Source organism: Mixophyes fleayi, chromosome 6, assembly GCF_038048845.1.
Source record: "Mixophyes fleayi isolate aMixFle1 chromosome 6, aMixFle1.hap1, whole genome shotgun sequence".
Lineage (NCBI taxonomy): Eukaryota > Metazoa > Chordata > Amphibia > Anura > Limnodynastidae > Mixophyes > Mixophyes fleayi.
The window spans coordinates 28,799,309-29,081,328 of record NC_134407.1 but is presented as its reverse complement, the minus strand read 5'-3'; the positions used below and the strand labels follow the sequence as shown (position 1 = coordinate 29,081,328).

The 282,020-nt window shown below is 40.0% G+C and overlaps 2 protein-coding genes and 1 long non-coding RNA gene across 6 annotated transcripts; 2 read left to right on the top strand and 1 right to left on the bottom strand.

The window, feature by feature from the left end:
- Window positions 1–44,405: 44,405 nt before the first annotated feature.
- Window positions 44,406–56,950, bottom strand: LOC142160981 (uncharacterized). The gene is made up of 3 exons (XR_012693338.1): window positions 56,543–56,950; window positions 47,241–47,335; window positions 44,406–44,829 (listed from the first exon to the last, which is right to left on the bottom strand). It is a non-coding gene; the product is annotated as an uncharacterized LOC142160981 (long non-coding RNA).
- Window positions 48,953–262,422, top strand: EXOC6 (exocyst complex component 6). 4 transcript variants are annotated; one of them, XM_075216143.1, is made up of 23 exons: window positions 48,953–49,095; window positions 98,367–98,538; window positions 102,911–102,958; window positions 103,047–103,137; window positions 105,527–105,572; window positions 112,048–112,252; window positions 116,305–116,460; window positions 117,320–117,388; window positions 130,176–130,259; window positions 130,361–130,407; window positions 131,185–131,305; window positions 136,794–136,865; window positions 147,283–147,380; window positions 148,668–148,773; window positions 149,662–149,771; window positions 153,040–153,151; window positions 156,049–156,183; window positions 161,650–161,829; window positions 168,537–168,566; window positions 183,448–183,589; window positions 215,237–215,310; window positions 260,339–260,451; window positions 261,743–262,422. In XM_075216143.1, exons 1-23 carry the CDS (start codon window positions 48,971–48,973, stop codon window positions 261,873–261,875), a joined length of 2,469 nt encoding a protein of 822 aa, XP_075072244.1. In that variant the 5' UTR covers window positions 48,953–48,970; the 3' UTR covers window positions 261,876–262,422. The 4 variants fall into 4 exon arrangements, with proteins under 4 accessions (XP_075072244.1, XP_075072247.1, XP_075072246.1 ...); XM_075216145.1 differs by lacking the exon at window positions 48,953–49,095 and adding an exon at window positions 56,565–56,779; XM_075216146.1 differs by lacking the exon at window positions 168,537–168,566 and having other exon boundaries at window positions 48,954–49,095.
- Window positions 262,423–264,460: 2,038 nt separating this feature from the next.
- CYP26C1 (cytochrome P450 family 26 subfamily C member 1) lies at window positions 264,461–278,201 on the top strand. Its single transcript, XM_075216142.1, has 7 exons — window positions 264,461–265,509; window positions 266,053–266,451; window positions 266,855–267,079; window positions 267,406–267,681; window positions 269,160–269,315; window positions 272,135–272,716; window positions 274,834–278,201. Exons 2-7 carry the CDS (start codon window positions 266,245–266,247, stop codon window positions 275,203–275,205), a joined length of 1,818 nt encoding a protein of 605 aa, XP_075072243.1. The 5' UTR covers window positions 264,461–265,509; window positions 266,053–266,244; the 3' UTR covers window positions 275,206–278,201.
- Window positions 278,202–282,020: the final 3,819 nt, after the last annotated feature.

Here is a 282,020-nt window from a genome sequence, read left to right as displayed (position 1 = left end):
TGGGGCAGGGACTGATGTGAGTGAGTTCTCTGTACAGCGCTGCGGAATTAGTGGCGCTATTCAGTGGCGCATGCAGGGGGGTTTCGGAGTCTCTAGAAACCCCCCCCTGCGCTAACTAAGTGGCCACTGTCCTATACAGCAGCCGCGGCGCTGTCAAAGAAGCGTCCGCGGTGGTGCTGTATTGTATACATTGTATACAGCACCGTCGCAGACGCTTCTTAGACAGCGCCGCGGCTGCTGTATAGGACAGCGCTGGCGAAACGGAGCTGCTGCGCATGCACAGCAGCTCTCTCGGGGTTTTTTTGGGGGGTTTTTGGGTCGGCTGGGAGAAACCCCCCCCCCCCCCCGACAATCCTCCGTGCGCCCCTGCTATATAAATAAATGATGATGATGATACTGGTAGGTTGACTAAATTGGATTTGGTGTGTCTTTGTGCTCTCCTCATAGGACAGTTATACTGTAAATATCAGGGGGAGAAGGTCTAGTGATTGCAATTTACTGCCTACCCGGCTGCTCAGAGACATCCATAACAACCATACCCTCTATTCGTTTACCACAAATCTGGCTGTCCCCCTCTATAACAGCACTCTCACCTCAGCCCCAGACATAGCTGTGCCTGGCACCACTCACAGCCTCTGGCATGCTGAGCCCCATCCATGGCACTGCAAACAGACCAGTTATTTGCAGAAGGGATCCCATACCATATAGGGCTGCTGGAAGGAGACTGTCATCACCAAAGTCACCAACATTATTCTCTCTGGTAAACCTAAGGGTCCCTTCATGCTCATCCTCCTGGACCCCTGCCGTTTTTGACACCACTGACCATGCTCTCCTCCTGCACACTCTTTACTTCATCGTCCTTCATGGCACTGTTCTCTCCTGGTTCACTACTTACCTCTCCAACAGCTCCTTCTCTGTTTATACCACCATCTCTCTTTTTGTCCCCCTACCTTATGGGTGCCCACAAGGCTCTATCCTTTATCCTCTTCTTTCCTCACCGATGGAATACACTTCTGTGCCCAATAAGACTGCCCAACTGCCTTCAAAGTTTTAAACATTCCTCAAAACCCAACTGTTCATCTACTAGTCTCCCACCTAAGTCCACTCTCCCTGACCCAGCCTGCCTCTGCCCACATTCTCATTCAATCTCACCCCCACTTGTCTCAGTCTTCCCTCTCCCTAAAAGATTGTTAGATCTGACAATTAAAGCCCACTCTCCATCTCTCCTCTCTGTTTGCTCCCATATCATCTACCTTTCCATTTGTATCATACCTCTTACATATTTTGTACAGACTTTAGTTATATTATGTCTTATGTATATTATTATGCTTAATTGCTTATTTGCTACTCTTCAATTTATGCTTCTTGAATGTCCTGTATTTTGCCGTTGCTTTGTGCATTGCCTGTTGGCCCTGTACGTCTTTGCACTATGTTGTATTTCCCCACTGTACGGGTCAGATAAAATCAGATAAACTAGTTAGATACAGACCACAAGAAGATGCTCTCACAAGAAACTTATAAACAACTCATCAAAGTAGAGGAGACTTGAATGTTATAATATCAGCGAAAACAGAAAAACATATTACACTGTCTCATTAAACCCGTGATAATAAATGTAACTACATCATGAAGAATAAAAATAATCAACTCTATATTTAAAGCTACTATAAGTAACACTATAATCTAACCTTTTTTCAGCATAAGGCTGAGTACACACTACAGAAATTTCCCACCGATGTGTTACCTACAACGTAAGTTGCAATCGGTCATTTGATAAGAACGATTAAACGATTTTTGCAGGAGTGAAGCGATTTTGGTCAGACATAGTGTCGGCTCAAAAAGTTGTGATTCCGTATACACTGAAACAATATAATAATTACAAATCAAATATAAGGTCACGTCACTTCTGGAAATACATAAAACTGTATTGAGAATACATATTTTCATATGTGATAAGAATACATATTGTATACACTTGCACACAGGGACACATTCATGTCATACGGAACATTCTAAACAGATATATTATTGCTTCTCCATTAAAATCAAATTATTGTCATTTGATTGACGTTCCGAGACCGAGGTATTTACATACATATGCCCAGAAAGCAGTCGCTGCTTGAGGAACTATCGGCACTTGGTCGAAGAAGCGGTCGTGATTTCATATACACTGCAGGATCTGACAGTTGTTGGAATGATATTAGTTTTACCAACCAACCAAATGAACCTTCATTCAGTGCTTTGGACCGACTATCGGGCATCATGTAAGTGTACACACTACTGCAATATCGGGCCGACAGGTCAGTTTTCGGCTATTTGACCCGATAATTGAATGAAAACTCTATAGTGTGTACCCAGCCTTACTCACTAGAACCAGTTCCAATATATACAGACATCTTCCCTAAGTAGATTTAGACTCTGCAAACCTACTAGACAAAAATATCACAGAACAAGAAATAGAACTTACCATTATAACACAAAAACATCTAAAGCCCAAGGCCCTGACGGATTTATAATGGCATACTAAAATCGTGACAAATTGGCAGGCCCCAATTAACCAAACTCTATAATAAAATTCTGAATGTGGAGCCACTACAAGCAGAAACTACAAAGGCCAACATTGCAGAACCTGTTTCTAGTTCTGGAACACCGTCTAAACTAACTACTACCGACCCTTATCAACCCAGGTTGCTTTCAATTCTAGGCCAAAACAAGCCTTGGACAATAGAAGAAGAGTGATTTACCTAATTAACCACCTCAGTAACCACAAAACATCATTTTGGATTCTAGCTTTGGATGAAGAGAAGGCTTTCAATAGGAGGTCATATCCTACAAACTCTATACTAAATATCTGAATGGGCAACTCTATACACAGAAACTGCAAGAGCCAACATAATCGTTATTTCAGAACCTGGTAAAGACCCAACTATTTATAATGATTATGGAACTCCTCGCTGAATACTGTAAAGCTGGGTACACACTACAGAAAATTACTGCAGATGCAGTCAGTGGCGGATCCAGGGGGGGGGGGGCGATCGAGCCCCTAGCAGGGGCTTGCTGCCGGCGGCTGCACACTATGTGCAGGTCCGTTCAGCAGTGACAGGCAGGGACAGTGTGCTGCCCGGCTGCTCTGATTGTGTTTTAAACACAATCAGAGCATCCGGGCAGCACACTGTCCCTACCTGTCACTGCTGAACGGACCTGCACATAGTATGCAGCCGCCGGCAGCCTCAGATGTAAAAAAGGGGCGGGGCCTAAATCGCCCCCCCTAAATCGCCCCGGGTAGAAGAATTCTCTAGATCCGCCCCTGGATGCAGTTTCTGTTATGATTTTACCAACGACTGAATGTCCCGATGAGCATACAGATTTATGTGTACACACCTACATGATTTACCATCAGATCTGTGCTCTTTATCTGTCTCAACCATCTGCTGAAAGTTCGTGACTCTGCACAGTCCATAGAGATCTGCCTACACTGCTGGTCCTGAGTGTATACACACTTCCACATTTACCTGACATTGTTCCATCGTTAATAGTGATTTTTAGTCAGTTTATAAAATCAAATCAAACAATATGATGCTTTAGTACGATAAAACATGGTGGTGGGAGAATACACACTAATGCAATATTAGATGAGAACCACGAGAGGGCCGCTACCACCGCTGCCACACTTTGCGGACATTATCACATTTCTAGTCACCAACTGGCCCTAATTTCCAGGGACAAAATTAGTAAAAAATTGGACCCTGCGTTTTTTTTGTCCCATAAAATGTGCCTGTTTTTATTTGCTAGGACTTATAAGTTAAAATGTATTGTAAAGGGGTACATGGAATTAAAAAAACAAAAACAGGATACATGGACATGACAGGAATTGAGCTTATTTACAAATATTTAGGTGTAACATTTGCACTGAAGTACAGCAACCAATCAACAATAAGCTTTTATTTGTCTAATGCATGTTAAACAACAAAGCAATTGTCTGATTGGTTGCTATAGTTTAGTGACAATTTTGGGGCAGTGGCATCCAATTAATAGTCATACAGCCATATAGTGGATTGTAAGCTTGCGAGCAGGGTTCCCTTACATCTCTGTATGTATTAACCAGTATTGTTTTATTAATGTTTGTTCCCAATTGTAAAGCACTACGGAATTTGCTGGCGCTATATAAATAAATGATGAGAGTATTACCCAGTATTGTTTTATTAATGTTTGTTCCCAATTGTAAAGCGCTACGGAATTTGCTGGCGCTATATAAATAAATGATGATGATGATAGTGCTACATACAGTGACTGCTTACGTAGCACTGAAGCCTGAACAGTCACAAGAATAGCCACGGAAACATTACCCCTCCACCCCCAACGCACACACACATTGCTTGTGTGCATAACATTTCTGCAGAGTGCAACTTCTAGCAATATTTTAAATTTTAATATTCCATTTTAGGTTTTAAAGAGGTGTTTTAAGGCCCAAATAATATTTAAGTTAGTAATAGATGTAATGCTTAGTGCTTATCATTTAACTCTCTGAAAGCAGCAGCTTCAGTCAATCCATGAAACCATTTAATGCTTGTATATAAGAATGTCGGCAGATGGAATAAAGTGTCAGAGGGATCTAGTCCAGGCTCATTGGTAAATGTCAGTAGTGCGGAATTCTCCATACGGTGCTGTAAGTAATTGGCACCAGGGGCAGAACTACAGCCAGTGCAGAGCATTGAGACCCCTGTTTTATCAAGGGACGATCTGCCCTGCACCACCAGTGTCACATGACAGACTGCTGATAGCTTTCCCCACCTTGACTGGTGTACAAAGAGCTACACTTCCATATGTTTTCATGGAGGGTCAATGCCTATTCAGTGTTATGAGTAAGCCTATAGTCATTGAGATTGTCAAAGTGCTATGAGTATCTCTGTTCGGACAGACACTTGGATCTTGACAAGGACCTTGAAGCCTGGAAGTTCTTGACAAAGTAGAGGCAAAGTAGAAGACAAAGGATGGAGTCATGGTGCAAAGAAAATATAAGGGTTGAGGAAGCTGAGACAAAGAGGCTTTCTGTATTGTGTATCCATCAATAGAATGCTGTCTGTGTGGTATAGATCACTAGAATGCTTTCTGTATTGTATTAATGTCACTAGAATGCTCTCTGTGTATTGTACATCAGTCACTAGAATGCCTAGAATGCCATCTATAGATGAAGATAAGGTAAGGAGGCTTTCTGTATTGTGTATCCATCAATAAAATGTTGTTTGTGTGGTATAGATCACTAGAATGCTTTCTTTATTGTATTAATGTCACTAGAATGCTCTCTGTGTATTGTACATCAGTCACTAGAATGCCTAGAATGCCCTCTATAGATGAAGATAAGGTAAGGAGGATTTCTGTATTGTATTTTGGTGAGTAGAATGTTTCTGTATTGTATAGAGGTCATCAGAGCACACTCTGTTCTATATCAGTCATTAGTATACTCTGTATTGTATAACTATATATTTGCAATGCGTTTTGCATTGTATATCACCAAATTCTGGGCACAATGAAAGGGGGATCCACACACAGTAAATAATGGTACATACTTGTTATGTGATAGATACATCCCCTTCATTTGTTGTAGTGTACTACGCATAGGTGTTACACTGCTTTTTATGCACACATAACATACCTTACAAAACATTAGTTTGATCTCTCTATTAGGAGTCAATCTCCTACTCTTGGCTAAAGATTCAATGTTACCCGACAGACAGTAAAGCTGATAGCACAAGGGAGGTTTAAAAAATACAGACTGGTGAAAGTTGTTGCACACTGCTCATAATGATGGGAATCCCTTTCCCTGATTTACTTGGATATCTCGAACTTTCGTGTACTTAGGCAGTTTAGCACTTTCAATAATAAACACAGTGGTAGAACTATGGCATCCTCTGCAGCAGTGGCCCATCCTGTACTCACTTTCAGCTGAGCGGGTGAAGTAACTGGTGCGCATGTTGCAGACCATCCATGCCAGGGGCGCACGCAGGGGGGGTTTCTGGGTCTCCAGAAACCCCTCCCCTCCGCTAGAAAAGTGCCCTACATAGCGGCACTGTACTATAGAGCAGCAGCAGCGCTGTCAAAGAAGCGTCCGCACCGCCGCGGACGCTTCTTTGACATCGGGGCGGCTGCTGTATAGTACAGTGCTGCCGAAACGGAGCTGCTGCGCATTCACTGGCGCATGCGCAGCAGCACTCGTGCCTTTTTTTTGGGGGGGGGGGGGGGGTGGAGGGGAAACCCCCCCTTAAAAATCCTCCGTGTGCCCCTGCATGCTCAGAGGAGCAGAGAGGGGGCTGCGTGAGGATTGACCGCAATGTAGCTCTCCGTACCTGAATGTCAGCACATCCTAGGTAGCACAGTACTGTATTTTTAAAATCCCTGAATGTCAATTCCTAACGCATGTTTTATTCTCACTTTACGGTTCTGCAAAAAGGAGAAAGGAAAAGTGGAGTTAGCAGTGGACTATGCATTGTGTATATCGTGGTGGTGGTAGTAACAAATCGTTGGCGATCATAATTGCAACAGAGCTAATGTCGGCATGAAAATGTCGACAGGCTAAATGCCGACACTTACATTGTGCAGACAGGTTGACTATGTCATCCGTGTAATTGACGACATTGATAATGTCGCCAATCACAATTCCTACAGTAAAAGCAATGCCGACAGAACCGGTGGCTATACCCTGGACCCGGTGGGATTGCTCTTTTAATGTCTGCATTGTGATTGTTGCCAATCACACTGACGACATTGTCATCCTGTCTGCACAATTTAAGTGTCGGCATTTTGCCTGCCAACATTTTCGTGTCGGCAAGTTAAGTGCCGACATTAGCGCCGTAGCAATTATGTACCCTACCCAAATATCCAAATGAGAACTGCATTAGGCTGAAGTGCAGGAGGGTGTCTTATCAACCTTATATCATGAGTTATTACCAAATTACCGTCAGTGTGTTTTATTTTACACATCTAGTATGTTTTTAAGACCTGGGGGTAAATGTATCAAGCTAAGAGTTTTCCGTCAGGTTTGAAAAGTGGAGATGTTGCCTATAGCAACCAATAAGATTCTAGCTGTCATTTTGTAGAATGTACTAAATTAATCATAGCTAGAATCTGATTGGTTTTTCAAAACCGCTGAAAAACTCTCAATTTGATTTAGCCCCGGTTGGTATTTAAAGGATGTTACAGGAGTTGGGACAATTACATAAGTAAAGAAGGTATCAAAAGGGAACAACTGATAAAGTTTGAATATTTGAATAAAAAATTACTTTCCGGGTGCTGCTGAATGGGAGTAGTGACATATGCTTCTGAAATACGGTATATTGTGTTTGTTATAATCAGATATGTTACTAAAGCTAAGTACACACTACAGGGTTTTAGTCCAATAATCGGCTCAATCAGCCGACATACGACCGCTCGTTCAAAAGTCGGGTCAGTGTGTGCAGTGACACTATGGTCGAAAGTCTGCCCAAATGGACGACTGTCACCTCATTTGGTTGGTCGTACCGTTTAATATTTTCGTTCAAATCTCGTTTCCATTGTGTAGTGTGTATAAACTTCCGACTGATCCATGACAGTGAGTGCAAAATTACAATCATTGCTCATGACAACATGGCTGTAAACAGTCGCTAAAGGGACGTCCACTCTTACCTTTATCGTCCTAAACAAGGCTAGTGTGTATGCAGCCCATGGACCATCGATCGGGTGTAAAATTGATCGGCATAAAAAGTTGGTGGAAAATTCTGTAGTGTGTACCCAGCTGAAGCCTTTCAGGGAAATTAGCACCTACTTATCTATTACATTTTTAATAACAGATTAATTCAAGCTCCACAAGTAATGGTTATATTTATGTCCCCAAAGTGCTAAGAGATCACGTTCATCAGACTGTAGATACAAAAGTGGCAAAGAGATTATTATTGTACTGGCCTTGTTCATTAGTGAGACAGACAGGTAAAGTGAGGAGGAATAAAAGCCAATAATCACGGTACTCATTATCCCTCTGTCATCACTGATAATGTGATATTAATGTCTCATTTTATGCTAAAATGATTACTCAATTATTCTGACATCATGCAAATTGGGCAGTTCTAAAACCTATCTAGATAAAATGTATATATTGGAACCCACACAAACTGCCAAAACACAATAAACGTAATTAGATAGCAAATATTATTTGACTTTGGGTACATTTATCCAACCTACTAAAACGTAAAAGTGGAGGTGTTGCCCATAGCAACCAATCAGATTCTATCATTGATCTAATACATTCTAGAAAACAATGGCTAGAATCTGGTTGCTATGGGCAACGCTTCCACTTCTCCTTTTTTAAGAAGGTTTGATAAATCTGTCCCACAGAATCTGTATTAAACATGTCACCATCCCTAACATAGAGTCAGTTTACTAACTTAGACCCTAAAGTCTCCCAGGCTGAAAACAAAGACAAAGCTAAAAGGAAGAAATCAAAGTGTTTAAAATGGGATGTTTTGTTTTGCAGCTGTGACTTCAATACATAACACTTGTTACAATGATCCTGTATTGCTTGGGATGTGGAGAGCCCTGATTTATGTCTAATAGGAGGCAGATAGACACCTTCGACAGGCGTGTGCTCCAGCGTCAGGGACCAGTTCCGCTCTAATTGGGAAATGTATTCAAAAGAAGTTGGGATTTTTTTAGATTCGTCAACTTTGTAAATTAGTTTTCATGAAAACCGCTGATCTTTGTAGATCTTTCTGACTAACATAAGGGTTACCCCATGTCACAGAGGTGATGGGGTCACACATGAAATAAACTGTGAGAACGTTACATTTTGCAGAATGCAATATTCTAGGGGAATTTCAAGTGCTTTAGATTTCACATATTTGGCGACTTTCCCACTTCAGCTCACTGAGTCCTCCTAGCTGCACACAACATCCAGTTTTCTGGTCATACTAAGTAGACTTTGTCCTTTATTTTCGATCAGATACCTTTTGCTTCTTGTGAGTGCATTTTATATTAGTAGTGTATTACCAGGCAGCATATACCAATGAAAATAAAATGTTCTGACGTCCCCCTGCTGGCATTAGCTAGATAACAAGAAAGTTAGACACCAATGACTAGTAATTGCATGAGAAAATGCCAAGTTCAACTGAACTAATGCATAGTTGCCTACTCTCCTGAAATGTCCGGGAGACTCCCAGACTCCCGGGAGAGCAGGACAACCTCCCGAATCCTGTCACTTCCTTAGTGAATTGAGCGGGGTGCGGGCCTTAGTGATGCGATTCTCAGTGAATCGCATCATCATGGCCCCGCCCCCTGTTGCAATAGGCCGAAAATTGTGTCATTTTACAGAGGGGACGTAGCCTAATTTTGGAGCTCTAGAATACCTGCTCATGCACACAGAACTTTGGGGTTTCAAGTCCCTTAAAGCAATTGCCATCATCCATCAGGGAGCTTATAAAGTTGCCTATGATCACTGCAGCGTGAGAGAGGCTCAGGAGCGGCACAGGTGGCAGCCACACGGGGCCCGGGAGCTGAGGGGCCCTGAAGTCTCCATAGCCGCTGCTAACTCTACTACCCTGGTAGTTAAGGCCATTCCCCCAACCAGGGGCAAACGCAGGATTTGTAGAGGGGGGTTTCCACACCACGCCGCCAGTTGGCGTGACCAGCATGCATAGGGGCCTGGCTATAATTTTAGACAGTGCTTTGCTGCTCTCCAACTCTTCCTATCCCCATAATATACATGGGCAATGCTGCGTGCAGTACTGTTAGGTGTACACAGCTCTCCCTTTTCAAGCAGAGCCATGTGAAACAGGGGCAGGGTCCAGCCACCTCAATTATACAGTGCCAAGGCTTGGAAGGGGGTTTCCAAGCTCCAGGACACCCCCCCCCTCGGTTTGCCTATGCCAACCTATATGTTTTACTGAATGTCTATAGAACAATAAATCGAAGGTAAAACCTGCAGTCAGTGTTTATTAATTAAAAACATATTCTCACTGATCTCCAATCACAATGTTAATTTCCTAATTAATCTTAATTACCAATGATTTATACAGCCATAATATGCCTCTGTCTATCTAGGTCAATGCAAAAGAATGTTTCCAAAATCACCATCATGCTTCCCACTTTACTAAACCCTTTAACTGCTTAATCAATCATAACAAAGATACAAGTCCCATGTAAATCTTATCAGAACTACAAATATAATGGTCTTTTTGTTTGCAGGGTGTCGATTGCGTTTGCAGGCTTTGATAATTGTTCTAGACAGTCAATAAATAGAGAGTCACTTACATGGCCAGTAGGAGCCTAACTAAACTATTTAATCTCTGAAATGACAGGCAAAACAATGAACTCTGAACTTAATCCTCTCTAAAAACCCAAGAGGCAAAGTGGCCCTCAAACAAGGTACATTTAATCAGTTACGTTTCAGAATGTTGACTGTTTCTAATTCAGAATTGATATTAATATATTTATAAACTCCTGGAAAATACATCTTTATAATGCACATATGATACTAATATAAACTATGTAAATAATAGCTGTATATACTCACAATGTGTTCTGAGGTCATGTTTTATAATCTGTGAGATACACTTGTAAATTCTAAGGAATAAGGCTGGGTACACACTACAGAAACTTCTCCCGATGCGGTATCGTTAATGATTTTGCCAACGACTGAAATTCTCGATTCATGTGTACACATTGTACACGTTTCACAAGATTTTTTCTTCAGATCTGTGCTCTTCAGCTGTCATAACCATCGGCTGAAAAGATGGAGCCTCTGTAAACACTGTGGAGATCTGCCTACACTGCTGGTCGTGAGTGCGTACACACTGCAGAAGTGGAACGACATTAGATTGATTACCAAGATATTTAGTCTGTTTATAAAATCAAATGAAATGATACAATTAGCTTTGGCATGACAATCGTTCATCGTTGGAGCGTACACACTAAAGCTGGGTACACACTACACTGTTTTCGTCCAATAATCGGCTCAAACAGCCGATATACGACCGCTCGTTCAATAGTCGGGTCAGTGTGTACAGAGACACGATGGTCAAAAGTCTGCCCAAATGGACGATTATCGCCTCATTTGGTTGGTCGTACCATTTAATATTTTCGGTCCAATCTCGTTTCCGTTGTGTAGTGTGTATAAACTTCCGACCGATCCACGACAATCCTCCGATACTTCCTCGACCTGGGGGGTGTGTGTATGTAAATTTTTTATGTCAATCCTAATCCCACGTGGTGCGGAATCCGCACATCACTGTGTTTTGTATTGATGTATATTGCACCTGTCTGGCTTTGTGTAAAGCACGTGTGTTATTACCCTTTGCGTCTATGTCGGCAATGTATTCATATTTACTCTTTATACACTTATACATTTATAACCTATTAAAGTTATATTAACCTTTATTAACTTATAAATGTGAAGTACCCAGAATAAACCACACAGTGTTCAAGCAACATTTTTATTGCTGGAAAAGGTACAAAAATTTTAACACACACAGAAAGATCCGCATGAAAAGTACCAATCAGAGAGCTGAATACTGCAGAGTATTATTATTATTATTATCATTTATTTGTTTGGCGCCATAAGGTATCCGCAGTGCCGCACACAGTAATGTGTGCGTATTATTTTTAGTATTTAGTATTTTTAAAGGTGCTACTGGTTTGTGGCAGAACAGGTCTTGATGTCGCTTGGGTTTCTATTCCCTTTGATTTCTTTATCTACGAAACAAGGAAATAAAAAATGTTTACCATTTAACTTCTATATCTGTAATTTATATTCAACGACATAAATACTCTCATTTTCTCACCTTTCACACTGCTCGAGATCAGTTTATATTTTGGTCCCTGTGGCGAAATCGCAACAATAGCTTAACCTCCGAGCATTCTGGAAAACAGGCGCCATTTTGGTTATTATAACGGTTTTTCCTTTTCCTTTAGAATGAAATAAAGTCCTTCTAACAGGTACACTACACGTGCTACTGACCTTTTTTAATGTCGTTGTCGTCCTGGTCCAGTACTTTTACCATCATCTCCACCTCTCTTGGGCTCATTGGATTTGCTCTTTGCTCTTCTTGAGTATCTCCATCCCCCACCTTAACTTTTCCAACATTTTTTGGCCCTTCCAGCACCATCTCTGACTCTATCTCCATCTCCGTCTCTGTCTCCATACCCGCAACCCCCGCTGACACCTTCTCCTCACCCGCAACCCCCACTGACACCTTCTCACCCGCAACACCCACTGCCATCTTGTCACTCGCCATCTTCTGACGCTCCTCGGCGCCAAACAGGTTCCGCTGTCATTTTATACACTCAGACATGGGTGTTCTTTTCTGCTGTGGACCAATCAGCAATGATGCACGCCGAGAATGGAGCATTCCATTACATGCGAAGGGATTTTATTATTAGGGAATATTCATTGCATTCCACTTTAGCAGTTAAATGTTTTTCTAAATTGAATGTATATTACTAAACTTCTATTTTATAGAAATGAATGAAGAGACAGTGTAGCCTTCTCTTTTTATGCAGCTTTGGGTGTTAACTATAGCGAAAGCTCTGCCCCTTTATGCTAATATGTTTGGTATCGCGTACATTTCCCGCAAATGTCACTGCAGTGTGTACGAAATTTAAGTCATTGCTCACGACAACATGGCTGTAAAAAGTCGCTAACAGGACGTCCGCTCTTCCCTTTCTTGTCCTAAACAAGGCTAGTGTGTATGCAGTCCATGGACCGAGCGATCGGACCATCGGTCGGATGTAAAATCGCTCGGCATAAAAAGTTGGTCGAAATTTCTGTAGTGTGTACCCAGCTGAATGCGATATCCGGCTGAATGGTCATTTATCATGTGACTGGCCTGATAATCAGATGTAGTGCAGTGGATCCCAAACTTTCTCAGTTGGAGGCACCCTTAGGCTAGGTACACACTGATGAATTTTCAGACAGACGTGTTATCTCAAACGATTGTAACTACGACTGAAGGTCCGATCAGTCTGACGATTCCTGCATACACACTGACACGATTTACCTTCAGATCTGTGCTCTTCATCTGGTCCTTCATCTGGTCCTCTAGTCTTCAGAGAATGACAGCTCAATATTCATTCATTCATTCATTCATTCCCGTCACATTGTCACACTGATTAAATCACCTTGTTATAGCTATACACTTGTGCTAACGAATTTCGTTAGCTTCTGTGACTCTGAGATGAAACATTCTGCCTCAGAATGAACAAATTAATTATTCCTTCTACAACACTCTACATTCATTCACCGGGACATTCATCGCTAGCATCGTCTGAAAAGAACACAACTCTGTAAACTCTATATAGATCGTGAGCATGAGGGCATACACATTACATGAGTGGTGATTGGTCGGAAAATATTAAACAGTACGACCAATCAAATGAGCCGACGGTCGACACTTTGGAACGACCATTGTGTCACTCACTATACACGTTAACCCGACTTTCGAATGGTCGTATGTTGCCTGATTTGCTCGGTTATTAGACAAAAATGCTCCAGTGTGTACCTAGCCTTAGGGTCTCCATAATTTTTTCAAGGCACTCTAAGCCAAAATAGTTACCAAGTAATCTCCTGCCTTGCTTACTACTGGCCCTGGTCGTGGCACCTCTGTGTGATCACCATGGCACCCCTGTGAGATCGCCATGGCACCCCTGTGAGATCGCCATGGCACCCCTGTGAGATCGCCATGGCACCTCTGTGAGATCGCCATGGCACCCCTGTGAGATCACCATGGCACCCCTGTGAGATCGCCATGGCACCTCTGTGAGATCCCCATGGCACCTCTGTGAGATCGCCATGGCACCTCTGTGAGATCGCCATGGCACCCCTGTGAGATCACCATGGCACCCCTGTGAGATCCCCATGGCACCTCTGTGAGATCGCCATGGCACCTCTGTGAGATCGCCATGGCACCTCTGTGAGATCGCCATGGCACCTCTGTGAGATCACCATGGCACCCCTGTGAGATCCCCATGGCACCTCTGTGAGATCACCATGGCACCTCTGTGAGATCACCATGGCACCTCTGTGAGATCGCCATGGCAGCTCTGTGAGATCACCATGGCACCCCTGTGAGATCCCCATGGCACCTCTGTGAGATCACCATGGCACCTCTGTGAGATCACCATGGCACCCCTGTGAGATCGCCATGGCACCCCTGTGAGATCACCATGGCACCCCTGTGAGATCCCCATGGCACCTCTGTGAGATCACCATGGCACCTCTGTGAGATCACCATGGCACCTCTGTGAGATCACCATGGCACCCCTGTGAGATCGCCATGGCACCCCTGTGAGATCACCATGGCACCCCTGTGAGATCGCCATGGCACCCCTGTGAGATCGCCATGGCACCCCTGTGAGATCGCCATGGCACCCCTGTGAGATCACCATGGCACCCCTGTGAGATCCCCATGGCACCCCTGTGAGATCCCCATGGCACCTCTGTGAGATCGCCATGGCACCTCTGTGAGATCGCCATGGCACCTCTGTGAGATCGCCATGGCACCTCTGTGAGATCACCATGGCACCCCTGTGAGATCCCCATGGCACCTCTGTGAGATTACCATGGCACCTCTGTGAGATCGCCATGGCACCCCTGTGAGATCCCCATGGCACCTCTGTGAGATCACCATGGCACCCCTGTGAGATCACCATGGCACCCCTGTGAGATCACCATGGCACCTCTGTGAGATCCCCATGGCACCCCTGTGAGATCACCATGGCACCTCTGTGAGATCGCCATGGCACCCCTGTGAGATTACCATGGCACCCCTGTGAGATCGCCATGGCACCTCTGTGAGATCACCATGGCACCCCTGTGAGATCGCCATGGCACCTCTGTGAGATCACCATGGCACCTCTGTGAGATCACCATGGCACCCCTGTGAGATCGCCATGGCACCTCTGTGAGATCGCCATGGCACCTCTGTGAGATCACCATGGCACCTCTGTGAGATCCCCATGGCACCTCTGTGAGATCACCATGGCACCTCTGTGAGATCGCCATGGCACCTCTGTGAGATCACCATGGCACCTCTGTGAGATCGCCATGGCACCCCTGTGAGATCCCCATGGCACCCCAGGGAGCTGTGGCGCACATTTTGGGAACTGCTGCTGTAGTGTGTACCCTGCCTAAGGCAATCCTACTGCAGATTATTACAGATCTTAGAAGCCACCCCAGAGATGCGTGACCTATGTCACAGGATTACTTGGTGACTACTAATATTCTTATAATTTACAGAAGGCTGTACATTATCCCATGTATTATTGATGCTTCCTGTTTCCATTGCTTTTATTTGGTGCTTAGTCTTCTGTGTCACATTGCTCATCCCAAAAGTGTTATGTAATGGGATAATAATTAGCTGCCAGTGAAAACAAAATAAAAATGAGGATCACCTTGTACAAGCAAATTTAAATCTAAATAAAAAACAACAAAAAATAAATGACATGACATTATTAAGTTGTTACCTAGTGCTCCAATATATATGTATGCACAGTATTTAAATTCAATTTGGTTGTTCATTATTACAAAATAAGTTTATTTTCCCTGATGGAGCCCTGAGCGATGTTATACTATAAGTGCACTGTTTTATTTCTTTTCTTTGACAAATCATTCCTTAAAAAATGAAGGTAAAAGTAACATTCAAATGACTACAGAGACATATAGTACCATATAGTAAGCCACAAGGTCTAATCTACCGAATAGGATGAGACACATTGATATAGACTCCCTATCTATTCTGTAACAGTCTGTGTCTCCATGCTTTAGATTAAGAGGGGTCAGTTTGTACTGTCACATTATGTACTAAGCTTCTTCCTTTAATGAACTGATTATTCTAAGACATGGTATTCGTACATACTTTTTTCTCCAACCACTCTTCAGACATTAGTAGGTCAAGATTGTCATGATATTCGTTAGCTGAACAAAAAAAAATCTTATGTTACGTCAATTGGAGAGGTGATGGCGATGATAATGTAACTAGCGTAATCTTATCCTGCTAATTGAAATTTCCACACTCAGATCATAATCATGAGAAAAGAGTGTTTATAGACTATGCTTAATATTTCCAGTCTATAGGGAAGACCCATCAATTATAACACCATCTACTAGAGTTGAATTAAACCTTGACATTCTATTCATTTCAGTCTTTCATGCCCATGGAACACGTTTGTAAAGGACGGAATTTAAAAATTGTTTTTTAAATGTAATTTATGAAACACATGTTTGTAAAAATTCTACCAGAAAATCAAAAATAGCAACACAGTACAACAGTAAATTTTAAGGTGTAAAAAAACACCTTTTTTCAATAATTTTGTTTCAATTCCATAGTAAATATCTGTGACCACAGCTATTGACAGCATGTTGTAAAGCTGGGTACACACTACAGAATTTTCCACCAACTTTTTATGCCGATCAATTTTACATGCGATCGACGGTCCGATCGCTCGGTCCATGGACTGCATACACACTAGCCTTGTTTAGGATGATAAAGGGAAGAGCGGACGTACCTTTAGCGACTTTTTACAGCCATGTTGTCGTGAGCAATGACTGTAATTTCGTACTCACTGTTGTGGATCGGTCGGAAACTTATACAAACTACACAACGGAAACGAGATTGGAACGAAAATATTTAACGGTATGACCAACCAAATGAGGCAACAATCGTCCATTTGGGCAGACTTTCGACCATCGTGTCACAACACACACTGACCCGACTTTTGAACGAGCGGTCGTATGTCGGCTGATTGAGCCGATTATTGGACGAAAACCGTGCAGTGGGTACCTAGCTTAAGTCATTCTGTGATCTGAGGAGATTCCTTCATTTTTACCATCCACATGAAATCTTCGGGGATGGACAACATGTAAGAAGTTATACTTAAAGAAGAACTCCACCCAAAATTAAAAATGTAGTTTTTGGACAATTTAAATAAGTGATGCCATGCTACAGAATAGGAAGTCTGTGAGGTGCATAGACATCTCCTCTGATGAAAGCTGCATTGGACCATAGGAGACCTCCGGTCGGTTTTCGGTTAATCAGAGCTAGGGTAACTATTATCCATAGATTGTAACTAGAACAGCGCCACCTAGATGGTCATAACCATGAAAACACAACACAGACAATGGTTTTCATTGTGTAACTTGCACTAGACCAATCAAAGCTAAGTGCTTCTTTGTTGCTATGGGTTACTGCATATTTGTACTTTGCTAGTAGATACTAATGATGACGGTTACCTGAGAAACTGGAAAGTTACATCTTGGTTTGTATTTATGTTAAGTAAAGTGATTTCTTTACAACAGCTGTTACTATGTCACCGTCCAGCATTACGAGAATGCGGACAATGAAACATATCTCTGTTTTTTTAACTCGAATCTCTTACGTAATGACAGCGCCTTCCCGTATTATATTTTTTCCTGATACATTTAGGATGTTGTTATTGTATGAAATAAAAATGAATGCAGCTGAGTTTTCTGGCCAGATTATTCTCCTTGTTACATTTCCCCGGCATTCATATATTTCCATAGTTGCATCCTGATTACTTCCTGAATAACAAAGGAGTTAAAAATGTATTCTTTGAAAAAGGAAACATACAGGTGAACTGCTGAACTCCCAGTTACAGTGTGATTAGACTCCATTAGAATTGTTCATTTTCCTTTAGTCTTTCTGACTTGGAAAATGAAAAGGAGGAAATGACTAAAATGTATCAGTAATAGCCACACATCCATCAAACCATTTCTCACTAGATGTCTCTATATTATTCCCAGGTTGAACATAACACAAGGTTTTAGTAATCTAATACATGCATACGTATCGCCTCTTAAAGGGAACCAAACTACACAGAACAGGCAGCCATGATCAATGCCTATCAAGCCGCTGGCTGACAATGAGCCACTTTGGTGATGTCACTGGTGAACTGAACGGCTGTTGCCTATTGAACATTGGTTCAACCCATTGTGTAGGTGACAAGTATGCTACAAAGCAAAGCCATTGGAAATATTTTGGCAATAATATTCAGGGGTCGCAATTTTTTTTTTGGGGGGGGGGGTTCGCCTCAGGTTTGTTTTTTTGCAGTTTAGTACTCAATAACTTTTTGGTTGTACTCATCAAGAGGCTGTAGATTTGGAAGGGTGCCATGCACACACGATGGTTGAGATGCAAGCTTTAGTGCATCTCATTCACCATATGCATAGGCAAATTGAGGGGGAGTTCTTAGTGCCTGGAAACCCCCCTCCAAGCTCGGGGCACTGTATAATTGAGGTGGCTGGACCCAACCCCCTCTTCACACGGCTCTGCTTGAAAAGAGAGAGCTGTGTGCACCTAACAGTAGTGAACGCAGTATTGCCCATGTATATTATGGGGATAGGAAGAGTTGGAGAGCAGCCAAGCACTGTCTAATATTATAGCTACGCCCCAATGCATGATGGTCACGCCCACTGGCGGCGTGGTGTGGAAACCCCCCTCTACAAATACTGCGTTTGCCCCTGATATGAACTAGACTTAAAGTAGGATCATCGATCCCTACAGCAAGCAGACTATCTGCACTCATGTACTGTGTTGGTACCACAAGGCTGATGATGGACCATGAAATGTGGTGCCGTACTGAGTACAGGAGATCCATCTGCCGTATGAACTAATGCAGCCTAGTGTAATCTCGGTTCATGATCTGTTCATCTTTTGTTTATTTAAATTAATTTAACGGGTGGCTCAACAGCCTGTGAGTTAAAGTCTTTAGATAAGATGTATTCTTGTACTGTTTATAATTTAGCACCGTATCCACAGACACATCCTGTTTAATGCTCCATTGTGAAACTACCTAAATTGCACATTATCTTTTAAGAAATCTAACAAGACAAGTGCCTTCATTGTTTGCTTACTTTAAAATTCAACACTAAACATTTATTTAAAAATGATACCATTAAATGTTTTTATTGTTGATTATTGTATGTATTATCATCATCATCATTATTTATTTATATAGCGCCAGCAAATTCCGTAGCGCTTTACAATTGGGAACAAACATTAATAAAACAATACTAGGTAATACATACAGACAGAGTGGTAAGAGAACCCTGCTCGCAAGCTTACAATCTATGGGACAATGGGAGTTTGAAACACAAGGGCATGTGCTACATCATATTGCACACTGGACCAGCTAGAATGCAAAGGTAAAAGTACTGAGTGGGCTGTGTGTGTAGCAATGTTGGTCAGAGGGTTGTTGTCGTGTGTTAGCTGTTAGAGGGTGGTAATAGGGGAGATTAAGATGGTGATTGAGGAATATAATAAGCTTGCTTGAAGAGGTGGGTTTTCAGAGAACGCTTGAAGGTTTGAAAGCTAGAATAAAGTCTTACTGTGCGAGGGAGGGAATTCCACAAAGTGGGTGCAGCCCGAAAAAAGTCCTGTAACCGAGAATGTGAGAATGTGATGAGAGTGGTAGAGAGACGCAGATCTTGTGCAGAACGGAGGTGTCGAGTAGGGAGATATTTTGAGACAAGTGAGGAAATGTATGTCGGTGCAATTTTGTTGACGGCCTTGTATGTATTATATTTATCCTTAAATGCACAACAAAAATAATCATCATCAACTGTGATAAAAATAAATAAATAAAGGACCTATAGAAACCAATCAGATTCTAGCTATCATTTATTTAGTACATTCTACAAAATGATAACTAGAATCTGATTGGTTGCTATAGGCAACATCTACACTTTTTCAAACCCGCAGTTTAGTAAATTTACCCCCATGTGTTCCACAATCCTTCTGGATTTTCTCTCATCTTTGAATGGTTCACCTACCATCTTAATCTTTATTTATGGTCCCAGTTCTGAAGAGTCTGCTTTCTTTAAAGATGTCTCCGCTGTAATTTGGATTGTTCCGTAAAGGTCACTTCATGACAGGAGATTTAAACACAGCAATGGGTGTTACCATAGATACATCTGCCCATGTTACTGTTACCCCAATACTTTATTTATACTTTACTGCATCCTAAGGACAAGGCTTATACTTTCTATTTGACACCACAGCTATATAGATTCTGTGCCTCAGCAACTCTGATTTGCTGCTCTGCTTAATGATCCACCCAGACACCAAGTCAGACCATGTCATGATTGGTTCTGTTCTGCAGTCACCAGATATTCTTCTCATTCTCCTGGAGAATAGAACATTAATGAGTCCCCACCGCAGTATGTTACTATATCCCAAATTCTTCTTAATGTACTTGATTCATGTTTTTGAAGACAGGGAGGTTGAAATCCATTTGTTGACTAGAAAAACCAGACTGGAAACGCTGCACAAAATATCCCAATGTGCATACGTCTTATTGGTCTCTGGCAACACCCATTAATTAATAAGGAAAAATGTATTTGTCTCTCACCAGATAGACGTCTTTTAACTCATTGACTACCTGGATACCTCAAAGCAGTTCCACTTAAGCAGTCTCTTTGACTGCATGAGACCTCTCCTTCCCGCTTCTAGGTTAAGCTGGGTTCACACTACAGGGTTTTTGTCCAATAATCGTCTCAACCAGCCGACATACGATCGCTCGTTCGAAAGTTGGGTCAGTGTGTGTAGTGTCACGATGGTCGAAAGTCTGCCCACATAGACGATTATCGCCTCATTTGGTTGGTCGTACCGTTCAATATTTTCCGATCAATCACCTAACGATCATGTAGTGTGTATGCACTGATGCTGACGATCTCCATAGAGTTTACAGAGTCGGGCTCTTTTCAGCCGATGTTAGCACTGAATGTCAGAGTGAATAAATGTAGAGAGTGCTGTAGAAGGAATAATTCATTTGTTCGTTCTGAGACAGAATCACAGAAGCTAACGAAATTCGTTACGACATGTGGATAGCTATAACAAGGCGGTTTTAATCAGTGTGACAATGTGACAGTAGTGAATGAATGAATATTGTGCTGTCATTCTCCGGACTAGAGGACCAGACAAAGGAGCAGATGAAGAGCACAGATCTGAAGGTAAATTGTGTCAGTGTGTATGCATGAATCGTCAGACTGATCGGACCTTCAGTCGTAGGAATAATCATTTGAGATACCACGCCGGTCTGAACAATTCTTCAGTGTGCAACCAACTTTAGCCTTGCAAGTTCATTACTTTATCCATTGGCAACAGACTATATACTTTGTATACCTCATTTGCCATGGCTCAAGGCAGCTTCTTGAGACCCACTGCTTTTCTATCTTCTTCAACAATGGTCTAATCCAGTGGTTCCCAAACTGTGTGCCACGGCTCCCTGGTGCCTTGGAGATCTCACAGGGGTGCCTCAGCCAGGGCCAGTGGTAAGCAGGCAGGGGACTACTTGGTAATTATTTTAGCATAGGGGGTGCCTTGAAAATTTTTGGGAGATCCTAAGGGTGCCTTGAACTGAAAAAGTTTGGAATCCACTGGTCTAATCTTAGGTTGGCTTTTAGTGTCCCGAGGTTGATCTACTTTCAATTGCAATTCAATCTTAGAAGTCCTGAACATTCCCACTGGTGGAAAACAACAAGGAACATTCATAGAGTTTCAGTAAAGGCTTAAATTAGCACATTTCACAACTTGTTTTTGTCTGTGGCCTCATCCTTGGGTAAACGAGGACATACCATATTTTGTTAGAAATTAATTTTTAAAGGTAACGTACAGCATAGAAAAATGTAGAGGTCCAGCACATCTTATCTGGCAAATACGTTCTAGAATGACGCAATTCTGCTTTTGTTATATACGTCTGCATGGTGCATACAGCACTCTGTAAGACTGGGGTTATCTGTACCGATGGGGTCAGTCCGAAAATATATCTCCACCATGTTTTCACAGTTGCACATAAATAAATTACATTTTGTATAATAGTTTTGACATACTGTACATAGGCTGACGACTTTTTTGGCACAGTCGTATACTATGCACTGTATTATGTGTCTATGATCCTTTTCATTTATTGTAACTTTGCATTTCATTGATGAGCTCTTTCTGTCTGTTGTGCTGTTAAATTGTGAACATGAACATTTAAATTGTTTTGATTTGAGAAACAAAAAATGGGAAATTTAGTACATGGAGCTTTATGTGCCCTAAACCAACTGTGTTGCAGAAAACAGCAACATTATTGCAACACAATAAAAATTCATATTAGTCTCGGCTGTCTGTCAAGTCCTACGATAGTGTCTAGGGAAGCAAGAAGATGTTAATGGTCTATTACTATTGTTATTATCATTCTATTCAAATAGATTTTATATAAGACAGCTGAAATCTGAAACTTCCAAGTAAGAATTTCTCATTTCCCAATTGGCAAACGAAAGAATTTTTCTTTACAATGTACTGCAGTAATAACAGGGTTTTCTATGCAAGTAATTTTAAACTTGTACATGATCCAGGGACAGGAAGGAATCAATGACCAAACTACTGTAAAAACAAACTATTGTTTTTATGACTCAGTATGTGGGAGTAGCCCCCGAAAGAAGAGCCCACATAAAAATAGGGCATCTGCATAATTAAATTTATTCAAAAAGAACTTGGACAATTTACAGTTGTGGAAGAAAAATAGTTTACGGAAATAGGCGACCAGCAGCTAGGACAAAAATACTTGTTCTTTTTTTACTTCAATGTACAGACTTAGACGTGTTATGAGCTGCACAACACTTGTGATTTATTATTTTCACAAAACAGGAAAATGTTCATTATCAAACGCTGTGAGAACAGTGAAGTAATTCGCCTTTATTTCATATAAAACACTGTTGATTGTTGCTTTCCTGGCAATCTCTCTGAACAGAGCACTTCCTGTTAAATGAATCAGCAAATGTTGCAAATGGGACTGATTGTTGCTGCTGGGCCAATACAATGTAACAAGCATCTTATCTCCAAAACCTGCTTGTTGCCTGTGATCTTTTCAATCCTCCAAGTACATTACTACAAATAATGGAAGAGTAATATTTTATCTCTGGCAGGAAACTGATCAATCTAAATGTAGTGATGTTCCACCAATTGCTACACATGTAATGTATACTCTTAATTGCAGGAAGGCACATTTAAGAAGACCACGAAATTCAGGAGTTAATTATGGATCTGGAGTGTGCTATAAATAATTGCAAGTAAAACTGGACTTTCATTGGTCTTTTAAGCAATTTTACCAGGTTGTCAACTTTTCAAAGACCTCTTGAAACCTCTGACAATATACCCCTATACTATACCCCCACACTCTAACACACACTCACTCTGCCAGAGGCACACTCTACCAGAGGCACACTCTACCAGAAGCACTCTCTACCAGAGGCACACTCTACCAGACGCACTCTCTACCAGACGCACACTCTACCAGACGCACACTCTACCAGATGCACACTCTAATACACATAAAAAAAAACACAGCGCTGGAGTGTGCTATCAAAGTTGGTGAAGTGTATAATAAATAAATAAAAAATAAAATATATATATATATATATATATATATATATATATATATATATATATATATATATATATATATATATATATTCCAATTCCGGTGTTAATCTCTATTAGAAATCACGGCAGAATATAAGCAAATATAATAAATAAAATATAAGCAAGTATAATAAAATAAAATACATTTTAATACATCATAATATAAAAATATGCATATTTCCAGCCATTAATTGATAAATATCTCTAAATAAGACTTATATCGCTATGAATTGATCAGTAGAGATCGTCTTCGATATATTGCATTATGATTAAGGATTTGATCATAAAAAGTTCTGAATGTTCAGAAATCCGTATTGCTTGATGTAAGGGAATTCATTCCCACTTCCACTTGCCTCATATAAATTGTGTCGTTTTCCAAACGGGATAAACAAATTGTATATAATTCAACGTTATTAACCAGATGTAACATATACAGAGGGGGGACAAATCAGACAGCACTTGCAACTGACCTGGTATTCATCCTCCTCAGTCCAAAAAGTTTGCCATAAAATTAGTTCCCAGCAATGAACTAATGTCAAAGGGTCTTTCACTCCGTAATCTTTAGGTAAAACTTTCTGACGTGTTTCGTCTTTTAAGATGAGACTTTCTCAAAGCCCAAGTGAATGTAATCTCATTATTTTGACCATCCTTAAATAGAGGAGGGAATGTTCATCAGTCAATCAATTTCATTTTAAACAGCTGGTATCAATTTATGGGTTAATATCGAAAGAGGAATTAAATTTTTTGTTTATCGAGCACCCTGTTACTCCTGTTTTTTATTTTTTACCTAAAATTCATAAATCTCTTACACATCCACCTGGGAGACCTATTATTTCGGAAATTGGGTATTTAACTTCTAATCAAATTTACAGTTTATTTCAGAAACATTCAGATTGATTACTACAGGATGATACATTGTATAGATTATTGCCTACTTATCCTAAGGTAACCTATAGGTCAGCAACCATTTTAAAGGACTATGTGGCAATTAAGCTAGATCCGTGTATTAAAGCCATAATGAAATCAGACGCAGTGGCTGGACACAGTGCTCAGTAGGATTGTCTATGCATGTTTTACAAATAGCAATTGGTAGATCTTGGTCCACACAACATTTTGAAGAATGTGCCACTGAACATGACGTTTGTCCAATGTGTTGTCCTTCCAGCAGTCTATGTGGGGAACCCTAAGGGCATTCCGTTGGCAATATACTGAGTGTGGGAGCCAGACACTGCGGTCCTGATTCATGTTGGAACGCAACCTGCATTTGGAAAAAAGAGCACGGAACTTGTGCATAGTTCCGACTGTATTCAAATCCAAGCGGATCTCAAGACACATTTCCATTTGAAACTGGGTGTAAGCACGTTCTGTGTAAACGGTACTTGACGTATGTTACCAGACAGAACAGACCGCAGTATGCGCGCAGTGGTTGTTCTGTACTAGCTAGCGCCATGTATACGTGTAGATATTATCACAAAGACTATGACATGTCAGTCACACTATCAGTCAGCCCTTACACCTGCTGTGGCTGAAACAAGTGTACTGACAAAACACCCAGGACTTGAATTCAGTCTCCTCATACAAACAGAGCAAGTCCTCAACACTAACTATCAATCTGGGTGTGAATCACTACAATGGGACATTAGAGCAATGAGCTTTTGAATTACAAAGAATTGAACTAATGAGCGGCTCATTGCACAACATGTGGTGATACACACACAAATATCTAATTGTTTGCTATAAGTTATCACCTGAGGGTGTTTATGCTGAGTGTGCTCCGGGCTGTCTGTCCATTTACTGGCATTGGGGAAATTGGCTTATTGTTGCGCTTTGGATGTGGGTTTTAATACGGTAATTTAAATAAAGTTTGTATACTTTATAAAAGGTTTACCCAGTTTTCTTTATCTTTAATATTGGTTGAGCAGCAATAAGACTAATTAATATTAAATTAATTGTCATTGAGCCTAGTGTTTGCCGATCAGCAGGGTCTGTTTCTTATATTTGAGCAGGATTTTACCCATATAACCTTAGTCATTAAATGGGACTGATTGTTACTGCTGGGCAATACAATGTAACAAGCATCTTATCTCAGAAACCTGTGGTCTTTTTTAATCCTCCAGGTAAATTACTGCACATAATGGAATAGTAAATAGAATATGTTACATTTTACTAGGGATGTGCACCGGCCACTTTTGGTGTCTCGTGTTTTGTGTTTTGGATTCGGATTTGCTTGAGGTTTTGGGTTCGGATTTGTTTCTCAAAACACCTGACAAAAGGTTTTGGTTCGGATTTAGGGTTTTGGATTCGGATTTATTTTGAAAAAAACATAAAAAGTGCTAAAAACCAGTTTTGTGTTGTTTTTTTTTTCACTCCTACGCTATTATTAACCTCAATAACATTCAATAACAATCATTTCCACTAATTTCCAGTCTATTCTGAACACCTCACAATATTGTTTTTAGGCAAAAAGGTTGCACCGAGGTAGCTTGAGCACATAATGCCAAAAAAAGAGGTACAAGATGGAATTGTTCTGGGCCCTCCCTCGCGAGATTCGACGCGAGACTTGTACGACAGAGCCTCGTTTTCATTTTTTTGCCCGCCGAAAATATCCGAACAGTGCTCGGATCCCGTCGGATCCGCACTGTTCGGGTGGGCTCGGATTAGCGGAATCCGAGCCCGCTCATCTCTACATTTTACCTGTAGCAAAACCAAACGTAACACTGTTTGAACTATTTAATACTCTGCATACATTTGACATCAATATCTTTGCATTTTACAAGGCATGGCAATTTTCATTTAATCGTACAATTTAATATTGTTAAAATAGAAAGCAATTTAATTTTGCAATAATTTTTACAAGAATAATGCCTTTTAGATTTTTTTTAGTATAATTACTTAATGTTGATGCACCTCATTGATAGTATTGTGGATAGTCTGGGTTTTGTTTTGCAGTGTTTAGTGAATTAAGAATGACTTCCAAAAGTAGAGAAGCTAGTTAACAAATGTCAAACGCATTTGAAAAGCAGTTTCACTTGGATGTGAACTTGGATTTTTAAATGCAAATGAAACACCAGTGATTATCCCACCCTAATGTGTGTCTGTTGCTGAAGATGATCATGAAGTGGTTAAACATATGATTAAAAACATTATTGAGCTAATACTGTAACAAAGAGGACGAGCATACCATAACACTAACAAGCCAATTCAGAAACGTTCAATGTAAGTTACTGCAAGTGTTAGCTATATCACTGTTCAAAAATGACCTCAGTATTTACTTAACAGTTTTCACAAAATACCAATCAATAACAAAAATTAGTGAAGTCACCACATGACTCTTGCAAAAAGAATGTCAGAAATAGAAAACAGGATAAAAAATATTATTTATTCACTCAATAATATTTTTTAAAACTGGTGGAAAACAGCATGTGAAAAATAACACAAGCACAAGCTGGCTTTATGAAGTTTTTTTTTTTTAAATCTGTATTTATTAGAGAATTAGAGCATATTGATTGATCATTTTGGTAACCCTTGTCCCAGAAAAACAGCATGAACAGTTTTCTTTTGTGACCAGATTGGAATTCAGTAAAGAGATTATTTTCCAAATAGATAGGCTTCACTATACTGTTCAAGTGTCAATTGCCGATTTGACCATGTGTATAAGATGCCAATGATCAGGGCCGCCATCAGGGGGGTACGGGGGGTACTGTTGTACCGGGCCCGGGCTCACCAGGGGGCCCGGTACAACAGCTCAGCAAAGACTTACCTGGGGCCCGCCGCTGGTCTCCGTTATTCTGTCTTCAGCCTGGCTGTCACCGTCATTCCCCCTGCGATCATGTGATCTGTCACAGGCAGAGCACATGATCGCAGGGGGAATGAATTCTCCACCCCTGCGATCGGATCCTGGTGCCTGGCTGTCACGGTGACAGCCAGGCTGAAGACAGAATTGCGGAGACCAGCGGCGGGCCCCAGGTAAGTATGTGTTGCTCATGCGGGGGTGGGGGGCGCTCATGGGGGGGGGGGACCGGGTGGCACGGGGGCCCGTACTGGGCCCCATTTTTTCTGAAGGCGGCCCTGCCAATGATATACATTTAATGAATGAATGGAAACAAAAACATTTTCTGCCCCTATAGTTAAAATGTTAACATTTTAGCCAATTAGCTTTTAAATGCAATAAAACGTCAGTCAAATCTGTCAGTTGCATGTAACTTTCTACAACAATTAAACTATTTGTTATTAAATATGTATCTATTTCCACAACATAAATTTACAAACAAATATGGCTAGCTGAATGGATCTCATTAGTATATATGTTATAATATATGTATGTAGATCTACTTTAAAAGGGAAGAATGTTTTACTAGCAGAAATTGATAAATTTAGCAAATTGAAAAGTGAAAAAATCCCCAACCCTAAGAATTAGTAATAACGCATGTAATCGCTTTTGCTGGGTTTTACATAATGGCTAGTATTACATAATTTTAGCATGAAAGGGTAGTCATATATTTGCTGTTCAAGTGAAAATATATTGGGCTTGATTCATTAAAGAAAGTAAGGCAAAAAAATGAGTAACTTTTCTCCTGGACAAAATCATGTTACAATGGAAGGGGTGCAAAACTGTTGTTTTTTTATGTTGCACATAAGTTAATTACTGTCTGTTTTTTCATGTAGCACACAAATACTTGATAGCTTATTTGTACACTGAAATGTAAAGTAGATCTAGGACATGCCCTACCCCAACTGTAATTCTACCATCACATTTTAAATTTACCCCCACTCCCTCCAATGCAACATGGTTTTGCCAAGTTGTAAAGTTACTCATTATTTTTTGCTTTACTTTTCTTAATGAGTCAGGTCCATTCTTTTTATAAAAGTGGTTCTGTCCTTTATTGTTTTATGAATGTTCGATTAATTTATTATATCTGCTTTTACAAATGTGTATTTCAAAAATGATGATGAATTTGGTCCTTTTACATGGTGGACACAAGGATGAGGACACATTAATGCGCTTCCTTCTGACAAAGCAGTTTTGGGTTCATCAGTTAAACTCATACTTTGTTCAAATGTTCCTGTTTAAACCAAGAAGAATTGCCCATTGATCTATTCCTCTGTAGGGGCTATGTGTGACCTCTACCATTGCAAGTTTAAAACGGGCAGAATTGTTGACATAGGCATCAGTAGTGAGCAAATTTTAACGCTGGTAGTTTGCTCTGTCCTGCCTGAGTCACGAAGTATCTCGGTATTTAGCAGAGACCCTTTGCTCTGGGATACCCACAGGTGACAGCCCCCATGCTAGCTCTACTAGGCAGCAGCTGACAAGGAACAGGGCAAGGTGGTAATGGATTCAGATATAGACAAGCCAAGGTCAGGGTCAGTAGCCAACACCTGAGCCGAGGTTAATAAATGTGTAGTCAGAAAAGAGAGGATTGGTACAGACACAAGAACTATACAAGCACAAAATAACCGATTCTTTAGACACTTTGTCAAAGGGCAGAGCCATATCAATAGACCAAATGATGACAAGAGCAGTCATGCACAAAGATGGGCAAAGAAAGAAAGCAGAAAGAGGTACATGCAAACCTGAAGAGGTGCACGATCAGACAGGCACATGCGAGCAGCATATTCAAAGGGGCAGTGGTGTCCTTTGACGCCCCACCAACAATGGAAATGTTTTAATGAACACACTTTTTATACTAGCTGTACCAGGGGATATTTGGATGACATAACTCCACTTTTCTACTAAACAACAGGGCCATGGACTGCTCCTCTAGGATTCTCTCTAACTAATACAGGTTAGACAGGTGTAGCAGCATTCCTGGGTAATTCTACAAGACCGAATTGTAATGCATTTTAATCTTTGTCCAATGATTCGTAAGACTAACACTTCTGAGGCTCAACTGATTTATATTTCTAATATATATTCCAGTGGAGCTGTTAATGCAAGTGCTTTATTTTCTGACAGATATTTTGGCTTTATACTGAATTGTTTTATTTAGCTATAATTTAGGCCAAGCTCTATAGTCCCTCAGATCAGTGTATTATTTATTCTCTTGATTTGTAATGCAAACTTATTTACTAGCAAAGTGTACATGGCCAGTAGCTGATTGCAACCAATCAGCAGCTACCTCTCATTGACTAAGTTGCTGGATCATTTAAAGGTTACTGCTGATTGGTTGGCGGCCATCACAGCACATGTTCACTGTTACTACTAATTAACCCTCATTGCATGTTTATTGGAATGATCACAAGTTAGTTGCTGCAATATCTGTAATGTATTCATGGAATAATATAATGTTCTTTCAGTTTCTAGAATAGGATATTGCATTAAACCACAGTGATTAGCTATGGTATGCTACCTTTATATTTTTGCAGTAAATTTTAATTGTCCAGTAAAACCAATGATCGCTACATAATTAGCCAGCATCATGTGGTAAATACAGAGGACTAGTAGTGTGTTGCTGCCACTTAGTCTAATTCTGTATAAATCTTTATTATAGTCAGTTCACAAACGCAGAACACTGTGATGTTTGTAGAGGCTCCATCGTTATTTGATTAACAGCAGATCATTTTCTTCTACATAGACACTTACATACATTGTTTGATTTTATGTGACCACAAGATTTCATGTTTCCACATAATCAGTCAGCAATGATACACATTATCACGTGTCTGAGATTCCTGTCATAACTGCAGCTTAGCCGGCTCTCTGTGTTCTCACGCCCTCTTGTGGCTCTTTGCAATCACTACAGTTAAAATAACCCAAATACTGTACAGAGAAACTAAATGCGAAAAATATCAGTTCCTCCTTTGCATGTTGAGTTGATAGGCCATGCTCTGTTTTGTATTTGGGACAATAGAATAGTATTATTATAATGTAACCTTTCAATGTTGCTTTTAACATTAATGTTTATTTATGAACAGGGCCGCCATCAGAGGGGTACAGGGGGTACCCTTGTACCGGGCCTGGGGTCACCAGGGGGCCCGGCGGCACACACTTAACAGGGGGCCCGCTAACTTTAGCCTGGCTGTCACTGTGACAGCCAGGCTGAAGGCAGCAGCGAAGACGCCGGGACTGAAGGACAACGTACAGAGCCGTGACTGTACCTTCAGCCTTAACTTCTATAATATACATGGGCAATGCTGCGTGCACTACTGTTAGGTGCATGCAGCTCTCCCTTTTCTAACAGAGCTGTGTGAAGCAGGAGCAGGGTCCAGCCAACTCAATTATACAGTGCCCCAGACTTGGAGGGGGAGTGTCCAGGCACTAGAAAACCCCCCCAGTTTGCCTATGCGCAGGAATCTTACAATTTTTCTAAGTGTCAGCACATTTTTCTTAGCTGACAGCTTCCTCAGTAATGTGCTTTGTTGTTAGGGGCCCATTACTAAGACAGAGAAACCTGTAGAGTGGTCTGTAGAGAGACACTCCCACACAAATTCAGGGGAAGCCATATCTCTTCCCTGCACTGTAGAAATGATTGCATGTCCAGCAGCAGGAAGGAGTCCAAGGGGTAAATGTATGAAGGTTCGATTTCTGCAAGTTGCAAGAATTCGGCGTCTTTGCAGGGGAAATTTAAAGGGGCGATGGCTTGTACAGGCAAACTTGCCTATACAACTCGCAGCTTTAAATTTCTCCTGCCATGTCGCTGATTTCCGGTGACTTGCAGAAATAGGAGCTTCATACATTTACCCCCAAGACTCAATATACTATTATATTAAACAAAGAAAGTTTTTCTTCATTGGAGATATGGGCATTCTGGTTTGTTTCATATGCAAAATTGCTGCACACACACCTCTGTCCCCACAGAGACTGTTACAATGCTGAGAGGTATGACATCAGTGCATAGAGGTTCCTCTTTCCTGTATTAAACACCAAGATAGCAAATTAACATTTTACCACAGCCCTAAAACCCCACTAAGCACTTTTTTCCCATTGCAGTTTGGGTTGGACCTATATACAGTCTGGGGCACATAACCTCATATTCTGCTATAGATTGTATGCTTGCGACCAGGAATGAGAATCTATTATATACAAGCAAGCGTTATAAGTGGAAAGACATACAATCCCCATTAAAACACTAACGGATGTGATGAGAGCTAACTATTATGCTGTGTAATTGAGCATTTTTCAAAGAGAAACAGGGAACAATTCTTAAGACTAGTTCTAAAACCAAAGATTGGGATATAACAGTCTATCCAGAAAAAACTTCTAGCAAGGCAGGATTGACCTGAAACGAACAAATATTATACCGGCTTCTGGTATTTTGGATTAAGACTTCTTCTTTCCCTCCGATTAGCTCGTGAACACTGAGTTTAGACTAATATGAGAAACCAAATATAAGTGCGGGTATTCTCCTGTATTAAAAATTTCCTTTAAAATTGTAAGAGCACAGTCTCCTTCACAGTTGCGGGAGATAATCAGGAGACAGTCGATATTCAGTATAGAGAGTGTATGCATTATAATACAATACATTTATTCATTGCCTGAATATCCTGCACCTGAGGTTTTCTATGTTGTTGTTCCTTTCAGACCAAGGCCCTATTCGTGCAGAGTTTGTATGTTTTCCTTGTGTTTGCGTGGGTTTACTCCAGGTGCTCTGGTTTCCTCCCACACTCCAAAATCAAACTGGTAGGTTAACTGGCATCTATCAAAATGGACCCTAGTGTTTGTGTGCGTTAGGGAATTTAGATTGTAAGCTCCAATGGGGCAGGGACTGATGTGAATAGTTACACATTCTTTGTATATTGCTGTGTAATAAGAATTGTGTTAAGTAAACAATAAACATAGAATCTAGCCTATTGATGTCAGTAATTTTTGTTTACATATTCTCTATATGTTGCAAAAAATAATCAACAGAAATTAACAGTAATAGTTCGCATAGAACATACATAACAGACAAGTGGCAAATGAGCTAAAGACACCAGCAGCCACAAGTGGTGACAGTGACAAGAACAGGTAGGCGAGAGCAGGACAGTCTGCCAACTGTCCTGAATCTGGTTGGGCAGTCCTGAATTTTGGTGACTGTCTCGCTAAGGATAATTGGGAGGTATGTCCCGCTTCACCGTATACTGCTCGCAGGGCCGGACTGGCCATCTGGCAAATGCCAAAAGGGCCGATGGTCAGATGGGCCGGTTTGAGCAATTGGTGCACACCAGAAAACGGGGAAGAGAAAGGGTGCCACACAGAAAACGGGGGATAATATGATTTGGGCCACTACTGTGTGGCATAATATCAACTGGGGGCACTATTGCGGCATAATATGATTTTGGGGCACAACTGTGTGGTAAAATATGATTTTGGGCCACTACTGTGTGGTATAATATGATTTTGGGGCACAACTGTGTGGTAAAATATGATTTTGGGCCACTACTGTGTGGTATAATATGATTTTGGGGCACTACTGTGGCATAATAACAATTGGGGTCATGTACTCAGGCATGAGGGAAGGAGGAGAATGTTAATATAATGTGGGAAGTAGGCTATTAATTTAATGGTGGAGTTTAGGTAGGGGGTAATTATTTAACTTGTGCTATTTTATTTGTGGGGTGATGTGGGTTAGTTTAATATTAGGGCCTAGCAATTTAAGATGGGATGATTGGACATTTAATGCTGGGGTGGTTTGGGGTCTATTAATTGAAAGTGGGGCTGTTTGGGAAAAAATGTGAAGAGGGCTCCTCTTGTGATGTTGCCATGGAGAATTTGACAAGTAAAAGCCTCTGCCGCCCTGGCAATATCCCGGGTTCATATACCCCATATACTGCCATGGCAACAGTATGAAAGCCGTATAACTGACATTTCTATTTCTGTTGACAACATGACAATAGATCGAAGCTCACAAGCTCGTTGCCAAGGTGTGATCCCTGACTCAGAGCTATCCTTTGTTCCCCACATCAAATTTATATTTAAATCATTCTGCATACATCTAAAAACCATTTCCAGAATACACACATATCTCACTCAAGACCCTGCAAAAACTCTAACTCCCAACATAGACTATTTCAATTCCCTCCTTACTGGTCCTCCCCGAATCAGACTCTCACTCCTATAATCTATTTTGCGCACAGCAATTACATTGAGTTTCCTTGTAAATCATTCTTCCACTGCTGGTACGCTTGTCTCTACACTGGTTGCCTGTTAATTACCGAATCTAATAAAAAATACTTCTAGTAACATGCAAAGCCATCAACACCGACATACATCTCTTCACTTTTTCTCAAAATATCTCCCAACTCGACACCTCCGTTTTGCACAAGATCTGTGTCTCTCTTCCACTCTCATCACTTCCTCCCATTCCCAGTTACAGGACTTTTTTCAGGCTGCACCCACTTTGTGGACATTCCTCCCTCGTACAGTAAGACTTTCCTCTAGTCTTCAAACCTTCAAGCGTTCTCTGAAAACCCACCTCTTCAGACAAGTTTATAAAATTCCTCTACCACCCTCTTGGAAACCCTATTACCACCCTATACACAGTTTACACAAGACAACAACCCTCTTGACCAACATTGCTGTGGATCATATGGCCCACTAAGTACTTTTTACCTTTGCAAGCTGACTGGACCAATATGTAATATGTAGCACTTAACCTCATGTATCAAACTCCCATTATCCCATAGATTGTTAGCTTACCTCTCTGTCTCTATTACCAAGTATTGTTTTATTACTGTTTATTTCCAATTGTAAAGCGCTACGGAATATGCTGGCGCTATATAAATAAATGATTAAGATGATGATGACAGATATTCTCGTGCTTTCTAAAGACTGCAAAGATAAAAAAAAAGACTGACGTATATATTATGGCTTATTCAAAATGATTCACAATTACAGGAATTGTCATTCCAGGCAGTTCATTGAACAAAATGTGTTTAATATGGCTGCCTTCAGTTTATAATCCAATAATACGCCTTTGCGTGTCCAAAAACAATTATGCTCAATTTACTGCATTTGTTCCTACGAATGAAACATTTGACAAGAAATATTATTTCAAATTAGCAGAGGAGAAAACTGTAAACTGGGTGAAGGGTACATTTATAAGTGGAACATTTGGAACAAACGTTTGCATTGTGATGATGGCTGTAGGTTAAGGCAGTGGTTCCCAAACTTTTGCAGTTCGCGGCACCCTTAGAGTCTCCATAATTTTTTAAGGCACCCCTCCAAAATAATTACTGAGCAGTCCTGTTTTAGAAGTAGTTGGGTCAAAAAATTGTAATAAGTATTTAGGTCAGGACAGAAATGCTTATTTAGTTGTATGCAAAAATGCCCCCTCTGCATCCAGACACTCTGCCCCCACTGCATCCAGACACTCTGCCCTCTCTCACGCTGCCCCCTCTCACGCTGTCCCCCCTCCTCTGCCCTCTGTCACGCTGTCTCCCTCCACTGCCCCTCTCACGCTGTCCCCCCTCCTCTGCCCACTGTCCCCCTCCTCTGCCCTCTGTTATGCTGTCCCAGCTCATCTGCCAGACTGTCCCCCTCCTCTGCCCTCTGTCACGCTGTCCCAGCTCCTTTGCCCTCTGTCACGCTGTCCCAGCTCCTTTGCCCTCTGTCACGCTGTCCCAGCTCCTCTGCCCTCTGTCACGCTGTCCCAGCTCCTCTGCCATGCTGTCCCCCTCCTGTCACGCTGTCCCTCTCCTCTGTCCCCCTCCTGTCACGCTGTCCCTCTCCTCTGTCCCCCTCCTGTCACGCTGTCACTCTCCTTTGTCCCCCTCCTGTCACGCTGTCACTCTCCTCTGTCCTCCTCCTGTCACGCTGCCACTCTCTTCTGTCCCCCTCCTGTCACTCTCCTCTGTCCCCCTCCTGTCACTCTCCTCTGTCCCCCTCCTGTCACGCTGTCACTCTCTTCTGTCCCCCTCCTGTCACTCTCCTCTGTCACTCTCCTCTGTCCCCCTCCTGTCACTCTCCTCTGTCCCCCTCCTGTCACGCTGTCACTCTCCCCTGTCACACTGTCACTCTCCTCTGTCCCCCTACTGTCACGCTGTCCCGCTCCTCTGTCCCCCTCCTGTCACGCTGTCACTCTCCTCTGTCCCCCTCCTGTCACGCTGTCACTCTCCCCTGTTCCCCTGTCACTCTCCTCTGTCCCCCTCCTGTCACGCTGTCATTCTCCTCTGTCCCCCTCCTGTCACGCTGTCCCTCTCCTCTGTCCCCCTCCTGTCACGCTGTTACTCTCCTCTGTCCCCCTCCTGTCCCTCTCCTCTGTCCCCCTCCTGTCACGCTGTCCCTCTCCTCTGTCCCCCTCCTGTCACGCTGTCACTCTCCTCTATCCCTCTCCTGTCACGCTGTCCCTCTCCTCTGTCCCCCTCCTGTCACGCTGTTACTCTCCTCTGTCCCCCTCCTGTCACGCTGTCACTCTCCTCTGCCCTCTCTGCCGTGCGCCAGCCATAAAACAAACAAACAGAAACACATACCAATCCGCCGGGCGCCGGGACCCAGCATCCTCCTTTCTCACGCAGCCTGTCACTGATATGACAGCTGCGTGAGAGAGGATGATGCTGGGTCCCGGCGCCCGGCGGATTGGTAAGTGTTTCTGTTTGTTGTTGTTTTTTATGGCTGGCGCGCGGCACCCCTGAGACAGCGCCGCGGCACCCCTAGGAGCCGCGGCGCACAGTTTGGGAACCGCCGGGTTAAGGGACAAATAGAAGTGTAAGTGATATGTTTTAAAAAAATTTTTTTTCCTCAAATGCACTCCTAACCAAACAGAGAAGCATTCAAATTAAAGGGACATACCCTTTTAGAGTGGTGGTAGTCAGCATATCGATACTGACTACCCCGACAAGACTTACCCCAATGTCTTCACACCGAAGGGCTCCTTCCCGACGAGGCTCCAGGACGACTGGAAGCAATCGCGATGAATGAAGAAGCCGGCGCGACTTGATGGCGTCACTGGCAACTGCAACACTGTTATTGGTGCTGTTAAGGGGGTAATGTAAGTATGCGGGCATGGACAATGTACAACGCTTTGTAAAGTACATTGTTCATGCCCACATACTTACATTACCCACTTAACAGCACTGATAACAGTGTTGCAGTTGCCAGTGACGTCATCAAGATGCGCCAGCTTCTTCATTCATCGCGATTGCTTCCAGTCGGTTGCCACATCAGTCATTCTGGAGCCTCGTCGGGAAGGAGCCCTTCGGTGTGAAGACATTGGGGTAAGTCTTGTTGGAATAATCAGCATCATTATTCCGTACCCTACCCCTTTTAGAGAACTTTATTGGCTTGCACTCCAGCAATCGCCTAACAATTCTGTAGAGATCCACAATACAATAATGTAATGAAGTGTCAGTCATAAACACAAGGAAGTGTTATTAATAAATGTGAAAGTCGCATGAAATGTAATGAAATAAAGAGTCTGATTGATCAAGGCACATATCTGCCATTTTTGAGTGTATCATATTCAAAAATCTCTCGATTTCTGGGAGTAAACGGGACGGGGAAGGGGCGTTTGGCACGTCCTTACTATACATTGACTATGGCAGAACTCAAGCACACGCAGCCATGTCCGAATCAAGGTCTGGGCATCACAAAGAAAAGATACTTGTTTTACATCCGCATCTGTTGCTTCAGCTACAGGTCTAGTCTGGGTACACACTACAGGGTTTTCAGCCGATTATCGGGCCAATCAGACGATAGACGACCATGTGGCCCGATATCGCATTAGTATTTACACTGCACCAATCAGCAATTATCATTCCAAATCCCATTGTATCATTTCATTTGATTTTTAAACTTGACTAAAAATCTTGTTCAAAAAATGGAACGATGTTATGCTGATTCTGCAGTCACAACCGGCAGTGTCCATAGACCTCTATGGACTGTGCAGTCACGATCTATTCAGCCGATGGTTATGACAGATGAAGAGCACAGATCTGATGGTAAATCTTGTAAAACGTCTATAGTGTGTACATATGAATCTGCATGCTGATCGGGACTTTTTTTGTTTTTTTATCAGTAGTTGGTAAAATCGTTAAAGATATTGCATCAGGAGAAATTTTCTGTACTGTGTATCAAGCCTTAGTCATGATCACTAGCGATACATAGTTTTTATTTATTTATATTGTTTGATCATTAATGCCTTTTATTATTAACTGGTGGCATTAATTATATATATTTTTTTTATCTGTGCGATCTTTTGCAAATTTAGAATCCACCTAGGCTTTGGCTGTATCATGCAGTGTCTTCTGTACACAGCAGACCTACACCCAAATTCAACACTGCACATATTTTGAGATCCGTGGCTCGATGGATTTGAGCGTGCGCAAAGCCGAAATATGCACACTCAGTATGCGTGCCCTGACGACTCGGGCCCGAACACTCCCACATCCGTTCTTAATCGTTATTTTTCAGTTATATGGCGCCTCAAAATCTGCGGCGCCGCACACCAAAAATAAACAGATCAAAAGACAGATAAGTTACGGGACAAAATAAATAATAGAATCAGTAAAATTCAATACAAGAGACAATAGAGGAAGCAACTACATAACAAGACACAACTAGAACAATGGAAACATTACAAAGAGGATGAGGATATAGGAGGTAGAGAGGGTCAAGCTTGTGAGACTTAATATTCAAGAGATATATAGATGTATAGGAAGACAATAGGGGTGGAGTGAAGTGAGAGGATGAGGTAGGTGAAGCTAGAGGAGGGAGATGTTTAGGATGGGGTCGGTAGCAAATGGAGATTATAGGGGAGGAGAAAAAGTAGTGGAAGGGGCAGGTGGAGCGTGAGGAAGGAATACTATTAGGGTTGGGCAATGTAGACAAGGTGAAAAGGTATTGAGGGAGCTTTTCAAAAATTTGAGGATCGGGCGAATCTGGTCAAGCGGGACAGGGAGGTCTAAATGTGGAGAGCAGGGGAGACAAAGTCCTAAGGGGTAAATGTGAGGCGGTAACAGGACAGGACGAGAGGCGAAGCTCATAGACAGAACGTAGTGAGCAAGTAGACAAGGTCAGACATGTATTTTGATCATATCATATTTTGATATTATTTCTATTTTGACCATATAGTTAGGTTCATATAAATTTGGACAGTGACACAATTTTCATAATTATTGCTCCGTGCGCCACCTCAATAGCTTTGAATTTAAACAATGTAGATGCAATTAAGGTGAAGACTTTCAGCTTTAATTCAAGGGGATGGGAAAAAATATTGTATAAAACTAGAAATTAGAACCATTTTTATCCAGTCTTCTATTTTCAAATGCAATAGGACAAATGAACATAATCATAAATAAAATGTTAATTTTTAGTACTTGTCGCGAATGCTTTGCAGGCAACGACTGCCTGACGTCTGGAACCCCTGGATGTCACCAAATGCTGGGTATCCTCCTTTGTTAGGCTGTACCAGGCCTTTACTGCAGCTGTCTTCAGTTGTTGTTTGTTTATGGGTTTTTCTGCCTTTAGTCTGACAAGTGACAGTCATGCTGATATTAGGATTAGCTCTCTGCTTCCTTCCTGAATCTGCCTGTTCTATTTGGTATTCTGAAAATGGCCCATTGTGGGAAGAGGTGTATGAAATGTATCGGTTCTTTCGTAGTGTATTGTTTTACCGTGATCCAGAATTTTTGATTACAGCAGTATCCCAGGACAGTGGAATAACGTGGCCTCAGGTTTATCAGGTACATCAGGTACATGTTAATCCTACTTAGTGGCATCTAGAGGGAGACAGATACCCCCTGTAGAGAATTGTATATATTGTTTCTCTGTACATACTTTCGGTTTGCATAGAGTAAGTTAGCTAAGGTTATTGTCGATATTTAAAGGTGTGGGGAGCGTGTTTGATATTGTGTGATGTCTGCTTCCTTGTATTGAGTTAATTGGGGTATTCATATCATTTTATAGAACAGGAAAATGTCTTTGGATGTTCTGTGTTGTCAAATTGATTGTTCCAATATGTGTCAGTCATAGTTGTTATTACCTTGTTTGGGTATTGTTGAGATTGTTGGAAGCTTGGGTTATGTGATTGTAGGATCTCATATTTTGAACTGATTTTTGATAGGTCCTTTTTAACCCAGATATTTAAATAGTGAGTAGTGTGTCCAAATTGGAATTATGTCTCTCATAAGAATGGAATAAAGAGTGATGACTGTTAAAACTTCATTTATTTCTTAAATTGTGCCATGTTGACCAGGTTGTCATTAGCAATGGATTATCCAGTATTTCTGTTGGAATGTCTTGTTTGTGGAGATAATCATTTGGATAAATATTTAGATTAGAACAGGTATAATATTGTCTGTTAGTGATTCATAGTAGTCCTTATTTAGGCCATCTAGGCCTGGGGATTTGATTGGATGCAGTGTGTTAATTGTTATTTTGATGCTTAGGTTATATTGTTGCAGTGTTATTTTTGGAAGTGTCACCTCCTTAAGTATTGCTTCCAGTAAAGGCTGTTTTGTAGGGGTGGCTGTGTATTGTGATATGAAATTTTAATTTTTCTGATTGAGATGTATAATTCTCCCGTTACTATTTTTTAAATATAGTTCTATAGTTTTTTTTTTGTGATGTTGTTTAGCTAGTTGTGGTTGAGTTTTGCCTGATTTGTTGCCCCGCCTGTACAATTTGTGTTTATTATACGTTTAATTTCCTTTGCACCTGGTGTGGGAGAAAGGTTTCCACAATATATTCATGTTTGCACTAGGCGTCCAATGCAAATTCTGTGGGATTATTTACATAGAGATGATGTGTCTCTTTTAGAGTGAATGGAGCCAGAAGATGCAGTTGTTTTTGCACCTTGGTAAAACTATCTTGCACTGCAGGGGGCAGCAAATTTCAAATGTGCAGACAGATTGCGAGGCGGCGCATCATAGCGCAACTGTAAAAAAAACCTGCCAAGTAAATGTAGGCTACATGCAAAAGTAAGCAGTAAACAAAAGAAAAGGTTTGCATTTGCATCCCTCCCCCGCTTTTCTTTGTAACATGGCGTGCCCTGAAAATTTTCACACTTTACCAGGATTTGCTGCTAACGCTAACTGAGGTCCTATATGTATATTTCATTGTTCTGTTTTTGTTTCTTGGGTAAATAGGCAATTATTTATCCCTACCTTTCAATAGCCATCGGCCCAAAACAGTACTGGGGTATCCCAGTGTTCTATTTTATCATTCACATATTCTTGACATTTATTTCAAAGATATTATTGGAAATCTTCATTTTGAGATCAGAAAGAGGAGAAATGGCAAAAGAGGTTTGTTACTGATGGCCCAGGTTTAACTGTTTTTATAGGAATATGATATGCAGGGGCAAACACAGGATTTGTAGAGGGGGGTTTCCACACCACGCCACCAGTGGGCGTGACCAGCATGCATGGGGGCATAGCTATAATATAAGACAGTGCTTGGCTGCTCTCTAACTCTACCTATCCCTATAATATACATGGGTAATGCTGCATGCACTACTGTTAGGTGCACGAATCTCTCCCTTTTCAAGCAGAGATGTGTGAAGGGGGAGCAGGATCCAGCCACTTCAATTATACAGTGCTCCAGGCTTGAAGGGGGGTTTCCAGGCACTAGAAACCAACCCCCCCGCCCCGGTTTTCCTATGATATGATATAATTATGTTGTTAGTGTGTTTGTGTGTGTGTGATTATGGAGAGGAAGTTATCTGCTGCCAGTAGACAGCCTATTCAGGTTAGAATGTTATGGACCTTGGTATGGAATCCACGGGGAAGATTCAGTTCAGCACGAGGTGCAGCGATGTATCTCTGGGGCAGTCTGTGAAGACACATTGCCTCACTGTTTTTACTAAAATCTCTGCTCATTTTCGGAGATTCCTTACCGGCAAGTTCCATCGGCACCTCATAGCCAATTTATTCAGCCCCTTTAAGTCCTGTCTGTTTGGTTATGTAGTCTCCAAAGATTTTTCCATAGATGTATGACTCGCTGGTGGTGTATAGTACCCTTTGTCGTACAGATTTATGTATTTTAGATTTGTCTATTATCAATTGTTATCAAATTTGGTGTGCTCTTTTGTATGATGATTTGGGAGGGCTTTGTATAAAAAATATGATTGAGGTTGTTAGGTGCACAAATTTGAAAATGGTGAATTTTCTCTATGTGTGAATATATTTAAGAGAAAAAACCTTCCTCTGGGTCTAACCTTGTGTCAGGGACGGTGTATTGTAGGTGTTTATTGGTTAATATTGCCAGTCCTCATTTTTTTACTCATATAGGGGACCAAAATGCAATCTTGGATCCAAATACTTTTAATGGTAGAGTTTTGATATACTGTCCCATGTGTTTCCTGGAGTAAGATAATATTTGGAGGTAATGATTTTAGATGTATTAGGATTCATTTTCTTGCAATAGGTGTGTTGAATCCTGTTCCATGAGAAGATCTTTATACAGGTACCTGTGTCTGATGGGTAGCAGAATCACAAAATTAAGGGTATCATTTGTGAACTGGTGACTCATTGGGTGTATTTATTTTCAGGTTTGTTAGTTTGTGGTATGTTCTAACTGACTGGGGGTAATGAAGCATGATCAGTTTAACAGTTGATCCAGCCATCCCCCAAAAATGTAGGCACATATAAACGTTAGAAGGGTAGTTCCCAAGAGCAAAATTTGGGCATATTTACTCATAATGACATATTTGACCTTTTGTAAATTTTCTTCAGTGTTTTACATGGGAACCCCTGAACCATGCACGGGTACATTTATACTTTGAATATTGAATTTAAGTATTTTCTTGACCATGGCCCTGGGTGGGATATTAATAGATAACAGATGTTCATAAATAAGAACACAACAATGAGCAACTTCTTTATCTTATTATTATACCCTAAGAGGCAGGGCAGTCTTTTCCACTGGTCACGATGGGCAGTTGCCCGGGGGCTCCACGGGCAAGGGGGCTCCATAGGCAGGGCTCTTAATCAGAATAAATAACCCTACAAAAAACAATTCCTGCAAAAAAAACAACCAACTTATCTTTTGCGGTCACGTGGTCAGGTCAGGTGGCGATCCGGCTCCCTCCCTGTTCCCCTCCTCCGTGTTGTGCTTGCACTGAATGACGGTCGTGACGTCATCACAACCGAGATTTTCATTGAGGAGCGCAGCACGGAGGAGCCATGAGGCGAGGAAGCAACGTAGAAGCAAGCAACAGCGAGGATTCAAAGAAGCAGAAGACACAGAATAAGAAAAAAGAAGAGAAAAGGGGGGTGCAATCGGAGAACAGGTCGATTGAAAGGTAAGTGAAGGGGGTATTTGATTTTTTAGGTGCTGTACTTCAAGGGTTGCTGAGTGAGTACATTAAAAAAAAAGTGATATATATCACGAATGAACGAACATCTATTTTGTGGACCTTGCTTGGTTTCATGTCATCGTGTACACTGGAATTGTGCACCGAATCATGAGTGCACGTGGCATAAGGCAATCGCACGGTAAAATACGCACGCACACACTCGCATAACAACATTTAGTTATTTATGTAATTCATATTCATATTGGATCCATTACACAGTAATTTATGAGCAGACAGTATTTGGTTTATTATTAGTTTATATATTATGATTATATGTACACTTTAGTGTTATCTAAGGTTCAGGTTATGGGAAATGTTTCATGTCTGATATCATACTAATCCCCTATTCATCAGCAGCTGTCCGGTTCCATCGCCAAAGAGATCGCATATTGCATACTCTAGTTATTAATGTTAGGGAATAAATAGCCAGAGTGATATCAGAATGTGAAATGCTAATGAATTCATTGTAACTGGAGCACATCCCCTGGAGAGACCTTTGGATTCCTTAGATTGAATCAGCCTATGACCTGTTTACCCTGGAACCACCCTTGTCTGGACCTATAGAAGCAAGCTACGTCATATCTATTGTTCACTCTATAACACTGACTGCATATATAATCATAGCTGCACCCCCACTGGCCTCAGTCTTCACTGATCATAGTATTCAAAGGTGAATCACTGTCCAGGGGTGCCAGTGGTTAGCGCAGCGAGCGCATGCGATAAGAGCGCGGTATATATGTAACTTTTGGTATTGGCTGTACTGTACTGTATCATACTATAATAATGTATTGAATTGTTGACTATTTACATCTGCTAAAATAAATCACTTTGTGCGTTAGAAACACAATACAATCGCCTATGCAATGCTTATTTGAAAACGATAGAATTACTTTAATACATATATATATATGGGCCCCAGTGCACCGCTTTGCCTGGGGGCCCATAATGTTGTTAAGATGACCCTGCTAAGGGGAGTCTGAAAGTGCATTACTTATAATTTGCATAAATTAATATATAGATATAGGCAGTGGTTGAAGTGGACATTTAGAAGTGGCAGTATGGAAAATGTAATGGGAATGTACATGAATGTAATTTTACAACAAAGGCAGTAGGAGAAGCAGCAGGATGACATACCACCGTATACACCCCCACTTCCACCACTGAATATAGGATATTATTATTATTATCATGTTCATGTTACTGCAAATGTATTTATATTAGTGACCAACACTATAATATGTGTGCTTTTTTAAAATCAATAAACAAAATATAGAAGTAAACTACATAAAAGTAACTGAATGCAGTAGTTATGTGAAACTGATAAATTGTTGTTGTTGTTATTATTATTGTTATAATTATTATATTTATTAAAGAATAGTCTCTATTTTTATAATTTTATGTTAATAAAACGAATAATTACATTTCTCTGAAAGTGAGAATTGCGCTACTTTTCTTTACAGTAAGTTTTTTTTTTTTTTAATTGACAAGTGTGTGCTCAGGCAACGTGACCTGTAATTTCACAAATAACATAACTAGCAATGCTCCGAACAAAATGTATTAATTCAAATTGACTTAAATTGGCTTACTGCAGCTTCTAACCAGCTGATGTAATGCTGCTTATATATGTTGCTCTGTATAATAAACGTGTTGTACACTAAACATTACTTATCAGGTTATAGGGGACATTTCACTTTTTTTATGACAGAAACAGTTCTGACAACTCTTGTTAAAGTGGTTTATTTCAAGTGAAAGCATTTGGTTCAGGGTTCTGTACCTGGTCTCCTCCTTGTCCTCTAGTCCATATGGTCTAGATGTCCTGCTGCAAGCGGGAGTGATCAGTAGTAACAACTGGACCTGTGAGTCCGACAAGGACCAGACGAACCATTTCTACCACTATGTTGGCACTGCACCCAATACTGTCAGAACCAGTTAGGGCAGTAGAAGGAGATGTATTACTTTCATGATTCCTGGAGAGAAGATGCTGCTTAGGTTCAGTAAAGAACCACCAAAGGAGTTGCATAAGCATGATTAATAGTAACCGGAAAGAGAAAGGCTGTTACACCGATAAACAGTTGCAATAATTTGGAAATTAATATAAGAATTATAATTCACCTTAGTACCAAAAAGCAGCTTCTCTTTTGTCGTTTCAGGGGTCTCTGCAGCAGCCGTGTCTCCTGAAGGAAATACAAAGGAGTGGTGGGATTCAGAATTCATGAGAAGTAGAAAACAAGATTAGCCACTGAAGTTCCGAAAGGGATGGAAGGATTGTGTAAGATGAGTGATAAACACGTTATGTAGGTTTCATGGAGATGATTTGAGATGTGAGACCAGAGAAGGTATACAGACCATCAAGGATACGGTACAATAACACTGCTATAAAGTTGGCCGGCCATGCTATGATATTGGCCATTTGGACCAATATTTCAGCATGTTGCCCCACAATGAACACATTATCTGATAATAATCCAATTGAGATCAACTTGCTCAATATCCTTCATTTTGGAAAATATGGTTAGATGTGCCCGGTCATCACCCAACTGTGCTACCAGGCCTAGTGTAAACCAGAGGCATACTGGCCAGAATGCCTGGATCTTGGCCACTCTTGTTGACAGTGGTCTTGCTGCTATGTATACCCAGATTAGAGAGTTTACAGTCTGTAGGAAACAAAAAGAAAAGTCCTACCTCATGCTAATGACTGTAACCGACCCAGCCACCATACTAATCACTGCGATTGCAGGCCACCTTCTTCATGACAACGCACTACTCCAGTGAGAAGCTCTGGTGGGGTTCAGGGAGCTGGTGAGGTAGTGTCAGTGCTCATACTCAGCGTCTTAGCTATCTGTCCCTTTCCTGGCATGGGAATCTTTCTTTCTGGTACAAAATGTATAGTAGTAAACAAAAGATGACCTGTGACAGAGGTGGCAGGTCCTCTTTTAGAGATAGAGGGCCTGATTCATTAAGGATCTTAACTTGAGAAACTTCTTATTTCTGTCTCCTGGACAAAACCATGTTACAATGCAAAAGGTGCAAATTGGTATTCTGTTTTGCACATAAGTTAAATACTGACTGTTTTTTCATGTAGCCCCGTGAAACTGAGCACTTTAGGACAGAACTTGGGATTCAGGAAGAAGCGGCCAACCTGTGGCATTTTGGAAGAGGTACTGGTTATTTCCAAGGTGCTAGTTGGATCCAACATTGGTTTAGAAGTGGTCTGAAGATTCGAAGTGTCAAAAAAACGGGAGATGGCGTCAGCTCTTATTCCTGGAATCCACTCTAAAGATAACAATAAGATTGAAACGTGTAAAGAAAAGAGACCATCTTGCCTGTCTGGGGTTGAGACAGTGGGTCGTTTGATATTTATAGATTAAGTTCTTATGGTCTGTAAAAATGGTGACAGGAGGACCCCCTCTAAATGCTGCCAATCCTCAAGTGCTGCCTTGATTGCGAGCAATTCCTTATCTCCAATCCCATAATATTTTGGAGAAAAACCCGCAGAAGTGAAATTTCCTTGATACATCCTTTTGAGACATCGACTTCTAATAAGAATGGTTGAGTGACGTCTGGTTGAGAGAGAACTGGTGCAGAGGAAAAAACCTTTTTAAAGGTTTGAAACACAGAAATGGCCTCCGGTGGCCAGGTTTTGTGAGGTGCTCCTTTACAGGTATAGGTGCTATAACTGTAGAGAAATCGCAGGATAGCCTTAAGAGCCAAAGGTTGAGACCAATTAAGGACAGAGGCTACCTTTTCTGGATCCATATGCAGACCTTGTCCTATATAACCAAAGAATGGAATTTTTCCAAAGAGACATTTCTTCAACTTACAGTACAGACGATGGGACTGAAAACGACTGAGACCTCCCCAACTTGGTTTCGGTAGGCTTTCAAATCCATGGATAAAATCAAGATGTCGTTAGGGTACACGGCAACAAAATGGTACAGAAGATCACTAAAAATCTCATTCACAAATTCTTGGAAGACTTCCATAGTGCTACTAAACCAAACGGCATCACCAGGTATTTGTAGTGGATGTTGCGTGTATTGAAAGCAGTCTTCCATTCGCCACCCTGGCGGATTCTAATAAAATTGTAGGCACCTCGTAAGTCTAGTAAAGATTTTGGCCCCGCAGATGCGGTCATAGAGTTCAGAGTTAAGAGGCAAAGGTTGGCACACACATTTATTTATTCACTAGTAGCTCTTCTCACAGTCAATTACACGCTGACAACCTCACTGAAATGAACGGGCTATTGAAATGAATGGGAAAAGCTGAGTCACTTGCGTCTAGATGCTTTCACAAATGCATATGAACACATCTAGCAGATATAAACTCCAGATCTACTGCATGTACATCAACTTGGACTTATGTACATTTTTACGCGGTTTCCACTAAATAAGCTACATCTACGTCCTCCCCTTGATCTGTTACTTTAGTCACCCACTGTATCCTAGAACAAGTGTCTTATGCTGGGTACACACTACAAAAATTTTCTCCCAATGTGTTATCTATAACAATTTTACCAGATAACAAAAAACTCCCTATCAGCACGCCAGTTCATGTGCACACACTATACATGTTTTACAAGATTTACCTTCAGATCTGTGCTCTTCATCTGTCATAACCATCAGCTGATAAGATCGTGACTCTGTAAACTCTATGGAGATCCTGATGGTGAGTGCATACACCCTGCAGGATTGGAACAACATTGTTGAACGAGATTTTTAGTTGGGTTTAAAAATACAATGAAACAATATGACGTGCTTTGGAATGATAATCGTTCATCATTTCAGTGTACATACTAATGCGATATCGGGAGAAACAGTTGTTTATCGGGTGTTTGACCCAATAATCGTCTGAAAACCCTGTAGTGTGTACCCAGCCTTATATCAAGAAACACCAGATATTGGATACTAAATTTTGACTCTCCACCTGGTCTTCTCTCCAAGCCTCCCTATGCCTGGTTTTGGGTTCACAGTCCAACAAACCTTATTCTCACATTCTAAAGACTGCCAAACATTCCATAGCTACGTATCGGATCTTCCTTCCCTCCTCCCCTCCAGCATGTTGAAATCTGGTTTATTGCTTATATGGAAAAAAAATGACCTTTCAGCTGCAAGGAAAAGCAGATAAATTTGACCCCATTTGGGAGCCCTGGTTTACATTTGCCTCCCATAGTCCTGTCACTCCATAAAGCTGGGTACACACTGAAGAATTGTTCAGACCGACGTGCTCTCAAACGATTATACCTCCCACTGAAGGTCCGATCAGTCTGGTGATTCATGCCTACACACTGATACGATTTACCTTCAGATCTGTGCTCTTCATCTGGTCCTTTACCTGGTCCTCTAGTCCGGAGAATGACAGCACAATATTCATTCATTCACTACTATCACATTGTCACACTGATTAAAACCGCCTTGTTATAGCTATCCACATGTCCTAACAAATTTCGTTAGCTTCTGTGACTCTGAAACAAAATATTCTGCCTCAGAACGAACAAATGAATTATTCCTTCTACAGCACTCTCTACATTTATTCACTCTGACATTCAGTGCTAACATCGGCTGAAAAGAGCCCGACTCTGTAAACTCTATGGAGATCGTCAGCATGAGTGCATACACACTACATGATCATTAGGTGATTGATCGGAAAAAATTGAACGGTACGACCAACCAAATGAGGCGATAATCATCTATTTGGGCAGACTTTCGACCATCGTGTCACTACACACACTGACCCGACTTTCGAATGAGCGGTCGTATGTCGGCTGGTTGAGCCGATTATTGGACAAAAACCCTGTAGTGTGTACCCAGCTTAACTGCTGAATACTGTGTCCAAGGACACTTCACATAACAATCATTAGCTTAATCTGGCCTCATCATAAGAGCCTAGTGAGCATTATGTATAATTTACCTTCTTACTGACCTTTAGATTGGCGCTCAGTCTCCTCTCCCTTTCTGCCCCCCCTCCCCCCCTTCCCTGTAATCCAAGTTAAACAGTGTTTAAAATGACATACTGACAATGTTTATATGTTGCATTATTGTTGAACACCTTCTATTTATACTGTTGGGACGATTTGTCATTTCAAAATAAAAACTTTAAAATAAGCATCAGGCGTGTACATGTCATTCAATGTACTGTGTCCGTACTTGGCTATCTAGCAATTGGTTTCCTTTGTTTGTTCCTTTACATTGCTGTTCAGCATTTCTAGGGTCAGGTTAGGTTGAGATATTTTTCTGTCTTTTTATGCTGACCACACGTTATGTTTCAGTAAAAACAAAATACAAATTTCCAATTCAGGACAGTTTGTGCTCTAGGACTATGGCGGCCGTCACAAACCCTGCAGTATCAGAAATGCAATTAGAAGAAAATAGTGGGGATAAAATATACGAGAAAGTGTGTGCGGAGATAGAAACTCTGGAACTGCCCCTTGGATCTACATTAAGGTAAAACAATCAGAACATACAGATGTGCATTAATCTGCAGGCAGAGTAGCCATTTAGATCTTGTTAAACTGTATGTATTCTGAAACCGCTGACTATACTACATTTGCTCTTCTATAGTCCATGACAATAAAAGCTTATAGAGATTCCTATCACATGACCTCATTAATTATGACATTCAATTATCGAACAATACTAGGTTTTGTATGTAAGCCATTTAAACATTGACTTGTAAATTAAAGCCAGAGATCTCTTTAATGATTTATAGTAAGTTAAACCTCAAAGAGTTAATTTCTACTTTGCAAAAGACAAATTGTAAGAGGGATCTTAAGTAGATTATAAAACAATGCAAAGAATTGATTCACTTAGTGTTTTGCTGCAGATTGAATTAATTGATCAGCCATACTAGAGAACAGTGGTTATCAGTAATACAGGATACTTCTGTAGTTTAATGTGGGATGAACAGTTAAAGCTCCGAGGAAGGAGAAAAAAAACAACAAAAACTAAACTTCCAGGTATAGAATATATTAAATTAGTTTGACAAGCAGCCAATCGCCCTCAAATATGACTTACGTTATTATAGTACAGCAAGCACAGCGTAACTCCAGATGAAAAATGATTATATTATAAGAGTTAGTGTACATGTCTTATTATCATATTTAGTTTTTCAAATGTTACATACAATAAACTGTACAATGACATAGCTCCTAGCATGCCCTGATTAACCCAGAAAACATTTATGTTTAAGGCTGGTGAATATTAATGATTTTATCTGGAGAAGAAATGGGGAAAATCTAAACAGTGTTTTGTACCAAGGTAAAATTGGATGAGCTGACTCATTTTTAAACTAGAGGGTCTATGTATCAAAATGAGTAAAGAGTCCACATTCGCCTCCTACTAACTGCTTTGCATGTCCATCTGTTGGGAAGAGTACCCAGTGGAGAAGTCACCTCGGGCAGACCTAGACTTTTTTGATGTTGTATGGGGTGGTATTTTTATAGCCACACCCCTCCTCAACTCTGATTGGTTGGCCCAGTTGGTCCCACCCCCTTTCCCCCCAATGATCTGATCTCTCCACTGCAACTTAATGGGATGAAGATTGCTGCTAGGAGGGCGATTGCCCCAATCGCCCCCCCCCCCTGGATCCGCCAGTGTTTCACGTATTGTAATGGTCATTTATTACCATCGCTCTCTCCCCTCCTTTGTGCATCAAAATCCTCTGTCATCTATGAGATGTTCTGAAGCAGAGCTGCTTTACATTTAATAACTAAATATCACATACAGCACTAGTCAGACTGTATGTACCTTAACTACATAGAGCCCTAAGAGCAAACCCCACTGTTGAAATTTTCCTCATTCAAAGTTTATGGTTGCTTATTGGATTAAACATTTATTTGAGGCTCAATCAGCTTAACAAAATTTATAATCAATATCTAGAATACAGATTAAATTAATCAAAAAGTAATGTCTTTCCCAAAGAATAGGCCTCCTTTGGCACACCTCTATATCAGACAAGATCTGATCTATAACTGGGAGAACCAATTATTGGCATGTGTTATGGTATAACATTGTAAATGTAACATTATAGTGCAGTCTGTGTTGGCGAGGACAGACGTTCCTGCTACACTGAGCTCATGTGATCATTCACAGCCAATGTACAGAAAGCAGACATGTTGATTGTGGCACAGGATGTTTCACAGGAGCACACTGAGCATGCTCCTGCCAGGACATAGGCGTGTCACTGTATCGATCATACTCATGAATATTCATAGCTGGCCAGAAGATGGCTAACTTCATGCAGACATGTAGATAATGAATAAAGAAGAGACTGCTTTAACACGCAGTACATGTAAACACTTATGCATTTTTATGTGTAGTCTGTTCATATATATGTTTAATGTGCAGTTGTGTTTAACTACCAGGTCCACTTTAAATCTGCAAACCACTTATGTTATATATTGTGTTGCGTCATGAGGTAGTGCCTGTGGTAGGGTTCAGCTGTTGTACGTTGCCGAGCCCTTGTGTGACTCATTTCATTACACAATATTGTACCATCTCTTCATCTACCGGTTCTTGTCCCTGCTTTTCTTTCTCTGTGATGATCTTGCTATTGCTTTATTGATAAAACGCCAGCATATTTCATCGCACTGTGTGGAAAAAATTAACCATATTTATATAAAAAATGTAGATAAACACACTGAGAAAATGGATGTTTAGGACCTTGCCACAAGAGTTTACAAACTAAGAGAAAGAGAGTTAGTGATCATTATAATCAGATAATTATGTCTCGTAACTTCCTGCTTATACTCTCAGCAGACTTTCTGTTCTGTGAAATTGTTCTTCATCATTAATAAAGCGTAACACAATACTTTGCATTGTTATCACTAAAGCATAATCACAATTTCTCATCACAAAAAGTATTTGTGCATGTGTGTGTGTGTGTGTGTGTGTGTATATACACACATACACACACACACACACACACACACACACACACATATAGTGATCGAATCACTGGGAAAGTGATGCATGGCAGAGGTCTATGTCCCAGGCTTTCTGCCTTGTGTACATTAAAACATCAGGGAGATTGTTTACGTGTGTGGAAAAAGCTTTCCAAAGTGTGTTTCGCTCTGTAAGAAAATATGGTAAGGATCCCTGGTGTTATGAATGGAGAGAGAGGGTGGGCTCCATTCACCGGGACCATTCTGGGTCTTCTGATCTTCCAGCTTAAGTGTAGGCTGATTTGCAACTGCACCTATGTGTGGGTGTTTAAAAAGCAGTCAGGCTGGACATACAGTCTCTCAGACCAGGGGAGGAGGTTGGATGTCTCCTGAGAGACTCTACAAATGGTGAGCAATTACCTCTATGCTTTGTATGTGTGTGGGACACAAGGTCCTACACAGGAGAGAGCGTATTCCTGTGTGTTTAGTTAGTGCCAGCCAGGCAATGTGTTTATTATGACGTTTTCTTTGACTTTCTGTTTAATAGAACTGGCTGAGGCCAATTGTACTGAAAAGACAGTTGAGAGCAGGAGTTGAGGGACGTAAGGGTTAGTCCTTCTGACAAGGGGAGTTATTGTCCAGTGATCATAAGAAAAGGAAAGAGATATAAGATAAGAGTGACAGATATATGATCAGAGAAAGAGAGGAGAGCTGATAAAATGATGAGGAAGCTGATTGATATGAACAATACTCGGAGGACAGTGTAGTATCTGTCCACTGGCATATTTGTAAACCACAATCCTGCTGGCTACAACGCAACGACAGCAAGAACTGAAACATTACGACTACATCCGGGTCAAAAATGTATAAAGTGCTGAAAATCATACGGGAAATTGAAGAGTGAAATTACATCTGCGGCTGTTACCACACCTGAGTTTATCCTAACACAAGTCAGTAACGACTATGTGATAATGGAGCTGATGTCAGTCTGATACCTTACCTCATCATCACACTTATTATAAATAAGAAGAAATAAACTTGTATTTATCTAGGAGGAGTATTTAAATTGAAAGTCTGGCCAGAAATCCTTACTATCCGTTAATGTCTAACTTTGTTACCGTAAAGTGTTCCAGTATAGATACAATTTTACTGCAAGGTTTGAATATTATGATTCTCAGGTTCATTTAAGTATCAGTTTACCAATATTTAATTGTTGCTAGGGTTACCACAGAATCCTGTTGGGAAATTAAAATGTTTATTTTTCTGCCCTAAGAGGTTACTAATCTTCTCTATGTTATGAGTATTTCTGAAAATATAGAGAGTGTGGTAGGAAGAGCTATTTTATGTATATTTTTAACTTAGAAAAAAAAACACAAAACAAAAAAGAACAACTTCTCATTTTGCTGTGCCTCTGACCGTGAAAATAATGTCCTAGATTCATTTACAGAGCTTGTAGGACTCTGTAAATGAATACCAGCTACACACATGCAGATTTTCCTTTTTTTCTACAAAATTTGCTGAGCAATGTGTGAAACCTTCTTAACCATTAAAATCAAATCCAACCTCACCTGACAAGCAGGTAAAAAAGGGCCATGCTTGGATTCCCATGTTTTAGGTTATTGATCCATCTGAAGCAGTAGGGGAGTGCTGGTGCACCCAGTTCACACTGACGTCATCTGCTCCACAGGGCCGCCAAGAGGGGGGGAGCGGGTACTAATTACCCGTGCATGTCAGGGGGCCGGGCCCGGGCATGTCAGGGGGCCCGGCCCGGTCCCTCGCGCCGACGATTTTTTAAATTTTTTTCAAAACAAATTTTTTTTATTTTTCGGCGGCAGGGGGGGGTGGGGGGGCCGAGGGCTCGGTCGTTGGTGGGGGGAGCAGGGTAGTTAAAAAAAAACAAAACCATGCTCACGTGATTGCGGCGCCGGCGTCCCTCCTCTATGCTGCTCTGTGCTCCATTGCTCCAGACTGACTGAATGCCGGGTGTGACATCATCATGTCACGCCCAGCATTCAGTCAGTCTAGAGCAATGGAGCACAGAGCAGCAGAGAAGACAAGGAGAAGAGAGACGTAAAGGTAAGTGAAGGGAGGAAAACGGGGGAGAGGGGGGGGTTAAAAAACGGGGGGGGGGGGCAGCATGACACAGAGGGGTTAAAGAAAGGAGGGACAATAGCAGCCTGACACAGAGAGGTTAAAAAAAGAGCGACAATAGCAGCATGACACAGAGGGGTTAAAGAAAGGAGGGACAATAGCAGCATGACACAGAGGGGTTAAAAAAAAAGGACAAGCAGCATGACACAGAGGGGTTAAAAAAAGAGGGACAAGCAGCATGACACAGAGGCGTTAAAGAAAGGAGGGACAATAGCAGCATGACACAGAGGGGTTAAAAAAAGAAGGATAAGCATCATGACACAGAGGGGTTAAAAAAAGAGGGACAAGCAGCATGACACAGAGGGGTTAAAGAAAGGAGGGACAATAGCAGCATGGCACAGAGGGGTTAAAGAAAGGAGGGACAATAGCAGCATGACACAGAAGGGTTAAAGAAAGGAGGGACAATAGCATTATGACACAGAGGGGTTAAAGAAAGGAGGGACAATAGCAGCATGACACAGAGGGGTTAAAAAAAGAGGGACAAGCAGCATGGCACGGGGTTAAAGAAAGGAAGGAGAAACTCAGAGAGGCACAGGGGGTTAAAGAAAAGAGGGACAAACAGCATGGCACAGGGGGTTAAAGAAAAGAGTGACAAGCAGCATGGCACGGGGGGTTAAAGAAAAGAGGGACAAGAAGCATGGCACAGGGGTTAAATAAAGGGGCAAAGGCAGCATGGAGGGCGCAGTGTGATCATAAGGGGGCATAGCGTGGTGATGATAAAGGGGCACAGTAATGTGTGTGTGATGGCACGGAGCTTTTGGCAATGTAGTGTGTGTGAGGTAGATGGTGGCTAATTAATGGCTGCTATTTTGTTTGCGGGGTAATGGGAATACTATTTTAATGTTGGGGCTGGAGGAAGGCCTAATTATTAATCATGGATGTTATTGATTTAACGGTGGGGCTGGCTGTAATTTTCTAAATGTAGCCATTTTTTTTCCAAATAGGTCCTCCAACATTCCATGATCCAGAGAAGCCGCAACTAAAGAAACCAGCAGCCACATGTGGTAAAAGTGAGAAGAACAGGTAGGACAGAGCAGCATAGTGTGTGAAATGTTGTGATTCTAGTAGGGACAATGTCAATGTTTTGGTGAGCCCAGTGGGCGCAGGCCAAGACTGAACTCTTTCTGTACACACTGCATTCTTCCTATACTACACAAGGGTGCTAGATGTCCTGAAAGTCAGGAGTGCTTGGACAAATGTCACGCTCCGCGGAATTCAGTGATTTTATTGTGGGTCTGTTTAACACTGCACACTTTTCCTCTGCATTTATTTGCAGGTATTTTCCTTTCTCGGATCTGTTGTTTCCACTCTCGCTGGACAGCAATATATAAACCAGTGGTTGAAGCCGAGGCGCAAGGTGTATACAGCGGTATGCCGTACCATCACTTCTCCTACTGCCTTCATTGTAAAATCTATCGTATTCCATTCACTAACATTTCCATTACATTTTTCACACAGTCACTTCTAAATTTTCACTTCGACCACTGAAATAAGCAATAAAAATGTTTCATAAATTGGTGGTGGAACTTATAGAAAGGACGATGAGGACGGTGCTGCACGTCATGTCACCGAGTTACTTATATACTGGATGCATTAGGAAAAGTGCGGCACGTCATGTCACCATGTTATGTTACTTATATACTGGATATATTAGGGACAGTGCTACATGCCATGTCACCCTGTTATGTTACTTATCTACTAGATACATTAGGGACAGTGCGGCATGTCATGTCACTTATATCCTGGATACATTAGGGACAGGGCTGCAGCCATGTCACCATGTTATGTTACTTATATCCTGGATATATTAGGGACAGTGCTACATGCCATGTCACCCTGTTACTTATATCCTGGATGCATTAGGGACAGTGCTGCAGCCATGTCACCCTGTTATGTTACTTATCTACTAGATATGTTAGGGACAGTGCGGCATGTCATGTCACTTATATCCTGGATACATTAGGGACAGGGCTGCAGCCATGTCACCATGTTATGTTACTTATATCCTGGATATATTAGGGACAGTGCTGCAGCCATGTCACCATGTTACTTATATTCTGGATGCATTAGGGACAGTGCTGCAGCCATGTCACCCTGTTACTTATATCCTGGATACATTAGGGACAGGGCTGCAGCCATGTCACCCTGTTACTTATATCCTGGATATATTAGGGACAGTGCTGCAGCCATGTCACCCTGTTACTTATATCCTGGATACATTAGGGACAGGGCTGCAGCCATGTCACCATGTTATGTTACTTATATCCTGGATACATTAGGGACAGGGCTGCAGCCATGTCACCATGTTACTTATATCCTGGATGCATTAGGGACAGTGCTGCAGCCATGTCACCCTGTTACTTATATCCTGGATGCATTAGGGACAGGGCTGCAGCCATGTCACCCTGTTACTTATATCCTGGATACATTAGGGACAGGGCTGCAGCCATGTCACCCTGTTACTTATATCCTGGATATATTAGGGACAGTGCTGCAGCCATGTCACCCTGTTACTTATATCCTGGATGCATTAGGGACAGTGCTGCAGCCATGTCACCCTGTTACTTATATCCTGGATACATTAGGGACAGGGCTGCAGCCATGTCACCATGTTACTTATATCCTGGATGCATTAGGGACAGTGCTGCAGCCATGTCACCATGTTACTTATATTCTGGATGCATTAGGGACAGTGCTGCAGCCATGTCACCCTGTTACTTACACCCAGGATACATTAGGGGCTGTGTCCCTGTGCACTGTATGCCATGTCACCCTGTTACTTACACCCTGGATACATTAGGGGCTGTGTCCTTATGCACTGTATGCAGCGCCTGCTGCGTGACACACGGTGACTCTACCTGTGTGAGCCCGGCCCGCCTCACTGTGCAGCCGTCTCCAGCCCCCTCTAGCGGCCGCTGCAGGCACCGCTCTCCCTCCAGGACAACCAGCAATCGCAGCCTGTGTCACCGGCAGCCCGGGCCACCTAATCTCTGCAAGATGGCGGAGAGCGAGAGCCTGGAGACCGTCACCGAGCACGAGAGGATCCTGCAGGAGATCGAGAGCACCGACACGGCCTGCGTGGGGCCTACGCTGCGGTAAGCAGGGTGGGCTTCAGGTGAATGAGGACTCATTGATTCGTTGGGGGATCGGATTTCCTCCTTTGTCTGTCTGCCCTACCGGCCTGATATGGGTCCTGTACGGTGACAGCCCCCACACCCCCTTTATGTACCCCTCCCACATCCTGGGGCTCTAGGCTGGGGCATCTCCATGACTACCATATTATTGTTATTATTTACTATTTGTATTATAGTGCAGGCTCCAAAAACGTGTCTGGTCATTACAATCCCACATCATATACTTCATATATGGTTGTATCCTCACACTGTCTTCCTGCTATTACACAGCACACCCTGCCACTGGAAAGCTGATTATTTTATACATAACTACAGTATTATGCTGTGTATAATGAAGGGTCTAATGTGAGGCAGAGTTTGTGCTACTTCAAAGCTGGCTGATACATGCATGGCACCTGTACTTGGGTAAGGTTGATGATAGTCATACAATAATGTATCTATGTGAGTATTTTCAAAATAGAACAGGCCTGACATCTTCTTATGTATGAGGCTGTGCATGTAGGTGACAATACACAGATAAATACTATGCTGGTGTGTTCTAAATTGCACCCAGGACTACTGATTATAAATCTATTTATCTGTCTCTCTGTCTGTCTATTTATCTGGAATGTATATTCTGTACAGTACATTTTTTTTATTATACACACTATGGGGGAATTCAACTGCGTGCAAAGTCATGACGGAGTCTCGTCTGTTGAGGCTCCATAAGTTGATACAGTACTAAAACATCACTGAGTTTTGCACATCACGCAAGGCAACATCTCCACTTTTTGAAATCCGCAGTTTAGTAAATATACCCCAGCATTAGAATTCAGATATTAATGGGGCTTATCTTTGAGTCAAAAGCATCATTCCCTCTGACATTAATTACATGTGTATTGGATTGTTTTTAATGCTGCTAAAACTCTTGTAAACGCATATGACACTAAAAACCGTTGCTGATAGTGTCACCATAGCCACTACTGCTGTCTCTAGTGTTAGCTTTCATCCTGTTTTTGGTTCCACGCTTCATAATCTTGAGTTTACCATGGGTTAATGCATCGTGGAAGCCAACAATGGGCTCCAGAAAGAAATGCGTGTCAAACTCATCTGCATTTGACACGCATTTTCACGCTCCTCAATACAGTAGCAGTGAGTATCTGACTTAAGGGTACATCTAAGGGTAAGGGTATACTTTTTTCCCCACTTTTTAAAAAAAATGCTGTAGTTGCCCATCATCGCACTCAGAGACCAGGAGTGTGGAGTATGAGCTGCACAGTGGCTTAGTGGTTAGCACTTCTACCTCACAGCACTGGGGTCATGAGTTCAATTCCCAACCATGGCCTTATATCTGTGTGGAGTTTGTATGTTCTCCCTGTGTTTGCGTGGGTTTCCTCTGGGTGCTCAGGTTTCCTCCCAGACTTCAAAAACATACTGGCAGGTTAATAGTCTGTCTCTTTATCTCTCTCTCAGTCTGTATGTGTATATTAGGGAATTTAGACTGTAAGCTCCAATGGGGCAGGGTCTGATGTGAGTGAGTTCTCTGTACAGCGCTGCGGAATTAGTGGCGCTATATAAATAGCTGATGATGATATGAGGCAGCCCTCATTTTTGACACCTGTACCTGGCATGTGCTTAAAAAAAGCTACTTATAGGCATCAATGATTATTAAGAAAAGTTAAAATTGTATTTTGTAAATGAGGTTTATTAAGAAAAGCCAAAAGTATTTTTATAAATAAGGTTTATGTTGAATCTTGTGGCCACTATGAATGTTCCTGAGTATTAATGAGTGTGGACAGCCAATGGGCTTGCAGGAGAATGCTCAGCCTGTGAGATCATCAAACTGCCAGCTTTCAGTACATTTGCTCTGACTGATCACATGAGATTGGGTCACTACAACTTCTACCTAGACCAATAGCTATTACAATAATCATATGCCTGTTTTATGGCCAAGAGGGAGACTGTTCAGTAGATGATTTTTCTACATATATATGTACGTATATATTAATATCTCTATATTATTGTAAATAGGCTTTTACGTTGGATGTTCCATTAATCTTAGATTTTGCAAGACTGCATAACAGGTACACATTAATGCTACATTGCCTCTAGAAAATCATCATACCCTGTCAAAACCATTACCCTTTGTCACACTACACTATGGAAATTGAAATATATTAAATCAAACTTTTTTCCCCAGCTGTATTTACACATTATAACCGTCTTGGATATGTGATGATACCCTTAGAGTAACTGTTATAAACTTGCTTAGGTACAGCCAATGACCTTCACAGATCACACAACAGGCTAATTGACCATCATCTGACATCATTTGTATCTTTTGATTTCTTCAGAATAAAACCGGCTGCTCATTAAGGATTTCACTACAAGTTGTACATGGTAAGGCAAAGATTTCACTATGGTTGGGAAAGTGCTTTCAAAAGGGTTCCTTGATTAATATGTGGAAAGTCACAAGTTTGGTGAAGGATACAAGAATATGTTCAAGTCTTCCTCAGAGTACCGTTCAAAGTATTATTAGGAAGTGGAAAGTGCATAGCACCACCAATACCTTGCCTAGATCAGGCCGTCTCTCTAAACTGGATGCAGGGCCAGGAGGCTATTGATCAGGGAAGTGGCAACTTTGAAGGACTTATAAGTCTCTGTGGCTGAGATTGGTTGGTCTGTGTATGTGACAGTTATCTCACAAGCTTTACAAAGAGCTCCTCTGTATGGCAGGGTGGCAAGAACGAAGCCTTTTTCCACACTCCGCCTCGTTTGAGCTTTGCAAAAAAAACACTTGGAAGATTCTGATGCCATGGGGCAAAAGGTTGTATGGTCAGATGAGAACAAGATAGAACTTTGTGGACTGCACTCCAAGCACTATGGGGCAAACTAAGCACACACACCACCCAAGACACACCATACCTACTGTGAAGCAGGGGGGTTGGTAACATTATGTTGTGGGGTGTTTCTCTTCAGCTGGGACTGGGCAGTTGGTCAGGTTGAATGGATGATGGATGCTGCCAAGTGCACCTAAATTCTTGAGGAAAACCTGCGGCCCTCTGCTAGACAGCTGAAGAAGGGCAGGTGGTTCACCTTCCAGCAATAAAGACCTAAGCCAGTGTTGGCTACCCTGTGACACTCCAGGTGTTGTGAAACTACAAGTCCCAGCATGTTTTGCCAATATATAGCAGCTTATTGCTGGAAGTGTATGTTGGGACTTGTAGTTTCACAACACCTGGAGTGTAACAGGTAAGCCAACACTGACCTAAGCACTCCACCAAGAAAACATTGCAGTGGCTTAAGGATAGGACGATGAAAGTCCTTCATCTGTCAAGTCAGAACCCTAACATAAATCTGTGTATGGGCTTAAAGAGATCTGTCCATTGCTGCTCACCACGAAATTGGACTGAACTTGAACAATTCTGCAAGTAAGAATGGGTATATATTCCCCAATCTAGGTGCACAAAGCTGGTACAGACATATACAGACAGACTGATGGCTGTAATCACATCAAAGGGTGGCTCTACAAAGTAATACATCAGGGGCCTGATCACTTTCCCAACAATGTTATTTTAGTTTCTCATTTTTCGAAATGTGTAAATAGCAACGGAAAAAGTTTATTTCAATTTCTATGGTCTAATGTGACAAAAGGTAATCATTCTGACAGATTATGATGATTTTCTGTAGGCACTGTATACTGAGATACTGCAAATAAAGTGGTAATTTTAAGTGAATGCCGTAATGTACGTATATTGCCTAAGGGCCCATTCACACCTGTCCACTGTTAATGAGCTCTTCATTCGTTACCGTGTGAAAAGTGGTTTCAAAATAGAATTTATGTGGACATTCCCACCTTTGCGCTTTAAAATGTTCACATTGCAATTACAAATTTTATAACTCAGCGAGATAGATTATTTTAATGAGGTTCCCAGGATACAAAGGATATATATATATATATATGTATGTATATATAGGGGCAATCCTTATTTTGTGGATGGCTGCAGAACATGTTTTATCCCGCAAAGGGACTTGCTTTTTCAATATTCTCAGATGTAGTGTGAACCAGCTTCAGTCTGTACTGACAGTGGGATTCCTTTTCCACTTGTCTGCTGCACTACACACGGGAGAGCACTTTCTCCCAGTATAATGTAATAGAAACATATAAATATAAAATAGTAACACAAGTTATAAAGACATTTACATTGTTACATCTCTCTATCATGTTCCATTTAAGACATTAATGAGGCTAAAAGGAGCAGTTATCTTAGGAGAATACATAAAAAGTTGAATTGATTGAAGCAGGTGGTCCTGAAGTGGTAGTCGGCTGGACTTGGTAGCGATGTTTTACTGTTTCTGTCCAGCGCATTTCCAACCAGACTCGCAATCCCGCAAAAGTAGAAGCGACCTGATTTTAAAGGGTCAGTTCCAGAAACCAGGATGTGGATACTCTGCATCCTGATGTATTTTGTGTATTTTTTACGCAAACACGGGGAAAACAAACAAACTCCACACAGATAAGGCCAAGGTCGGGAATCGAACTCATGACCCCAGCGCTGTGAGGCTGAAATGCTAACTAAGCCACCCATTATAGGTTCACATCTAGGTCCCTGTTGTGGTGATGTCCGTTGCCTCACCTCACATTACCTCTACGATTGGTTGTATGTTGCTGCTCATCTTAAATACTTTTTTTTCTACTTGCAAAATACTGTCCATGAATTGTGAATGTATAAATGTATTGCTAGACGTTACCACTGCTGGGTGATATTCTCCCGTAATTAAATTGTTGACAAATGATTGTTATTTATGCAATAAGTTTTGAAGTGATGCATACATGCTCTTGTTTAATTAGCAAAAAGAACATTTTTGTAGTGTAAATATTTAAAATGTTAATAACTATTTCAAGTGTAAATTGAGGAAGTAATAATTTTCTTCTTGTGGTACAGGGGTTATGTAATAATTATGCCCCCCCCCCCCCACTTGTATATGTCCCCTGCCCATAATGACCATAGATATTACTTATCTCACAAATTTAGTGCTGTTTACAGGCACTGCTCGCTACTCAGGGTGGAAGCGATTTGATGGTGTTTCCATAAATATCTCCTTTCTCTATTACAGTAATGTGCTAAATTAAGTAGCAGATTATAATGATACTGAATGCTATAATATATATTTGCAAATGTCTTTTTACATCTTAACTTTTTTTTCCCCCAGCACATACCTCCCAACTGTCCCGATTTTGGCAGGACACCCATTTCCCCTATGAGTGTCACCATTGCACCTATGGGGGAATCCTGATTCACCCATAGGGAAAATGGGGGAACTTTTTTCCAAATATGGTGGGGGTATGGTTGGAACTGGGGCGGGGCTTATTTTGTCCCACTTTCAGGATTCTAACTGTTGGGAGGTATGCCAGCATAATCATCATCATCATCATCATCATTTATTTATATAGCGTCACTAATTCTGTAGCGTTGTACAGAGAACTCATTCACATCAGTCCCTGCCCCATTGGAGCTTACAGTCTAAATTCCCTAATATAGACACACACTCACACACAGACACAGACAGACAGCGAGGGAGAGACTAGGGTCAATTTTTATAGCAGCCAGTTAACCTAACAGTATGTCTTTGGAGTGTGGGAGGAAACGGGGAGAACATACTAAACTCCTCACAGATAAGGCCATGGTTGGGAATCGAACTCATGACCCCTGTGCTGTGAGGCAGAAGTGCTAACCTTATATAATTTCAAATATCTTAGCTATTTCATTTATTTAAAAAATGAACATTGTAAAAAGTCTGAGCCAAGTTCTGTTACCGTAGAAACGGCTTTACTGTCACTGCAGCAGTAACGGGAAACTTTTACATTTGTTGTTTATGATGTTTCATACTCGGAGGGAATGCATTTAGGCGCGAGGTTCTCTCGAATGTCTGAGAGACACCTTGCGGCAGAGATTTGATAGAAGTCTCCGCTCATTTTGTGGGTGCGAGGATAAATGAGCGGAGCGTTCTACCGTAATTGCTGGCAATGTCCAATGCGACACATTGCCAGCAATTGAATCTCCCCCAAAGATATGGTATTGTTAAGCTTCGTGTAAATGTGATTTCACACATATAAATATTTATGAATATAAATACATGAATGATACGCCCAGGGCAGATGGCAAATTCCTAGAGTTGGGTCCTACAATAGGAAGACTGTGATTCTACATAGCAAAGCATGCTTCAGAACAGGACAGTTTATATATATATATATATATATATATATATATATATATATATATATATATATATATATCTAATATATAAATGCTTAGTGGCGTCTGTCTGTCTGTGTGTGTGTGGAAAAAAAAACCAAGTTGCAGCGCCACCTGCTGGGCAGAGTTATACACTGACCTACTAAATTCTTAGTGTGTGTGGGAAAAAAAATTCAAAAAGGGCTGAAATTTGGTAAGGCTCAAACTCATTTTCGTGAGGTAATTTTACCTCATGAACACACATTAAAAAGGCCGCTTGCGTCGGGAACTAACGCTCTTCCCCTGAGGAGGCCTGGGCTAGGCCCAAATGCATGACAAGAACCTTTTTAAGACCTTAAGTATCTTGATTTGACTAGAATGCATGAGTATCATGCACGGGTTAACTTGTGTATATATATATATATATATATATATATATATATATACAAATTATATATATGATATTGAGGCAACACGCCTAGCAGAATAAATAGTAATAATAAATGAACTGTATGAGTGCACCGTGTTACTGATTCAGGGCATGAAGTATTTTCTAGAGTGGATTTGCTCACAGTTACTGCAGAAAAACACTGTGAGATTTCAACTGTATGGGAAAATAGACTTATGTGACTGATAAAGCAGGCTCATGTGACATACTATATATATCCCCCTCAGGCAGAAGTACAATATGTCTTTTAACCTCCGCTAGCTCAGCCTACTGTATGTTTATTATTTTTAGCACAACTGTTGGGCGTAGTTTAGGATTTCACTTGTCCTTAGCACACAGAGATTGATCCGTTTGACTCTGTATTTTGCTTAGAGCTATGGCCTTTCTTAGGTTTCTGCATATTGCAGTATCTGTAGGCATTTAGTGTAAGAAATCATGATGGGAAATATTGTTACAGTTAATCTTTGGTTTACAAGGCCGTATTTGTCAGTGTTGTTACATGTAAACATTAGCAGTACGGTCTGTGGAATTGTGTTATTAATATAGGCTTCCCTTTTCACTTCCTAATTCCATCCATTGAAACTGGTGTTTTGCAAATTCCTCTTTGGCTTGCATATACTTATTATTGCTGGGTTATATTTTGTGTTGTTACAGTTCTAGGAACCCCTAAACCTGGACAATTTTGTGCCCACCCAGCCTCTTGACCTTTGTGTTACACACACGGGCTTGTCACCAAATCACTTCTGGCTTCATTACAGCTGATTAGTGCGGACTGAAGGGTACACATAGAGTCCCACATCCTCCCACTGCATTTTCTGCCAGTCCCTGATAAAGATCCTTTCGGTTTTGAGAAGACCATTATCAGGGATCATGATGGTTTTCAACCCATGCACACTGAGGTATTGGGCCCAATTCATAGGCAAACCGAGAGGGGGGGGGGGTTCCTAGTGCCTGGAAACCCCCCTCCAAGCCTGGGGCACTGTATAATTGAGGTGGTTGGACCCTGCGCCCGCTTCACATGGCTCTGCTTGAAAAGGAGAGCTGCGTGCACCTAACAGTAGTGCAAGCAGCATTGCCCATGTATATTATAGAGATAGGTAGAGTTGGAGAGCAGCCAAGCACTGTCTAATATTATAGCCACACCCCCATGCATGATGGTCACGCCCACTGGTGGCGTGTGGAAACTCCCCTCTACAAATCCTGCGTTTGCCCCTGCAATTGCCTGATAATGGCTGCAATATTGCAATGTATGGGCACTTTTGCTCAGTATATAGAAACCTCACCAATGTTCCCTAAAAGTTAAGTGATCCAGAGATGAAGGAGTTAAAATCTTAATAAATTAACCTGTTAACGCTTGCATGTGTTTGTAGGGCAGTGGGTATGATTCATATTCCTAAGCACCATTGTTCCACAGTATATATAACTGGTAGCTGTATTGATGTCTGGCTGTCCTTAATCGAACACTGTACAGTATATGAATGATGCAGTACAACCACATCTGGGATCCCCCTGTGATCACATGATCTCCATAAGATAGAGAGGGAATATAATATAAAAAAAATCACCTGTGATCTTCTATGTCAGCTGCAGTTAAAAAAAAAAAAGCAAACGTGCTTTAAAAACGGAAATAGATTTTTAATGTCTCCTGAGTTCTATTATGACCTACTATGGAGCACACTAATGAAAAAAATAGTAAAAGAAAAAAGTAACAGGATGTTTTTTTGTCATCAAAAGCAGTGACATAATATGTGTAATGGACATTTCTAAAAAAAAAAATGGCACTGTGCATTAAGCAACTTCTAATTTATTTTCAGAGTAAACACAGCTGTTCTAAATGTCAAGGAAACAGTAAAATAATACAGTTCACCCTACAGTTCAACTTCATTTTGCAGGGCTGCATTAAGAATGTACTGTTCATTTCAGCTATCATTTAACAAGCCGAGTTTCCAACAGTTACAGCAACAAATCACTGACCTTACAGAGAATATGTATGCGACCTCGTGCCTCATTGCCAAATGCCATCTGCTGTTGTTTTCCAAGGCTTCATGGATGGTGAGCACAGAACAAGCAGAAGTAAACATTTAGCGCACAATTGCTCTTGTTTTGTGGGAATAAAAAAAACCACCTGATCAATACTATTTATTTGGTCTATGCTCCTAAAGTGTTACATTTGGAATAAAAAGAAAGTCTCACAAAATAAAATAATATAAAGTATAAATATATAACTCATATCATGACAGACATAACCGTCCTATTCCCCCCACCCCCAGTTTGCTGGCTGAAGTGCCCCTGGCTGGATAAATAAGAGGCTGGACATAATGGTGCTATTTTTCATCTGTTTTTTTTCTGAACAGAAAATACCACACAGATCTGTCTGTGGTACAGTACACCCTTATTTTGTTTACTTTTCTTCATGTTTCTCAAGAGCAATTTTTTTAACATGTTACTTGATTTTCTTTTTTACGTTTGAATCTAAGGGAAAAATGCAGAGAAAATGTCATTAGATTAAAATGTCCCATCACTAATATTACCCCTCTAAGGGATATATTTACTAAACCGGGTTTGAAGAATTGAAGATGTTGCCTATAGCAACCAGTCAGATTCTAGCTGTCATTTCGTAGACTGTACTAAATATGTGATGACTAGAATCTGATTGGTTGCTATAGGCAACGTCTCCACTTTTTCAAACCCACAGTTTAGTAAATATATCTCTTAAGTCTTTCAAACCTAATTACATTGGGCAGCTGAAGCGGTGCCGTGATGCGATGGATGCGATAGAGCACTACCTTGTGCACAGGCTCCAGAGCTTCATCAGTGCTATCACTGGTGGACTGGGAGGGAGTCCCAGGGCCCTAATACATACCTCCCGACTCTTTAAGCTGGGGAATTGGGACACAGTGCATGTGCCATTGCGCTTGCACATGAATGAAGGCTTGGTCAAGTGGGAAAGGGTGTGGCCACTCTCCAGGGAATGGGCAGCACTTCTGAGGCGCTAGTCCACCCTTTCCCCTCCCTTAAAAACACCCCTTGCAGAGTAACCGTGAACGGCACATAACTCCCAACCTTATAGCCCGACCGGGACAAAGCACTCTAATTAAATCTAGACAGTTGGAAGGTATGCAGTAATTACCCATGTAGTGGAACTGGACAGGACACAACAGTGTACCCTTGTGCGACATCATTTGTACACTACTCAATTGTCTTTCAAAACAAAAATCTATCAGATGAACCATGTACAGTCAGGCACATTAAATACATATGCTACATGGCTCAACTTCAATTTGTTCACAGGCATTCTGTATGTTAAAAAACGGTAGGCATTCATCACACATGTGAACTAAATACAGTAAAGTCTTGCAACAGGTGCAAAACATGTATCCTGTTTTACATAGCTGGTCCTGCAGCACTGTGTGTAGGGATCTTTGAGACCTGTCCAGTGGGCTGTTGTGCTGAATTAGTTTGTCATGGTCACCTGTCCAGTCTTACTGAAGTTTGCAAACCTCTTGTTTTATAATGTGACCTTGTATACTTATTTTTCTAAAGTAATTGATTGGAAAATTCCTGCAGGTAAGTGTCCTTTTCTCAGTACCTTTAGTAATATACATTGGAACACTGTGACTGTACACATGACAATAGAATCTTGGGTTATGTGTTCCCATGGGATTCCCCTCTCCCTTCAGCTATAAGAGAGCAGTTGTCCTCTCAGCAGGGAGGATTGTGCATCTGCTGTTTTCTGATACACGCTGTGTGGGAGTAGAAATAAAAACAGTTCTAACATCTTCACTTATAATACCAATCATTGTCGTATAATACCAGTCGTTATATAAGAAACCGTTCTGGTTCCTTGTATAACGTCACCTGGCAACATATACTATCTAATTACTGTAATTCAACAGTTCAGGAACATATTGGGATGAGCTACTCCCCATCTCTGTAGTAGAAATGAAAGGGTGCCTTGTGCTGCAATGTCAGAGTTAGAGAATGGATAGACTGAATAATAGTGCGGCCCATGTAATACTTACCTCTACTCCTCTACTGTATGCAAGTGGCAGGTACAGTCATGTGACAAAGAAAGTGCACCAGCTTATATAATTCTCTATTTACATATCCGGAGATAATTAACAATCACTTAGTCCTCACCAAATCCTTAAATATAATTTCAATCTAATCCCCTTTGACAAATAACCCAGAACAGACTTTACTTTGCCATTATTTAAAAAACAGTAAATCAATATGAAGAAGTCATGTATGAAAAGGTAAGTGCACCCTAGGATTCAGCGTCTTGTTGAACCTCCTTTAGCAGTGATACCTTGAACTAGTTGTTTTCTGCAATTCTCTGCAACCTTTTCTCACCCTCGGCACTCCTAATCCCTTCCCAGAATTTCATGGTATACCATTGCACAATATGAAACGTTCTATAAGAAGTGACTGCAGATGTCCCTGTTCCGAGGAGCTAGCACTTTAAGCCCGGGGACAGAGAGAGCCGCCGGTTGCCGACGTAGTTGTGCTGTCAGTTTACAGTTAATGTGGGAGAGAAAGGAAGAGACTGCTGGAGGGAAGAGACGGCAGTGATCAGTGCTTAAAAGAGAGAAAGTTATATGAACATGAACTCACCAAAATAACCACAGCAAGTAACAGGAAAGGGGCAGTGCTAGGTCCATAACCAGGGAAAAGATAAGTAAGGAGGAGGGCAGGACTTCTGGATACAGTGGGAGAGGAAGTTCGGAAAGGAACATATGTGGGAAAGAAGATCTTGTGCTTTTTCTACTGTTGGAGATATTGCGCCGCTGCGGCGCACTTGACAACATCTCGTGGCACACCGGTTGCAGAGCACTAGTTTTCTGTATGAGTTTATCAGTCTCTTATATCATATTTGAAGAATTTTGGCCCACTCCTCCTTGTAAGACATATAAACGCCATACTTGTTTGTCTTTTTCTTTTTTTAGGACTAGGTGAGAACTAGTTGATTGTTAATTATGTCTTGATATGTAAAAGCACAGATTTAAAAGAATGTCTACTTTCTTTTTGAGATGACTGTACATTTTAAATAGGCTTTAAGGGAAGTGAGTGCAGTTGAAATTTTGTCACCGGGGGTGGGGCCAAAATTATGTTATTCACGTCATTTAGGCTCTCTACAGGCAGGTTGCGGAAGAATTGACTGTTTGCCCGGGAGACCTACCCGGAATTCGGGAGTCTCCCCCCAGACTTTCCGGGAGAGTGGGCAAGTATGAGTTATAGAGAGGCTTGGTGGTAATCATTTTAATCTGTCTCTTAATTAAAAACTTTGTTTTATTTTAAGTAATCTAAAATATATGTTGTATGAAAGGTTTATACTGAATAAAGCGAAGAAACGCCAATGTTTTGAGAGATTTGTTAGAAAGCTCAATCTTTATAGATCCAAGCAAGCCACTGAATTCTATGGCAGAACAACTGCTATGACTATATATAGAGAAACAAGTTCTCTGTGCAAGGACAAGTACTCATATATTTTACTGCCTTGGGAATCGTGTGTATGGTTTAGAAGTAAGATATTAAAAGCCGTGTTTGTTCAGCGCTACTGACGGACGCATCATGTCAAGTTCATGGTGGAAATTTGCAGTGAGATGAAGGAATGTAGAGACCTGATTGGACTGTGTTGTAGGAAACTATTATGTGTTGTAGATACCAGATCTATTGTATGTTTTTTTCGCAGAGAATTGTCAGGCGTTATAAGTCACTGTTACTCTTGTACGTTGTAGTAGCAATGCCTGACATTTTCAAGAACAAGTAAAAACACTATTTGACATTAATTGTTTATCAAAGTCTGTGTTTTACTGGGCTGAATAATATACATGGAATACCTGAAATCTTTATACTTTAATAAATGGATACACCAGGCTTTTATCGCTCTGCAGCAGGATTCCATCTGAGAAGAGAGAGAGGAGACAATGAGTGACTGAAAGGCTTGCAGACATGCTCTGCGTAACTGCAATACATTGCTGGATTCATACATAGGTTCAGTGTTTTCACAGTAGCTGAACAGACTGCATTACCAGATTGTTTGTCTATATTAGTATTGATTATCATTTATTTATATAGCACCACCACATTATGCACTGTACAGAGAATATTTGTCACTCACATCAGTCCCTGCCCCATTGGAGTTTACAGTTTAAATCCCCTAACACACACACACACACACACACACACATTAAGGTCCATTTTTTAATTAGCAGCCAGTTAATCTACCATATATGTCTTTGGACTGTGGGAGGAAACCAGAGCACCCAGGGAAAACCCAAACACAGGGAGAACATACAAACTCCACACAGATAGGTCCCTGGTGTGGAATCGAACTCGTGACTCCAGTGTTGTCAGGTAGCAATGCTAATCACTGTGCCACCCTACTGATCTGTGTCACATTCCACCAGAACACTAACGTGGCAGGGTCTTTTGCTGTCTGTTCAGCAGAGAAGTAATGGTTCTTCACAGAGTTGCAGCAGAATATCAGGTTAACACCAAACAATGTATTTTACCTTCATGCTTTATACGTGTAAAGTTTTGGTGTTAAATATTCCTTTAGCTCTTCATACTACCAGCTAAAGATCTGTTAGAAAAGCAATTTACAACAACAGTGTTTATAAATGTTAATTGAACGCTGCTAGTTTCCTGGCCCTGGTGTGCTGTGTTTTACCTCTGAAACTTTCTACAGTGGTGGAGCTGATCCACACGGAATTACAACGAGCAACATTGGTTGTTCATTAATCTGACCCCTGACTTTTTTCGGTCAACGCTTGGGCATAATTACTTGAAAGCCTCTTCTTTTATTAAAAACTGTAAATGTATTTATGTTTTCAAGTACCTGTCGTCTACTCACAGTTAAAGCAGCGATTTTGTGAGCTCAACCAGTATTTATAAGACTGTAGTCTGTCATCATCATCATCATTTATTTATATAGCGCCACTAATTCCGCAGCGCTGTACAGAGAACTCACTCACATCAGTCCCTGCACCATTGAGGCTTACAGTCTAAACTCCCTAATACACACACACAGAGACACACCTACCAGCATGTTTTTGGAGTGTGGGAGGAAACCTGAGCACCCGGAGGAAACCCACGCAAACACAGGGAGAACATACAAACTCCACACAGATAAGACCATGGTCGGGAATTGAACTCATGACCCCAGTGCTGTAAGGCAGAAGTGCTAACCACTGAGCGACCGTGCTGCCCAACTTGTTACTGTCGGTCTAATTCCTTCCTAGGCTGGGAAGTAAATATACTTTCTTCCCTATTGCATTGTGGGTAAATTGCACCATTTATAAAATGTTTATTGATCCACACAGACTAGAAAAGAAAATGAGAAGGAAGCAAATCCCGTCAGGAGGAATTTCCTGCTTTTATGTCACTGGGCTGTACTGGACCACTGAATGACTCCCAACGCAATTTTAACTGTCTATGCCCGAGATATAGATATTCTCACAGGACCTGCGCTGTTTTAGATATCATCTTTACATAATCATATACCACATAGTACAGCAAATAACGATAAGACACATACTACATAGCTTTACTATTTCAGCACAAATAAATTGCACTGAGATTAAATCTATTTAAGGAAGTCAGTTAAACCTTGGAGTAGTACTTTGCAATGTTACAAAACTCTTTGGGAGGAAATGATGTTGCCTCAGATTGTAACAGTGAAGTGATTGCCCCCATTGTAAGGTTTTGTAAACTACACACAAACCACAGTATGATACATATACAGAGATGAAAATATAACCTAGTCTTGTGGGAAAAGGAGAATGTTATATATATATATTGAAAGCATAGCATTGTCCAAAATGACTTGGCATGCTGAAGCATTAAGATTGCCCTACACTGGAGATAAGGGGCCTAACCCAAACCCTGAAAAATCGCCCCATACCATTATCACTCCTCCACCAAACTTCACAGTTGGCATAATGCAGTCAGGCAGGTAACGTTCTCCCGGCATCTACCAAACCCAGACTCGCTCATCTGAAGACCAAACAGATAAGCGTGATTTGTCACTCCACAGAACACGTTTCCATTGCTCCACAGTCCAGTGTCGGTGTGCTTTGCACCACTCTATCCAACGCTTGGCATTGGTCTTGGTGATGTGAGGCTTGCATGTAGCCGCTCAGCCATGGAAACCCATTCCATTAAACCCCCGCCACACAGCTTTACGCACCATACTTCTTAGCAGTGGATGATTACGTGGTCTTCTGCTTCGTGGGTGAGTTGCTGTTGTCCTAGTCCAGGCCTGTCCAACCTGCGGCCCTCCAGGTGTTGTGAAACTACAAGCCCCAGCATGCTTTGCCAGTAGACAACCTATTGATAGCTGGAAGAGCATGCTGGGACTTGTAGTTTCACAACATCTGGAGGGCCGCAGGTTGGACAGGCCTGTCCTAAACGCTTCTACTTTCTAATAATATCACTCACAGTTGACTGTGGAGTATCCAGCAGGGATGAAATTTCACAAACCGTTTTATTGCAATATTGCAAAGGCGGCATCCTACCACAGTACCACGCTTGAAGTCACTGAGCTTTTCAGAACGACCCATTTTGTATTACAAATGTTTGCAAATGGACACTGCATGGCTGGGTGCTTGATTTTTTTTACACCCCTGGCAACGGGTCTGATTGAAACATCTCAATTCAATAATTAACAGGTGTGGCCAAATACTTGTGTCCATAAAGTGTATATCTGAAAATGTCAGTTTGGAACTTTATTGGTCTATTAAACCCTACCCTCAATTAGGAATTATAACTATGCAATGTTACAGCTTCTACACCTTGTGTAGAATTTGTATCTTGTCACAAGGCCTGAACACACGTTGCTAATTCCATTTTTGTGTCTGTTTTGATCTACCTTTTATGTAAGGGAGCGTGATTAAAATCTTTTGGTGATTTGTTGCATTAGATTTCCATCTGTTCTGCAGCGTATTAGGTTATTATCACCCATAAACTCAGTCATCAAGCCACTAATCCCACTTAAGCAGCTTATAATAATAATAATACTATGGGATTCTTACTGATTAGTCACTCAATCCTGTTGATGATAATTGTTGGATCTGTGATAGACTTCAGGTTGTTGGCAGAGTGTCCATTAGCTCGGATGCTATTAAAGCTTTTCAATATCAGCCCCTGGAAACACCTGTTTCCCACCCTAGAGAATGACTGTTTTCTAGAGAACACTAAAGACTTAACCTGTCCAATAACTTACACATTTTTTTATATGTTCTTTTATTTAACACTCCATAAATCATATTGCCAGGATGTGTTTTTGCTATTGCTTTTGCTTTAATGAAGTATTCCTATCCGTTGAGGAATAGCACTCAGTAAAGTTGATTAAGACCTAAAGTGAACCTGTCGTCTCAAAACAAAAATGTAACATAGTGTAATGCAGCACAAAATAGCTGGATAATATTGTATGCATAAGTCAGTGGCTGCCAGTGCATGCTAACACATATTGTTCCAGCAAAAGAAATAGTTAAAATAAGGTTTAATTGTATAAAACACCCCACAAACCCTGATTCGCCTCTTTGTTTTTTTTTTGTTTTTTTAATAAAATCTTTTTATAACAGGAAATTCTTATGTTCTTGCATTTTGATGTGAGAACCGTCATTTAAACCTATGGGCGCCTGCTGTTAAATGACTGTGACCTGAATGGACTGGGACTTCCCTTAGTCTCTAGCTAATCACAAGAGCCCAACATGGGAAATTGCTTGTGATTGGCTGAGTCACTCCAGGACACAATCATTGAGTGGTGGGCGCTCATAGAGCAGTTGCATCGGCTTTATGGGTTTTTGTTTTCTCACATTGGATAATTGATAATGGTTTTAGTTTCCATTATACTGTGACCATTGGGGTGGCAAAGTCGCCATTGCAGGGGTTCCAACATTTTGAATTACCCTGGCTTACACAGACCTGGGGGGATAGTGCAGGGCTGGTAGTCTCTGGGAGAAGGAGGCTAGGTTTATTGCCCACCCCTCCCCTTAGAGGATCTAGCCTTGAGCTGATCAGACTTGTGTTGGGTCCCACTATGACGGTGACCTCACTCCACAGATTTCTCTGTGACCGACCCCACACTCATGTCCACCTGTTACTCTTTTTTTATATACAATTAGTTTTTATTGAAGTGGTGCAGCTTTGGTTACTTACAAAAACAAGAAAAGGATCATGAGATGTGTTTCCCCTAACAAAGTATTACCACCCTGCATCTGTCTCAGATCCGCTTATCAGCAATAAAAACAGCGGAATACAGATGAGCGTCTTGGAATAGGAGTTCATTATAGCCGCCAAGTGAATGGTCTGGGGCCCGTCTGGGATAATGAAAGGTACATGTATACCGGAGCGTGGATGGACCAGGTGACCTGACCTGTAAGTGTCTTTGTGGCTGAAAAAAATAGTCAAGTCGGGAGTATACTCCATGTGAATGGGAAAAGAAGGTATAGTCACGGTCTGTGGGGTGATAGAGCCTTCAGGTGTCAACCAGCTGGTGTTCGTGCAGGTTACACCTCACCTTGCGATACAACTTGTCTGAGTACCTGGCCCAACCGGGACTGGTACACTATGTAATTCTCTGAAAAATCAGCTTGCTCTGTGCGAGTGCAGGGACTGCATGACCCCACATTCTGCACTGTACTTGTCCCAGACACATCTTCTTACCTTGCTGCATCCCACAGCCTTGAAAGCGCTAGTGAGACAGGTAAGCTGAATGGAGGCAGGTTTTCTTTAAAGTTAAATTATAGCGTTGTCTGCTTGCTACAGGAGAGGACACAAATCTCACCTGTTTCAGGTCTATCTAGGGGTTATATCTAACCCCCTCCTTCCAGCTGTCATAGCTTACTTGGGATTACCATGTTTTTGATAGGTGACATTGACTGCTCCATATAAGTCCTGCTCTGTGCTGGAATCTCCTATTTCCTGCATTGCGGACAGAAGATGATATGTATATTCCACAGTATGACAGTCAGCACAGGTGTGAGGTGTGGCCAGGTTTATCCTCCTACTCAGGGATGATCCCTCGGTGGAAGGTATCCTGTCTGTTACCAGTATCTTAGCATATGACAGATGTCTGGTAATATCAGTTGATAACTGTTAGAAGATAGTGTCTGTATGCTGGACAATAATGTAATCTTCAAAAGCTGAAGCTCTGAGGGTGTAGCCTGGGGGATAGTAAATATAATAACGCCATGGTCTAGTGGAATGTATGACATTTAACACACAACTTTTTTTGTCTTGAATGATGTTCTGTGGATACATCACAGCAAGTAGCTGCATTTTATTTATAACCACTCATCCATGCAGAGTGACTTCAGTTGACGTTGAATCACATTTGGGTAGCAAGGTGGCTTAGTGGTTAGCACTTCTGCCTCACAGCACTGGGGTCATGCGTTTGATTCCCGATCATGGCCTTATCTGTGTGGAGTTTGTATGTTCTCCCTGTGTTTGTGTGGGTTTCCTCCGGGTGCTTCAGTTTCCTCCCACTCTCCAGAAACATACTAGTAGGTTAATTGGCTGCTATCAAAATTGACCCTTGTGTGTGTGTGTGTGTGTGTGTGTGTGTGTGTGTGTGTGTTAGGGAATTTAGACTGTAAAGGGGCAGGGACTGGTGTGAGTGAGTTCTCTGTACAGCGTTGCACAAATTAGTGACGCTATATAAGTAGCTGAAGATGATGATGACATTTTCTAGTTTATATTAATGATTGATTTTCTGTTTAAACTTTGATACATTCTTTGTTGCACTTGACTTAATATATTGCAAAAGTAACATTCTTCTGGCAGCGGGAAATCTTAGTATTTTCTGTCCAGTATTCATATTACTTTTCCATATGCTGCCTGGCAAGTTTTTGGCTTATACATACTGAAAAGTGTTTCTTTTGGAATATTTTGCCAAGCTTCTCAGGCAACAGAAGCGCAGCGTTCTTATGTCGGGACAGTAATGTTTGTTTTTAAACAGATCTTTTCTAATATTGTCACCTACATTTTCTTCCTGCAAGTTTAACGCACCTGCGTCATCACTTTCTTTTACAACCCATAGTTATTTTACTAGTACACCTGAATGTGGCAAAGATGTTTATCAATTTTGGCAAAGCAAGAAGTTGACCATCCTATCCAATGACCGTCTGGTCAGCTGATTATGCACATTGATGTATTGTGGGGTCATAAGCCTACTGGGAGATGAAAGCTCTTTGCATCTAGGTCAGATCCTTATAGACAGACCACCAGATATATTCCAGATTTAACCACAATGTGTATGGCCAGATCTGCCACACAACTGGCAATAGGGCCTGAATCTGGCCACATATGGATGTTTAGTCAAATCTCACATGACAGCTTTGTTATGCTGGTCAAATTAGGTAAGGTCTTTGGACAATAGGTTTATGAGCTAAATGTTTTGTTTTTCTATTTGTACCTTATTGTTCATTAAATATCTTTGTATTCAAAGTGCAAAGTACATGATTGTGTTGGGATCAGAGTTATTTAGATTTTGTTTTTAGGGTGATGCAGATTCTAAGCAACACTTTCTGTACTTCTGCTGTATGAATAGAGTTTTCCCCTTTTCACTCCATTTCATGGGAAGCATAGTCATACTTTCAATTCCCACAGCCCTGTGACGAACAAATTTATATATAGTACCACTGTTTATAATTCCCACAAATGTATTTTAAGCTGTGTAAGACCCACCTGGTTTTGAATTCAGCTCGTGTTTGTGAAATAACACGGTCCCTGGTATAAAATAGAACATGTTTGTCCAATTTTCCATTATTCACCTACAGTCATGTAAATAAGAAAGTACGACCTCTTTTCAATCTCTTTTTACATATCAGGACATAATTAAGAATCATTTAGTCCTCACCAGCTCCTAACATTGGACAACTCTAATCTCATATGACAAATAGCGAATAATAGATTGTGTCCTCTGTGTTAATTCAGAACCTATGTTAGTTCTGTCTGGGGCATTTAGATTTGTGTAAACACCATGCCATGGAGATAGGGCACGTGGAAAGAGAAGAACTGTCAAGTCCATTATTTTACAATGAGAAAGATTATTTACAAGCAGAAAACAGTGAAGGCATTTGCCAATCTTTCCCAGGAGGTGGGTGACCAACAAAATGCACCCAAAGATCAGACTGTATAATGCTCAGAGAAATTGCACAGAATCCAGAAAATACATCTAAGGATCCACAGAAATCTGTCAACAAGTTGGAAAATTAAGGTCGTCAACTGAACAACTGAAGCTTGGCTGAAATTAGATCTTGTAACAGAAGGTGATGAAAACAATTTTGAAAATGTTGCTCAAACTAGATAGATGGAAAAAGTTTACAAACTTGCGGAAAATATTTAGACACAAGTTTGAAAGGTTCAAGTATGTTTGAAGAGTCTCAAACCTGTTCGACAATAATTCTCACCAGGTTCGAAGAACATCTTACACATGCGACTAGTGCATTAGACGTGGCTCAGACAAGTTTTAGTGCCTGATATGTAAAAAACACAGATTTGATGGAGGATGGACCGTTCATCAGGGAATTTACTGACAGAAAAAATGAAGTGAAAGATTGAGGTCAGTAAAAATGACATACCTCAGCGTCATCACAATCATTTTGAAATATAGTTTAGGGTTATAAACCTTTTTCCTACAAACTGTGGATAAAATACCAAGCGTTTGCTTTTTTCTTATAACTGTCAGAAAGACAAGGCAAATGGGATATGTTTGCCCTAATTCCACCTTGTGTCTGCCATATTATGTAAGAAATAATTTGTGCCATCATTTTTGGACTTTGAATATTTAAATTTTTAAGGAAGTTAACATTTTAATACAGCCCCTCCATATATGTACCAACCTGGCCCTCGGACCAAAACAAGTTGTGTACCCCTGATTTAAAGAATATCTCTACCCAAAATTAATATTTTAATATTTAGTGCGCGGAATCTTTGATGTTTTAAAAAATAAAATAAAAAGGTACTTGCCTCTAGCCCCTGACTCCTTTTCCCGTGGTAATGCTATCACATAGTTGCCACATTCCGGGAGACTCCCGAATTTTTGGGAGTTCTCCCGGACTCTCGAGAGAGCAGGCAAAAATCCCGGAGCCAGCTGTCCCCGTTGTTCAAGATGGTGGGGGCGGGGCTAAACTCGCCATCGTGGCCCCGCCTCCTGCTGAGATTGGCTAGAATTGCCTAAGATTGACAGGGGCGGAGCATAACGTTGCACCACGCGTGGCACGCCCCCTCCACGGAACACCTCCCGGACAGCTGCCTTCAAAAGTAGGTAAATATGGGCTATGATGTCTGACAGACACATGGTAAATATGCAGACGCTCAACAACTAACACATCTTAAACTTTCCAACAACATGTCTAACCATCTTTTTGATGGTGGCTGCAGGTTGTCGTAACTGTCACAAATAGAATGCTGTGACATGCTGCAGGTTTGTTTGATTCTTGCATAGTAAATATAGCATCTGCCATGATGGGCTCACTGCAGCACAGAGGAGCTGAAGAGGCCGGAAGCAAAAGAGGGTTGTACATTTTTTATTTTTTTAAAATAAACTTTTACCTTAGCTGTTGACCTTACATTTTGTTGTTAACATTTCAGGTTGCTTTTTTTGGTTCCAGCTTTCTAAAATAACTGGACCCAAAGAAAAGCAAATAGTCTTTATTTTATTGTTTTGTTATTTCAACATCCAACGGTAAAAGATAAAGGAAAGGTCTGTATCTTGGAGCAGCACAATGAGCAGGAAAGAGGAAGTCAATTGCAAATCTGGAGCTATAGATTATCAGTTCAAACCTTTCAGCCGAGTGGAGTGTGTCCGTTACCAGCTATTCATTACAGGACTCCTGGGCTACCCACATGAACAATGACTCCACTCCTATACATCATACAGAGCACTGACCCTGGCTATAGGAAGCAATGTTAACAGGCAAACTGTGCTCTAGCCCTTCCTGCTCACAGAAACAGGATGCTATTAGTGAGAAAAAAACATACTGAAAATGCACATTTAGGGAAACCCAGCCGGGGGATTTCAAAGCTCATGTTCCAAAAAGAAAACAGACATTTTTTATGTGGCACAGCTACCAATACGCATGTTTGTTTTCTTACACTACTTTCCATATTTTTCATTGTGTATATTTTTGCATTGTCTTTTGAGTATATGCTGCGGTTATTTCCTGGATCGGAGGAAGGCTGCATTAAATGATTGTAAAATGAATCACAGTCAAACTATTTCAATGCCATTCATGAGGAGCAACACTTTCCCCAATGCATCTGCTTTCTTTTTTGAGTGTGTGTGTGTGTATGTGTATGTATCATATGTATGTGTATATGTATCATAGGTATGTGTATATGTATCATATGTATGTGTATATGTATCATATGTATGTATATATATATATATATATATATATATATATATATATATATATATATAGGTATGTATACGTGTGTGTGTATATATATATATATATATATATATATATATGTATATACAAGTTAACCCGTGCATGATACTCATGCCTTCTAGTCAAATCAAGCTACTTACGGTGTTAAAAAGGTTCTTGTCATGCATTTGGGCCATAGCCCAGGCCTCAACCACCAACCACTCCCCACTGTCACCCCCGGCAACCACCAACCACTCCCCACTGTCACCCCCGGCAACCACCAACCACTCCCCACTGTCACCCCTGGCAACCACCAACCACTCCCAACTGTCCCTTCTCCTTCAAGAAATATATATATATATTTTAAATCTTTATAAACACTTTTAACAATTAACAAATTAAATTAACAAATTAAAAACATCTTAGTATACCAAATTTCAGCCCTTTCTGAATTTATTTTTCACCACACACTAAGAATTTAGTAGGTCAGTGTATAACTCTGCCCAGCAGGTGGCGCTGCAGCTTGGTTTTATTTTTTCCACACACAGACAGACTAACACACGCCACTAGACATTTATATATTAGATATATATGTATATATATATATATATATATATATATATACACATATATACATATATACACATATATACATATATATATGTGTGTGTGTATGTATATATACATAGTGTGTGTGTGTCTGTGTGTGTATATATATATATATATATATATATATATATATATATACACACATATATATATATAGGTATATAGGTATATATGTATATATAGGTATGTGTGTGTGTGTGTGTATGTGTGTATGTATGTATGTATGTATGTGTATACATATATATATATATATATAGTATGTGTGTGTCTGTGTGAATATATATATATATATATATATATATATATATACACATATATATTTATATATATATATATATATATATATATATATATATATATATATATATGTATGTGTGTGTGTATATGTATGTGTATATATATATATATATATATATATAGTGTGTGTGTTCGCCTTCTTTGCAATCTAGAACTCAAAAATGCGTCTTGCACAAATCAAAATGTCACTGAACTCGGGCTTCTACTTCATTTAGTTTGCCCAACCCATTAGTCATTTACACCTCTTCATTTTCTCCTAGTTTACTGCATATTTGATCCTCATTTCTAGTATCCGCTCAAAGTAATGTAACATTGGGCATGCCTTTATTATAAGGAGACCAATATTTAATTTTATTTGTAAATAAGTTAGTTTGCATTCACATTTTGATGTGGTTTTTGCATTATTTATACCCTGGGTAAGTACAGTCTTCACCCGTTGGTGTAAGCTTCATGTCAGTTTGTGCTGATAAAAAGCTTTACAGGAATGCCATAAAACATGCAGACATTCTCCCATTCCCCCACCATCTGTACACAGATTCTCCTTGCAGTGGTTGGGATGCATAGCATTGTATATCACCAACCCTGTCCTGCAGCTGTGGGCTGTTTGCCCCCTGTGGTACCTCCATACTCCTGTACTTTGTATGCGCTGCTCTGTAACAATAGGTGCACAATCCACATATATACACAATTGTTGCTCTGCGCCTCTGGTATGTACTCTATGTTCCTGATTACTGGTCTGGACATTTCTTAAGTATTGCTGTCTCTTCCCTGTCACACTTTTTGTGCCATGTGTAACATGTCCATCTTTGCATATAATTTACATCTTTTGGTATTTTCTTCCATGTAAGTGAACCAATCACAGAGTAAGAAGTGCAGTGGAAGATGGCTGTTTAATGAAAGCCACAGAAGAGCAAGCAACATATAACTGTTAGAGTTCTAGTTACACCATTACATAGACAGAGTTCTAGTAACACCATTACATAGACAGAGTTCTAGTTACACCATTACATAAACAGAGTTCTAGTTACACCATTACATAGACAGAGTTCTAGTTACACCATTACATAGACAGAGTTCTAGTTACACCATTACATAGACAGAGTTCTAGTTACACCATTACATAGACAGAGTTCTAGTTACACCATTACATAGACAGAGTTCTAGTTACACCATTACATAGACAGAGTTCTAGTTACACCATTACATAGACAGAGTTCTAGTTACACCATTACATAGACAGAGTTCTAGTTACACCATTACATAGACAGAGTTCTAGTTACACCATTACATAGACAGAGTTCTAGTTACACCATTACATAGACAGAGTTCTAGTTACACCATTACATAGACAGAGTTCTAGTAACAGCATTACATAGACAGAGTTCTAGTTACACCATTACATAGACAGAGTTCTAGTTCCTCATTACATAGACAGAGTTCTAGTTACACCATTACATAGACAGAGTTCTAGTAACACCATTACATAGACAGAGTTCTAGTAACACCATTACATAGACAGAGTTCTAGTTACACCATTACATAGACAGAGTTCTAGTTACACCATTACATAGACAGAGTTCTAGTTACACCATTACATAGACAGAGTTCTAGTTACACCATTACATAGACAGAGTTCTAGTTACACCATTACATAGACAGAGTTCTAGTTATACCATTACATAGACAGAGTTCTAGTAACAGCATTACATAGACAGAGTTCTAGTAACAGCATTACATAGACAGAGTTCTAGTAACAGCATTACATAGACAGAGTTCTAGTTACACCATTACATAGACAGAGTTCTAGTAACAGCATTACATAGACAGAGTTCTAGTTACACCATTACATAGACAGAGTTCTAGTTACACCATTACATAGACAGAGTTCTAGTTATACCATTACATAGACAGAGTTCTAGTTACACCATTACATAGACAGAGTTCTAGTAACACCATTACATAGACAGAGTTCTAGTAACACCATTACATAGACAGAGTTCTAGTTCCTCATTACATAGACAGAGTTCTAGTAACACCATTACATAGACAGAGTTCTAGTAACACCATTACATAGACAGATCGCAGATTGTGAGCATAGAAGGTCACTTAAGGTGGGAAACACCTTCTAATTTATGTCCTTTAATAATCTGTTACAATTTTTTAAATGATATCAAATACTATTGTTTGTCAGTTTAGACCAGTGATGGGCAACCTCTAACCTTCAAAGGGGCTGCTCATTGCCCTTAATCTCAGCAATAAGTTAAAATAATACATTTAATTAAAGAAAGAGACACCTATCTGTAATAACAAATCAGCATGTTAAACAAGTGTCACAAGCTATAACAAATAAATGTGATAATAAAGTAGGAGGGAGCTGGGGCCGCAGGCGAAGGCTCTGGTTGTTGTCTGTTGCCCATCTCCGGCTTAGACGGAACATCTCTGGTGCTGACCCTGCCAACCAGCATTCAGCCTCCTACTGTGCTGAATCCAATTCTCAGCATCTGTTCTCATTATGTATGTTTTATAACATGAGAAATGTACAATGGTTCCACTTCCGTCATCTTAGAACATATGCTGAACTGGTATTACAGAGTGTTATACCAGTTACTCTTTTGGTGGTGTTATTTTATGTGAAATGTACTATAATTGTGTGGCCACGTCCAGTGATCGGGTCTGGTCATTGGGTCAGGCCCTATGCCTACCTTGTGTACACTGTGCAGATGAGCCTTGCGTCCTGTTATTGCAGCCGCTAATTGTTTATAATGGTCAAAACATGACACTCTCCGGTTATCTACATCGGCGCAGCCTCTGTAGAATACGGCTGGCTACTATTACTACACAGGATAACGATAAATGGGATTTTGGTGACCATGGAAGCCAATGATAGGACTTATATCCACTGGTGTTTTATAAATGCATTTTTTATCCATGTTTAATGTATTTAATAAATGCAAAAGGATCTTACACTAGAAAGCATTGTTCCGGTGTTACAATGACAACTGGCGTTTTTCTGTTGCGTTGCATTTTTTAAAAAAGCCACTTGTTCTATTGTTTGCAGTAAATGTATTTGAAAGCCTAAAGTAAGAGCCTACATGCTAGTAAAAATACAAATTTACTAACACTTTTAAATGAAACAAAAAATCACCAGTGTATTCGTGCTCTAAAGGTGTTTTATAAATATCTATAAAACAAATGAGAAGAGTGCATGGGACATAATATGGAATATATGTTGTTCATTTACTTGGCTGAAGAAAATGCTTTTGTAATGCTCCCACTATTATAACTATAGATCTGCACATTCTATAATATATTGTGTAATCCTATTTATCTTTAAACATGGCAATTTGTTTAAATAGTAAAATGCGTAGGGCATCACACAGCACCACTTACAGGTCTTTTACAGGCACTGCACACTGATTATTTGTTTAGTAACTACTGAATGATGCATCTCCCAGCAATACAAGTTGTTCTTTTTTACTGTGCAAGAAACCCTTTATAATATTTTGTGTAATCTTCATTATCTTTAAACATGGCCATATGTTTAATTAGTAAAATGCGTAGCTCATCACACAGCACCCCTTACAGGTCTGTTAAGGGTACTACACACTGATTATTTGTTTAGTAATGCATCTCCCAGCAATGCAAGTTGTTCAGTAAGAATCCCTATATAATATATGTATTAGAAATGTTTGCAATGATACACATTAATACATTTCTTGTAATTAAGTTTATATTATGGTTCTAAGTCTGTGTAACCTTCTTCCTATTGTGACCTCGGCTTGTGATCCGCATTGTTCTTCTGTGACTAATTTTCCACTAAAACAGTGGCTGATTCTAGTGTCTCCCACTGGTTGGGTAATGTCTGCGCTGCTGTTGCAGATTAACAATGGTGTTTGCTGGAGAAACTGCTGTTCAATCACAGGAAGCATCTGGACATGATCTGAAAAAAAGAAAAGCAGAGGAGGAATGAGGCTGGATTTAATAGCACATCTGCGGAAACATCAAGCCACCGGTGTCAATACAAGAAATAGGCTTGGCTTACGGCTACAGAGGGGATGTTATAATATAGTCATATCTGTCTGGCGTGATTAGATTTTGATTAATAGGACTATAGATATCTGCAGTGCCTTCCAGCTGCAAAAACTATTTTTCATATCAATTGTTATAAGCTACTACAGATAACATCATGCTTCTTGTGACTGTAGCTATTCATTCAACTTGCTTAGAAAAAAAGAATCTGATTTTCAAATTTGTTTTATAATATAGACTATATTGTGCAGCTCCAAGTGTTAGATTGGGGGATCTGGATAGAGGAGAATAGAATCTCTGCAGAGGTTTCATTCATTTAGCTGGGGTTTAATTTAGCTGTTAACAAGTTTTTTTAAAAATATACAGCCACTTATCGACACATTTAATCATAAAGCCAAGAGTTGTTCAAGCTTTCCACCTAAGACATATTAACAGTTTCAAAATATATCTTCCAGAATTCTTATGTATATTTCATAATAGTCCAGTTTACATGTGCAAGAGCAGCCTTTCCCCTGAAACATTATTTATTAGAATATATTAAAAGCCTCCATATATCTGGGAGAGCCACCATAAGTATGCAGCATATCATTATGGCTGCAGGGAGGTTCTAATTACTTTCCCAACCAGTGGCAGACAAGGATTCAGAGGCTTGTTCAGGACTTATTAGAATGCAGTGCAGGGTATATGCTGCACTTAGCTAGACATCTCCGGGGTCTCCCCTATGTGAATGAATAATGGGTATAAGATCAAATGTAGCTTTTACAAATATTTACATTTTTGTCAGACTAGAATTGACATATTTATTTCAGTTTGAATAAACAAACAAGTCCAGTAATAACTAAATATACTTGTTGTGTCTACCCAAGGCCTGTCCTGATGCACTAATAAAAACAAGTTGTTTTTTAAGAAAGAAAAAAAAAAAAGCTTGTGAGATGGATCTTATACATGTTTTGAAATAATGGCATTGTAACAGCATTGGCAAAGGAACTCATTTTGGGAGTTTGGAAAATGAAGCTTCGCAAGTCTAATGTACAATATCAGAGCGCCTCCTAGTGTCAGTAATTTGCAAAGATTTGCTTCAAATTGCACATTATTTACAGACACGTTTTACTGGGTAAAATGAGTTTGTTCTTAATTAAGAAACCAGATAAGATTTAGTATTTTTTGGCTCTGTTTAATCCTGGCTTGCGTAACCCATTAATATCCAGAAATATCAGAACCAGCAGTGTTTTGATTTAGAAAACGTGCATTAACTTTGTTCTCATCTTGATATAAATATCTGCTTTTTAGCCAATCTACTCTACGCCATGCTTCTGTTCTTTATATTCTATATAAGTAAAATGTTCAGTCAGTATGTTGTAGAAGTTATGTATATGCAATATTTTAAGCGGTAAAATAAATGATGTATGCCGATGTGTAATGATTATATGCTCACTGATTAAATTATAGAATACTTGCCGACTTCTTGAAGTCGGTGTCTCGGAGCTGCCGGCGGGAGGTGGGCATGTGAGGGGCTCAGCAAATGGGGGCTCGCGTTTGCATAATTTTACAGCGAGGGGCGGGGTCAAATGCAGCGATTCCTGGAGAATCGCGGCATTTTGGATCTAATTTTGCCCACTTCACTAGGAAGTGGGCAGATGCGGGAGGCTGCCATACTCTCCCGGGAATCCGGGAGACCTACCCGGAATCCGGGAGTCTCCCGGACATTAGAGGAGAGTTGGCAAGTATGAATTATAGGTAGTACTAAAAATCTAAAACAATATCTAATTGGTATTTATTATTTGTTTTTGAACATAATGTAGATGCTCCCATTACATACAATTCACTAATCCTGCTATATCCGTGTGCAGATTAACAGTAATGGGGGAGGAAAAGCAAAGCGTCTCAGATATAAATCTGGTATTCAACAAATGTTTTTGTCACAAAAACCTGCAGAGTTTTTTGGTTGTTTTCTGATTCTGCCTTTTAGACCTTAATCAGCCGTTATTCACACACACACACTCGTTGGGAAAGTGTGTTAACACTAACACGTGCTTTTCATGCGTTGCTCCTTTACCAATACACAATTTACGATCTGTTGCACTGGTTGTGTGTGTGTTAACGCATGAAAAATAGGGCATTCTGTGTTCTAAAATGTGGACATTTTGCTTTAATATTTAAGAACAGTGGGAACACAATTTGCTCTTTTTGTCTTATTTTAAGTGCACACTTCATTTGTTATTTAATACGTGAAAAGCACAAAAAAAATAGGTGTGAATGAGCTGTTACTGGTGTGGTCACAGTTTTCATTTGTGCTCTCCTCTGACCATAGTGGTTGCGTTTTTACCATTTTTAGTTATGCAATTTTGAAAATAATGGTGGTGGTTCTATTTCTTATTTGCATAGTGATGGGACTGTTACTGCTCTATGTGGGATCTTAACAGTTGTGTTAGTACTATTACACTATGGACTGCTGATAATAATTGTGGCACTATTACTATTTCTGTCTATGGATTATTGATAATAGTGGTTATATTATAAAGTGCTATGGAATTTGCTGGCGCTATATAAATAAATGATGATGATATTATAATTTCGGTCTATGGGATAATGATAATGATAGGTGTGGCACTACTTCTGTCTATGAATTATTAGTAATAGTGGGTCTATTATCATTTTGATCTCTGGACTATTGATGATAGTGGTGGCACTATTGCTATTTCTGTCTATGAACTATTGACGACAGTGGTGGTACTATTACTATTTCTGTCTATGAACTATTGACGACAGTGGTGGTACTATTACTATTTCTGTCTATGGACTATTGATGACAGTGTTGGCACTATTACTAATTCTGTCTATGGACTATTGATGATAGTGGTGGCCAGGGGAAGGCTGGCCTGTGTGGCAGGGGGGCATCTGCCACCCCCCCCCCCAGAGCCGGTCCCACAATGGGCTACCTTGGGCTGGATCACTGGGCCACCTGCATTTTTTCCCTTTAAAATAGGCTGCTGAGTCAAGTCTTGCCCCCCGGGCTGAAGTTTGCCAGCCCTCCCCTGGTGGTGGTACTATTACTATTTCTGTCTATGGACTATTGATGATGGTGGTGGCACTGTTGCTATTACTGTCTATGGACTATTGATGATAGTGGTGGCTCTATTACTATTTCTGTCTATGGACTATTGTTAATAGTGGTGGCTCTATTATTATTTATATCTGTAATAGTAGCACTATTACTATTTTGGCCCTTGGGACCTCTCTATATTTCTCCTGCCTTCCTCATGTAATCTGTATACTGTATGTTTATATTTATTCCAGTCGAACTGTATCAATTAAATGAAAATATAATTGGGTCTCCACAGACCAGCGCAGCCCTCGTGTGTACGTCTAACGTATTCATTCCTGTTGACTGTGATGAGCTGATCTCGCGGTGTCACCACAGTACGTGGTAGCAATCTGCGTGGTTACATGGAAGGACCATATGTTGTGGCAGATCTGAATTTAGATATTCCCCTGAAAGACACAATACATTTATACCTTTGTTCATTTTCTCTGCCATCAGTGTAGAAAAGCTGTATTCACAGTGGTGTAAAAACTGTACATTTCCATTTTGGTGTTGCCCTCTCTGCTGCCCTGCCAAGTGACCATCCGCCACATGACGTATTTTAGATATAGTCAACATCACATATCAGGATGATGCATGAAATTTACGGAAATCATATTACTGGATTACACATTTAATTAAATCGTATGAGGGGTTTATTGCATTAATAACAAGGAAAGCGAATCATTCATGGGTCACAAAGTAAACACACACCCTTGTCTATGAATAGCAAGTAATTGTAGGAGACATGTTTACAGCTCACTACAGCTGGGGTGTGTTCTATTCTAACTTAATTACCACTTTATTGGTGTTATGTTTAAAGTGTCAATGAGAGACATATGAGCGATGTAATCTATTGTTTACAGTAACTGGATACAAACTTCCTACAGTGATGAATACAGCGTTTTATACAGCAGTTTATTGCTTGGTGCAGCCTCTCTCTTCCATTGGAACACACCTGGTCCTACCACTCATTCTGTGCACCCTGCAAGTGTTATGCTGGGATCAGACAGATCATGTTGCTGCATCATTACTGTGGCAGCCTGGACCAGTTAGACAGCAGTGTAAGAAGTCACATTCTAGATCAAGGTATAGTGGGCCCGATTCATCTCTGAACGCAGCAGACATGCAAGTTGCATTTTTAAAACGCACACGGAACCTGAGCATAAGTGTTCCCCTATTCAAGTCCAAGTGGATCTCAAGATTCCTTTCCATTTTAATCTGGTTACAAGTATGTTACTAAAACAATGGATACGCTATTTATTTTCTGCAGAGTAAAATTTCTCCTCTAAACTCATTTAAGGAGTATTTCTTTCCAAAGATAAATCAAGGTAAATTATGTAAGACTTTTTACCCATTTAATGTGACCTTGCAACCGAGGAAGTTCAAATGGAAAAAGAAATAGAGAATATTTAGGAAAATAAAGCAAAATAAACTACAATACACTGGTTGCATAAATATACAACCTTGTATGATAGGACTATATCTGTGTTTGTAGCTATCCAATCACTTTCAAAATCATGCACAGAGGTAATTAGCATACACCTGCCAGCAGTGAAAGTGATTCACTCCAAATAAAGATAAGCTGTACCTGTTGGATTTCATTGTAACTTCCTGGTTGCATCCTACTGGGATAGCCATGGTCCACAAAGAGCTTTCAAACCATCTCCGGGATCTCCGGGTGTATGAGCAAGCTGATAGAGGCTAATTCAAAAAGACTCAATGCTATAATAAAAGCAAGAGGTGCTTCCACAAAGTATTAGTGCAGGGATGTGCACACTTACAGGATATTGTAGGGTTTTTTTTTTTCACTTCTTTTACCTACATATTCTCTATTTGTTTTTACTAGAATGTTTTTGGTTGCAAAGTCACTTTAAAGGTGCAAAAAAGTCTGGCATGATTTATCTTGACTTCAGTTTTTACATTCATCGTCATCATTTATTTATATAGCGCCACTAATTCCGCAGCGCTGTACAGAGAACTCACATCAGTCCCTGCCCCATTGGGGCTCACAGTCTAAATTCCCTAACACACACACACACACACACAGAGACAGAAGGACACACAGATTAGGGGGTCAATTTGTTAGCAGCCAATTAACCTACTAGTATGTTTTTGGTGTGTGGGAGGAAACCGGAGCACCCAGAGGAAACCCATGCAAACACGGGGAGAACATACAAACTCCTCACAGATAAGGCCAGATATATGATAAGGCCATGGTCGGGAACTCATGAACTCAGTGCTGTAAGGCAGAAGTGCTAACCACTTAGCCACCGTTCTGCCCAAACACAACTACTACAAACACCTGTATTTCTATAAAGCTGTGTAGACATTTTATATACACTACATTCCCTAACATATGTGGACACCCCTTCTAATTAGTGTGTTTGGTCATTTCAGCCACATCCATTGCTAACAGGTGTATAATATCAAGCATACCGTCATGCAAACCCGGTCAGCTGCAAGAGCTGTTATTGTGAAATGAAAAATGTCTAGGAGCAACAGCTCAGCCACGAAGAGGTAGGCCACACAAGCTCACAGAATGGGACCACCAAGTGCTGATGCGAGTACTGTGTTTGCCCTCAGTTGCAACACCCACTACTGAGTTCCAAATTGCCTCTGGAACAAGAACTGTTTGTCTGGAGCTTCATGGATTGGGTTTCCATGGCTGAGTAGCAACACAGAAGCCTCATATCGCAATGCTCAATCCAAACGTCGACTAGACTGGTGTAAAGCACATCGCCATTAGACTCGAGCAGTGGAAACATGTTCTCTGGAGTGAGGAATCACGCGTCACCATCTGGCAGTCTGACAGACGAATCTGGGTTTTGCAGATTCCAGGAGAACGTTTCTTGCCCAAACGCATACTGCCATCTTTAAATTATGATGCTGAGCAAAAATGGTCTGGGGCTATTTTTCATGGTTTGGCCTGGGTCCCTTAGTTCAAGTGAAGGAAAATCTTAAGCTATAGCATACAATGACATTCTAGAGAATTGTGTGTTTCCAACTTTGTGACCACAGTTTGGTGAAGGCCCTACTTTGTTGTCCATCAAACAATGGCTCACAGACTTTAGTGTGGAAGACTGGCCTGCACAGAGCCACAACCCTAACCCATTTAATACCTTTGGGATGAATTGGAACAGCAACTGTGAGCTAGATCTTATTGCCCAATAGCAGTGCTTGACCTCACTAATGTTCTTGTGGCTGAATGGATGCAAATCCCCACAGGGATGTTCCAAGTCCAAGTGGAAAGCCTTCCCAGAAGAGTGGAGGCTGATAGAGCCTATGGGTTTTTGGAATGAGACCTAAAACAAGAACATATGGATGTGATGTTCGGGGGTCCACATACTTTTGCCCATGTAATGTAATTTGGGACACTGCCATCAGATGTGGAAAAATGAGCTGTCTGTTTGGCAGCCTCTCCAACATTTTCTTCATACATCTGGGAAAATTGTATTCAATCTAATGGGTACCAGGTACCAATGATAAAAGAGTTTATAAGCATCCTCCTTTATCCTAACACAGATGGAGCTAGAGGCTGTGTTTTCTCTTTTTACTCTCTTTTTTTTCTCCCTCGCATTTTTTTCTCTCCAATTCCATTGCCCATTGTGCAGTGTCTCCCCCTGATCCTCCCAAGCTCTCTTTATTTGAATTTTACTAGCATTAAAGATGATAGTAAAGCAGATGTAATTAACACTGTTGGGTACTGGGCCTTTGTAAAATCTTCAGTTCCAAAAGTAATGTTAGCTGTCAGTGGTGTGAAAAAATGGTTCTCGGACACAACCTTCTGCAAATTCCCTATAATAAAGTATTTTTTTGAAAAAATAATTTGGAATTTGCCATGATGAAATATCTAATTGTTAAACACATTTTCTTCTTTCTCACTCCTTGACAGCCAACAATGGGTTAAGTCCCTCTTCACTAAGTTATAGACAGCAAAAGAACACTCCCCTCTTCTAGTTACCCTAGCTGCACCTCCTTAGCTTAGTTTTTTCCTGTCTCTTTAGGTAGTAGCAGTTTGTTTTCTTATTTTGGATTTGGGCTTCCCTCCTTAGTGACACTCCCCTGGGGGCACTAGAGAAGGTAGGAAGTTCTGGCTGACTGGATAAAATGTATCCCTGTAAGGATACAGATCTGCTGAATTGGTGGCTAGTCCTCAAGATTGATGCCGCAGTGGCTGGGCTATCAACTCCCACTACGATTCCCTTTGAGGATATCATAGCCCTATGGAAAGAATGATGGAAGTGTGTCTAAAAAAGCTTCACATCTCGACAGGGTCTTCCTTGCAGTCAGGCATTGCAAAATCTTCTGTGTCTTAGGCCCTGAGGCTCTTGATTTTCTATGCAAGGCATGGTTGAATTAGTATCTTTATCTTCAAGGTTTATGGCCTCTGCGGTTGTAACCAAAAGATCTCTCTGGCTTATGTCACGGGTCACTGATGCATCATCAAAGAGTAGACTGGCTACCCTGCCATTTGTGGAGTCTCTTCGTCGAAAAGCTTGAAACCCTGATTCACAAGCTCTCTGGTGGTCAATCCTTACGCTTACCACATGATCGTAGGGGTAGGTTTCCCACCGCTATTTCCTCCAACCAACAATGGAAAGATTCAGGAGCCTACAGGCTAGGAAGGCAGTATGGGAAACAGAGTGTGACTGGCCACTCTAGGCATTTGTTTGGAAAAAGGGGTCAGCCTAGGCAATGACGATTTCCAAAGTTAGCTCCAGGTACTGGTAGGGGGCAGACTTGTTGGCTTTGCACATGTCTGGGAACAGTCTGTCCAGGACCGCTGGGCGATCAATATCGTGAGTTCTAGATATCCTATAGAGTTTTCTGAGGTTCCAAGAGAAAATTGTTTTATTGCCTCTGTCATGAACGCCCAGCCTGTCCCAGATACAGCAATCTGAACAGCTGGCCGTGACTGATGTTACCGTAGTTAATTAACAATGAATACACCTTTTCTGCCACCACTAAGTATTTAGTATGGTGTCCTTATGTTCACCAGAACCACTTATTAATGTTTCACACTTAAATCACATACATATGTAGCATGAGCCTCCCTGGGCTTCATAAGTTCACAAAGAATCACGGAGAGTGTGCTAAATAAAATGTTTAATCTGAAAAATGTTTCCAAGGCTTATTTACAAAAAGGTAATAAATAGACATACATTAGTTTGGACAATCGAGTTTCAGAAAATAAGATAGTAAATAAAACCAGAATTCCTACTTACATGTTCAGGAATTGGCATGTGAGGAGTACATATTGAGAAAAATGGCACATTTCAGTCGGGGTAGACCCTCCTCAAAGAAATGGGCAATCTGATGTCTGAAACAAGGGATTTTTAAACCATTTCTTGTTGGGCTCTTCACCCTCCACCTTTGGAATTTAATTTTTCACCTAAGCTAGATGGATGCCCAAAATGACACAGGGTTTTCCCCAAAGTAAATTATCTATCACTAAGATATAAGTTTGTGCGCCTCAGAGAATCTCTTACCTCTGATCTTTCTGCCTGGCTAAGCCTAACTCCTCTGCATACACAAACTACTACTACTACTACTATTTGTCTTTGGGCCTGGCTAGTTTCAAAAGACCATTGACAATTGCCTAGGTCAGACTCAGGTCAGTTAACAAAATACACTTTGAAAGGTTACATAAAATATTCAGAGTGTTATACATAAATTCAACAGAAACTAACAATCAGTCATTAGATATACTACATAATCGCCACAGCCTCAAAGAGGCTAACATTGTCTCAGGAGTTAGGGGCACTAGTGTCAGGTGCTGCAGTCCTTCCTGCAGTCCCGGGTAATTGTAGAGGTTCCCTCAGGAGAAGAATCCACAAGTTCTTACTCACCTTTAATTGTGGTCAAGAAAGCTTCAGGGGCGTTCAGGACTGTCTGAGATCTGAGGTGCCTGAACAGCTTCATCCATGCAAAACACTTCAAGTTGCATCAATTTGGGATATTTCATGGTCTTTCACTTTCCTATCTTTGCACATCATCAAAGGTATCTCTGACTGTGCATACTGGGAAGACACTTTTAGTTTACCTGCCAGCTAATGTCCACCTCTCCAAGGACTATCATCAAGGTCCTGGTGGCATTGATGGCGCAACTAATGAAGCAAGGAATCTCGATCTGATGACGGATGACCGTTTTAATAATAGGCAAATCTCCAGAGACAATCTCCAGACTGAGTGGATTTGGACAGGGTGCGCCTGTCTGAGGATTTATGTGTTGATCAGTTTGACTTTGTCTCAGTAAAGAGTGACCATCAGAGTTGGTTTTAAGCTTCTCAGAATGCTGGTGTTACTGTGGGCAAGATGATCGGTGAGGAGTCAGATTCAGATGGATCTTGCTCAATGGGACAGGAACAAAGGGTCCTTAGGTTGGTCTACAAATCAATACCAAGAAACTTCTCTTGTGGTGGTTGACGCCATTTCTGAACAACAGGGCAAGCCCTCTTTGCTCCCCTCAAGGGGTGACTCTTTACCATCGATGCCAGCAAGAGGGAGGGGGGGGGGGGGTCGCCCAGGATTGCTGTTCTCAGTTGGAGAGCAGACTTTCTTCCAATGTGTTATAGATGCTGAAAGGATGGAGAGCTGTCCAACACTTCAGTCACCACCCTCAATTGCAGAACAAGAGTCTTCAGGTGGTTTCGGGCAGTTGTATTCTTTGTGACCATTACATCAGCAAGGAGAGCTATGGAGCTATGGGACTCTCTCACTGTAGAATGTGGACATCAAGATCAACTATACCAAATCTTGGCAACATGACCAAACACATTCTTACCCATTCTGGTCCATAGTAACCAAGTTGATTTCATCCCTGGGTGCCAGGCACGTGCAATACCAGACACGTTTTTAGCTTTGTTCACTTGATAAAGCTCAATTGACTTAATCCTTTTTGCATTCTCTGGACGCAGAGTTTGGATTTGGTGGTACATTTTTGAGGGGTATCCAGGCACTACATTCTAATATGTCTTCCATGGTACTAATAATTGGCATCCCTTCAGACACCCTCGATTTAACAAAGGGCTCTCGTCATGGGTGTCCTCTATCTTCTCTGTTATTTGCACTAGTTTTTGAGCCCTTGGCAGCCTGGATACAACTTGCTGCAGACATCAAGGACATACATCTTGGAGCAGAAAATGACAAAATATCCCTATTTGGGGAATCTTGTGCACATTGGCCTCTCCAAACCTATATAAAATCCTCTTGCCCTTCATGTGTCGACCTTCCCCCCTCCTATCACTTTTGCAAATCAATTTCAACTGGAAACAAAATCAGATAAAATATTAGGAATATACATCACTCACAGCTATAACACGGTAAAAATTCTACACAAGTCCTTGGATCCATAAAGATTAATCTTTTTAGGTGGCAAAAAATGTTTCTATTGTGGCTAGGTAAGAACGGTGTGTTTAAATTGAATGTGATGCCAAGATTTCTGTATTTGTTTCAGACCTTATCGGTCTGTGTGCCTGACTCCACGCTGGCCCAGATACACAGGTGGTTCATTCAATGTATTTGGAAGAGTAAAACTCCTAGAACACACTCCCTAACTTCTATCACACACCCATGAATGGCCTGCCAGACATCAGGCTATAGCAGTGGTTCCCAAACTGTGTGCCGCGGCTCCCTGGGGTGCTGTGGCGCTCTCATAGGGGTGCCGCGACCAGGGCCGGTAGTAAGCAAGGCGTGGACCACTTGTCAATTATTTTGGCTTAGGGGTGCCTTAAAAAAATTATGGAGACACTAAGGGTGCCTCAAACGGAGAAAGTTTGGGATGCACTGGGCTATATTATTTTTTCATTTGAGTCAGGTGGTAGCGTGAAGATGGATAGATCTAGAAAGGACCTCTCCACATCTTCAATACTAGTTATTGTCTCTGAATATGGATCAATCTTAGCCCTTTCTCACCCTGTTAGGTATCAGATTATTGTAGATTCCTTTTCAAGCTCTCCCTCTCCCATCACTCTCTACTCCTCTATGGGACAATCCTGAATTCCCTGGCAAAATCCCTCACTTGGTTGCACAAGGCTATCAAGTTGGTGGTGGGAATCTTGGAGAAAGATTCCTGATCATGACTTTGCATTTTGAAGCAAAACGCTTCGATTGCCTCCATGTAAGACATTTTATCAACCCCCTCCCAATTTCTGAAAGGACAAAACCCATGACTAATTTGGAGGGGATCTGTCATCACGCACCTTTAGCTAAAAACGTGATCTCCAAAATGTATAATTTACGCCTTACAGTCCAGAAACCCCCTGTCCCGAAACATAAGGTTAATTGGAATGCAGATCTGGGCAAACCATTGTAATAGAACATCTAGTTTACCACTAGAGAGAACATTTCACAATCATCTATCTCCTCACACTTAAAAAAATTTGTATAAGGTGTACGTTAGGTGGTACATTGTACCTACTAAACTAAATTAGATACATGGCTCACACTCCTTCTTATGTTGGAGAGGGTGTGATGGAACCTTTCCTGCATACATGGTGGACTTGTCCCAGACTCTCCAAATTTTGGCACAGTGTGACAGACCTTCTCAGTACTGTGATGTGACCAAACTTCCATTCCTTAAAAACCCCTGGTCATACCTTATGAATTTACCAATTGTGGGATTAGACAAACATACGAACAATTTAACAACCCAAATTGTCAATGGAGCAAAAGGCTTTATAGCGCCCTGTGGATCTGCCACTCAATCTTAGTAAAATCTGTCTCCTAGTGGCTACGGAGAAGATCACAGCCTACTTAAATAATAAATCTCACAAATCCACTGAAACTCTGTACTTGTGGTACCTATATAATAATCCCATTTACCAAAATAACACTACTCAAGGAGTTTTAGACCTTCTCTTTTAATATCCACCAATAACATCCATACATAGGTCCCATCAGTCCTTTTTGTCTCTTTCCTTCCTCTATCCTTTACCACTTATATTTCCTAGTTTCAGTATGTTAGTTTACCAGTTAATGACAGTAATGCTCTGGATTTATTTGTAAATCAGCTGATTATAATCTAACCAAATTGTATTGTCATTCCTCTGTTAATGTGTATTACTACGTTATTATCCTGGTGTTTACATTGTTGCTATATGATATAAAATAAAATATTCTAGATTCCAATAAGATAGTGTACATAAAAGTGACCTAATACTACTAAACCAGCAACATATCATTGATGGGCATACTGTCTGTCATTTTAGGAAATGTTTTTGCAAGACCACCTAAGACAAGTGGTATGATAAGTCGGGGGCAGAGACACATTTCACACTCAATGCTTTATATATGAAATATTCACCTTTTACACTTGCAAACCTCGTTCTTTTTCTCTTGAGAAAATGTCACATTTTTGTGGCCGTAGTACTGTAAAACACAACGCTTGTGTTGTAGAAATAATGTGTCTTGGTTGGAGAGCATATATTTTTCAGTCAGTGTGTTTGCTCTTTTTCTCTTTGTAATAACAATACATAATGTTAAAGAGTTGTAAATTGAAAGCAATGTTTAAGGTTGTTTGCTCACCTGAAAATCCTATCTAATCCACTAGATGGCGCACAGTGCTTGTGATTAAGATTTTTGGCCTATTGACTGTACTACATATAATGTATTCCTATCACAGTGTTAGAGCTATAGTTGTAAATGTGATCTGATAGTGGAGTAGTTAATTATACAGATTTCCACTTATTTGTGTTGTCTCTAGTTATGCTAATGTAGTTACATTACCAGTGATTGACGTACAGTTACTTTACAGTTTACAAGAGTTTTTATCTACAAAGCTGTGCTCCTCACACCACTTCTCAGTGAGACTGCCCCAAGTATGCATGCAATACCCTTTAGAGATGCAAGTCAATTTAATTTCCTTACTGAGCTTAGTGTAAAAACAAATAAAAATGTGAAGTATTCAGCACGCACACCAGTTTTAATTTACAATTATTTGTTGCTTCACATTCTGACGAGGATCCCACAATCATCAAGACCTGTTCACAACCTAGTAAACACAGTATAAGTATTTGAGAAAAAAAATAATTGAAAATAGTTCACAGTTCACAATACTATCCCACGGTTCACCTTCCTGGTACATATACATGAGGCTTACCATCTTACCACCTTGTGAGAAGGGGGGACAGCTGACTTCTGCGTCATGTGACCTCCTCCACGCGGTGCAGGGAGATCACATGACATACCTGGAGGAGGAGGGAGTGCACTGCGCCCTCCCTCCTTCCTTTATGTGGCATATGACCTGTTCCCCCAACATGCACTGCCATTAAAGTACTAGTACTCACATTTATAAAATACACTTATTCCCTCCCAATTAGCCCTGACATTGAATAATTAGTATTTACATTTAATAAGTACCCCCCCAAATAAACCAACATTAAATTAATGGCATTAACATTTAATAAATACACATATTTTCCCCAAACAGCTCCAGCATTAAGTTAATAGCATTCAAGTTTAGTAATTAAAGTTATTTTCCCCATACTGCCCTGAAATTAAATAATTAGTATTAACATTTAATAAATAACCCTCCTCCCCAAACTCAGCCCCACATTCAGTTAATAGCCCCAAAACCACCCCAGCATTAATTAAATAGTCTCATCAGCCCTCCTTAAATGAATCGGAATTTAACCCTACTATTAGATTAAATAGCCCCCATTATCAAATAAATTGTCCCTACTAATAACTTAATACATCCTACCCACTATAATTAGCACCCACCCTCACCATTAGCAGAACAGATCATCCTCCCCCCGTTACAGTAATATCTTCTTCCACCGGCGCTGTGTTGGAGAGGCAGACACTTCTGTCTGCTTCTCTTGTTTGCTGCACAATGGGAGGTCGTGCAGGTCCCACATGAGGTGATGTCAACGGAGCAGAACCTGGCAAATACTATGGAGAAGGTAGAAAAGGAACAGATCTACAGAACTGTTCCTGTGCATATCCTGCGACATCCCTCAGGGAGGGGGTTCTGATCAGCTAAGTGCGCGTCTAGGTCCCAGACCACGGTGTACTGAAATGGTTTGTGGAATCTTTATAGAATCCTTGCTGTTCTCTGGCCATACGTGCCCTATTCAATACTACATAAAGGTCCTGATATTGTGATAATGTATATTATGTCTGTATTACAATCTTACCATAGCTTGGGTGACAGAATGTGCTCATATTCATGGTCTGGAAAGCAAGGTTTACAAACATTAAAAGGTTAATTCATTTCCATATAGAATCTACAATGTGTCTTGAATTCCCATAACGTGCACAATATTATGACATACTCTAGAAGATATTTTCAGAAGCTCCTGTGTATAATTGATAAAGCCAAACACTGTAGTAATTAATCTACAATTCCACATATGCATCACTAGCAGTGGGAAATTCAAGCTATGTTAATCTCTTGTTTTCTGCATGTTAGATTCACTGCCTCTTGTTGTTTAACCCCAGCGGTAGCAATGAACTCATCAACCGTCCTGTGTCTCCGCAGCTCTGTCTACGATGACCAACCGAACGCCCACCAAAGGTTCATGGAAAAGCTCGACACCCGGATTCGAAATCATGACCGGGAAATTGAAAAAATGTGCAATTTTCACCATCAAGGCTTTGTAGATGCCATTAATGAACTCTTAAAAGTGAGGGCTGATGCAGAAAAACTGAAGGTATGGATTCTTATGTTCAATGTCTCCCATTAAGTGTTTACTGAGCCCATCGGTGAGTTGTAACACGTCTAGGAAGGAGCGAGGAGACCATATCAACACATGAATCAGTCATTTAACACCTTTTAAGAAGATTATGAGGATATTCACACTAATCCGTTATTTTACCTATATGTCTCCTTTCAGAATGGTGCTGGTACCATGCATAGGGTACCGTAGTTCTTGGGCTTCCGTGTACTGAGTATAGTTGTGTCATTCCTATAGGACTATTGTCAGGAGCCCCAGTGATAACTCTCCTCCAGTATTGGTTATGTATTTATTCTTTGGTAGCTATCGCCACCACACAGGTCTGGACAAACTTACAAGTAATATTTTTAAAACAATGACATAATATTATTGGTATTATGGTTTGTTCTACAGCTCATACCAATGATGAGCAAGGACACCCAACCATTGATTTATATAATTAGATTACATGCTACATGTCAGTACTTGTCTGGTATAAGAGTTTTATCTATAACTAAATGCCCCTGTCACATACACACTAAGTGCCTCAGTGATGTCACTGGTTCCATGTGAGTTGATAGGCTGCGTTCCCATGAATATTGGTTCAGCCTACACAATGGCTGCCGCTACAGTATACACATCAGATGTGTTTTAAAGAGAATGGGATAAATATTGTATATGTGCTGTAACCTGTATTAACCATTCGGATATTCCTTAGGCCAGGTTTGTGTAAGTTAGACTAATGAAAGCTGATATCTGATTGGTTGGGATTTGCACTGTTACTAAATACACCTTTTTGTGTTTTGCTGGGTTCAAGTGCTTTATCATTAGAGGTGAAGACATGATTTAGAATTATTTTTTAAACAAATGAAGGACCACCAATGTCAAATTCAGTCCCTTCCTCTAACTATGACTCATCTTATATAAATATTAAAGTAATATACAGAGGAACTCGTATTAGCCTATCCCTACCCTGTTCATCAGTGAGCAGTCAAATCAGAGGCCTGTTTGGCTATACACATGGTTAGTCAATTACATAGCTGTTGGACTCAATGAAAGAAGGAGTCGACCCAACATGTTAAATTTAGCTTTGAGTGGAGTTCAGTATGTTAAACTACAATACAGAGTGCTGCCTCTAATTTGTCAGTGCTGCTTCCCGCTGTGTTACTAAGGACCGCCTTGTTTCAAACAGACGATTGTGTTGCCGATGCCCCTCCCCTGTGAACTTGCTATTTGCATGAATGGGAAGATGACAGGGGAGGGGCATAGACAACAGCGCTGCCTGTCTAAGAGTCAAACAACAGCGTAGCAGCATAGAGGAGAAATCTGCAGGACCATTGGAGGTCTTGGGAAGCGCCGGATTAGAAGAACGCTGTAATACTCTATATTGTAACTTGAAGTAATGAACTACACCCAAAACTTTGTTTTCAGTTCTTTTTGATGTTTGATCCACCGATAACCACAAGCAAATGCTGATACAGACATCAACTGAATGCAGCATATCAGATGAAAATCAGATTATTTTTCATAGGGCTTTTATTGGTTAAAGCCATCGTTTGTGCCCACACATTCAACACTGTCTGAGTAGTGTACAGTAAAACTACAAGTTTACCCAACTTTGATGTGTGGCTATCATTAGAAGAACAGATGAGATGTGTGATACAGAGAGTAGGAGAAAGTAATATACATACTCTCTTCTATGTTTCTGATTAATCAAATGAATGGGGGAATTCAATTGTCGGCGATGTGGGGTGCGGACATAGCACTGCGCAGATTATCGACAATTACTGTAGAAATCTCCGCTCATATTTCCTCGCACCTCTTTTTCTGTCAATCTCCGACACAAAGTGTCTCGTGGACTCGTTGAATTCCCCCCAATAAATGCTAAACAGACTGTGAGTTGTTATACTGATTATTTTATTGAATCTGAAGCTTCTAAAATGGAACTATGGTACAAATAAAATACATTGATCAGACACTAAAATATAAGAAGTATATGGAATAGAGTAAGTATTGTCAATAGTTATGTTGAAGAGCACAACATAAGCTTCTTGGAGCACAAAATGACTCAATCACATTGTTCACTTAGCTCAGTAAAGTTCCTGATATCTGGAGTTTTGTCACGTAAGAGAACATCTACATGTTACAAAATACTTATCCAATCAGCTTCTGTTTAGTAGACATTAATTAAATGTTAGATAGAATTTGAGAGTACTCCAAGGCACATAGAGTAATGGGGAGTAGTAGGTAAGATGTGTGGATTTTATATTTTAAACTTATTCTGCCTGAGTCATAAAGAAAATGCAGAAAAAGGAGTAAGTGTTCTCCAGGACAAGCCATGTTACAATGCAAGGGGTGCAAATTAGTTTATTATTTTGCACATAAGTTAAATACTGGCTGTTTTTTCATCTAGAACACAAATACTTGATAGCTTTATTTTTTACATTGAAATTTAAAGTTGATCTAGGACATGCCCTACCCCAACTATAAATCTGTCCTCACATTTTAAATTTACCCCCCCCCTCCAATGTAACATGGTTTTGCCCAGGTGCAAAGTTACTCCTTTTTTATGCTTTGCTCTCTTTAATGACTCAGGCCCATTGTTGGTATACCATACACTACTGGGTTATTGGACTGTGCTTATGTCTATTTATCGTTACCAATAAATATTGATTTGTGTGAAATGTATATTTTCTTGCTACAATTACTGTATTTTTAAAATATTTGTATTATTAAACTATACACATATATGATCATTTTCTTAGATTCACTTTCACATCTTACCTACTACTTCCCATTACTCTAGGTGCCTTGGAGTACTCTCAAATTTTATCTAACGCTAAAGAGGAATAGGGGTCTTCTATTCCCTCTCCATCAGGAGCACAGATATAGGCATTGCTTTTGTCTCAGCCGTTAATTAATTGTTGATGGGATTGATTGGCTTTGGGCAAAATAGGTTATCGGTAATCTCATTTTTTATTGCATGTCTGTTTATATACATCAGTGCTCTTCTTAAAGTTACATGTAGAGGGTTGGATATGTTATAATTGTATGTTTAGTCTATAAATATTATTCTAAAAATGAAGTCAAGCAACAGAATCTTTGTCTTCCATGGAGACTGATGGCCAAAGCTCTGTAGGACCGCATCCGGCCCACGTGCCTCTGGTCAGCCCCGATGCAGGGCATAGAAAGTAAAGTCTTTCTTCTGCCTTGTTTTCTTAATTAATAACTTAATCCTCATTAGCTCACTATTTTCTCCATGTCAGACCCGCGCAGTTTTCTCGTACATGCGTGTACCACTGCGTCAGTAAATGTCTCTATGTCAGCACCTGCACATCAATGGCTGATAGTCTCCTGCATTCTCTCAGGCTGCGGTTTTGTTGTGCAGGTGCACAGACGTCGCTCGTGAGTTTTATGCAAAACACAAAAACATTCTTTCCCTTTTAAATCCTTTCCAGCAACTCCTGCCAAATTACCCTCGTTCCCCTTTGGGACTGTGCTAGAATTGTCAATTACGTGTGGGGATATCACTTGTAACTGTGCTCAGTGTTCGGCTTTGGGAAGATTACGCTTCATCTTCCAGAGAAGTGTCAGAAGTTTAAGCAGAGGTCACGCCGTACCAACCCTCTTAGCTCTCTTTACACTTCTGCAAACAAAAATCTGCTCACCAGACGGGTCGAGCGTAGTTCAGCCGAGCTTATGATCGGAAGACCATTATATAAATGATATTCAGATAACAGGGAACAAAACGCGGCGTCAATGAGGTCATTGAACATCTTTGTTTCCGAAATTAATGAGATTTTGAATCAAGGCGAATTTGCTTCCTTATTATGATGACCTAATGAGTCACTCAATATGTGGGAAAATATGAGTTTGCGCTCCGTCTGCACCTGCAGCATGGAAATCTTGCTGGGGTTTGTAGATTTCCACTTTTGATGTGAATCAGCCACCCAGTGTCTGCATTCAGCAAAGTATGAATGTTTAATTACAAGAAAAATGCCATCGCCATCTCTTGCGGACAATGAATGGAGCATAGACCTCATTGAGGTTATCAAAAAGGGACCAGTGGCCAATTGGGTCAATGATTTGAATTGTTTGACAGACCCACAGGAACAAGAAGAGTTCAAAAATCCCAAGTAAATTTGAGAAGTTTGCCACATATTCTGTTAGCACAAACTGTCATAAGTGATTAAAGTTAACAAAAGCCCTTTGTGAGCAAAAGTTCAAGTTCAAACTGTAGAGTTAATTTGAATTTGGCTGGTTTTGTTCGAAGTCTCTCATGAATCATGATCTGATTATAAGGGTGAGCAGATACATTAGGGCACTAGTTGCTTATTTCTGTAACTAAGGCAAAATCATTTTGTTCAAGGTGCAAGTTACCGATACCAACCGAGAACTTCAAGAAGCTGGGAAGGAGGTAAGATATTCTTTCCAGAGAGCTGCTTCAGTAATGGGAAGAAATGTTTGTTTCTAATATGGAATCATATCACCTTTTTATAACCAAGGTCATCGCTAAGACAGAAGAGACCATCAGGTGTAGAATACATCAAAGAAATATCGCAACTGTGGTCGATAAACTACAACTGTGCCTTCCGGGTGAGCATTCTAAGAATACTATATCTGCATGCAGTGTACATAGCATCAATGCATCGACTCATCTCGCTGGTTTACTATTTTTCATAGTGCTAAGAAATGGCTATGATGGTAAAGGATATGCGGGGAGAGAGATTATAGTGTGAGTGATGGACATGTACATAATTAAATCTATACCTGTGTGTAAATGCAGACCATTAACATTTACTTAAAGGGGAACTTACATTTGGAAAGCGTTATATTAAATACGCTTGCACTGTAGGAAGTGTGTACTTTATATAGAGTAGGGGCATCCAGGCTCCCTTCTAGTGTACTAACTGTGGAAAGGACAGGGAGTGACGGAAGCGGTGTTTAGCCCAGCTCAAAATCCTCAAACTTTAGAGAATCCATTATTGGTTTCAGAACGCAGTTCTCAGTTACTTGGTCATATGAGGATACAGGGATCAGGGGAGCTGCAAAATTTTGGCCTTTTGTGCAAATTCTTCAAAAGAATATTATCAGTAACATACATTTTTTAAAAGGTTGGAAATGTCCGGTATGAACCCCTGGCTAAGGTCTATAAATCTGAATTCCAGTCTGCACTCAACGCTATAATGACATTGTAGTTCAGTTTACTATTTCCTTCTTCTCCAAAGCGTCTTCTAAAGATTTTCCATAAAGTGTGCGATTGTTTTTAATGTACTTTCTTAATATTCCACATTCACACTTGCCACACATGCTGAAGCATGTTAATTATTGTTGCTTTTTGCGGACGGATACTAAAATATTTTTAGCATTGTGAATATCATTAATCAACAAATTTTCATCCATTGATGTCCAGGTCTGTGCGTTAGACCCGGACATCACCCGGGTGCGTTGTACCCTGGGGGCAAGGCTGGCTTTGTGCTACAGAGGCCAGAAAGGGCCATGCGTTATTTAAAAAGAGAAAAGTAACAGTTTGAGCTGTGTTACAAGCAATTTCAGAGGGTAGATTTATCAAACCTTGTAAAAAGTGGGGGTGTTGCAATTAGCAACCAATCAGATTCTAGCAATTATTTTCTAGACTACTAGTGATAGCTTGAATCTGATTGGTTGCTATGGGTAACACTTCCACTTTGCTCTTTAGAAGGTTAGATAAATGTAGTCTCAGGTCTCTTCTGGTTTGTGTGGCCATAGGCTTCTACCTCCAACCACATAGGATGGAAACTAGCATGACACCAGGATAGAGCATAATTAATTTGTTGGTTTCTAGACAAACTTAGAAGAAAGAAATCTGTTTTGTTATCCAAGGTTTGTGTTAAAAATAATAAATAAATAATGAAAAATAAACACATTTGCGGTATAGGCATAAAACAACACCATACAAAAGTCACAAAATGTTGAAAACAAAAAATAATTGCTGCTTACCCATTCACGTTACTAGTACAGCTTTCCCACACTGCTCACTGATTTCAGTTATGTGCTTGGGAAATCACCTCAAATTAGTGGCGTCTGTGACGTTTCCAGTAATATTATTTTATCATACATGCATATAATTTAGTAACATTGACTTTTAATAACATGGTTAAAATTTCCACTTTGTTAGCATGTTACTTGTTTAATCTGTTTCTACATGTTGTCAACGTATTTAATATGTAAGGAATAAATCGGAAAAGAATAGATATTGACAAGTTGCTTTGACCATATATAAATAAATGTTTTGATAGGAGACATTTAATTCCATAACCTACAAAATGCTTATTAGTATCTTTGTCTTCCTTACTCTTTGCATAGTGTTTCTTTTCAAACCGTTGACCTAGCTATGTCCCCAATAGCTCCCCACTCATACCGGCACTAGGTTCTGTCCACAAGCTGCTTTTATTAAGTATTCACACTATAATACGATTGACAGGAGGTCGTTGGAGAGAGAGATCACAATATTTTGGAACAGTGACAGAAGCTATGACTCTGTAAGAAGTCTAAACTCTGCAAGCAGAGCTATTATCACCTTTATAGAAGCTTGGAAAATGTCTGCATCATTAACGTGATTATAGAGTCAACTTATACTAGAAATATACAAATGGAAAAGAAGTAGTGTGCCTTTCATCAAAAGGAAGACATATACTTCACCTTGGAATAGTGTCTGGATAATTGGATGTAACATTTCACATTTATTAATTACCACTGGGCCCATTCCCTCGCTCACTTTGTTATTTGGGACCTTGCTTGTGTGCAGTATTCTCTTTGGCTGTTACTAGTCACCTTTCGGGGACGTAAAACTATCCAAACTTTACACATTGACAGTAAGTAGATAATACATTATTTGTAAGAACACTCTACTTTACTCTTTTATTATGCCTTGGTCAGTGAAGTTGTAATATTGTCCTCAATGTATTATATTTTATATGTATTTATATGTCTCTTTATATTTTAGCCTTAGAAATGTACAGCAAACTAAAGGAACAGATGAGCGCAAAAAGGTGAGTTTAATCACAGTCTTTGCAAAGAATATTAAGGATAATTTATTGCTCTGACAATCCTGGAGGAATACTTGACTTATTTTTGTTTGCTTTTTTAATAAAATAATAATACAAAAGTAATAAAATGTGTTGAGAGTCCACTAGTATTAGATTTATCCTTACATTGCATTATATATATATGTTTTCCTAGAGCTTCTAAACCTAACATGAGTTAAATCATGCAATATTTTAGTTATCATAATACCCCGAAGTGCGCACAGGCACTCATCACGCCAATCTCTGACGGGACTTCCCACACCACTGAATTAGAGTAAGAAAAACAATTAATTAATAGGGCAGCACAGTGGCCTAGTGCTTAGCACTTCTGCCTCACATCGCTGGGGTCATGAATTCAATTCCCGACCATGGCCTTATCTGTGTGGAGTTTGTATGTTCTTCCTGTGTTTGCGTGGGTTTCCTCCAGGTGCTCTGGTTTCCTTCCATACTCCAAAAACATACTGGTAGGTTAATTGGCTGCTATCAAAATTGACCCTAGTCTTTCTCTCCCTCTGTCTGTGTGTGTGTGTGTGTGTGTGTGTGTGTATGTTAGGGAATTTAGACTGTAAGCTCCAATGGGGCAGGGACTGATGTGAGTGAGTTCTCTGTACAGCGCTACGGAATTAGTGGCACTATATAAATAACTGTTGATGATGATGATGATGATGATGATGATTAATGAGAGTATGAAGTTGTTGCTACTCAGTGTTGTTATCACTCAGTGATTCTTTATCTTTTTTCTCAACCTTACTACTAATTACCAGTTTTGTGTGACAGTAGAAGGCATTGGCTCTCACTACAGGCAGTTCATGTCTCATTGGCAGAGCACCACTTACACATTAGGGGCCTGATTCATTAAGGAACTTAAATTAAGAAGTTTCTTATTTAAGTCTCCTGGACAAAACCATGTTACAATGCAAGGGGTGACAATTAGTTTTCTGTTTTGCACATAAGTTAAATACTGACTGCATTTTGGGATATATTTACTAAACTGCGGGTTTCAAAAAAGTGGAGTTGTTGCCTATAGCAACCAAAGTCTAGTTATCAATTAGTTAGTACATTCTACAAAATGGGAGCTAGAACCTGATTGGTTGCTATAGGCAACATCTCCACTTTTTCGAACCCGCAGTTTAGTAAATATACCCCTTCATATTTTCTGTGTTTTATGTCTTGTAAATTACATCTCATTGTACTGTACCTGCAAACACTTTATTTCCAAATCAGTAACCCACCACTGACACTGCACTCTATGTAAAAAGTTACAGAACACACAAGCAAGTTATCAAGAGGCTAAACTATCGTTGATCATTGCACTGTTTTTTCACTCTTTGGGGGGTATTCAATTGTCCGCGAGACCCCGCCCCGCAGCGTTGAAAAAAAAATAATCTCCCGCAGGTTTTTAACTGTAATACCGACCCGTTTTAGTTAGCGCAGCGTGAAAACTCGTGCAATTCAATTGAAAAAGATGGAGCACTGTCCCCGCGCATTAAACATTGTGGGGAGTAAAGTGGAGTTTTAACGCAGTCATGTATAACACAAAAAAAAGGTTTTGCATACATTTCCATACATTAGATTGCATTACACATTGATAATATCTACATTACAGTACTTTCTTTAGCATATTTTTTAATTGAACTATTTTTTTTACCATAGAATCATCTATACCATGTCAAAACACATTACTACATTTATATTTGTACCAAAAACATATATAAATATAATTAATTTGTGATTTATTTATTTTTTTATGTTTATTTTATTTCATTATTTTTTCACAAGAAAATCATCTTTTACATGTTAGGCATTAGTGATAAACATAAGTTTAACTTTTTTTTTCCACATTATTACATGATTTCAAATACTTTTCAGAGGTTTTTTATTTTTAATACACCCCAAAGAGGTGTGAGATAAACCAGCATATTTGCCTGTTTAATGCACCGCGTTAAAAAACAATTGAATAGCTTTTAACGCGGCTGCCTCTCGCACACCCTATACCTTCAATAGTCCTTCTACTGGAGCGAGAGAGGACCATTTCGTGAAAAAAAACTGAGCGTTAAAAATGGAATTGAATTGCTGGCAAAGTTAACCCGCTCGAAAATGATAAAAAAAACAGCGTTAAAAAAACCAACTCGCTGGCAATTGAATACACCTTTGGCTGTTGAATCTATCTAATGAAAATAGTATTTGCATGGTTAGCCCCATCAATGCAGGCTAAAGGTGAATTTTTACATGTTCACATTTCTATTAACAAAAAAATAAAAAAAAGCTATTAATTGGAAAGCATTGCGATGAAAACGTTATTGCTTTGGCCATATACAACACAGCACTGGCCACTTACATATTGATCATAATGGCTGCTCCCAGCCAGTAAGAAGCAGAAGGAATGTACTGTGGAGATTGTGGTGTGCAGCCCTTAGTAATTTTGCCCCTTAGGAAAAATTTTGCCCTAAGCCATGTACATTTACGCTTTTATCTCATATATCTGGTTTTGACAGCGAGCAGATGCTGCATATAAATAGCGCAATTTGTAAAAAAAACATAATGAAGGGTTCAGAAAAACAATTTTAAGTTAAACAGCATGAAATGTAATGAAAATATAATCATAGGAGATAGAATATTATCCTTTAATATTTTACACCATCTAAAACAATTTATGTAGCAGCAATAAATTAGATCCTTGGGGAGCGCAGTTGGAAGACAGAAATAATGATCTCTTCCTAGTTCATTAATATCTACTTAATCTATCATAACACATTATAAATGAATTTACAGTTTAAACCGCAAGATAATTGACCTTGAATGTATCCTTTGCAGATCAAGAGACCAGCAATGTTTTTTTTTCCCAATGTAGTCCCATTTTTGGAATTTTTTACATAATGCATCAAATTTTAAAAGTGTGTTTTTATACTAGTTGGGTATTTTTATATTTGTTACATACATTTGTATTAAAAAGGTTAATTGATGATCTATGGGCTCTCAACTAGTCTGTGCTGTCACAATATAAAACAAGTAAACTTTCATAGACTATGTACTTTGAAGGGAAACACTAATTAGGATTCTGTACTTTTAATTTAATTTTGTCCCTTTCAGTTGCAGTTTGGTGGAGAATCATATTTCCATGGCACTCGATGTCCCCTCTCTTCATTAATTTAAGCCTCATATAAAGATAAACCAAGCAGCATTTTAGAAGAGAATTTGAAATGTTTTATTTAAGGAAAGGGGTGGTTCAAAATGGGGGAGGGATTTGAACTTTTGATTTGAGATTTTTTTTAATTTTTTTTTTAAACTTATTTTATTAGGGTATTTTTCAATCTTTAAACAGTACATAGCATAAATCACACTGAGCAAACAACAAATATAGAGTGATTACAAAAAAGATCAATATGAGTAGTGACAATAAAAGTAAGGATAGGGAAGAAAGCAGTTGATTTGAGATTTATATGTTTGTACAGAAAGTCTCTTTTAGATTTTTTGAGCTGTCGACACACATAGGCGCAATGCCAGTTTGGAAAGCTGTTGCCTGAAAGCTGCGCCTTGCATCCACAGGGCAGACCATCTTGGTGCTTTGTTCCAAACCTCTGTTAGGGTAGCAGGTACACTAAGTGTTTCCTGCCACAGTGATCTCATTGGCTACCAGTTCAAATTTGGTTATGCGCTCGAAATGCCTGCCCACGGTATGTGTAGCTGACATGCCTTTAGCTGAACAGTTCTGAAAGTGCTACAATATAGAATCTAAATCTTTTCAATACCTTCTTGCATTCATTGTCTCCCAGCTGTAAGTTACTATAGCATTCATCAGATGGGCAACTTACATTGTGCTTGTGACTGCATCCCATACCTGTGTGGTGATTGGCTGACCGTACTACACAGTGTCCTGTGATTCGTCCATTCTTCCAAAACACTGAACAGAATTGACCATGACTGCAAGATAAAGCGCAGAGATCTCATTCACAATAGAGTTTCTACCATCTAAACGCAGCTCAGGCTGAAGTAGCAAACATAGTTGTGGCTACACAGCCTAAAAACAACGTACATGTTACTTTTATACTTTAGTAGGTAATTGAAAGATTTGGTTTTGAGAATTTTTGAACTATTTCAAATACATGAGACTTTTATCCATCCTAGATATGTCGGTACTAAGGATGAGCGATGTATAACCATTTTCTAGTTGTGTTAAATGTAAAACGCATGCAATACAACATAAATCCTGACCTGCAAATGACCTACAAATTAAAAAAAAGATTCAAAGCTCCCTTCCAAGCAGATGTTGAAAGGGCAAGGCCTTGAGCTGGAGATATATAATTAGCAAGGGGCTCAAGAATGGGTTTAAGTTGGATTATGCTAATTCTGATTTCAGTAACAGCACTGAAAAACCTTCCAGATGAATCAACAGTGTTGTGATAAGCTGATTTGTATAATTTGAATAAAACCGTTTATATGATTTTAATGCCGTTACGGAATTATCTCCCAAGAGGTCACGCCATGTGGAGCTGCTCTTTTGGAAATTGGATGAAAGAGTCTTGAAACTCATCTGTGGTATTCTAATTTACGGCTTACACCAACCTACACATTCACATGTTCACTGACCACGTTATTTACTTTAACGTCTTGCCAGTTTGATCCTATTAACCGCAACCACAGCTCTGTGCCGAACAAAATAACACTTACATTGAACTATATTTATATGTGCATAGCTTTTTTTTTTTTTTTTTTTTTATAACTTACGTTTGAAGTAATACGGGGACAAGTGTTAGGTTTTTAATGGTTAGGTGAAATGTTTTAAAAGAATTACAATTTTTTTAACTGCAATATTTTGGGGGAAGCTCTCACATCCCAGGTTGTGTTTATGCAGCAAATGTGTTGATTTTGCAGTTCCCGCCTATGTTAAGCTTTGCTGATACTGTAATACCCCTGTAGTTTATTTCCGTGATCACCTTGGCTTGCAAAACATTTCAGCTATGCTAGCTATACCTTTTGTAACCCAGACCTGTCACTCATTCTACAGTATACAGAGCAAGTTCCTTATAACTCAGTGATGTCACTACTTCCAAGTGAACTGATAGGCCCAATTCTGTTCAGGTTTGAAGAAGCCCACAAATTAGCTGCCTTTCCTGGGCCTTATTTGCGAAGCACACTCGGGGGTAACGTCACAATAGTGTGGTCTTTCAAAACCGTATGTTTTGGACGATTTTGTGTGTGCTGACAGATGTACAAAAAGCTAAGCCTCACGTAAAATTGCACTTTTTTCAACCGAGAGATTTGAAGCTGCCATCCCGATTTTTAACAATGACAAGCATGCAGGCTGTGGGATTCGGCCCCTCCTGTTACACCCTCCAGCCTGTACCTCACCCCCCCCCCCCCCCAAGACCTGTGGATAGCAAGTTAAAAATGTTAAAATATAGGGTCACAAGAGCGTGTGCTGCTAATGTTGGCCTTATTGTTCAATAAATAATATTGTCCCCTCTAGGTACAGAAATAGTATCTACAGCCTCTGACCATTGGAGGCCTGTTATAGAAATAAATAATAATCAGTGGCCCCATTATATAAATAATAAATACTGCCCCTCAGAGGCAGAACTACAGAGCTGTGGCCCCCAGTGCAGGGAGGAGGGAACTGGGGCTCACAGCTGACTAGTTCCCCATACAGCGGTCTCCATTACCTCCACTGCACCTGCTGCATCAATGCTAATTCCGCCACTGCTGCCCCTGATAGATATATAATAACTAATTAGTGCCCCCAGTAGTGTTATAATTAAATGTAGAGCCCTCTTGTGTAACTAAATATATTATTATTGCTGCCTTCATTAAAAAATGGCCCCATAATTTATAATTAAATGATCTTTTCCTGCTGAATACCGAAATAAAATCTTCTTTTTTTAGTCTGATCAACCCTTTCCCTGATAAAAAAAACTGCATCGTTTCTGTGTCCAAGAGCTCTGTAGATCCCAAGAAATTCATCCATGGGCACTGGTCATTCCTCCAAAGCTTGAAGAATTCTCAATGAATAAACCACTCAGTGCATATATATTGATAAAGCTGATTGGATGCCATTTCAGCCAGTTAAGGTCAGGGAAACATATATGTTAATAAACAAAAACAAGTGACTACTGTATTTGCCTTACTGAGGAAAATGGAATACAATCTATAGCCAGAAATATTTATTTATTCACAATGACGTATATTGCACCTACATATTCAGCTGAGCTTTGCAGAGATTATTTAATCATTCATTCAAGTCCCTGCCCCATTAGAGCTTACAGTCTATATTCCCTACCACACAGACACACACATCATTGTATGTTTGAGATAGCTGTGTTTAAGAAATACGCCTAGTACTGTGGTTTTGCTTAATGATGAGTTATTTTGTCATTATGCTGTGTTTCATTGTGAAAATAACCTATTGTTTTCAGGCACTAACAATATGCCTTTCCGTCATCAGGTATTACTCTGCCCTAAAAACAATGGACCAACTTGAACATATTTATCTCCCAAAAGTGTCCCAGTATCGTTTCTGCCAGTTGATGGGTGAGACTCTCCCCAAGTTACGAGAAGGAATCAAGGAGATCTCCATGTCGGGTCTAAAAGACTTTCTAGAGAGTATCAGGAAACATTCCGACAAAATAGGCGAGACTGCCATGAAGCAAGTAAGTTTTCATTCTTCTTTCCCCATGGGAGTCAAATCAACAGTACATACCTTATCACCGGCCCAAGCTGTGATATCTGTGCTGCAATCACTATAAGGCTAACTCAATCTAAGCACTTGTTAACATAGTGATCACATCACAGCAATCATCTGCTTGGATTGGTTCATAGACATTAGTGACACACAGGACCTTTGAACATCAGTCTTCGTACTGGTAACTTGCACTCTATATTTGACTGCACTATCCATAGAGAGTGCTTATACGATAGGAAGTTGCTACTTACATTGCCTGCTATGTACAGGCAAACTGACGTAATAAATGTGGCATTCTGATGTTCCCCGAGTCATGACAAACAGCCATGAATTGAACACATCTTTTGACTGCTCGAGCACCATTGCATGAATGGAAAACAGAGTTTCTTAATTGCTGTTGTGTGAGAGTACTCCAGCTTCAGAACATCACATATTTCAGCCTTGGGCATATTTAACCAAAGAGAAGAATGTGCAAATGCACCACTCATTTGTGACACATAAATAATTGGGGAAATCAATGCTAAAATTCCCAATCTATAGATAAGGTTCACGTCAGACAAACAACCTGGCTTTCAGCAGTCCAATTTATAATGGGTTGTTCCACAACTAGAGAATGTGCCATTCAACCTTAACAATGTATGTGAATGGTTCTATGTAGTTTAGGTTAGTGAAGTTCTGATTTAACGCAGGATAAAGATACAACCGTTGTGTTTTGGAGGAGATGGAGAGAAAGTTATCCCATTTCCACTGCATCATGTCATGTTCAGTCCTCAAGTCATTGCTCTTCAGATGACACAGTACTATCCCTGGCACATCTAAAGACAATTTACCAGTATAATGAAGGGATTTTTGGTGGTAGGGTTGGATTTTATTTTTGGCACAAAATGAGGGAAGGTTGGATAGAAAGGATCCTTAAATCTAAAATGTATGTTGCTTTCTTTAAAAGAGCTGCAAAAGAGGCACATTTATATGTGAAGTAATTGGGACCTTAATACTGAAGATATTTGAGATAAAGGTTTGTCTCTGTTTGCTGGCTTGTCCATTATGCTCCATGTCACGAACACGCTCCCAGCTGCAGTGCATTTGGGGGTGTTTGCTGTATGAAGTCACACGATTCCAGCCTGCAGTCTTTCTCTACCTATCACGCAGGTTATAGACCTACTGAATCGCCCCCAAACACAGCGCTCTCACACCCCCAGACACTTCAGGTTTGCCACCACCTATTGAATACAGGCAAGAGGACCCCAATATACTGTCCCACACTGGCACACAAGGCTTCTAGCTATCCAAACACTAGCAAGACCCACACCAGCAAGCAAAGGGTTAACTCTTCACACCTCCAGACTGTTACACAAATGTAAATGCAAGCACACACAGCTTGTTAATCAAATGTATCAACAAATCACACACTGGCATTCAAAGGGTTAACTTGGCTGAGCTATTTCTTCTTAACAGGCTAATGGATTCGTTAGAGTATCAAGGACACAACATATTAAATTATAGATTTAATATACAAAAGTACAGGGCATTCAAATATAAAAAAATAATTAATAACAATTAATAGATTGAGAGAACATACACAAGCAATACAGTTTAAAATAAAAGGGGTTACATTCAGAATGGCACTTACGTGAATTGCCTTTTCTGGCCAAAGGAAATTGGCTTGGCAGATGGTCAGCTTATCAATGTGAATTAATTTCCCAAAAAGTCTGACAATTTGCTATACCTGGTCTCAGCCTTTTAAAGACACTTACATACCTCTTTCTATCCTGTGACACTTTTTTCAGTCACCATTTGCATGTTGCCTGATTTACTAACCAATTCTACTATGTGATCTAACTTTTCTGTAGAGCGTCACATCGATCCAATTTTATCATTAATAAATCCCCTATGACTCTGTCCATCTTTTGATACCAAACATGATGAAATTTTGACATTGTGACATACCTTTTCCAAAGATATGTGATTTTAACTGTTCCCGGATACCACCCGTACCTGTCATTCACAACCCTGGTGCGATTTCTGCTCCTCAGTATAGAGTGACATATGAATATGAACTATGAAGGCATTTTCCTTTGAAGCTCATATTTCTATATACTTGTACAGGCCTTCAAAATGCTGCCTTGGCTGCAAGGATATCCAACTGTGACCGGCCCCACAAAGTCTATTCAGGAGTCCAAAAACTAACTTATGTCAGGATATATCTCACAGCAAGAGCTCTTTGAAGCTGCCACAGGTGACATGGTTATCTTCTCACACTGGGATGTGCAAAGCCATCAAATACATTTACATCAGACTCTCTGTCTTCACATTTTACAATTTAATAGCTCAATTTATCTATGGATTCATTTGATATAACCTATTAACACTGCAGTTATGATTTATCCCTTATAAATAACTATAAGCTCTCTCTGTTCACAACACTCCATAGTTCCTGTTAGTAAAACAATTAAAGGCACAGCTTTCTGAGCTTTAAATGAGATTTAAATTTCTCCCTCCTTCACAGACCATTATTTTGCAACCTACTTTAAAGACAAAATCGACACCATTCGACAAGATATTTCCTCATGCCAAATTCCACCCACTCTACCCACCTTCACCTACAGACCCCAATTCGCCCTCAATTCATTCTCTCCTGTATCTGAAGACAAAGTATCTGCACTCATCTGATCATCACACCCTAAAACCTGTCCCCTATTCCTTCCCAACTTCCCCATCCCTCTCCCTCACTGCATGCCCACCTCTATCTCACCTCTTCGACCTGTCTCTCTTCCCAAGGCCCTTTACTTTTTTAACTTACACCTCTTCTCTGGGGCAACTAATTCGCTCTTTCGGCCTCCAGTACCATTTCTATGCTGACAACACCCAAATATATATATCTCTTCCCCTGACCTCATCCCTTCTATACTATCGCATGTAGCCAACTGTCTTTCTGCTATCTCCACATTGATGTCCCAACGCTACCAAGTCCAAAATAGAACTTATTGTTTTCCCTCCATACAGAGTCATCATCTCCCCTCCTTTCTCCCTCACTGTCAACAACACCACAATTTCCTCAATCTCCCAAGCCTGCTGCCTTCAGTTCTCCCGCTGCTTTATTCTTCACAGACTCTCTCCCAGTCCTGTCCACTCCACCGTAAAACATGCAACCAAAACTATTATCCATTCTCTCATCATCCCCCGTATTGACTATCTACAATAATAATAATGATAATAAATGGCTGAGAAAAGAAGACATCAGTTTTCAGTTAGGTACAATAAAATAGTAAGGTAATGTACAATATGAAACATTGTAACTACTGTTATTTTGGACCTGGCAACAGGGTCATTGTCCAATTTGGTCACACACGCATCTGACCAAATCCTATGAGATGCGGTCATTCACCATTGAAGCGGAGCACCTGGATTAATCACAGTACTGCAGTTGGAAGGTGACTGCACATAGAGGACAATATTGATCATCTTCCCACCACATTTGAAAACCATGTCTAATAATGGTCCAGTCTATTACAGAAGGAGTTCAGGAGGTTCTGTGGTAGGAGCATTTGTCTCCTCAGATCCTCTTCCACTGCCACCACCACTTATAAACAAGTATGTGAGAGTCTAATCCAATCACTGTGTATGTCCTCCTGTATCCAGTGCAGAGTGTGGCTGCTGATTGGCTGTGTGTGCAAGTAAGAAGAGAAAGTGTGTTGTCTTACAGAAGCCATATGCAAATAGGTAAAAGTGCGGTGATATTGTCTTTTCAATGCAAATAAATATTTTGATACATATATAATTGTTCCTAACATTTAAGTTGCTCTCCTAGTTTATGACAGTAATACTCCTGGCTATGGGAACTTTTACTTGTGTATTTATGGATGTTACAATATGCCTTTTTATACTGTATTTTAATTTGGTTTAATACTAAAAAGATTATCATTGTCTTCTGCTATGAGGAAGACTTTGCATTGTATTTTACTCCCTCTAATGTTAATCCAGCTACTTCTTGGTTATTTTCTCTTTCCCCATTAAACACAGGCACAGCAGCAGAAAACATTCCATGTAGCATTATACAAACAAACCAATGTTGCATACAAGAAACCCATGTACATCATTAATGGCCATGTCTCCGAAGATGAAGATGGAATTAAATCACAAAATCAGACACTGCAAGATGAGGACCAAGAGGAAGAGGTATCTTTATTTTCTACTGAAGTTGACATGGGCTCCACTGGAGTTCATGTAAACGTAATCTTGGTTCTTAAGTATAAAAAATTAACAGCGCTGCAGAGCACTATTGGGACTATTTGACAGGGGGAATGTGCCTCACAAATCATAGTAATATCATTACTGTTTGATAAAATATTGAATAATGTATGCAAATAGTTTATGCAAAACAAAAACCAGGGTTAAGCTGAGCACCAAGTGACCTGATCAGTGTCCGTTTTGGCTACAAATGTGGATAACTAGATAGAATAGATCAGGCCCAGTTAACATGATGCCCACTGAATAAATGACCACACAAACTAGCAGATTGATGTCATCAGACACCCATATTTTTAACCAATACTAGTCTGTGCCTAATATATCCTTATTAGATGTTAATCGGGATGGCTGGTTGTTGTTGTTGATCTGCTGCTTGCTTGTGACCATCCAAAAGGCTGTGTATGTGGGCAGATGTTCAGACTTACATCAAACATCTTTGGCTTTGATAATTAGGGGACAGTGCATATATAATAGAACCGTTAAGTGGTAGGGCTTCGATAAGAACCCTCATTTGTCAATACATACTCTACATCTCATAGCAGATCGAGCATGGTGGTTCAGTTGTTAGCATGGTGGCTCAGTGGTTAGTACTTCTGCCTCACAGCACTGGGGTCATGAGTTCAATTCCTGAACAGGGCCATATCTGTGTGGAGTTTGCCTGTTCTCATTATGCTTGCGTGGGTTTCCTCCGGGTGCTCTGGTTGCTGACAAATATTCTCTGTACAGCGCTGTGGAATATGTGGTGCTATATAAATAATTGGTGATGATGATCTCATATATTCTGCAGGTTCAAAGTGTCCAGGATTTAGTAGACTTTACACCTGTGTATCGTTGTCTCCACATCTATTCAGTTTTGGTAAGTACAACTCTGACGATCAGATAGAATGTGGGCTAGATTTACTAAACTGCGGGTTTGGAAAAGGGGAGATGTTGCTTATAGCAACCAATCAGATTATACCTGTCATTTATTTAGTGCATTCTACAAAATGACAGCTAGAATCTGATTGGTTGCTATAGGCAATATCTCCACTTTTTCAAACCCGTAGTTTAGTAAATATACCCCTGTGTCTTTTAACCACCCGAGAAGTGAAAACTGTAGAAAGTAAACTGCACCATTAACTGCAAATATCCCCAAATCTTTCTCTTAGCCAGCTGTTGGCAGTTATTTATTGTGATGGTATATCTAGAAACTAGTTTCACACCTCCAGATGTTAATGTTTCCATGTATGTATATAAACCTGTTTATGGTTTCACCTGTATGACAATAGTCAGATGTGTGGAACAAGAAAAACAGCCCCACAGGAAAAGCAGAGATCCACAACCAGTTGAAGATGGTTGTCCTTATTCATGAATGAAACCATTTAGATTAGATTAGATTATTGAAGCATGTAAATCAAACTTCAGGACTTTCCAAAAGAGTTGTTAAACATTTGACAAATGGAAATGGACACTTGAAATGGGCGGGAAGTAAGAGGTTAATCTCAAATACAGGTAAATCCAGCTTCTTTATAAAGTTGTCACCATTCAACAAACTAGTTTAACTATCATAAACTTAACGTAAAACTTTTATTATGTAAAATGCCCTACAGTAAAGCTCTAAGTGTTTGTTTTTGACAATTTTATAATGACCTAATTTAAATCTAATCACATTTTTTTTAAACTGACCTTTAGTTGTCTTTTTATTGTACTTCAACCACATCAAACTGCCATATCCCTTCTTAATAGTCTCCCTGAGCTTCTGAATTGAGATTCTCGTGATTAGTCCTGTAACTTCCCAAGCGCCATAAATCTTCTCAGACCTGGTTTCCTGTAATAAAAATTTTATAGTTGTGTCATAATGATAAAGAAGTCCAGGTTTAGGAGGGAAATGCGAATTTCTAATGCAGAGCCTGCAAAGTTTGACTGGTTTGATATACTGTATCATGGCTGGGGAAAGGGAACATTATGCAGCAAAATTGTACAAATCAAGTCCGTGTCCGTGAAGATGCACAAAGGATAAATCTCAGACCTGTCGTGTTAGTTTCTTCAGAACAGAAAAAAGCTGATTGGAAGAAGGAGCTTTTCAGAACACTCTATGCATAGTGCAGAACAACATGGCAGAGCAGTCAGGCAGAATATCATGATCTTCTATGAGACTATGGAATCTTCTTCCAGAAATAGCACCTACACTAGGAACATTATAATAGGACATTACTTAGGAGAGACGCTTTGTTCCAAGGTGTAGTATAAAGCTAAACAATTCCTCTAACTTTTCTCATAATCATTTTCGACTGTAGGAGCAGTTCACTTAGAGTCTGTGGAGATTTGACTTTACATTGACCAAACTTCCCAGTACAGGATAGTTTCTGTCCAGGGATATTTTTGTAGTGTTTATAAAAATAATTTTTAGTTTCATTTTTTCTGTCTTTACACGTCAGCAATGTTCACTAGGTGAAAAGGGACATGAGCGCCGCTGGCGCTCCTATGCCGCATCCCGCTCTCATTCATGGGGCTCCTGGCAAAGGGTCACCTGGATATTGGAGGTGTCATCCAGGGACCCAGAATGGTGGGGCTGTGTCGGGAGCCACAGCAGCAGACCCAGTCTCCCCTTAGATAGGCAGAGACAGGGGGCTGTGGTGCTTACAGCTTCAACCATGGCAATACAAGTGAATTGGGCAGTTTTATTAAAGTTGGGAAATTTAAAAAAAAAAGTGAGAGAGAAAAGGGAGGAGGAACAAGCTTTATCTGACTAAAAGTCCCCCATTTCTCTTACTGCTCCCTCTCTTCAAATGCTGCATAGTTGTTAACACTTGTTTTTCCTGGGGAAATGACTGTGTCTGCTGCCTGTTATTGTAAATCTGTCTCACAGTTTTACTGTTCTTTGGCTATACTCTTTACAGGTTTCTTTGTATCCTTTACAGACAGAAACATGGTTATTGTATATCATTGTGTGCTGTCAGTATACTTCTCTGTACAAATAGATTAAGTACTGATTTTTCTTTATTTAGTACTGTACTCTGGTCATAGTTGTACAGACTATATTACGCACAACGTCTGCTAATCAGTTCAAGAGATTGTGCTAGACACCATATTATTACAGGAGTGGTACAGACTGTTAGATTACTCACTGTGATAGATTTTTTCATACATTGTTTCTCTATTTTCCCTATTTTCTCTCTCTGTAAATTATGTTAGAATAAGGGACTTCCAACAGGTCTAATGCTGCCGGAACCAGGTTGGTAAAGCACTTCAGCTGTTCTAACTGTCAAGTAAAATGAGTGGACGGTCGGACCCGGATGCTAGATGCTCTGCTTGTGAATCTGAGGAGCTGCGGTTGCATGTGGGGGATGCGACAGACCTGGGGGAGCCGGCCTGTACCCAGGGCTGGATTAACCCGAGGTCTGACTGAGCCACAGCCCAAGGGCCTCGGGCATCCAGGGGGCCCTTGACAGTGCTCAGCGGCATTATTGATCGGGCCGGTGGCGATCAATGCTGCTGAGCACTGTCACTGTAGTCCTTCCGCCCTTAGCCCAGGGGCCTCCATTCCTTTAATACGGCCCTGCCTGTATCAGAGATCCATTGCGGATCTCAAACGTGATTCTACACGTTCTGGGATGGTGGGTGACAATGTTATCCCTTCTACCTCCCAGGGGACTTAGTCCGCATATACCCTTCCTCAGGGAACGGTGTCTTTAAGAGCCCCTGATGACTTGGCAGTATCACAGGAGCAACTCTGGATGCAGAAGCTTGAACGGTTTGTTCAGGGTTTGATTTGAGTGTCTTCATCCCTAGATAGATTGCTGGAGTCCTCATCATCCAATAGACACCGTAAACACCAGGGTCAATTTCAGGTCCAGGGATTGGTGGACTCTGATTCTGACCTTTCCCTTTAGGAGAAGGGAGATATTCAGGACATGTCAGATGATAAGCATCTGACATCCTGGGAGGATGATTCCTCCAGCAGGCAGTGGGTGGAGGACCTCATTCTTGCGATCCATCAGACCATAAATATGGTGGAACCAGTGATTTCAGAAGGTGTCCCTTTTCAAAAGGAAGAAGGAGCAGTTGGTTTCTCTTTCTTCTTCTCCACAGTTAGCCAAAATTTGGGGGTAAGCTCATCTAAAACCTGATAGCAGATATGAAATACCTAGAAGGCTTTCATACCCGTTTGATGACACAGAGGTTGCATCATGGGATATGCAGCCTACTGTAGATGCGCGTAGCAAGATCTATTACCATTCCTCTCTCTAGTGCTGCTATATTAAAGGACAGCACAGACAAGAAATGTGAGGGAATTTTAAAATCTATCTATCTTGCTTCAGGGGCTTCACTCAGTACCATAGCAGCAGCTGAATGGGTGATTAAGGCGGTTGAGAAATGGACCTGTTCCCTAGGTGATGGCATACATTCTGGAATGTCCAGATCTGAATTGTCCACACTTGCTGAACATATTAAGTGTATTTCAGTGATGAATTTTTATACGCTGGTCAGGGTCTAATTTGTCCACACTTTTCTGAGTGTATTTGAGTGATGAAGTTCTGGACGCTGGTCAGGGTCTATCCAGAACCTCATCCATGGCAATAGCGGGCAGACGCACTGTGGCTCAGATCCCGGGAGGCGGATGCTGAATCTAAGACATATTTGGAGGCTCTACCCTTTGACGGATCAGTCCTCTTTGCTCCGCAGTTGAACAAAATTATTTCGCAAGCCACTGTAGGAAAGAGCTTGTTTCTTCCTGTAGCTACCCCAAATCGAGAAACCGCAGATTTTGGTCCTTTCCATTTGCTGGCAAATCAGGGGGCATCCTCGAGATGTCAGTCATTTACTCTGGGGGGGGCTGCTCAGATGGGCAGGCAGGCAGACTTGGACAGGAAAGCTCCTAGTCAGAAGCCTGCAGATAAACAATCCGCATGACTTCTCCTTTTCCCTGCCCGGAAGCACAGTGGTGGAGCCTCGACCTTTGCTCTTTCGGGACCGGTGGATCAGTTCATCATCAGACACCTGGGTAAGGAGCATTGTGGACAGAGGTTACATCCTGGACCTCTTAGGAGTACCTCCACTGCGTTTTCTTTCCACTCCTCTTCCTCAAGACGAAGCCAGGAGAGTGCCTGTTGTCCTCAGGAGTGATTGTTCCCATCCTGAAAGAGCAAAGAGGATCGGGCTATTACTCGAACCTCTTTCTGGTACAGAAACCGGATCAATCCTTTCACCCCATCCTAAATCTAACATCCCTCAACTTGCTCCTGTGAGTTCCCAGTTTCAGGATGGAGTCAGTTTGTTCAGTGATAAATTCTATTGAGCAGAACGAATTTCTGACATCCTTGGACATCAAGGATGCATACCTTCATATACCAATATGGAAGGGCCAGCTCAGATAATTTTCAGTTCAAAGCTCTCCCTTTTGGTCTGGCCACTGCACCAAGGGTGTTTACAAAAATGATGGCGGTCATGTCTGCGCTCTTACATCACAAGGGGGTCAAGGTGATTCCATACCTCGATGATCTCTTGATAAAGGCGAGTTCTGCTTCTCTTTCTTCTATCTCATCTGCGACTAACAGCAGAAACTCTGCAATCTCATGGCTGGATTATAAACTTCAAGAAATCCAGCCTAGTCCCATCTCAGAACATGGTGTTCTTGGGTCTCCGTTTCGACACCAGATGGCAGAGGGTGTTTCTGCCACAGGATATGGTCCTAGTTATTCAAAGACAAGTGAAAGCCCTGTTAGCCCTCAGACAGTTGTCCATTCTTCAGTGCATGAAGCTGGTGGGTCGAATAGTATCCTGTTTCGAAGCGGTTCAGTTCACTTGCTTCCATTCTCGACCATTCTAGCTCGAGATTATGGCCAGATGGTCCAGGTCCAACCCCCGGTTGAAACAACAGTTCTTTGGGGCTGTCTCAAGCGACCCGTCACTATTTAGTGTGGTGGCTACACACAAGGAATTTCAGACAGGTGCGTCCCTTCTCGGTATGGGACTGGACCATAGTAACCACAGACACCAGCCTGCTAGGCTGGGAGTGATGACACTCAGCCTGCATCTCCAGAGTGTTTGGACTGGGGAAGAGTCAAAATTACCCATCAGCATACTTTAGTTATGGGCTGCATTCAATGCCCTGGTTCAGGCGCAGAGTTCCCTGTGGAAAATGCATATTCGAGTACAGTCAGACAACGCCACAACAGTGACATACATCAATCACCATCGCTTCAACGTCTTTGTTTCCAAAGATGCTAATTTTGGCTGAAAGGTTATGCACGCATCTAAGTCTGTGCATTCCCATCCATTGGGGCACCTTTGGAACATTCCCATGGTTAACAGTGTCCCCCAAATGGCTGTGCAAGAGAAAAGAGGATTTTTTTACTTACTGTAAAATCCATTTCTCTAAACCCATTTGGGGGACACTGCGCTCCCACCCCTTGTTTTGACAGTTTTGCTTGTCTGTTATGTTAAATATGACTTTAGTCCTAACTGTTGGGCTTTGTAAATATACTGATATGTCTTTGTCCAAGGGGCATAGAGGGGAGGGAGCAGCCAGACAAGTTTGTTAGTTTTAGGTGCCATACTCCTGAACAGCGCTCTCTATGCCTATTAGCAGTGTCCTCCAAATGGGTTAAGACAAATTGATTTTACGGTAAGTAAAAAATTATTGTGTATTTTTTAAAACATCACTTTACATCCAGGTTTGCCAGTGCCTACGTTTAGTAAATCCCTTCATTTTAGTGTGATGAGCTGCACTAAGGTCTCGTCCTTTTATAAATGAGAAGTAAAATAAAGTAATGCATGAGTGTCACAGTGGTACCAGCGCCTCTTGTTGCTGTCACCCCAGCGGCTGTACACACAGATGATGGAAGACTTAAATTAAATCTTTAAAATGTGTACCTGGATCCCATAACTGCATCACGTTTTCTTTTTTTATTCTTCTGGCTCTTTAATTGGAGCTGTAAGCAGGTGACAGCTAGCTCATGTGGATGGATTCTTGTGTGCTATCTCATATGGATGGATTTCCTGTGGGATCACAGATACATTGCTATCTCATATGGATGGATTTCCTGTGAGATCACAGATACATTTCTATATCACATGGGTGGATTTCCTGTGAGATCACATCTACATTGCTACCTCATATGGGTGGATTTCCTGTGAGATCACAGATACATTGCTATCTCATGGGTGGATTTCCTGTGGGATCACATATACATTGCTATCTCATATGGGTGGATTTCCTGTGGGATCACATATACATTGCTATCTCATATGGGTGGATTTCCTGTGGGATCACAGATACATTGCTATCTCATATGGGTGGATTTCCTGTGGAATCACATCTACATTGCTATCTCATATGGATGGATTTCCTGTGGGATCACAGATACATTGCTATCTCATATGGGTGGATTTCCTGTGGGATCACATCTACATTGCTATCTCATATGGGTGGATTTCCTGCACAGATACATTGCTATATCATATGGGTGGATTTCCTGTGGGATCACATCTACATTGCTATCTCATATGGGTGGATTTCCTGTGGGATCACAGATACATTGCTATCTCATATGGGTGGATTTCCTGTGGGATCACAGATACATAGCTATCTCATATGGGTGGATTCTCTCTGTTAAATAGGCTTTATAAATTGAATTAATTATCCAGTAAACAGCATCAATTTTAAAGTGCTGTACAATGAACAGATAGTTTATTTTTTTTAACACAGTACTTTTGAGTATTAGTATTAACAATGGAACTATTTGGATTAAGTCTGACTCGTTACCTGCGTCCTAGTTTATTGTTATGGGGAGATAAATTCACATTACTGTCTGGAGACTAAGGGCCTGATTCATTTTCGGATGTGAGCCTTGCGTGAAATAGCTCTGCACATGCTCAGAAGCGGACCTTATGCCAATGAACACTATTGCATGCAAATCATATCTTAACGCAAAGGACACTGACGAGTATCTACGATCTGACAGACGGAACAAGGGAGGGAAGTGGCGGGTGAACATAGCGAATGTACACTAAGGGTGGTCTGACGCAGATGTCCTGTCTCTAAAGTACGTTTGTTTTAATCGTATCACTTGCACCAGCTACAGGGCAGGTGTAAGTGCCAACTGATTATGATGTCTGTGGCGGCATAGTGTTGTTAAAAACAACATGTACGCATGCCACTAGATAACAAAGAACATGTGTATGCAAGGAAGAATGACTATATAAATGCATTATGTGTACATTACACATTAAAAAAATCTTGATGTATGTATTTAATGTAAAAAATATATTTTTTTAATCCATATTTTTATTACTGATTGTACTGTTAAGAGTTCCTCATTTATTTTATAATTACATTTTTTGTATGTGCTCTGATGTGACCTTTTAGTAAATAGACACTGTCTATTATACTGCAGTCTGTTCTGTGTGTCTACACCCAGATTCAAACGGAAAGGTATTTTGAGATAAGCTTGGATTTAAATAAAGTTGAAACTACACAAGTTCTGTGCTCCTTTATAAAACGCAAGTAGGTCCACATCACAGCAATGTCCCTCCATCACTGATACATAACGCATATGAGTGGATTCTCTCTGGGATCTTGGATACATAGCTATCTCATATGGGTGAATAGCCCCATTCATTTTAAAAAGTTTAAGGCTGTAAAATAAAAGGAATAAATACATTCTGAAATGGTGTTAACAGAACAAGTCTGGTGGCAATACAAGTCCCACTGCCATACTTGAATATTAGGCTCCATCATGCAAAGTCATGGGGGAAGCCTTTACTCACAAATGCTGGCAAATCTTACCCCCCTATGATGTATTTGACAAACCGAAAGTAATGTGTTTGCCGGTGAAAACATACGTCATCATTATCAATCAGGCCTTTTGCCCTTTGATAAATAAAGCCATTGTTTTAAACATGACAAACCTATTTTGAAAATGACAAATTAACTCTGCAAATAATAGATTTAGTTTTAATGATGTCCAAATCCTGGAGAGATGATGGGTTATATAATATATATTATATATGTATAAAAGCATATTCCCTTCTTTAAAATTATAGAAAAGTGCTGATTGCTGCAGGATATAGGATATATAGGGTATAGGAATATAGGAATCATTAAATGATCCAGGGAAGTCAGCCACAATGTTGAGTTTTCTACTGTTTGTCATCACACACATTCTACACACCCATGGAGTAGACATTTCTGCAATTAAGAAAAGATCCTTTCATTCCGCGCAGTGGTGTGAGTGTCACATGAGTGCAATCGGTAACACCAGGGACGTTTGGTATTCCACTAGTAAGGCCTATTTCAGCTGCCGACACTCAATCTAGATCAGCGGTAATAATTATATTAATAGATATGGTTTTTGTAGTGCTCTCAGGATCTGGAACAGACACCACGAAAAAAGTTGGCAATCGAAAACCAGCCACAGCTGTTGTCGGCGGCTCAAGTACCTCATGCAAGAAAGTGTAACAGACCTGACGCCTTTAAGACAAAATCCATTATGCGTTGAGTAAGACGGTTATACTAAACTCCAAAATATTGTAATCTTCTGAAGTTTGTTGTGTTTAGGGCAAAGGTCTGTAGTTATCAAAGGGTGAAAATCTCTATTTGTGCTTCATGTACACATCATAGGGGTTACCGCTGGTGATCGCATTGGTGATGGTAAGTTTACCCATCAATGGCTTTCTTCACCCCCTTGCGTGGGGGAGCTTGGTTATTAAGTATGTAGGTGGTACTTGTACTATCGCAATACTTGTTCTATGAAAAATTACTGTAATAAATGAGTTTTTTAAGCCTGAAACTTTTTAAAATGAATGGGGACTATTGCCAGCCCCCAGACGTTTGCTTTAATTATTATTATTATATGTGCCATATATTTTATTTATATATCGATGTCTTCAGTTCCACGCATGCTCTTTAGAGATGAACGAGGGCCTCCAGAGAGATATATCACTGTTTTTCACCACATCGTCTGAATATCGTTCAGCTGCCATGGTGATAAAATAATGGTAAATTGTGGAGATAAATATTTTTTTTTTATAAAATTACACTTCTCTCAGAGATAACCATTATGATGATATATAGAGCCCAAAATAGTGAAAGGACATATCACTGAAACAAACAATAGTTATTTCTCTTATTAATTATTATTAAACATATTAAAATATAAAATAAATTGTAGCCGGTGCATTTCATAGGCTCTGCATAAGCTCTGTGGTGTTCGTCATTAAAGTTGGTGATGTGTTGGGTTGTTTATCACCAGTACGTGTACGATAACGAGAGTTAGCGTCACAGATTTTAGCCACTGAAATGGACTATTCGCATCCACCTATTTTTTGTATAAGAAGAAACTTTGGTTGCAAGTATAACAATTTTGGTGTAAATGAATGGAAAAAATATGTGAATGGAATGACCTGACCTGGGCAGCACGGTGGCTTAGTGGTTAGCACTTCTGCCTTACAGCACTGGGGTCATGCGTTCAATTCCCGACCATGGACTCATCTGTGAGGAGTTTGTATGTTCTCCCCGTGTTTGCGTGGGTTTCCTCCGGGTGCTCCGGTTTCCTCCCACACTCCAAAAACATACTGGTAGGATAATTGGCTGCTAACAAATTGACCCTAGTGTGTGTGTGTGTGTGTGTATGTTAGGGAATTTAGACTGTAAGCCCCAATGGAGCAGGGACTGATGTGAGTGAGTTCTCTGTACAGCGCTGCATAATTAGTGGCGCTATATAAATAAGTTGTGATGATGGTGATAACGAGTGTTAGCGTTTTCATTGATGAATCAGTCCAACCCGCAATAACGGGTAATTGAATTGAGACAGATCTTCTTCACCTCACTCGCTAGTGGTTGTGTTCATAAGCCAATCACTCTGCTGCCCCTAAGCACACTACTCCTCTGACCACATTCCCGCTCAGCTGCTTACAGTACAGTGCACCATTACCTCAGTGAGTGACAGGAGAGGGAAAGGGAGAGAGACACTACAATCACGCTTTTACCAACAAATCTTAATTACAAAGACATTGTGATTTACACATCTCATCATTGGTAGCCTGTTGTTGCAATTTTGTTACGTTTCTTTTATTTCACATCATTATCTTAATTGTTTTCTATATTTGTTAATGTGAAACAAGCTACAACTCCTCAAACCTTATATTGTAGCAAACAGCTCTTGGGCTTTTGTTATATTTGTAAATGAGGATTTTAGCATAACGTTGCATCTGCCTTAAATCACACCTTAATAAAAATTGACAGTCGTGTGTCTTTTGTGTTCTTTATATTAGTTGAAACATTCCATAGTTTCCTGATTCCCAAACAGCATGCACAGTACAATTGGCCAAAGAAGCAAATTAGCAGTAATGCTATGAGGTTCCTTATGCTTCCTTATCCTATTACTATTCCAGTTAATTGTTTTTCCAAAATGCTGGTAAAATCTGTTTAAATATATTGGCTGGTGTATGAGCTCTTTGCTAAATGTTAAACCCTTGTTTTTGTGAGTTATTTTGTGTACTGCTACTTTACCTCTCCTGCGTGACTCTTATTGTGTTCCTGACTCGGAAGGGGGGAGTCTTGGTATCAAGTAATGGAATGTTAAGTAACTGTGACCCAGCGATAACCTCGTGCCCCTAAAAAAAATCAAAATGCTAAGCTGCTTTATTCTTCTTGCATACAAATGACGTTGTATTCAGTAGGTAGATGAGACGCTCGTGGTGCACTGGTTTCAAACGCACAGATGGTTCTTTCTGAATGGTTCTTCTTAATGAGATCACCAGGATGTCACTTGTGTTGCTTGCAAAAGAGGGAGACAATTTTCTGTAATAAGAGCAGAAAATGTGTGCAGGAAACAAAAAATTAAAACACTTTATTTTACTTAATAAAGTACATTTAATTATTTTGTTGTATGATTTTTGTTATGTTTCTTGACTTTAATAAACTTCTTATTTCACATTTTGTTTTAGACTGTCATGTTTTGGGGCTACTATTAGTAAAAGGAACAACTGAGGTTGTGAACACCTTTCTGAACTGCATTAATGAATAGCAGAAATTATTTTCATATTTGCCCTAGATCAGGGTCCTTCAGTCTTCTTCTTTGCAAATACCCCTAATGTCTCTAATGGTTATCAAGTACCAAAATGTATGTAAATGTAACACATGGGCAAGCGGTTATAATGCACTGATTTTCATGCCTTGTACTTCTTAAGTTACTGTAAAATTGTTTTCAGTATTATATTTTATTAATGCGCCAGCAAAAGATCACACATTGATGCATGCGTATGTACGGGTCACATGGTGATGCAGGTGTCGCATGTGTGTACGGGTCACATGGTGATGCAGGTGTCGCATGTGTGTACAGGTCACATGGTGATGCAGGTGTCGCATGTGTGTGTACGGGTCACATGGTGATGCAGGTTTCGCATGTGTATCTACGGGTCACATGGTGATGCAGGTGTTGCATGTTTATGTACGAGTCACATGGTGATACAGGTGTCACATGTTTATGTACAGGCCACATGGTGATGCATGTGTCGCATGTTTATGTACAGGTCACATGGTGATACAGGTGTCGCATGTTTATGTACAGGTCACATGGTGATACAGGTGTCGCATGTTTATGTACAGGTCACATGGTGATGCATTTATGTACGGGTCACATGGTGATGCAGGTGTCGCATGTTTATGTACGGGTCACATGGTGATGCAGGTGTTGCATGTTTATGTACGAGTCACATGGTGATGCATGTGTTGCATGTTTATGTACAGGTCACATGGTGATACAGGTGCCGCATGTTTATGTACGGGTCACATGGTGATGCATTTATGTATGGGTAACATGGTGATGCAGGTGTCGCATGTTTATGTACAGGTCACATGGTGATACAGGTGCCGCATGTTTATGTACGGGTCACATGGTGATGCATTTATGTATGGGTAACATGGTGATGCAGGTGTCGCATGTTTATGTACGAGTCACATGGTGATACAGGTGTCGCATGTTTATGTGCGGGTCACATGGTGATGCATTTATGTACGGGTCACATGGTGATGCAGGTGTTGCATGTTTATGTACGAGTCACATGGTGATGCATGTGTCGCATGTTTATGTAAGGCCACATGGTGATGCATGTGTCGCATGTTTATGTACAGGTCACATGGTGATACAGGTGTCGCATGTTTATGTACGGGTCACATGGTGATGCATTTATGTACGGGTCACATGGTGATGCAGGTGTCGCATGTTTATGTACGAGTCACACGGTGATGCATGTGTCGCATGTTTATGTAAGGGTCACATTGTGATGCTTTTATGTACGGGTCACATGGTGATGCAGGTGTTGCATGTTTATGTACGAGTCACATGGTGATGCATGTGTAGCATGTTTATGTAAGGGTCACATGGTGATGCATATGTCTAGTGTTTATGTACGGGTCACATGGGGATGCATGTGTCTAGTGTTTATATACGGGTCACATGGCCATGCATTGAAACACTATAAACTTGGAAAGAGCTCACAAGCTGCACATTAAAAATGCATTTAAAAGGCATTGTCCTGTATCTTTGTAAGAGCCGTTTGGTTTATGAATGTTTTTAGTTTTCTTACCTTTGATTCCTCAGCACATGTTTGGAGAATTGTCTTTAAGGAATATAACAACTGTTATTTTTACGTTTTAGGGCGATAAAGAAATATTTGAAAACTACTACAGGAAACAGAGAAGAAAACAAGCTCGATTAGTCCTCCAGCCCCAGTCAAACATGGTAACCGTACTTATTTCATGATTGCTGCAAGGAACATTGTGTGAGTCTTCTGGTGACCATATTGAATTCTGTAATGTTTTTTTCTCTTACTTCCATTAAAGCATGAGACGGTGGAAGGATATAGGAAATACTTCAGCCAGATTGTGGGGTAAGTGCTCATCATTTGGGGTAAAAATAAGATTATATTATTATAATTGCCCAGAATGGTAGAGAAAATTGCAATATTCTCATTATCATGCATTATTCACCTTAGGATTTTGGTCTGCTACATCATATAGCAATTAGGCGTTGGTTGTGCTAACTATGGAGAACAGTTTGATCTGATTTGACATAACTATACTTCATTACTCATTAATATATATCTTGCTCAGTGTTGTAGAACCTTAAAAGATTTAAGCATGCTATTTGGGTTTGTTTTTATCTGTCTTGCTTTTGTTAGTTTACTGCATTTTGTATCTCTCCTGGTCTTTCCAGCATTCATGCAGGGAATCTACAGATCAAAATACTTATTTTTATTTAGCTCTTTGTGTTTGTATTTGTGCATAACAAATTTATATCAAAAAGGCTTATTTCCTTCCATAGTGAATAGCACAAGTGGAATGTAAACCATTGCTACCGTTTATGTGTTTTTGATTATCTACCTTAGCACCGATAAAAGGTAATATCTGATTGTTTGCTATGGGGTAAAATACATTTGTGCTATTAAATTATCCTGTCCATTCCCTAATTAACATTTTTGAAGGCATCAACACCAGAAACACCATATGGCTTTTTTGTGGCACGAAAAGAAAAGTCATAATTTGTCCAAAAAATGGCACCATGTCAATAATTAATCCCATATATGAAGCATAGATAAGGATTTGGTGAGGTGAGGTTCTATCTTTCCTCCTGATTGTGTAATGGTTTGGTATTCATCTTGCTTTAGGTTTTTTGTAGTAGAAGATCACATATTGCACGTAACTCAAGGTCTGGTAACGGGGAGCTACACCACAGAGCTCTGGACCATGGCACAGTCAAAGATCATCGCAGCCCTGCGAACACACTCGGTAAGTGGGATGAATCTCTGCTTTCTATGCTCTTAGTAAAGAAAAGGCTGCTGAAAAGCAGGACGATGTCAAAGTGAAAAATGACTCTTCCATCATTGTGCTTTTTTTGTAATTAGATGTTGTTCAGACTTAGATGGAGACCTGCCAGGCTTTTGTTTTTCCCTGTAAGACTCAGGCTGTGAGCCACAGCCATGGGCTATTTGCATAATCCTTCTCTGATTTACAACTGACTGGGCCCTCAAAACGCACTCTTAGTCCTGCACTTTAGAATATGCAGAGTTAATCTGCTGTTATTATTGCAATCTGTCCTCATTAGTCTCAACTGACCTCTTCATTAGATCAGACTGAATAGTTCAGTACTGAGAGCACCACCAGGAAATAGTTCCTAATTATCATGGCAAATACCCGGGCTGCAAAATGATCTGGGCCAGGCAACCCTTATAGCTGGCCTTACCTGTCCATGTTAGAGCTACCTACAGATCATACTTGGATGCTACAGTTCTTGGCTTGAATATTAACCGTATTTCAAGAATAGCACTAATTTGCTGTGGCCCATATCAACCAATGAGATTTTAGCTTTCAGCTGTCTAGTGTGCAAGTCTGATCTGAATGCTGATTGGTTGTTGCTGTGAGTTGCAGTACTTATTACTAAGCCTTTATGTTCCAGCTTAGCTGCATAAAGTACAAGTAGTGGTGGTGTATATTTTAATATTATGTTTCAAGTAAAATAAGTGTAACTTGTAAAAAATAAATATATCAGACATGTAATAGTCCCAAACTTAAATGGCATCACTAAGCATTTTTACATAGATGTTTGATTTTATGATCTTTTTATGTGATGAGGGGCGACCTAGTAAGACTTTCTTCAGTGGACTTAACTGAGGCCTCTGTATTCGCAGTATGGCGGTTCCTACTGATGCATATATACATAAATATAAATGCAAAGCACGTATCCCTAAAGTCGTCAAAGGGAAACTAACTTGTAAAGGTGATTTATTGTAAACTTAGCATTCTATAAAGTGAAAGCAACAACAGTGAGCAGCGGCAGCATCATGCAGTTCGGCTTTAATTCCCGGCGAAGTACAATCTTTATTCCTTTTACAGTTTATCTTGGCAGAGTTGTGTGTAATTACAAGTAGCGTTGACAGCATTATTGCATACTGTACATCTGTTTCACAGGAAGATTTGAATACTCAGGACACTTTGTAGAAGTCGGTAGCCTGCATTGTTCAGCATTAACCTCATGCCAGTTGCTTTTGCCTGTGCAATCTTACACCTCTTTGAAGAAGATGGAATTGAGCCAAGCAATAAATTGTCTGAAATAGTAGAGATAAACTCCTGCTGTCTAATGCGTGCTATGAAATCCATCTTCCTTGTTCTTAGTTTTTTTCGTCCCCAAACACTTAAAATATACCCGTGGTCTACAAATGGTGAAGGCAGACATTTTTAAAAGAACTTGTTGATTTCTTTCTATTGGCTGCGTAAAGTGTAATGTCAACACAGACACTAGTTGACTGACTGGTTGGCTACACATAGAGAATGCCGATTGCCTACCTAGAGTAGGGGCAAATGTTTTTTTCTGGCTGAACCAATATTTCATATTTTATGTCACTAGTTCAAAATAAATATCTAAATATTGGTTCAGCCCAGAAAGTTTGCTCCTACTGTTGCAAAGTTTGCTGCTTCAGTGTTTTTAGACCTTTTTGTCAGATGTTGCTATGGTATACTGAAATAAAATTACAAGCATTTCATAAGTGTCAAAGACTTTTATTGACAATTATATTAAGTTTATGCAAAGAGTCTATATTGGCAATGATGACCCTTCTTTTTGAAGACCTGCAATTCGCCCTGGCTTGCTGTCAATCAACTTCTGGACCAGATACTGATTGATGGCCGCCCATTCTTGCCTAATCAATGCTTGGAGTTTGTCAGAATTTGTGGGGGTTTTTTTGTCCACCAGCCTCTTGAGGATTGACCACAAGTTCTCAATGGGATTAAGTTCTGCGGAGTTTCCTGGCCATGGACCCAAAAATTTGTTTTGATTCCCAAGCCACTTAGTTATCACTTTTGTCTTATGACAAGGTGCTCCATCATGCTGCAAAAAGGCATTTTTCACCACCAAACTGTTCTTGGATGGTTGGGAGAAGTTGCTTTTGGAGGATGTTTTGGTACCATCCTTTATTCATGGCTGTGTGCTTAGGCAAAATTGTGAGTGAAGTCACTCCCTTGCCTGAGAAGCAGCCCCACACATGAATGGTCTCAGGATGCTTTACTGTTGGCATGACACAGGACTGATGGTAGGGCTCACCTTTCCTTCTCCGGACAAGCATTTTTCCAGATGCCCCAAACAATCTGTAAGGGGATTTATCAGAGAGAACTTTACCCCAGTCATCAACAGTCAAATCCCTGTACCTTTTGCAGAATATCTGTCTGTCCCTGCTGTTTTTCCTGGAGAGAAGTGGCTTCTTTGCTGGCCTTCTTGACACCAGACCATCCTCCAAAAGTCTTCACCTCACTGTGCGTGCAGATGCACTAACACCTGCCTGCCTGCTGCCATTCCTGAGCAAGCTCTGCACCGGTGGTGCCGCGATCCCGCATCTGAATCAAATTTAGGAGCCCGTCCTGGCTCTTGCTGGACGTTCTTGGGCATCATGAAGCCTTCTTCACAACTATTGAACCTCTCTCCTTGAAGTTCTTGATGATCCGATAAATGGTTGATTTAGGTGCAATCTTACTAGCAGCAATATCATTGCCTGTGAAGTCCTTTTTGTGAAAAGCAATGATGACTGCACATGTTTCCTTGCAGGTAACCATGGTTAGCAGAGGGTTCATTGTCACGGCAAAGAAGGACTTTGAAATTAATTGCAATTCATCTGATCACTCTTCATGACATTCTGGAGTATATGCAAATTGCCGTCATGAAAACTGAAGCAGCAGACTTTGTGAAAAATAATATTTCTCAAACCTTTTGTCCATGACTGTACACTGATTATTAAAATTCAAATACGATATGATGGCTAGCCGTGGATGACAGTGCATAAGATTGTTTTCTTATGAAGAAAAGGGGAGAGAAAGTATTTCTTGTCCCTATAATCCTTAAATAAATGTGGTAACTGAAGTCTGACGTCTTGTCCTGTTGATGTTCAGATCTCTGTTTTCTCCTCCAGGATCGTGTGTGTAAGTGTGAAAGTACAAGATGTAACACTGGGGTTAATAAAATAAAAAATAACACTTTATTAATCTAATAAATCACATTACAGCTTTCCTGGTATTAAATCATACTGGTCAGTCTATAGTGTGCTCAAAAGTCCTCCCAATCTCAAGTCAAGTACTTGACTTTCTATGTCCGTATCTAGACCCTACGCGTTTTGTCACATGGGCATTTGACTTCTTCAGGTGAGTTTGGTGTGTTCGGTCAATCCTGCTGTGGGTTTTAAATAGCCAGAACGGGTGGGTACTTGGTATTCCTTTTTGTAATTATGGTTATTACTCTTTAGATGATAGTGATCTCAATAGTGTTTATCATAAACCTGTTCCTCTACTTTCTATCATCATAATACTCAATATCAATCATAATTTATGTATGAAATAATACTGCAAGGTTGTTATTTCAATATAATAACACAGTGTTTGTATACAGTTCATATGTGTATAAGTAATTAAATAGAATCCTACACTTACAAATTGTGCATAAGAGAGAGTAGATGGTTGACATGATTTGCTACTGATACCTATGGATAATTAGATGAAGAAAGAATGGATACATGGTGGTAAACATAATCTGTATCTTACATTTATCAAGTATTCTAAAACTAGATCTCCAGATATCCTCAACCTGTTATATTAGTTGACCGTTTATGTATGTGCAGTGCAAGTAGCACGATATCTAAGCTTAGTTGGTGGTTTTTGGGTAATAATAGCTTGGAGATTGGTGGTGGTGCATACTTGAGCTAGTGTTGAGGATATTGATACAGTTCAAGGTTCATCTCAGTTGGAAGTAAAACATTAACCAGATGCACAACCCAGTAATAGCTCACTCAGACTCCATGATTCTGCCTACTACTCCAGATATTCCCAGGTTTTCCCAAAACCAAGTATTTGCCTGGTCCAACTATTTATCGCTTCTAAGACCATCAGTTCTATTGCATCAAAGGCCATCAGTTCTGTGTATATAATGTGATAGGTAGTTTCTGGTTGATGTTGTATTCATATGTCAAGTTCAATATTTAGACCCATTGGAGCTAGGGTTTTTAGCTCATAAATCATCTACCTTTTTTTAGCTTATAAATTCATCTACCTTACTAACACTGTAGGACAACCCACCTACTAACACTGTAGGACAACCCGCCTACTAACACTTTAGGACAACCCGCCTACTAACACTTTAGGACAACTCGCCTGCTAACACTTTAGGACAACCCGCCTACTAACACTGTAGGACAACCCGCCTACTAACACTGTAGGACAACCCGCCTACTAACACTTTAGGACAACCCGCCTACTAACACTTTAGGACAACCCGCCTACTAACACTGTAGGACAACCCGCCTACTAACACTGTAGGACAACCCGCCTACTAACACTTTAGGACAACCCGCCTACTAACACTGTAGGACAACTCGCCTGCTAACACTTTAGGACAACTCGCCTACTAACACTGTAGGACAACTGACCTAGTAACACTGTAGGACAACTCGCCTACTAACACTGTAGGACAACCCGCCTACTAACACTTTAGGACAACCCGCCTACTACCACTTTAGGACAACTCGCCTACTAACACTGTTGGACAACTCACCTACTAACACTGTAGGACAACTCTTCTACTAACACTGTTGGACAACCTGCCTACTAACAGTGTAGTACAACTCGCCAACTAACACTTTAGGACAACTCACCAACTAACACTGTAGGACAACTCTCCAACTAACACTGTCTTGCTCGCACTCAGGAAGGAACACCCCAGCTTCTCCCCCTATAAGATGCTGAAATATCCACCCTCGCTGACATTGCCATTGTGCAATGCAAATCTATGATCTTCTCAGTAAAAGAGGGGTGTATTTGTGCTCATGTAGGTGCATGACTTCACTAGGTAGCATTTGTACTGATCATTTGTGCTTTCCTAAGTAACCTTTGCTGTAGGGGACATTTATGGAAACTGTTCTACAAGTCGGTGTAGCCCATATTACCATTCTGATATTTTCTCTCATTTTCTATGCTGTACTCAAATAAAAGAATCTGTTTGGTTGCTATAGGTTACACATCATTTCCTACACAACTACTTGTGGAACAGTTTTTCTGCATATCCTGGAATTATAGTGAAATTGTGCAGAATTCTCATCTGTGACAATTCAGTGGAGAACGTGTTATTTAAAACATAATCAGTACTCCCGCAGCAATAGAAGGGTTAAGCAAGAAACATGAATTTCGGTGCTTTAATAGTTTTACTTGCCATGTCATGTCTTTAACAAATTAAATTTATTTTCAGTCCTACTGCAATGACCCCGATCTGGTTTTGGAGCTGAAGAATCTAATTGTGGTGTTCGCTGATACTCTGCAGGTCTGTATAATCTTCCTTCCCTCACTCGCAGTTCTAGTTACTTTTGTGGTGTGAAGACAGATTTAGGCACTGATGGAAGAAACATTTCAGTGGGTTCAGTTATTCCAGGGGTAAGATTACTATACTGTAAGACTTTCCTTATGTATGTTCATTTCCAAGCTTTCATTTTATATATTTTTATTTGTTTTTGTATTATTTTTTTTGTGTAATTTGTTTTTATTGGTAGAATAAAGAAGTGAGTGAGCAATGATTCAGTTATTTGCCATCCCATGTATAATAGTATTCAGCCTACAGCTACATGCTTGTATACAGTCACAGAACTCCTTAGTGATCTCTATTATCCATGGAATTACCAGTAGGGTGCGCATTGTCTCATATTTTATTTGCTGGGTTTCAAATTGTAGCCCTGGGTCCTTCAACAGCAGGATAGCTGACTGCATCTCCTGTCCAGTCTCCTGGGAAGATGCCTTAAATGTCACCAGTAAGTAGCGGCTGTTAACCACTACTTTACTTTACCTGATATCACTGTGCCGCTGTAGTGCTTCTATGTGTAGGGTTAGGGCATGCTGGGACTTGTAGGACAACAGCATATGGGGACTAGGATGTCCACCTTTGCTCTTTTAAATATGTGGAACAAGTGGGAATAAATAAATTGGAACAGATCAGAACACTTTCCTTAAATCCATGTTGAATGGCCCTTAATAAAAGTATTTCCCATCGACTAATACTCTATACACCAGTATGTAAGTGATAAAAATATAAGTTATTTATATATATATATATATATATATGTATATATATATATATATATATATATATGAGATACATAGATATTGAGATATATATATGAGATACATATATATTGAGATATATATATATAGTGGCCTAGTGGTTAGCACTCCTGCCTCGCACTTCTGCCTCGCAGCACTGGGGTAGATTCCCGACCATGGCCTTATCTGTGTGGAGTTTGTATGTTCTCCCTGTGTTTGCGTGGGTTTCCTCCAGATGCTCCGGTTTATTCCCACACTCCAAAAATATACTGGTAAGTTAATTGGCTGCTATCAAAATTTACCCTAGTCTGTCTGTGTGTCTGTCTGTCTGTCTGTCTGTGTGTTAGGGAATTTAGACTGTAAGCTCCAATGGGGCAGTGAGTGATGTGAATGAGTTCTCTGTACAGCGCTGCGGAATTAGTGGCGCTATATAAATAACTGATGATGATGATGAGATATATATATATATATATATATATATATATATATATATATATAAATATATATATATATATATATATATATATATATATATATATATATATAAAAAAACAGGGATACTCTGCACTCTCCAAACACATAATTAATGCTGTACTAAATACTGTTCTATAATAAAAACAGGGAATGTTAGTTCCACATATTGCAATATATGTTAAGCTGACCAGTTCACGCCAAAGTCTTCCCAATCTGGTCAGTCCTAACATGATCAAATGCTATGCTATTTTATCTGGGGCTATTTTATCTTAAGGCTTACCTGCACACAGCTTTTAATATATATATAGTTATTTGTAATATGGAGCAGGGAGACATCCAGAACACCACCGTACCGAATAGATCCACAACATACAGAAGTCCAGCTTAACATCGGCCGCAGGGTGTAGTAGAATTTCCAGACTCACATTATGGAGGGAGACGCATGAAAACCGACTCCTATAGATCAAGTGCTTGTAGGGTTATTGTGCACAAGTAGAAATAAAACACATCATCTGGCCTTAGAGCATGTATGGGGGATACACCAGGCAGTGGTCTCAGTTGATCGGGTATTAATGTCTACAACTATGCAGTTTGAGAATCAGATCTCCCCTGCTGGCTGTAAGGGGACATATATAAGGTGTGGCGGAGAGGCCAATAAATAGTGGATACATGATCACATGACATAACAGGTAAGTACAAAAATAAATGCCCAGAATAAAAACCAATTAAATTCAAAAATAGGAAAGAAAATATCATTTAAATACGGTGTATGAAAATAGAGGGACCTAAAATATATGAAATATACACATAATAATTTAATAAAAATAAACCTCATTCAAGGAAGACATTAAGGTGAAAACCATAATTGAATGATTGTTTGATATTCCCCAGTCAATTTATATTTGGCTTTTGCAGCAGACATCATTCTATGACCGTTGGTATTAATATAGGGGAACATCCATTCAGCACAGTCATCCTCAGTTCCACGACTCAAACTGACTTCTACTCTTGTAGAACTCTTGTATTGTTGGTTGCTCTGGTCCGCTGACCCAATGATGTCACAGTGCTATAGAACACCTATGATGTCACAGTGCTATAGAACACATATGAGGTCACAATGCTGCAAACTATATTAGGAAAAGGTGTTAAAATGATGTGTAAGCTACGGTCCATGTATAGGATATTCCAGTGTTTGAAAATAATGTCTTCCATTTTTTTCTGTGCACGGTATTGCACTGCGATGATAAACTCAGTTTGAAGTCTTCTTGTTAAATATTTTTTTTTAATAAACTAGTTTGATTTACACCATCAATTTGTTTCCTTATGGTATTTATGTCTTTAATGGCGTATCCTTTGTCAAAACTGTTTAGCTCTTTATATTGGCTATCAATAGAGCAGTTTCTTTCCAATAGAATAAATTGGCTTTTGGTTTATTAAGAGCAGGATCCACTGTAATGTTCTGTAAATCTACAGAAGAAATAGATCACGTACTAACTGTATGAGAAAATATGAAGTATAATTGTTATTATTCTTATGATATAAAACATTTTAGATGATCTCATGTGTCATTCGAAAAACATGATATCAGTTAATCTTTTCCATATATAGAGCTGGAGAAGGGATTATTGTGCTAGGTATTGTCAAGGAGTCCTAGGAATAAACTGGCTAGACTGGGAACCGCATTAGTTCCCATAGCGTCTCCCTCTGTCTGACGGTAAAAATGTATTATTTTATTTAAAATAATTATGAGATAAAATGAATTGAGTGCCATTTTATATAAATAACCCCTGTTGCAAGGACATATCATATAACTAGCCTGTGGTCAAATAGGAATTTGTTATTAGTAATATTACATTGTCCTGCCTAATGATACCAGATCTATGGTCTGTGGGTGTATAACATATTAAGTCAATCAACGTAAGCAAACTCATACAGCAAATTAACTACAAACCATTTACTTGCACGCTAGCTTTTTTAAACCTTTTTCTTTGTGGAATGACATGGGGAACATTCTTAACAGAATAACTGGGGTAGATCCATTACACATTGTTTCATTTTATTAGATGATACAAGCAAATAAGAATCATCATCATCACCATTTATTTATATAGCGCCACTGATTCCGCAGCGCTGTACAGTGAACTCATTCACATCAGTCCCTGCCCCATTGGGGCTTACAGTCTAAATTCCCTAACATACACACAGACAGACAGAGAGAGAGACTAGGGTTAATTTTGATAGCAGCCAATTAACCTACTAGTAAGTTTTTGGAGTGTGGGAGGAAACCGCAGCACCCGGAGGAAACCCACGCAAACACAGGCAGAACATATAAACTCCATACAGATAAGGCCATGGTTGGGAATTTAACTCATGACCCAGAATAGTCATATGCACTATTGTACCTAGACTTAAATCCCACATATTGCCAAATAATAATCTCTGTAAAGGTCATTAATGAAAGTGTACAAACAGACAGGCAAATATGACTATTGACATTCCGCCTTTCCAGAAAACTAATGTCGCCTCCTTTTTTGCGGGATTGAGAATGTCCAATTCATTTCCCGCCTGCTAACACTTTATCGCTGCACTGGAAGTTCCTGCAGTGTCTCATATAACCAGGCAGAATAGACATAGGAAGTCACATAATTACCTTTTCGTTTAAGTTATACAGTTACCTGAACTGTGAGAAGCGATGGAGAACCTCATGATCCGCCCAGTTCCTCCCAGCACAACATCATAAAATTTTGCAGCCCACAGAAAATCGTGGCGCATTGCCTAAGATTGGACTCATCTGCATGAAAACTGGTGCCCATGGCATTTGGGTAGGATCATTTGTAGGTTGCGTGCAGAGTATTAGCGCTTGTGTGTCATGAACTCTGCTGTTACTTTGGTTTCTGTCCACCTTAGGATATAAAACGAGAAGTAATGTCCAGAAAATGTTTATTTGGTTTTATAGACACTGGCAGACCCCACTCTGCCACTCTGACCCCATTGCTGCTTGTGGATCAATCAGTAAATGAGTCATTCTGACGGGTCAAACTCTGCTAAGGTTGAACTCATTTTATGGAGAATCTGGGACATGGACAGTCGTGTGTTCACTGGACATACTTAGTAAACAGATGTATTTAATGACATTTTAGGATACATGTCAGCGTTTATCTGAGAGATGTGTGTCTGGAGGTTTTATGGAGTGGACTAAAGCTGGGTACACACTACAGAATTTTCCACCAACTTTTTATGCCGATCGATTTTACATGTGATCGATGGTCCGATCGCTCGGTCCATGGACTGCATACACACTAGCCTTTGTTAGGACGATAAAGGGAAGAGCGGACGTCCCTTTAGCGACTTTTTACAGCCATGTTGTCGTGAGCAATGATTGTAATTTCGTACTCACTGTTGTGGATTGGTCGGAAACTTATACACACTACACAGTGGAAACGAGATTGGAACGAAAATATTTAACGGTGCGACCAACCAAATGAGGCGACAATCGTCCACTTGGGCAGACTTTCAACCATCGTGTCACAACACACACTTACCCGACTTTTGAAACGAGCGGTCGTATGTCGGCTGATTGAGCAGATTATTGGACGAAAACCGTGTAGTGTGTACCTAGCTTAAGAAGTCCAATCAAGGTCTGCCTAGGACATTCATAAAGTTAATTATATAACGTTTTGCCTGCAGAGATTCAGTTATACATTCCATTATAAAATACAAACTGAATAATGTTAGGTAATAGAATATGGAGTACGATAAGCCCATTATATATATCTTACCTTTAATAACTACACACAAGTGGGTTTCTGCCTTCCTTCAGTCTTTTCCCACAGTCCAAAGGCAAACTGGCAGGATACTTGGCAACCTGTGTGGTAGGGATTCAGATTGTAATCTCCCCTGGGACAGGGACTGAGGTCCTCTAATAATACAACAATACGGAATATGGTGGTACTGTATAGATTAAAGATCATATCAATAAATTATCATTAATAACTTTGTTTTCTATTCACACATATATAGTGCATTGGTAAATAATTGATCATAATAAATACAATGTAATGAACCCATCTGCAAATAAATAAACTAAATAAAAGTATTTTATGAACTATAGTCATATTGTAATTAAACAGAAACAGGTTAGTCAATGGTCCGTGTAATTACAAACAGTGACATTACAAAACTAGAACTTTTGTTGTTGTAGTTCATATATACAATATCGCTTACTAAGCCACATACATAGTGATTATTTATGTGGATTTATATATATCACAAAGTTTAGATGGCATAGATGAATAGAAAGTAATGTTGACTTTGGTTAGAACATTATATAAGAAGCCCCAGCATGACCTTGCAGCCAGGAGCAGATAACACAGCTTGTATAGTAAATGTCCGCACCAGCAAGGTGGCGCTCTATGCCTTCTTTTATCCTGCTAAGGAACAGTCTCAAGTGTAGATACTTACTATTTTATATATCATCCCCATTTGAATTATTTCTAGTGGTTTATAAATAAAAACAGAAGATGTGGTTATATGATCAAAAAAAAAATATTTTTTTTTTTTACTTTATTTATTCTTATTTAACCATTAACTTCACAGGCATTTCAGACTTTACTTTGTGATAATTATTTTAATTCAAACTAGAACCAATGCAGGATTGTATTGTAGAACTGTGTATTCGCCTGCTTGTTTTACATACTACAGTCTGACACAGAACAATGTTTTGTGTGAAGAAATGTGATTACTGAATCAAGCTGTGTTTATGTTCGGCTGGGTGCACACTATAGGGTTTTCAGCTGATTATCAGGCCAATCACACACTAAACGACAGTTCGGCCCGATATTGCATTAGTGTGTACGCTCCATCGATGAATGATTATCGTTCCAAAGTACATCGTATCGTCTGATTTTTAAATCAGACTAAAAATCTCGTTCATCGAGGAAACAATGTCACTCCAATCCTGCAGTGTGTGTACACTCAGGACCAGCAGTGTGTGTACACTCAGGACCAGCAGTGTCCATAGATCACTATGGAGTGTGCAGAGTCACAATATTTTCAGCGGATGGTTATGACAGATGAAGAGCACAGATCTGAAGGTAAATTGTGTAAAATATGTCTCGTGTGAACACATGAATTGGCAGGCTGGTCGGAACATTTTTTTTATTCATTCGTTGGTAAAATTGATAACTATATTGCATCGGGGGAAATGTTCTGTAGTGTCTACCCAGCCTTATTAAAGGTAAACTACACTGAACTTACATACCGTTTGCTTGACCCTCATTTATATAACATCAAGGGTAAATCAGACCTGGATCTGCATCAGAAATTAACATTTTGATATCGTATTTTCAGTCTTGAAGTGCGATAATAATGAGCATTCCGTTATAGAATGTGCATAGACTGTATACAATGGATTTAATTGAAATAAACAGCTGAGAACAGATCACTGCTTCCTCAAAGATGATATACAAATCTGTGTTTGGTCTGATTACCATCGCCTCCGTGTTGTCATACAAATCTGGCTGTTTTGATTGGCTTAAATTGCTCTGTGGACTCTCTGAATTAGGAATACCTTTGCATGTGTGCAGAGCCCACCCTGATATTTTGTATCACAAAATTACATCTCTTTTTTACATGTGTACTTTAACCAGGAACATTATTACATCTATTATATTTAGGAAACTTTTACACATTCCACAATGAATGCATAACCTTTGAAAAATAGGTGCACAGAATCATGAAACAAAGGATCGGGGAACATGTTCCTTCCATTGCATTTTTGTATCGTTATACTTATTGATTAAATCAAATAACTCCAATATTTAAGATAATTATTTGACCACTGGAGGCAGTGTTGCAGTGGAATCTAAAGAGGATATTTACATTTATGTCAGGCGAGCTTAGCAACATTGCAGTTCATGTTATTATGTAGAGTAATGTGACACTCTATATAGAAGTCAAAAGGAAAAATAAACCTGGTTCAGAAAATTGTTCCCGTTAATATAGCAAGTTACCCAAACTAGGTGCTCCTCCTGTGTGGATGTGTTTACTTCAGCTGACATTATCAGATTATAGAACCAGCAAAATGTGTTTGTGCAGCATTACCATCACTAGCCTACATGTAGACCATACCTCCCAACTGGCTGGATTTAGAATGGACAGTCCTACGGATCAGGACTCCAGGACATTGGGGGAGGTGTGCCCTGCTGATGGGCGCACCTTCAATGCGAACCTGGGGATGGCCCATCATTTTGGAAGCACTGGACATGCACCCTAACAAGATATGACCGCCCACTTCATGTGTGCACGGGGTATGCATAGACTGTAGGAACACATTGAGCTCACCCTGAGAAATCACCTTCTAATCAGGGACTAAACCTGCTACACAGGCTATGTGAATGCACTGAGCTTACACTCTGACATCGCAGTCACACACAGGTCATTCACAAAGCAGCAGCTCTGCAGCACAAATGCTTCAATTTGCATGCGCCTAGGTTTCTGCGCAGACGTTTGCGGAACAGCAGACGTTTGCGGAGCAGCAGACGTTTGCGGAGCAGCAGACGTTTGTGGAGCAGCAGACGTTTGCACAGGAAGAGGTGAGAAATTTGGCGAAATACAGGCATTCTATGCAAAATAGTGAATAGGAGCACCTTGTTTTGCAGAGCAGTGAAAAGCGATATTATTGTAAGGAGATAAAGGGGTGAAGAGGGTGCGTTTTCACTGGTGGTCCTTGTCATGCTACTCCCACAAAATATCTTGTCCTATACTTTTCATGAAACAAAACCGTTCCCATGCACAGTGCTCTGTTTAAAATAATTAATAAATAGGCAGATTTTGCTGGGGCATGGCAACGGTTTTGTCCACGATCATGGGTGCCCATGTCACAATGAAGACCAGCCTCAGACTTGTCAACTCAGGGCTGGTGCTTCTGTGGGGTGGGTGCACAAAAAACAGCACGGTTCCGCTTCCCGGTGCGAAGGGTGTGGGCTCTTCCCACCTACCCACCGTGGTTTAGGGGCCAAGTTAACTAACAAGATTGGGTCCTGTGGAATGTCAAATGTGCAATCCCATAGTGGTCCTAGTCTAATGGACAGAAGTCCCCCAAACCCCTGTCCATTACACAAAAAGTAAAAAAAAAAAAAATAAATACACACACAACTGAATAAAAGACTCCTCGTTTACCACTTTATGAAATAAAAATAAATATTTTTTTCTTCTATTTTGTTCTGTCATAGTCCAAATTAAACGTAAAATCTTCTTTTTGATCCGATGTTGTCCATATTGTAAAAGAATAACCCCCTCTGGGGGTTTTCCTGTCATCCGTGCCCTCCCTCTTGGGCTCCGCCGTATACGCGGGACCTTCCCCTCTCCCCTCCCCCGCCCTCTAGCTGTGCTTTGAGCTCACTGAGTTACTGTGTTTACTGTACAGTGCTGTCTCACCTCGTATTGTAATTTCGTTTGTCCCTGTACGGCGCTACGGACACCTAGTGGCGCCTTATAAATAAAAATTAATAATAATAATAATAATAACAACCGTCCCCTTGTTATTGGCTTGCTGGTGAATTGAATCATGGTTCCCTCTCTCATTACTCATTTTACTCAGTTGCTTGCTGTACTATGGGGATTTTTACTTGTTGTATTTATTTCAAATGGACTATGACGGATCAAGAAACAAGACAAAATACTTTTTACTTTAAGTGGTGAGCAAGGGTTTTGTTCAATTATATTGTATATAGCTGCAGACGGTGGGACCTATATAAACGTTAATGCTAATAATAAGTATGTTTTAAAATTGTGTGTGCGTCTTTTCCCCTTATTTCTGGTATAAAGTGCAGAGGTCCTTTTATACTACAATCACTGGGAGTAGCTAATAGGGCCAGTGAGGAGGGGGGCAGACTGTTTGCTCATTGTTTGTACCCCCAATAAGGGCAAAGGCCCTGTGCTGACATGTCTGGTTTTCACTATAGCAGGGGGACCCCACACTCGCAGTGTGAAGCAGCTTATCTAGTACGTGGGCTTGTTGAGTATTTTAAAAGGACTTTTTTTTTTATTATTCTATTTTATACAGTGCACTGTGCATGGGGACTAGTCTATTACAGGTGGTAACTTGGTATGGTTTATTACAGTCCTCTGAGTGCGCTTGCACATGCGCTTGTCCACAGAACGGGAGCAGGTCCCATAGGGCGAGACCTGATATCCGCCAGCCGTCAGGGGCTACGTGCATTTCTAGACCCACTCTGAGCAATGTAATAAAAAGATTCACATAGACAGAAGTGCCCCAATGTCCCCTCACTCTCATGATGTAGTAACACCATAAGTAAAGCACAGTATTTTAGGAGGAAAATATTTCACAGACTACCGCTCCGTACATTGAGGCTCTCCAGTAAGCGTGTACTGTCACGTGCGTTGGGATCACTAGGAAAAGGAGGAAATTGTCATTGTTAGGAGAGCCACATCATGGACACCACTGGTATACGTGTGTGTATATACAGTGTGTATGTATATATATATATATATATACAAGTTAACCCGCGCATGATACTCATGCATTCTAGTCAAATCAAGATACTTAAGGTCTTAAAAAGGTTCTTGTCATGCATTTGGGCCTAGCCCAGGCCTCCTCAGGGGAAGATCGTTACTTCCCGACGCAAGCGCCCTTTTTAATGTGTGTTCATGAGGTAAAATTACCTCACGAAAATGAGTTTGACCCCTCAACTCGTAAATTTAGCCTTTACTACCCCTCCCACGGGGGGAAGGGGGGATGATGGAAGTTAACTGACTTGACTATTCTAATTTTTTTGTCAAATAATTCGGTATACCAAATTTCAGGTCAATTGGATGAGCCCTTTCTGAGAAAATAGTTTTTTCCACACACACACACACTAACGCACGCCTCTACACATGTGTGTTCATGAGGTAAAATTACCTCACGAAAATGAGTTTGAGCCCTACCAAATTTCAGCCCTTTTTGAAAAATTTTTCCCACACACACTAAGAATTTAGTAGGTCAGTGTATAACTCTGCCCAGCAGGTGGCGCTGCAACTTGGTTTTTTTTTTTCCACACACACACAGACGCCACTAAGCATTTATATATTAGATACACACACAGTATATATGTGAGTATGTATGTGTGTGCATATATATAATGTATACTGTCCTTTTTTTTCTCTTTCAGGGATATGGATTTCCTGTTAGTCGACTCTTCGATCTTTTGTATGAAGTTAGGGACAAATATAATGAAACTCTGCTTAAAAAATGGGCTGGATTGTTCAGGTACCTATTAATATTACTTACATGTTTTAACATTTCTTTCTGGAAATAAGATTCAAAAACACACATTATACTTTCTCTCCAATAGATGTGAACAACATTTATTTATTACCCTAAAACATGAATCCCAAATGACAGTTTCCTTTCCATTACTGGTTAGACCTTGGCTGTAAGGCTGAATATTTGATTGTATCCTTTATATTCTGTGACAGTTATTACTATATCCACCTCTCGTGTATGTCAACTTGTCCGCAGCGGGCACTATTTTGAATAAGATAAAGACAGTGGAATTAATTATTTCTGATCCATATTGACATCCAACATCCCTACTACCAGATATAAATGGATTACAGTTACTTTATATAGAGATACATCTGTATGTATCTCCTTTACTACAGATTTCATTGTTTAGGACTAGTGTCCTCTCACGGGACCACTGCAGTTTGCGGGATGCAGCCACCGCCCATGCTCTACTTGTACTGGGTACCTTTGCTGGAGAGATGCAGGAGTGGTCCTCAATCTGCCGCAATGGTAGGTAATGACAGCTGCTCCTCAGTGAATGGTCACGTCACTCGTCCAATCAGGAGCCAGCTGTCACGTCACTGCATGCAGATCACCTAGAGTGCTTCTACAGTGCTTCTGCAGAGGTCTCCAGTACACTTGGGTGAAGGGTGAGATCTCCACCAATGTACAATTCTGTTGAGTGGAATACAGGGATAACTTTAATAAGACAAAAATGCAAGTTGTTGTTACAAATATAACAATGATTGTTTTTAGAATGTACAGACATATATTTATAAGTGATATACAACAAATATGCCTCAGTAATGTGGTCATTCGTACTACACCTCCTTCCTCAACCATTTTATTAGGCAAACCCCTGACCATCTTTTTATATAATCACATCCACTTAAACACCACCAAATCAAACACAGTATTTTTATCAATAACCTCCTCCATATGGGAGCGTGTACATTATAAATCTGCGTATAATTATCATACAGCCTTTGTAATAGAGAGCTCTGTAATATTTACTTTACTTAGTGTGCACTGTTATTAAAATGTAGCCGACTCCTATTCAGAATAGAGGCATTCATGTCTATCAGCATCGCCGAGGCATGAGGTTCTTTGTGCCTTTATTGAGGTCACTGCTTCCTAGTGAATCTTAGGCTACATTCTTATGAATATTGGTCTAGCCCACAATATAGGTGTCTCCCCTACAAGTATGTAGTGAGCGCCCTTTAAGCTAAATCTGCTTCCTCCTTTTGTTAATTGTATGTGTTATTTTAGGGACATTTTTGAAGCAGATAACTACAGCCCAATCCCTGTAGCAAACGAAGAGGAGTACAGAGCTGTAATTAGCAAATTTCCTTTCCAAGATCCAGATGGTGACAAGGTAAGTAAGCACTGTGTGAGAGGTGTTATAAGCATTATATAACTTGCATGTGCTGTGTTGGTCCTGTACATAAGGTAGTTTAAGGCAATGAGCTGGTTAGTTTGTATGGTCTCATTATTCACCCTTAGTGGAAATAAATGGTGTTTGTCATGTCATTAGATGTCTAGTGGTTTGGAGTAGTTGTTTTAGTAGTTGGGAATAATTTTAATCTAGGGTAACCTCATCTTTGGTCAATGCCACCATTAGTCTACTTTTTAGTAATTGGTAAATGTTAAATTGTAAAATTTGGGAAATAAACAGGGATAGAATGTATAGTTTCCAACATTTATTACATTTACTATGCTTTGAGTTTGACAATTACAGAGTTACTGTAGAGTTTTTTGATAGGTATCATAGCAAACACATGGTGAAGGCAGGGCCATCTTTTCCATTGGGCACGATGGGCAGGTGCCCGGGGGCCCCATAGGCAGGGCTCTTAGTTAGAATAAATAATCCTGCAAAAGAAAAAACCTGCATAAAAAACCTTCAAGGGTCACTGAGCAAGTACATCTATCTATCTCTACCTCTATATATCTATATATATAGGGGCCCCGGTGCACCACTACTTTGCCCGGGGGCCCATAATGTTGTTAAGATGGCCCTGGGTGAAGGTGCCCACTTCATAGGATGAACCAGTCTCTTAGTGACCTCACGGTTCTTAGTGAATTATGGGTTTCCAAGTGATGAATATTGGGTCCAGCCCATGACTGCTTCATGACTGTGTAGGGGATGAGTACACTTATCTGAGGTGCGGGCTTTTATGGTAGCCAGAACTGCATGTAGCTTGATAATATATAGTTGTCCATATGCAATGTACAGAGGCTAATAGCACTTTTTTATTTTTTCAAGCTATCCTTTCCAAAGAAACTCCCAATGTCCCAGTCCGTTCCACAGATTTATATGCAAGTGAAAGAATTTATCTACGCAAGCCTTAAGTTTTCTGAATCGCTTCATCGGAGGTAAGTGCGCTTACTATTTCCAGAGAAGGCACTACATTCTTATCACAGTGGAGTATATCCCTTTAAGGGGTTGAATATATTTTTTTTTATAAAAATTCCACTTCCGGACATTATGATGTTTCATTTCCAACACAATTGAATTAGTAATCAAAATATTTAACAATAAATCTTTTTAGGGTTTAGGGCCTTCAGTGAGATCTAGTCTATGAAGCTATGTTTTGCTTATGATGTAATAAACATAACTTTAAGTGTACTATCAGGTGTCAGTAAAGATTAATGGGATCCGCATGTTAGGGCGATTTATGATGGCTTGTTAAATAAATTGGACAGATTCAGTATTGGGGGGAGGGGGGGTCGTGGTGTGCTCATTACAACTGTTTGGTGGATGACATACTAATGCAGGGGTCAGGGAACTTTTTTTACCTTTTACCTCCAAATATATTTAGATACGCCGACGTTACCCCCTTGATTTGAAAGGGAGGAAATTATATATTATTAATTATTGGAATTCAAAATTTTATTGAATCTATTCAAAATTTCTTTGAAAGCTTCAACTTCAAAGCTTCAGGTTTTGGAGAAATGATGTTGCTTCAGTTTTGATACGAGAGCATCAATATTGGGGCATTTTAATTTCAGAGCAATTTGGATACAGTCTTCAGCGTCCAATCCATTTCTCTGCTTTGTTTTTATGTTTGTTAGAGTTGAAAATCCTTGTTCGCAAAGGTAGGTTGTTGCAAAAGGCAGCAACTTTTTGACTGACTCCTCATGTACAATTTTGATGCCTTTGCAGCTGTTGACATCCAAAAATATGACAGATCTGCTTTGTTTTCAAATGCAATACGTGCTTCATTATTGCATCGAAGCTCAAGAAGTGCCTCTGCCAACCCTTGAGGCTCTTCTGGTACAACAGCAATTTCACAATTAAAGGGGTCTACAATCCAACTGACAGCATGTGAATCAGCAGCATTACCCCCAGGAATTTCATTTTTACCCCATTTGGGGTAATTTACCCCTGTTACCTGACCATTGTACTAATGCAATCATGGCCAATCAGATTTCCCAACCTGTGCAATGAAAATCAGGGGGTAAATGTATCAAGCTGAGAGTTTTCCGGCAGGTTTGAAAAGTGGAGATGTTGCCTATAGCAACCAATCAGATTCTAGCTGTCATTTTGTAGCATGTACTAAATAAATGATCGTTAGAATCTGATTGGTTTTTCAAACCTGCAGGAAAACTCTCAGATTGATGCATTTAGCCCCCAGATTGGGGTTTTCAGATGAGACCACACAGGGGGAGAGGATCAGGAAATTGCTAAGAAGTCACCACTCATTGCCTCACTTAATGGTTCATATAATCAGATTTTATTGGGCTCTAAAGCTATTTTTGATTGCTTATTTTAAGTAATATTTTGATTATATTCATTCCAATGTGTTACTTAAAGAATTCTAAAAATATATATAGTTTGCTTAGTTAGACTAGTAAATAAATGATCCTCATTTAATCCCAAGTAATGCAAAAACTGGAAAATTGGTAAAACCTACTAATCTTCAATTTGCTAAAGTACACTTTCCGTCATCATTAGGTGGCTTTGTGGTTAGCACTTCGGCCTTACAGCACTGGGGTCATGAGTTGGATTCCCGACCATGGCCTTATCTGTGAGGAGTTTGTATGTTCTCCCCGTGTTTGCGTGGGTTTCCTCCGGGTGCTCCGGTTTCCTCCCACACTCCAAAAACATACTGGTAGGTTAATTGGCTGCTAACAATTTGACACGAGTCTGTGTGTATATGTTAGGGAATTTAAACTGTAAGCCCCAATGGGGCAGGAACTGATGTGAGTGAGTTCTCTGTACAGCGCTGCGGAATCAGTGGCGCTATATAAATAAATGTTGATGATGATCATTAACTGGACACGATTGTCCATGCTGGAGTGTCTCATGCCTTAGTGATATGACTGGTCTCTAGTCAGTGAGTTGAGCATTTTGTTCATATAGGTTTAGCCTACAGAATGGCTTCCTCCACTGTGACAATGTGAAAAATCACTTGTAAAAAGTAATCCTTGACCGTATTCTAATAGCACAGTAAACCAGGGCATTGCACAAGTGTGCAGTGTGTTTTATACTCTGGGCTGTATGTGAGTGTTTGTTTTGTCTGAGCAGATTAACCTGTTCTATTGTGATACGCATTTTCATTAATTGTCTTTCTCTACCTGGCCTGGTTTAAGTCAAATAGAATAACATTTGAAAGCTCAGCTTGAAAACACAGCACCCAGAAGCTTATCTTCTATTTCTTATCTGTTAATGAATGTAAATGAGAGTAGTTTCACACATCCTTAATTGATCCTCAGTACAATTTACACATAGTAACGAGTAACCTTTTGACCTAAGCTGCAAAAATGAACTCACAAAACACAGGTAGAAATACACTGACTAACAGCCTGTCACATCTAGACAAACAGTTCATCAGTGTTCTGGACCAGGGCGGAAGACAAACAAGCTGCAATAATTATGAAGTGTTAACCACACTAATTATGTGACATGTGCCCACCACAACTAAACACCCTGCTGTTGTGATATGGAGCAGATTCCGCTTACGCTGTGTTACCCAGTGACAGAAATTGTGTGTGCTCTACATATATTAGTTATATAGTGAGGAAACACAACTTCCGTTTTATTGTGTAATAAGTACCACAGACATATCATTGCCTTTTTTTCTTTATATAAAACAACTAAAATGTATTATACTGTTATCTGTTATTTGTAAAGTGCCAACATTATTTTACAACGCAGTACAGTGAAGGGATTGTTGGCACAGTGGTTAGCATTGCTGACTTACAGCGCTGGGGTCATGGGTTGGATTCCGAGCAGGGCCTGATCTGTGTGGAGTTTGTATGTTCTCCCCGTGGTTTCCTCCCACACTCCAGAGACATACTAGTAGGTCAATTGGCTCCTGACGAAATTCACCTGTGTGTGTTTGTGTGTGTGATGGAATATAGATTGTAAGCTCCACTGGGGCAGGGAATGATGTGAATTATTAAATATTCTCTGTAAAGCGCTGCACAATATGTATGCGCTATATAAATAACCACAAACAAATGACACCACTGACATGATTCAGAAGCTAACGATGGTCCTGTCCTATTCTTAGATATGTTATATGTTTATCATAGTACACTAGACTGCTGCCTACACTCAGCAGAGGCTGCCGCTTGTGGGCGGAGCCAGTGTACATGTGACTCCAGCCTATCTATTTCCATTCTCTTCTTTTTCCAGCTCCACAGAGATTGATGATATGCTTCGTAAATCCACCAACTTACTTCTCACAAGAACCTTAAGCAGCGGTTTGCAAAACCTCATCAAAAAGCCGCATATAGGTCTGACCGAAGTAAGTATTTATTATGTGGACGGAAAGAATTTGCAAATGGTGTTAGACGGCCCATTGGACAACTTCACTCAGTAGGACAGTTGTCTCTCCGTCCAGCGTCCTTTATGTGCTTTACTATAAGTTATCCCTTGTGTGCATAGATTATTTTATAACACAGTCCTTATAAGCACACCCCTTGTCCTGTCCATCTCTTGATACTAAACTTGTATCAATCTCAAGTTGTTTAGAGAGTATTTGGTAATAGCAAAGCTGCTTATTGACAAACACATGATAGATAATTTGCCATTATTTAAAAATATATATAAATGGTCTACTACTCATAATGGCAGCTCTGTCCTAGAATAGTGATTTATGATAATGATGAGGGCACAGTATATAATATAATCTATAATGATGAGGGCACAGTATATAATATAATCTATAATGATGAGGGCACATTACATAATATAATCTATAATGATGAGGGCACAGTATATAATATGATCTATAATGATGAGGGCACAGTATATAATATAATCTATGATGATGAGGGCACAGTATATAATATAATCTATAATGATGAGGGCACAGTATATAATATAATCTATAATGATGAGGGCACATTACATAATATAATCTATAGTGATGAGGGCACAGTACATAATATAATCTATAGTGGTGAGCCCACAGTATATAATATAATCTATGATGATGAGGGCACAGTATATAATATAATCTATAATGATGAGGGCACAGTATATAATATAATCTATAATGATGAGGGCACATTACATAATATAATCTATAATGATGAGGGCACAGTACATAATATAATCTATAATGATGAGGGCACATTACATAATATAATCTATAGTGATGAGGGCACAGTATATAATATAATCTATAATGATGAGGGCACAGTACATAATATAATCTATAGTGGTGAGGCCACAGTATATAATATAATCTATAGTGGTGAGGCCACAGTATATAATATAATCTATAGTGATGAGGGCACAGTACATAATATAATCTATAGTGGTGAGGCCACAATATATAATATAATCTATAGTGGTGAGGGCACAGTACATAATATAATCTATAGTGGTGAGGCCACAGTATATAATATAATCTATAGTGATGAGGGCACAGTACATAATATAATCTATAGTGGTGAGGCCACAGTATATAATATAATCTATAGTGGTGAGGCCACAGTATATAATATAATCTATAATGATGAGGACCCAGTATATACTATAATCTATAGTGGTGAGGCCACAGTATATAATATAATCTATAATGATGAGGGCACATTACATAATATAATCTATAGTGGTGAGGCCACAGTATATAATATAATCTATAGTGATGAGGGCACAGTACATAATATAATCTATAGTGGTGAGGCCACAGTATATAATATAATCTATAGTGGTGAGGCCACAGTATATAATATAATCTATAATGATGAGGACCCAGTATATACTATAATCTATAGTGGTGAGGCCACAGTATATAATATAATCTATAATGATGAGGGCACATTACATAATATAATCTATAGTGATGAGGGCACAGTATATAATATAATCTATAATGATGAGGGCACAGTACATAATATAATCTATAGTGGTGAGGCCACAGTATATAATATAATCTATAATGATGAGGCCACAGTATATAATATGATCTATAATGATGAGGGCACAGTATATAATATAATCTATAGTGGTGAGGCCACAGTATATACTATAATCTATAGTGGTGAGGCCACATTATATAATATAATCTATAGTGGTGAGGCCACAGTATATAATATAATCTATAATGATGAGGCCACAGTATATAATATGATCTATAATGATGAGGGCACAGTATATAATATAATCTATAGTGGTGAGGCCACAGTATATAATATAATCTATAATGATGAGGGCACATTACATAATATAATCTATAATGATGAGGCCACAGTATATAATATAATCTATAATGATGAGGGCACAGTACATAATATAATCTATAGTGGTGAGGCCACAGTATATAATATAATCTATAGTGGTGAGGCCACATTATATAATATAATCTATAATGATGATGAGGGCACAGTACGTAATATAATCTATAGTGATGAGGCCATGGTATGGGGTAGTTTTATACACAAGCATTTTTCTTGTCACCTCCACTTTTTGGGGGTACTTTGTGCCCTGTCCATGGCATTCTTTACCTCACTTTTCTTGTATTTCTCCAGTTTTCCTTGACTTAGTGTGACCATGCAGAGTTTAATCTGGCACCAATCCACTTGTCTGATTTGGAAGTTTGGGACTTCTGGTTGGCCAACAGACACCGATGTGCATCATAGTCAGCTTTCTGAACGTTCCATTCTGTCCAGTCATGAACATGATACAAGAGACCGCTCTGAGGACATTGCAGGCGGGATCAATGATCCCGGATCCTGAACACCTCTGTTGTTCGCTGAAGCGCACAATTGTAATCTACACTGTAGAATTGCGTGTGTTTCTGGTGTTCCTGCCTGCCCTGCGGAGTATGCTGCTTCTTGCTTGTACAACGGAGGCATGATCCCAGTCAGTGCCTGCGGTATTTTCAGAGCTGCTTGCTCAAGTCACATCCTATTTAGGATGTGGCGAGGGCAAAGTCTGCCGAAATAGTCATTTGAACAAGCCCATAAACTACACTTTAGTTTGTAACCTATTGAGAGGTTGGTGTTTTGCTTCCAGTAAAGGAAGCTATATAGGTCTGCAAGCATAGCTCGTAGCTATATATAGCTTTGGAGTTTCCTGTAATACACTAATTGCCAAGTATTGCTGCAGTGTCTGGAAGTACAATACCTCCTCCAAAATATCAGGTGGAATTTTGTGGTACAAGTTTCTTATGATGTGTTTTCTCCTTTGTAGCTTGTGCAAATCATCATAAACACCACACACCTGGAGCAAGCCTGTAAATACCTGGAGGACTTTATTACAAATATTACAAATATTTCTCCAGAGACAGTGCACACCACAAGACTTTATGGCCTGTCCACTTTTAAGGTAAGTGGTGCTTTAATATGTAACAATGCCAATTCTATAAGATCTTTTTTACAGAAGTCATGATGGTCCAAAATTCCCACTAAATGATAGTCCCTTCAAACTTTATAATTCCAAATTCTCCAAATAATTCCCTTTAACAAATGTTACATGCCCCCATAATTGTACCCTCTCTGTGGTAAAAGACATTGCTGAGCTGGGTTCTGTAATCGCTAGAATTAATAAAGTTTTGTTAGTTGGGAAATGAGCTGCATTCGTGGGAGACCGCTAAAAAGACTACCTTCAACCGCGCAGTTATAAACGGCAAATCACACCAATGCTCTTACAGACTAGTTTAATTTATATGAGCTTAGTTTGTTAATGTGTATGTTACCTTTTGTCATCACCGTTGCTATTTAATGAATATGAAAATAACACAGTAAAGATCATTTTACCATAGTTCATAAATGGAAAGGACACACAAATGCACAACATTTCCACCAATTGTATAAATTTGTACATACGCACATCTTAAATTACTCACGTGTGAGGGAAATGCAACTGAGCAAAAATACTTGGGAAAGACTTGCCTTTAAAAGCTGTGTGCAGGTAAGGCTTAAGCCCGGGTGCAAAGCATAGAATTTGATCATGCTAGAACTGGCCAGACGGTGAAGACTTTGGCGTGAGTTGGTCAGCTTAGCATAGTTTGCAATATTTGGAACTTACCTTCCCTGTTTTTAATATTAAAAAGTAGTTAGACCTTTCAATTGTGTGCTTGGAGAGTGCAGAATATCCATGTTTTTTGTATGTGTGTTTGTGTGTATTTTTCTATATATATATATATATATATATATATATATATATATATATATATATATATATATATATATATATATGCACAGATACAGCAATGCAGGAAGCCAGTACAACTAGCAGGAGTTAACAGAATGAATGCAAAACTTTGTGGGAACATACAAAAACAGCAGGAAAAACAAATAAGCAAGGTGGTCCATATTAGCCACATGATAATCTCCCCTTGTGACTATTATAATAACATCAGCATCAATAAATAAACATATGTGGAGGGACAGGATGTTGAAATATTTTAAGACTCAATAATATAGCCAACTTACACTTTAAAATATTGGTGCAAATCACACATAGTTGAAGTACATAGTGCCAGGTGGGTAACCCATGGTATCCATACAAAGCAGATGAACCACAACCAGATTTCTCCTCCTGGTGGGTCTAACATACATGACTTAATTTAAAGTGGTCATAGCCACAACCCGATCAGAAACTATGAATAACATGATAAAGTCTCCACTTAGCCCCTTGGGGTTTAGAGTTTTCAGGACTCTTTTTGCAATAGATTCTGGTCAACCTCTCCCTGAGTTCTATCAGCACACATTGAAAGTCCAATACTCGATGCCCAGCTTGAACAAAATGTTTGACAACTGGTGGTCTGTTGTTGTCAAGTACCATTGAGAAACAAAGTTTTCTTTATAGATGAACGATGAAGTGTTACACGTTCTTTGAGCATCCTAGATGTTTTTCCTACATAAAGTTTTTGGCACAGGCAAACAATGATATAAACAGTGAAACGACCATCAAAGGTGCAATTATGTAGTTGATTCCCTAAGGTAATAAATCATTCTTGACCAAAGTGTCTTTGAGGTTGTATCTTCGCTTATATGAAAATACTGGTGATTGAGTAAGGTCCTTAACAAGTACGGGATCAGTTCCAATAATGTGTTGGTATTTATTAAGTGATTTTTTTAATGGTCCTCAAGGTCCTAGAAAAAGTACTAATGAAATTAATCCTTTTAGAAGCAGTATTTCATGGATGCCAGCACAATTTCAAAATTAAATGTGAGACAACACTGAATTTTATTGTCAATCTCATCCTTATTATAATCTCTATGTAGGGTTGTATTTGGGAAGTTTAAGGGCTGTATGCATTATCTCACAAAGATGTAATTTCTCATTTCAGTCAATGATGTGACTAATTTTCTTCTGTTAGAGATAATGCATACAGCGCTTAAGAGCTGAGTCACACTTATGTCCAAAAAGTTAAACAGTTTGGGACTAAAGGATAAAGTAAAACAAAGAATAGAATCCAATTTATCAAGTTTTCAACAAAATTCACCTGTTGACACTTCTCTCCTGTCCACAATGCAAAGAGGTTATTGATGTAGCACACACAAAATAAGGTGTATTGTCAAAATTGGTGATCATTCAAATTGTACTCATAAATGAAAAGGTTGACGTATGAGGGGCCATATTTGACCCCATTGCCGTGCCCTGCAATTGTAAATAAAATGAGCACTCAAACAAAAATGTTTTTTTATCAGGAATAACTTCAATGAATAACAATAAGAAATCAACCAGAGGACCAGAGTTGATGATTTGCTAATAAATTATTTTGCCTCATTGTTTTAAACTGAACACAAAACATTTTCATATTTTTGCATGTGGATGAGATTAAGATTAATACATTTCATATATACTTTAGAAATAAGTGATATATGCAGCTGGAGGACTGGATCTTCCCATCTGTGAAATATATTATTATGCAATGCAATTGAGTCACTTACTTTCACTTACTCTTTATGTATGTTGGCCCAGACCATAAGAAATGGGTTGATATTGAAGAGGCCTTATTGAGTGATCAAGGATTGAGCTTTCTTCCTTGGCTTCCCAGACACTTCAGGCCAACCTCCGCCTATACTATCCCAACTATTTAATTTACATTAGAGACCTGGAATTATATAAACAACTATTAAAACTAGCAAAGTATACTTCATCACTCACTCCCCTTTTGGAATCACCCAAATCTCCCACTAGGTTTTACTTTTAAATATACACAAAGATGGGTTAACATAGAGACATTTTTCCACATCATGGGCGATTTTGCACCTAATTCCTTCATGAATATTTGTGAGGTGATTAAACCTGTCAAATACATTCCACATTCACTATATTCAGATGAAAAGTGTAATTCTGTCCTAAATCTTCTAGACTATGGGACTTAGCCCAATATTAAAGATTTTAACAATCCTTGGAGACATGGAGACATTTCTCTTTCATATAACACAATTCTCGCTCCTGACTCCTGACTGTAGAACCATTTGAAACTGCCTGGGAACAGGACATGTATCAGGTGGTCGCTGATCCTTAAGTTCATAGCTTAGTCCTCAGTCAGCACAGCAATTAGAGGAGACTCATATCAAGTCTATACCAGCTGTTATATGGTTCCCTCTAAAATACATAGCATCTGTGGACACATATGCACAGTTTTACATACATGGTCGGGCGGTCTGTTAATTTCTGGATTCTGTAACAATTTTTTGTTTTTAATCACATAAATTACCAATATCCAACTTACTCATGATCCGCTGATAGACTGATGTAATGCAGCCGAACCTCAGTTAGCTAAAGTCTGGAAAAAACAGCACAGCTGTCAACTATGGAACATATACCTCTAGCTTATTGCACGACACTATCCAACCCTTCCATAGAACCTGGGGTTCTTGGTACACATTTAACAATACAGCTATGCCAGGAAATATCTCCTTCACCGTATTTTATATATGTTCTCACCTATAAGGCTTCTTACAGTACCTGATGTTAGAATACGCTTCCCTCTCTCCCTTGTCTCCCCCTTACCAACTAATGACATCACTAAGGCATGAAACTCCATGTGACATCACTTATTCCTAGGGAATTCATAGGCTACTTTCTTATGAATATTAGATCAGCTTATAAAACCTTTACCTCTACTCATAGTATACAATATGTGCACTTTAATCAGTTGATCTAACACCCTACAGAACTGCCTGCCAGTGCTGACAAACATCTATTTTGCATGATGCCATGATAGCCAAAGAAGATGAATGACTCCATGATATATTAATGGGATACAGATAAAGGTAGTTAGTTCAGTTACTAAGCAATGTTGAATGTGCTCTTAACCCAGAGATCACCTTGAAATAACCTCACTGTACACAGTTGGCATATACTGTTTTTATAAATGCCCTGTGAGGTCTAGTCACAGAATTCACTGGCATAGATCATCATCAGTTATTTATATAGCTCCACTAATTCCGCAGCACTATACAGAGAACTTATTCACATCAGTCCCTGCCCCATTGAAGCTTACAGTCTAAATCCCCTACTATAGACACACACTCACACACAGACACAGTAGCAGTAGCAGTCAATTAACCTACCAGTATGTTTTTGGAGTGTGGGAGGAAACTCACGCAAACACAGGGAAAACATGCAAACTCCACGAAGATAAAGCCATAGTCGGGAATCGAACTCATGAACCCAGTGCTGTGAGGCAGAAGTGCTAACCTCCAAGCCACTGTGCTGCCCAGTCACAATCAGACACTTTGTGTGCACCCTCAGTCCATTATGTCTAAGCTTTTTTCACTGCATAATGAATGCAACATAAACAGCTCTTAGAATTAGGATTATTGATCCATATAAGGGATGGACCCACAATACAAATGTTAGTTTTTTAGACAGCATGAACAGCGAAAGCACTATTTTCTTGCATCCGTGGTCCATCCTCGCTCACATTCACTGTGGGCCGTTCATGAAAAGTGTCTATTTACATATACCTTTAGACTTCGGCATAATAACTTGTACACTCCTTTTTTAGCTGCGTTCAAAGAATTGTGATCACTTATTAACTGTAATGTATATAGGTTCATTAAACCCTGTGTAGATAATGGTGACAATACACACACAGATTCATAGTGAAGACTGGACTCATCATAAACTCAACATGTCCTTGTGTCCATGATCCATCCAGAGGTTACTCTGAATGCTCGTGTGTACTGTTGGCATGTTCGAAGCACCGCATAAGCTCACAGGATGCAGGATGTACCACAGGCTCATGAAAAATATTCATGCGTGTGAGCCCAGGTTCTCCCGCAGACACCAAAGAAGGGCTAAAAAAATGATTTACATTATATTTCAAATCCTGGAGAATCTTTTGTTTATAGACTGATGCTAATTTTAATAAGACATTATTTTCACAGACAGTTATTTAAAATATAGTTGTCTACAATACATGTTGTGAAATGAATACTGTATTTATAACATTCATTTGACCTCAATGAAGTATAGACCTGCACACAGAAAATGAGTTTGCTAAACCCACACCGGTCTCTTCTTGAGAACATTTCTTTACTGATTAACAAGCTTTTAAAAATGATCTATAACCCTCTTGCTAATTTGGGCGTTTTGCTCATGAGTAAAGGATGTACTGGCAACTCAGCTTTAAGTGAGTTACTGCTGTAACACTGACACTATGATTAATTCTCTTCAAAGTATCACTAATGAGCTGCAAGATTGTAGATCTAAATTTAAAAGCAAATTTCTATTTGTCATGTTGGAGAAGCTCTGGAGTTTAACTGAGTGTCCGTCTAGATTTATTGTAATGGACAAGATGCTAACCTGCACACTTGTTTTGTTCAGGATGCGAGGCATGCGGCTGAGGAGGAAATATACACCAAACTCAACCAAAAAATTGATGAATTCATCCAGCTGGCAGACTACGACTGGACAATGTCGGAGCCAGACGGGAGAGCCAGCGGGTACCTAATGGATCTGATTAATTTTTTACGAAGCACATTTCAAGTTTTTACTAATTTGCCTGTAAGTTGACAGAATTAGCTGCGGTTTACGAATGAATGGATGTACACCTATCAATTACCAAAACTTTTTTGCCTTTCCTCAATCACTTTCCTAAACTAGTCTAAGTACCAGATTTTAGTGTGCTGTTTAAACTGACATATCGTCAAAATTGTCTACAGTTTATTTATTTTAAACTTCTTCTTAATGAGGGTATAGTTGTTATACATTGTCAATAGATAGACACTATTAAGGGCTAGATTTACTAAGCTGCGGGTTTGAAAAAGTGGGGATGTTGTCTATAGCAACCAATCAGATTCTAGCTGTCATTTTGTAGAATGTTCTAAATAAATGAAAGCTAGAATCTGATTGGTTGCTATAGGCAATATCCCCACTTTTTCAAACCCGCAGCTTAGTAAATCTAGCCCTAAGGCTTAAATAGGGTGTGAGGTTTTTAGGAATAAAAATGGACAGGCTAGATGGGTCGTGTGGCTCTTACCTGCCGTTTTCTGCAATGTTATGGACCACAATTGACGTCCATATTGGTTATAAAACAATAACCAAATCAGCTGACTACATCCATCCGAATATAGCAAGCATAAGTCTCCTTACCCTATTTTTCAATATGCCACTAACCAATAATTAGCTGATAGTGTTGTTTAACGTTTGATATCTTTATTATGTGTTTCTCAGTTGCATATAATTTATATATGCTGAATTTTGTTCTCTTCTGCAGATTTTTAGTAACACAATTCACGTTCTCTTAGCTATACAAGAAGCTTTCCTAATGAAATGACATTGAGAACTATATAATTGGGAATGCAGTCAGCCTACACTCAGTTTAGACTTCTAAACGAAGGCCTGACGAGGTGCAGTACAGTGCAGTCTCTTTAAACTGTGCCACAGCTATGGCAGCATTCCATGGCGACATATGTGAGTGGGAGTATTCAGCCAGAACATAGCTATGAACTCCACAAACATATCTAGAGCGTGTCACCAGTTGGAAGACTGAATGGAAGTTTAGAAGGATACTGTGGGTGGCAGTGCTATTAGATGAGAGCAAGTACCCACTGTTATCCAGTGTCTCTCCAGGACATTGCAAATATAAATACATACTGACACAAAGTCCTCATCTTAAGAATGTGAAGGCAATCTGTTATAATGATAAAATATTAGTTTTGTAGGAACTAATTATATTAATTGCATGTGGCATTCTCATCATATATGCAATGAGATTAGGTTTAAATGTAGTCAGGGGCTGAGGTCATTAAGTTATCATTACGTTCTGGGTAGTAATCAAGTTCCCAGCCCACCCTGCAAAGCTCTCCTTCTAGCGTCCATTATATGTGTTATCATGGGCATTAATTTCACACCCTCATTTAATATTAAACACCCCAAGATAATCTAAAGGCAATGTCAAACACTGCAACAATGCTGCAAAGTGTTCACAATGAATAGTAGCCAAGAATGCCCAAAGATTACAAATTAATATTAACTGCAGAAAATTACTAAATTACCCTAAATTACTTTAAACTCTTAAAAATAAAAATTCAATTTTCAAACTGGTATAATATCCATATTTAAATATGCAATACTCATTTCGCCTACCAATGCTGAATGCTGCCACTCCTAAGGTACACAAGAAATCCACCAATATTTCATATAGGGACAAATACTCAAGTTGTTTAAATTTACTTTTATCTATCAAGTAAAGATAAAGCCCTCACATCCTCCTATCTTTCTTTACCAGTATAATAGAACAGGCATCGAAAATCTGTGGCCAGGTGTTGTGAAACTGCAATCCCAGCATTCCCTGGTAGCTGTCAGCTGGTAAAGCATGCTGGGGCTTGTAGTTTCACAGCACCTGGAGAGCTGCCAATTGTACAGACCTATAAAATAACTCTGCAGGCAGCCACCGTTTACCCCTGGGTTTTTGAAACCGAGAACACAAAGTTGCTTTTGTATAAAACAGTTATCCTTATGGATGCAGAGAAGAGTGTAGTTGAAATGTTGTTTTCAACCATAAGACAACAGAATGATGAGCAGCAATGTTTGCAACTCATTTTAATGTAAACGGTTGATTATTAATTTTTTTAAAAAAAAATGATTTGTGTCTTTTGGTAATCTCTCAATCTCCTCTTAATCAATCCTGCCCCATATGTAAAGCAACCAATCTCCCAATTACCTGAGTTTAAAAGTGGAAACCCCTTCAAAAAGATCACTATTAAAGCAAAGATTAAAAATGTTGGGCCCAGCTGCTGTTTCCTAGGTGCAAGTGAAACCAAATATTGTAAATAAGTGCATAAACCTATAGCACTGACAGCTATGCTGCCCAGGTCACCTGGGCAGCATAACAACCAGTGAGCCATTCATATAGTATAATAACCAGTGAGCCATGTTTGTAGTATAACAACCAGTGAGCTATGTATATAGTATAATAACCAGTGAGCCATGTATATAATATAATAACCTGTGAGCCAAGTATATAGTATAACAACCAGTGAGCCATGTATATATTATAATAACCGGTGAGCCATGTATATAGTATAACAACCAGTGAGCTATGTATATAGTATAACAACCAGTGAGCCATGTATATATTATAATAACCGGTGAGCCATGAATATAGTATAATAACCAGTGAGCCATGTTTGTAGTATAATAACCAGTGAGCCATGTACATAGTATACTAACCAGTGAGCCATGTATATAGTATAATAACCAGTGAGCCATGCATGTAACATAATGACCAATGAGCCATGTATGTAGTATAATTACCAGTGAGCCATGCATGTAGCATAATTACCAATGAGCCATGTATGTAGTATAATAACCAATGAGACATGTATATAGTATAATAACCAGTGAGCCATGTTTGTAGTATAATAACCAGTGAGCCATGTATATAGTATAACAACCAGTGAGCCATGTATATAGTATAATAACCAGTGAGCCATGTTTGTAGTGTAATAACCAGTGATCCATGTACATAGTATAATAACCAGTGAGCCATGTATATAGTATAATAACCAGTGAGCCATGCTTGTAACATAATGACCAATGAGCCATGTATGTAGTATAATTACCAGTGAGCCATGCATGTAGCATAATGACCAATGAGCCATGTATGTAGTATAATAACCAGTGAGCCACCATGTATATAGTATAACAACCAGTGAGCCATGTATATAGTATAATAACCAATGAGCCATGTATGTAGTATAATTACCAGTGAGCCATGCATGTAACATAATGACCAATGAGCCATGTATGTAGTATAATTACCAGTGAGCCATGCATGTAGCATAATGACCAATGAGCCTTGTATGTAGTATAATTACCAGTGAGCCATGCATATAATATAATAAACACTAAAAACTTGCAGAAAAATCATGAAATGAGATTCAGTGATAAATAAGAAGTGAGAATCCGGACACATAAATAGGAAATCAACAAAGCCATTCAAATGTCACAAGTCACACTGCAGACATTAAGGTGACGGGTTGGAAAGGGTCCATGGCAGCCAGTTATTACAGTGCGGTTTGGCTTCTGGTGTTTTTCTGGCGGTGATAGCAAATTTTCTACAACAAAGTGTAACTGTATCTACAGTAACTTTCTGATATCACCCAAGCTCAGAAGGGTGCCCTGTAGTGTCATTTAGTTATCTTAGCAACAGGAAGTCTGGTGTGCAAAGAAAGATGTCCCCCCCCTTGAACAAAGCCTGATCTGAATATATTTAGTTCAGATACCTCCCTGAAAAGGTTACATGTGTATCTGTGAATATATCAGTAGCTATTTTATAGAAATTAAATAGCATTTTAGATGTAATGCTTCTCTTACAGTAAGATGACTTTGAAAGCTAGAACATTTGTCAGATGAAGCAGGTATCGCTGTACTAACGTTTCATTAATGCATGATGCAATAACTGCTCACTCTTTCCATTTAATATAGTGTAACAACTGTAAATACTCACTGCTAAACCCTCATCATGTTACATAATGTTGTTACTTGCTAGTATTGACCATTGTACAACAGTATTTATCATCAAGCCCGACCATTCATTCCTTTGGTTTTGGAATGTGGTGGAATAAATTTCACCTTTTTAGTGACTGTAGGATATTGTCTTTGGAGTCTATTCATCAAGTAAAAATTCTGACATGTAGATTTCCTAAGTGGTGGAAAACATGCTCGAGTCCTAAATTTAGTTTTATTTCACTGATATAAATTATCCCCATTATGCAATGAGATGTTTTGTTATGACACACCCGTTCCACACTGTTTCCTGAATGAATAAATGGGACAAAACACATGACCCATCCACCCAGACCACATGCTCATTTCACATAACGCTACACACCTCTCTCCAGTAGGGCATGACCCATTTCCTGGTAATCACTCGGACTGTCCTACAAAAATTGGGCCCATGATTGTGACCCTGGGATCGATGCACACAGCATTGTGACCCTGGGATCGGTGCACACAGCATTGTGACCCTGGGATCGGTGCACACAGCATTGTGACCCTGGGATCGGTGCACACAGCACAGTGACCCTGGGATCGGTGCACACGTCAGTGTGACCCTGGGATCAGTGCACACATCAGTGTGACCCTGGGATCGGTGTACACAGCACAGTGACCCTGGGATCGGTGCACACAGCATTGTGACCCAGTAGAGCACAATCCTGTGTTGACCCATAGTTACAGTCAATCATCAGGGACTTCCTTGGCTGTGGGCATTCTAGGGTAAGGGGCAGGGCAAAACAATGGCAAAGTTAATTAGATCTTTTTTACATTAGATGGAATAATGCATATTGTTAAAGCCCGTGTACAGTGTGTCTGTAAGCAGAGCCGTAACTTAGAATTCTAGCGCCTGGGGCGAGAAAGACAAATACCGCCCCCCTAGCCCTCAATTTTAACCAAATGATCCTAAAATATTCCTCAATTGCACCCACCTTCAGTGTTGCGCCCTGGGCGATCGCCCCTTTTGCACAGCCCTAGTTACGGCCCTGTAAGTGTTGTCAATATGACACATGACGGTTCTCCAGTTTACATAAACAAGTAATACAAACTGTATATTTGTTTCTGGGCTTTATAAGTACATCATAACCCATATTTTGTGTCCTATGCATGGGAGAACCAGACTATTACATCTTAGACAATGTTTCTGCAGATGCACTTTTTACATAAATGCAGCTGAGGAAAAAAGGATCAGGAAAAGGTCTTCAGTCAGATGTATTGTTGCTCCCACTCAAAAAAGTTAAGAACCCCCTGACATATTTTATTTCCTCAATGTTTAGTTTCAAACGGGACTCAACAAACGTCCTCCATCTTAGATTCAGGATGGTTAACACTTATCCTCTGTGAATAGCTGTAATTCTGAAGAGTAATCCTCGCACTGACGGCATATGCCATTGTATAAGCATATTTTTTAGGTTGAGCTAAAGATTATAGCTCATTAGTTTATTTTCCATAATCTCTCCAGGTGCTGTAGGAGCAGGCACAGTAATGCCCATATCTACAGTACTTACAGAAAACCTGATGAATTAACCTCTGCAATTACATGAATGCAGAACAGTACACAGAGCAAGTGAAACCGTTTTCATTAACACTCGGCCTATCATTGGGCTCATTCTTCAGTGATGTCTCTAGTTCCGCTGGCCGAATTGTCATAAATATTGGTTTAGGTCCCAATATGGCTGCCTCCAGTGTTTGTAAGCGACAAGTACACATTGATACCATCTTGCTTGCAAGTGTTTCCATTTTACTGCAATATTCGGCTTATGCATAGTGTAAAGGGCACAATAAATGGTTATATGTGCTCACATCTGGAAATAATCTCTATAAATAATTCTTAGTATAATAGTAATCATTTATAATCATTAATTCATTATCAATTAGAAACAGCTACAGAGTATAGAAAATAGCAAAACCCCTATATCTGCTGTCTTTTTTACCATGACAAAACTGGTTGGCAATCTCTGATATCCTTAGAATTAAAGGCATGCATTGCCCCGTATATGAAATGAACACTTTCCCTGCCAAAAGTTGCTTTTGAAATTGATGACCTGTCACTAAAGGTACACAGACGATTTAGTTATGACATCACAACATTATAATATATTGCATCTTTGTTGCTTGGTTACACCCAACTATGACATAAAACATTTGTAGAACGTTGAGATAGACCAAGAGTAGTAATGCTGTACAGTTGGTCACTATTTAAAGAAGTTGTCCCACCCCATTCCCAATTTTTTTTTTAAATAAACAACCGTTAATCGTGGTATGGAGAGCTTTTCCCTTCTAATATCTGTCATGATCATTTTTCCAGGGCTGACAGCCTGGAAAAGTTTGAATACACCACTCAGAGGAATGTATTGCACTGATGCTGTGGCTCGTCCAATCTGCTTAATTTTACTCTGAGCGGTATCTTCTTTCAACCTTCTCAAGGGGGTCAGTCCTGAAGTAGTGAACATTTCAGAGAACCTCATCATTACAGTATCTATGACTATGTCCACAATTTAAATATGTACATAGCATAGTTTATCCTTCATCATCATCAACAACAGCAACTTGATAAATAGACTCCAATGTTCATCCTGTTTAGAATAATATTTAGAAAATGTAACCCGCTCCTCTGCTTTTCTTTTCCTACTTTCTGCTTCTAACATTATTTTGCTGTTTATATTTATTCCTTTTTTTCTGTTTTGATTGCTCTGCTGCTTTCTCTCCAGAATAACAGCAATGACCACGGAGCTATGTCGGTAAGTAACTGCCAACTAATAAGCTAAACATGGAAATGTACTTGCCTGTTTTTGACTGCTTGAAAGCTTAACGCTTCTTGGGAAAGAAACACTGACATTACTGTAGTCACAAAATATACATAGTGGTCTTCAGAATCAACAGGTTAGTTATGTAAAGGTGAACTCCGTCCAGTTGTTCCACATACCCTCCTCTCCGCATCTAGTAGAAAGGTGGGATCCCATGCCCGCATTTTGTGACACTCATTGCTTGCCCCAGCATGGGCTCATCTATGATTCTTTTTGCATAATAGCCAAGGGAAATTGAGATTTAAATAAGTTTGTAAGGTTGTGCTATGGATCCACTGACCCTACTGTCCACCAGTTCTACCAACTGCCCAGTCATACTCTGTGAGCGCCTAAAGAGCAGCCATCAGTAGTCACTCCCACTATCTTCACATACACAGGCAAGTGCACAGTGACTTGCAGAAGATGACTTTGCCTTGCGTCATTTTTGCCTGTTGTAAATTGTACCCACTGTATTATACACCTTAAAAGATGCTGAGCCCCATCTGCATTTGCTGTACGGTTTCATAGAGCAGTATGTGATAGCATAGGACCTCATAATGAGCATATGGTGGGTGGCTTTAAGGCAGATGGGCCCAGTAGCTGTCCTATTCCCTCCACCTCTGGTAGCTTATTCACTTACCCATCTGTCTCTATTACTGGCAAGGAGCTTTTATAATGTATTAAGATCCCTGAACAGATCTGAAATGCTGCTGCAGATATCTCAGGGGTATTAAAAGTGCTGTTTACAGAGAATAATGCCAGTTTTATTTAATCATTACAGGTCATCCAACATTAGGAAGTATTTATTCAAAAGTTTCCCCAAATCATGTTGGTATTAGTCCCAATCATGTTGGTACCAGCATCTTGCATGATTTGAGCAGTTCCCTGATTTCAGCATAATAATAAGTATAAAACAATATCATCTGTTTGACATGTTTTTCTTGTTAAATTTAATTTTAGTATATACTTTAAATAGTTAAGAGCTTTCATCTTGAATCATATATCTGCCACAAATATACAAATGTCATCTGTAATACATCCTAGCCCAACAGAGATGTTGAAAAGCAATGATTATGTCTCATGTAGAACACTGATATACTAAATCTATTGTATAGTGTTTAACTAGCACTCTCATAATGGAAAGTAGATAAGCAGATTGGTCCGGGTGTTACACATCCGGGGGTATTGAAAGAACTTGGATCTGCTTTTGTATCAACATTAACCAAGTTTTTTTAACAAGTCACTACTGAGAGGTGGCGTTCCAGGTGCCCAGAAAATAGTAAATGTAGTTCCTCTACACATAAGACATTCTCAGGTTCAGTTACTAGACTTTGTTTTTATGTTTTTGTTGGTAACCGGTGTTGAAGTAAGTGGTGTTTTATTAAGATGCTTGGAGTAAAAGTTACTTTAGCTCCTAGATCTATATCTGGAATGTACAATTTCATCTTCGTTTAAAGTGGACTACTAAGCAGGGGCGCACGCAGGATTTTTAGGGGGTGGTTTCCCCGCCACCCAAAAAAAAAAAAAATGCAGCTCCGTTTCGGCAGCACTATACTATACAGCAGCCGCGATGCTGTGAAATATGCTTCTTTGACAGCGCCACTGCTGCTGTATAGTACAGTGCCGCTATGTGGGGCACCTCGTTAGCGGAAGGGTTTATGGAGACCCAGAAACCTCCCCTGCATGCGCCCCTGCTAAGGTGCCCCTCCCCATAACCAAACCCTTGGGAAACTCCTCTTCAAGGAGCAACCCTCTGTTCCTCTTATAGCCCTGGTGAAAACCAGCGGAGGTGTGAGCAAGAGATTGCTGTTTGTATTTTGTCGTTCCCCCTCCCCCCCTCTGCCGCCATTTACAGTTGATTTGCCGGTTGGCGTAGAGCCCCAGGAACACCAACTGCTTGTAGCTGCCCTGGTGCACTGGATAGGGGGGGGGGGGGTAGCTTTCACAAATCTTTTATGTATGTGATAGCGCAGCTTTAATGACTTTGATTTTCTTATAACTGAATGTGTAAACATCAAACATAGCTATAAATGCTACAGGACTTGCACAAATAGAAATCCACCTACATTTATGTGTCTGAGGGTGTTAAAGTTAAAACTGATTTTATTTTATTTTTTTTTAACACTTTTTTTTTTTATTTAGAGTTCTTTTTTACAAGGCAGCCCTTTTACTCCAGACATGAATATGGAAGCTTAGCATTTTCTCTGGGATGGGATTAATTTGCAGGGAATACAGTAAATGTCACCGGAGTAGAGAATGAATTATGAGGAATACAATGACCTTTTCCTAGCCAAGCTCAGAGTGGGGTGTTTGCTTGTGCTTGAGCTCAGGTTTAATATTATGTGCTGATGAGAATGTGATAAAGCCGCCCGTACATATTTTAAGCATGACCAGAATGAATTATTGGCACAGGGAATCCTGTCATTACAAATCTCTACTTGCCTCTCTGTGGTTTGTCTAATCTTTCAGAGGCTCACACTAGAACCTTAGAGATATTCTAACCTAATTAGAATCTTTTATTTGTGGAGAACAATTTTATCCAGCCATAAATGTAACCCTTGTAGAGTCCACGAGACTGACTTAAGATTAACTTCATTGTTGATGCAGCTTTGGCAGAAGGGTTAAAAGTCTGCATTGCCAACCTTCTCACAAGTCCTTAGATTGGAAAGCACTATATCGCCTTATCAATGAGGATAAAAATGGTTTTATTTTCTGCTCCTTGCAAATTTGCCAAGAGCAATATTTCCAGGGTTCATGTAGCCTCCGACCACAAGCCTGTTTGTCAGCATGTGTCTCCAATTTGATGTACATTTGGAGCTAGTATGATTTCAGCGTAGACAGACGCCTTTCTGCATTGTATACAGCCAGAGCAGTAGATAAGACCATGCGTATATTCAATAAAGGAGAACTAGCATCAACACTTTCAGATGTTGTGTAAAGATTTAAGATGTAATTAAGCATTGGGGATTACTTCATTAGAAAAAATGGCATTTGTTACGTTGTTCTACTCCTCCTCTTTAGAAAGTTGCTGTCTAAAGCTGTGTACACACTACACGGTTTTCGTCCAATAATCGGCTGAATCAGCCGACATACGACCGCTCGTTCAAAAGTCGGGTCAGTGTGTGCAGTGACACGATGGTCGAAAGTCTGCCCAAATGGACGATTATCGCCTCATTTGGTTGGTCGTACCGTTAAATATTTTCGTTCCAATCTCGTTTCTGTTGTGTAGTGTGTATAAACTTCCGACCGATCCACGACAATCCTCCGATACTTGCTCGACATTGGAGGCGTATGTATGTTAATTTTTTATGTCAATCCTAATCCCATGTGGTGCGGAATCCGCACATCACAGACTTGTGTTTTGTATAGATGTGTATTGCACCTCTCTGGCAGCAGACCATTACACGTGTATAAAGCACGTGGGTTATTACCCTTTGCATGTATGTTGGCAATCATTTCACATTTAACCTTTATAAAGTTTAAAAACTATGAAAGTTATAAAGTCATATTAACCTTTACTAAATAATAATTATAAAATACTCTGAATAAACCACACAGTGTTAATGCAACAGTTTTATTGCAGGTAAAAAAAATAACAATATAAAATTTGTATAGTACAATATGAAACGTGAAAAAAAATTAGTATTACAGTGAAAGGGTGCTACTGGTTTGTGGCACAACAGTTGCAAACAGCATATACATGTCATCAAAAGTATTATCAAGGTTTTTGATTTTTTTTCTTAATGTTGGCAATATTTCCTTTTATTTCTTTAAAATAATCGTTGAGCTTGCCAACATTTTTTTTCTTCTTCCGAACTTTCATCGGATATGACGATGGTATCTATGAAGCAAGAAAATAAAAATGTTTTACCATTTAGTTTCTATATCTGTAATAAAGTTAATACAAGTTTTATTCCAACACCTGAAATGTGCTCACCTTGCACACTGCTCGAGATCACCTTGTGTTGTGGTCCCACTGGCACATTTATTTTTTCTTGTTTTATAACAGGTGTTATTACATCTATGGTATCTACAGTGGCCTTGTCACCTTTAACTCTTGCTTCTGACAAAACAATAATCATGCGTTTGCATTGGTTCATGTGACAGTAGAATGAAATACATAAAGTCCTTCAAACAGGTACATTACACGACTACACGGGCTACTCACTTTTTTTTATGTTTTTACGGATTCGCTCCAGTCTCCTAGCCTCTTTATTTTTAAGGTCCGACCACCTCTTCTGGAGTTAACTATAGTGAAAGCTCTGCCCCTTTATGCTAATATGTTTGGTATCTCGTACATTTCCTGCAAATGTTGCTGCAGTGTGTACGAAATTTAAATCATTGTTCACGACAACATGGCTGTAAAAAGTCGCTAAAGGGACGTCTGCTCTTCCCTTTATCATCCTAAACAAGGCTAGTGTGTATGTAGTCCATGGACCGAGCGATCGGACCATCGATCGCATGTAAAATAGCTCGGCATAAAAAGTTGGTCGAATTTTCTGTAGTGTGTACCCAGCTTAAAGAGTGACTAAACCCAGGAACATAACTTTATAATTGTGCCCTGTGGAGAGAGAGATCGTGAGGAGTTGAAGAGTTCCGTCTGCCAGACAGCTATGCTTCCTTCAGCTGGGGCTGTGATTGGCTGATTAGGTTGCATATCTTGTCCTACACTGACCTCTGACATCCAACCTGTGATCAGTACAGAACAAGAAATGAAGATCAAGCCATTCCCATGGGGCACAGAAAAGTAAGCCTTCACCAGAATCAGAGGAGGAGAGAGGTTCATTTATGATAATAGTGAGGGTTAGTCATGATTACCAGATGCTGACTGGCTCATATATATGGGCAGCTCAGTGGTTAGCACTTCTGCCTCACAGCACTGGGGTCATGAGTTCAATTCCCGGCCATGGCCTTATCTGTGTGGAGTTTATATGTTCTCCCCGTGTTTGCGTGGGTTTCCTCCAGGTGCTCCGGTTTCCTCCCACACTCCAAAAACATACTGGTAGGTTAATTGGCTGCTATCAAATTAACCCTAGTCTGTGTGTGTGTGTGTGTGTGTGTGTTAGGAAATTTAGACTGTAAGCTCCAATGGGGCAGGGACTGATGTGAGTGAGTTCTCTGTACAGCGCTGAGGAATTAGTGGCGCTATATAAATAAATGATGATTATGAGTGCTCCAAAAGGTTCTGAGGTTTGCTTAAAACAGAGTAAGGATTTTACTACTTTTCTAAAGCTGGCCACACAAGGGCCAAGTCTACCATTTGGTTAAAGCACCAACAGTACCAATGCTTAATTTGACCACATGCATTGGACGAGATCTGTCTGTTGAGCATCTGGATTCGCTTCTGGCAAGTCTGGGTCATGTAATACCTGTTGGACGTTTACTGCACCTCCACCTATAGACATTTTGAGATATTTTTCCAATCATATCAACCAACATGTGCAATAATAATCTGATCAGATTATGATCGGGAAATATGGTCTTTTTTCGGGCCATACATTCTGCAACATCGGTCTGATTTCCCTTTGTCTGCTGTGGTATGGTAGATCTGATTATCATTTAAAGTAGAACATCTTTATCACTTTTGGTAATGGGTTTAATATGTTGTCACTTTTTTATATAAATTGTGGACTTGTATTAAATGTTTAAGAGCTTGAATTTGTCTTATGTATTTTGTAATATTCAGCATATATTCTACAGTTTTTATCATTGCGTTTGTTGGACTTTCACCATGAATATGGAAAATAGATTAAATTGAAATGTAATAATTATATGTATATAATTATATATTCAGTCTGAGAGAGCCTTCTAAAATTCCCTCCCTGTTACATATGCAGATTAGTTGGCCTTAGGGCAACCTTTTCCTTCAAAATAACATTGCCATTGTTATGCTAAACAAAGTTTTGAAAAAGATTTTAACTTTTAATCAAGTCCTAAAACGGTTGTTACAAATAAATTGTAGTGGTTATATCGTTCTTACTTGGTTTCTCTGTGTGCTCCAATATTTGCGTTTTGCTGTCTATGAACTTTAAGTATATTTAATACATCATTATAATTAAATTGGGGAATGTGTGTAAGTGGACGTGTATTCTCTTCAAGTGCTGTCTTAACAATTCTAGCCAAGATTACAACTCACGTTTTGTTAAATCTTAAAGATTTTGGTGGACATGAGATAGTGTCAGCTTAGTAGAGCCGTCACAGGTCATAGTGGGGAAATATCTAGTTAGAGAATGGTGACATTCAATCTAAAGATTAATTCAATCAAAAATTAATTCAATCAAGGATTAATTTGAACTGGAGGCCACCTATAATTTTATTTACCAATGTCTGAAATTGCTTTTTTTTCCAGTAAATAAAGGAATTCATTAGTCTAGATCCCCATGTTCTTACGTCTAAATCTACTGTGAGCTATTAAATAAATAGTAATTATTAATTATGTTTTAATATATGTTGAATAGGTCCAGGACCTTCATATATATATATATATATATATATATATATATATATATATATATATATATATAATTATTACATTTATGTTTCTCTTTTTGAGATCAGTAAAATAATTAATAGGAAGCTCATTATTATATTAAAAAAATGAACAATGGATTGTAAGAATAGACATAAGTTGGTACTAGGCAAAAAAAAGGACTAACAAAGAATCCCTACAATGCTGTTAGCCTTTATGTTCGAAAAGATATATATATATATATATATATATATATATATATATATATATATATATATATACACATCTATGTATATATATGCATATATGTACATATATGCATGTGTGCGTGTGTGTATATATATATATATATGTATGTATGTGCACACACACAATGTATTTCTATATATTTGTATAATACACACGATTGTATCACCTATATACATATATAGATACATAGATAGGTAGAGAGATAGATATATAGATATATGTATGTGTGTGAATATATATGTTCCAATGTGTTTCTTGTACATTTACTGTCATTATTTTGGTCTGACCTTTAAGGTCTTGTGTTATTTTTCCTGAAGGGTGGGGGGTTGGTTATTTGTGTTGGTTCTTTGTTTCTTTGATTGGCAGTAAGAGCCCTATTTCACAGCTTGTAGTAAAAAGCCAATGGTTAAAGGATGACCCACCTCGACAAGCTAAATTCAAAAACTGTCAATCAGCAAAAACTCAGGGAATAGGGATCTTCACTGATCTCCCCAAATGTCGCCTCATGCTGTCCTTGATTGGCACAGTCTGGCAGGTAGGATGGATGAATCTGTCACCGGCTGGTTAATTGTGTTGCCGATTTCAGTCTGACATCAAGTCTTTGAGAAGTAAGTAGCTCAATGCAAAACAAATTAGCTGATTGTAGTCATATTTCTCATCCTATGTGCCTTGACTTTCCTGAATGGAGTCCATAAATCATACTGACTGACGTCCTTGTGAATGATGAAGGCAGCTTTTGAGGCTGCGAGCGTGGATCTAGAAAGCGTGGAGACCAGTAACATGAAGGTGGCATGGAAGGATGAATATGGCTGACCTTTTGGGAATTTTCTGAGAGCCTTATGTCTCTTGATCACAATTGTTTGGAGAATGAAAGCTTTTTGGCCACTATAGAAAGGATTGAGCATGTCAGCAGATTCCCGTTCCCAAATTCCTTTGAAATATAAGAACCTAGTCTAAGGGGTTTCTTTCTATAAAACCTAGGGCGTCAGCTTTGTCCCACAAGATGCAGAGAACTTTTGGAGCAGGTGTTTCTTCCTTTATTGTCTTACAAACATTGTTGTCCATTACATTAGTAAATGTTTCGTTAGTATAACAATCTTTTTTCAGATATAAACTTTAGCTGGGTTTCAAAAACACATAAATAAAACATGTATGTACTATGCACTTTTGTAGGGACACATATAAAAGTTGAGCTTAAGATATAATGTAGGAAATATTACAGTAACACATCCCTATAGTGTATATATTAAAGGTGACCAATCGGTTATATGATCATAAGTGTGATGTGTGTTGCCGGAGTTTATGCACATATCGTACAGGTAATACCAGTTCAGAATGCAAAGTAACTATTAAATATACTTGTATAATACACATTGACCTTAATATGTACACTTCTACGTTAAAGTGATAAACAATGAGGATGGTCTCCATGTTATGTCACTTGTATATTGTATATTACAAAAGCATATGCCATTGAACAGACTGCGTTTGTTACATCTCTTCTGAAAGTGTAAACATATAACAGCAAATTATATATAGAAGAACTACGATGTGCTGTAGAATTTCAGGCAGTTATCACAGAACATTGTTCTTGCTAGAAAATGAGTGAAAAGAAACTGGGATTGATGGGATTACACTGTAGTGTTATAGTTGGGACGTGGTCTGGCTGTGAATTTGAGATGCTGGTTCTGCATTATGTTCTTATGGACTTACATTTTTACGTTGGGGGTGATTGTGTTCTGCCATGGATAGGATGGTTTGAAGAACACATAACAGATCAAAAAATATAGGCATCAAATTGTCTAAAGTGGAACCTTAGAGAACACGTGTATAGTAGATGCAGGGATTGGAAAGGCCTTGTGGAAGCACAGACCAGTGCCAACGTACTTCAAATTATATGGAAAAGTTTTCTAGTAATAGAATGACGGAAATTATGTGGAAATGGGTGGAACAATAGAGACCGAAAGAATGAAGACTTATATATAAATATTATGTGTTAACAATGGTAAACAGAGGAGAGAATAGTGGCAATAATAGGAGCAATTAAACTTACTTAAATGGGAATATGAAAATTGAAGAGTAAAATTGCACAATAAAGACTAGTAGTCAGACAATTCATTTTCATAGAGTATATATATTGAACAGAGAGTTGACAGGTTAACGTTGATGAGGGAATATCAGTGATTTAGCCCTTTTTGACATGTATTTTTATTAACATAAATATTTGTGAGTTACTCAGTTCTACAGTCAGTGATTTGTATGATAGTGTTTACATAATGCTACCTAAGGTGTGTCCTCCAGTGCGGCATCATAAATGACAGGAGATAGTACAATATAAAAGGGACAGACGTTGGAGAAGTGAGCACATCCTACGGCCAAATATCTTTTTTTAGTAGACTTTTTCACTGCAGCTCCACAGTCATTATGATAGATGTAATAGTTATACTATTGCAATTGGGATCAAAGAGAGGGTGTAATTCTAGCACAATAAGGAGTAAGAACATTTTTGTAATTTAGTCATTTTCATGTTCACTCTGAACTAGCGCAGAGTCTGATTGAGACCTCATTGGGCCCTAAGGAAGATACTGGTTTGGGCCCCTTTATAACATCTCTGTTTACAAAAAAAAAGGCCACATAAAAATGGGTTAGGGTAATCAGGGTCCCTCAGTGCCCCATGGGCCAAGGGCGCTAGCCTAGTTTGCCTCATGGTTGATCGGGCTCTGAACTTTTGGAGTCAATGAGGCACGAGGCTAGGCCCCCCTGTGATGTCACTAATTCTTAGTGAATTGATAGGCTGCAATCTTACAGATACCTCCTGTGTCTGTAGGTGATGGGTACACTAGAAAGTCTTCTGGTTATTTGAGTATCCAGGAAAAAAAGTCTTCAAAGACCTAAAAGTATTGTTCAAATCACTGCCAGGTTTCAGTGCCCGCAATAAGGGAACTATCAAAAGTTTCTGTTTCTCTCTTAATGACTTTAACATTTTATCTGTCTGGGCAGAAAAACCCAAAAACTAATGGTTTGTTAGAATTTCACTTGACAACCTATTTGTCTGCCTATACAGTTATTTCATTATCATCGCAGAACAAATAGGAGACAGAGCTTATTTAATGGAGCAGTACATTAAACTAAAATGCACTAGTCGTTCCATTAAATCAAAATGACACATCCATTAGGTATCTCAAACATATTACATTGTAATTAAATGAACTGTGGACCATTGATTTCTTTTCTTTTTCCCCCCTTTCTATTCTCCGCTCATATTGATACTGTCTGCTTGGGGAATAGTGGTGCATGTCTCAATGTAATTACCGCTGCTGTTTCTGCATCACTGGTATAGTTCCATACTGAGGGGCTTCGGTGGAGACGTGTGATTTTAGCAGGAAAACTCCGATTCTCAGGGCAGATTAGTTGAGTTTGTTTAACCAGAACAGTTGTGACAACTGGGAAATTTCCAAAGAGTAACAGGGATCTGTTATTACTTGTGTTTCTCATTTCCATACCAAAGATATTTCAGTGATACGCAAACATAAAGATATATTAAAGGACCAATAACACTAAAACACAAGTTGCTACTATTAACATTCTCAAATATATATGTACCGTATACATTTTAATTATTTTATGTTAGTTATTTTATATGAGCCAAAGCCAATTGTTTTTTTAGGTTTTGTAGGCCTAACAGTTCTCATCATAGTTAATGCCACACTCAAAACTGATTTGGCTATGTCTTGTCCTGCCAAGATCTGTCTCCTATCTGCTCTGTGTACTATGTGGGCCTCAGCTTGGCATCCATGGTGCACAGAAAGGGCACTGGGAAGCCATGACAGTAAAACTAAACACTGTACAATATGATTGGTCACACAACCAGGTGGTGTTAGCCCTTACTTGAAGCATATATGAATTTCTGGATGAAGTAGCTAATTGTAACACCTCTGTATTCTACAGATTTATAACGGAGAACTGTGAGCACGAGATACATGGTGTAATTCATGTGCCTTATTATGGGTAGCAGTGCCTTGAATGATCTTCTGGTACAACTGAGCCATTACAGTGTCCTGCCAACACTAAAGTAGTGTATGTCTCTCAATATGTATCCAGTTCATTTATACAGGATTCAGTAATATAATATACTGATTTATTACCTCTTCTGCCCCCTGTCCTCATCCCTAAGAGAAGGTTAGTTTATATAGGAGGCCCAATATAACTGTGGGAGGGGCAGGGATAGAGACTGGACTTGCACTGCCATATTAAGGGTAGCCTAGACAAATAAAATACAGGAACTAATTTAAACCTTCTTGGAAAATACCCCAAATCCAGCAGCCCTGGTACAATGTGACAACTCTTGTGTACAACAAACCCCCCCTTCTACCCTCTGGTGCGTCACAATTTTAATCTGATCGTGTTTCCATTGAGTAATGCAAATAGATTTTCACACTACTTAGTTCTCTCCACTGATGTCAGCAAGATAATGGGGGTGATGGTGGCTGGGCGTATATAGAGAAGTTGGTATACCTAGTACACAGACAATGATAAAACTGAAGCAAAAGTCCTACATGCACCCTGCTATAGAGTGTATGGAGCAATCCATTAGATGTAGGGTATAGGTGTTACAGACAGATTTTCTTCCATTTCATGTGTTCACCATTGATGAGCATAGTTCCATAGAATACCTTTAAAAGCAAATTCTGTAATGTTGGTAGATTCTGAATTGCGTCCTGTGTTCATGTACAATGTAACTCTTTATATTAGGAATACCCAGTTCCCATGCATTGTTGGCTTTGTGGGAACATTAAATGCACAATTGATTAAAAAAATACCGTACCTCTCCTCTCTGTGGGCTCCTCTTCACTTCGCTATGCCTCTTCCACTTTCTTCTCTACGCGGTCCGTCCTCCGTCTCCATTGTCCACCTTTTGTTTCATCCACCACTCTGTGGTCCCATTCCCCTCCATGTATTGTTTCTGCTTCCATTAAGGATTCTCTTTTCCTTCTTTCTCCCTCAACAACGCTCTCTCTCTCTATTTCTCTCCACACCACTTTGTGAGAAGAAAAGCAGTGGTAAATGGTATGACACCAGCAGGTTTGTTCAGCAGTTTAATGTCCAAAGCAGGACTGTCTATTTTGGTTCACAAACAGAAATTGATCAACATCTCCTATTATAGGTAACTGAAACTAGTTGCTTTCCAGTCTACTGCACAGTGAGAGGTTGGCAGCAGCTTCATTGATAACATAGCACTGCTTGCTAAGGCAGAGCCGTAACTTAGAATTCTAGCGCCTGGGGCGAGAAAGACAAATGCCGCCCCCCCTAGCCCTCAATTTTAACCAAATGAACCTAAAATATTCCTAACTGTGCCTCTCTGCAGCGTTGCGCCCTGGGCGGGTCGCCCCTTATTGCACAGCCCTAGTTATGGCCATATGCTAAGGAAATAGACCCCTGCCTTGTTTATTAATATTTATTTATTTAGTGCCAGCATGTATTCAGCAGCACCTTACAATTGGGAACAAACACAGTAATAAAACAAGAATGGCTATTAACAGACAATTAAACAGGTAAGAATGCACAAGCTTACAGTCTACAGGAAAACAAAATTTGATGCATGAGGTTAAGTGCCTCTTATTTCATTTTGGTATAGCCAAATTGCAATGTGAAAAAGTGCTTTGTGAGGTTTTGTGGTCCAGTCACAGAGCAATGATGGTTTGGTGGGCCAGTAGGTTGTTTGAGCATAAAAAGAGAATACATGTACGTGTTGTGTGAACTGTGTAGAGGGGGGTTAATCGGGTAGAATAGCTTTGGGCAGTTTAGAGGGTAGTTTACAGGGAGCATTTGGAGGCTAGAGGAAAGTCTTATTATATGAAGGAGGGAATTCTGCACTCCGAAATAAGTCATGTAACTGGAAATTGGAACAGGTAATACGTGTGGATAAGAGACATGGGCCTGGTTCATTATGGAAAGTTAAGTAAGGCAAAGCCATGTTGCATTGGAGGGGGAGGTCAATTTAAAGTGTGATGGAAATTTTATATTTGGAGTAGTGCATGTCCTAGATCAACCTTAAATTTCAGTGTATAAGTCAGCTATCAAATATTTGTGTGCTACATGAAAAAACAGACAGTATTTTCCTTATGTGCAAATAATAAACTAATTTGCACCCCTTGCATTGCAACATAGTTTTGTCCAGAATGTATGAAAACCTACTAATTTTTTGCTTAACTTTCCTTAATGAATCAGTGTAATACTGAATACATACCCAAGATCATCCACCGATAAGAAACAACAGCTAGCACAAGACCCTAGAAATAACAGTAACAAATGGAGAACTGTCGGTGCAGGATATCAGGAGCATCAGGTTTAGCTGCGAAGCAGAAGTCACTGGATAGTAGACACAAATAAAGAACTGCAGATCAAAGATACCAGGATTACCAAGTTTAGCTAATAAGCAGGAGTCACTGGATAATAGGCACAAAAAGGGGTAGCTGCAGGTACAGGATACCAGGATTTCCAGATTTAGCTGAGAAACCAAAGTTACTGGAGAGCAGGCACAATAGGATAATTGCAGGTACAGGATATCAGACTGACCTGGTTTAGATGTGGTAGCAGGAGACACTGAATGATCAAGTGAAAGAATCAGACTGGCGGAAGGTGAGGCAAGCCAAAGTCAGAAGCTGGAAGGTCCACAACCGTACCAGGGAATAAACAGGAGTGAAGTTAACAAATTCCAAAGTCAGTGTCACTGAAAAAGGTGTAATATGATGAGATAAAAATTAATCTGATACTAGGAGACAATTCAGTACCCAGATCACAAGAGTTTCCCAGAGAGACCAGGAGCAACAAACATTTGAACAGACTGTTGGAAAAGGCAATCTTTAAAAGGCCAGACACAGGTGATCCAGATCAAATGATGATTAACCCCTTGTAGGCAGGATCGGAAACAGTCAAGGCAGTATCCAAAGAGGAGGTGAAGGAGGTGATGTGCTGCAGACAGAGGCAGATCGTAAAAATGGGTTGATACAATTCTAAAGAATGCCGCTTGGGCTATGTAATGACCTGAGGACATTCTAAAGACTAATGGTACATTGCCTGGGTAGTCAGGATTATGGGATGGTAGTATTTTATTTATATATTAACTATTTGCATAAACTTAATGTAATTGACAGTAGAAGCCTTTGACACTTATAAAATGCTTGTAATTTTATTTCAGTATACCATAGCAACATCTCACAAAAAGGTCTAAAAACACGGAAGCAGCAAACTTTGTGAAAACCAATATTTGTGTCATTCTCAAAACTTTTGACCATGACTACACCTAGATCAAGTGCTATTCACATGTACCAAAAAGTACACAGGGGACATAGGCTTTGGAAACAGCTCTGCCTATTTAAATCAGGCGAGTGGTGAGTAGAATCCAGATGAGTAGCTCAGCACTGTTAGATGTTTCACAAACCTGGGGAATCGGGCAAACTTATCATTTCGTGTTAGAAGGACAGCAAATTTACTCCTACCATAGTGAACATACACTTAAATAAAATCATTTGTAGGGGTCAAGTTGTTCTTTAGCACTGACTTCAGACTGCTACTTGTTCAAAGCAATTCTATTAGGCTGGATTCAAACCACTACTGCAGACAGGGTGGTAGACCACTGGTGAGATAACAGAGGAGTAATATGAGGTCTGCTGACTATGGGATAATGTAATATTTCTTCCAGAGTGCAGGAGCCCTCATAGCATCAAGTGTGGCCCTTAGTAAGATGTACTTACTCGCTTTGATCCTTAATGGTATATTTACTAAAATGAGTGTTTCAAAAAGTGGATATGTTGCCTATAGCAACCGATCAGATTCTAGCTGTCATTTTGTAGAATGTACTAAATAAATGATAACTAGAATCTGATTGGTTGTTATAGGCAACATCTCCACTTTTTCAAACCTACAGTTTAGTAAATATATCCCCTAATGTTATTTGAGTTTGGGATGCCTGAGTACTCACTATCTAATTATGGGTTACTCTTTGATTTAATATTAGTGCCAGTATGGAAAAAATCTCTCTTAATCTTAAAGAATGTTTAGTGTCTGATTATTATTGAATTTGTAAAGTAAATTAATGTTCCTTTTTTTTTTATCAAGGGAAAAGTTGCACAAACTGCTTGTATGTCGGCCTGCAAGCATCTCTCCACATCGCTAACACAGATGCTGCTGGACAATGAACTGAAGCAGATTAGCATGGGCGCAATACAACAATTCAACTTAGATGTCATCCAGTGTGAAGGTGGGTACAACGCTGACAACATGAGGGTGTCATCAAGTATTTCACGTAACTAGTCACGTGTTGTTAAAGGTACATATTTTAAATATGTCCCAATAGTATTGCATAAACTTGTCAAATACAAATTTTAATTTAGTGATTTAGTAATGTTTAGTGCATTAGAGAATAGTATTTATATTAACAGCAAACAGTCCCAGTACGATAGTGTGAAAATTGTAGCAATAGCAGAGGCTAGCGTGGTTTCTTATCTGCAATATATACAACTAGTCACTTGTGAACTGGATGTAGCATACAAACGTTTGTTACTAATAGTTTGTGAAGATGTCAAAAACACCTTTATTAATTGCACATGTCAGAGGCTTTTGCAGCAAGTATTATAGTCTATAGCTACAGCAAATTCCAGGAACCCATGTCAGAAGTTACCATTCAAACATAATGAATCTAACTTGGATATATTACTTCTGAAGTTTGTTCACTCAATAGTAAATACACTCTATGGGTTATTGGTTGTATAGTAATGGTAGATGCAGAGGCTAGTACAGTGCCATTGTGTATATTTTCTGACAGATCTCTGCTCATGACAGCATAAAAATTCAGTTTGGATGCGTCAAATTTTGTACAGGCATCACACTAATTAACTCTGCCACCTGAGAGATGTAGACGCGGTGTATGGCACAGCTTAGGGAGTATAGTCCTATATCTGCTCATGAGTTTCCCCATCAATGTCATCAGCCCGTCATGACATCAACACGTTTTGTGCCCTCATTATACATGTTTCCAGACAGACTGGCGACTCTTGTGGTCAATGACTGGGGTTAGAGGCCATTGTGAGTGGGTGGAATAGGTATTTACTGAACATTCAACAATTGTTTTTGGATTTGTATCCTATATTTTTACTACATGATGTTGGCAGACTTGGCTTCATTGCTAATGAACACACTAACATACCTTCAGGCATTTTGAAAAAATGTAGAGGACAATTGTTTCTAAGGATACATCATAGAGACAAATAACGATCAGAGTCGGAATCCTCTGGAAGTAAATAAATTTTAGTCAATGCCAGGACCTTCTATAGTTCTCTGCATTATTAATATTTTGAGGCACAGAAAATCAAGTTCAAATGTGGACAAGGTTTATTTAAAATCTGTTAAATGTACCAAATAATGAATGACTTTCTGGGCCCTTCATACCCATATATCTGCCATATACTAGTTAGAGTTGAGGTGGAACTCACAGTGAAGTTTTGGATTGCAGGTAAAGGTCTGGACAGCTGTACAGTGATACCAAACTATGGTTTTATCTTTTAAAAATTAACAAGTAATAGGATTATATTTACTGTGCAGCAGTTCCGTAGAGCCGCCAATTCCCGGCGGTATGAAGGCAATATTTAAAACGCCCATTGGTTTTTGCCTTTGCTAAAATTGCCGTTTGAAGGAAATGCCTTCATTGCTCTGGGAATTGGCGGTTCTACGGAGCTGCCACATAGTAAATATACCCAATGGTGCAGGTAGTCATCGGTTTCTGGATGCACTGCGGGTAGAGTACTTTTATTGAACATGGATGGTCAATGATGTTTTTTGCGACAGACACATTTTTGACACCAGTTAGCAATCAACTTCTGTTCAAACACCCCTTAACCCTTTTGGTGCCAGAGGTCTATGCTGATTTCTCACCTTAGTTGGCCAAACCAGTTTTCAAACTAATGGGCCGAGAATTATTTTGTTTTGTCATTTTATTGCAATTATATAGTGCAAAGGAGCATTTGCATTTAAACCTAGTTTTGTCCTTTATTTTCATTTATTTACTACAACCCTACAAACATATATATTTGCAGACTTCTACATTGTAGAGGAATACCAACTATTTGTACTTGTATTAGAAGTTTGCTCTATGTTTGTGGGCCATTATACTTTATTTTTATTTTGCCATCCAGTCTCCATTAAGAAAAGAACTGTATTTATTTCTATGTTTACTTTTATTACAATATGTGTAAACATGATCTAACACTAGTGGCAGAGTCTCTCCCTGTATCAGGATATATACAGTGATGGTATGGGGCACATCACATGGCTGTATAATACAGATTAGTCTGTGTGATGAGGAAGCATCCGGGTACCAGATCTCTCCCTGTATCAGGGTATATACAGTGATGGTATGTGGCACATCACATGGCTATATAATACAGATTAGTTTGTGTGATGAGGAAGCATCCGGGTACCAGATCTCTCCCTGTATCAGGATATATACAGTGATGGTATGGGGCACATCACATGGCTATATAATACAGATTAGTCTGTGTGATGAGGAAGCATCCAGGTACCAGATCTCTCCCTGTATCAGGGTATATACAGTGATGGTATGTGGCACATCACATGGCTATATAATACAGATTAGTTTGTGTGATGAGGAAGCATCCGGGTACCAGATCTCTCCATGTATCAGGATATATACAGTGATGGTATGGGGCACATCACATGGCTATATAATACAGATTAGTATGTGTGATGAGGAAGCATCCGGGTACCAGATCTCTCCATGTATCAGGGTATATACAGTGATGGTATGGGGCACATCACATGGCTATATAATACAGATTAGTCTGTGTGATGAGGAAGCATCCAGGTACCAGATCTCTCCCTGTATCAGGGTATATACAGGGATGGTATGGGGCACATCACATGGCTATATAATACAGATTAGTATGTGTGATGAGGAAGCATCCAGGTACCAGATCTCTCCCTGTATCAGGGTATATACAGTGATGGTATGGGCACATCACATGACTATATAATACAGATTAGTATGTGTGATGAGGAAGCATCCGGGTACCAGATCTCTCCCTGTATCAGGATATATACAGTGATGGTATGTGGCACATCACATGGCTATATAATACAGATTAGTCTGTGTGATGAGGAAGCATCCAGGTACCAGATCTCTCCCTGTATCAGGGTATATACAGGGATGGTATGGGGCACATCACATGGCTATATAATACAGATTAGTATGTGTGATGAGGAAGCATCCAGGTACCAGATCTCTCCCTGTATCAGGGTACATACAGTGATGGTATGGGGCACATCACATGGCTATATAATACAGATTAGTCTGTGTGATGAGGAAGCATCCGGGTACCAGATCTCTCCCTGTATCAGGGTATATACAGTGATGGTATGGGGCACATCACATGGCTATATAATACAGATTAGTATGTGTGATGAGGAAGCATCCGGGTACCAGATCTCTCCCTGTATCAGGGTATATACAGTAATGGTATGGGGCACATCACATGGCTATATAATACAGATTAGTCTGTGTGATGAGGAAGCATCCGGGTACCAGATCTCTCCCTGTATCAAGGTACATACAGTGATGGTATGGGGCACATCACATGGCTATATAATACAGATTAGTCTGTGTGATGAGGAAGCATCCGGGTACCAGATCTCTCCCTGTATCAGGGTATATACAGTGATGGTATGGGGCACATCACATGGCTATATAATACAGATTAGTATGTGTGATGAGGAAGCATCCGGGTACCAGATCTCTCCCTGTATCAGGGTATATACAGTAATGGTATGGGGCACATCACATGGCTATATAATACAGATTAGTCTGTGTGATGAGGAAGCATCCGGGTACCAGATCTCTCCCTGTATCAGGGTATATACAGGGATGGTATGGGGCACATCACATGGCTATATAATACAGATTAGTATGTGTGATGAGGAAACATCCAAGTACCAGATCTCTCCCTGTATCAGGGTATATACAGGGATGGTATGTGGCACATCACATGGCTATATAATACAAATTAGTCTGTGTGATGAGGAAGCATCCGGGTACCAGATCTCTCCCTGTATCAGGGTATATACAGTGATGGTATGGGGCACATCACATGGCTATATAATACAGATTAGTCTGTGTGATGAGGAAGCATCCAGGTACCAGATCTCTCCCTGTATCAGGGTATATACAGTGATGGTATGGGGCACATCACATGGCTATATAATACAGATTAGTATGTGTGATGAGGAAGCATCCGGGTACCAGATCTCTCCCTGTATCAGGGTATTTACAGTAATGGTATGGGGCACATCACATGGCTGTATAATACAGATTAGTCTGTGTGATGAGGAAGCATCCAGGTACCAGATCTCTCCCTGTATCAAGGTACATACAGTGATGGTATGGGGCACATCACATGGCTATATAATACAGATTAGTCTGTGTGATGAGGAAGCATCCAGGTACCAGATCTCTCCCTGTATCAGGGTATATACAGTGATGGTATGGGGCACATCACATGGCTATATAATACAGATTAGTCTGTGTGATGAGGAAGCATCCGGGTACCAGATCTCTCCCTGTATCAGGGTATATACAGTAATGGTATGGGGCACATCACATGGCTATATAATACAGATTAGTATGTGTGATGAGGAAGCATCCAGGTACCAGATCTCTCCCTGTATCAGGGTATATACAGGGATGGTATGGGGCACATCACATGGCTATATAATACAGATTAGTATGTGTGATGAGGAAACATCCAAGTACCAGATCTCTCCCTGTATCAGGGTATATACAGTGATGGTATGGGGCACATCACATGGCTGTATAATACAGATTAGTATGTGTGATGAGGAAGCATCCAGGTACCAGATCTCTCCCTGTATCAGGGTATATACAGTGATGGTATGGGGCACATCACATGGCTATATAATACAGATTAGTCTGTGTGATGAGGAAGCATCCGGGTACCAGATCTCTCCCTGTATCAAGGTACATACAGTGATGGTATGGGGCACATCACATGGCTATATAATACAGATTAGTATGTGTGATGAGGAAGCATCCAGGTACCAGATCTCTCCCTGTATCAGGGTATATACAGGGATGGTATGGGGCACATCACATGGCTATATAATACAGATTAGTATGTGTGATGAGGAAACATCCAAGTACCAGATCTCTCCCTGTATCAGGGTATATACAGTGATGGTATGTGGCACATCACATGGCTATATAATACAGATTAGTATGTGTGATGAGGAAGCATCCGGGTACCAGATCTCTCCCTGTATCAGGATATTTACAGGGATGGTATGTGGCACATCACATGGCTATATAATACAGATTAGTCTGTGTGATGAGGAAGCATCCGGGTACCAGATCTCTCCCTGTATCAGGGTACATACAGTGATGGTATGGGGCACATCACATGGCTATATAATACAGATTAGTATGTGTGATGAGGAAGCATCCAGGTACCAGATCTCTCCCTGTATCAGGGTACATACAGTGATGGTATGTGGCACATCACATGGCTATATAATACAGATTAGTCTGTGTGATGAGGAAGCATCCAGGTACCAGATCTCTCCCTGTATCAGGGTATATACAGTAATGGTATGGGGCACATCACATGGCTATATAATACAGATTAGTATGTGTGATGAGGAAGCATCCGGGTACCAGATCTCTCCCTGTATCAGGGTATATACAGTAATGGTATGGGGCACATCACATGGCTATATAATACAGATTAGTCTGTGTGATGAGGAAGCATCCGGGTACCAGATCTCTCCCTGTATCAGGGTACATACAGTGATGGTATGTGGCACATCACATGGCAATATAATACAGATTAGTATGTGTGATGAGGAAGCATCCGGGTACCAGATCTCTCCCTGTATCAAGGTACATACAGTGATGGTATGTGGCACATCACATGGCTATATAATACAGATTAGTATGTGTGATGAGGAAGCATCCAGGTACCAGATCTCTCCCTGTATCAGGGTATATACAGTGATGGTATGGGGCACATCACATGGCTATATAATACAGATTAGTCTGTGTGATGAGGAAGCATCCAGGTACCAGATCTCTCCCTGTATCAGGGTATATACAGTGATGGTATGGGGCACATCACATGGCTATATAATACAGATTAGTATGTGTGATGAGGAAGCATCCAGGTACCAGATCTCTCCCTGTATCAGGGTATATACAGTGATGGTATGGGGCACATCACATGGCTGTATAATACAGATTAGTATGTGTGATGAGGAAGCATCCGGGTACCAGATCTCTCCCTGTATCAAGGTACATACAGTGATGGTATGGGGCACATCACATGGCTTATAATACAGATTAGTATGTGTGATGAGGAAGCATCCAGGTACCAGATCTCTCCCTGTATCAGGGTATATACAGTGATGGTATGGGGCACATCACATGGCTATATAATACAGATTAGTCTGTGTGATGAGGAAGCATCCAGGTACCAGATCTCTCCCTGTATCAGGGTATATACAGTGATGGTATGGGGCACATCACATGGCTATATAATACAGATTAGTATGTGTGATGAGGAAGCATCCAGGTACCAGATCTCTCCCTGTATCAGGGTATATACAGTGATGGTATGGGGCACATCACATGGCTGTATAATACAGATTAGTATGTGTGATGAGGAAGCATCCGGGTACCAGATCTCTCCCTGTATCAGGATATTTACAGGGATGGTATGTGGCACATCACATGGCTATATAATACAGATTAGTCTGTGTGATGAGGAAGCATCCGGGTACCAGATCTCTCCCTGTATCAGGGTACATACAGTGATGGTATGGGGCACATCACATGGCTATATAATACAGATTAGTATGTGTGATGAGGAAGCATCCAGGTACCAGATCTCTCCCTGTATCAGGGTACATACAGTGATGGTATGTGGCACATCACATGGCTATATAATACAGATTAGTCTGTGTGATGAGGAAGCATCCAGGTACCAGATCTCTCCCTGTATCAGGGTATATACAGTAATGGTATGGGGCACATCACATGGCTATATAATACAGATTAGTATGTGTGATGAGGAAGCATCCGGGTACCAGATCTCTCCCTGTATCAGGGTATATACAGTAATGGTATGGGGCACATCACATGGCTATATAATACAGATTAGTCTGTGTGATGAGGAAGCATCCGGGTACCAGATCTCTCCCTGTATCAGGGTACATACAGTGATGGTATGTGGCACATCACATGGCAATATAATACAGATTAGTATGTGTGATGAGGAAGCATCCGGGTACCAGATCTCTCCCTGTATCAAGGTACATACAGTGATGGTATGTGGCACATCACATGGCTATATAATACAGATTAGTATGTGTGATGAGGAAGCATCCAGGTACCAGATCTCTCCCTGTATCAGGGTATATACAGTGATGGTATGGGGCACATCACATGGCTATATAATACAGATTAGTCTGTGTGATGAGGAAGCATCCAGGTACCAGATCTCTCCCTGTATCAGGGTATATACAGTGATGGTATGGGGCACATCACATGGCTATATAATACAGATTAGTATGTGTGATGAGGAAGCATCCAGGTACCAGATCTCTCCCTGTATCAGGGTATATACAGTGATGGTATGGGGCACATCACATGGCTGTATAATACAGATTAGTATGTGTGATGAGGAAGCATCCGGGTACCAGATCTCTCCCTGTATCAAGGTACATACAGTGATGGTATGGGGCACATCACATGGCTTATAATACAGATTAGTATGTGTGATGAGGAAGCATCCAGGTACCAGATCTCTCCCTGTATCAGGGTACATACAGTGATGGTATGGGGCACATCACATGGCTATATAATACAGATTAGTATGTGTGATGAGGAAGCATCCGGGTACCAGATCTCTCCCTGTATCAGGGTATATACAGTGATGGTATGGGGCACATCACATGGCTTATAATACAGATTAGTATGTGTGATGAGGAAGCATCCAGGTACCAGATCTCTCCCTGTATCAGGGTACATACAGTGATGGTATGGGGCACATCACATGGCTATATAATACAGATTAGTATGTGTGATGAGGAAGCATCCGGGTACCAGATCTCTCCCTGTATCAAGGTACATACAGTGATGGTATGGGGCACATCACATGGCTTATAATACAGATTAGTATGTGTGATGAGGAAGCATCCAGGTACCAGATCTCTCCCTGTATCAGGGTACATACAGTGATGGTATGGGGCACATCACATGGCTAAATAATACAGATTAGTCTGTGTAATGAGGAAGCATCCAGGTACCAGATCTCTCCCTGTATCAGGGTACATACAGTGATGGTATGGGGCACATCACATGGCTATATAATACAGATTAGTATGTGTGATGAGGAAGCATCCGGGTACCAGATCTCTCCCTGTATCAAGGTACATACAGTGATGGTATGGGGCACATCACATGGCTATATAATACAGATTAGTCTGTGTGATGAGGAAGCATCCAGGTACCAGATCTCTCCCTGTATCAGGGTACATACAGTGATGGTATGTGGCACATCACATGGCTATATAATATAATACAGATTAGTCTGTGTGATGAGGAAGCATCCAGGTACCAGATCTCTCCCTGTATCAGGGTATATACAGTGATGGTATGGGGCACATCACATGGCTTATAATACAGATTAGTTTGTGTGATGAGGAAACATCCGGGTACCAGATCTCTCCATGTATCAGGGTATATACAGTGATGGTATGGGGCACATCACATGGCTATATAATACAGATTAGTCTGTGTGATGAGGAAGCATCCAGGTACCAGATCTCTCCCTGTATCAGGGTATATACAGTGATGGTATGGGGCACATCACATGGCTTATAATACAGATTAGTTTGTGTGATGAGGAAACATCCGGGTACCAGATCTCTCCCTGTATCAGGGTATATACAGGGATGGTATGGGGCACATCACATGGCTGTATAATACAGATTAGTATGTGTGATGAGGAAGCATCCGGGTACCAGATCTCTCCCTGTATCAAGGTACATACAGTGATGGTATGGGGCACATCACATGACTATATAATACAGATTAGTATGTGTGATGAGGAAACATCCAGGTACCAGATCTCTCCCTGTATCAGGGTGTATACAGTGATGGTATGGGGCACATCACATGGCTATATAATACAGATTAGTATGTGTGATGAGGAAACATCCGGGTACCAGATCTCTCCCTGTATCAGGGTATATACAGTGATGGTATGGGGCACATCACATGGCTATATAATACAGATTAGTATGTGTGATGAGGAAGCATCCAGGTACCAGATCTCTCCCTGTATCAGGGTATATACAGTAATGGTATGGGGCACATCACATGGCTATATAATACAGATTAGTATGTGTGATGAGGAAGCATCCAGGTACCAGATCTCTCCCTGTATCAGGGTATATACAGTGATGGTATGGGGCACATCACATGGCTATATAATACAGATTAGTTTGTGTGATGAGGAAGCATCCAGGTACCAGATCTCTCCCTGTATCAGGGTATATACAGTGATGGTATGGGGCACATCACATGGCTATATAATACAGATTAGTATGTGTGATGAGGAAACATCCAGGTACCAGATCTCTCCCTGTATCAAGGTACATACAGTGATGGTATGGGGCACATCACATGGCTATATAATACAGATTAGTATGTGTGATGAGGAAGCATCCAGGTACCAGATCTCTCCCTGTATCAGGTTATATACAGTGATGGTATGGGGCACATCACATGGCTTATAATACAGATTAGTATGTGTGATGAGGAAGCATCCAGGTACCAGATCTCTCCCTGTATCAGGGTACATACAGTGATGGTATGGGGCACATCACATGGCTATATAATACAGATTAGTCTGTGTGATGAGGAAGCATCCAGGTACCAGATCTCTCCCTGTATCAGGGTACATACAGTGATGGTATGTGGCACATCACATGGCAATATAATACAGATTAGTATGTGTGATGAGGAAGCATCCGGGTACCAGATCTCTCCCTGTATCAAGGTACATACAGTGATGGTATGTGGCACATCACATGGCTATATAATACAGATTAGTATGTGTGATGAGGAAGCATCCAGGTACCAGATCTCTCCCTGTATCAGGGTATATACAGTGATGGTATGGGGCACATCACATGGCTATATAATACAGATTAGTCTGTGTGATGAGGAAGCATCCAGGTACCAGATCTCTCCCTGTATCAGGGTATATACAGTGATGGTATGGGGCACATCACATGGCTATATAATACAGATTAGTATGTGTGATGAGGAAGCATCCAGGTACCAGATCTCTCCCTGTATCAGGGTATATACAGTGATGGTATGGGGCACATCACATGGCTGTATAATACAGATTAGTATGTGTGATGAGGAAGCATCCGGGTACCAGATCTCTCCCTGTATCAAGGTACATACAGTGATGGTATGGGGCACATCACATGGCTTATAATACAGATTAGTATGTGTGATGAGGAAGCATCCAGGTACCAGATCTCTCCCTGTATCAGGGTATATACAGTGATGGTATGGGGCACATCACATGGCTATATAATACAGATTAGTCTGTGTGATGAGGAAGCATCCAGGTACCAGATCTCTCCCTGTATCAGGGTATATACAGTGATGGTATGGGGCACATCACATGGCTATATAATACAGATTAGTATGTGTGATGAGGAAGCATCCAGGTACCAGATCTCTCCCTGTATCAGGGTATATACAGTGATGGTATGGGGCACATCACATGGCTGTATAATACAGATTAGTATGTGTGATGAGGAAGCATCCGGGTACCAGATCTCTCCCTGTATCAGGATATTTACAGGGATGGTATGTGGCACATCACATGGCTATATAATACAGATTAGTCTGTGTGATGAGGAAGCATCCGGGTACCAGATCTCTCCCTGTATCAGGGTACATACAGTGATGGTATGGGGCACATCACATGGCTATATAATACAGATTAGTATGTGTGATGAGGAAGCATCCAGGTACCAGATCTCTCCCTGTATCAGGGTACATACAGTGATGGTATGTGGCACATCACATGGCTATATAATACAGATTAGTCTGTGTGATGAGGAAGCATCCAGGTACCAGATCTCTCCCTGTATCAGGGTATATACAGTAATGGTATGGGGCACATCACATGGCTATATAATACAGATTAGTATGTGTGATGAGGAAGCATCCGGGTACCAGATCTCTCCCTGTATCAGGGTATATACAGTAATGGTATGGGGCACATCACATGGCTATATAATACAGATTAGTCTGTGTGATGAGGAAGCATCCGGGTACCAGATCTCTCCCTGTATCAGGGTACATACAGTGATGGTATGTGGCACATCACATGGCAATATAATACAGATTAGTATGTGTGATGAGGAAGCATCCGGGTACCAGATCTCTCCCTGTATCAAGGTACATACAGTGATGGTATGTGGCACATCACATGGCTATATAATACAGATTAGTATGTGTGATGAGGAAGCATCCAGGTACCAGATCTCTCCCTGTATCAGGGTATATACAGTGATGGTATGGGGCACATCACATGGCTATATAATACAGATTAGTCTGTGTGATGAGGAAGCATCCAGGTACCAGATCTCTCCCTGTATCAGGGTATATACAGTGATGGTATGGGGCACATCACATGGCTATATAATACAGATTAGTATGTGTGATGAGGAAGCATCCAGGTACCAGATCTCTCCCTGTATCAGGGTATATACAGTGATGGTATGGGGCACATCACATGGCTGTATAATACAGATTAGTATGTGTGATGAGGAAGCATCCGGGTACCAGATCTCTCCCTGTATCAAGGTACATACAGTGATGGTATGGGGCACATCACATGGCTTATAATACAGATTAGTATGTGTGATGAGGAAGCATCCAGGTACCAGATCTCTCCCTGTATCAGGGTACATACAGTGATGGTATGGGGCACATCACATGGCTATATAATACAGATTAGTATGTGTGATGAGGAAGCATCCGGGTACCAGATCTCTCCCTGTATCAAGGTACATACAGTGATGGTATGGGGCACATCACATGGCTTATAATACAGATTAGTATGTGTGATGAGGAAGCATCCAGGTACCAGATCTCTCCCTGTATCAGGGTACATACAGTGATGGTATGGGGCACATCACATGGCTAAATAATACAGATTAGTCTGTGTAATGAGGAAGCATCCAGGTACCAGATCTCTCCCTGTATCAGGGTACATACAGTGATGGTATGGGGCACATCACATGGCTATATAATACAGATTAGTATGTGTGATGAGGAAGCATCCGGGTACCAGATCTCTCCCTGTATCAAGGTACATACAGTGATGGTATGGGGCACATCACATGGCTATATAATACAGATTAGTCTGTGTGATGAGGAAGCATCCAGGTACCAGATCTCTCCCTGTATCAGGGTACATACAGTGATGGTATGTGGCACATCACATGGCTATATAATATAATACAGATTAGTCTGTGTGATGAGGAAGCATCCAGGTACCAGATCTCTCCCTGTATCAGGGTATATACAGTGATGGTATGGGGCACATCACATGGCTTATAATACAGATTAGTTTGTGTGATGAGGAAACATCCGGGTACCAGATCTCTCCATGTATCAGGGTATATACAGTGATGGTATGGGGCACATCACATGGCTATATAATACAGATTAGTCTGTGTGATGAGGAAGCATCCAGGTACCAGATCTCTCCCTGTATCAGGGTATATACAGTGATGGTATGGGGCACATCACATGGCTTATAATACAGATTAGTTTGTGTGATGAGGAAACATCCGGGTACCAGATCTCTCCCTGTATCAGGGTATATACAGGGATGGTATGGGGCACATCACATGGCTGTATAATACAGATTAGTATGTGTGATGAGGAAGCATCCGGGTACCAGATCTCTCCCTGTATCAAGGTACATACAGTGATGGTATGGGGCACATCACATGACTATATAATACAGATTAGTATGTGTGATGAGGAAACATCCAGGTACCAGATCTCTCCCTGTATCAGGGTGTATACAGTGATGGTATGGGGCACATCACATGGCTATATAATACAGATTAGTATGTGTGATGAGGAAACATCCGGGTACCAGATCTCTCCCTGTATCAGGGTATATACAGTGATGGTATGGGGCACATCACATGGCTATATAATACAGATTAGTATGTGTGATGAGGAAGCATCCAGGTACCAGATCTCTCCCTGTATCAGGGTATATACAGTAATGGTATGGGGCACATCACATGGCTATATAATACAGATTAGTATGTGTGATGAGGAAGCATCCAGGTACCAGATCTCTCCCTGTATCAGGGTATATACAGTGATGGTATGGGGCACATCACATGGCTATATAATACAGATTAGTATGTGTGATGAGGAAGCATCCAGGTACCAGATCTCTCCCTGTATCAGGTTATATACAGTGATGGTATGGGGCACATCACATGGCTTATAATACAGATTAGTATGTGTGATGAGGAAGCATCCAGGTACCAGATCTCTCCCTGTATCAGGGTACATACAGTGATGGTATGGGGCACATCACATGGCTATATAATACAGATTAGTATGTGTGATGAGGAAGCATCCAGGTACCAGATCTCTCCCTGTATCAGGGTACATACAGTGATGGTATGTGGCACATCACATGGCTATATAATACAGATTAGTCTGTGTGATGAGGAAGCATCCGGGTACCAGATCTCTCCCTGTATCAGGATATATACAGTGATGGTATGGGGCACATCACATGGCTGTATAATACAGATTAGTCTGTGTGATGAGGAAGCATCCAGGTACCAGATCTCTCCCTGTATCAGGGTACATACAGTGATGGTATGTGGCACATCACATGGCTATATAATACAGATTAGTCTGTGTGATGAGGAAGCATCCGGGTACCAGATCTCTCCATGTATCAGGGTATATACAGTGATGGTATGGGGCACATCACATGACTATATAATACAGATTAGTCTGTGTGATGAGGAAGCATCCAGGTACCAGATCTCTCCCTGTATCAGGGTATATACAGTGATGGTATGGGGCACATCACATGGCTTATAATACAGATTAGTTTGTGTGATGAGGAAACATCCGGGTACCAGATCTCTCCATGTATCAGGGTACATACAGTGATGGTATGTGGCACATCACATGGCAATATAATACAGATTAGTATGTGTGATGAGGAAGCATCCGGGTACCAGATCTCTCCCTGTATCAGGGTATATACAGTGATGGTATGGGGCACATCACATGGCTATATAATACAGATTAGTATGTGTGATGAGGAAGCATCCAGGTACCAGATCTCTCCCTGTATCAGGGTATATACAGTGATGGTATGGGGCACATCACATGGCTATATAATACAGATTAGTATGTGTGATGAGGAAGCATCCGGGTACCAGATCTCTCCCTGTATCAGGGTATATACAGTAATGGTATGGGGCACATCACATGGCTATATAATACAGATTAGTATGTGTGATGAGGAAGCATCCAGGTACCAGATCTCTCCCTGTATCAGGTTATATACAGTGATGGTATGGGGCACATCACATGGCTTATAATACAGATTAGTATGTGTGATGAGGAAGCATCCAGGTACCAGATCTCTCCCTGTATCAGGGTATATACAGTGATGGTATGGGGCACATCACATGGCTATATAATACAGATTAGTCTGTGTGATGAGGAAGCATCCAGGTACCAGATCTCACCCTGTATCAGGATATATACAGTGATGGTATGGGGCACATCACATGGCTATATAATACAGATTAGTCTGTGTGATGAGGAAGCATCCAGGTACCAGATCTCTCCCTGTATCAGGGTACATACAGTGATGGTATGGGGCACATCACATGGCTATATAATACAGATTAGTCTGTGTGATGAGGAAGCATCCAGGTACCAGATCTCTCCCTGTATCAGGGTACATACAGTGATGGTATGTGGCACATCACATGGCTATATAATACAGATTAGTCTGTGTGATGAGGAAGCATCCAGGTACCAGATCTCTCCCTGTATCAGGGTATATACAGTGATGGTATGGGGCACATCACATGGCTTATAATACAGATTAGTTTGTGTGATGAGGAAACATCCGGGTACCAGATCTCTCCATGTATCAGGGTACATACAGTGATGGTATGTGGCACATCACATGGCAATATAATACAGATTAGTATGTGTGATGAGGAAGCATCCGGGTACCAGATCTCTCCCTGTATCAGGGTATATACAGTGATGGTATGGGGCACATCACATGGCTATATAATACAGATTAGTATGTGTGATGAGGAAGCATCCGGGTACCAGATCTCTCCCTGTATCAGGGTATATACAGTGATGGTATGGGGCACATCACATGGCTATATAATACAGATTAGTATTTGTGATGAGGAAGCATCCGGGTACCAGATCTCTCCCTGTATCAGGGTATATACAGTGATGGTATGGGGCACATCACATGGCTATATAATACAAATTGGTTTGTATGATAAGGAAGCATCCAGGTATTAGATCTCTCCCTGTATATAAGCCAGGTTCCTACCAGCTTACAGGTCCTCATAATCACCTGGGAGGAGATGTACCAGTGACATAGGAGTTATGTCTGAAGAAAGCAGTGTTTTTGGAGCTTAAGAAAGTAAATTAAAACATTGATATTAAATTTCCATTATAGATATAATTGTTATGCTTTTTAAAGCTCTAAACTAGTTATCCTCTTGTAACATTCATATAATATCTGTGTTTTTTGACTAGGAGTTGCCATGACTGACAGTAGACAGAGAAAGGAAAGGTAAATGCTTGAAAGCAAAGCTTTATGTAAGGTTATATGGCAGTGTGCAGGGAACTAAAGCTGAGTATACAGCTGTTAACAACCTTGGAAAGTTTACATTGTACCATATGAAAATAATATTTTGTTTTGAGTTCACCTTTAAGACTCTGTATTTCCTGTCCAAAATAATGGCCCTGAAAGCAGTGGGGAAATGAGGTTTACATGATTCCCCCACCCCTAGGACCCCCATCAGGTGGAGGAGATTATCATTGGTACTAAGATGTCAGACCAAATAGAGTCACAAGGATAAAAACCCACCAAAGTGCATTAGGGGGGTTGTATTACTTTGGCCCCACACTGCACCTTTTGGAGCTGGGTAGGGCCCCGGCACTAGGTTGAGTGCCATTTTATTGCCCCCCCCCCCTGCCCTCAATTTCAGTTATTTAATTTATCATTGGCTAATATGTCTCTTACTTTCTTCCTCTGTCTTTTCTGATAATCCCTTTATGATTCCTGCCCCAGGCTTTTAGCATCTGCGTTATTGCTGTCTAGTGCCTGCTCATATTGCACAGTGCTGCCGTTACATGTGGATGCATGTTGGAGATGTCAGTCATGCTGTGTGTCTCTGGAGTTGTGGGTGGGCATAGATTGCTGATGTAAGAAGACGCTGCCAGCACACTGGAAATCTGGGCCAAATATTTACCATTTTAGCACTCCAATTTACAAGGTGTATCCATAATCCAAAGTGCTTTTTTTTGTTTTATTGCAATATGATAGAACCCATTTAACCCCCCCCCCACACACACAAAAACCTTTAATGAAAGACAGTGCTAAATGAATGACACTGAGAGTCTCATTGTTTCATTATCTCATTTCGCGAGAGTCTCCCAGACTCCCGGGAGAGTGTGGCAATCTCCCTGATCTGCCCAAGTGGGCAGAATTCGGTTCAAATGCCGCAATTCACCGGGAATCGTGGCATTTGGCCCCGCCCCCGCTGTAAAATTACTCAATTTGCGTCATTACATCACGGGGCCGGGGCTAAAATGACGCGATTTTCGGGGGCCCGCCCCCTACACGCCCACCTCTCCCTGGAAGAACAATTTTAAACGTTGGCAAGTATGTATTATCTCATTACCCGCAACCCGGTATTGGCTTGAAGAGCGCTTCTCAGTTCGGGACTGGTGCGCCATAGCGGCTTCCAGCACAGTTCTGACCAGTCTGGGAGCTGGTTAGTACTACAACAGGGAAACCAACTGGGCTGGTTTCCGCGTTATAGTTATAATCAGCCCAGGCCAGCTTCTGCCGGGTCTATTTATTATTGTTATTATTGTTGATATTATTACTATAATTATTATTGTTATTATTACTATTTTTTATTATTATTATTACTATTATTATTATTGTTATTATTATTATTATCGTAGATTTGTAAGGCACCACAGTGCTCCGCAGCGCTGTACAGTAGGGAGAACAGAACATACATAAAACAGGGACATAGAAGGCAGACAAAATAAATGCAGATATGAAAACATAGGGTATGGAGGACCCTGCTCATTAGAGAGCTTACATGCTAAGTGGAAGAGGGCACAGCTGAAACAAGAGAAGCAATTGTGGCTCAAAGTGGTGATTGGGACAGTTGTGAGGGTGAATTAATGTGAATAGTGTTATCGGGGATAAGGTCACCTCTATAAAAGAGATGGGTTTTCAAAGAACATCTAAAGATTTGAAGGATGTGGGAAAGTCTGATTGAGCGTCGTAGGGAATTCCATAAGTGGGGAGCAGCACGGGACAAGTCTTGTAGGTGGGAGTGAGAGGTGGTTGCCGGAGATTATTGAATTTCTAGTGGGAGCTACCTGTTTTTGTTATTTTTTAGTTATTTACTTTGGGCATTTTACTTTATTTCTTTTTTGTTTTATTTTAAAGAATGATCATTTTAGACCAGGACCAACACTGGGGCCAGTGGGATTCATTTAATTATTTGTTTACTGTAATCTATTATTTAGCGCTGTTGTTATCCACCAGTCCACTTTCAGCAGCTGGACAGCATATATTGCAGTTCAGTAAGAGGGACTTGACAGGGATACTACCCCTGCAACTGCCACTCACCACTGTGCACCACCGCTCACCACTGTACACCACCACTCACCAATGTGCACCACCGCTCACCACTGTACACCACCACTCACCACTGTACACCACCGCTCACCACTGTACACCACCACTCACCAATGTGCACCACCGCTCACCACTGTACACCACCACTCACCAATGTGCACCACCGCTCACCACTGTACACCACCGCTCACCACTGTGCACCACCGCTCACCACTGTACACCACCACTCACCACTGTGCACCACCGCTCACCACTGTACACCACCACTCACCACTGTACACCACCGCTCACCACTGTACACCACCACTCACCACTGTGCACCACCGCTCACCACTGTACACCACCACTCACCAATGTGCACCACCGCTCACCACTGTACACCACCACTCACCACTGTACACCACCGCTCACCACTGTACACCACCGCTCACCACTGTACACCACCACTCACCAATGTACACCACCGCTCACCACTGTACACCACCGCTCACCACCGCTCACCACTGTACACCACCGCTCACCACTGTACACCACCGCTCACCACTGTGCACCACCACTCACCACTGTGCACCACCGCTCACCACTGTACACCACCGCTCACCACTGTGCACCACCGCTCACCACTGTACACCACCGCTCACCACTGTGCACCACCGCTCACCACTGTACACCACCGCTCACCACTGTACACCACCACTCACCAATGTGCACCACCGCTCACGACTGTACACCACCACTCACCAATGTAAATCACTGCTCACCACCACTCCCCACTGTACACCACTGCTCAGCACTGTACACTACTGCTCACCACTGTACACCATCACTCACCACAGTACACTACCATTCACCACTTTACACCACCACTCACAATTGCTCACTACAGTACACCACCACTCATCACAGTACACCACTGTACACCACCGCTCAGTACAGTACACCACCGCTCACCACTGTACATCACTGCACACCACTGCACACCACTGTTCACCAATACCACTGTACATCACTGCTCACCACTGCACACCACCGCTCACCACTGTACACCACTGCTCACCACTGTATACCACCGCTCACCACAGTACACCACTACTCACCATTGTACACCATCGCTCACCACAGTACACCACCAATCACCACTGTACGCCACCACTCACAGTTCACTACTGTACACCACCACTCACCACAGTACACCACTGCTCACCACTATACATCACTGCTCACCAATACACACCACTGTACATCACTGCACACCGCTGCTTACTACTACTCACCATTGAACACCACTACTCACCATTGTACACCACTGTACATCACTGCACACCACCCTCCGCTCACCACAGTACACCACTACTCACGACTGTACACCACTGCTCACCACTACACACCACTACTCACCATTGTACACCACTGTACATCACTGCACACCACCCTCCGCTCACCACAGTACACCACTACTCACCACTGTACACCACTGCTCACCACTACACACCACTGTACATCACTGCACACCACCCTCCGCTCACCACTGCTCACCACTGTACACCACTGCTCACCACTACACACCACTGTACATCACTGCACACCACCCTCCGCTCACCACAGTACACCACTACTCACGACTGTACACCACTGCTCACCACTACACACCACTACACACCACTGTACATCACTGCACACCACCCTCCGCTCACCACAGTACACCACTACTCACCACTGTACACCACTGCTCACCACTACACACCACTGTACATCACTGCACACCACTACTCACCACTGTACACCACTGCTCACCACTACACACCACTGTACATCACTGCACACCACCCTCCGCTCACCACAGTACACCACTACTCACGACTGTACACCACTGCTCACCACTACACACCACTGCTCACCACTGAACACAATATGAACACAGTAACAGTAGTCCTAGTTACCTGTCAAGTTCTATTGTAGTGAATAAGGAAAGGGAATGAAATGTTAGAGCTTAAACTACTACTACTCTTTTCAAGCTGAATTGATCTGTCAGCTGAAACCTTCTGCTAAGCTATCTAAGTAGATAGCTTAGAGTCAAGTTTAATATTTCCTTATTGTTCTACCAGAAGGCAGCAGAAATTGTTAATAGCAATAATATCTTATTATCAATTGGGGGATATGAATATTTTACGATATATTGCAACATGTACTATTCATCTTTTTAATGATTCTGCAGTAATTTGGATGTATTCTCGTATTCAAACTTCCCTTCCACACAACCTCACATAACCTCTTCAGTATTATAACTCATACACTATTCAAAAGTTACTTGCATGGTGGAAGAGACGCCACTGCCAATGATATATTGGGAATATTTTCTGCTACACAACTGAGGTGTAAATAAGATGCAACAATGATGTATTCTGTGTTATTTTGAATGAGAAAATGAAAAAAAAAACAAAAAGAGCCCCAGGTGTGTTCTAGCAGTATAGTTGCATCTAGTCAACAGACCAACAAATCGTATAAAGCAAACCCAAGTCAGAAACATCTGGTCAAGACGGTACATTAATGGATTCCGAAAACATATTGCGGTCCAAAACAAAGTTAAAGGCAAACTGGCTTCAATGTACATAAGACTACCAAGGAAGACGTCAAAAGCCGCGGTCAGCATGGGCAGCCAAGAGGCAGCGTAAAATCCACTTCAGATAGTCTCACCCAAGTATCAGTAGTATGAACCTATCATAGGTAATGTTTTGATGCCAGGCTTGATCTAGATGCACTGCTATAATACGTTAATAACTGTGTGTAACATGTAGGCGTATGGTCATGTGAATGAGTTCCTAAGACTCAAGCACCCATCCAGAAAACACTGTGGATGGTAATTAGGCGGGCACTCTACATGGAGGCATGGGGATGGGGTGATATGTTGACATGTGACTGTCTAGGTTAGGGACAGCAAAAGGAAGTACATGGTAGATATGAAACTAATGGACGTGAGGTTGAGCAGCGGGGATATAGTGGCCATGAGTATGTAAGGCTGAGCACTGGGCTATGTATGGTGGCAATTGGGCTGCTGGGTATGAAGCTATTATGCTGTGCATAGGTCTGTGGTGGGCATGAGGCTTTTATGCAGGGCACAGGCAGTATATGTTGGGTACGAGTCTGGTGGCCATGAGCTGGGCTCAGGTTTGGGTATGAATGGCATGAGGATGTGGTGCTATGTGTGTTGGACATGAGTTTGGGTTTGTCATAAGACTGTTATGTTGTACATGGGGCTGTGTTTGGTGGGCATGAGATTTTTTATGCTGAACACAGGGTATTATATTAGGCAGAAGACCGGTATGCTGGGATGTGTATGGTCGCCATTAGTATGTAATCCTGGTCACTGGTGGATATTGAACAGTATTTAGTTTAGTTCTGTATTACACATGCAGATTACTTATCTGCCATAAGCACAGTACACTGGATCTATACTTTGTTACCATTCATGCTGCTTAAAATTTTCTCAATGCACTTTGGACTATTATACACAATTTACTATTCATATACATTTCTTATGCAGTCCAACTAAATACCATGTTGGGACAAAAAATGTGGCCCTCTAAATTCAAGAACTTGGGCAGCATTGTCGTACAGTAAGGAGATATCCCGGGAACTGATTTCGGGATGCAGTGATTCTATGACAGTAACCCACGACAGAGGTGGGGTCAAGTGATATGGTAAAGTAAGGATAAAACCCAGATACAGGTTTCACTGTAATATACTATAACAAGGGTTATGTCACATAGGTGAGAAAACACTGGAGCTTGAAAATCTCAGCTGAAAAATCCTGACTTATAAAATGAGAGATTTGAGCAATGTAATCACTGAGTGACAGGCACTCGGTAGTTTACATTTACTTTAGATGGGCAATTATAAAAAGAAGCAATTTAATCATTCTGTCAGAATGCGGCACACAACATTTTTCAACAGACGCTAGTGAGACAGACTGACATGAAAGCATCGATTTCAGCGGCACAATATTTTGGCAGGAGAAACGCGTAGTGAAACCCAACTGTGAAAGTCAGCTAATAGGAAAAGAGCAAGAGAGGGAGTGGATTTGAGAAGATGCAACTGATCAGTGTGTTCAGACGCAACACAGAGCATCGTCATTCCACTCTTTGCATCGCAGGTATATCCAGCCATCATCATCATCATTTATTTATATAGCGCCAACATATTCCGTAGCGCTTTAACATCTAATATAACATCCAACATCTTATATGACTTTGTACTCTTACTTTATTCACATTTGTGTGTCTCTTGGAACACTAAGCAGTACGTCTTAGATGGGCCTATACAAATGCAGATACAATTAACGCCTTTTTAATATCGGCAATATTTTCCAATTACTGGTATTAAATGAGAATACTGAGGCTTCATCTGATGTATGAACCTTTAATGGTTTGTTTTAAATGCCTTTTGTACCCTGCCCTTCCCTGAATGAGAGAAAACTGAGAGTGAATGTTACACAATAGCTGAAGATACCATCCTAGGATACTGACTTTGATTGATGAGCAGGGAATATTATGCATTTAAATACACAACAACAAAATATATACTAACAAAAGACAAATTATGAATTATTTTAATGACAGTTACTTTTTGCAGCAAGAAAATGATTTTGTTGAACCAGAATTGTATCACATAGGAGTAAATGTGGAACTAAAAGCTGCTTTTGTTGTTGGATTTCATTCATAAGGTCTGTCAGGCGCATTCTGTGCATCCCTGTGTTCCTTGTGATTTATAACCTTTCTCATTGGCCTCCTCCAGCTTTTCTCCTTTGACATTTTGGGATTAATGGCTACAATGGTGACAGTTCCATTAGCACTCAGAGTGTGCAAATAACTCACAAATGGCAGGTAGCTTCCTACTGTATTGATAAATGGCTTTTTAGGTTTTACAGACACAGAAGGGGAGGTGTGTTCTACAGCATTCTACATTTTAATGTGCAGAATTTAATGACCGCTGAACTATTTTTTATCATTTTTTGTAGTTTGCAAACTGCTGTAAAAGGATCTTAGAGTTACTATGCTCTGTTTATAAGCGTTAAATCATCAGAGATTATTAATGCGTATCTGTCATGGACATTGGCCTTAAGAACACTGATATTGTCACATATTTGACAGAACATCTTTCTAAACCTGAGCCAAGAATACTGAAAAAAACTAACTTAAACTATTTATTTTGTGTGTGTGGTTGTGTTGGTCGAAGTTTGTCTTATGTTTCTTGTTCCACCCAGGTTTTCTTTATCTAGAAAAACTATGCAAATATGAAATATCATCATCATCATTTATTTATATGACGCCTGCAAATTCCAGAACGCTTTACATTTGAGATGTGAAACAAAAAAGGATATACAAATGTTTGCGTTTTATCTGCATGAAAAGAGTGTGATTGACATTGAATGGATATGGATCATCATCATCATTTATTTATATATCAACACTGATTCCGCAGCGCTGTACAGAGAACTCATTCACATCAGTCCCTGCCCCATTGGAGCTTACAGTCTAAATTCCCTAACATACACAGACACACAGAGAGAGAGGGACACTAGGGTAAATTTTGATAGCGGCCAATTAACTAACCTACTAGTATGTTTTTGGAGTGTGGGAGGAAACCAGAGCACCCGGAGGAAACCCACGCAAACACGGGGAGAACATACAAACTCCACACAGATAAGGCCATGGTCGGGAATTGAACTCATGACCCCAGCGCTGTGAGTCAGAAGTGCTAACCACTTAGCCTCCGTGCTGCCCCAATGGATGATATTCTAAGGGCAGCAAAGAGTTGTATGTCGGTTCTAAATAACTCCAGTCAGTCTGTATTGATAAGTGCCTTATAAAGCTGTAAGAGATCAAACACTCGCTCCAGTATTTAGTATAGAACCCTTAATGCAGAACATTTTAATCATTTGAAAATGAATTCAGTACACTATGTTTCCCCCAGATATTGTTGCATGAGAAATCTGTCTCAGTCTTCCTCATTATAAGACCATATTGGGCTATGTGTTGCCCTCACTGACAATTCTCCATTGTATCACCGACCACATACAAAGGCAATGAATAGATGCAGTAAAGGGGCAGCCAGGAGAGACATCCTCTCTTAGCCGTCACAGCAGTGAGAGTGGGGCGTAGTAGCCGGGTGTCCTCATTGGCCTCTTCTCTCAGGAGCTGTGCTCACTTTTTACATACTAAGTAGGAGGTTGAATCTGCCACCCAGTTCTCTCTGCTGGTGTACAGGCAAATAGATATTTGATTTGATTTTTACACTGCACCAAAAAAAATATGTAGTCTGTTTGGTTGCTATGGCCAAAAACATTTTTTCCTTTGCGCAAGTTTTCAGCAATGTCCCATACTGAACAACCAGTCATTAACACCTATTAATGAGATAACTGTTTGAGTGCGCAAATAAAAGATTTATTGTTGTTTCCAAATTCTGAATCTTTAGCCTCAGCCTTATTTACCTCATGTTTAAGGAAACGTGGTCATGAGTTGTAGGGAATTATCAAATAACTCATGTCAGCTGACATGTCTTTCCATTCTGTGCGGGCTTCCAGCTTGTATTTATGGCGATATGCACAGAGGCTATGTATATGTGACTGCATTATATATTAAAAAAAGAAGATATTTCAGACTGCATTGTATGATTTATGATGTGTTGTGATGGCATACATATAGGCAGGTGTGTTTAATTGAAGAATAAATTATGCATGGCCATCTGTATGGAAGAGATCACATGATTAGTCCCTCCCCAGGGTAGGATATAAGGCAGATACGATGCACTTTTGTCTTTCTTGTGTCCCGTAAAACTTGTTTCCTCATCTGTTTACTACTGCTATGTTCCTCTGGAATGTTTTATTATTGCCAGAGAGAAATGACCTGACAGCTTTGCATTATGGCCGTGATGACTGCTACATCTTCATGCTCAATTGTTTTTCCTTTACAAACTCCAGGAAATAGTTCTGAGGTATTTGTTGTTATAAGCCACCACTACTCTGCATTGTTGTCACAATGGATCACTTTCTAGCACAGGAATGTACCACATGTCAGATGCAGATCCGTATGGACAGTGAAGGTTATTTAGTAGCAGAATATACACTAAATTATGTTCAAGTTGTCAACCAAGCACATACATAGGCATTCTAATTTCATATTTTTTTTTATTTAATTGTATTTTGGAGAGGTCAGTTTGAGTGAATATCCAGTCTGTGTTTTTCCTATGGCTAGAAGACTCTGATCCTCCACAAAGACATTAATTAGTGCTATTCCAGCTACTTCAAGTTCCACATATTGCAATACATGTTACGCTGACCGACTCCAGCCAAAGTATTCATCTTCTGGCCAGTCCTGCGTTAAATACAAACATGAATTCAGTTTGAATTTTAACATGATCATAGTTATGCTTTTTACCTGGGTGGAGTCTGTTAAAGGCAAGTACTCCCAAAGCCTTAGCTGTTTTAGACACCTAGGGAATCAGCTGACACCAGGTGGATAGGCAGGGGAGCTACAATAAGAGTTTGTTCACAACAAGTATTTAATAAATTTAATTTCTTTACATTTATTTACATTCAATTTTGTTTTTGCCTTGACTAGCCGACAAGCTTTCTATGTGGAGACCATCTTAGGTGGCAGCCATATTTGCTGAGCTCTGAATTCAGCAAGCTTCCTCTATTGCACCAATCACTGCTGTTTTAATATACACAGGATAAAGGAATAGCCAAACTTGTGAGAAAGGGAAGAAGAGTGAATGGTGAGCAGATAGATTGGGTTTTCCGTGGATGGAGGGAGAAAAAGCTGTAGAACACAAAGTATTAAAGGCATTTCATACAGCAGGGAGATGCCACCTCTGGCCACAACTGTTATAATAAATATGGTATTGTGGAATTCCTAACATATATATTTTTCATACTTCATAACAATGTAAGTTACAACATTTCGTAGAGGTGTTGGCCAAAATGGCGCCGTTTGTGTAGCCACATTCCCCCTTTATTTGCCACAGGTTTTTAATGTTGGCAAGTATGCTTTGAAGGCCATGGAATCACTTTGATTTTAACTTGATTGGTAATTGTTAGTCCTGATGTATTGGACAAGTAATTAGAGAATGTTTGCACAGGAGTAATCAGTCCGTTATTTACCACTTTACTAATCCAATCTATTTTCCTGCATTAGTCCAACTGGAAATGACAAATATGAGATTAGAGTAGACGGCCGCTGCTTGACATAATACACCGATCAGCCACAGCATTAAAACCACCTGCCTAATATTGCGTTGGTGCCCGTCATGCCAATCAAAACTGCTCTGACCCGTGGATGGTATCTGGCACCAAGACGTTAGTAGCAGATCCTTAAGTCCTGTAAGTTGCAAGGTGGGGCCTCTATGGCTCAGACCTGTATTTGGAGCACATCCCACAGATGCTCGATCGGATTAAGATCTGGGGAATTTGGAGACCAAGTCAACACTTTGAACTCTGTCATGTTCCTCAAATCATTCCTGAACAATTTGTGCAGTGTGGCCGGTGCATTATCCGCTGAAAGAGGCCACTGCCATCAGGGAATATCATTGCCATGAAGGGGTGTACTTGGTCTAATACAATGTTAAGTTAAGCGGTACGTGTCAAAGTAACATCCACATGAATGCCAGGACCTTTGGTTTCCCAGCAAAACAATGCCCAGAGCATCACATTGCCTTTGCTGGCTTACCTTCTTCCCATAGTACATCCTGGTGCCATCTCTTCCCCAGGTAAACGACGCACATGCACCCGGCTGTCCACATGATGTAAAAGGAAATGCGATTCATCAGACCAGGCCACCTTCTTCCACTGCTCCATGGTCTAGTTCTAACAATCATGTGCCCATTGTAGACGCTTTCGGCGGTGGACAGGGGTCAGCATGGGCACTCTGACCGGTCTGCTAATACGCAGCCTCAGGTACCCGCAAAAGATACGTCTCTAAGAAGCATATCTGGAGATGTGTCCAAGGGGCATGCTACATTTACATGTACATGCACTTACTGTACTCACTTTACTCTTGCCTACCCTTGTTTTACTATTTCACAGGTGTAAGGGACTGCGAGTCTGAGATGGGAGCCCGCATATGCGTGCATCATTCCCACATATCCTTGCACTCTCTTTTTGGGCATGCACAGTGGAAATTTTCATTATTTGCGCTACACTAACAGACGTACGTCCAACTTGGCATCAGACCCAGAGTTTCCTGTCTGACACTTTTACCTTATTAGTGCACTAGAAGCTATCTGTAATAAGTTATTTGGTTGCTTTTTCCCTTACAAACGAGCAAGTAGCAGAGTGAGATCCTGGGAAGACAGTAAGTTAATCATATGGAAAGGGGGGGGGGAGCAAGTCTATTGGACATTAGCCGCCAGATTCGATGTCTGCTACATACTAGCACCCAGATTGAAGACTGTCATCCAGTAGCCACCATGTTTGAGGTATTTTATACACTAATCACTAGATTTGAGGCTGTACACTAACTACCAGATTGGAGGTATATTGTACACTAACTACCAGATTAGAGGTATGCAGTAGACTAACCACCAGATTAGAGGTATGCAGTATACTAACCACCAGACTAGAGGTATGCAGTATACTAACCACCAAACTGAAGGTATGCTGTACACTAACCACCAGACTGGAGGTCTGCTGTACACTAACCACCAGACTGCAGGTCTGCTGTACACTAACCAAAAGATTGCAGGTATGCTGTACACTAACCACCAGACTGGAGGTCTGCTGTACACTAACCACCAGACTGAAGCTATGCTGTACAGTAACCACCAGACCGGAGGTATGATGTATACTAAGCACCAGACCGGAGGTATGCTGTACACTAACCACCAGATTAGAGGTCTGCTGTACACTAACCACCAGGCTAGAGGTCTGCTGTACACTAACCACCAGGCTAGAGGTATGCTGTACACTAACCACCATATTAGAGGTCTGCTGTAGACTAACCACCAGGCTAGAGGTATGCTGTACACTAACCACCAGATTAGAGGTCTGCTGTAGACTAACCACCAGGCTAGAGGTATGCTGTACACTAACCACCAGACTGGAGGTATGATGTATACTAACCACCAGACTGGAGGTCTGCTGTACAGTTACCATCAGACTGGAGGTCTGCTGTACACTAACCACCAGAATAGAGGTAGGATGTACAGTACCCACCAGAATGGAGGTTTGCTGTACAGTAACCACCAGAATAGAGGTCTGCTGTACAGTAACCATCAGACTGGAGGTATGATGTACACTCCCACCAGACTGGAGGTCTGCTGTACAGTAACCACCAGACTGGAGGTCTGCTGTACAGTAACCACCAGACTGGAGGTATGATCATCAACATTTATTTATATAGCGCCAGCAAATTCCGTAGCGCTTTACAATTGGGAACAAACATTTATAAGGCAATACTGGGTAATACATACAGACAGAGAGGTAAGAGAACCCTGCTCGCAAGCTTACATTCTATATGATGTACACTAAACACCAGACTGGAGGTGTGCTGTACAGTAACCACCAGACTGGAGGTCTGCTTTATAACAGGAGTCTCAGTTTTGTATAGTGGCCACCAGAATGGGCTAGGCTTTGTATAATAGCAAACAAAGAGGAACCTCTACAGGCCCTGTACGTCCGGCATCCAGGATTTCTGATATTTAATTTGTAGATATACTTTATATTATCACTTAGTAGTCATAGTGTAAATATATTTCTATTTTATCTAAGACAAAAATGAGTGGGATAGTGAATATGACACATAATACCAGTAGAGCATCACTGGTCTTTGCAAGAGCTGGAGATGTTATGTAAAGTCTATGTGTCCTAGACACAGTGTAGGCAGCCCTATTGATGGGAATGCTGGCAGTACATTTACTAGACACTAGTGATATGACTGTGGTGTGATGACTATGGCTGCCTCGCTGTATGAACTTACACTTTAAGAAACACGCTTAAGCCACAACTTCAGACACGCAGCCGTTTTGTTATGGGCAGCTCTCATTTTGACAGACACTACAATTTGGCTAATCCTAACTTCTATTTAACTTTAATTTGCCGTTAAGGGTTTTTTCCTAAAGACATGAAGGACCTACTCCTATAAAGCACTCGCCCCAGACTTCTCTATGCTGACATCCATTTTAGAGATAGAAAATCGCATTCCAGGCTGGTGCTTAGAGGCTTACACCTGACGTGAGCATGCTAAGCTTGCTCCCACCTTTAAGAATGTATTTTAATTGCTGTCTCGCTAGAGGTAGGCTTTTTATTGAGCAAACGCTATAACAAAAGCAGATGTTTAAAATATGTTGACAGCTTAGGAATTAGTATCATTCAAAATCCTTCTGTAATCATTCCCCTTGGGGCATCAATAAGCTCTTTCCATGATAATAGCATATTACATGTTTTTGAACTTTGAGCAGAAAAGCTCTTGAAAATGTAATGTAATTGGGGGAGGGGGGTGAATAGCTTACATGTTAAGAATACAGATTTGTATATGGTATGTTTAGCAATTTGCACAATTACATTTTTACATGGATCATACACCTTAATTAATAAAGTTAATATAAGTGAAATTGAATGGGCCCTTTGTACTATTGTAAATAAGTTTAATAGGGTTGCTTTTATTGTGTTAGCATTTAACCAGGTAAATGAATGTCATCTGAAAGCATCATCATATCAGCTGTGTTCCCTCAGTAGGCCACCTACAGTGATGCAAGTTGGAACTTATACAGCTGGTTGCTTACTCCTACCATAGCTGCACCTCCTCTCTAGAAGTTGCTATCCTCATATAGCTATTTGCCGGTGTTGCTTGCTCCTGGTCTTTAACGTATAATCCGCTTCCACCAATTGCGATCAGGGAAGTGAGAAAGCTTCCAGCGATGGAGGGCTACTACCGTCTATAGCTTGCATTGTCCTGTGAATGGGAGGTCTGTATGCAATCAGCATCTGATTGGGTTGCCACAGCTCTTGACCAATCAGGTACTGCATTCACCACAAACCTCCTGGCATGGCTGATTTTCATTTTTAGTTCCCTGCAGAGGTTCAAGGGGTGGGGATTGGAGCTTATAAGAATGTAACGTTAGATGTCTCAGGGGTGACTTGCTAGACAGATGGCGCACCTACTGAAGATTAGGATTGTCCTAATATTTGTATCACTAGCATTCAAACATGCTTTGCTTTGCTCTACTACAAGTAATACAACTCTTCCAGTGAATGCCGGGGTAAGCTTTCATAAAGTGTAATATGTAGAATTATCTTTCATGATTGTTTTGTATGAAAGATTTGCATTAGCTTTTTTTGGATATTTAAATATACCTCCACCCCCCGCCATCTAGGTAACAATGCAGTGTATGACCATATTCTATAAATGGCAACAATTGTAATCTAAAAATATCCACCATTCTTTAATGATAGGAATTAAGAGTTAAAGTTACTTTCTTTATAGTTTACTGACAGCTGTCTAATGCGACCAAGCAGCCAGTAATTGTCGCTAGCGCTCAGGAGTTCGAGATACCTTTTCAAGGTACATTTCGACACGCTTATTTTGCTATACAATATTTTGAATGCTGACTGCATTTTCCAGAAGACATCTATAGATACTTATTCAGCATCTATACACTGATATGTGTGTGATGATGCAACGTGTCTAAATACACTGTAAGGTGGAAACACATGTGTATGTAGCAAGCTGCGCCAAGTAGCCATGTGCTGCTATCACAGAATAGCTCAATGGGATGTATACCCAAGTCTTAAAGGTGTCCTTACTAGCAAGCGGTAATAACTGCTATGGCTGTCACAGGGGTGGTTTCCTAATCAGTAGTGTACAAGGCAGTAACAGGCAGTTCAGCTGTGTCTCATGGTATTTACGAATGTGCAATGGAAGCAGTCCAGCAATGTCCCACTTACCAATCTGTGATATATACTACGCAGCTGCTGAAGCTGGACAGCGCTGATCCTGTATCCATCCCCAGCCAACCTGGGCTGATTATCTCTGTGACTGGGAGACCAGAAGCTTGGGGGTGGTCACCGCAGAGCTGGATGCCTCTCTTAGGTGAGGGAGGAAAGAAAAGGTGCCACACTCTCCACCTCTGCTGAAAGTGCTGTGGCCCCTACAGACTCTATGGGCGGTGGTGACTGGGTACTGAGAAATTGGAATCCCAGAAGTACGATCATCAGGGGCAGGTTCGGCTGGGATCAGGGGCACATCTGCCCCCTGGATCAGCCCCATAATGGACTACCTTGGGCAGGGTCACTGGGCCACCAGCATTTTTTTTCCTTTAAAATGCTCCTAATAGACTGCTGAATCGAGTCTTGATCCCCAGGCTAAAATCTGTCTGCCCTCCCCTGCTGTCCTATATACCCAAATCAGTAAAAAATAAACCCACACATTTAAAAAACAATATAGTTTAATAGAACAAAGTACATACACCTTGATCTTGTTCTAAAAATCCATAAAGACAAAACTTTTGACATATAGTCCAAGTACCAAATATGTTTTTCCAATCCAGCAATGCCCTTGTCCCTTTGTCTTGTTTCAACATAGTCCAAAGGGAGAGGAAAAAAAAGAAATTTTGCATTAAGATAAATAGATTTTTTTCTTATTTTATAATACATATATTTGTGTATATATAGTTGGAAACATACAGTACTCACGTCTCTGTTACGTTTGTTTTGTAACCAGGGTCAGGTACTGATATCATTTATAATAATGGTTATTCTATGTAACATTTACCAGTGTACTGCGAGTAACATGCATCTGTATTTGCCTTTGCAGTGTTTGCCAGTTCTGACCCTGTACCGGGATTCCAGGAAGACACCCTGCTGTTAGCGTTCATTGACCTCAGACAAGTAAGACAAATCTCTCTTATTCATCCATATTTTATAGCTGTCTCTCTACATCAGTTCTCTTAACTTGTAGTCTGCTGGCCCTAATTGGCCTTCAAAGGCCTGCTTTTGGCTCCCAAACTTTTATTTATTTGTTAATAGGTTGCATCCCGGTAGTAATTCACGCTCTGTGTTTGAGTCACTCCATTAATATTTACAAGTTTTTAAGAATGTTAAACTTCAAAACGTAATTGTCCCGATAGGAAACTTGAAGGTAAAGTACAGCACCCAGTGTTATGTAGATTTTCCACTGACGCTCTATTTTATGTGTGGTTTTTAGGACAAACAGAGGGCGGTGGCGGGGAGGCGCCAGAAATGATCTTGTCTAGGGCCCCATAGGGTCTTAGGCTCTGATGCCTTCCCACACCATTACAAGTTCCTCCCACATCTTTAGGACCATGTCCAAATAGGATCTCATACAGGTCAAATAGCTGAAAATTTAGTCATTTCGCTCCCTGTGACATCACCGGCTCTGCCCCTGAGTATGGATCCACAAAGTGCAGCAGTCTGCAAAGCTGTCACACAAACAATGCCTGCTATTATTTACAGTATAAACACCTCAAGTTAATAAATGTACATTTGCAGCTCAGTAATACACAGCATTTGAGTGTAGAGAGTGTGTGTGTGTGTGTGTGTGTGTGTGTATATATATATATATATATATATATATATATATATATATATATTGCTTTTGTCTTTTTCTTTTTTTTTGGGCTTTTTGTTCAAAAAATCAATATACCATAAATATTGATTGATCCCTTTTGCAGCAACATTTGATAGCATTTACAATTTCATGGTATACGTAAAACGTTCCATACCAGTGCATTCATTGTACTTTGTTAATTAACAACCATCTGTCTCTTGAAACCCACGACAAGAGGTTCTGATTGGCTCTATGCTGTCTCCAATCAAAAATTTTGTGCCGTAGCTTTATGTTCTGCAATGTGTACGGAAAACAGGTTTCTACTAGGACAAATATGTTTGGTTCTGAAAATACACATAAATTTTCTTGTTTGGCACAATTTAACTATTAATTTATATCTCACGCTCTATTATACTGAAAAGATTAATTTTGTTTCTGACTGAAAATACTGACCCTTTTATATTATAGCTGTGCCAAAACTGTGTACAAATTTACTAGGGCAGATTTTATTTAGTGTACTGACATAAGTCACCTTTTTAATAAAACCAGTCTGAACATGTTTGCATGTTGTCCAATAATTATTTAAACGCGTAGAGGCAACAGATGCTCTTGAGGCTGTGTGATATAATTTAACCACAAATATGTGTGACCAAACAGCAAAGGTGCAGCCATTTTGTTAGCACAGTGGTTAGCATTGCTGCCTTACAGCGCTGGGATCACGGCCCTATCTGTGTGTAGTTCGTATGTTCTCTTACACTGCGCACCATGAATCATGTTAACTAACGATTACACTATTATAAGTACACATTGAACAGCATTATGTTTGTTAATTTAACATCTGACAACTCGTAAACAATAAAAGTTGTGTGGGTTTTTCTTCTAGTTGGTGGACTGCGAAATAAACACATTAATGTGTGAAATTTAGATTGTATAGATTGAATTGCTAACACGCTTGCCACTTCTTTCAGACAAGGTATTCAAAGGTTACCCACAATCTTTCTTTAAGGGAGGGAAACTGACACCAAGACTTAGAAAAAAACTTTGCAAACACTTAAGTTACATTGTTAAGAGCCTCCTGGGCTTTATTGGGTCTGGTGTCGGGGTAAGTGAAATTATTTTTCTCCCCTGAGTCTTATAGGCCGAAACGAGAAACTCTGTTTAAGAAAAAAAATTGAGCAGAAAGGTTAGAGTTGACAAAATGGATCACTTAGTAAGAACAGTGGACAATTGAAGCGCAAGAAGTTTTTACATTTGTACGTTAAAAATACATCATTTGCTTGTTCTTTTGGGGCATCTGTTCTTTTATCGTAAAGAAGTTAGAAGATGGTTTAAATATTGGGGTTTTGCTACTTCCATTCAGCAACGTGATGAAACCACAGCCCAGGATCCCGTCTCTATCACCAGAGTTAGTGCTTCAGATATTTTGTTACATTGAAGCAGCATTTTTGTCTCTGTTAGACAAATGCTTATGTTGTATGATTGCTGAAGATTACTGTGGAGTGGAGTAAAATAAAGCTAATTTGATAGCATACAAGGGTGTTAATCAGTCCAGTGCAGCTTGGATAAATGTAAAGGGGTTTTTCACTGTTAGATGAACCTTACTATTTATGGCAGACTGTGTCTTGGAACCTGGGCAGCCCCACACAGCTGATGTGTACAGTGTACATCGGAATCCCAAATTACTTCAATAAGATGAGTTTGTTCAGTCCAGCCAGCAACATACACCTTACACCACTCCATCAATCTTTGCACTATAAGCAACGTGACAAGTATAATTGCCGGTACAAATATTTTTCCTCCCATATTATAATAAATATCGCCATTTTATTTACCAGTTAATTGCATTTTCCATAGAAAATAATATAAAAAAGAGCAGGTACTGCTGAGAGGTGGAAACATATCCTGAAATTAATTGACTGACAGCTATTGTCTAAAATTGTGGCGCTCCCCTGTTTGCAGCATGACCGTTCTGACTGCTATTATCATACATAGCAATGGATTTACAAAACATCACAATAATTTCCATCCATGGGGAAGAAAAATAAATATATATATATATATATATATATATATATATATATATATATATATATATAAAAAAAACTGACATAGGTCCTCTGCACTCACCATGTACAGACTGGGGTGCAAGAGGGGGTTGCCCACATTGTATAGACAAGAAAACAGGGATACTCTGCACTCTCTAAACACATAATCAATGCTATATCAAGTACTGTTCTATATTAAAAACAGGGAATGTTAGTTCCACATATTGCAATATATGTTTAAGCTGACCAACTCTTAAACAGCTTAAACATATATTGCAATATGTGGAACTAACATTCCCTGTTTTTAATATTGAACAGTACTTGATATAGCATTGATTATGTGTTTGGAGAGTGCAGAGTATCCCTGTTTTCATATATATATATATATTTATTATTATTTTCATTTATTTGTTAGCGCCACAAGAGTTCCGCAGCGCCATACATCATACAAACAGTAGACTATACAGGGTGAAACAGTACAGAACAATAAACAAAAAAATAGTAATACTTCAGAAACACCAGGCACGCTAATGCAATAAAGGCGGAGCAGAAGAACAGGTAAGGGGACAGGAGGGAAGAGGGCCCTGTTCATGCGAGCTTACATCCTAAGGGAGGGTAAACAGAACAGGCACAAGGGGAGCCAGTTGAGACATGGGGGAGAGAAGAGAGGAATATATATATATATATATATATATATATATATATATGTCGCTTTTTAATTATGTAATTTGCACCCATGGCAATAATGTGTGAATGTGTGTATATATATATATATACATATATATAGTGGCAGATTCCTCTTCTGAACATGCACAGAACGGGGGACCTGAGATTCTATAGCGACACTAGCCAAGGTTTGCTTGGAGGCCCAGAGAGAAATAGACTATAGTTATTTTATTATATTGTTCACTGGTCAGATACCATTGGTCCTGTATTGTATGATAAGGGTCATAAGAAGAAGATTTCTGTATGGGGGCTCTACATTGTACAATCCATTGTTCCCCGCAGCTGCTTGTTCTGTGATACAAGTGACAGCACTAATGTATAGAGAAGTCATCCCCACGCAGTGTGTAAGAACACATTGATTTCTATCAATGCCAGCGTGGATGTGTGCCAGCAATTTTAGGAATATGTGAACGGCTTATAAAAGGGTAAAGTACTGTTATGGACAGAATCAATCAATTATTTTTATATGAAAGTAAAGCATTAATTACATGATAACTGTTAGTTTTGTTATTTATTTAATCAGATTGTTTTTGTGTGTTATTTATTATACATTTGTAACTGTTGTGTTTTTGTAGTTGTGTTTCATGGGATAAAAAAAATTAAGTGTCACAAAACTCTGTAATTTGGGAAACAGAGATTGATTAATTTATTAAAAATCTGTACATGTGTAGGAATTAGGAAAGGACCTCGGTACAATATTATTTTTAGGACGGTTTCTGTCTCTGGAGAAATAAAAATATGGGGAGAGCAGGATCTATTGTTGGGGGTCACCTATAAAATATCTGCATCTTGTAGAAATGTGGAATGTTCTGTCATTGTTGGAGAATATCATTTGGAACCTTCCTAAGATATAGCGGCAGAGATTTACAATCTACCCATCATTATGGAATGTCACCTCGCCACCCTCTTGTGTTTGTTTTCATGTTATGCCCTCACGTTAATATGCTGAATGACAGCTTTTTTCCAAGTGTTTGTTGGAAAGTAACTGAGCCCATTCCTTTTGTAAAATTCCTTGGAAAGGTCAAGCTTCTGTTTTTCTGGGTAAAATGTGATACTCTTGCCTGGTTCTAGCATATGAAAGATAAGGAAGTTGGCCCAGTAGCACAGGGTATACCTGCCCACCCGGACAGCGCCCCCAGGTCAGGCCCCTGATGTGTCCTGCTCTGCACAGAGCAGCTGATGACAGGTAGAGTCTGATACCGAGGAAAGTCTGGGCTGCCAGGCTGCAGAGCCGGAGCTATGGGCTCCTTAGCAGACATAGAAGTCAGATCAGCAGGATTTCCCTCTTCTCCAAAAGAAGACTTGACCTGTGCACGAAAAAAGTTTGATCTCTCTGACAATCACAAGCTTGTTAATGGAAGCCAGTTATCTCAACAACCTGTTTTTCCATCTTACAGCAATGGGGGGAATTCAATTGATGGCAAGATATTTTTTTAACACCACGTTAAGTCATTTTAACGCTGTTTTTTATAATTTTTGAGCGGGTTAACTTTACTCGCGTTTCAATTTCATTTTTAACGCTCAGTTTTTTTTCATGAAACAGTCCTCTAGCGCTCCAGTAGAAGGACTATTGAAGGTATAGGGTGTGCGAGAGGCATCTGCGTTAAAAGCTATTCAATTGTTTTTTAACGCGGCGCTTTAAACAGGCAAATATGCTGTTTTATTGAGCACGTCTTTGGAGTGTGATAAAAATAAAAAACCTAAGAAAACTATTTGAAATCATGTAATAATGAAAAAAAAAAAGATAGACTATGTTTATCAGTAATGCATAACATGTAAAAGTTGATTTCCTTGTGACTAAATAATGGGGGGGAAAAAACTAAAATCACTAATTAAATATATTTATGTATGTTTTTGGTACAAATATGTATGTACTAATGTGTTTTGACATGATATAGACGATTCTTTAGTAAAAAATAGTTAAATAAAAATATATGCTAAAGAAAGTACTGTAATGTAGATATTATCAAATAGAATGGTTGTGTAATGCAATCTAATGTATGAAAATGTATGCCAATCCTTTTTTTTGTGTTATACATGACCGCGTTAAAACTCCCCTTCACTCTTCTAAAAACTCGCAAACACAGTGATTAACGCACGGGGGCAGCTTTACCTCTTTTTCAATTGAATTGCACAAGTTTTCACGCTGCGTTAACTAAAAACGGTCGCTATAGCAGTTAAAAACCCGCGTGTGTTTTTTTTTTTCCTCTTTACGCTGCAGGAAAAAAAACAACTTGCGGTCAATTGAATACCCCTCAATGTGTAGTATTAACATTGTCTGAGCCCAGTATTGTATAGACTAAATGGAATTGATTGTTTATCTGTTTATTAATAGCTATGTATGCTTAATGTTATCCTATAGTTTTATTTATTTGTAATACAGCGAAAGCAAACCTCTGTAATACTCAGTAAGATCGCTATACAAACATTTGCACCATAACCTAGTTTAAAGTTAATTTAACACACCACAAACATTCTGACATACATCAACAATCTGCCAGAGGTGTCACAATGGGCATCTTGTATATTGGATATGAACACATAGCAGAACCCTGCAATGACTGATCAGTAATCTTATAACTGTGAGATTCAAGTAACAAGAGTTAGATCCTAGTTGTACAGTACATGACCTCTTCTACATCACTATACAAGGATAAAACAATATTTCTCATATATTTTTGTGTTGAAATAAAGACTCAGCAAATCATCCAGCATTTATACAGTGACAGAGGCTAGCACTCAGTGAGCTGTTTCTTAATATTCTTAAAAGAGGCCAATCTGTACTAAACCGTGAGTAACCAATCAGCTTTTACCTGTCTAGTGCAGGTTACAGAGTGAAAACACATGTATAGAAAATGCTACGTGGTTAGCGCAGATTTGCAACTTTGTATCCAATTACTTAAGTATAGGTCTACCATCATATTGTATTGTATATGTTTGATAGAGATTGCTTTTGGATTTTTGTGCAAAACACCAGCACTCCGCTCAGTCCCACTTCCTCCAGATTTGGGATTAGAATTAGGACTTGATATAGCTGCAATTTGTGGTTTTAGTGCCCAGCCTTGGAACTATAGAATGCAGCCTTTAAAATCCTTTTATCTAGTTCCACAATTGATCTGTGATATAAATGGACAAATCCATAATCTGTTCTGTGTTTACAAACCCCTTTTACAAGTTAATGAGTATTATACCTGCCTGGACAAGTAAGATGTGTGAAAATACTGTTTACTTTTAAGCACAACTGAACACTTGGTATCCCAGACAGAAAACATCACATGTATTAACAAGTGATATATTTGCAAATGAAAAGTCCTCTAACAGAAATCCTAGCTCATCTACTGTTTCCAGCACTAACGCCGCTGTCTTTGTAGCTGTTTTTGTAACGCTCGCTCTTCTGCACCTCTGAGCGTAATAAGTCACCACTAACTTCTAAGAGTAATGTTTAGAGGAGGTGAAAGAGAAAACTCAGGAGCAATTTACTATCTCATTGCAGAGGAAAGATAGAGGTTACTAAGTATTTCTAAGTGTTTTCAAATGCTAGTTTGTTGAGTAGCTAATTTTACATGTTTAATGTGTTTTTTGACTAATAAATTTAAGTCATTGCCAAATGGATTTAAAAAGTCTGTTTTGGTACCTATTAATCCTGAAATGCTTACAAATACATAGCCAAGAATACAACCTTTTAACTTACTAGGAATAAGTGGCACTGGGTGCTATTGTCTTGTGTTGGTAACAGTGTTTGTGCCTTAGTGATGACACTGGTTCCTAGTGAGTTGATAAACTGCTTTCCCTGAAAATTGGTTCAGGTCAAATGTTTACATTCACTGTAAGTTAGTAATGGGTGCATTTTAAGTGCTCATTGTTTAGTAGTCCTGATAGTTCTAGTAGTGTACTCTAGTGGAGAGTCTGTTGTAGCAGATTGTTGTCATGTAGAACAAACTATATATAATTGTATTAAAAAAATAGATCAAAGGCATTAAAAGACAATTACATCAAATAAATATATATATATATATATATATATATATATATATATATATATATATATATATATATATAATCATCATCATCATTTATTTATATAGCACCATTAATTCTGCAGCGCTGTACAGAGAACTCCCTCACATCAGTCCCTTGGAGCTTACAGTCTAAATTCAGTCTAAAACATACACAGAGAGAGAGAGAGAGAGACTTGTGTCAATTTGATAGCAGCCAATTAACCTACCAGTATGTTTTTTGGAGTGTGGGAGAAAACCGGAGCACCCGGAGTAAACCCATGCATGGGGGGAACATACAAACTCCACACAGATAAGGCATGTATGTGTGTATATATATATATATATATATATATATATATATATATATATATATATATATATTATAGAGAATATATATTTTCAGATGTAACCAAAGCATAATGTTAATAATACCCATACGCTGTTGTTAACCTGACATTCCGCTGCATCTGTGTTAATAACTATTATTTACTATTATTTACTATTATTATAATGTATTAACTTTCCGATGTATTACAGCTTCTTTAGGAAGCTGTCCTATAAGTACAGGTCAAAAAGTTGAAAATGGATTATTCATCTTAGTTACTGCGATGTCACTGGCCCTGCCCTTGTGTATGAATCCACCAATCCAAGCAGTGCATTTCTGCAAAGCAAGTCTGCCAATCTGCAGCTGTGCTAGGGTAGCTCCTCCCACCTAACATGAGGGAGGAGCTACTTTCACTATTCTGCCTCCTGCTGAATAGTGAAAGCATGCTGGATATATTGACGTATAAACAATCCAGTCACTTCATATACAGTATATTATTCAGCCCTTTGATCCATATTAATGGCAAATACCTACTTTACTTGCTCTTCAAGTGCGATAAGTTAACTTACCTGACTTTGCCCATACCCCTTTTTCGGCGGGTCACCTGATGCCTGTAATGTTCCCCTGCAGGAGATCCTCCTTCCTGCAGCTTTGTGCCTGCTTTAAGCAAGCAGTGGTGTTGACAATAACACGCCTCTGTGAACTTCCCATGCACAATAAAGGACTGCGGTTGACAAACTTGTTGTTTTAAATAAGGCTCGCCAAAGCAGGGATTTCATGAATCGCTACAAGCATGAGGTTACAGGCATGGGGGTATTGCGAAACGCAGGTAACTAAGATGTTGTGCTTTATTTTATATTTCTTGATACTACCCACAATATTTTGTTTTGTTTTGGTAGGATTAACTTTTAAACCTTTCATAAGAAAGAAATACAGCTTTGATGAAATCATATAATAACACAACACGGTATCTGCCCCCCACAGATATATATGCTATTACTTACTACTTTAAATAATATGGATATTAGAAGTCCTAGAGACGATTTGAGGCTATATAAAAGCACAAGGCTGTAGAATACAAACTTTTATTCAGGTCATAGAAGACCAAGGTGCATTATTCTCTTCACTTCAGAAATCATAGGGAAAATATAATGCTTTTATAGGTTGTAGCTATACCTGAAAAGCTCAAAGTTAAGCTCAGTTACCTGCTACATTTATTTACATGTAGTAATAAGTGGGAGTTGGTCCACAACAGCTGAAGAGGTTGTCTAAGCCTGCTCTACAGGGAGGATCCTCTCCGTCTCATCAGAACAGATCATGGCTGCCTAAATTATTGATTACAATGTTTGGTGATTGTCATTGGAATACAACAGTGTTAACGCTGGTTAATATGAGCTTGCAATACATACTGCATTGTCCGCTTGTTTACTTTGCTTAAAGAGAGAAAATACCCAATTTATAAATCATCATCATCACCATTTATTTATATAGCGCCACTGATTCCGCAGCGCTGTACAGAGAACTTATTCACATCAGTCCCTGCCCCATTGGAGCTTACAGTCTAAATTCCCTAACTGTGAGAGACACTAGCGTCAATTTTGATAGCAGCCAAGTAACCTACTAGTTTGGAGTGTGGGAGGAAACCGAAGCACCCCGAGGAAACCCACGCAAACACAGGGAGAACATACAAACTTCACAAAGATAAGGCCATGGTTGGGAATTGAACTCATGACCCCAGCGCTGTGCTAACCACTAAGCCACCATGCTGCCCATATAAATCAGACTTATTTTTATTTATTTTAGTTCAGTTAAACATGTATAAAGGATAAGCAGCACATAGAACATCATTTGTTTGCATAGTTTGACCACTGAGCCTCAGGGAGGTCGGCCAGGCCCCGAGTCTCAGAAACCAAGGTTCATTTTTTTAATTGATGTTAAATGACTCTAGCAGTAGTATACAACAAATCCTCTATCCTTTACTAGTGTCACTTGTAACTTTATACTAAGTGTATGGTAGAAGTGACTAAAGCTGAGTTTGGCTAGGGCCCTGGGTCTTTTGAGAACCTCGTGTAATGCCCTTTTGACATACAATTTTGGCTTTTTAAATGTAAATATTGTATAATTATAATGTCCCAGACATGTGAAAGGCTTTGCTTCATTCAGCAATGTAACCTCTATATTATTGTTATCAAATACAGCTTTAATAATAATATCCCTGTAATCCACATGATCTTTGTAAAATTATGTTTTCACCATTATATTATGATCTTTGCCTAAAATTACGTCTGGAAAAATCACACACATTAAAGAGTAGTTTTTAGTTTTTCAGTAGAATAAACCTTTCATAGGACAAAAAAAAGTTTCATATATCAAAGCTTAGCCTATTTGCAAGTGTTTTTCTTTGGCTCTAATCTGTACATATGAAAATAATCCCTACCATTTAAAGCTTCCAGCTGCTACACTCGGAAAATGAGTATTTGTTCTGGGGACCCTTCAACATCTTTTAGTGTTAAGGTCAATGTACAATTTTTAACACATTTGAGAAGTTGTAATTGATCTCAGGAGATGGATTGAGCTGTGAGGAATGTTTACTGGTGACTGCTCGACCTGGATTCCCATCCCAATTAGTAGTATTTCTTCACACCTTCTTATGGAAACCAAGAAACTATGGGAAGGAATTCTTTATGTTTTGACCTCGATGTTATCTGACATTGATGTCAAAATTTCTACTACTAATAGAGTGCAACGATACCTCTGCTTATTTAGTTGTTGGACAACCTATGTCTGCACCATGCACCTGAAATATAGAATCACGGAAAAAGCGGGATATCTTAATTCAATGATGTGGTCACAAAAAGAGACATATTGTATTTTCACAATGTAACATGTTGTTCAACTAGAAGTTTTACTCCAATGTATATAAGACAAATGGTGGTAATATATGCATAAACTCCTGCAAATAATACCTGTAAGCACTGAGTTTGGATGTCTACCCTTATAATTGTGGGTTCTGATGTCATCATTTAAATGTTCATTAGGAAAACCTGTGTATTATAAGGAATAATGTAAATGATGAGAGATATTAGAAGTCACCTCTGATTTATGTGACCTGTATAAAAGCTCTCTGTCTGCACCCTTGTCCTAGGTGACTTCTAGGAGCATATTCAGATAGCATTTGCGGCCGCGGATACGCGCAGCTGCACGGGTCCCGGTACCGCAACATTGTGGATTTCTGCGCACAGAAATCTGCGATGTTCCGGTACCGTAATGGCACTTTACAAGTGCAGCCACTTGTAATCACGGCCACGAATCCTAATTGAATACCCCCCCACCCCCTAATATCCATATGATGTAGAATAGGACAAAAATGATCTACTTATATAAAGGAAGAATGTATCTTCACATTATATCACACAGAAATAGCAACATATTTAGGTAGTATGTACTGTTGAATTTGTTATTATTTAAAGACCAACTAAACCACAAGTTATATGTATGTATTCTGCATCGCTCATGTTTTGTTGCTGCTTATAATGTAGTTGGGTCTGTTAACTGTTGTCTTGTGAACATTCTAATTCTCTGGTTGACCTCAGGTTGTTTTTAGACCTTTCCATGTTCATGTTGAAAGCACAGCATATTCATTATTTTCATCACAACAAGCAGTGACATCTTTATAGTTTGTTATTGTTAACTAAAAGACTGCAGTCCGTCAAGTTAAAGGTAAATGTATGCACTTGTTCAGAGTGATTCAATATAGAGGCACCCCACCCTTCCATGCAGAAAAGATCTGTCAGTGGTCGATAAGGGGATGGGACAAATAGTATGTGAGATACAGTTACATATAATAACATCATTTGTTTAAGGTATATTATTAGTGTGGTTATATCCATAATACCACAAATATCTAAAATTTTAACCATAAACGTATCACTTTTAAAACTTTACAAAGGAGTTTCTAGGAAACATTTTGGTAATAAGGACAATGCCAGTCAAAATATCTCTTCTTCAGTACTGGCCAGTTATTTATTAGCTCTCTTGTGATTTGGCTTGGTGCCTTTGGACTCACAAAATATAAATAAATAAAACATATTCATTTCCAATGCACATCATATCCAAGTGATACAATAGAAGTAGGTTTATTTTCATCAAAACTAACACATAGCAAAACCACATAGCTATTGAAAGCCTGTATATGTATGAGCCCATAGAGGTTATATGAGGACTGGGCTCCAAAGTCTGATTTAGAGGAGTGCACAAACAAGAATGTATTTCAAGATTCTCAACCAAACATCTCTACAGTGATGTTTTAGACCTGTTTAGGACATAAACTGTGGCCAGATCTTTTTTGACTTAAAATATGAATACAACTGGTAACAAGTGTGCCGGACTGGACTCTAAAGGTTATATTTTCTTCCTGCTGTGCCTTGTGGTGAGTTGTGTATGAGGTCATGACATCCCCGTTGTCCCTTTCACCTCTACTGCAGGAAAGTAGCTTTTCTCTTCTATGATCCTCACTTAAGGGGTTACTATATAAACTATCTACAAAATACTTCTAGGCTGATAAAATAAAAATCTATGACTATATGTGTGTGGAAGCTGTTTTAACTTTGTTTAATAACTTTTTTATGCAGTGTTTTTTTATTAGCTGTCTGCATAGGAAGTCGTCCGTGCAATTAAAAATAATTTTCCCATTCGAGTGAGTATTTGCTGGCTTATTTCCTTTCAAGAATAGTTCCACATTATATATAACGAATATACTGAGTATATTAGTTTTTCAAGATAATTACATTTGGTTGCAACTTTCAAGTCAGCTTGGTGTTTTAAAAACAAATGGGTTAGGCTAGGTACACACTGAAGAATTTTCCGACCAACGTGTTATCTCAAACGATTGTACCTACGACTGAAGGTCCGATCAGTCTGGCGATTCATGCGTACACACTGACACGATTTACCTTCAGATCTGTGCTCTTCATCTGATCCTCTAGTCTTCAGAGAATGACAGCACAATATGCATTCATTTAATAATGTCACATTATCACACTGATTAAAACTCCTTGTTATAGCTATCTGTGACTCTGAAACGAAACATTCTGTCTCAGAACGAACAAATTAATTTTTCAATCCACAACACTCTCTACATTTATTCACCGGGACATTCATCGCTAGCATCAGCTGAAAAGAGCACAACTCTGTAAATTCTATGTAGATTGTAAACATGAGTGCATGCACACTACATGATCGGTCAAGATATAAAAGTTGGGGTGTCTACGTTCAGGAAGGTCCTGACGAGACTCGTTACTAAATATGGAAGCTTGCTTAATGAAAAGAGATATCCACACTCTTAACAGAAAATTTGCAGTAAAAATAAAAGTATACGTATATACTTCTCAAGCGCCACAACCACAGTAGTATACGTGAATCTCAATTGTGGAGGGGAACCAAGTGTAAATTGATAAAAAGTAACCTAAATAACACTGTACAATTTGACTGCAAAGTCAGAAGAAAAGCCTGCCAGGCCTAGTATTTGTATTTCAGCAATGACAATTAGCAATAGAGCAATGGAGCTCTCCTCTTTGTGTGTTACCTATATAACACTGTACATTATGGGAATGCAGATTTAGAAGACCAAACCTGCCCTATTAATTCTATTTCAGCAATGACAATTAGCAATGGAGCTCTCTTTGTGTGTTATCTATATAACACTGTACATTATGGGACTGCAGATTTAGAAGACCAAGCCTGTGTATTTAAACCTGTCCATTTAGTTGTTAGAGGTGACTGATACTGGAAGGGCTGGCGAGTCGGTAGAGAGCCAGACTGTGTATAGCCAGCATTAGGGTCACTAGCAGGTGTAAATAACGTGGGATTGTTTACCGGTGTCATCCTGACAAGTATTGCTGTTCATTGTGATGCAAACAATAAAGCACCATTTCATTTAAAACAAGTAGCTGTCTGCGGGGTGTCCGTGTCACATCAGGCACTCTCTTCAGTTGTGGGATGGGAGGTAGCAATTTCTGGCTGTACACCCCCTCGTACAATCATCATCAGCTGAAGGCCTAGATAACAGGGAATCCATATTCAGGTGTGTTTTCCTGGACAGATTGATGCTCATTCCTTTAGCAGCGCTGTTCTGCAGTTGTTGATGAGAACATATCCTCGGACTACAGACCGGAATGCCTGGAAACACATCTGATACGCCTTGATATCCCCCAGGCAATTTATATTTGGGTTTTGCAGCGCAGACATTTTATGACCATTGGTATTAATATAAGGGAACATCCATTGGGCACAGTCATCCTCAGCTCCACAACTCAAACTGACTTCTACTCTTGTAGAACTATTGTATTGTTAGTTTCTCTGGTCAGCTGTGATCAGCTGACCCGATGATGTCACAATACTATAGAACACCTATGATGTCACAATACTATAGAACACCTATGATGTCACAATGCTGCAACAATAAATATGTTTTAGGGCAGGGTTTTAAAATTAGGTGTAAGGTTGGGTACATGTGTAGAATATTCCAGTGTTTGGAAATAATGTGATCAATTTTTCTATGGATTGTATTGTACTGTGGTGATAAAACAATTTGAAGGTTTTGTGTTTTAGATATATTTTTTTAATCAACTAGTTTAATTTACACCATTAATTTGTTTCCTTATGGTATTCATGTCTTTAATGTCATATCTTTGGTCAACAAACTGTTTAGCTTTTTATATTGGCTATCAATAGATCAGTTTATTTCCAATTAAATAAATTGGCTCTTGGTGATAGTTTTGAGCCATGTTTTTGTGGCCGCTGTAAGCATGTTACAGTACACAGTTGTAAAACATGTGCTAGTAACTAACTGTATGAGAAAATATTAGGTTAAAATAATTATTATTCTTATAGGATATAAACCTGTTTAGATTACTCATGTATCTTTCAAAACTAATATGATATCAAAAATTGTTTCCATATATGTATAGAGTGAGAGAAGGGATTATTGTGCTAGGTATTGTCAGTTTCCCAGAGCCCTGGGAATAAATTGGCTAGACTGGGAGCCACATTAGTTCCCATAGCTACTCCCTCTTTCTGACAGTAAAATATATTATTGTATTTAAAATAATTATGAGATAAAATAAATTGAATGCCATTTAATATAAATAACCTCTGTGGTGAGGACATATCATATAACTAGCCTCCCCTCTATCTCCTTATGTATTCTGTAGTCACATATGAATTGGTTATTAGTATTATTACATCACATATACTACTTGATGGTGGCATAACCATGGTCTGTGGGTAAATAACAAATAAATATATATATTATGTGATATGGAGCAGTGAGGTATCCAGAGCACCACCAGACTAGAATAGATCCACAACATACAGATGTCCAGCATAACATCAGCCGCAGAATCTCCAGACACAGAGTATGGAGGGAGCTGCATCAAACACGATTCCAATAGATCAAGTGCTCATAGGGCAGCGGTGGGCAAGGGATGGGAGTAATGTGGGGGATGCGAAGTTTGTTTTTAAACTAAGGGTAATGTGCGTCCCTTTTGGAGGTTGGAGGGCCGCACATGTGGTCCTTGAAGTGTATCAGGTTGCACATCACTGGTCTTACACCTCCCAGTTTTAAACTGGGGAAAAATGGACAAGAAGGAGAAAAACAGTTTATAAACGGACTTTAAAAACGGTTTACATTTAGACTCGTAGTTTGTCATTTTTTTTATTTTTATTTTTGTATCAAAATCCTGTCCACAACAATCACTTACAAGCTGGTAAATGTTATTCAGGCATGTCTTCCATTCCTCTCCTTTGTGTTCTAAGTGGAACTTACAGGGCAGAAAGCTGCAGAGAAGCTTCTGTTTGGCCATGGGAGAGAGTGTATAGTTACGGGACGTTGCTGGTAGTGGTGGGACACAGGCCATACCGCTAGTCAGAGAACGTATATTAAAACTGTTTTTATTATGTATGATGTATGAACTTTGTTTCATATGTAGATGTGTTAGAAACCACAATGTTCACCTATCATTTCATAGGTTCCTCATATTACTAGTAATATAACTCTCAGTCCATGGGTTTTGAACTTGCCTTCACTCCCCTCCTGTCATTATAACGTTACCCATCTCACATTCATTCTGGTCCTCACTAACATAATCACATAAGTGGACAGGTCACTGCCTCCCACAGAACCAGCACCTCCTGATATACTATTTTCTGCTGTGAACATCCAATGATATAATCAACTACAGATAGTTCTATACACCCCACTCCCCCTCCCACTTCAAAACTGGGCACACACTGATGAGCCGAAGATGAAAGTCATAACAAAAAAGTGTTGTGACCCTGTTAACACACAACTTAAAAGGTGGATATTTCCCGTTACTTTGGCTCTGTTATGGTTTGTTTACACATACAAGAAGTCAATCTGATGGTTCTTAGAGGTCGGCCCATTTGCTACAAAGAGAGAAAGCATTGAAGAAAAAAAGTAAATTAAAGTACATTTTATTATGAAAGCAACAAACCGGATGCAATACTTGCCAGAAAGTTCACTGTAATCTTTTCTTTTAAAAAACCTAAGTTCAAATAAATAATGGGCTGTTTTGCGGACTATCGTACCAAATTGCATGACGGAAAGAAAACTGATCCTATCAGTACTTTCTATGCAAACTTTCAGGAGTGTCACAGGACCATGCGTCTAGTCTTGTTGCTGAAGTCACCCAAGATGAGGTGTATGAGACAATTGGTGCATTTAATCTGACTTGTCAGCTGCTTATTATAGGATTCCCACATTCTTACTAACATGGATTATAGACTGTTATCTTCATCCCTGTTTTACACCCAGATTTGCTCTGAGCCAATATAATGATTCTCCCCACGCTGGCAATAGATCCCTTGATGGGCAGCTAAAAGCTAATTAATAATGATAGAACTATTGGCTAAATATGGTCTGAGCCTTAAGAAACCCTGATAAAATGGGTTTTATACCTTAAAGCGCTAAAGCTGACAGTATCTGTCACATTTCGCAACTACATCAGGCTCATTTGCAGCCAACATGTTTTATGCTTTTTGGCTTCTGAAGCTGTAAAAGCCTTTTCTTGGGTGGATTGTAAGTTAATCAATATTGTCTTAGCTCATTATGGCCTTCCAGAGGATGTAATTCAAGCTGTGGCAACATATCGATGCCCTAAAGCTAGAGTTGTTGCCGGTGGTTATGCTTCTGATTTTTTTTTCTTATTTCGGGATGAAATAAGGATACCCTTTATTTCCACTGCTTTCTGCACTATGCGTAGAACCTTTGGGCCAACTCCTCCGCTCTGATTCAGACATCATAGTCATAAAAGATGGAGATTGCGACTATTGGATGTCTCTGTTTGCAAACGATACACTGCTCTTCATCACCAAATCTCTGATCTCCAAACCAAATTTATGTATTATTGGTATTCTCCAAAGTTTCTGGCTTTATGATAACATTTCATTAAATAAGAAGACTTGATTATTTTCACCCCGTAACATTGCGGCGGAACTTCTTGAAATTAAGTTAAATGGTCAAAAAACAAACAACTAATGTGTTATAGTTTTCTATACGGTATCTGATGACACAGTATGGAGGAGGAGCATAGAGCACATGATGGTTAGGCAGAGGAGCCTTTTGAAGACGTGGGTCTGAAACCAGGAATTTAGCTATATGTAGTGCTTACTGACATCAGTACAAAGATCGCCAGGCAGGTAAATATGGGCAGCATGGTAGCGTAGTGGTTAGCACTTCTGCCTTACAGCACTGTGGTCACGAGTTCCCGACTATGGCCTTATCTGTGTGGAGTTTGTATGTTCTCCCTGTGTTTGCATGGGTTTCCTCCGGGTGCTCCGGCTTCCTCCCACACTCCAAAAACATACTGGTAGGTTAATTGGCTGCTAACAAATTGACCCTAGTCTGTGTGTGTGTGTGTCTGTCTGTGTGTCTCATGTGTGTTAGGGAATTTAGACTGTAAGCCCCAATTGGGCAGGGACTGATGTGAGTGAGTTCTCTGTACAGCGCTGCGGAATTAGTGGCGCTATATAAATAAATGATGATGATGAAGGTATCAGCACAAGATCCTTGTAAAAAATTGGGTTGAGATGGGAACAGATTAGAACAGATAAGAACACTATTACGTAGGGAAAATGCACATTGGTCATTGAAACAACATTCTCAGCAGCCATAGTGTTAATGAGTGAGGTCTAGGTGTAATCCTGTCTGCTTGTGTTTAATATACACAAGAACTTCACAAAGGAGATCACATTTCCACAGGTTGAGCCTGATGGTTTCCTGCTGGACATTTTCTGACATGTAGGGAGTTTGAAAGAAGTGTAACATGTAACAATTTCTTTGATATGAACAGTGTAACATTTGAGACCTGTCCTGCAGTTGTCACATCACAAGTAGCGAGCACTCAACTTCAAGGCTTCCTGTCTGTTCCTGGCTCAGGGTGATCATCTCTTCAGGGCAGGTTTGAGAGGAACATCTGGACATTTGTCAATGATTTCAGAAACTTTTGTGAAAACTGTTTTGCTTTCTGTATTAGTAATATTGTCAGATAACATTCAGAAAGAGGCTTATGTCAGGTATCTTTGATGTCTTCGTATATGTCATTAACTTGAAAGGTGAGAGGCCATTTGGTAAGGATTTAGGTGGATTGTGTGTGGTATGTGTACAGAAGTGTATCATCCATGTAAATGTTGAAAGACTCAAATAACACTAAACATGAAAATGGATCAACCTATGTCTTCTAGAGGATCGGTATATTCTTATGTAATGAATTAATAGGAGTCAGCCAATTTCATCACAATTTATTTGTACATTTAAAGCAAGTTCTTGAGCTGCTCTTGGTTACTCTGGGCCTGATTCATTAAGGATCTTAACTTGAGAAACTTCTTATTTCAGTCTCCTGGACAAAACCATGTTACAATGCAAGGGGTGCAAATTAGTTTTCTGTTTTGCACATAAGTTAAATACTGACTGTTTTTTCATGTAGCACACAAATATCAACTTTAAATTTCAGTGTACAAATAAGCTATCAAGTATTTGTGTGCTACATGAAAAAACAGTCAGTATTTAACTTATGTGCAGAACAGAAATCTAATTTGCACCCCTTGCATTGTAACATGGTTTTGTCCAGGAGACTGAAATAAGAAGTTTCTCAAGTTAAGATCCTTAATGAATCAGGCCCCCTATTTGTTGTCCTGTGTGTTGGGTTAGGGCATAGTATTGACTTGTGAGTCATCTATGTAATAGTTGTCTTTTAATTCTTTAACTAGAGACTTTTTCTGCGTTAGTTTCCTTTTGAACGCAACAGAAGTACTTTATAGATGACCCACTCTGATGGGAGTTATTGTATTTAAACCTATATTGTCTACTGATAATATTTACAAATAAAAGATTCATGATATTTTTAAAGTGGACCGTCAGTTTATTAAGGGGTCATGAACAACAAGTGGGGGGCTGCGGAAATGCTTGTGATGACATTCCAGCTACATTTGTGCTCTGGATTGTGTGAGCAAACCTGTCAGCATGGAAGGTATTTCGTTTGGTGTATGGATGGATAGAAGCGGTAAAGCAGGGGGTTGGCTGTGCAGACTCAGGCGGTTGGAGTGGCTGCCGGACATTTTTAGGGTGCTATCTGCCTAGAGGACATGCAAACTCAAAGCGATCTGATATACAAATGCAAAACTGATAGGATAGATACATTAATGAAACTTATCAGTAGTTTCATCAAAATATGAATGTCAAACGAGCATCATAGGGCCATTAAATCTATAATACAAGTTATATAAATGCACTGCTAATAACATGCAGAAAAAAAATTGCCATAACTTTTAAGAACTTTGGATATTTAACAATATATTTACATTTCAAATGTACTGGTGTGTAAGCTGTTATTCTCTATTACCAGCTATTTTATGTCGGCATAGTGGTCAACATTTCTGCCACAGAGTACGGGGGTTATGGGTTCCCAGCCCAGCCTGCCACATAGGGGCAAGCTGGGCTGGGAGGCATCTGCCCCCCGGGCTGGTCCCATAGTGGGCTACCTTTTTTTTACCCTTTAAAATGTTCCAAATAGGCTGCTGAGCTGAGTCTATACCCCCCTGGGCTAAAATTTGCCAGTCCTCCTCTGTATATAGAGCACATACATTCCTGGTGAATACATGCATGCTATGGGCTATGTATGAGCAATACACATAACCTGGAGCATAAAAGGGAGTTGTGCTGCACATTATTTGCCTGTTGTAAATGACTCCCAGTGTGGTGGTAGTTTGGAAGATAAGATCTTGGTGTATATTTACTAAACTGCAGGTTTGAAAAAGTGGCCATGTTGCCTATAGCAACTAATCAGATTCTAGCTGTCATTTTGTAGAATGTACTAAATAAATGACAGCTAGAATCTGATTAGTTGCTATAGGCAACATCTCCACATTTCCAAACTTGCAGTTTAGTAAATATACCCCTTGAATTAGTTATCAATTGATTATAATAGTGGTTCTGTGAGCTAAGGAAGCATGAAGATATTCGTGTTAAAAGCTTTTTTGGAGACAAGAGCCTAATTTTGGGAAGTGATGAGTTCTCTGGAAAGTGTAGTATATAGTGAGTGGGATGACCTTACCAGAGTGGAGGACATTCCGTCATCAAGATTGCTAATCAAGATCATGTTGACATCATTTTTGTTTTAAACATTACATAATTTTCCTTGCATATAGTTTTGTGTTTATGAGTCTGATGATCCACTTTAGGACAGATATAACAATAATCAATAATCCTAGGTGGATTCTTACACATTTACACATTCATACTTTCTAATCTGTTAAAAAAAATACATTTTACAAAATACATCACAAACCTAAAAACCCCAAATCATTACAAACGATAAGTCATTATCATCATCATCATTTATTTATATAGCGCCAACATATTCCGTAGCGCTTTACAATTGGGGCCAAACATAATAAACTAATAAACAAACTGGGTAAGACAGACAAAGAGGTGAGAAGACCCTGCTCGCAAGCTTACAATCTATGGGACAATGGGAGATTGACACATGAGGTTAAGTCTACATTTTGCATTTTGGCCCAGCCAGGCTGCAAAGGTATATAATTAATAAGGAAGCATTAGGACCCAGTGAGACTACACAGCCCAAATAAATGGCGGCTCTTTTTAATCATTGTGTGAAAATATATCATATTTATGTATAATATGGAGACGTTTTAAACACCCTCTGTACAGTATTTATAATCACAGCTTCAAATCTACCAACATTAAAAAGAATCTTGAGAAAATAGGCCACACCCTTCACGACTATGACCATTTAGGCAATACCCCAGCCCTTTTGGATACCAAGAAATGTGACATCCACAAGAAAATCTGGATTGCTTTCAACTGCTGTAACTAAGGAACGGACTTTAGTGGATTCACTGTTGAACATTGTTGCAGAAATGTTTGACTGTAATCGCTAATGTTCCGCTGCTGTTATGGTACTACAAGTCCCAGCATGACTTGTCATAACAGTTAGAAAGCCAAAGATTGCCAACCACCAGTTTAAGGAATAACCTTCTTTTAGAAAAAAAACACATTTCTGACCATTTCAGTTTTTTTTTTACTTTTATTAAAATAATATTTTGGTTGTATTTATATCCCTTTACTTATTGAACCCTTAACATTTGAACAAAACATGTTTTTCTTATGACATGAAGTAGTGATATGATTACACGTCTCCTAGGTCCCCTACCCCCCATCCAAGGTGTTAATTATCAGCGGATTAACACCATGCTCACATGCAATGAAAGACACAGCCAGTGATTTGAAGGTGAAAATATTTAAATTCATGTTAGAAGTACAAATGATGCCATTATGTCAATCTGACAGATGTATGTGGGTCTGTATTCAGAAGAGAGAGCCGTATCCTATAGGAGTAAATTACATGTCACCAGGATGCACTGTGCTTGTAACTAGCTAGGGATGTACATTGTTGTAGACCTGATTAAATATTCAGCGTATGTTACACCTTTGGAGAGCAGTAAAAGTGTGCTTGCTGTAATAAATAATCACGCTGAGGAGCAGCATTAAATCACAATGAAACACGTGCTCCTTGTAAACTGATAAAAATTAACGACAAAGCAGAAAGGAGCAGTGTGGGAAAATATATGGGAACTAATGTACTCGATCAAGTTATATGGCTTTGTGCACCACACCTCCCAGTGCTTCTAAATCAGTGTTATGCAGATCCAAGTGTCTCTATCACCTACACAGTGGGGGCAGCCAGTCTTTGGGCTGAACCAATATTCCACCTATCGGTTCACTAGAATTGATCACATCACTGAGACATGTTGTGCCTCATGCCTCATTGGCAGTGAATTAATAGGCTGCATTCTCATGACTATTGATTCTGGCCAAAATATCTGCCCCACACTGTGAGTAAGCAACAAGTATACTTTAACAAGAGCCTGACAAGGTGAACACCAGTTTACATTGTGCCTTTTATACTGTTAGACCCAGGGGCGTAACAATTGGGCGTGGGGCGACTACATGCCTAGAGATGATACCCCTCGTTCGTCTCCGAGGTCCCCGCTCTGCTCTCAAAAGACCAGAGAAGAGACCTCTTCTCAGTAATGCACTCTGGACGTCACACGCTCAGAAGAGGTCCTCGGTCTGTTCTTTTCCCCTGCCCAAATTTTGCTGTGGGGCCTAACAATGCACTTTTCTGCCCATGGTTAGATCTAAAAAGAACCGTCCCCCACTGCATGTGTGCTGTATGTATATGCCAAATGTCAGCTGCAGAGGTTCATGCTCGATCCTGTGTGGCCTCCTCCTCTGTTACAAGCTAGCTGGTGACATCAGCGGTAGTTGCCTGGTGGAGAGCCTGGCTCCACGACTGACATTCAATATTTGCATAGAGCGAACATTGATATTTCATACTCTCTCCCAGGCAGTGGGAGACATGGTTCATTTTAGGTACATTTGATAGAGTGTGATGACAGCCATAGTGGACACAGAATGAATGTTACTTTTAACAGATGGCACCTTGGGGCGATTCAGCTTTACAGGATTTTCAGATTAGAGATGTAGGATGTGTAAGTGATGGCAAAAAATTAGTAGATATTAGCCCATTATATTTGCCCATTTAAACTGCTGGCAAACAAAGTGGATAAAATTGGGCCTAGTGTACAAAGCTCCTGCCCCAGGTGCTACGTCATAGCAAGATGTATCAGCTCCCTATAGATGGTGCATATAGAGCTGTATTTATCATATTGGCTCACTAAACACTTGCTTTGTGTAGCTTTGTCCTACACACTAGGATGGAAATGGATTTAAGCAAATTTTCTTTCATGTTCATTTTAGTTTTAAGCTAATTTTCTTTCATGTTCATTTTAGTTTTAGGGGCATATTTACTAAACTGCGGGTTTGAAAAAGTGGAGATGTTGCCTATAAGAACCAATCAGATTCTAATTATCATTTGTTTAGTACATTCTACAAAATGACAGCTATAATCTGATTGGTTGCTATAGGTAACATCTCCACTTTTTCAAACCCGCAGTTTAATAAATATACCCCTTAGTCAGTTTTGATAAATTTAGGCTACTTAGTCTTAAACAACCACCTATTTTCCAGTGGATGAGCACGGAGAGAGCTATGAGCATGTTAGATGCAATGTTGCCAATTTAGAACATATTCATTCACAGAATCAAGTCTGAATATGGCCCTGGATAATTATACACCCTAAATATAAGGTCTGAACCCTAGGGGTATATTTATAATAAACTGCGGGTTTGGAGATGTTGCCTATAGCAACCAATCAGATTCTAGCTGTTATTTATTTAGTACAAGACAGCTATAATCTGGTTGCTATAAGCAACATTTCCACTTTTTCAAAGCCGCAGTTTAGTAAATCTAGCCCCTAGTATCTTTTGACAGGCATGGCTCCGTGATCAGAGTATTCTGGTTACCATGAGAGGTCACAATCTGGATAACTGAAGCCTGGAACTAGTTAGCCTCTTGGTTAGCCAGTGATCATTGCTCTGCATGAATTCCCATCTCAGCAGGTGAGGTCTGTAACTCACAGAATCCTATTCCAGTGAGATGCCAAATGTATCCTCCAGACCTTTCGAGAAATATACCGTAAGTAAAGAGACAAATATTTAAGATTACTAAGGAAATATACCAGCGCTTTTCTCTTATGACTATAAACGCTTAAGATAGCCCCATGTTTAGCGTACTCAGTATGAATGTGTGCAGGTCTTTCTATAACCTATATACCATACTTGACTTATGTGCTGATATCTGTCATGAAAGTGTCAGAGTAATCTCTCCGCTCTTCTGAACTATGATTAATGTGAGAAGAGAGACTGTTGCAGCTTCCACCACGGAGATGATTATGGCTGTCTGAGATTTAGATCAGCACAATCATCTCAACTCCTGCTGCTTCTGACTTAATCACAGCTCAGCGAAGAATGAGAATTACTCCACTGAAAGTTCTTTATAGTGTTTTTAAATAAAGCAAGAGCCTTTGATTATACCAGGCTGTCGATTTTGTTGACCAAGTAGACTAAGTTGGCATAACATCGGCAGCTGTGTGGTGCTCTACCGGCCACTACAGGTGAACAAGAACGATTTATACCGGTACAAAAAACATGACCAGCCAGTGACAGCTATCACTATGTGAGTGTGGGCGTTGTCAGGCCACGGAAACACAACCTAATGGAATACCGCCGTTTTCTGATCAGCCCAAACATCCAGATCATGTGTGTCCTGCAGGTCTTCTGTGCTACCATAGATTCCACCAATAATATACTTTGGTCATGTCCCCGAGATAAAAGCCTGTTAGTGGTTATTTATGATAACACTTTTGTCAGATGAGACTTAATGGGGGCAACGGAATGTCCAGACTGTTGGCTGTTCCAGAACTTATTTATTCAGAGTAAAAGCTCAGTTTAGATTCTATTTTTCTGATTAAAAAATACATGTTGGGTGACTAGTTACTAATTAAGGATATATTTGCTCAACACCTGTGGTGCAGGCAATATATCATCATCATCGACATTTATTTATATAGCGCCAGCAGATTCCGTAGCACTTTACAATTGGGAATATAAATATATAAGTGTGGATGAGTAGTACTAGAGGAGGGGTCCTCCTCCTCAGGCTCTGAGGAGCACAGTATTGACCACCAGTGATCGTCTAAATAACTCCAACTCCTCTCATAGATCTCAGGTGGGGTCGTTTCACTACATACAGTTCTCTTTTCCTCTATACTACTTCAAGGAAACCAGCCAGGTAACACAACTGAACAAGGGACTGGCCAGTAGGTGCCAAGACAGGCAGAGACCTCTCCCCTAGGGAAAGAAACCCCTATATATGTATATTCCTTTGTTTGTATGTAATATTTCAGATTAGTGTTTGCTGTTTTCTATGGGTTACAATCACATACATGTTAGATCTCTCACACACGGGCAGAGTTCTGGATACAAAACCACACCTTGATAAATGAAGACTGTATAATACTGAATGAGTACACGTATACTGCCTTTAGGAGAGAATATTAGATGCAGAATGGAGATAATAAAGTGTCACATCATCATCATTATATAGCGCCGCTAATTCCACAGTGCTGTACAGAGAACTGATTCACATCAATCCCTGCCCCATTGGGGCTTACAGTCTAAATTTCCTAACATACACACACAGGCAGACAGAGAGAGACTAGGGTCAATTTGATAGCAGCCAATTCACCTATTAGTATGTTTTTGGAGTGTGGGAGGAAACCCACGCAAACACGGGGAGAACATACAAACTCCACACAGATAACGCCATGGTCGGGAATTGAACTCATGACCCCAGTGCTGTGAGGCTGAAGGGCTAGCCACTAAGCCACCGTGCTGCCCCACGTGATTATGTGATGCAGGAGAAATAAATAATTGAAAAAAACGGCAACTAACTCAAAATTGTTAATAAAGCAATACAATAAAAGCATAATATGCAGACACTTATATATTGCAAGACAAGTTTGTGCAATAAAACAATGAATAGAATCTTTATTTCAATAGTAAATAAGAATTAGAACTGCTGCTGGAACAATTGAAGATCTATTACACTCAGCAGGTTCTTCATCTTCCACTATTAATAATCACTTTTCACTTAGGACTATTATATTTAACATTTCACTGCTTTTAGCCAATAATATTTTAATTAAATAAATAATAAAGTTTTGTTTCTTATTGAGGATAACTATATTTTGAATATGATATAAAGAAATTGGCTGTAAGTGCACTACAGAAAACAAACTCTGTTCTTCTCAATTCCTTTGTATTCATTAGGTTAGTAGTAGCACCCTTATTAAATAAATATACAAAATTAATAAAAAATAATACGTTACATAAAAGGGAAACTACAGTCCTGTTAAGTATTCATATAATACCTAGCTTCTTCTTTTCTTATAAAGATATTGTTATTAGTCTAATTTGTAGGCAGCCTATCAAAGCTTATTGCTGATTGGTTGCTACCAGTGGCTGAACATTTTCATTTTTGTACCATTTCTTGGAAAATAATTGTTTTAAATCATATGTGATGTAATGAGAAAGCAAAAGGACTCCTCAATTGTGTTTGAAATTAATTAGTTTAGTGACTTAAATGCAGATTCATTTATTTTCTTGTAGAAGAACTACCAGATCATGTCTAAAATGAGGTATTTTGGTTCCCCCGCAAAAGGACTTGTTTCTTACATATGGTCAGCGGTAATAGAAACCAAGCCTCAGACTATACTTTCATTGGACACCTTTTGCACCACACATTTCCACCACTGTAATAAAAACATTCCAACACACAAAAGTGACACATCTAATAAAGGCAGTCCTGATGATTAATACAATCAGGCTTCCCAGAGCATTTTTATGGGGGCATATCGAAATCTGGAATGTGGGTGTGCTTCTTGTTATAAGCAAAACAGATAATTAGGCACGTCTGCACAAAATGGAAATTGCAGCTTATCCTGCTCGTATTCCTGGGTTCCTTAATATAGCAGTTTGGTTGTGAACATCACCTACCCCACATATATTTTGGGGTGTGTGTGAATGTTGCAAGCTACTCATGTTATCCGGTATCAACCATTCAGCCTCCGGCTGTAGTGTCCTTCAGTTGTATCAAAGGAAAGAAGTTTGCTGTGCATTGGGGGAAAAAATGTCACCATAATTACATTCAAATATTTTGATATTATCCTGAAAAACACATATTTGTGAATGTTTTACGTTGCTTTATTATTTAAGGCAACAAGTATTCTAGCTTGTGTGGTCCTTTTAAGCTGCACTATCACCTACTGTAAAAATTTACTAATGTGCTTCTCCGCCTAGCCGGAGCTCCAGGCTGCTCCATGTAGCTGTTTTTCCAGGGGCTCCCGTAATCCAGGAACAACAAAACATTTTCATTTGCAACTTTAAAACGGTAACAGAGAGGGGTGGTGAGCGGGAGTTTCGCACAGAAAAGACTTTGATATTTAGCTTGTGATTTGTCCACCTGCTACAGCCCCCTGTCCCGTTAGTACAATGTTACACTAGGTGATACTGCAGCTTTACGGATCTACAAACCAGTCGGTCCTTCTAGTGTGTCCATTTAACCATTTCATGGCCAGGGCAGATTGGTGTTTATCTGAAGGGATTTCCTAATATTACTTTAGCTTTCAACCAACTGGTTTTCAAGAACGTTCCCTCGTATTGAAATATACTCCACTTCTAGGCCATAGCTGAAATAATTATATCTAGGAGACATAGGGCTGATTTATCAAGGAACATATAATGAGCGCAATCCCCTGTTCAGTATTATACACACGTATTTAGGCTTTGCGTACTCACGAATACAGCAAGGCACTGATCTGGATTATAAATTTGTTAAAGAACACACAGGAAAATAAAAAAAAAATTGAATTAATGTCACTGAGTAATAATAAAGGAAATAATGATAAAACGGTTTTAAAAAAAAAGTGTTGTTTTTGTTGTTTTGCGAACGATAGGCACAAAATCAGCAGATCTGTGCCTTGGTATCTCAGGCCCATAGACCAGAAGCCCAATAACAGCAGCATTCTAATCTCTATCCCGCAATAGGATTTACCCAGTTCACATAATCAACTCTCACAATTACCACATCTCTACTTTTTCCTTTGCATACAGTACAGTCTTCTACTTTTACTTTATTGTTTTTTATTTCTTACACTTTAGAGTTAGGTATTGGTTGAGAATGCTGTGGGCAATATATTTTCTTTTCTTACTGATGCTTGAAGTCTACAAAAGCATCTCTTTAGTTTCTTTCAATAATAATATAAGCGTTTTTGAAAGTATTAGTAATCTGAGTTTGGTAATACCTGATAACCATCAAATTAGGAAAATTTAGATGTGGCGATCCCTGCACTTAGCTAAGTCTGTGATAAAACAACGTTGTAGTCTAGATTCCTGTTGGCTGTGGGAACGCCATCCTTTGACATCCTTCGTTTTTAATCCAAGTGCATGAAATTTGAGCATAAGACATTTGTTGACCATCGACTTTGTTCTAGTTTAATAAAATCAGGCTCACGCAGCCCCTTTGTCAGGAGGTATTCGGATTATTATCCTTGAAGACTCTATTTTGTGAGACGCAAACATCTAGGCACAATACCTCGATTTAAAAAAAAAATGTCACTTATTCCTCCCCGGTCACTGCAGGGGCTCTAAATCCATATCGGTACAAACTGACGTGCATCAATGATCAAAGCACCTTACAAAAGAAAATGTTACAGGGATTGCTAAGCTATAGAAATCATTTGTGTTCATTTTCCGAAGACATTGGATACTGAGATTAGGTGCATAGCTGACTTCAATTTGAATAAATGTAACCTCATGTCTTCTAGTACTACCAGAGTCAGAGTTGATTCATGCTGCATTCTGCTGATCTCTGACAGTGACAGATTTACAACTCAAGGCAGCTAAGCAGTAGGGAATGTAGATAGAGGAACACGTTTTGCACATATCTGGGCTCTTGGGACCAATACACCATGTCGCCACATCACACATTCATGATCAGTCCGTTAAAGGTCAGTGTCTCTTGTTCTGTTCTGAATGTTCTCAGATATAAAACAACAACATTTTTATTTCCTTCCTAGACCTTTCTAAATAAGAGCTCTTTTTCAGTTCTGTGTGATATTTAATTTATTGCTGAGTAATTACAGCTACTTTACATTAAATAGATATAGATATAGAGCCTTTGAAAAAAATATTTTGTGCATACATGCAATCATTACTTTAAATATTAAAAAGAGCAAACATTGCTGAAATAGTTTATATGTGCCTTGTCACCGTTAGTGGCTTCTGAGTGTATTTAGTTCAATGACCAGTATACATGAAACTGCATACAGTGATGGGCAACCCGATATACTTCAAGGGGCCTGGGTCACTGGCCCATCTGCATATTTTTATCCTTTAAAATGTTCCTAATAGACTGCTGAGTCAAGTCTTGCCCCCCGGGCTAAAAATTGCCAGCCCTCTCCTGTCTGCCACTTACCCCAAAACAGATCCACATACCCTCACACCCACTCGTCACAAAATACACCCACATGCCTCTCACACCTCCCCACACTTACCTGCACAGTCAGAGCAAGGAGGGAGCGGATGTGGTCCAGAATGCACTGCAACTGTTACTTCTCCCTCTCCTCTGATTGGTTGTGCTTTTATTCCTGCAGTGTGCAGAGGAGGTCATGTGACACCATGTAGCACCATTCACTAGTATTCTCTGCTAAGTAAGATTGGGAGCTGCAAGTGAAGGCTCGGCAGGCCGCCTGTTGCCCACAACTAACATACATACTAAAATCTGTTTATCGTGTTCACTTGCTTGACTGACCCATAAGAAGTAAGTTTGTAATTATACTACTTTTGGCTTTACTCCTGCCCTACTCCCATCCACTAAGAAAGACCAGACAGCCAGTAGAACTCTAAAATATCCGCTGTATTCTCAAGCCAGTTTAATACATTTAAGACACAATCTTTATATATATATATATGTGCTTGATATTTTCTTAAACATAGCATAAAGATGAAGGCACACTTTAGACTTTTTTTTTCATGTGTTAATGAACATGAATGCACTGTTAAATACACTATTGTGTTTATTTATTAAACTCCATTTATAACTACATTTAATAGAAGGTAAGATATGAAATGCTTTTGGGAAACAAGTCTAAATGAATTTCTGTGCAATTTTCATGCATTTCTAGCCATCAGGCATTGAATGCACGTTAGCTTGTGAAGAATAGAACATACTGCATTGTAAAATTTTTAACCCAGGATTAAAATATAACAATGCAATGGCGTAAACTCCACCATTACAGTCCATTTGTTCTATTTTTAATGCAGTTGTCAAGTATTAATTAACCCACCAACAGAAGAAAAAAAAAAAGAATGGTTGGCAAAACACCTTATTTACAGATATGCAATATTGATTTTGAATAAAATTGTGACCTTCATTTTCTTGAGATTTTTCTTTTTTCTTACAGTAAATGTCTGGGAGACTCCCAAATGTCAGGGAGATTCCCAGCAGAGTTGGCCATCCTACTGGATCGCACTTCACTTTCTTCTGTAGTTGACGGGGTGGGGCCTTGCCAATGCCAACCAAGCCATTGAGCAGCAGGGAGGCGTGATAGCATGAATTACGTAGTCACTTCCGTCACACTTGTAACCTTGGACCTCCCTCTGGGATCTACTGGAGGGAAGGTTTAAAAGTATGCAAGTATGCTTGCAGTTAAAAATAAGTTAATATGTTTTATCTGTGTGGTGTTTCTATGTTCTCCCTGTGTTTGGGTGGGTTTCCTCCGGGTGCTCCTGTTTCCTCCCACATTCCAAAAACATACTAGTAAGTTAATTGGCTGCTATTAAATTGACCTTAGTCTCTCTCTCTCTTTCTGTGTGTGTGTGTGTGTGTGTGTGTGTGTGTGTGTGTGTGTGTGTGTGTTAGGAAATTTAGACTGTAAGCTCCAATGGGGCAGGGACTGATGTGAGTGAGTTCTCTGTACAGCGCTGCGGAATTAGTGGCGCTATATAAATAGCTGATGGTGATGATGTTTCTACTTTTTTGTTTGTAGGACTGGACTAGAGTTTTCTGTTTACATAGTTTTGTTTTATTCCTTGTTAGTTAATATTGAAAATATATTTCTTTAGAAAATGATAACTGGTGTGTTTTTGAATATTAATTTGTATGTTTCTTTTTTTTTTTTTTTTTTTTTTTTATGGCTATTCAAATATTTTTTCTTTACTGTTTTGATTCAGAACGGCAGCTGCCTTTTACATTTCTCACCTACATTATGCACATTTTAGAACATGTAAGGGAAAATAAATGCTACATAAAAATTGAGCATATTCCTATGTCATTCCTAATAATTCCTAATAACATGTCCTTTTTCATAATGTTTTGACCTTTAGAACTTGCTGAAACTGACCAGTTTTTTGTAAAGTTTCTTTAAAGTTCTAATCCAGTGGTATAGGAATAATAGTGTATAATGGCACGCACGAAGGTCCACTTTAAGCGCCCTGTTTAAGATGCTTATGCAAAGTGTCAATAGTGGCAATTGGCCTAACAGTATGACAACATACTTGCTTGGAAATGGTCTAATCTCTTGCTTGGGTTATTCAGAGGTCAGAAAGGGATTTTATTTTTTTTCTCTCTTTCAAAACCCTGTTCAGCCCCTATGTGTTTTTATAACTGCTTTTTCAGTGGTAATGATGCCCCCAGGCTGGGGAACGATGGCATTTATCTTCTACTACAGAACAACAGCAAGTGTTCTAACATGTTTATCAAGTAAATTGCACCTTACAAAAGGTAATTACATATACAATCAAATGTAGATGTAACTGGGTGATTAGGATTTAATAAAGTGTTCAGCATATGAAGTGCCTCACAAGTTTATTTTAGCCTATTGCAAAAGGGTTTTTGAATTAAGATTGCTGTGTAGTGCTGTGCAAACATGGTAGAGGTGTAAGCAATACTTTGTGAATGAATTGAGATCGCATTAATGGTCTTATCTCTGCATGCTCAATGGTGAATTTGTGACCCCATAGAAAGTTCTCCGCTTGTGTGTCCCATGCATTTCAGATGCTCTAACCAAAAGCGACAAATGTACTACCCTTAGCTAAGTCAAAGGACAACTGTTCTCTTCTCGTACTCCCTCACCTCTCCGCTGTTTTCGACACTGTCGATCACACTCTTCTCCTTGACACCCTTCACCTTTAGCCTTTGTGACACTGCCCTCTCCTGGTTTTCCTCCTACCTCCCATGCCTCTCCTTCTGTGTCTCTACTTTTCCTCCCCTCCTCTTTCTCACTCCATAGGAGTTCTCCAAGGCTCTGTTCTTGGCTCCCTGATCTTCTCTCACTACAACTCCTCTCTCTGCGTACTCATATGCTCCTGCAGCCTCCACTACCACCTCTAAGGTACAACACCCAAATCTACCTGTCCTCCCTTGACCTCTCTGTCTGTGTGTCCAACTGGCTCTCAGCCATCCCTTTTGGATGTCCCAATCCTTCCTCAAACTTAACATGTCCAATTGTAAGCTCATTATCTTTACCCCTGCTAAGGTCACTCTCTTCCCCTGTTCCCCACAGTCACTACCTTGGTGTCATCCTTGACTCTGTCTTCAGTATCACTCCTCACATCCAGTTCCTCGTGCAGTCCTTTTGCCTCCTCATTAAGTAACCAGAACCCTGGTCCAATCGCTCATCCTTTCTCTCTGTAACCTCCTCCTCACTGGCCTTCCCCTCGCCGCATTGCCTCTCTACAATCCTGAATGCGTGGCTAGACTAATCTTCCTCTCCTGTTGCTCCTTTCTTCACTGGCTCCCCATTCCCTCCAGAATTCAGTTCAAGCTGTTCATCCTTATTTACAAAACCCTCACCTAAGCTCCCCCCATGTCTGCTTCATGTCTGACCTTCGCTGCCACTCTTCCCCTCTCATAAATTCCTTCCATTCCCGTCTCCAAGACTGCTACCGCTCCCCCCTCCAATCCTTAGAGAGCTCCCTCAAAACCCACCTCTTAACACTTGTCTAACCTACCCCCTTCTAGACCTTTATGTCCAATCCCTCTACTTCTTCTGTCCACCACGCTCCACTTGTGACTCATAAGCTCCCACTGTCTCTCTTCACCCCTAGGTCTAGAATGTACACCCTCTCATTATGTCTCATGTTTATCATGTTTATCCACCTTGTCTGCCCCTTGTTATGATTTGCTGAATTTTGTGCAAGTGCTATGCATTTTGTTTACGGTATCCGTGCCTGTGTCTGCATTATTTGCAGATAGCTCCTTCTCTGTTTGTGCATGATGTCGCTCTAATGCGTAATTGTGTCCACGTGTTTTTAGACTTAACTGTTTTCATGCTTCTGTTTATGCATATTGTATTAATGTATGTCATTTCTGTAACGATTGCCCGATGCTACAGAATCTGTGGTACCCTACAATACAAATGCAGCCTATCATTCACTAGGAACATGGTGACATCACGAGGCATGAGACTGAATTTGTGATTTCACAGGTTCCTATTGAATTGCATTCTCATGATAATTGTCTGGTCCCACAAAATGTCTACTTTCACTGAGCGTAGGTCAGTGATGGGCAACGGGCAGCCATTCACCCGTGGCCTCCAGCTCCTACCAGCTTTATTATAAGATTTGTTTCTTATATCTTGTGACACTTGATTTAAAGTGCCTGCCGATATTCTATAACAGACCAGTGATGACTGAGATTAAGGCTAGTGCGCTGGCCTTTTGAAGGTTTGAGGGCCTGCCCTCAGCCACTGAAGTAATTCAGGTTGCCCATCACTGGTGTAGGGGAGTATACATGACCACCTCTGATAGTGAACTAAAAGGAGAGCAAATTTGGTGTACAATATCATACAAAAATGTAATACACGACCACAGGGGTGGATTGGGAACTAAAAGTGGCCCTGGCAAAAAGTCTGAAAGTGGCCTCATGTAGGCGGGGCCAAATAAATGTTAGACGGGGTCCAGTATGTGTATAGACCCAATGTGTCTTCCCCTGTGTGTGTGCCCAGAGTATGTGTGCCCAGTGTGTGTACCTGTATACGTGTGTCCTGTTCTTGTCACTTTCACCTCCTGTGGCAGCTGGTGTCTTTAGCTCAGTTGCTGCTTGTCTGGATCCTGGAATGTTGTAGGCCCTATTTGGAAAAAAATGGGTAAATGAAATTTAGAAAACTCCAACCATCCCGGCATTAAATCAATAGCATATACATTTACTAAATCGCCATCCTCTCCCCAAACTCAGCACCACATTCAGTTACTAGACCCCAAGCTACCTCATCTTAAATTAATAGGCCCCACCAATAAATTAAATTGTCCCACCATCACCCCACAAATAAAATATTACCCATTAAATAATTAGGAAGGTGGCAGGTCCCGAAGGAGGGGCCAGCCACCCACTACCACACTGACTCCCTCCGCTAGCACCCGTTCCAGTGTTATACACTCTCAATTTATTTTTATTTATTTTTAAACAAAAAATACATTCGGCGGCCTCCTGAGGCCAGCGGCCTACCGGGAAAAGTCCTGGTAGGTTGTATGACCAATCCATCCCTGCACAACCATAAAGAATATTTGGGGGAAAAATGCAAATCTATATATGTCAGATAATTATTTTATACTTTCACAACACAAAGAGCTTTCTTTCAACTCTGTGGAAATGTATCTAAAACTGAGCTGTGATTGAAAATGGTATCTCAGATACCAAAATTAAATGGGGTTTAAAATTTACAGACAGCTTTACTTTCAATCTAGGATAACTGAGATAAAATCTGTCTCCTACTGAAGCATTAGCCTTTTTTTTTCATTCTTACAATAAAACAAACAAAGCATTTAAGAGAGAAACTTGTAATGAATTTTTAGGCACCGTGGTGAAATGACACAATCGCACTGCCATTAATGGATCATCATCCAGCTTGTGGCTGCCAAGTGTCTAAAGATATCTCCTCAAGTAAGATAGATGAGGAAAGGCAAGGTACGGACAGATCACTTTCAGTTTTGAGAATGAGAGAACAGATTAGCTCCCTGCCGAAAGACATCTATTGGCAATCGGCTAACTCATTTGACAATTTCATTTCCAGGGGGGTCTGCTCTGTATTATAATAGTGATGTTTTTCTGGGAGTAGGTTTCAGCCACTTCATTGCTGTAAAAACCCTACAGCTGCGCTGAATGTGTGAGAGGGAAAATATAATATGGTGGCAATATGTTCTATAAAGGTTGGAACATGCTGGTTGATCGGTGTAGTAGTCAATTCATTACTATGCATCATCGAAATCAGTATTTCTTGAATTCACGGTGTTCATATAAAACTGATGACCTGATAAATCCCAAAATAACCTTTTTGGCAACAAGAGGAACAGAACTATCAATGGAGGTGGTAAAAAAAATGATTCTAAATTATTACGACACCGTAAAGGTTTAAATACATTAGCACAGCCCTTTATTTTATTTCTTGTCTATTTGTACCAAAAAAAATAACCTATGGAGAGTGCCCTTCCACCCACCCACCCCCAGTGCAGTTCTAAAAAGAAGTCCCCATGATGTTGGGTCACGTTACATAATTCCTGGGAACTTTGCTGATCACATTGTCCTTCATATCCTAAGCTGGTCAGTGCAGGGTTCCGTACTGTTTAGGGAAGGGTCTGTGAGTGTCACCATCTCTACTAGAGGCGGCAGCGTCCGATTCACGCTCTGGGCATCTCCATGGTACGTGTTTTTCTGTCGTATCACTAGCACCAGCTACAGGTTGGATGTAAGTGCTGAGTGATAGGGATGACGGTCCCTTATACACGCTAGAACATGTGTTTGCAATAAAAAACAACTGTAAAAATCAATTTTATGCACAGTGGACATTAATAACATGTATTTTATGCACAGTGGACATTAATAACATGTATTTTATGGAAAAACATAATGAAAAAAATATTTTATTCTTAAATGATTTTCCATTAATGACTATGGGCCTGATTCATTAAGGATCTTAAATGAAGAGGTATCTTATTTCAGTCTCCTGGACAAAACCATGTTACAATGCAAGGGGTGCAAACTAGTTTTCTGTTTTGCACATAAGTTAAATACTGACTGTTTTTTCATGTAGCACACAAATATCAACTTTAAATTTCAATGTACAAATAAGCTATCAAGTATTTGTGTGCTACATGAAAAAACAGTCAGTATTTAACTTATGTGCAAAACAGAAAACTAGTTTGCACCCCTTGCACTGTATCATGGTTTTGTCCAGGAGAAATAAGATATCTCTTCATTTAATGAATCAGGCCATATATTATTAACATGGCATCACCACACCCCCTCCCGCACTGACCTCCCCTCCGGGATCTCTAATGTCTCAATAGTAAACTTGAGGTGTTGCGCATAGCAACCAATCAGATTATAGCTATAATTTGTCTTGCATATTCTAGAAAATGATAGCTAGAGTCTCATTGGTTGCTATGGGCAACTCCTCTACGTTTCCTTTTTTTGACGTTTTAGTAAATCTACCCCCTCCTCTCTAAATGGGAATAGAAGCCTAAGACCACACACAGGCATACAGGGGTCTACATTTATATTCATCATAGGCACATGTGTTATAAAGTGTTCAGCTGTAGTGAAGGAGTGAGGGTAACAAATGCTATAATTTTATGCCACCGATAACCTTGTTCTAATGGTCATTTAATAAGTTTAATGATTATTTGTGCAGATGCTCAATTGGGAGGTGGAGATTAGATTGTTGCTCCTATAGCACTTTTGGTTCTAATATTTGTGCGTTAAAAAAAACATTAACTACAAGAACAAATTAAATTCTTCTGATTTGTCCATCAAATTGAGTTTTAGCTGAAAGGCTTATTTTGAAGCAAAGCATATAGTGATTGTGAGCTTGAAATGTCACCTACATGTATCAATTCAGTATGAGAAGACGGTAGTCTGAGCTCTCGCAAACCCCATTCTTCCCTGTGACTACTATAAAAGTTGGCGGACAGGATGGGCTGCTATTGGATGTTTGCAGAAAAATGTTGCAGTCCTCTCCAAAACAGTTAGTGCTGCAGAGAATCTATGTTTATCAGCCATAAAGCAGCAGATAAATAAGTTTATTCGTCCTTACCTCTCTGCTAGGCCAACGCTGATCCAATAGACACTACCCACTGCTCAGCTGCCGGCAGTGTGTCTGGATTGCAGTGAAAGTGATGAGAATTTAGACCCGGGTGTCCATGCAGCTAATGATAATTAGAAGTTCACCTAACACATTTCCAGGTGTACACCCACATCCCAGCCTTTGGAAACACCCCAGTATAATGAACTGCATTTACATTTGCAGCTTGACAGATACTCTGCAAAATGTGCAGAGTGGAAACAGTAAAGACCTCACACCAAAGTCCAACCTACTACCATATTAGGACTACCGCTTTCGTTCACTTAAATGTTTTCTTTTTCTCCTAAAAAACTGCTTGGCTTAACTACATTTATGATTACAGGAACAGCTGTAGGTTTGTATTACATTGATAGTGCACCTACAATGGTTCTTCCAGCAAACAAATGCAAGTGGAAAGTGCATAGCGCATCCCAGAAGTATAGGTATGAGGTGGTGTTTGCATGAAACGAAGGCCATGGCATCACAAAAGAGCGTACATGAGCTGTATTGTTTTCTTTTACTCTTATTAAATGAACATTTTTATGGAATTTCATAGACGAGAAATAGTAGAGAACAGCACAACAAAATACAGACTTACATTATCTTCCCATTTACACGACATACACACAAAACAGTGTTATGTCACCCAGGAAACAATCACATTGGTTATGGCATTATTATCTGTGTTCGCTAATAACGAAGGATTGAACTATATATCTAAAGGTTCACAAACAAAATCATGCAGCCAAATCCATTGAAATGTGGATGGGCACCATCTACTTTTTCCACTCTAGGGGGTATATTTACTAAACTACAGGTTTGAAAAAATGGAGATGTTCCCTATAGCAACCAATCAGATTCTAGTTAGCATTTATTTAGTACATTCTACAAAATGACAGCTAGAATCTGTTGGTTGCTATAGGCAACATCTCCACTTTTTCAAACCCCAGTTTAGTAAATATAGCCCCAGGAGTGTTGTCGACATACTTAATCTCCACTCGTAGGCTATAAGCTTTGTAGCATAGAGCATATATATACTTCTCATGAATCTATTTGACTATGTGCTTTGATAAGCAAACATTGGGACGACCAAAGACACAGGATGTAAACTCTGTCACAAGAATAGTCTAAATAATGTGCAGTGCAACACAACATGCAGGAGATGACTGTTGAACTCATATCACCGGGCCACCTCTCTACTTGCAGGACATATATGTATGATACAAAGATATGGTTATTGTTATATGCACTACACAGATTTCATCTATTAATGTCATGTAATTTTAGTTCTCTATTTTTATAAGATACATTGCAGTCATCAGGTGCTATGGTCTTATTACTCACTTTCACTGCACCCTGGCAAAATTTTTGGTGGTGGGGCCATGGGGTATTTTTGACCCCTGATTGTTAAGATCCAACAAATTGGTGTAAAGATACGCCTCTAGTAAATTACCCCCTTGTGGGTAAATTCAATGTTAACTCAATAAAAAGGAGGCAGTTACCAACGCTTTGTCCATTAACAAACTTGTCCCAGGACTCTGCCCATGTGTGTAGACTGGCAAAGAGCCTGAACTCTGCCCATGTGTGTAGACAGGCAAAGAGCCAGGACTAGAGAGAAAGTGGCCCAGACAGAACAACAGTGGAGAGACACATCATTCAACCTTATTGCAGATGAAAACTTATATTTGTATTTTGAATGAAAGGGACATTCTGTGCTGACTTGCGTTTAGCACAGAGAATGGGTGTGCTAGGTACAGCATTAAGGATTCCCTCTGTACAGGTTACCAGCAAACTTGGGGAGTTGACAGCTACCTCTTTGGTCACTTTCCATCACATAACACCCCAATGCTGGAGTGCCAGTTCAGCTTTAATATTTTAAGGCTGAACACTACATGGACGTATCTGATGGTGGAGGTGCAGACAGAGAATCCTGTCTGTCATCTAATTGTGCCTAATACACAATTATAGCGGCCGGGCAGTATCCACTGCCTGCTTCTCTGCCACCAGGCCGTGCTGGGCACAGCTGCACAGTTACTGATTGGTGGATGGTGGTACTAGCAGAGTCATAGATACTAGGTCAAATTTATTAACAAGAATATTTTATACATTCATCCCTTATACAAAAGCAAAAGGCAAAATAAAAATATATTTTATTTACAGTTTGAATGATCTGGAATTTGAGATGTTTTCTAAAAATAAATGTCCTCCAATTGATGATAAAAATCTTTGCAAACATTGTTGTTTATTTACATTCAAATAGATTATTTCTTGTGTAGCATTAAAGGGAACAAGCACACAGGTATTATTATCTGTATTTATAAAGTGCCAATGCTGTATATTGAAGGGATTATGACCCAAACCAATCACATACAATGACATGAAACAGAGGTGACGATGGCTCTACCCACAAGAGCTTACAATCTAAGGTGAGGGGAACAACTGATACATAATGCAGTGGAATAACATTTGTAGCTGAACAGGGGCGGATCCAAAAGTTAATTGTACCGGGGGCGATTTAAGTCCTGCCCGGCTGCTCTGATTGTGTCAATCAGAGCAGTTGGGCAGGACTCTCTCCCTAACTCTCTCTGCTGAACGGATCTGCACATAGTGTGCAGCCGCCGGCAGCAAGCCCCTGCTAGGGGGGGCGATCGCCCCCCACTGGATCCGCCACTGCTGGTGAAGGAGAATGTGAGTACGACAGCAGTATTCTCAGCCACCAATAATAAAGCAGTCATTGACTACGGGCATGTCTGTGTATCTTCTGGTGGTGTCTCACTGTTGGAACCAGGAGAGGTAGAGAAAGGTGAAGACACAAAACAGGAACCAATCAGAGGAGGAATCTTCTGCTGGCAGCCATGACTGTCCATTATCATTTACATTGAAAAACAGCTCTGGCTAAAACAGACAAAACTTGTATTTGTCCTCTCTATAACTGAGCAGTAGAAGCACGTTCTGTAACGCCTCTCCAAGCTTCCCATGAGTATATTATCATATGTACTTAACGCTGCATACAAAAGTTACCAACGATGCAAAGCAGAAATCATGGGCCTAATTCATCAAGGCACACATACTGAGCACAACCTTCGCAGTGGCGTGTCCGTGGGGAATGGGGGTGTTCGGAACAATCGCACCCCCCCCACCCCTTTCACCGGAAGCAGCAGGGGCTCGCTGCTGCCGGTGACTGCACACTATGTGCAGGTCCGTTCAGCAGAGACAGGCAGGGAGAGTGTGCTGCCCGGCTGCTCTTATTGTGTTTTAAAAACAATCAGAGCAGCTGGGCAGCACACTCTCCCTGCCTGTCTCTGCCGAATGGACCTGCACATAGTGTGCAGCAACAATCAGAGCAGCTGGGCAGCACACTCTCTCTGCTGAACGGACCTGCACATAGTGTGAAGCCGTAGGCAGCCTTAGCTGTCAAAAGGGGACGGGGACTAAATCGTCCCCGGTAAAATTATTTTCTAGATCCGCCCCTGAACCTGTGTTCAGTATTATACGCCCGTATTTAGGCTTTGCACACTCCCGAATTCATCAAAGCACCGATCTCAAGATACGCGCGCTGTTGAAATCTGGTGTAGGTCTGCTGTGCTCTACTACATAAGGCGCAGCAAGATGCGTGCAATACCTACAGTATGTAGATTATATATTCACAAAGGAACGCACAGAAAAAAAATAAATGATTAATGTCACCTGTTAATAATATAGGTATTAATGATAAAAAGGTTATTAAACTAAAAGTGAGGTTTTTTTTTTTGGTTTTTTTTATCCATGAAATACATTTATTAGGATTTGTCAATGACTACTGAGCATAAAATACATTGGGTACACATCTATGCAAGTATCGTGCGGATCACACGATTCACGACCGTTTGGTGAGTTATTGCAAGAGTATGTCCACTCTTGCGATTATATTTAATCATGCCAAAACACATCACATCTGTTGATTTGGTTTTCTAAACTTCCTATAAATCACTATCAACGATGGAACGTTGTCAGGAAATGTGGAAGTGTGTGTGCACTGATAAACAGCAGCATAGACAGACATCTTAAGAGTGTGCAGAGTCACATTTCTTTTCTTTCGATGCTTATGAGAGATGAAGAGCACAGATGTGAAGTGTGTAGATGTGTACGTATGATTCAGCGCACTCATCAGGGTTTTAGTCCTTGGTGAAATTGTTACAGAAATTGAATCTGAAGTAAGATTGCACAAGTGTGTGCCCAGCTGTACAATGATCCTGGCTGCCAACATGAATTGTAACAAATGTAAGGAGGGGGGTGTTAGTTCCCATACTACAATGCTTTCAAACTCACTGGCGTTACCCACAGCCTTAGCTACTATGCTTGTCATACTTATTGATTGATATTGGTCATATTGATTTTTTATTCTGGCACTAATCACTTTTCTCTTTGCCCTGATACTTGGGCGACAGGAAGAGAAGAGTTTTTTAATGCTGTCCGATAGGTTGAGACCTAATGGCCACATTTCTATTGTATTTCTTTTTTTTACTTGTTTGTGTCACTTTACACTTGTTCTGTGTTTGTTCTATGCATTATTGAATTATGTGTGTCCTTTATGGGTCCCGTCCTCTAATTCTAGGGGAGGTCCTAGTGGCTCCCACCTCCCTGCTCCTTCAAAGAATACTCTTTTTCCTAAACTAAAGATGCAGCCCTGGGTGAAGCTCCTGTGGATCCCAAGTCAAAGGGATCCCCCTGGCCTTCAGGCAAGGACAGTTTCAAGACCCTTACCCCCACTGAAGCCTTAAGACCCCGAGGGTGAGGGATGGGCTGTTCCTCTAGAGTAGGACCTTAAGAACCATACCCCCAGAACCCTTGATTGCACCTATTAGAGCACGTGCAATGGATGAAGCGAGCACCGCACGTCAGGCTTTCTAAAAAGAAACAAGACAAAACAACCGATTTGTTGATCACTATTTTGACAAGCGACTTAAGCTGCTTGTGAGCACTGACCATAGGACCTGGCTCACAGCTATGAGAGCACTTTACTAACATAGTCATTGGTTCATTTTCCTTAACGTCCATAAACACTTCTTGCTCATCATAGCTGGTCACTACTTTCATTTCTCCTGCAGATCTTTTCAAAACAACGGCCTGATTAAACCTCACATTTGTTGCCAATATGAGCAGGTGTACTAATTATTTCCCAATGTGTTTGTTTTTTTCTGGTGTATAAAGTCATAATAGTGCTGTGTACCAGGGATGGTAACTGTGCAGCTTTCTGCTGATGTAAATGAACGCGGTCTTTTTCCCATCTTACCAGGCACTGCTGGCTTTTTTGTCTTGTGTTTGTGCAAGAACTTTATGCCTAAACAACAGCCAGCAGTACGACTAAAGATTTCAGGAAATAATAAAATTGTTCAGTTTGATTGACAGTGAAAGACAGCTAACTGTTTTATGGAGAAAGCCAACCTATGCCACAGGGGGGTTCATTGTGTGAATGGAAGGATTGATCACATACTCACAGCGGGAGCCTCTGCATTCAGTGAAGTTGAATCTTTCTTCTAACCCAGAGCCTATAGAAGAGGAGAACAGATGCACCCCTCACCCAATGCCTCAATTTATTTCACTATGTCTCCCAACGCACCCCAGAGTTAAATATTCATTCCTGGTGCATCTGACATATAGAGGGGAAGAGTAAAAGCCAGTATAATAAAAGTCAGATATATTTGATGGGTATTTAGATCAGGGTCACTATATAACTATAGACAGGACTCCAATTCTATCAGGTTGCCTAAAATCAATAATTCTCACTTTTATTACTCTTTTGACCTTAAAGACCCCTTTTTTAGAAGTAATTAAAATGATACGACCAATAAGTCAAAATATGTTCGTTAATTTTATTCATTAGCAAAGGAGGTGTGCTAATTATTCGTATTCCTGTTTCAGTAACTGTTATATATAGCTATATACAGTGTACATCGTCACATTTTATAATCTAGGATTGTTATGCTATCAGTTTATTAGGTGGTTGGTGCCCCTTGTCTCAGTGATGTCACCGGTTCTAGTGAAATGACCTTTCTTATGAATGTCAGCTGAGCTAATAACATGGCTGCCTCCGTTGTGTAGAGAACAGCTACAATATAATGTGTGCGCTCAAGACAGACACAATGGCAGCTTTCTTATAGCATTATGTAAAGAAAAACTTCCGCATGGGTAATACATATATTTTTTTTTTTATAACTAGATATTTTACAATGTGATACAGGAAAATGTGTGTTTGTTGCCGAAAAAAGAAGAAATAACGTGCCCAGAATGCCCACTGGGCATCATTGTGCCACTTTACCGCCTGTTCTTCATCAACATACCTCCCAACATGCCAGTCCCCGGCAGCGGGACAGGGCATGTGGCCCTAAAGTCGGGATATTTGGGAGGTATGCCCCAACACTCCTCATTAGGCCAGGGCCATCTTAACAACATTATGGGCCCCCGGGCAAAGCAGTGCATCGGGGCCCCTAGATATAGATATATAGATGTATACAGATATAGATATATAGAGATAGATAGATGTACTTGCTCAGTGACCCTTGTAGGTTTTTTTTGCAGGTTTTTTCTTTTGCAGGATTATTTATTCACATTAAGAGCCGTGCCTATGGGGCCCCCTTGCCCGTGGGACCCCCGGCCAGCTGCCCATCCTGCCCAATGGAAAAGATGACCCTGCATTAGGCTAGTGCACTGACATAGAGCTGACCCTCACTGATGCCCAATGATCGATCAGCATAGGCTGTGCCCTCTGCTATGGGGATGGTAGAGCTCATGGGAAATGTTTATTTTATTTTTTTTCAGCACAATAATTTTGTTTTTAGCATATATACAAAAAAAAACAAATGACATAACATGATGACTGGAAGACAAAGGGCCTGATTCATTAAGGATCTTAAATTAAGAAGCTTCTTATTTAAGTCTCCTGGACAAAACCATGTTACAATGCAAGGGGTGCAAATTAGTTTTCTGTTTTGCACATAAGTTAAATACTGACTGTTTTTTCATGTAGCACACAAATATCAACTTTAAATGTCAGTGTACAAATAAGCTATCAACTATTTGTGTGCTACATGAAAAAACAGTCAGTACTTAACTTTAATGTGCAAAACAGAATACTAATTTGCACCCCTTGCATTGTAACATGGTTTTGTCCAGGAGACTTAAATAAGAAGTTTCTTAATTTAAGATCCTTAATGAATCAGGCCTAGAATCTGTATGCATTTTACTAGTATGTGGTCCATTTTAGTCAGTATTCATTATAACTTAAATTGTAAAGTAATTAATTTTGTTGTACAAAATAAAATTGATTATGAGAGTAAATGCATATTACTGTCAGATAGATGCTGGACTTTATTCGTCACTATAAGAAAATGAATATGTACGTATTTATATAAGTGTGTGTATATATTTATATGTGTACATGGGAGACACCAGAAAGCTGTAGCGAGACCCAGTAGAATTTGTAAGCACAGTATTTAAATGTTACAAACAATTATAAACGGGATAGGAAGTGGGTTTAAAATGGCTTAAAGGGATTATGGTTTTAAAGCTGAATAAATGGTTCCCTGTTTTAGTTCAGACACATTAGCTTTTAAAAGATTACTTGTGTATTGACCAACAACCTCTGTAGCAGATCTTAAAATAATGATCTGTGCTGAGGGGGTATCGTTTTATTTGTGTTTGGGAAGGAGGCTTACCCTAGAGGATAGCTGACGTTTGGACTCTACTGACTTCACGTTCCCAGCTAAGGGATTCCCCACTGAGGATAATCTAGCTGGGGATGTTTAATGCACTTAATTAAGCCTAAGTAAAGATCTGGTTTAAATTAGCATGGAATTCCACATACCGCACCCTGTCGCTGACAGTGCCAGTGAGATCAGAAGTGTTACACATGGTCATTACACTGTAGATTGGGCCATGGTCACCTCCTGTATATGCTACCTATTCTGATGCAGATAAGTACAGATATGAACTGTGTTTCTGTATTTTGAGAAATTCCTGGAACATTCAGATCACTGCAGAGAATTGGCCTTACTGTACAGACATTGAGCTAACGTGGTTGTTCATTCTGTGTCTTTTAGCTACTGGACCTGTTCATGATTTGGGACTGGTCGACTTATCTCGCAGACTATGGTCAACCAAACTCCAAGTATCTGAGGGTGAACCCCGGCACAGCCCTAATCCTGCTTGAGAAGTGAGTATGTAGCGTCATGAGGACCTGTATGTACGGAACAATTACATGAAGGGAATTAAGGCTTATCTGTAGGTCACACTATGACCAGGACCTGGATTTATGGGAAGTCCACAAATTAAATCCCGGCCCTAATGTGGTAGAATTTTAGGGGTGTTAGGCCACCCATTGGTTCCTCATCTTATCACTGTGTATTTAAACTACTAATAGAATAGACTTATATTATTTTATTCTTGAATTCACATATTGGACCTCATTTAGAGTCGGACGGAAAGTCCGTTTAAGAAGTGTAGGAGTGGGAGTGTGCCGCAGCTTGGTAGGGTATTACCAGTGTCAAGCAACCCCAGTTGCGTCCCACTCTTAATACCCTACCGAGCTGCGAGCAGTTCCTGCAGCTAGCTAACCGCTTGCGCCACCTAATTCCTGCCGCGCAGCTTTGGCCCTGTTTTGACGTGTGTTGCGTCTGCGCCTCACTGCGACTAGGATGTATTTACATGTTCACGCCTTCACAATTCCACGTGCCTCCCATTCTCTCGTAGTGAGCCGCAAGCTGTCGCAATTGTTAATTGCGTCCAAAATGCGGGCGGATATGGTGCTTTCTGCACATGCGTGGTAGTGGGGGGTTTTTTGTTGGATACGCCCAAAACGGACTTTGCGTCCGACTCTAAATGAGGTCCATTATGTGGCGGAGTTGGGTCATAAAGTTTTGCACCAATGACAAGTTGCATGGCCTAGGGGAGAAAAAAAAACGAGATCCAGACCTAACTATGCATAATATATATTAACGTATTTTAAATTTTGCTGTACTGCATTCCATAACTAATAAATTGTGCTCAGTATCACGGGCAACGCATGCAAAACGTAAATGAGTTTGTAATGGTTTGATGTGAGGAAACGGCAGTGTGTGATAGATTTACCAAACCTTCTAAGACACGAAAAGTGGAGGTGTTGCCCTTAGCAACCAATCAGATTCTATCTGTCAAATGATAGCTAGGATCTGATTGGTTGGTAAGGACAACACCTCCACTTTTCCTTATTAGAAGGTTTGATAAATCTATCCCATATTTCCTTGTTAGAAATCCGGTGGCTCTCCATCTGCTGTTAAACAACATGTCTCATCATGCCTGAATGTCGGGGCATGCTGTAACTTGTAGTTCGACAGCAGCTGGAGAGCCACTGGTTGCCTATCTGGCCTCCCTGATTATATATTGTGAGCCTGATGATGATAGCCCTGTTGTGTCAGTTTGTGGAGATACGGAATTACAGGCTGTCACTTTTCCCTGTCTTATCCTAGGATGAAAGACATCAGCAAGAAGAATAATATATTCGCTCAGTTCAGGAAGAACGACCGAGACAGACAGAAGTTAATAGACACGGTGGTGAAACAGCTTAGAAGTCTGGTGAATGGGATGTCCCAGCACTCCTAGTGCTGGTCCCTGTTACAAAGTGTATAGAGACCTATAATCAGCACATTACTTTCCCGCTATCCTTATTGTTTCTGCAAAATAAAGAGTGGAGCGCAGATGTTGGCTTGGAGGGGAAGCAAACGTTTATAGGATTTGTTTTTATAACAAGAAGGTATTTTATATACAGCACACGGGTGGAGTCAATGAGGATAAAACAAGTCACTGATGTGTACACCAAACGAATGAACTATAAATATTGTATTTTAAATATTGCTGCTACAGCCTGCCACTTTCTGCTACTAGGAGGGTTTTCTAAGTTGTATGAAGTCATTGCAATGATGAGAAGTGAGTCAGACATTGAGAAGGACAGGCTGGTAATGGTGACGTCACATTACAGACCTGGATCAATGTCTGCTGGATGGAAATGTCTTCCTATCCGAGCGTAAGACTGTGACTATCCACTTTTATTATAGGTTTGGTTCTCAGGGTTGTGATTTTGAACTGTACTTTGTAAATACTGGCTTTTATCTCCTTTGGGAATAAAAAGAATGATGATGAAAACATGAAACATTAACTTTTTTTATGGCATCAGACAAGAAATACTGTATATGAATCAATAGACAAGTTTAGCTTCTGTAACATCCAAATGGTCCTATGGCTCCTAGCGACTGTGTCCATCATTTGGATCTTGATTCATAGACTACAGAAAAAAATATTTTGAAAGATCGTCTCTGTTTACCCAGAAACCCATGCAGAGCTTGCTCATAGTACACTGACATATTTCTACAAATATCTCTTACACATCTCTAGTCGTTGACTATATTTCCTCTGGGAAGCAGTGTATGTTATATCCCTTTTTAGATCTTATACAAGTTTTGTTGAACCTGGAACTACCTTTAGCATCATTATATATAGGACAAACCCCACTTTTTGTTAATTCAACATGGCAACGCCCCAGAATGGTTCATTCAAATGAAAGTGCACTTTTAATGGAAAGCATTTTGTAGCCTTTTAGAAAATATATGATATTAAGAAGGATATAGAGAATGGGGGCTCTTGGTTCTTAAATAAGGTTTGTGTAAGCTCTTGTGACGCTACAAGTCTGAGCACACCCTGTGGCATAGCTGGGGAGCCACCTGGGGCAGGGGAACCTCTGAACGCTGGGTCACTGAGCTACCTGCATATTTTTTTCCCTTTAAGATGTTCCTAATATGCTCCTGAGACGGGTCTTGCCCCCAGGGCTACAATTTGCTAGTCCTCACCTGGGAGACACTCTGGGCCTGAGTCATTAAGGAGAGTAAAGCATAAATAGGAGTAACTTTGCACCTTGGCAAAACCATGTTCCATTAGAGGGGGAGTTGAATTTAAAATGTGTAGACAGATTTATAGTTGGGCTAGGGCATGTCCTAGATCAACTTTAAATTTCAGTGTAAAAATAAAGAAATCAAGTATTTGTGTTCTACATGAAAAAACAGCCAGTATTTAACTTAAATGCAAAATAATAAACTAATTTGCACCCCTTGCATTGTAACATGGTTTGTCCTGGAGAACATTTACTCCTTTTTTTTGCCTTACTTTCTTTAAGACTCAGGCCCTCTTTGTTTGCCGCTGTACTGGGCAGTCTATATCCCATCTTTTGTGTGACAGGTTTAGTGCACACTATGACTTTCTGACAGTGCTCTGTGTAAACATCTGCACTGATCACTGTGGCCTTATTTACTAGTAGCATTTTGATTTGATGCTCCCCCTTATTCCCCCTAAAATAGTCTCCAATCACTTAGCAGGTAACACATATTGGCCTTGGTGGGTCATCTGCTATTTGCAGATGACTCCATATCGTGAACAGAAAGAAAGGTCTTCGGCCATGTGCAAGGCAAGCTACTCTCCTTTTATTGCAGTTTGTGATCTGGGGAATTGCCCTTCATTGGGACGTACATTTGAAGCCGTAAATTACTGAGAGTGGGCTCAAACTCCGAAGAGATTTATACTGATGGTGCTATAGATTATTGCCAAATGTATTTCATTTCTGCACTGCCACGGGTAATGCTGTGACTGTGGAAAGACATATGTATATCGATCGAGCTCAGGTGCCCATGTCTGCAATGACAGAACCCTGGGCAGCGTCCTGCTAGCTGGGTGACACTTAACTATTTCTCTGATTATCATACACAGAAGTCTACAATACCTTTACAGTGACTTGGATGGTTTCCGTTGGGTAATAAGGTTTTCTACACGTGCCATATATTCCAAGTGTCACACAATATCCCCGAATATCCAGTTAGTCACCCCTACGGTCCCTGCTAAATTAATTTTACTGGGAAATAATACAAATAAGGGATGCAATGTAAATAACGCAAATTATATGCTGGAACAGTGCTAATTAAGTGTGTGTCTAGCTGGTCTATATGGTACATCGTGCCCTGACTAAAGCAAACGTGATTATGGATGTGTTTGCATTATGCAGGAGATGTGCATTCAACGAATAGGTAATGAATACATGTACAATAATGTATGTTGTATGCATAATCTTTATCTTATGTAAGTATATTTTATATTCTGGCCCTCACCGCGTAAAATGCAAATGTTATTTGCGCCCAGGCGCAGTTCTCTCGCTTCTGACTCCCGATTGCGCAATAGTTCTAGAGTATTTTATGGTGTTAAAACTTTTGTACAGTCAGAACATTTCATAACCAATTGATCACCAGACTACAACAGGTGTTTACAGTACAGCTAGGTGTGGACACCTCTCCGTGAAACAAGCCTAATATCACATTTGTGCAAAGATCTCGCCAGCCGGATTTGCACGGCTTAATGTTCATATAGTTAATAACAGCCCATATTTATTGAAAGTTAGAGGTCCCCCCCCCGTGTAACGTACCCCAATGCAGTGTATACATTAGTAGAGGTGGTAATGTGTCAGAACACATTGTTTTATTTGATAAATAATGGGCTAAACATTTAAATAAATAGAAGGAAGATGATTATAAGATAAAAAGATCAGGACAGATTGCTAATTACAAACATCCTCTTTCTCTACAATCGTGCAATGCGTGCCAGAGTAAAAGTGAAATGATTTGTTGTGTTATCTTACGTAAATACTCATCTGATAACCTAACCAGTGTACCTGTCAGACTATCCCCCGTTTGCTAGAGATAAATGGAGTTTACAATAAGTACAGGCGATTTGTAACCGATTTATTGTATCAAAGGCATTTAATTACATTGTATCTTCTCCAACGCACGCATTTTCAACCAAGAAGATGCAGGGTTTTCCCAGAGCACTCTAATCCCCAGCTAAGGGCTAGTAGTCACTGGCTACCAGGTCTTCTGCAAGGCAGAGTGTGCACAGAGCTGTCTATCTCTCTCTCTCTCTCTCACACACACACAGAGCTGTCACATCACCCCCCAGCTCCTGGCAAGTCCACAAATTCCTTCAATCAATACCATCACCTCCAATGTGCCCAATCATAGCACTTTTTCCAGCTACTTAAATATGCAGAAAAACACGTCACATATGAAGGTGGAACATATATTAAGCCAATATGTATATAAATCTAGCTAGGAGGCAGGCTAAGCTTTATGCTTTAGAGTGATGGACTAGACCCCCTTCAAGACATCAATCACTTCACTGAGAACAGTGTTTCTGAAAAGAACTGGTGAGTATTCTCAGCCTATCCTTAAATAAGAAGCTTAGCTTTTGTCAAACACCTGTTAGAAAAGTTTATGTAGTAATTTTTAAGGGCTAGAAAAGTCTTCTGTTGTTTGAATACATTTTTTTTTTATGGATTATCACCTATAGTTCTTTTATAGCCAGTAATACGGAAGCAGCAGGGTGCATATTAAAGTGGAAATTGCACTATAGCCGTTCAGATGTGTAGCCTGCAGCTAAACCCCTTTATCTTTCAGAAATAAATCTCTCCAGCCAAGATTCTTCATAAGAGTTTTTCTTGGGACTAAATATATCACTTTCCATAGCATGCCAAATATATAATAAAAAATGAAAGCTGCAATTTTAGCCCTTATAATCAGCATAGCTGCGTCCTATACTTTTTCTTCCTAGACTAAAAATAACTCATTTAGGGAGGGGGGGAGATTTTAAATAGATCACCTACAGAACATGCTTTGTTATTTTGGCAAACAGAACATATGAGGTATCCATGTTTACAGGGTTGTTTGTTTTTTGCATGCCTGTCTTAAAGAGCCGGGATATCTTCATGGATTAATCAAAGTGTTAAGCATCTCGGAGAACAGTAACGCCTCCCAGTGTCAATTAAACCATTTTCAGCACAGTGGCTGAGACTCTCCAGAGCTGTGTAGTTGGAAGTGACACTAATTTCACTACAACCGAGACATTTGCATCAAGCTGAAGCCTCGCAGTCACTGGAGAGAAGATGTTCCTCACTACAGACCTCAATTACTTGTCATTCTTTGAAGCTGCCTTTACTTCAGTCCTCTCCTTGGTCCTTCTCCTGGCAGTTTCTCACCAGTTATGGTCCCTGAGATGGCACAGTACTAGAGACCGGGCCAGCAATTTACCTCTCCCCAAAGGGTCCATGGGCTGGCCGTTTTTTGGGGAAACTCTACACTGGCTTGTCCAGGTAAGAATCCGTTCATATATTAACTTTAGAATCATCCATGTGTTCACATTACCATCATGGGATATGTTCTAAGATTCTGACCTAGAGACAAAAGCTTTACAGTTGTGGAACCATAAGTCCCAGCAAAACTTTCCAATCGATGGTGTAAAGCGCATGCTGGCACTTCTGGTTCTACAGCAGCTGAAGAATCTCATGTTGCCTACTAGAGACCTAGATATAATCTCATTATTTCTGTATTCAATGTCTAGTGTCGTTGTCTTTACTATGTACTTTTTTCTATATTATTTCTGCCAGTGTTGAGTTCAGATGTCAGTAATAACATATTAGAAAGTGAATGTAATGTAATTGAATTTAGGACATAACTTTGTTGGAGATGCTGATCATTCCATTGTGTCCTTTGCAGGGCTCAACTTTCCATAGCTCCAGACGGGAGAAGTATGGTAACATTTTTAAGACTCATCTGCTGGGGAAGCCACTGATCCGTGTGACTGGAGCGGAGAACGTCCGCAAGATCTTGTTAGGGGAACATCATCTGGTTAGCGCCCAGTGGCCCCAGAGCACCCAGATAATCTTGGGCTCCAATACACTAGTCAACTCCATTGGAGAGCTCCATAGACACAAGAGGAAAGTGAGTAGTAGTTGTATTCCACGTAATAAACTTACGCGTGTTTTATATATGTATTGATATATAGAATGTAATTAATAATTACAATTGAATGTAATAATTACTAATTATTACATTCAATTCCTATTCCTAGCTCCCTGACTGATAAAAAAAAATGCCATAACTATACTGAATTTTGTGTTTCTGGAATGAGCAGGATTAATTGACTTATCTTCATATGCAATATATTTATATTAAGCTTATAAACGTCAGTATTTGCTAGCAGTGAGATGTCTATATATCCCTGTGCTGTCTTTATATAACCAGGTCCTGTGTATACTTTGTCCTAGATTATGGCCAAGGTGTTCAGCCACCCGGCGTTGGAGAGCTACATTCCTCGTATCCAGGAGGCTGTGAGCTGGGAGCTGCATGGCTGGTGCAGGGAGACCGGCTCCATCTCCATGTTCTCCTCGGCTAAAGCTCTTACTTTCCGGATTGCTGCCCGCATCCTACTGGGGCTCAGCCTGGGGGAGAAGCAGTTTAAAGATCTGGCCAGTGTGTTTGAGCAGCTCGTGGAGAATCTCTTCTCTCTCCCCCTGGACATCCCATTCAGTGGTCTCCGCAAGGTAATCCCCCACCCCATTATTTATATACCTGTAGATTTTGCGCAATGTCTAGAATCCTTAGAGTAATTTGCGCCCCTCTTCTGTAGCAGAACAAAGCGCTTCTTCATCCAGTACATTCTTCTTTCTTGGTGCCTGGCTCTTGTTATATACAAGTAATAACGCATTACAGATAACTGTTACTATGGTAAAGAGTATAACAAGCACACGGGAAAGTGAGCGGATCCTTAAAGTATATAATAATTACAGTGGCCGCTAAATAAATAGCGTCCGGGAACGACGTGCGCTTTTGATCAACTTCTCCACTTGCATCGCTAGAAGGTAATATAACTGTCACCGCCCCGCATGCGGATAATGCCCCGTGAATGGACGACACATACTGATTGGCACCGCACATTGTAAAATATAATTTATGGACATAAACAGGGTAATAGCAAGCAGCTTGGATCAGGGTCTATAAATCACATGTTGAATGGGACAGGCCATGTGCCCCTAGTAATTCAAGTGTACTACTACTAGTTCCCTCATTTAGCAAACAGGCGTGCTATGTAATTGTTCAATAGGATCAGCAATGAGAGTAAAAGCACTTTGGAGCGGGGAATAGAGAAAACATTGTCTTACAGATAACTGGCCAGCTGGGTGACAGACAATGAGCAGCTCCAGGGAGACTAAGCTCAGACTCCTAATGACTCCCTGGTATTTGTGTCCTGCTTGGACTCGGGTGTTGAGGAACTTTCAAATGTCTTTATCAGCCAGTTAAATGAACAGAGCTAAAGACCATCTTACAGCCTAAGAGCTATTATGTAACTTTGATTTACTTACATGATTCTGTGGTCCTGAATGTAACAGCTGTATCCCTAGACAGGTGTAGGCAACCTGCGTATCTCCAGCTAGTGGGGAACTACAAGTTTCAGCATGTCCTGAAATTCATAGTTCCACAACAGCTAAAGACCCACTGGTTGCCTTCATCTGCTCTACCCCCCAATGTGTTCATGCTAAATAATATTAATGTGTATGTGATTCATTTTGCAATATACTTCAATATTTATCATTTTTATATTTAATTAGTGGTGACAACAATTTTGCATACGCCAAAATAATAATAGTTACATGGTTGGTGAGTTTGAAAAATACAAAATTCTATCAAGTTCTCATTCTCCTAAATTCTCTGGGGATCCAGAGGAGGCCAAAAAAAATACCCTGCTGGTAAGTAAACCTCATAGGGGAAATTTCCTTCCTGACCCCATACATGAAAACCAGACATGCCTTGGTCCTATCAACACAATTTACTCAATTAGTATAGGTACAAGTAGCATTTTCGGCTAAAAATATGTAACACAAATTATATTTTTCAGTATATATTTTTCAATATACATATTATTATATGCTGTCCATTATGTTGTATTATCTGTACACCATACCCAAATATATATATATATAGATAGATAGATATTATGCTAACAGCTTGTGTGCTTTCTCAGGGCATTAAAGCACGGGACACTTTGCACCAGTACATGGAGGAAGCTATTAGGGATAAAATCACCAGGAGAGACCCTGAGGTGTGTGAAGATGCTCTGGATTATCTAATCGACAGCGCCAAGGAGAATGGAAAAGAGCTGAACATGCACGAGCTGAAGGTATGGGACTTGTGTTCCATAATCCGGTGTGTTATTACCAGCAATAGGTCTATCAGCAGTTATGGAATGTTGTAACAGTTATGATTCTATAGCTCTGTAACAAAGCCAACAAGTAATATACAATGCTTATTTATAGCATACTGTCAGTGGTCCAGGGAATAGCAAATGTATCCTTATTATTACTATTATTATTGTAACCTAACTTGTCCCTTTAGCCTGTGAAAGATGTCACTCTAGAGACAAATGTACATGGAGTAACGATGTACTATAAATATTGCTATGTGCATTTTACAAGCAGTTTTTTGTTGTTAACATTTTTTAACCATTTAAGGCCTGACATGTTTCCCTATTACCATAGCAAGAGGGGTACCTGAGGGTAATGTACGTAGATGATTTTAGAAAGCTCACCCACAGCATTTGCACTCAGTAGAAATGCAGGTTCACATACAGATGCTGGCATTCAGCTGCGTTCATAGCAGCCCTGCTTTGTTCTGTTTTCATGCATCATTCTTTATATTAAAGTTTTAGAAACTCATGAAAAGTGTTTTGGAGAATGAAGTAAATATAGAAAGGACAGATGTGGCGGTGAATCTGGATTTAATTCAACGAAACAAAGACAGCTTTAAGCGGCATATAAAAAGAAGTCTAAGGGGTATATTTACTAAACTGCGGGTTTTAAAAAGTAGAGATGTTGCCTATAGCAGCCAATCAGATTCTAGCAGTCATTTATTTAGTACATTCTACAAAATGAAAGCTAGAATCTGATTGGTTGCTATAGGCAACATCTCCACTTTTTCAAAGAAGCAGTTTAGTAAATATACCCCTTAATATACAAATATCTAATTTCAGTATAGCATGCGGTAAAGCCCTAACTTTGTACTGCTCAGAATTTATTATTCCCTCTTAGAGTCCAACTTGAGAATTGTCACATAGGATTTACACGTGTTTCACCTATCAAGGACAGTCCCCCTGCCCTGAAAATGAGAGCTGCAGTCCCACATATTTTTTCACCCCATGAAAATCCATCTAGTTAGACTCAGCCAGTCGGAATGTCCACAGGTGACTAGTTGGCTGAACCCGTGATTGTTAGTTCAGTATTTCTTCCAGCGATCTATGGAGCATTGTCATATACTTATTGCTGCTTGACAGATACACATTGATATCATTTTCAGAGTATCTTCATCAGTGGTGGAAGTGGGCTGGTATACGGTGGTACGCCACACCGCCACTTCTCCTACTGATAATTGTAATACTATCACATTCCATTCACTTACATTATACATACATATACAGTGGTGGAAGTGGGCTGGTATACGGTGGTATGTCATACTGCCACTTCTCCTACTGATTATTGTAATACTATCACATTCCATTCACTTACATTATACATACATATACAGTGGTAGAAGTGGGCTGGTATACGGTGGTACACCACACCGCCACTTCTCCTACTGATTATTGTAACACTATCACATTACCATTCACTTACATTATACATACATATACAGTGGTAGAAGTGGGGTGTATACAGTGGTACACCACACCGCCACTTCTCCTACTGATCATTGTAATACTATCACATTCCATTCACTTACATTATACATACATATACAGTGGTAGAAGTGGGGTGTATACGGTGGTATGTCATACTGCCACTTCTCCTACTGATCATTGTAATACTATCACATTCCATTCACTTACATTATACATACATATACAGTGGTAGAAGTGGGGTGTATACGGTGGTACACCACACCGCCACTTCTCCTACTGATTATTGTAACACTATCACATTCCATTCACTTACATTATACATACATATACAGTGGTAGAAGTGGGGTGTATACAGTGGTACACCACACCGCCACTTCTCCTACTGATCATTGTAACACTATCACATTCTAGTCACTTACATTATACATACATATACAGTGGTAGAAGTAGGGTGTATACGGTGGTACACCACACCGCCACTTCTCCTACTGATTATTGTAACACTATCACATTCCATTCACTTACATTATACATACATATACAGTGGTAGAAGTGGGGTGTATACAGTGGTACACCACACCGCCACTTCTCCTACTGATCATTGTAACACTATCACATTCTAGTCACTTACATTATACATACATATACAGTGGTAGAAGTAGGGTGTATACGGTGGTACACCACACCGCCACTTCTCCTACTGATCATTGTAACACTATCACATTCTAGTCACTTACATTATACATACATATACAGTGGTAGAAGTAGGGTGTATACGGTGGTACACCACACCGCCACTTCTCCTACTGATCATTGTAACACTATCACATTCTAGTCACTTACATTATACATACATATACAGTGGTAGAAGTGGGGTGTATACGGTGGTATGTCATACCGCCACTTCTCCTACTGATTATTGTAACACTATCACATTCCATTCACTTACAATTTCCATACCACCACTTCTAAACTCCCACTTCCACCACTGATCATAACAGTAAATAATCGTTACCATGATTATTACGTCCTGTGGTCATGTTTTACTGAAACCACCATTATTTGTGAGTGCATATAGTGGGCCAACAAATTATTTTATAAATGACATCTTCAGCTACATAAAGTCCTATATGAATACCATAGGATCACAACATGAATCTGGTATGAAGATAGATACAGACACATTCGCTTCCAGTTATACGGCTCTCTCTCTCTCTCTCCTTCCCTATCTCCTGCTCTCTGTGACAGATGAAGACGTATAGACATAGTATTGTGAATGTCAATGTGTGAGAACATGTTCATTACTGCAGTCTCTTGTTACACAGGAATCCGCTATTGAGCTTATGTTTGCTGCCTTCTTCACTACTGCCAGTGCCAGCACCTCCCTCATACTTCTCTTACTCAAACATCCATCTGCCATACACAAGCTCAGGCAGGAGCTGGCATCACATGGGTTAAACAAGCAGTGCCAGTGTCTCCATTCAGACAACCCGAATAACAACAGTGTGGATGATCAGTGTGTGGCTGCAGGTTGTCACTCTTCTGTCCTGCTGGGCTCAGAGGGGCATGTGAAGGAGATCTGGGAGCAGACAAAACTCATGTTAGTGGATAGGAATGAGAGAGAACAGATTTGTTCTGTAACCAGAAGATCCCATGATGGCGTGAGCTGGGAGCACCCCTGTAATGGTGCATTGTACAAACAGGATACTTCCATTTATCATCTGGGTTCTACCAAGTTACTGGAAGAGCCCAATGGACTGAAGGCTGAGTGCACCTGCCAAACAAACATGAGTTTGGAGAAACTGAAGGGACTTCACTATCTGGACTGTGTAGTGAAGGAAGTACTCCGCCTGCTCCCCCCAGTCTCTGGAGGCTACAGAACTGCTCTGCAGACCTTTGAACTGGATGTGAGTATGAACTCTTACTATTTTGGGGGTATGTCTTGGAGAGAACTGAGTAGGAGCAGGTACTCCATGGACATGTATTAGTGTGAGCTAAATAGGAGTAAGAGCTGCTAGTCTAAGACCTATCTTAATGTGACTAGATGTGAGTATGAGCTGGTACTCTGAGACATCTCAGTGTGGATGGATGTGAGTATGAGCTGGTACTCTATAAGACATCTCAGTGTGGATGGATGTGAGTATGAGCTGGTACTCTGAGACATCTCAGTGTGTATGGATGTGAGTATGAGCTGGTACTCTATGAGGCATCTCAGTGTGTCTGAATGTGAGTATGAGCTGGTACTCTATGAGGCATCTCAGTGTGGATGGATATGAGTATGAGCTGGTACTCTATGAGACATCTCAGTGTGGATGGATATGAGTATGAGCTGGTACTCTATGAGACATCTCAGTGTGGATGGATAGGAGTATGAGCTGGTACTCTATGAGGCATCTCAGTGTGGATGGATATGAGTATGAGCTGGTTCTCTATGAGGCATCTCAGTGTGGATGGATACGAGTATGAGCTGGTATTCTATGAGACATGACATTATGGTTGAATATGAGTATTTGCTGGTTCTCTATGAGACATCTCAGTGTGGATGGATGTGAGTATGAGCTGCTAATCTATAAGACATCTCTGTGAGACTGGATGTATGAGTTGGTACTCTCAAAGACATCTCAGTGTGGTTGAATGTGAGTATGAGCTGGTACTCTATGAGACATTTAGCTGTGGATGGATGTGAGTATGAGCTGGTTCTCTCCAAGACATCTAGCTAAGGATGGATGTGAGTATGAGCTGGTTCTCTCCAAGACATCTATCTGTGGATGGATGTGAGTATGAGCTGGTTCTCTCCAAGATATCTAGCTGTGGATGGATGTGAGTTTGAGCTGGGACTCTATGAAACATCTAGCTGTGATGGATGCAAGAATAAAATGGTACTCTCTGATACATCTTTCTGTGAGTGGATGTGAGTATGAGCTGGTACTCTCAGAGACATCTCAGTGTGGTTGAATGTGAGTATAAGCTGGTAATGTATGAGTCATCTCACTGTGGATGGATGTGAGTATGAGCTGGTAATGTATGAGTCATCTCACTGTGGATGGATGTGAGTATGAGCTGGTAATGTATGAGTCATCTCACTGTGGATGGATGTGAGTATGAGCTGGTAATGTATGAGTCATCTCACTGTGGATGGGTGTGAGTATGAGCTGGTACTATATGAGACATCTCAGTGTGGTTGGTTGTGAATATGAGCTGGTACTTTGGGAGATCTGTGTGGCCGGTTGTGAGTATGAGCTGGTACTCTACAAATCATGTCCCAGTGTGAGTTGGATGTGAGAATAAGTCAAAACTATGTAAACATGTCTTAAAGATGGCCTTTTATAAACATCTATGAAACATGTCTTGGTGAGAGATAAATATGAGGATGAGTGGGTAATTGACAGTGTACACCAGTATGAATATATTTTAATATATAATGTAACATATCCCAATGTACCAGTTATAGAAAGTTATAAAATGTAATATACTTTGCTAAAGACATCTATTCCTTCTTATATAACTTGTACTTTGCACCCCATTACTTCTGTGTGAACACATGACCCGTGTGAACCTATCACTGACAATTCCCTTATTGAATTATAAGAACTAAATACAATGTAACAACCAAGAGGAAGAATCCAAGTGTTATAAACTGACACCGGAGCTTGGAATTCTTCAACAGAATTCAAGGAATGTCTTCGGTACAAGGCTGTTCCTTAGTCGCCCCCTTTTGGTTGAAAAGGAAACAGATTTACTTTAAAATAGAGAAAATGTGCAGGTGAATGTTTGGTGACAGTGTTCAGTGTTTCAGGGTGTTGCTACAACTGGATACAATTAAAATAAATCTAGGTAGGATGAGAGAATATGGACATGATTATTTTTTTTAAAGTGTTACAATATGAACTGAGAATATAATATAGTATTTTTGGGATTTGTTTTTTTGTGTTGCTTTTATTTTTATATAGTTGTTTGTTTTTAGTTGGTTTGTTTTAATGTTATGGCTAATGAATATTAATGTCTTACATCTTCTCCCTTACAGGGCTACCAAATCCCCAAAGGTTGGAGTGTTATGTACAGTATCAGAGACACTCATGAAACAGCAGCCGTTTATCAGAATTCCGAATCGTTTGACCCAGATCGGTTCAGTGTGGAAAGAGATGAAGGGAAATCGGGCAGATTTAATTATATTCCCTTTGGAGGTGGGGTCCGAAGCTGCATTGGCAAAGAATTGGCACAAGTCATACTCAAGATCCTTGCCATAGAGCTTGTTGGCACTGCTAGCTGGGAATTGGCCACCCCAAGTTTTCCCAAAATGCAGACTGTCCCCATCGTGCACCCTGTAGACGGACTCCAGCTCTTCTTCCGATTTTTTAATTCTAGTGACAATGACACAGGGTCAAAGGAACTATGATTTCTTCGTCCTTGATGAACAGCCATTAATGCTCCTAACACTTATCTTAAATTATTTTATTCAGGATTCCCAACAGGGGGTCTGTACTATCTGTAATGTAGGTAAAAAGAGATTATATTATTTATAATGTAATATTTATATGTCAGTTAGCTATTAAAAGAGATGTGGGTGTTGTTGAGCTATAAAAAAAGAAAAACAATTCTGAGATTTTAGTTATGTTCATTTTGATTTCAAAATATAAAGGAGGTAGCTTCATAATACACATGAAGATCATTTTATTAGTATTTATCTTTGTAATGACAAATATGAAATATATAACATTTGCCTTAAAAACATTCATTTCAAATGTCAACTCTGCAGTCGCTCAGTTAAATCCTGGGTGGGAGAGGATTCTGGGAGTGACTATTGGGCGCCATGTACCGTCAAGTGTCATTTTAGCTTTTCTGGACACAGAATATGGGTATTGGCACACTGAGGATTTGCTAGCTGTGGATTTCCGCAGAAGAAATCACTAAGTCCATTATCGTGAGCGACTGCTAAGCGATTGTTTTGCAGCAATTTTCTGCTGCTTCCAGTTGCTGATGACAGTTTGTACAGCAAATACTGAGCAATTGTCTGTTGATTTTGACATACAGGTGGAGTTTGACGTGTAGTGAAAGAACACAGCTAGAAATCGCTGTTAAACAGCTGTGAATATGCTCAGTGTAATAATGCCGCATTTTACAATAGCGTTATAAAAGCTGGTCAAAGTCGCTAGCGGCAGCAATTGACAGGAAAATACTAGAGGAAAATCATCCCATAAATTCTTTAGATCGGTATGGAAAGATATTTACACTGTTTTATACTAACATAATTACGGTAGAAAAATCGCCACTGTGATTTACCCAGAGTCCATTCCAAAATCCAATCCCTGAGTTATTCCACTCATATGCATGCAGTATGCAATGTATATAATTGATGTGCTTGCAGAATGGGGACAGGGTACATTAGGATGTACAGTGTTATTCATGTAAAGAAATATTTTTAATGGATATACACAACACAATGGGGGGAATTTAACTGACCGCGTTACTTGGGAGAATAACGCGTCCCGCGCACTATAACCGTTACTACAGTAATAGTGCGTATTATTACCTTTAGTACGGTAATTTCAACGCTGATTTTTGCTTGCAGTGCCGAGAGCCGCAAGCAGAAATCCACGTTAAAATTACCGTACTAACGGTAATAGTGCGCGGGCCACGTTATTCTTACAAGTAACGCAGTCAATTAAATTCCCCCCAATGAATCCACCAGCTTCCCTGGTGGCAGCGCATGGAATGACTTTCTATAAAAAAAAAAAATACTTGAACTAAAAGTTTGTACTGAACTGTAATGTGTTTGCATGGGTATACAATGGCATGGCATGAACAATGCCAAATGGCATTGGGTGACTTGCATGCCACCAAAATAGTTAGCAAATGTATTACTGTTGGCATGTTCTCTGAACCTCAATAGCAGTTCCCATACAGAAGATCAGTGATATTTATAACATTATTAGTAAAATCAGTATTATTATCGCTGTCCATTGAGGTTCAATACTAGGAGTGAATATCTGTTAATCATATCGGTGCTATGTGTTATTAAACTAAAATGACCCCCCCTCAAAAAAAGCTCTACAGTCTGGGGGCTGGGATAATGAAGTCTATCAAAGTGGCTTATGCGCACTGAGGGTGTAACATATAGTGCTATGTTGTTCATTATACACAGCAAGCACAGGATCTATACTAAGCCTACATATCCTCTGTAAGGAGCCAGAACCCTGCTACAGTTGGCAGCAAATCAGTTCTGTCTGTAAGATCATCAGCAAGTCTGTTATACTTTCGCTTATCATGTTTTACAGATGCCACTTGGACAATGAATGCAGCAAAAGTTGCAATTTTATTTGCTTTGCTATATAGTGCCTTGTTTTCACCCTGGAAGAGAGCATTGTATCCAGCGCGCTATGCTCACTGGCGGACGGCCTTACTGAAGCTCACCAAGCAGTAGAGCTATGTGTAGAGGAAGAAGCGCAAGGAGCAAGCATAGTGTAATCATCATAGTAGAGAGCTTGTACCTGAGTTGGTTTCCCTAGTTCTCCTGCTGTGTGAGCTGGAAGAAGGTTGCCCATGAGAGAGCATAATGCTCTGAATAAAATGCTCTCTTCCAGGTGAACAGGATTCCGAGGGACCCCAAATGTTCTTCTAACTACACCCTTCACAATGTACTGTGTTAGGAAGTGATAAAGAAAAAAAACATTGTAAGTGGCCTTGGTGACAGGTCTGCATTCACGTCCGGTGAATGCAGTGCTGACAAATGGCCGGTTAGTACCTTCCCAAAGTGACAAATGCACTATAGGCAGATGCCAAATGGCCAGTGAGCACCTTCTCAAAGCCATTTGACATCTGCCCATAGTGGATTTTCGTACGTATTAAGTGCAAAGAAAATTCTCGAATAACGTATTTTTTCCGCATTTATTTTTTAAATTGTATGGTATATGAACAGATAAGAGATTTTAAATTAAGCAACTAAACAAATGAATTATCCGCTGTTTCCTGACTGTATGTACGAGATCAGATGCACTTTCTGCTAGTTCTTCAGACCTGTGAGCAGATCCACAGACCCAGGAATAGTCCTCAGTGACATCACTCCTGGGTGTGCACTGTGAGGCATCATAGGTCAATGTCACCCTTATGTACTCAACGCGTTTCACTGTAAAAAGATCTGAACCTTGTTTCCTAACCAATTCTGTAACATTCCCTGGTGGCAGCTAGTCCTTGTACATCCTAAACCAGCTAGGGAATACGTAATCATGCAAAATACAACTGGTTATTTTCATTTCAAAAGCTCTCCTGTCTTTTATACATGTTGTAATGGTAAACAAACGTATTAAAGGGAGTTCCACAAAGTGGTATAATGTTTCACTTAAAGGCGTTTTCCACCTACAAATAAATTTAACAGCTGCAACTTTTTACTAAATATATTTCTGTATCTTTCCAAATTATTTCTCACAGCACTGGGGTCATGAGATCAATTCCCAACCATGGCCTTATCTATGTTGAGTTTGTATGTTCTCCCCGTGTTTGTGTGGGTTTCCTCCGGGTGCTCCGGTTTCCTCCCACACTCCAAAAACATACTGGTAGGTTAATTGGCTGCTGGCAAAATAGAGCCTAGTGTGTGTGTGAGATAGGGAATTTAGATTGTGTGCTCTAATTGGTCAACAACTGTGCCACATGAGCTTACTAATTGTCCGAAGCACAAAAGAAACTAGAAATATGAAAATGAATTTAGTAATAGTCATGCACAGCCAACAAATTAAAGTTATCTGATGGTGGAGACTCAAGGACTTGTGGAATAAATATCAAGATGTCATTTCTAATTTAGCAAAATAATTACTGCTCTGTATAACCAGTCACTATACTTAATATGGATAATGGGGGTGACATAGTAAGAGCTGACATTGTTTCATTTAATTGCAAATCTCAAAAACCTATGTCAGATATATGGAAAAACAAAATGTCAGATGTGACACAAAGGGCCCAGCGGGGATCTATTCACAGAGACCTCACTGAGTTAAAATTAATACATTCTAAACTGTACACTTTATATATGGAATAATACACTCCCTATTGTAAGTTACAGACATATTATAAGTCATCAAGGAGTTCTGTGACCCATGCAAAACACAAGTCACAGAAAGCTGAGGTGACTTCTAATATCCATATAATTAACAGTTGGGTTTCAGTATTCCTCACACAAGTTGTATTAATGAACACTGGAGCAATGACATCAGAACTTATAGATTATAAGCAATTACCTTAGAACTCGCTGTGTACACAGACATTACTTATAGGACTTTGGAATCTTTGGACTATGTAACAATATGCAACAGAGTCGGGGTAGTTATCAAACATGAAGAAAGAATAAAATACCTGCATGTGTGGGATCCAAATAAGCCTAGGATCATCTAGTAACTTGAAGGAACATTGCCCAATACAAACACACATTGGGCCTGATTCATTAAGGAAAGTAAGGCAAAAAAATGAGTACGTTTTCTTCTGGACAAAACCATGTTACAATGTAAGGGGTGCAAATTAGTTTATTAGTTTGCACATAAGTTAAATACTGGCTGTTTTTTCATGTAGTACACAGATACTTGATAGCTTTAATTTTACACTGAAATTTAAAGTTGATTTAGGACATGCCCGACCCCAACTATAAATCTGTCTCCACATTTTAAATTTAGCTCCCCCTCCAATGCAATATGGTTTTGCCAAAGTGCAAAGTTACTTATTCTTTTTGCTTAACTTTCCTTAATGACTCAGGCCCATTATGTATTGTCGTATAATCAGAGATAGTGTCGCCATATCACATAAGGCCAGAAATATGTTATACACACTGAATGGCGGCATTGCACATAGTTATGGTGCATTCAGCAATACTTTTATATAAATGCCATCAGTGTGAAAGCATGGGGTGATATTCCCTCGCCCATCCTTCACCTCCATTCCAGCCACTGGACATCACAGGCAGGCAAGAAGGATGCATCTTTTAAATATCAGATCTGACAATCCTACTCCAGCATGTAAGAACATGTGACCTAGGGCTGGGATTGACACTTATAACCAGACAATAAGGAATGCACATGCTGCATGGCTGGACTGGAGTTGGATTGGATGCAAACTTCATGCTTACAACTGTCACTAAGTATCCATGCAAATAAACATATTCCATTGCAGTATACGTAATCCTTATATGTCTTGTTATAAATTACCTAGTAACACTATAAAGCTAAGAGAGAGGCTTTCACAAATAATAATATTTGAAGTGGATAACTTACTAGATTGGGGGGACCTATCTAATAATGATCGTGTTTTTGCCCCGTTAATTATCCTCTGTCATTGCAACGGTGACAGATGACTTTTCAGTGCAATGTATTAAATATGTTGTGTTAGGGCAGCGCCTCCGATAGGCTGTCCCGCTGACGGCTTTTTTCTAATGAAGACTCCAGGTTCTGATCCGGAGTTTTTACTGTGTAGTTGCCATTTACGTTAAACAGTGCAGGGGAAAGCAGCAATGCTACGAGAGGGATTGAATGGCTAATGCCATCTTCAGATGGCATTAGCCATCGGGGTCAGACCACAGACCCCATTGAGTATTATGGGGACTCCAGTTTCATGCAGTACTTTGCCCAATGCAGGAGATATCTCTGATGTATCCTGCATTGGGTACATCTCCGATATATCCTGCATTATGTACATCCCCGATATATCCTGCATTGGGTACATCTACGATATATCCTGCATTCGGTACATCCCCGATATATCCTGCATTGGGTACATCCCCGATATATACTGCATTCGGTACATCCCCGATATATCCTGCATTCGGTACATCCCCGATATATCCTGCATCGGGTACATCTACGATATATCCTGCATCGGGTACATCTACGATATATCCTGCATCGGGTACATCTACAATATATCCTGCATCGGGTACATTCACGATATATCCTGCATTCGGTACATCCCCGATATATCCTGCATTCGGTACATCCCCGATATATCCTGCATTCGGTATATCCCCGATATATCCTGCATTCGGTACATCCCCGATATATCCTGCATCGGGTACATCTACGATATATCCTGCATCGGGTACATCTACGATATATCCTGCATCGGGTACATCTACGATATATCCTGCGTTGGGTACCTCTACGATGTATCCTGCATTGGGTACATCTCCGATATATCCTGCATTGGGTACATCTACGATATATCCTGCATTAGGTATATCTCCGATATATCCTGCATTGGGTACATCTACGATATATCCTGCATTGGGTACATCTCCGATATATCCTGCATCGGGTACATCTACGATATATCCTGCATTGGGTACATCTACGATATATCCTGCATTGGGTACATCTACGATATATCCTGCATTGGGTACATCTACGATATATCCTGCATTCAGTACATCCCCGATATATCCTGCATTGGGTACATCTACGATATATCCTGCATCGGGTACACCTACGATATATCCTGCATTGGGTACACCTACGATGTATCCTGCATTCGGTACATCCCCGATATATCCTGCATTAAGCTTTTCTTAAATAAACATTTTACGTAAAAATACCTAAACTGCTTTTTCCGCATGGATTAGGGCATCATGAATAGGCTCCTAGGAGAGCAGCCATCTTGCTTCCTATCTATAAGCATTACACTAACTCATCTCACCGCCAGCGGAACAACACTATCCTATTCACAATCTTCAGCTTCCTGTGCGTTCAACGTCTTCACTTTTTCTTCATTATACAGAAATGTGCTTTATATACACTTTTTTGCATTTTATTGTTGGGAATATAGAATAGTGGATTGCGGTCTGTGATGACCCATAGGGACCCTCTATTTGTGTACTTGCTGTTGTGCAATATGTTGATTTGCATGAACAGTTGAGTTTAGTGATAATTACTGCAGTGCTAATTAGTGCAGACACGAAACTCACATCAATACAAAATTAATTACAAAAATGTAGATGTAAATTGTTGCTTGTAAAGAGAGAAATATATAAATGTAAGTTGTAAAAGCAGCGCTCCCGGAGTTTGTAACAGTATGTTTAACTGAGAATAGACTTTGTATGAATTACAGGTTGTGTTGCCGAGAAGCCGACCTTTTATTCATTATACTAAGAAGCCCCTTCCCCGGGTAGAAGTTTTAATCCCCATCCATTTAAAAAGGAACTGCTGCTCCCTGGGAAATGACCTCGCAGCAGATTGAAAAGGG

Coding starts and splice junctions, on each gene's coding strand:
- EXOC6 (XM_075216143.1), top strand. CDS start 48,971: ATGGCGGCCGTCACAAACCCTGCAGTATCAGAAATGCAATTAGAAGAA. Junction 116,461..117,319: donor ATGAGGACCAAGAGGAAGAG/GTATCTTTATTT, acceptor TATATTCTGCAG/GTTCAAAGTGTCCAGGATTT. Junction 130,408..131,184: donor TACTTCAGCCAGATTGTGGG/GTAAGTGCTCAT, acceptor ATCTTGCTTTAG/GTTTTTTGTAGTAGAAGATC.
- CYP26C1 (XM_075216142.1), top strand. CDS start 266,245: ATGTTCCTCACTACAGACCTCAATTACTTGTCATTCTTTGAAGCTGCC. Junction 266,452..266,854: donor CTCTACACTGGCTTGTCCAG/GTAAGAATCCGT, acceptor TGTCCTTTGCAG/GGCTCAACTTTCCATAGCTC. Junction 267,682..269,159: donor CATTCAGTGGTCTCCGCAAG/GTAATCCCCCAC, acceptor GTGCTTTCTCAG/GGCATTAAAGCACGGGACAC.